This window comes from Dunckerocampus dactyliophorus, chromosome 12 (genome assembly GCF_027744805.1).
Source record: "Dunckerocampus dactyliophorus isolate RoL2022-P2 chromosome 12, RoL_Ddac_1.1, whole genome shotgun sequence".
Classification (NCBI taxonomy): domain Eukaryota; kingdom Metazoa; phylum Chordata; class Actinopteri; order Syngnathiformes; family Syngnathidae; genus Dunckerocampus; species Dunckerocampus dactyliophorus.
In genome coordinates this window covers 30,142,198-30,401,369 of record NC_072830.1, presented here as the reverse complement: position 1 = coordinate 30,401,369, position 259,172 = coordinate 30,142,198, and the positions used below count along the sequence as shown (strand labels likewise).

Genomic DNA, 259,172 nt, shown 5'->3' with positions numbered 1-259,172 from the left:
TATTTTCTGTGTAAAGTAATTCATCTACTTGTTTGTTGCTCCGACTGCAAAAGAGAGGGAAAGCTCAGATAAAGGATCACCTCATTCATTCTTGTGGGGGCTTTTTTTTTTCCCTCATCATAGGCTCCAACCTGTGCTACCCAGGCCTCCCAATTGTCAAGTGGACCCCGCCATTCGTTGAGATTGCCATCCCATGGAGTGCTTTTCACAGTACAGTGATGACAAGCTCTTTGGAGACAAAGAAGGGCTACCGATGAGGGGCAACTTCCCCAACAACACCACTGAAGAAATGAAGGTCTTCTTTGGCATGCCGGTCGACATGGCCTGCTTTGGTCCTCCCACAATCAACATGTTTTGGGCCAGCAAAACCACAGTGCCATTAATAAGCCATAAAATGACAAGGAACAGGCTTTTCAAGTTGAGAAGCTCACTGGAGATTGTCAATGACCTGGACATCACACAGGAAAGAAAGACGAAAGATGTTCTTTGGAGAGTCAGGCTTTAAGTAACGCAAGGTGGCTCTCATTTGTTGAAACCAAGAAGATGAGCTTTTACGGGCCGCTGTCCCAAATTGTTCCAGGCAAGTCATTCCCGATGACTTCCTCAGATGGTCGGATGCTGGACTTTGAAGCATATCAAGGGAGGGGTGCATCCGCTGATCCAAGGTTGGAATTGCGGCAGCAGCAGTCCCGTGCTTGGTTGGAACTGTTCCCACAGGAAGCCGTCTGTGCTTTGAGCGCTACTTTAAGTCAGTTAACCTCATGGGTGAATTGCTAGCCAGGGGTCTTCCAACAACTTGAACCATAACAAAACAAGCAGTTCCAAAGCCACGTTGGTTGCCTGAGGGGAGTATCAATGATGGTGGTTAGGCGAAGTCCTGAGGTGGCGATCACAAAATGGCATGACAACAAGCCAGTGTTGATGGCTTCTACTGCACATGGGAATATCCTGAAAGCATCTGCACTAGGCGGTCAAAGAAAGTCACTGTCCAGGTCCAGGCGAGAAGACCCGTAGTCAGGAGTACAATGACGACATGGGTGGTGTGGACCTCTGTGGCTACATGCTGACCTTCTGTCACTTGACGGGCAGAACCAAGAAATGGACCATGTGATTGCTCATTTCTTTGATGTTGCCATCACAAATTCCTGGATCTAGTACATGTCTGCTGTTGACCCGATTAGCAAAGCACGCTGAACCATTCCATTCATCCATCCATCTTCTATGCTGCTTATGCTCACTAGGGTCACGGGGTATGCTGGAGTCTATCCCTGCTGACTTTGGGAGAGGGGCGGGGTACACACTAGACTGGTTGCCAGTCAATCGCAGGCTGAACAACTCCATCCACCCTTTTTTTCCTGCTTACCCGGGTCCGGGTCGCAGGGTCAGCAGGTCTCAGTGGGGAAGCCAAGACTTCCTGGTCTCCGGCCACCTCTTCCAGCTCCGCGAGGGGGACACCGAGACATTCCCAGGCCAGCTGCGAGGCACAATCCTTCCAGCGTGTCCTAAATCTATGCCCGGATCATGGCACCAGGGAGGTGTCCAGGAGGCACGGCGGCCTAGTGGTTAGCATGTTAGCAGATGGAGAGGCTGGGCATCTCAGTGTGGAGCTTGCATATTCTCCACATGTGTGGCTTTTTTCCATGTACTCCAGCTTCCGCCCACATTTCCAAAACATGCATGCTAGGTTAATTGGAGACAGTGCCTTGTGAGAGGCAGGCATCCATACCAGGGTGTACCTCACCCAAAGTCAGCTGGGATAGCCTCCAGCTCACCTGTGACCCTAATGAGGACAAGCGGTATAGAAAATGGATGAATAGAATAGCATAATATCTTCCAGACTGGACTGATATGTGCTTTAATCATCTTTCCACACAGTAAGGCAACAAGCTTCAGAGGAGAGGCGGCCTCATTTTGACCTCCTATCAGGTAGCTCATTTTGCATGTTTCACAGCATTTTATGGCTCAATGGAACATTTCTCGTCTTCACACGTTTGATTAACGTACAAGCCAGCAGCGCTCACCACAGGCAAAGCGTTTTTGAATTCACTGTTATTCTAAAAAAAAAAAACAAACGTGTGCTGCTTTGGCCTCCACACCCACAGATATTTGTACTGCATTGCTATAGTTCTCCACACACATATACTACATCATATGGTGTTAATTTACCCTACCCTGCTCAACTTACATTACCCTTTATCCTGTATGTCATATACTGCATATACGTTTATAATTTATTATATAGACGTCACATGTGCTGCTGATACCACACTGCTTTTCGTTGTTTGCACAGCAATGACAATAAATCTCTATTCTATTCTATTCCGTCCTACAAAGTTCTTTAATGACACAGTGAGTGCTTTTCTGGAAAAATATGAACAAAACCTGTGCATTCCGACTGCCGTCATGCATGAGCACATATCCCATGAAACCTTCGGTCAAGGAGCATCAGATGTATTAACACTTTTCTTGTGACGTGAAGATCAAAGCGGTAGAACTCTCAAATCTTTTTCCAGCTTCACCCTAAGCCAGGGGTGGCCGTTTGTGGCCCGTGTATATTTTTTTATTGGCCCACGGCACGTTATCCAAATGTAACTAGATGATGCAATGTCAGTAGACATTGCATGTGAATGCTGAAACGCTGAAGCAAAACTGAAATGCTTTGAAAAGGTACAAAAATCTAAATTCAGAATGAACGTAGGAGGCGTTTAGAAGCTGAAGCTTGACTGAAATGCTGTGGAAATATGCTGAAATGTAGAATGAAAGTCAGAGCAGGTTGGTAGTTTGAGATCAACTCTGGATTTGAACCAGCTGAGCTATATAACTTCCACCAATGAACCACGATGGATGCAGGAGCAGCAGAGTCATTCAGGCATGGAAAACATGCCCATTCATTTTCAATAGGAACGTTTTCACAGAAAATATGAAATCACCCTAAATGTGGGAATGCTTTGAAAGGCTGATTTGGTAGCACATTTGTCCAGAGTGAGCTGAACATTTCGATTTTGGTTTTGATGAATAGGTTAAGAAATGGAGGAGGAGTTAGCTGGCGAAAAATGAGGCGGAATAAGAAGTGGGAAGGAGAAGAAACGGAAGAATAAATAGATGAAAAATGCGTCTGTGTAGGCTCTCAGTCGTACAGGAGTTGTCCATTAAGGGAAAGGCTTCTTGAGACGTCATCTGTACTTCTGTGAAGAATGTGTCGGATGTTTCGCTCCTCATCCGAAGAGCTTCGTCAGCGAACGAATAAGTGCTGGTAGCCTAGGCCTTAAATACAGTAAGAGTGGGCGGAATTGGTGTGCCAACACCCTCCTCCTATTGGTTCCTTCCACTAAGCCTGGGCGGAGTTGTGGGACAATTCTAGTGGTCCTCAATCAGCAGTACATCTACACCTTAAAGCTACCAATCACTCTTTTGAGGACAGCGAGGTAAAGATTTTGGCCAAAGAAAACAGATGGTTTGAAAGAGGAGTAAAGGAAGCTATTTTTGTCAAACAACAGAACCCATCATTGAATCGGAATGGTGGTTTGAGGTTTAATTTGGACCCTGTGTTCAGCAGGTTACTGAGACCAAAACCCACAGCTCTTAGTCTTGCAAATGAGGTGGAGCCAGGGCCGAGTCAGAACAATAGATGCTAACGAGCCAGTATCAGAGTCGTTCATACCCAACTCAGGGAGCTACACTTCCCTTTGATCGGAGGTGCTAATGGCAGGAGAGGATTATACCACTACTCCGCCCAGGCTTAGTGTAAGGAACCAATAGGAGGAGGGTGTTGGCACACCAATTCCGCCCGCTCTTACTGTATTTAAGGCCTAGGCTACCAGCACTTGTTATTTCTCTGACGAAGCTCTTCGGATGAGGAGCGAAACGTCCGACACCTTCTTCACAGAAGTCCAGATGATGTCTCAAGAAGCCTTTCCCTAGATGAAAAATGGTGCACAATTAATAATAAATAATAATATACGTTGTCACTGATAAGACAAAGCTGACACAAGCACTGTATTAAATAAGCACTTTGGTGTTTTAATGTTTTACAGCGGCTAGCTTCTTTTCCCACTTAGTAAGACAATTAAAAATGCTTTCAAATTTGATGTGTGAGGCCCATCTGCACCACAAATTCCCTTCACATTGCTCATTGTTAATATCAACAGTGGGTAGCTTATTTTTACACTTGAAAAAGGTTCAAATGGTTCTTAAAAATAAGGTTGACCCTGCAGCAAATGATTGTTATTCAAAAAATAAATGAAAAAGAGCAATGTGCATTTGACATTTAGTGTTCCACTGTTTTACTTTGAGAAGACCAAGGAGTTGTGGTCCAAACTAGCACAGAGTGTCAAAGATCTTTCAGACTTTCAGCATTTAACCTTCCCCAGCACACAATCACCGCCGGAGAGGCGGCAGCATAATGAAATCTCACAGAGAGACAAGATGACAGCTCCGCCTGCCTGCGATCATCTTCATCATCATCCACCCCCTCAACCACTACTCCTCCTCCTATGCCTTCTCCCCAGTAATACACCGCGTCCTGTTGATGTCACTCACCTCATCGTTTGTGTCCTTTTTCTGCAGGATGCTTGTAAAAAAAAAAAAAAAAAGTCTCAAGTGTTAAACCTGTACGACATGCAAAAGCAGTAAATCGATGGTGCTGTGCACCAGCGCTAAGCACGCGCACAATAATCAACATATTGTTCAATTAACAGCACTCTGAAATCATCATTTCGGCTTTTAGTCAGATGAATGTAGCGTGGGCAAGGAGGAAATAAAACTGCTAAGTACTCCGAGAACCTCCAGGGCTTGTCATTTATGTTCAACATGCGATAATAATAAATATAAAGTGACGTATTATAACAGAACAATCGCTTATGTGTGTGATTAATTGAGATATAAGATAGATTAAAGATGTAGAAGTGAGAGGGAAAAACTGTTAAACAGTCGTTAATACCGGGCCTTGTGTTGCCGGGTAGAATTGTAGCAAGGGCAGTTATTTGCAGTTCCATAGTCCATTGAAAAAACGGGCATATGAAGCCCACCATACACAAGAGGCTGTTGGATGGCAAACTAGGGGTTCTGTATTAAATATAAAATTGAAAAGAAAACAAAAACAGCGTCATTTGGAGGGGCACGACTCCTAAAACATGCAGCGATTGCAACTCAGAGCCCCAGCTAGCCCATTTTGGATCACACATCATTAAAAATCAAGTTATTGGAGGAATGATTAGATTATTTTGTTATGAAACACGTATACCAAAGCAATGCAATGGTGAGATACAAACGACGTCATCTTTACCTTTCTCCTGTAGAGCAGACCTGACGTCACGTCCACACACGCACGCACGCACACGCACGCGCGCATGCACATAAGCTTGTTAGCAGGAATGTTGCCAGTCAAAAGGAAGCATGTCTCCCACCAGTTGAATGTCTCCCAGTCAAAGAGGGAAGACAGCGATAAAAGAGTCCATCAGCCTAATTCAATGAGAGTGAAGTCAGTGCTCTTTGCCTACAGGGGGGGTTTTGGATTCACTTTAATCTTCTTGCCTTGTCTAAGGCTCCTGATCAATGCCGCTTGTCTTACAAATGTTGCTAAGTCATGCAAAAAAAAGAGGGAATGATAGTAATTCAATCCATTTGAAACCAATCCTTCTTACCTCGGACACCAGTGGAACTTTAAAGACGATCTGTCTTAAAGGCACTGGCGCACCGCCCACAGGGAAAAAGTGGTAATTACAATAATCCGTTCCAGTGTCAAACTGTCGCCATCAAAACTGTACAGGAAGTGTTTGAACTGACAAACATCCTGAGTGTGTAAGAAACTGTAAACACAAAATAAATGTACGATGTGTCATGCCGGCCTATAGCATTTAAGGAAGCTTTAGCCGTGTTGTACTGAGCAGCCAGGGCAGCCATGTCTGAATAAGTTCCATTTTAGGCTCTATGATCAAAAACTAACATAAGAAGTGTGCTCAACCTCAACTTCGATGCAACTTTGGTGGCATCGCAAAGAGAAAAAAAAAAGGCAAACAGCGTTGTGGAGAATCCTTGACATGCTCGCTGACAGACGACGTGTGAAATCAAGAGCGTGCGCAGAAAACGTGCAAGTGTGCTTTGCACTGCACCAGGTCAGAGGTTTAGCCATGACCAGAATAACAATGCAGTTCTTCCAAAGAGCGGAGCCCATGCAGGTCTGCAGCGCCACAGTAAAGAGTGAGACATGATGAGCCACGCGTGATTAGAGCACACGCCAAGGAGACCTCAGTGCCCCTCCTCCGCTTTCAAATGGCAAATTAGAACACCAGATCTGCATAGATTGCTTTAAGCTGCATTTTCATTATTATTATTCTGTCGGACATAAATCTTGGGAACAAAGCAAAGGACCTCATGAGACGGCAAACGGACGAGCACAAGGTTACCGCCAGCGTTGGGCATCAAGCATCGATGGGAACCCGGACTAACATTCCGATTCTTCCGATTCTCATTCATTTTTTTACATTTCAATTCCTCATTTCGATGACCAACCAGCCTGCAGAAATGCGGAAAATGTTATGTACTCACTGTTATGTGGAAAAAATGTCTGCGTAACACCAAAGAAGAAGAAGCGGCAGTGAGTGACCACCTTGTCATCTGACCTTGGTGTAACTCGGAGCCCCGTGAGGATCGCGTCGTTCATTCGTGCGTTCTGATTCATCTCATCAATTGTATTTTTTATTTGCTCAATGCTATTTTCCTTTGCTTTGTTCTCTTCCTCAAAAGTGCCACGCTTCCTGAAGTTGGAAGAAAGCTGTGCTGAAAGCAGCCGCAGGAAACAAAGGAAACAGGATTCATCCGTTCCAAGGTCGCACTGTCGCCATCATAAACATGTATTAACTATGCAGGCAATGTTTAAGTATATGTCAACAATCTTAAAGGGATAGTTGGGATTTGTTGACATGACATCCTCATCAGTAGTGTAGTACATCAACTGGGACTTACCCCCCCACTTTGTCCGTGACGAGGAGCATAGCTCTGTTTCGTTGCTAGGTCATTAAAGTCAAGAGTCTGGCTTTTTAAAACAATATGCGTTCAAGAGTAACACATTTGCAAAATGCCTCCTCGAAAAAAATCAGACCTCACAAATGGTTATATTTGCCTTACATTTGTCTCCTGCCTCTTGTCGCCCCTCGCATCTTCTTCCACTGTGGAACACACGCGTAAACGAGGTGGGCTGCGACGCTCCGTCGTAGAGGAAGATGCGTCTTAATCTCACACACAAGCTTTGCTTCTTCCTACTCCTTTTGGACATGTGGAACTATGAAAAAATGATTCATGAGATGTATTCCATTGTAACCTTCATGTTCAAATAAACTAAACCAAACAAGAATGGAGAGGGGGGGAGGAATGCAGGGACACAGTGGGAGACAAATCTAACGCTGAGCGTATTGCACTTGTTAACATGTTCACCTTAACAACAAACTGGACTGGTCCGTCAACATCTACGCCCTCTACAAGGCGTAGAGGGCGAGGGCCAGAGTCGCCTCCACCTGCTGAGGAGACTGAGGTCCTTTGGTGTGTGCAGGTCTCTTTTACGGACCTTTTATGACTCTGTGCTGGCCTCAGCCATCTTCTATGCTGTGGGCTGCTGGAGAGGGGGCAGCACGGACAGGGACAGGAGCAGGATCAATAGGCTGATCAGGAGAGCGAGCTCTGTCCTGGACGGTCCTCTGGACTCCGTGGAGGAAGTGGGGGAGAGAAGGATGTTGGCTAAGCTGACATCCATCATGGACAACACCTCTCACCCCCTACATGACACTGTGGGTTCCCTTAGCAGCTCCTTCAGCAGCAGACTGTTACACCCACGGTGTAAGAAGGAGAGGTTCCGCAGGTCCTTCATACCGACCGCTGTCAGGCTCTACAACACCTGCACCACCTGAACCATGTTGTAGTCAATATTCATTCTTTACTTGCGTATCTTGCTTGCTGCTGTAACAAGTGAATTTCCCCGCTGTGGGATAAATAAAGTACAATACAATACAACATTGTCAATTGTCATCTAATTGTAAAAAGACATTTGCTGCTGTGTGATAAAACCAAAATGAAATCAAAGTACTCACCCATTTTGACTCATGACATTGTGTAGCTTTATAGGGAGGGGGACAAGGTGCTTTGCTGAAAGCAGTCATCTTCATGAATTTGCACTTTTTGTTCATATTTATCATCAATTTGCGGTTGATTATGGACTATTATTGGTTAAAGACATGGAAAGACAGGTGACATGTAGTGTTCTGGTCTAGGCGTCAGTCATGCTACATTGATGAGACATTAGTGTAGCCATGTCAGCCATGTCACGTCCGACATGACAGATTCTCCTCCCATTCCGTGTGGAAGTGGTGCGTTTTTGGCTCCTTACTTTGTCCTTCTTCCCCACTCCGTTTCAAACGCTTTCTTAGGTTTAGAATAAATAAATTGAAGGCTGACTTCTTATGTCCCTGCAGTGATCCCGTAGTCTGCTAATCAGTGAGCAATGTGGTGTAAACAAAGAATAACAGGAGTGTAAAGATGACTATGGTGTGTCTAATAATTGTATAAAAATGTATTTAGAAGGTCATAAACAGGTTTTCTATGCTTTCATTAAGAAAATATCCTGTGTATTAATACTGAATCCCACTATGCTTAACCGCGATAAACGAGGGACAACTGTACACCAAAAAACGTGAAAAAAGCACACTCCAGCTGACGTTTTATACGATTATACAGTAGATGCTTTTTTCTCTACAAAATGTCAACAGACACGTCCTATAACGGGACATACACGGCACACACATTCAGCAGCTCTTGAATTGGACCTCATTAGCTTCTGCTGCTGTTTAGAAGGCAGCGGTCTGTGAGAGTCACTATAACAAAATAATACACATTTTCATTCTATTTCCTTGGTCAGGCAGTAAAAAAATATCAAGCTCAGTCCAACAAAAGCCATCTTCGTGAATGAGTGAATGTGAGCGGGCGTAACACAGCGAGTCCCAAACGGAGACAGTGCGGGCTTGGGAAATGACTCTTGGCAGGAAAATCTACTGCGCTCAGCCAGGCGACGGAATTTGGTCAGTGACGACACCCGCTGCTCTGTCACCAAAGTTACTAAATGAGCCCCATGGAAAAACACATTCCTCTTGTTTTTATGGTAAAGTGTGGCGCCTGTGTGAAGGATTTTTAGCCCCAATCGCTGTTAATTGGCGTTAATGGGCTTGGACGCGTCACACCACAGTGGTTATTGTACGTTCACCGAGCGAAAGCTGACGCTTGAAAGGACGTGTTAAGTTATTCATCAGTTGTGCCGTCTAGCCTGAGAGCCCAAACAAAGCAACAACTCCTAATTGGCCCTGACTGAGGCTAACGGGCCTGTTTGAATCAATGTCATCCACAATAGAAGTACAACTTTTGGCGCTATTAGGCACGTTCTTTAGAAAGCAGCACAAAATCCTGAATCCATTTTATTTTTAAACTGTGCAGAAGGGATAATAGTCGCTGGTTTGAGCCAAGCCCACATTCTGCTCAGGCTTGAACCAGGGTTCACTGCTTGACAATCGAGAGCGCTAGCCATCAAGCTAAGAGCCCACACAGTCAACTCGATGTCCAGGGCAACTCTTCGGGTGTCAGGGAGTGAGGTTTACCAAGTGCACCAGCTGGCATCCATAACACAAGTACCACATTCAAATGTTTTTGCTTTGCAAGTGCAGTCGCTTTATCGCGTTTATCGTTCATCGCGACCCAATCCGATAAGTGAATTTCCGCAAAGTAGGATTCAATATTAATAAACTTTTTTTAGAGCATAGAAGACCTGTTTATGGCTTTCTAAATAGGGGTTTTAACATTATTAGCACCATGTAGACATGAAATAACACCCCAATAGTCACTTTGACACTCCTATTTTTCTTTGTTTACATCACATTGCCTAGGCTACGGGATCACTGCAGGGACAGCCGTTAGCATAGCAAGATACCGGGCTAACTAGTTCGCCTCTCCAATGTACTTATTCTAAACTTAAAAAAGGAAGCAAACAAAGAAGCCAACAACTTACCACTTCCACACCGCATGAGAGGAGAACCTTTTTCTCACTTGATCTCAGCCATGGCATGTCGGCTCAGACTCTGCTGGCTCAGTAGCCAGTCTCCATGCAGTGTGAAAGGTGCTGATGTAATCTAATGTCATCTCTCATTACGCTGCTGCTGCCTCGTGACCAGAAAAACATCATAACTTACTAGTCAACCACGAAACAGCCATCATTTATTCATTCATTATTTTGGCAAAAACTGCGATATAGTGAGGGAGCGATATTCGAACTGCGATATAACGGGGGGCGACAGTACAGTTAAACGTTTTGAGCGTCCCCAGTATTTGTATAATTCGGTTCCGGCCAAAAATGTTCTCATACAGTGTATTGGCTATTATACAATATTGCGGGTAACGAACTGCTGCATTTTACTCTCCTCTTTCCTCTCCACTCCTCGCTGTGTGCCAACAAGAGTGTTCTACAAAGGTCAAAGTGATTTCATTCGTCATTTAGTTATTTTGCTTGGTTTTCTGCATGTAATCATTCTCTATGAAATGTATTCTTGTAATATTTTTGAGTGTCTTCTTCTTCTCCTTTGGGCTTTTCCCTTCAGGGGTCGCCACAGCAAATCAATTGCCTCCATCTAACCCTGTCTTCTGCATCCTCTTCTCTCACACCAACTACCTTCATGTCCTCTTTCACTACATTCATAAACCTCCTCTTTGGTCTTCCTCTAGGCCTCCTGCCTGGCAGTTCCAAACTCAGCATCCTTCTACCTATATATTCCCTATCTCTCCTCTGGACATGTCCAAACCATCTCAGTCTGGCCTATCTGACTTTATCTCCAAAACCTCTAACATGTGCTGTCCCTCTGATGTACTCATTCCTGATCCTATCCTTCCTGGTCACTCCCAGAGAGAACCTCAGCATCTTCATCTCTGCTACCTCCAGCTCTGTCTCCTGTCTTTTCCTCATGGACACTGTCTCGAGACCAAACAACATCGCTGGTCTCACCACAGTTTTGTACACCTTTCCTTTCATTTTAGCTGAAACTCTTCTATCACACATCACACCTGACACTTTTCTCCACCTGTACCATCCTACCTGTACACGCTTCTTCACCTCTTTTCCACACTCTCCATTGCTCTGGACTGTTGACCCTAAGTACTTCAAATCCTCCACCTTCTTGATCTCTTCTCCCTGTAAGCTCACTCTTCCACTTGGGTCCCTCTCATTCATACACATGTACTCTGTCTTACTGCGGCTAACCTTCATTCCTCTCCTTTCCAGGGCAAACCTCCACCTCTCTAGCTTCTCCTCCACCTGTTCCCTGCTCTCACTGCAGATCACAATGTCATCTGCAAACATCATAGTCCATGGAGATTCATGTCTAACCTCGTCTGTCAGTCTGTCCATCACCATAGCGAACAAGAAGGGGCTCAGAGCTGATCCCTGATGCAGTCCCACCTCCACCTTGAACTCCTCTGTCACACCTACAGCACACCTCACCACTGTCTTCCAGTCCTCATACATGTCCTGCACCGCTCTAACATACTTCTCTGCCACTCCAGACTTCCTCATACAATACCAGACAATACCTGTGTCTGGCTTTCCATTATTTCCGATATGGGACTAGCTTCAGTTTTCGTACATTTCAATTTTCGGCGGACCTTTTGGAACGAATTACGAACAAAAACAGAGTCAGCACTGCACTGCTACCTTTGCTTATTCAAATAATAATAGTTCAGCAAAGGAAAGTTTAATTTCAATTCATTTTTGGAAAAACTTTGGTTAATAAATATTTGCACAATTATTCCAAACATATTTCATGTAAATATATTTCAATATAATTTTATTTTGGTGTTCCCGGCGAGCGCTAGGCGGAGCCCTGCGTATTGCCAGTGGCACTTGTGCCGCAGGTTGAGAATCCATTGAAAACCAAGGAGAAGTGAGTGTCGGATGTTCAACTTTACACGGCTCTGATACTACCCCCCCTCAGGTGGACTCTTGTACAAAACCAATGCCTTTGCAATAAATGTGCTGTGCATGTTTTGAAATTCATTTAAGTCAAGCAGACGTGGAACAAAGGCATGGGCTGCTGCTCTAACGACTGCTTTGATGCAGTTTTATTGTCAGTTCTCCACTTTTCCACAGGGGACCACTGGTGGATCCTCATAAAGCAGAAGTGGAAAGCGGTGCTATAACAAGCCACCGGAGATGTTTCTTTGATGGCCTCCAGGGAGCCATTAGCCAAATTTTCCTTTTTAAACGCGGACCAAGGAAGGTGCAACTGACGTGGTGCTAATAATTGCTAGCGGGATGTTGTTACGACGGAGTCGTCATTTATTGTCTCTCCTGGTGAGGTTGGGTTTGATGCGTAAAGGAGATGCACTGGACCTTCAATACTTCAATACGAGAGGTCCTGTGCTGGCACACTGTTCTGCTAACATGCTAACAGCTGGTGTGGTTTAAATTGCAATTCAACCATTCAGATCATTATTCCCGCCCACCACCTCTTTGATTGGTGACTTTGAGAGCGTCATTACATTTTTCATGTTGCCTTCACAGACTTATTTAGCATCATGAAATAAATGCTCATAAATTCATTTCAAAAATAGCTATAAAAATGTTAAAAATACAATAAAAAATAACTATTTTAGATTGTATTCTACAATGTAATTAATTATTAGACTACTCCAACAAGGCCATATTTCACCCATTTTCAGGGTTTGTTAGTTGTTTGTTGTTTAACAAGCTGCTTCCTGCTTCACGGAGTAAGACGTGACCATTAAAAGGGTGGGACTCTACCGTTTGCATTCTGGTGCAGGGGGGTGACAAAAACTATTATTGTTGCAAAAGTGACAAAATGCCCAAACAGAGGCTATGACTTTCTTGCTACCACAAAACTTCCTCCTGACTACTTTTTTGATGATGGTAAGCGACACTTATGGAGTGCACTAAGTCTGCCCCAGGGAGGGTTTAATGTTCTGCCCAAGCGGGTCATATAAGAGGTATCCTGGCGTCTTCCTATCTCTGTCAGGTCCACTGGAGGAAAGCTAATTTGTTTAATAGCCTGCCTCTTCCATGCCAAGCGTTGGGGTGTGAGGAAACAGAAGGCAGCGAAGATGAAAGCGTGGCAGGAGAGAAAATGCGAGAGAGTGAGAAAGACAGAACCTCGCATCCGCTGATGAGTTGTGATTCCAAAGTCAAGATCTGTGTCAGCCATCTGGTGACAGCGAAGACCACGGCAGCATTCTCGTTTCGCTTTTCAATAATGCAAGCATGCATGCTGTCTCTGCATTATTGCACACAATAAAAATCAACGCTTACTTTTTGTCTTTATGCAGGCGGCGAAATGGCACGGCATCATTGATTTCCATTTGAAGGACGGACAGTACCGTGCAAAAGGCTCAGGCCAACGCGCTGACCTTTTTACGGCCGTTACTTTGACATAGTAAGATAGTAAATCATGGTAAAAAAAAATACAAAACCTTTGTGAGGATCTGCAGGACTATATAGGTGCACTCTGCCTTCATGCAGAGGGAAGTATGATGGCCTGCATTTAGTTCCAAGGTCATTTCGCAGGGTAGAACCCCAAGAACCTTTGGGTCACATGCTCGCTTAGCATATTTGCTGAAGAAAAGCAACATGATCAAACTTTCAGTTCGAACGTCTGTAGCTGACTGACAGACAGTGGGCAGAGCTGTAGGCTTTGTTTTACGATGTGTAGCAAAGCCTTTTTTTTCGGGTTGTCAAATAATTATAATTTTTTGTCAGATGAATCACAGCTTTCTAATGAACTCATTGAATCCCAAATGTATTTGTGTTTTTGTGTCCGTGAATGCACCTGGAGAATGAAGAAGTGTTGTTCCCAGAAGAAAAGGACGACAGACGTGTTTGTGAGTTGGAGATACATATATGCTGTTGATGTGTTCAGGTCCGAATCAAGTCAGAAAAGAGCGCCAGACTTTGTGTGACTGTGTTGGGACGCTACACTGTGCCTCCCTCTGCCGAAATAACACAGAGGTGTGTCTCGCCACATTAATGCCGCAAAAAATGTTCCATCCATCCATCTTCTACCGCTTATCCGAGGTCGGTAAGCAGGAAAACCCAGACTTCTCTCTCCCCAGCCACTTCGACCAGCTCCTCCCAGCAGATCCCGATCCCAGTCGGACTCGGGAAGGAGTCCGGGAGGCATCCTGACCAGATGCCCGAGCCACCTCATGTAGCTCCTCTCAATGCGCAGGAGCAGCGCTTCTACTCCGAGTTTCTCCCGGATGACGGTGCTTTTCACCTTGTCTCTAAGGGAGAGCCCAGCCACCCCATGGAAAACACTCATTTCGGTGCAATCTTGTCCTTTCAATGACTACCCAAAGCTCAAGACCACAGGTGACAATCGACCTGTAAAAATGTTAATGCATTCTTTTTTGACAGCCCTACTTTTGTCGTGTGTCCACGAGGAAATCGGCAACTTCAAGACGAGCATTTGAGTGCCTCTTCTCCCAATGGTGGAGCAGCCACATTTGATGATGATTTTTGCCACATTTGGTGCTCATAAACAGGTTGTAAAGACACATACTGTATTACTGTTAGAACATCATTAACAAGTCCATCCATCCATCTTTTAGGCCGCTTATCCTCAAAAGGGTCGCGGGTATGCTGGAGCCTATCCCAGCTGCCTTCGGGCGAGAGGCGGGGGCACATCTAGACAAACAAGCATTCACTGTCAATTTAGGGTCGACAACACAGAGATGCCCAAACGGAGATCGGAACCCAGATCTTCCCGACCTCTGACTGTGTGCCAACATGCTAAACACAAGGCTACCGTGCGCCCTCATTAACATGTCACTTTTGCAAAATAGGGCACCTTTAAATCCAAACAAACCATGAGAGTACCAGGAGCTCGGGAGGGTTGGCAAGTACGCAGCCTGCCTTCGTCCACACAAGAACATCTTAACAGCTATTGAATGGATTGACTTATTGCACATGAAGGTGATAAATCCAAATGGATTTGCTGATCACGTGACATTTTTCCTCGTTCCAAGCACAATTTACAATTTCTCCCAAGAGGCGTGTTAAGCATATGACTGCACCCTTGCATCAAGTCCAGCCAAGAGGCTTGATACTTGAATATTTATGGATCCGAGGGCCTCGCTCACAAAGTCAGCTAATCAATGTTGCCAGGGAGAGATGATAACTCAAACGTGAAGCAGCTTTGCAATCAGAATATGCATCGGCCTCCAATGAAATGAGAGTGTATTTCCCATTCAACAAAACACAGAGCTGCTGATTGCTTTTTTCTTTTGAGCTCTTCAACGGGGTGACAGACAACATAAACGCTTCTCAAAAAGGTCACAGCATTTTCCCTCAAAGGATGCGGCTCATGTTTATCTTTTTTTTGGGAATGATCATATGCAAAGAATGATCAAAGTCCTCATATAAACAACAACGCAGCTGTGAAACATGCAGCCTGTAAATGTGTCACAGCCATTTTCCCCTGATGAAACTACATGGAGAAAACCTGGCAGATTCATAGACCTTCATCGCCGCTCTTTGTCCTTTGCCATTATGAAATGCAAATGTTATGTCACCCTCTTCATGCGCTGATACATCTCACCACGGAAGACGCTGCCACTACACTGACAGGTATGGCCTGGCTTGAAAATGGAGTCGAGGCGCACATATGTGATGGTGGCTGTCCCGGACGTGCACTCAGACAGCGGAAGGGATGACGAGACTTGTCCAGTTGAGATTACTGCGAGTGGGAAGACAAATGTGGCTTTGTCTTTGTCTCAGCAGGCAAACACTCAATCCAGCCAGAGACCCTTGCAGCCATCAGGCCAATGATCAAAACATGCTGCTGATATTTTACAAGCCAATTTTTGTGGATGTGTAATCATTTCCAGCCTTGAGCTTGTTTAATAAATTGGCTCGTTTAGCCATGACTTGTTACTGTTTGCATCGTTGGCATCATCAGTACTGATGCCATGCAGTCCAACCTTTGACAAAAAAACGCTTTTTCGTCATAAAAAATTCTCCTGTTCGGGAACACTGGGCCTGCATGGTGATAAAAGTACATGGACACAGACAGATGGATAAGACGGGAGCCGTGTGTCATTGTTCATTAGAGATGGGGAACGTAGCTACAAGCTTAATAAGGAACTTTCATATACTAAAAATAAAATAGGAATTCACAGTTGCACTGAAAAAAAGGACTTTATGGAGTACTAGATATTATTTTGTAAAACAGCATGTCTCATGGTAAAATCAGGATTCAGTGTTTACTAACCTTTCTTATTTAAGATTGTGTATTAATATGTGATTTCATCGTATGGAACAAAGTATTGTATAGTAAGTGTAACAATTACTACAATTCTACTATTAATCTGGTTTCATCCATATGCTAACAAAAGTACATTTCATTCCAAAAAAATCCCAAATGAAATTTGAATCAGCACATGCTGCCTCCCAGCATGCTTTGCTGGCCTGCACTGCAAGTACTTTTTCATAATATGTGTTTAATGATATGCAAGTTGCTTCTTGTCATTTCGTGTAGTATTGGGCGTTGCCACTTACAAGTATCCACTTATCTGCTATCTCTTCTCTTGCTTTCATCTGACACCATGACGAAGGTTAGTGTTGTGGAGTTACCCCCCTCCCATTCTGGCTGTAGCGTGGCTAGTGAGCGACCTTGAAGAATGGCATAGTGTCATTGTTAATCATGTGCTGGCTTGAAGCTCGATGAAATGAGCGTTATGAGTTTTATCGTTCAAATCAAATGAAACAAATAGTGTACATCAATCTGACATGCTGAAGAATGGATGCACGTCGGAGTGACTCGGTGTTCTAATCACTCAACATGAATATTGCCAAAAACAGACTTGACTTCATTCATTCACATAAAGGATTGAAGAAAACACAGTTGTAATATTGCATTTATCAACCAATCCTGTTTAGATTTTTTGTGACAAAAGCAAAACTATGTACTTGACTTTCATGAGAATATCATCCTGCAAAAACCTACAAGGATTTTTGTCCTTGAATGTGAATAGTTTTATTTTCCAGTGCACATGCACACAACGTGCATTTACAGCAAACGTCAAACCGTCCCCAATCAAACAATTTATGATTTTCAGCAAAATGTTTGCCAAAAATTGTTAAAAAAAAAAAAAAGTACAATTAAATGTCTAACTAATGCTTGTTTTTGACTAACAAGATATTTAGTTCTTCTTACTGTAAGTGCTTCCTACGTTAGTCCGGTTTGCATTTCTTAAAACAAGTAAAATGCTTGACTTGCCAAATCACCATTTTACTTCTTTTAAGCAGTTTGGTGAGTCAAAATTCTATGTTCTGCTGGTATTTTGATTATTTAAATACTATTGTGTATATCCCATTTTAGGTTATTTAAGATAAGCACGCTGGCCTGACATAGTTTTCGGAAAAGAAAAAAAGTATTTTTGACCTTGATTTCAGATATCTCATCTTGCGTTTGTGTTGTATTTGTTCAAACTGTGGTAACTCTCCTGATGTTTTTAGCATTTTCCTCTGAATGGTCCACTTGGGTGCAACTGTCACCGTGTACAGACTGGCTGCTGGAGGTCACCAGGTCAGGAACCTGAGGGGCACATTTACGTAAATTTAGTGGAGAAGTGCAGAAAAAAAATTACCTAAATGCTCCAATCAGTGGCATTAACAGCTGTGGCTGTAGGCAATCTCCAGATGTTTTTTTACATTTATTTAATTTTTTATTTTAGCGGGTATTCAGGGTTTTTTTTTAGTTAAGGTCTTCAACTTGTGATCATCTGATGAACAGCCTATATTTCACTTTAATACTTTAATTCTTGTTTGCAATAAATTGCTTCCTCCAACATTTTTGTCTCACTCCCATTTGTTCTTTTTGAATTTTACACTTCCAATCTCCTTGGGATCCAACAGTGCAAAATATAAACTCTTGCGATTTTCAATTGGTCTTAAAATTGAAAGCAAGGGTGTACTTCGGGTCAACAGAAGTAAGTTTTCCTTTCCACTTTCTCATGCACTCCAAATCATGATTAATGTTTAAAAATGAAGTTGTTTCGGAAATAATAGCCCCTCTCCAATTATCACCACCTTACAATTAAGGTCAATAATTAGAGCATTGGCTGGAATGTCTTCATGGGCTTCTTGATGACAAGATGAGAGAAACCGTGAGCCTTCTCACGTCTGACTTGTCTGTCGCGCCTGCGCTGACATCTCACCTGGCCAATGCTGACAAAGTCCTTCTTGCTATGGATTCCCAAGATTAGCTCTTTGTAAACTGCATCTGCAGGGTGACAAACACGGCATTTAGCCTGATCTAACCTCACAAGCACATGGTCGCTTCACTGCAAGGAAGTTTTGGGTTTGAATCTGGACTCTGACCTCTCTGTGTGTGAAGTTCTTGAAATTGCAGTGAAATAGCCATCCGTGTATTTACAATGCTTTTGGATTAGTCAACATACGAGACAAGATGCCACACTGAGTGACTCACCTGCCGCGCCCTCATTCATGTACCCCACGTTGACCTGGCCCCCTGAAGCATTTGCACACAGTCTCTGGCTGTCGTACGATTCCTCAAAACTGTAAAAACCCAAAAAAATCAAAATCACATTTCCGTCATAGCCACTTTCTGAAGTGTTATCTGTGGAATTGATAATTGCTTGTTGACTGATTGCATGTTGAGTCCCTGGTGGGGTCATGGTACGCACAAAACACGGGTTCCATAATGCAGTGATTCCCCAAAAAAACATTGCAATGACCCGATGTACATGAATGCACCTCGCACAGGTGCCATTTGTCTGACACACCACCACGGAATAAAGTGAAAGCTCACGTTGGTTTCCATGGGGCAATTCCGTCCACAATGCAGACTACCAGGTACCGTATGAGGGTAGTGGGAGGTGTTTCATGCCCAATTCAGTCTATTGACCCTGGCAAAGTGGTGGTCTGCAGAAGAAGTGGTCCTGCTATTATTATTAAATGTACATACTAGAAGTGTTGCTTGCTTGATTTTTCACTTCTTGTTTGACTTTACATTTAAGTCCATGTGCTAATTCCACTCCCCAGAAGATATACCATGCATTGAAAAGACACTTTTTTTATGCTAAGAGCATCTCTGAAATGATCATGAGACGTGTTTTGTGCAGGCACAGCGTGTTATTTTGACGACCGCAAATTCAAACAAAGGGACTATTGGCTCAAAATGACACCGCCGGCGCTTACCAAAGTCTCCTGCACATGTGTGCGTTACCTGGGGCGCAGCTTGAAGGGGGAGGGATGGATATACAGTAAGGCTGCATGCTAATAAATGTCATGTATTAAATAAATAAGATATTTGACCAAGTTTGCATTAAAAAATGTCCACATTTTGGGTCGCCACTTGTCAATGAAGTTGAGAACCACTGGCATAAAGGACGGGCAACCGGCATGAGCCCTTCATGCAATTGACTCACAGTGGTGAACCATAACGGGGAGAAGCCAGAGGGGGGAAAAACTGATTGCATGTTGAAGCAGTTAGTCCAGCAGGGGCACTGCTGAGTCGGTGTCAGTTAGTTAGCGACATGAGAAGGTCAGTTGAGGCTCCTCCTCTTATTCTGCTTAATACATTACTGTGGAACCTCGGTTAGTGTACACCTCGGTATTTTTCAGTTTACGTCAAAAATGTATGCAAAAATGTTGTCTTGGTTCGCGTGCATTTTGTGGTTAGCATACAATATGATGCCATAACATATTTGAGTGTCTGGAATGGATTGGATTTACATTATTTGTCAAGGGAAAAAAAATATTCGGTTAGCGTACGTTTTGGTTTGAGTCTGACCTTATGGAACCTTATTGACGCTAACTGGTGTTCCACTGTACTGGCATGGAAACAGGAGTTCAGAACATTCAGATGTTCCCATCTCTTTACAAAGAACATGTTACAAAATAACTAATTAATTCATTGCTCGGCAATTCCCCCCGTTTTAAACTCTTGTATGACTTTAGAGGCAAATCTGTGGTTCAAATTCCAAACTGTGAGGTTGCGTTGGGACACTTTCTGGACACACAGGAATTTGTCTTGGAGATAAAGAAATGATCTATCTTTCCTCACAAAAGAGCACTTTATTATGGGACTTGTTTTTATTATGATGTGTGCTACCAGTAACAAAAAAAAAACACTTTTATTAGATGCAGCCTGCTGCCTGGAAACACAATAAACTGCTATTGAGCAAAATGCTGACAAATATAATGCCCACTATATTTTTCCCCTTAAAGGAGCCAAAGACATCTCAAATCTTATGTGGCTACAAAATGTAATGACTATTTATTGCGTGCAGTTTTATCATTTATTTTCTCGAGCAACAGTAAAAGTGCTCCCATGCCTGACATGTAAGGATTATTGGCAATTATTAGATTCCACTGTGGCCCACTTTAAGGTAGTTGAAGGTGAGGTCTTACCTTAGTGCATCCTTCGTGCTTCCCTCTGGAAGACAAAAAAAGAGATGGAGGTTTATAGCACGGCTGTAGCACAAACTTTATTATTTTTAGTGCATTGACGACAGGATCACCGTCTCAGCTCAGTGCATCTTAAGAATGTGAACACTATGAAACACACCAACGATTGTTAGTGGTGAATTCAGCTGCAGTAGCCTCCAGTTAGCTGGAGCGTAATGACTTTTCTAACAAGGCGTCATGCTCCAAACCCAGCATAACAAGAGTGGAGACAATGTTACCCCCTTGAGACTTTTAAAACTGTTGCCTTTTTCATTATAAAATAACCCCCCCCTTATCTTAAGTCTCAAAGGGTGGACCAGAGTAGATCCTTGTATTTTTCCAATAATTGCAAAAGCTCACATTACTTCCCACACAATCAAAGTGAGCAGCAAAGCACCTTCATTGACACACAAAACGTTCCCCTTGCAGTTCATTTTGCCAGCTCAAGTTTAAGACGTCAGAAGGAGAGCGACGGCGAAAGGAGCAGAATAAGCCCCCAGCCGTGAGTTTAGTTAGTTACACCGGTGCCGCAATCGGTCACAGGGATTACAACAACTTCTAAATGCGTGGCTCAGGGTAACAACCTCCAGCAATGATGTCCTCACCATGGCTCACTTTCTACTACGCTACTTCACCCCCCCAGCCGTATTAGAGGCTTCCTAAGTATTGGCTTCTCTGTTTAAGACAGGAGTCACCGCAAATCTGATTAGGGGTTGCAGTAAAAGTGTCACACTCAGCAGCCACTTTAATGGGCCTTGCAGCGTTTCCAGCGCTGTGTGCAACATCCACAGCGACGCCAACAAACATATTTCATTGAGTCTTACTTTAGGCAGCTTTCTTGCCATCAATTTATGACCAGTCTTGAACAACTGCTGCAATTTCTATAGATTTCTTTTAAAGTTAGTTTACTGATGTATTCATTGTGATGTATTCATTGAAATCATGTATTTGTGTAGTACGTACTTAAGTAATACCTCTCGCAGCACGTCCAGTGCTTTTCTCTCCGTTAAGTTGTAAATCATCTTTTATGGCAACCTAAAGATAACGTGCTTTGATGGCGCAATCTACAGGGGGAAGCTGCAGGGAATTGCCGCAGCTATGATTCCAGCAGACGGCGCTGCTTCACAAGTCGATTCACTCAAGGTTTTCCAGCAGGTAGATGCTTTGACGAGACTTGATGCTGTGTATGTGCATGTGTATGTTTTGTCTGTATACGCTATGCCTGTGTACAAACAATGAATTTCCAATGTGTTTAATAACTGTGAGAGCCATACAATAGGGTTCAGGTTCATGATGAATTCATTTGAAAACTGATTCATTTGATTTAAATTTGTAATCATTTGGCAGCCGTTGCTTGATTTGATTGTTGCTAAAATATATATACGTAGTGTTCCCTCGTTTATCACGGTGGATAGGTTCCCAAAATAGCCCGCAATAAGTGAAATCCGCGAAGTAGCTGTTTATACATACATACTGTATACATGCTGTATAGTCACTTCTCTTTTTGCTCAGAAAATGCAGTGAAAATGGGCATATTTCACACATACTGTAGTTGGTGATTAATCGTGATTAATTCATTTGAAAAAATGATTGATTTGATTACAATTTTTCATCATTAGACAGCCTTTGTTTTGATTTATTCGTGACATATTTGATTTGATTGTTGCTAAAATATATATACATACAGCGTTCCCTCGTTTATCGAGGGGGGTAGGTTCCCAAAATAGCCCGCAATAAGTGAAATCCGCGAAGTAGCCAACTTTATTTGTTTCCAATGATTACATATGTAAAACCCCTCACCATACACTTTATACATTTTCCTCAGCCAGGCATGAACATTTCCTCACATTTCTGTCGTGTTCAAACACTCTCACACCTCTGACGTGCCTCGTCCTGGCGCCATTCGGCTGTAGCGTTTTTGTATCCTTGTGAAAGCATATTGTTCCCGCCGTCGTCCTCCACCTCGTCCTACTAAGAGTCATTTAACCGGTTACCTTCTTCTTCTTCTTCTTCTTCTATTTTTTGCTGGCCGCTAGCAAGCAGCTCACACGGTTAGCTAGTTTGCTCGTGGCTATTGACCACAACAGGAAACGGCACAAAGGAGATTGCTTGACAGTCTACAGCCAATCAGAACTGATATTTGTTGCTTCTTTTGTGTTGTTTTCGACATTTGAATCCAGCTACTTGAACTGTTACAGCAGAAAATTGTGCACGCATTATTTATGACCATTTTCACACAATTGCTGCAACCTTTTTGATATTTTCTGTGACGTTCTGCAGGACAGGAGCAAGCGTCCCCTGTCCTGCGCTCTTATTTTGGCGGGCCTTCTCCGGGGAGGAAGAGGCAGCCGCTTCTCGCCTGGTGGCCGCGCACCTGTGGCCAATTAACATTTGTGGCGGATAAGAGACCAGCGGCGTCGAATTGATGTTGTGACTGCTTCTGTATCTCGTCTGCTGTCTGGTGCTGTCACGTAGATCAGTCTTCTTACCTGGATCCTGCCCTTTGTATTTGTTCTCCACAGAGCCTTTTCCTCTGTCGCTTTTCGTTTTCTGCAATGAGTTACTGCAATTTCATTATTAAAGACTCTTTATTTTTGCACGCCACTGCCTCGCCTCTGCATACTGGGGGTCAAGCACGCGTTAACATCAACCTGTGCCTGATGAGTCGTGACAATTTTCAATCTATATCATTTGTTTATTGTGAGTTATTAATTGAAATAATGTATTTACATGTAATTAATTATTCTCTATCTATATGCATTTGAATACATTTTAGATTTTATGGTCATTTACAATAGATATACGCACTTGTTGTAATTTGTTGTAAACGGTTTCTAACTATCTGTCCTCTGTCCACTTGAGATATGATTGTTGTTTATGCTATGTGACCACATCCAAGCAGCCCTACAGCTATTTCACTTCTAAAATGACTCATCCTGCACTTTACGGCAGAAAAGTAAGCCTTTCTGCTGACAGCTAATGTTCTCTGCGCAATCAGAAAAAAATATTGCATGTCCTTGTTGAAGGCCAACGCCACAGTGTGTGACCGCCTTGCTTCTTCATTATACTTTAATCATCGTCTCTGTATAGAAATAAGAAGGGAAGAAGCCACTCTCTCGGGGGTGGGGGGGTTTAACCCCACCCCAAGCAATTGAAGGAAAAGAAAAGTGCATACTTTCTTGTATCCTTTGTCTGTAGCAGAGGACGGTGCAGATGCCAAGCAGGAGGAGCAGGAGGAGAGCAGCAAAGGAGGACGTTAGCGCCAGCGGGAGCATGCGGTCGTCTTCGTCGTGCAGCACCTCTGCAACTGAGGAGGGAAGGTCACATTGTTGCTGGTGAACAACTTATTCTGCATACAACTTAGGAATGTGTCACTACGCAGTGGCTTGTACACTCGATTGCTTTCCTAACGTTTCTTTTGTATTGGTCACATGACACGTGTACGCCTAATGGTCATGACTGTTATAGTTCAGTTTTCTCATTGGCCGATAGGGCCCTGTAGAAATTAGGGTCTGTGCGGGTCAAAATGCCTGATATCACACTCAGTGATGATGGGGGAGCTTTCATGACTCGATGTGTTAATATGACTTACCCACTGTCAGGCGGACGCTGCTCTTGAGCGGTGTGGAGAGTGCAGACACCGAGGCCAGGCAGGCCACGCCAGAGCTCCTTGTCGCCGTCAGGCTGACATTGCTGCTCACAGTGAAGAGGCTGTTCCGCTTCTCTCCGCTACTCAGGTTGTATTCACGCTGGCTCAACTGCACACAGTTGCCAGGAAGAAACATGCATGATCATATGACAAATACATGGACGGACTGCTGCTGCAGCTGAGATTTACTCACTGGACTATTCATTAAGATGGTGACCCTTACGTTCCATGCAGTGATAAACAGACACGGAACACCGTGGTTGCCATGATCCGTCAGTCAGATCTCCAGCAAACGGCAACGCTTCTGGGATCGGTTCATCTGCCACGCGGCCGTTAATCGACTTAATTTTCTGGCCAGTGGATGTTGACACACTGGAGCAGCAGCTGCAAGGCATCAGGGGCTCATCTGCAACCACCCCCTGAGGTCACTATTTGCTACTTCTTGGGGAGCTATAGGACCCACATGTTTGTTGGCTTTATGTCCATGTTGCGTGATCATACAATCACGAGACATAGTATTAAGTGTGCTGGCAGGATAGGAAAGTGCAGCAGTTGTATAGAAAGTTGTTCCACTACAATGAATTCCTGTAGATGGCAGCATAGTCCAGTGTGTTGCATTACAAACTGCAACACACACCAAGCTTTTTTCCCAACAGCTCCATCTGCTGGATCTGGTGGATGACTGCATCACATGTCCTCAATGCAAGTGGGCTGTGCGTACATTCTGTGGAACGTGTGGGGAAGGTTTTGTATTTTTGGCGTAACCCTGAACACTAACTTCAAACAACGTAGCAGCTTGGTTGACACCGTCAGAGAGGTCTTACCGTAAATGCTCGAATACTTTATTGACCTAAACCACAAAAAGGACAGGGCGTTAATTGGACACCGGCGAAAAGGGGCAAACTGCTCAGCCAGCATAGTTCAGCAGAGTTTCACACCATACGCTCAGTGGCACCACCCAACCTTTTAAAGCGCATGCAGAGATGCTGCCCACTCAGGACAACTTCAAATGAAGCCAATGTCATCTTGTGGAGTTAATTGAAAAAAACTAAGAGGCAGTGGCGGAGCTACGGGGTGGCCAGTGGTCACTCTCCGGGCCACCCCAATTCAGCTATCAACTTATTACCACCCCTGTGAGTAGTGGTCTCACCTTGGCCACCCATTTCTGGCTCCGCCACTGCTAAGAGGGGGTTGCCTACAGCCACAGATATGAATGCCATGTTTTTTGACCGAGGGGTCATTTGCTTTTGCAGACAGCGCACGACTCTGTAGTTGATTCACTAGAGGCGCAAACTCCAAGTTTTGCACAAGTCATGTCGTCATTTACCTTTTTTCCATCGACTTCCCACTGCAACAAAGGTTGAGGATACCATCCTGCTGCCTGGCACTCAAACAGGACCGACTGCCCCTTTAAAGCTGTTGCATTTCCTCCAGAGACTTTCACGCTGCCTTTTTCTGAAAGCACACAGAACACGTACAGTCAGACTCGGGCCCCTTTAGCTGATAGGGACCCACCTATGTTTGACGTCTTATGAGGTTGGAGGGTTTTTGTACTTATACCTGCTTTCATTTTTATGATGGAGGATTTCCATCAGATTTTTGCAATTCTGACATCACAACTTTAGAAAGTCCATGTTGTTTTCACGCCCACCCCCTGATTTGAAATACTATTGAGAAACTGATAATATCTACTGCATTTATTTCTCTGGACTGTACAGACTGAAATGCACCATAATGAAGAACTGTGAAGCATGCAAGCGTATTCCAGAGTCAAACTGCATGTGGAGTACAATCAATTCGTACATGTTGGCAGGTCTGCACTAACATTGAAAGTACTCCCTGCCTCTCACGCCCCCCGGACAGTCAGTTCTCTGCAGAATCTGAGTATGTCGGCCAAGAGGCGAAGAATGCAGATTCACCCTGTACACAACTTTATGGATTATTTTAGGAAAAGAAACTTAGTACCCCACTGGGATCCAATATTATTTCATTCGCCCCTAAAATGGGCAGGATAGGGCCTTGTCACAAATCCTATGGCCTGTGGAGTTTCTCCGTCACAGCGCCATGTGGATCACGCCGTATAGCATGTTGCATTAATGTTGAAGATAAGACCGAAGGCTGTTCGATGGCTGAACTTGCTGCCCTACAAATCACACTCTCTAAGCATAAAACAATACGTTTTCAACTCCCGAATATGAGTGCAATGGTGGGACTAAACGCTGGCAGGCAACCAGCAGCCTTGTTCACAGTGAGTGATGAGCGGCTGAGGCCATCGTGACTGATCAATACATCCAAACGGGGAAGCATCAGCATCAGCATCAGCATCAGCATCAGCGTGCTCTCCTTACGCTTCCATCCCAACCGTCCTTTAAATAAGATACATGAGGTTTGTTAATGGCTTCAGCTTTCTATAGCAGCCTTGAAGGGCACTCAGTAGTGAACCCTACTGATTAGTTCATGTGTGAGCTCTTTATGGTTTTTAAGACAATTAAACAACAATTAAAGCCCACAAAGGAGATCTGCAGAACATTTGTGTCTCTATTCTGTTTGAGGCTGCAGCACACAAATCCCAGCCAGAGTTGCTGACTGTGAAGTGCAGGATGGTTGGATGGATGCACGGTTCATTCCAAGGCTGCGTCAGGTCAGAGCTGTCGTCTGCTCCCAGCCAGGGGGGCTGATTCACCTTACACGACTATAACATGTCAGCAAGGGTGTGCACTTACAGTATGAAGGCCTCTCTTTATGATATAGTTTCCCCTGGTGGGGGATAGGTTCCTAAAGTAGTCCGCAATTAGTGAAAGCGGCGAAGTAGCCACCTTTATTTGTTTCCAGTGAGTATATGTTTTAAGGCTGTAAAACCCCTCACAATACACTTTCACACATTAACATTTTCTCACATTTCTCACTTGTTGAAACACTACTGGGGTGGACATGAGAAATGATGAAGTGACTCACGCGTATTCACTCCTCTGACCGTGCCTCTTCCTGGCGCCATTTGGCTGTAGTGTTTTTGTATCCTTGTTAAAACATATTGCTGCTGCCGTCGTATTTTCCTCCTCCTCATCCCACTCCTTGAACCAAAGATTCATTTATTCCGTATTGGGTTAGCTTCTTCTACTGTTTATTGGCAGTTAGCAAGCAGCTCACACAGTTAGCTCGTTTGCTAGTCACCATTGACCACAACAGGAAACGGCAGGGTGGAGATTGATTGACAATGGTCTACAGCCACAGGACACAGAATACAATGGAGAGATGAGAGAACACTCCCTTAGCCAATCAGGACTGTTGTGGCTCTATATTTAGCCAGCTATCGTCTACCGTGGGTTCCTAATATCCTGCATGCACTTAAATACTGAGGTGGGGTGGCGCTGCACGTGTCTTCAACTCGCATGAGTGTACAACACCCTCTACTGGTAGCCGTAGTAAACACAAGGACAGACACATACAACACACCACAAGAACACAGCACACAATACGTGTTCATACGCTGTTAAAATAAAAAACATGCAAAATTGCACTTGAAGAAAGCCGCGAAAAAGCGACTCCTCGAAAGGTGAACCGCGATGTAGCGAGGCAACAATATATTCCAAAAAGTGACATCAGGCTATTTTCTCACTGACGTTTTACTTCACTGACTTCTCAGCTTAGGGGCAAGGATGCAAATAAGGTCGCTGGAAGTACGAATCTTGCAGCATTTAATGAGTTGTGCCATTCCCACGAGGATGCAATAATGCTGTGTCAGTAGCACAATGGTCAATGTCTCTCAAGATATCATCCATTTATTACAGATACAGTAAATCCCTGCTTTTTGTTCCGGGACCACCAGCAAATGGCGAAATAAAACGGCTCACCCCCGTTGTTGTAATGATAAAGCCTCAACGTTTTTTTACTGACCTTGAACAAAGAGGCTTGCTGTTTTCTTCTCGATTCCCTGAAGGCTACAGGTGATTTGTCCCTCATGATGCCTCTGAACACTCTTGACAACAAGCGTCCAACCGTCTCCATTCGGCCCACGGCTTTCCTCCGCCGTCACATCGGGGATAGAGGAAGACAGTACGCCATACTGCCTGGAGACGGAGACCACTACTGTGGTGTTTAGCTCCCACAGCATCACATCCCACGCTGTGGTTTTTGTGGTCGTGCAGGTATAGCGGGCCTGGTCGCCTCTGAGGACAGTCAAGCTGGCGGGCAACAGCTTTAAAACACCTGAAACGGCTAAAAATCAAACAAATGATTGTTAAAGCAAAATTAAGCTACTTATGGTGTTGCATGACCTTTCAATTTCAAGTTCGAGCTAAATCTTCGTGCAAAATATGGCACATTATTTCCAAAAGGGAGACAATGTGTTGGACCTCAGAGGTTCCACTATACCAAGGGTCGGCAACCTTTACTATCAAAAGAGCCATTTTGCCTTCTCTTCCAGTGAAGTCAAATAGTCTGGAGGTTTTTCATTCAGAGAATAGATGCTCTGATATTTTATGACCGATTCTTGTAGATGTATTCTCCATCTGTGCACGGCTTCCCCTTGCTTACAATCTCACGTGCAGCCACAACACTAGCAGCTGTGGTTGACTTTGGAGCGCTCGCCCACTTCTCGGAAGTGTTTGCTCTGCTCAACCTTCTGTAGTTTTTCCAAAATTGCTCTCTTGCGCCCATCTGCAGTTGGGTACTTTTCAAAAAAAGCTGAGTGCTTGTGTTGAAAATGTCTTTCAAAGTTATTTTTTTTGTTGTTTGCTAATTTCTTGCCACATATCAAGCACATGGGTAAGCCAGCGTCATTGGCTCATCCAATCAGCAGTCAGAACACAGTGTAGATGCATTCACCCACTGGTGGGGTGTCTGATATTTCAAACTCTTTGAAATGCACATTTCATCCACTTGTGTTAAAAAAAATGAACAAGGAGGGCAACAAGGGGGCTGAGAGCTGCACTGGGCTGACCCCTGCACAGTAGAATGAGCCAAATGGGATTCTTCTCAAACCATCCAGCTCCACTCCTCAGTCTTCAGCCAAACTCTTAAAAAGGTCAAAACGAGCTCATACGAATGTGCAAAGATACGGACTAACCCGCATCACGCCACAATACTCAGGGTGATGTATAACTCATAAGCATACAATCATAAATTATGCATCCATTTACGAAAACGAAAAAGGAAAAAAAAAATCTAGGCCAGAAAAACTGTTATTTCTTTTTCCCGCAATCAGAGAATGGCAGCGCCTAACAAGCATCTTTGAGCCCGCGCTCTCCCATTGGAAACAGTGACTCTCAAGCCATTTTTTTAAGACAATTAATTGCAAAGTGCAGCGAGATCATTAGACCCTCCTCTAACGAGATGGTCTGTGGGCGGAAGCTCTTCAACACAAGCGCTGCATGTGGCGGTGTATGCATAGATTTACTGGCCGCAATCACACAAGAGGCACTTTGCTGCAACGCTGAACGCTCACCTTGTGTCCTGCATGAAAGAAGAAGCAGGGACAGAACAAAAACGGCCATCGTTATGCTGCCAAATGCAGGCAACGCATGGATCAGAGTGACAAGGACCTGGGGGGGAAAGATGTCATTATTATTATCTTTTAACCGCAGCCTTTTCGATGCATGTCATTAGATTGTGCAGGGATATCCTCTCATGCAGAAACACTCGCACCATAGAATAATAATTACTCAACATGAACTAACTGATCATAAAACAAAGCAATAAGGCTTACAATGAATGCAGTGGAAGCAACTGGATATTATTTCCTATGGGAAGACGTGCAATTACACACTAGATCCCACTACATTTACAGGAAATGGCTTTAGTTATTAGAAAACAACGGAACCCCCACGAGATGTAACACATATGCTGTATCGTATACTACACCCTGCAACTGATGCTTGTGGAATAAAGGACAAAATGGCATGGTGCATGACATTTTGGCATGTATACCTGTAAATGAAAGCACACTGCATCTCCATTCTAATCTCTTAGCAATAAAATGAAATAATTGGTCAGACTCACCTCATTGTCTGAATGGAAGGGCGGTAAGTATCACACATACGGTAAATACATGTCAGTGATACAGGTGCTTCTTTATGTGTGGTGCTCTTCTGCATCCGCCCCCCCAAAAAAGGACCAAAAAAAGGTGCTGTTAAATATTAGCAGAGGGAACTTTGCCCCTCGACTAAAAACGATGCAAACACTGTGACTCAGAGTGCAAATAATGGACACACTTCCCACGGTGCACAAAAACAAATGTAGTTGGCAACCTCACAGTCAACAAAGAAAGGCAAACTTCAGCCAAAGAACAAATACATTGTTCAATGAATGCGCCTTGAAACAGATTAGCTTTGTCAGCTCTTGCATGGGATGGTGTTGGAATGTGCGAGCTCTAGAAACAAACATGTTTGCACTGTTCTTACACATGTACGTTCTGGAAGGAAACAGCGCTGTGGTGTCCATGAGGACATCATGCATATCATTCAGCTCAGTGAAGGTCAATCCTCAAAAACATGGGACCACAACAGAGGACACAGTATGCTGTGGTAATTGTTGTAAAAAAACACATTGTGCTGTTTGTTTTCTTTAAATGACCAAAAGTGGTACAATTTGGAGTTAAACCACATACTTGTCTCAAATGTCAAACAAAAAGTTTAAATAATTATTACGTGAGACATCGGCAAATCTTGTGGGTATGTGGCCTTTTATTGTAGCCAGCCTACGGCACACCATTCCCAGGAATCCTAATCAGCATGTGGATATGCCACACCTGTGGGGTGGGTGGACTATCTCGGCAAAGGAGACGTGCTCATTAACTCAGATTTAGACAGATTTGTGAACAATACTTGACAGATATAGGCCTTTTGTGCGGTAATCCCTCGTTTATCACGGTCAATTGACTCCAGACCTGACTGTGATAAGCAAATTTCCACTAAGCTTTTATTTATAAATCAGATTTGTAATATCAATATTTTCATATTTAGAGCATAGAAAACTTGTTTACTTCTAAATAAGATTTGTAATATTATTATAGCCCTCTAGACATGAAATAACCCCCCCAGTCACCTTGGCACTCCCATTGCTCAATATAATAGGAATAAGAATAACACAGAACCAAGATCCATGCTCTTGTGTGTTGCTGTAAATGTGTTCCAATGTTAGTGGAGCTGAGTGGGGGGAGCACAGGAAGCAACATTGGGGGCGTGGGTTACGGCCACAACAGTAGCCCGTGTTAGGGATTACTGGGCCTGTTAGATGCGAGATCATTCAAACTGCAATAAAAGCCTGTTGTTCCGGCGATCAAGTCTGGTGCTTGTGTGTCTGACCTAACATTACAGTAACATTTTTATGCTTACAATTGCTTACATCTGCATTTTTGGACCAAAAACAAGCTGTATTCAAGATGATTTCTTCATTCATATCTTATGACTGGGATTGCTATACATAGAAAAGTTCTTTGAGCTCAACTCAAAAGATGGGAGCCAAAACAAGTGTTGCGTAAATATTTTTGTATATGTTTATTTATTTTTTAAACCATTTGTAATTGATTACATTTTCCATTGCATCCAAGTCTTAGTCACGTAACTCCTTCAGGAAAGTGCATTGTTTGTACAACAGTATTGCCAGAGCAGGTGTAGATTGTCCCCTTACAGTACGTCGTCCTCATTTTAAGTCCTAGTTTGTTTGTGCATCGGTCATATGGTTAAGTAAAATTTAGGTTAGACTCTGACACTTTAAAACAGAACTTGAGGTCACCTGGTGATTTATGCCAGGGACAATTTGTGTTATGAAAGTAAAATAAGATGAAAGACATAGCAGCACCACTAAGGTCCGCACGTCCATGTACAGTACTTGTCCCATAGTAAGCCTCTAAAAGCACAATAGACAAATGAAATCCATCATTGTAGTCAACAGGGAAGACAACAGGTAAGGACTTTTTGTGGCATCTTGAAGCACATGACCGCTTTGGGGTTTTTTTCCAAGGTGGGTGCAGTGCCTCCTTGGGGAGGAGTTGAAATGCTCCCCAAAGGAGCCGCAGGGGTCAGAGTTCAGGGTTCACAGGGGTCATAAGTCACAGGGATCTCCTGGAGGCGGAACAAACAAACAACAAATGAGGTCATTCATTTCCCAAGTGGATGTGATGGTGGAGGCAGCCGCCACCACCACTCTGCCAGCGTGCCACCCAATCTGGCCACTCCTCCGCGGGCGCATCTGGATCTCACTTGGCAGCTTCCTCTAACGCACTGTGACAAGGGGGCTCGCAGGGCTGGGGAGGGATTGGAATTTCTGCAAAGCTCGCTCTTCCAGAACCTGAATGTTTCCATGAGTGGGTCACAACTGGCCCGGCATGCGAAGGCTGGTAACAAGGGAGGCTTTGCAGAGCACCACTGTTTGGTGTCATTAACATCACCGGCCGCTGTGCTCCGTGCAGCTGTACTGTGCGCATTTTTTCCACTGAGCAAACACCATCCAAAGGCCGTGTTTTTCCAGCCAATCTTGCTCTAACCTTCAACATACGTGTGTGCCGGTCCTTTACGCTACGTACTAAGGTTGGTGTTGCTTAGAGTGACCAAACGTCCTCCGTTCCCAAAACACTGCTTTCACGCCCGCTACTCTGGCCTTCCGACTTGTTTTTTTTGTTATTTTTTAGAAAGCGATGGAAAGACATTATTTTTATTGGGGCATTAGGTTGGCTGTCATTAGGTTTTGCTAATATCGCTAATATTCTTTCATGTTTTTCAGTTATTCATTTGTCCAGTAAGAGCAGGCCAAAGAGCACAAAAATTCAAATAAGATTCTCCGGTTACTCAACATGGTTTGTTATGCCTAAAATAATATGTCTTACTTTAGAACTGACTGTAAGATCCCAGTTCTTTTGGCTCGGTTCAATTAGAAGACGGCTCTTTCGGCTCCCAAGGGGCGCCTGAGGATTTTTTGTTGTCTTAAATTAATTTATTACCACATTATGTGTATTGCGTAAAATGAAACATGATATCAAATGTTTATTGTTTAAATGGATTTATTTCAACCTCAATAAACTGCTGCAAAAATATATTCTGATGTTATAAAAACAAAGACCCATCTCAATAGATAAAGTAGGTCAAAATAGGTTAAATCTCTTCATGCAAATTTCTCACCAATGAATCGGCTCTAAGAGCACCATATCGTGTTTAACCCCGCCCCTCCCCCTGCTCAGTGTGGACACAAAGACGCCTCCACACATCTTGACCAATGACATTCATCTTTAACAGAAAAAAAGATGAGGAACAAAATAACCGGCTCCCAGTTGGCTCACAGGGACGCGGACCGGCTCCTGTGGTTCTTTAAATGTACTGAATCTTTGAGCAAACTTCAAGTATCATTTGAATATCTCATTGCCGGGCCAAGTGTCCTGGTTTTCGGTAAACAATATTTGGTCACCCTGGTGTTAACTGAATTAAAATTATAAATGAAATTCCGTTTTTCGCAAGTCTGCTTGAAATCAGTCTGCTGAACACCCAAAGGTTGCTTACCTAACAAACACCTCTCAGTACGACACGATGCAAGTTGTACAGCGCTGCAAAGTACAACCACAAAAGTCTACATACTGTTGAACAAACATCTCTGTGATCATTATTAAGCACAATTTTGGATACAGGTTTGCAATTGCACTGTGTGGTAAGTGTATACTGTAGTCCTCATGTACATACTGCATGTGCACTGCACAGACAGGTTTTGGCCCTGTACTGCCACCTAATGGTAAAGAATATTATAGCAGGACCCAAGTGTTGAACTCTAGCTTGATAAGGCCCCAAAAGTGTCCCAAGTGGTGATTTCCACCTCTTGTGTTATTGAGGAGAAAGCTTGCTAAACACATTCTCACTTAGACAATTTCAAGAAAGGCAAATATCCCCCTCATAGTTATTAGTGGTGATGGTAGTAATGACAATATTATATAATATATATAATATTAACCAGAATAGTATTCAAAAATGTTTGCATTTCGATTGATAGCTTCGATGCCCTGTCCGCCATGTTCAAGTAGCATCACAGCATCAGCATCACACTCGCACATTAACGCCAGCATATGTGGAGATGCTTTTTTCCTGAGCTTTTCAAAAGTGAACATGTTTTGTGAAAGCGTACTCCTGTGAAAACACGTGTGACAAATTCATAGTAAAGTTGATGAAAAGTTCATATTCATATATTTATATTCATGAGAAAGTCACGAGAAATGTCATGAGTTCATTTCATCCAAAAAGAAGCGCCCTGATTTAAACTTTTATGACCCTGCCTCTTAAAAGCATCAAAATCGAGAATCGTTAGGAACGGAAATCAAAAAAAGGAAGCGGAACCGTTCAAATTCAAACAGTGCCCGACCCGACGCGACACATCTGGCACAAGCTAAGATTTCCTACAATTTAGATTTGCCATCACACGCGGTTCTTTGCAACGTCTACATCTCTCCTCCAAAGACCCTCACAATTGTATGTTTGACAGAAACAGGCTTGAAGGAGTGGCGGTCACTCACATGAAATCTGTACCTAAAGTATAGGAGGGTGTCAGGGTACCTGCATCACCTACTCCGCAGCCTCCTCTTCCTGTAGGGAGAAACCAATTCTCATTAAGTTGGGACTTACTTGCGTATGTTAAAGCTTGTGGAAACCCTGTGGGAAATGACGTCGTACCTGTGTTTCTTCCAAATACTCCTCTTCTTCTTCTCCCTGTTTGACACATAGAAACCCAGTGAGAGATTTTTCTTAAATATTATTAGTAGTTGAAGTCAGACAAAGACAAACAAACTTCCTGGTTTCTGTTCTAGGGTGGCATTTGAAGTCCCATAAAAGACATGAAACAATAACACTCTCCTCAGTAGGGGTTATTGTATGCGGTCGTATGCTGCAGCCAATCAACATGCACCTGCTGATGGATGTCCCCCGCTAAAACAATTCGAGGGAAACTTCCTCTAATACCCCATCAAGTTATTTGACATTGTTGTACATAATCTGAGTTAAAGTGAATTTATATTCGTTAAATGTGTATTTTCTGGCTGGTCATGACACAAGAAAGTGACAGAAGACTGACGCAAAAGACCTTAGTGTCCTCCCGGTGGAACTGAAAGAGGTGACCGGGGACCGGGAAGTCTGGGCTTCCCTACTAAGACTGCTTCCCCCGCAACCCGGGCCCACATAAGCGGAAGAAAATGGATGCATAAAACAACTTTGGACGCATATTTCACTTTGGCTTTGTCTAAACTCACTTTGTGGGGAAAATATCAGAATACAGACCTGATCAAAATCTTAAGACCAATTGAAAAATGGCTAGAATGAGCATTTTGCACATTTGGATCTTAATGAGGTTTTAAGTAGAGCTACAATATGCAAAGCAAGACAGGGGAGTGAGACAAAAGTCTTAGGGGGAGACAAAAGTCTCACTCCCCCTTCTTGCTTTGCATATTGTAGCTCTACTTCAATCTTCATTAAGATCCAAATGTGCAAAATGCTCATTCTAGCCATTTTTCAACTGGTCTTAAGATTTTGATCAGGTCTGTATATAAGCAAATATATCGGCATATGAGTTTTGGTCCATGTCGCCCAGCCCTACCACAGTACGAATAAATTCGGGCTTAATGTACAGTAGCTGCACCAAAAAAAATGCAATTTGTTCCCTTGGGACTAAAACAAAACCAAAACATGAACAATCTCTGAAATATGAAAGGGAAGCCATATTTCCGCTTGTCTGGTTCACATTTGCATGGTGTATTCCTACGAAATCAGGCCGTAAACACGCCCATGCTCATGAACAACAAATGCAGTCCACCTGTTCTTCAGGGTGTCAAAACAGACACTTCACTAGCAACAACGATGTAACCTTCAAAACAGTCACAGCGAGGTTTTAGTTTGGTACGTCTTTGGAAGGGAAGACATGCATGCTGTTAGAAATCAGGCTCAAATAATGAATGAACCCAACATCATGTCTGAATGATAACAAGACAATACCTCTTCCTCTACGTCAGCCTCTTCTTCATTCTGTGAATGTGAACCACGAGGTGTTAAAACATTTTCAAAAGGTGCAACACAATCCTGGCATGTTTTCATGCTTGCACCCCATCACTTTTTTAGGAAGGTCATGCAGTCACACCAAAAGGGAGAAAAAAAAGAGGAAGGGGGACAATGAAAACATTTAGAATATTTAAAAAAAATAATTAAAAAAAAGACTCATTCCTCTTCAACCTGCAAAAAAAAACAAAAAAAAAAGGTTTAACAGAGATTTAAAAAAAAAAAAAAAAAAAGGAAACAACATAAAGAGGAACACAGCCAAGCAAAGCAGGGAAAGATCAGGTCGGATTGTTGGAATGTCTCAGGGAAGCGCACAGCCCCCCCCCCCCCCTCACAGTGTTTTGGAGAGATCACATCGCCATTTAAACCTGAAGATCTCTTCCAAAAGAGACAAGTTGAAGCCTGCACTGACATCCTGCTGTGTGGAAAAAAGGCTGCGCTGATCTCTTTTCATGTAACACAGCAACACGTGGCCCCGCACTTGCAGGGGGTCTGATGGGCATGAGAATTTAGTAGGGCATCATACAACAACGCAGGAATCAAGTATGCTGTCGTCCCAATCAATATAGTGGCCTCATTTATCTTGTACCATTTTGATACTTTATTTACTTTCAACTTCAGATCTGAAATAATCACATCAGAAAGACGCTTCACATCAAATTAGGTTTTACATGTTTTACATGTTTTACGGTACTTGCTTTGACTATAAAACGACAGAGGTCTGTTGGGGCGCTTGGCAAAATTTCACAGGGGGCCCCTCGAACCAGCTATCATCAACATCATGGTAAGGATGATTGGTGCCCCCAAGCAGCCTGGTGGCCAGGACCGCCCCTGTAAAATGTGTATTTACCAGGGGTGGGCAAACTTTGAGGCCCAAGGACCAGGTTTTATTTTTAAAGCTGACTTTAGACGAGTTGAAAAACAACGTATATTTAATACACGTGAAAGAATCAACTGCAAGAAAAAAAGCTGTCATGTACGATACAATGAACTGGCAATGAATTGCCCCCCCCCCCATGTAATGAGTAACCACCATGGTACAATGTGGGTCCCCCGCAAAACCATTTGGGATGGCCAGTATTAGGACTTTTTCACATTGTGACTTAGTCTTGTAAAAAACAACTTATTTTAAAAACATTCCTTATTATTATGAAATGACTTGATTATTATTTATTATTCAGCTTTTTCTCGAGAAATGATGTATTTTCAACTTTGTTATTAGGGGGAGGGATGTGCTGTAGAGAATTTAAGGAATGTCTGATCTACTGACAAAAGGATGAAGTGATGGAAAGTGAAAGACCATCCAAATAAAGTCAGACGACAATAATTGATCTACCTCAAGCTGTCGTAGCTCCTCCTCGTCCTATAAGGGATAACAACACACTGGCTGTTAGAAGCTGTGGGGAGCAAGAGAGCAACACAGCACACTATAGAAGAAAGTCTATTGGGGTAGTTGCTGTCAGGAGGCACCAATGGAACTGGGGAAGAAATGGAGAAGATGATGTTAGCCAAAGGGGGGGGGGGGGGGGAGAACACATGAGGTGCAAGGAAGAAGAGTAAAGAAAACTAAGGATGAATAGGATAAACGCCCCATAGCCCACCCAGGACTCGGTGGTATCAAACCCCCACACTTGGGTTGACTAAATGAGGCGAGAGTCGAAGGGGATGATGGCCAAAGCAGTTACCTCTGACTGCAAATCGTCTTCCTCCTGGGGCAAGCAAACCAAGAGATGGACATAAGGGCAAAGAAAGAGGAGGTCAAAGGCCACACAGCGCGTGCATGAAGAGGAGATGGTTGGTCATAAATGTACGGACGTGCCTGTATGCATTTAAATGGTCCTTATCATAATCTTTTTCAACAGTTTTAGTCAGAGGTCTCGCAATGGTGCATCGCAAGTGTGCCGTCTACAGTCTCGCCTTGATGCTGGAAGTTAGACCGCCTTTATTCCGACGTTTTTGTCCTTTTACTCCTCCATTTTCAACCGATTCATACCATTCAAGCGTCAAATGCTTCCGCTCGTTTCCTAAGTGTCGCGAGTGACCAAAGGCAGTTCCAGAGAGAAAGTCAATCTAACTGAACAATTACAACTTTTATTGCAAATGTTGATCATGACTTGTGTTTTTTTGAGGGGGGGGGGGGGTTTACATTTGCTGGTGGTCTCTGAATTTAGCTCCCACCAAAATCTACTGTACATTAACTCTGCACTCCAGCGTAAAAGAGCGACCACAAATGGACAAAAATGCTACACAAGCATTTGTGAGCTACAGTGCTAACATTACGGTCACATTTTAGCAGCAATATCATACCAACATATTATGTATAAAATACATGATCAAACGTCTGTTAAGTGCCTGAGGCAGAGCTGTCAGAACTAGACTTTACGACGCATAGTGAAGCCTGCTTCCTTGTGTTATATAAGGCGCCATGAACCGGTTGGCATACACATGGGGTGGCTTCATCTAGCTAGATGTTTTCATGACGTCATTTTGCAAAACAGTGGACCTTTAATTTATTGTGGAATACTCCACGTTCCAAAAGAAGGAGTGACCAGAGAAGAAGAGAAGACGACGAAAAACGTGCGATGAGAATGGAAGAAAATACACGGGAAAGTACTGCATGTGAATCATACTGCTGTCAAAAAAGGAGAGGCAGGAAAAAAACATCTTTAGCGGAAAACATACCTGCTCTTCGTCCTCCTCGGCGTGGCCCTGTTAAAAGAAAGACAAGATGCGCTTAGAGATGAACCACCAGCCACATTTAACAGCATCATCAACATCCACGACGCAAACAGTTAGGAGAAAAACAAGTCAAGGTAAACATCCTGGTACTGAAGTGACAAGAAGAGCAAGAATGTTTGTGGATTAGTAAGACAAACTCAAACGAGAGAGAGGAGATGTACAGTAGGAACCAGGAAAGCTTAGTAAAGAAGAAAACAATGTTAACGGGAATCTCGAGGTAGGAACAGAGCATCCTAGGAATGCTCGGATGGAAAGAGAAACTAGGAGTTAGCAGCCATCATTTACTGTCTCTTCAGCTTCCTCGTCTCCTTCCGTGGCTTCATTTCCTTCAGGCTCTGCTACCTCGTCCTCTTCAGCACCTTCCGCGGCCTCTTCCTGTTCCTCGTGTGCATCGCCATTACGATCCTCCTCGGGAACCTCCTTTTTGTTTTGTTTGAAGTGAAAACAAAGGCAAACAAATGAGGTTTGGGTATGTAAAGCAACCGATCAATGCAAAGTGAGTGGCACACGACTGGAGATATTCTGGAAATTAAAAATGAGGCATTAGTAGACCCTAAGGGACTAAAAGGTGAGAGGTTGAAGCAGCACAGGTGAGTAGATTGTCAGCTAGTAGAAATTAAAACCTGTTTAGTTGTCATTTTTGTGCTGTTCGAGTGAGTTTTTCCTTGCCTCTGTCGCCAAAGTGCTTGCTCATGCGGGATTCAGATGAGCAAAGTGCCTTGTTGAATGAAACTTGACGTGACTGAGTCCCTAAAATAAAATGAAATAACTTCTAATGCAAGTCATTTACATTACAAAGTAAAATCAGCTCGTGGTCCTTTTGCTAATAAAAATACTGTTTGTCCCAAAAGAAACCGTCCACCAAATGTAAATATACGAGTGTGTTAATCGTTAGCTGTCACTCATATCCCAAAAACATGTCCCATTGCAAGCCAAACATGTTGAGAGATGGTGGTAAGATGATGCATCATCCTGTGCAGGCACTGCTTAGTGAACAACGCGGGTATTTAGCGCTTGTGAATTGTCTCCAGCCACTGAGTGAAACAAAGAGTGAGTTAACGTGAAGACAGAACAGCTGTGCCTGAAGGAAAGTGATCGAGATGACAGCAAGTGTTCAGTCACACTAAAGGAAAGCCAAAGTGGGCTGCATGAATTTACTATTGAGTCACGGCGGGTTCCCTCTTCATTGGTTTCTTCGGCATGAGTGCCATTCTCCACCATGTGTTGTTCCTCGTCAGCCTGCATTGCTTCCTGCGTTGTGAGGAAAGGATGCAAGTAAACGGAAACACAATCATGGAAAGAAAGTTTGGGGGGGAGCAGAAGTTCACCATTAGGGGGCCTCTGCAATCAAACATGACATCATTTCAACATTTGCCAGCCCTCTGAATTAAAAATGTATCATGTTACAGCGGAAGGCATTCTGTTTGGTGCCGTTGGTTGACTTTCAAGTTTTGAAGACTTTGGAGGCAGGTACTCCCTAAAACATGGCTTTCTACTTTGGTGCGTCCACTCTACAAGCTTATGTAATAAAAGTAGGGCGTACGCAGACAACAATATGAACAAGGATAGAACAAGTGTAGACCTTGGAGCCTGGAGGAGGGGCCAGCCCCAAGAAGGAGAACACGGAGTTGTCTTCCTTGGCATCAAAGAATGTCTCATAGTCCTGTGGGCAAACGAAAGCAAACGTTTTACAAATGACTCCGTGAATGAATAGGTACATCATCTACTAAGTAGATGTCTGTGTCGACTGACCCCACAGTAGCTCTCCTCGTTGAAGATCTGAGGGGGAAGAGGGATGCCATTGGAGGGTTTCTTCTCCTCCGGAACATTCTGCCTCATCCACATGCGGTTCTCCTCATTGCAGGCGATGTCCAGCTGAGCATAGTCCACTTTCAGCGCTTCCAAGAAGGCCACCACATCTTGTTGCTTCTTCTTGATCTGGGAAGCACAATGGAAAAACGGATGCATGGGTTTGACCTAAAAGAACCTTAAATCGGGTACAGCACAACACTGCTGACAAACATTGGCATTTTTTTTTTATCCTTAGGACTGAAACGTCCTCAAATAAATCATGTAAATATCAGTTAGTGACTAAGAATACAACAGACATTAACAACCAATACAGACTTTCCCTACCTGACTATGAACACACCGTTTCTGTTTGGAAGAGGCTTGTCAAGCCTGATATGTTAAATAAAACACATTACATTTCATGATCAAAGTAGGGAACATATATATTATATGTCTATTTTCGTACTTTCACTGCCAGAATTAAACATGTTCGTTTATGGGATAAACAATGTATCGCTAGCATCCTTCTTTTGTACATAACTTTATTTCAGTTACAATAACGCAAACATACAAGACAAATGCTAAATAGATCGATAGATACTGTATTAACTAGAGAAATCCACGTCAAGGGAATCTCCAGCATCCCTCGTTTCCTTTTATTTGCATGTGTTCATTTTTAATAACGCAATTCAAATATAATGCGTTGTCAATTAAGTAAATGTCTTAAGCGTGTTTGAAACATTTAAAACATCAGCTTGGTTTACCAAAGTTCATTTAAACATGTACACATAGTGCAAATATTTTGTGACGAAAGAATTCTTTATGTTGTGGTGTTTGAATTAGCCTCATTGATTAAAACAATGAGGGGATGACACATCATCAAGTCATCTCACGGACCGGAATCAAACAACAGCCAATCAATGAGTGCGTTTCCATGTACACATTAGTTGGACTACTGCCATCGTTGTGATCCTTAAGGGAATGGGGACATGGGGACATGTACTGTTGGTTCGGCCCGCGACGAGACTTGTTCTAGTGAGTCTTGATTTAATGTACTCTGCTTCCAAACATAGATCCATGCCAAAGTGTTGCAGGACGGCTGTCTGGCATTTCAATTCCTACTCTGTGGCGTGGGGTGTGTGTGTGTGTGTGTGTGTGTGTGTTGCATTCGAGGGCCAAAGAAAGTGAAGAAGATTTAAACTTACCGCAGTGGATCCTGATGAGGAGGCAAGGAATACTTTGATGACCATTATGTTGCTATTTTCTTATTTGCGTAACCAGCAAGTATACAGGCTCTTGAAGGAAGAGGGTAGCCTCCCTCTATTATTAGAATATATACACACACACACACACACACACACACACACACACACACACACACACACACACACACACACATTGCTGAGGTTATTTTTGCCTCCGGGCTCCATCAGTGCAGGATTGGTGCCTTGGCCTCAGGAAGAGCAGCACTGATTGGCAGTTTCAGCTGCCACTACTGTAAGCCAGTGGACGGTTCCTTGCTGGGCACACATGGACGGAAATAGCAACAGCCTTCAGTTTTCCTAAGTAGTTAAGAGACCCAAAAGTGAGGGACTTCCAATTCATGAGTTCACCTGGAGTGTTGCCAGTGACTGGGACTCACCCTTTGCTGATAAGCGTTGTTAAACCTGCTCTTTTGTACCAAAAGTGGGTGTTTTTGCAGAGTGCATTGAGCTGTGTGAGAAATTTCAAGGCAAACTTCGAGGTTAAAGAGCGCCCCTATGTGATTTATTTTGTCAGAAGTTAGTTTTCTTGAATAACTCTTGTCGTACGTGTGGGTTTAGGATTTTGTGTAAGGAACCCAGCTCCGTAGCACAAACGCTAACTGTTTTGACTATGACGTACCGAATATGCTTTATTGATAAGCCGAGTCAAAGTTACGTTCAAACTCCTTTTAAGCCAGGTTTTCGCCAAAGCAGTACACTCCGGTTCAGTTTGGTATGGTTATCTACATGACTGGAACCAAAGTGGACTGTATTTGGATTCCACGAGGCAAGAAAAAGAACAATCCTCTACTTAAACCCTTTAATTGCTGTTTTTGTGCATGCATACACATATACCTGAATACATATGCAGATGGAAAAGTGAAGGGCTTCTCTGCGGTAGCTGGTCTTTTGTCCACTGGTCTTGAACCTGTTAGCTTCGAGTCCCCAACTCAAGCCCTTAGACTAATCTGCAGCTGAGGGACCGCACAGTACCACGACAGTCTGCCATAAAGTCCATTTAGTCCATAGAGGGTATTTCAAGAGTTTTGAAGCAATATTCAAAACGTTCACTGCTCTTTGTCAGAGCGAGAAAAACCTATTTTGAATATCCAACACACGATAGCTGAGGTAGACAGGTAGGTCAAAACATTCGTACAACCAAATATTCAGGAAATATCGTTTGATGCCAATGGAGTCTTTTGGATTTCAAATACAAGACTCAAAATGGCTGAGGTAGCTCAAGCAAAAAGGTCAGGAATATGTTCACTGTTGGCGTAAACTGATCTACAAAGACCACTGCCCGAAAACAAAGCAATGATAACACTGAATAACCTTAAACGTGAGGACGGAGGTAGCTGGTGTCAAAGGTTATTATCTATGCAAGTATTTACAGTATGCTACATCCGAGACTGGCCATTAGCGTCAACCTACATCTTTTTGCCTTCATTGGCCTTTTCAGTCTGTGTAGGCGTATTGTTGTCTAATCGGGAATTCAGTATCAATTCCAAGACCTGATCCTTCCAAAGATCCTCCCAAATAAACTGCTGCAATATTCCAGCAGGCCGATGCAAAGTCAAATACTCATCCAGCGAGTACTACAAGCTAAGCTCTTAAGCACCTATTTCAGAGACACTATGGTTGGACTCAGGCAAATCGGGGACTTCATGTGCCACAACGGACACCGCTTCAGGTCGGGGTGTCTCGTCGCCGCATGCGGAACTGTCAACTATGTAATCCGATCTCCAAGCTGGTGAACTTCCGGAACACGTTTGACTCAAAACCTCCACCTTCTTCTGTCTCTGAAAGGCTCTGTATTCGTTCATGTCCACGCCACTGTAGGCTGGTCTCCCCTTATGCAAGTTCTCAATGACCGGCGAGAATATGTATTTACGTCTCATTTTGCTCATGGATCGTGGGTATCCTCTGTGTTCGGGCGGTGTCGGGATCCAGACCACCTGATCTTCTCGCTTCTCTGGCTGCTCCAGTGCCACCATGTCTGACTTCTTCTCTTCTGTCGCTTGTGGAATGTATTCTATCACAGGTGGCTGACTGAGGATTTGTTCATCCTCTGGAACTAATTGTTGAATGCATACGTCAGGCTGGGATTGCTGCAGAGTACCATACGAGTGAGGGATACTAATGTCTCACCTGCACATTTGTCAGTGTCCTCCAACACAGGTGGACATTCAACGGGGACAGGCAGCGGCGGCTCCGTCGTTTGGTAAACCTGCCTGTCCGAGATCACGGGACGACTGACGACAGGTGGCTTCTCCTTGAGATCAGAAACGACCGACTTGACGAGACTGTCAACCTTGCTGGCGGGGGCAGACAGGACGACATCGGTCTGGACCATCTTGTTTAGTTTGCCTTTAAAATGACAAATGAAGTCTCCCTGATAAGACTGGCAACTTATTGATGCAGTCATCATATTACTGTACCTTTCTTTTTCGGTTGGTTGTTGAGCCTATAGGCATAAATATTGTGTATTTCCAGCTCTCTTTTGATGTCCTGTTTGAGCAGGCAGAAGAATACTTCACTCTTTGACTTGCGTTGTGGGATTCAAGTCATAAAAAAAACTTACATTTTCCACTTACCCGAGTTTCTTTTTTTAACTCGTAAACTTGCGTCTGCAGACAGTACGACGTCTTCCTGGCCGCCGTGATATTTTTGTGTTCCGTTGCCGCTTGCCGATTGAGGGAGCCTCGTAGAAGTTTGTTGCACTTCTCCAAATCCTACAATAAAGACAAAAAACCCAACAAATGACTAGAACTACATAAGCACTGTAAACGTGCAGTGGTGGCTTGCTAATTAGTTTCCAGTTTATCTCCAGTACTGCTTTGTCGCCCCTTCTTAACCGCCAGCCAAGTCTTTATAGGATGAGCTACTGCAACCCAACCGTGCATAAATGCTACAATTAGCGCCGCCTATAGTTACCGGGTACATGGCCTACAAAAGCAAAAACACGTCGGGGTCTCTAATTAGCGCCAGATTCAAAAACAATGGTGTTAACAGCTGTGTCTGTCGGTGACCGCAAGATGTCAGTAGCGGCATTTGAAGCATCATGCGTGGTCGGCATCCAGCAGCTTTATCTACCTCTGCTGGTGCTTTAAAATGCTGGTTGCGCTACTCAGCTGTTGGTGCGTCACTCATGCGTTACATTTGCCCTTCTGTTTACAATGAACTCATCGACAGCATTAAGGATGACTGAACAGTTGGCGCCTTACTGCACTTACAGCATTGGTTCTGTTGCTGTTGTGTTGTGCAATATACAGTAATCCCTCGTTTATCGTGGTTAATTGGTTCCGCAAATTTCCGCAAAGTGGAATTCCTTCTTAACTATGGCATAGAAAACCTGTTTAGGATCTTCCAAATATGGTTTGTAACGTCATTAGAACGTCATCATGAAATAACACCCGTGGTCACCTTTACATTTGTACTACATTTGTAATATAGTAGTTACACGTCATAGAAGACATCAACAAAACTAATGTAAATGTATTCCGTGTGGGGGACAGGAAGGAAGATTGGGGGTTCAGAGTTTAATTTTAGCTTGAAATGGGTTATGGCCTGCAATAAAAGCCTGTCGTTCTGGCGATCAAGTCTGGTGCTTGTCTCACCGAGCAATTACTGACACCTAGTGACCAATGCAGATTACATTGAAAATGTCAATGTGTCTTTTTTAATGGCTTATATTTGCATTTTAGTTCATTTAGCCATTTTTATCCTTGAAAATGCTTACTGTGGACAAAAAATATGTACAATTTGCTTACATTTTTTTTTACTAACAGTAGGCTGTATTCAACTATGATTTATCAATATTGTTTGAAAAACGTGACAGTGAAGCAGCAAAACTCAAACGGCGATGTGGCGAGGGACGACTGTACTTGTTAATAAATGACGTTATGGTCAAAGAGAGAAACGCTTTCTTTCCACTTCATCATTGAAGTCAAATAAGGAAGTTGTTCTATAAAATGAGTTCATTATCATAACAGCCTCTCCAATTATTGCCTGCTTCCATGTGACGCCCCGCCCTCCTGGCACTTTACGTAAATAAACACCTCGGGTATAAAGACAGCATTTTATCACCTCATCATCCATCTCTATCCAGCATCTCCAGGACGTACATTACAGAGCGGTGGTTTTGCATTATGGAAAAGTGGCCCACTACGTATATTGTGGTGACAGATTATTTACAATATACTGCAGGTTACCTTCACATTTTACGATCATGTGTACAGCTAAAAATAAACACATTATCAAGATACTATGTTGGTGCAAAATAAACGTATTATCATCTCTACGGTGATGCTTTTGGAGTCATTTCATTTGTTCCTGCCTTGACATTGCTTTTCCTCCCTGAATTAAGAAAGGACATCAGAAAATATGAAAGATCTGTCATGTTGGGATTGCTGCTGCATCCTGAGGCGTCCAGACATACCTGTATTCGCCTGTCCTTTTCCTGCAGTTGGACGGAGACCTCGGTCAGCTTGCGAGACAGTTCGTCCTTCGCCGGCAAGGTTTGTTCCTTGACGACCCGCCGCTGCAGCAGTTGGATCTTGTCTTTAACGTCGGTCAGCTCCTTCTCTGTCACCTGCAGCTTCCACGCCAGGTTGTTACGACAAGTGCGCGTCCCACACAGAAGCTTTTGCAAGTCTCGGACCTCGTTGTCGTTCTGTGTCAGCACCTAAGGAGGACGAAAGGGCAGCTGTTTCTAATATGCTGTTTTTGGGGACAATACAGATGGAGATGTCTCCAACCTCAGAAATGCTGTCTTCAGTGTCTTGGTAGTTCTGTAGCGCCACCGTGTGGCGATGCTGGACTTTCTTTAACAGCTTGGTCTCTGTCTTCACCTCAATCAGCTGCAGCTTCAGGTCATAGTTCTGGTTCTTCAGATCCTTAATGCTGTTGGAGTACGAGGAATGGATCCTGGTCTTAGCATTGTTGATTGGAGGCAACTTCAGCTTTATTTCTGAAATAAAACTCAAAATCATTCATATAGATGACGTGTTTTCCAACATATAACACTGTTATTTGCTAAATGACATTTGTTGTTATTTGACATTTCCAATGCTACACTTACAGTACCGGGCCAAAGTCTTGAGCCACCGCTACTTGTACTGTTCTGTGATGTGGTAACAGTCGGACTGACAGCAGGACTGCACAAGAATCACAAAACCGAGTTCCACAAAACTTCATAGAGGGTTGACGCATGGACCAAGGAGTGGTGAGCATGTGTATAAAAAGCTACTCATCTGCGCCCCAACCCCCACAATCATAATGGCACCTCCACCTCCTGGTTTAGTTACACCCCCCATGCACCAGGAAGTAGTTTGCTATCTAGCCAACAATCACAACACTGACTTGCTGATATACGGCGGCAACGTCCAAATGCTCCAAACACCACAAACACCACGTAACTGGAAAATACTGCAAACTAAAAATGCTGCAATAACATAAAGGCCGCAGGATCAAAACACAAAGAAAAAAAAACAAACACAAACCCCCACGACACATGCTGCAAGTTCACGGAACAAAGTGAAAGTTAGCCAGACGAGCAGGGGCGCCGGACCTGAGGATACTCCTCTTTAAGGGCTGAAGATGGAATATTTGACAGCTAAGTGTTTAACAAAGACAAAAAGAAAAACTACCTTTTCTTTCCCCCAAATCTTTGGTAGGCTGGCATCTTGCAGCGTTTATTTGGTTGTTTTACAGTTTTCATTTCCAGCCTTTTCTCGTGTTTCTGGGTTTCGATTATTTCCGAGTTTGGACATTGCTGCACGTTTGCCCCATATCGGCCACCGTAGACGGGTGCTGTACCGACATTCTCATCACCGGTCACTAGAGTCCAGGCCCACACTGCATCCCATACGGATGATGATGAAGAAAGAAATGATTTTTAAGTATATAAAATGTTGACGGGGGCTTCTACATTGACCTGGTTGACCAATTGCATGCGAGTTAAGCCATCCCACATGATACTACTCAGCGATTCACATCCATGCACTCCAGGCGCTAAGTTTATGACTCAAGACACAGAGACAGACGAAAGAGAAGCGAGTGACTCGGAAGAACGAGTGAGATACGGGAAAAGAAGAGAGAAACAAGTGAGACTTACAGAGAAAGGAAAACAGACCCGACCTTTGCTCAGGGAAATGTTCTGCATCTGGACCTACTTGAATTTGGCTTGAACACCCTTTTTCTAGATATGTAACAGCAATGCAGTGACAACACACAATGCCAATCAGAAGTTTTGAGACACTTTTGCATCTCATTGAACGAGAAAGCGTCTCCAAACTTCTGCATAGCGCTGTACAATAACACTGAACAAAAAAAGTGCTTTACGTCATTGCATCACGTGCCATGCATACCTTCGGTTTTTCTATACGGATTCAACTTCTTGTCGTCCATGGTTTTGTGCAACTGTGTTTTACTTTGGAAAACCACGTTGCGTGCCTGCGGGGTCATCCTAGGCAGAGAGCCTGACCGCGTGTCGCTGGCGTGGATTCCCCCCGCGTCCACACGCGTCTTGATCGAAAAGGCCCTCTGACTCATCCTCATCGCCTTCCCGCACACCTCTTCTCACCGGGAAAAAGCAAGTCCGCGCCGAGAGGGGCGGCCCGAAAGCAGCATCGCCACCAGCAGCTCATACGTCAAGGCTGTGACAGGCCCAATGCGACTGGAGTGGCGCTTTCATTGTCGCATTCCGTGACGTCACGACCTTCATATCAGAGCACAGAGGCGGACGACACCCACAGATATACAGCTGGACGACACGCATGACGTCATCGCAGATGCATTTAGGGAATGCAGCCTGTAGCAAGTCAGCGTGAGGATGGCAGGTGGAGGTGAGCGGATCGATCCAAACATCGATGGTAGCGCAATGATGGTGGTGGTGCCGCTGTTGGATCGATACTATCTATTTTTAGTTCCTGATGTTTATCTTCACAAATATCTGGTTTTGCTGCGTGCATAGCATTCAATATATGTGCCGTTTACTTTACTCTGCTCAAACAATTGAAATAAAAGGAATAATTGTATTCTTTTCTTGATATTTTTCAAATGTCTCATATTGTTGTGTCATCTTGACAAAGTTCAAGTAACGTATTATTTGGTATCAGATCGATACAAAGTTTTGCAGAATCGCCCACCCCTCGTGACAGGTAGGAATGACGGCAGGTGGCCACAACCAAGTTTTCCTCGACTCCTAATCCAATTAGCATCTTTGCTTCTCGTGATGTCATTTTGAAACATATCGTTTACTAAGCTCTTAACTGGTTTTAAATGACATTCTATCCAGACCAATTTAATTTTTTATTTGTACACTGACACAATTTAGCATTTTGACATGCTTTGGTATTGATAGCAAATTTGTAATTACTTCTACATTTCAAAAAAACAAAACATTAGTTTAAGTTGAACATTGAAAACTAAATATTAAAAGAATGTAATATTTTATTACATAAGTAATTGTAGTTATTTCTATGTAATAATGTATTATTGGTAGGAGTAGTTGGAGCAATAGCAGTATTGTATTCCATCGTATTTAATTGTAAATACCAATTAAAAGCATTACACTTTCACTCAGTTGTCGCTTTCTTTGAAGTGTGCGCAGTACTACCACATTAACCCGCATATAAGACATTTTATGCACAATACTACCATATTAACCCGCATATAAGACATTTTATGCACAATACTACCATATTAACCCGCATATAAGACATTTTATAAGATATGTCTGTAAAAAAACTGTCTAAAAAGACAGGTCTTGTATTTAGTTTTATGTCTTATATTTAGCCATTTTTTGTATTTTTCCAATTCTAATTTAGTACTATAATTACATATTTTATTAATATATTCTCCTCTCCTGAACCAGCAAATTAAACACCTTAGACGCCTAACCAACCCAAACTGGAAGATCTGGAGGAGTACATCGACGGGTGCTTCGAACGTGTAGTTATGGGAAAATCACCGAAGACACCAAACCCCAAACGGAGCCGTCCAGAAGACTCACCTGGAGGAATATCTCCGCCAGGCACTGACATCAAAGACATCCTTGAGTCCATCGACAAGAGGCTGATTTGCCTGGACGGCCGCCTCGCTCTCGTCGAGGTACTTCACAAAGAATTCCAGGCCATCCGTGAATCTCTGGAATTCAGCCAAAACCAGATCGTCTCCTTGGTTACGGAGAACGCCACCCTCCGCGAGTCGGTGAAGTCCCTCACCGACGGAGTTTCACAACTCGTCCAGGAAAACAAGACCATGAAGGAGACGATTCTAGACCTCCAGGCCCGGAGCATGAGGGACAATCTGGTCTTCGCGGGAATTCCCGAAAAATCTGAGGAGGACCCGGAAGAAGCGGTGAGGGCCTTCATGGCGCAACAACTCAAACTCCCAGCGGACGCCATCCAAAACATCACTTTTCACCGCGTTCACCGCTTGGGAGCCAAGAAGCCAGAGAACCGTAGGCCGAGACCCATCGTGGCGAAATTTGAACATTTCAAGCAGAAGGAACAGGTGAAGGGCCGAGGTCGGGAGCTGAAGGGGACGGACTTCAGCGTCAACGATCAATTCCCCCGAGAAATCCTCGACAGGCGCCGACGCCTATTCCCTGTTCGGAGGAAGTTCATCAACGAGGGATGCCGAGCTGTCATCACGGTGGATAAACTCTTCGTTAATGGACAACTTTACCGCGACCGGGAAGTAACACCGTGGCTGTATTGATATGGTAACTAATGATCTATCTCAAACAGGTAACTTTTCTTTCTATCTCGCAGCGCGCACACTTGTAGCGTTTACAATGTTACTGTCTGCTTCCACTTTACCCCTCCCCCCCGTTTTTTTTTCTCTCTCTATCCCACTGTATAAATGCACAGCCTTTCTTCTTTTTTTGTCCTTTTTTTTCTTCTTCTATTTCTTCCTCTTCTATTCCCCCCTCTGTCTCACGTTTTCTCCCCTCCTCATATTGTCACATATCCTCTTGTCTGCCAGCTGTCTCCTTCAATCAGCATCTCCTCACAGTGACATCATACACCCTCAAAGTCCAATCCCAACCAAATTCAAGCTATTCACACAAATACACACACGTGCACGCATTCTTCTACACATACACATCATATTCCACTATTGATACGGATATCACAACTACTCACAAGCACGCTCATCTCACTTATGCATAAACCCACATCATGTCCTCACTTTAGTTGTCTTAGTTCATTCAGGATTACTATGTTACACTTTGCCTATGTACAAATTAAGCATACATTATGTACTGTATATACTCCCATTAATTTTACTTCCAGGTACACATACTTTGCATTTGATCTTGTTTACACACACATCACCAAAAGCTAGTGTAGGATGAACTCACTGCAGTTTGTCACTTGGAATGTCAGGGGAGTTGGGTCGATAGAAAAAAGACAAAAAATTTTTAATCATTTGAAGAACACCCAAGCAGACATTGTCTTATTACAAGAGACTCACATGTCCAAGTCAGCTGTCCATACACTTCACTCACCACAGTTCCCACACACATATTTAGCAAGTTACAACTCCAAACAGAGAGGGGTAGCTATTTTAATTAACAGGAGGGTGAATTTTACACTCCACAACACTATTACAGACACAGAAGGGAGATATATAATTATGAACATATCTGTTGATAATGTACATTTCTGCATTGCCAACATATATGGTCCGAATGTTGACGACCCCTCCTTCTTTCATGCCTTCTTTTCTTCTCTCTCTGCACATTTGGATACAAATATGATCTTGGGAGGGGACCTCAACTTAGTATTTAACCCAGAAGTGGACAGGTCTAGCCCAGCTGGGAGACATCGTGAGTCTCAATCAACATCGATACTGAAGAAATACATGAATGATTTTGGTCTTTGTGATGCTTGGCGCTCTTATCACCCTACTCACAGGGAATATACCTATTTCTCACCAGTGCACCACACCTACTCTCGTATTGACTACTTTTTGACAAGCAACTCAGTCATATCAGACATCTCAAACATTCACATACACCCTATCACCATTAGTGACCACGCCCCAGTCTCTCTTTTTCTCACTAACCAAACAATGAGCACTCCTACTAGATGCTGGAGATTAAATACATCATTACTAAAAGACTCAGACTTCCTAAAATACTTTGAAAGAGAGTGGACAATGTTTTTAGACTTCAATGACCAACCCGGTGTTTCGGCTAGTATTCTGTGGGAGGCAGCAAAAGCAGTAATGCGCGGAAAAACCATTTCATATTCATCATATAAGAAAAAGAAAGAGAGATTACTAGAATCAGAGTTGGAGAAAAAAATCCAACTCCTCGAAACCGCTCATGCTGACTCAAAGGATGAGCATATCCTAAGTAACCTAAGGAAACTGAAACTAGACTTAAAAGAAATTACTGACAAGAAAATTCAGTTCCAACTGCAGAGACTACGTTTGGAAAAGTTTGAGCATGGCAATAAACACGGAAAATACTTAGCTAACCAGCTAAAAGTCAATAAAGAAAAAAGCTCTATCTCCTCCATTAGAAACTCAGGAGGTCACATCACTCACCTCCCGGAAGAAATTAATTCTGTCTTTAGGAGCTTTTATAAAAATCTATATACACCTCAGATTAAACCATCTCTCCCAGATATCAAAACATTTCTCAACAACATAGAATTACCAAAATTAAATGACGAACAGGTGACCAACTTAGATGTACCCATTTCATTAATAGAACTCCATAACGCTCTACACCGGTTGCTGAATAATAAAGCACCAGGACCTGACGGTTTCCCTGCCGAGTTTTATAAAACATTCTGGCCATTACTATCTCCAATATTTCTTAGAATGGTTTTGGAAATTAAAGACAGTTCATGCTTGCCTCCATACATGAACTCAGCTACAATCAGTCTCCTGCTGAAACCGGATAAGGACCCAACACTACCTTCCAGTTATCGTCCAATTTCACTGATTAATGCAGATCTTAAAATAATATGCAAAGCGTTAGCTATAAGGCTGGAAAAAGTTACCCCTCATATAATACACCCTGATCAATCAGGATTTATTAAGGGGAGAAACTCAACTAGCAATGTACGCCGTCTAATCAATCTGATTGATTACTCTATCATCCATAATTTAGAAACCACAATTGTCTCATTGGATGCTGAAAAAGCATTTGACAGAGTAAACTGGAAATTTCTCTTTGCAACACTACATAAATTTGGCTTTGGAGACTCATTCAGAACATGGATTAAAATACTATACAACACCCCGAAGGCCTCTGTTCGGACCAACAATCACATCTCTCCAGAATTTACTTTACAAAGAGGTACTAGGCAAGGGTGTCCACTCTCTCCCTCACTATTTGCTATCTTGATCGAACCTCTTGCAGCTGCAATTCGACAACATATAAATATTAAAGGGATCCACACCACAAATGTTCATCATAAGATAAGCCTTTATGCTGATGATGTATTACTCTTCCTGGATAATTCACATTCTTCACTTCACGAATCTATCTCACTCATTAACAATTATAGCACCTTCTCAGATTACTCCATTAACTGGTCTAAATCCACAGTACTGCCCATTAACTTTGGTTTCCAGAGCACCCCCTCTATACCACTGTGTTCAGGGAACATTAAGTATTTGGGTATTAACATTTCCTCCAACCTGTCAGACCTGATCCGCTTGAATTATACTCCACTATTGAAGTCAATAGAAGATGATCTTGCACGTTGGAGAACCTTGCCCATCTCACTTACAGGCAGAGTATCCACCGTGAAAATGATGATTTTACCCAAGGTTAATTATCTATTTTCCATGATCCCCACTAAACCATCTATAATTTGGTTCAAGTCATTAGACTCATATATAAATAAATTTCTTTGGAAAAATAAGCCAGCACGAATAAGTCTCAAAACATTACAAAAATCTAAAGAATATGGGGGCTTAGAACTCCCAAACTTCTCCAACTACTTCCTTGCAAACAGGTTACAGTATATCTTAAAATGGATCAACCCTAACCCATTGGATTATTTATGGCTAGACATAGAACAATCACTTAGCCACGAAATCCCAATTTGTAACCTGTCCTTCATTAGCCAAATCCTCCGAAAAAATAATTGTTTTAAAAGTATAAATATAAGCAACACTCTGACAGCTTGGTGGGAATTTTTAAAAATAACAAAATTCTCGCTCACTCCTTGCCAATACACTCCCGTTTGGAATAATCCTGACATCTTGCTTAAAAAGAAACCATTAAATTTCCCAACATGGCACGAAAAAGGAATAAGTTGTATGAAAAATATAATTATAGGAAACAACTTTATCTCATTTAACGACCTTGTTACACAGTATGGAATAAATCATAACAAATTTCTTGAATACATACAAATTAAATCCATAATTAAAGCAAGTTTCAGGACCATATCATGGGAAAGCAATACCACTATTGACCAATTTTTAAAAATATCTGCCCCTAAAACATTATCTAAATTATATATTCTACTTTCAAAAAATGACAACACAATTGGAGTACCAATCTCCAAATGGAGCTCAGATTTATCTACAAGCTGTGACCCTGAATTTTGGAAGCAAATATGTCTTAATGCTTCCCGGTTAATCAATAATCCCAACCTACAGCTGATTCAGTTTAAAATCCTTCATAGAGTACACTACACAGGACATAGAATGTTTAGAATGGGCTTAACTGACTCTAACATCTGTACACACTGCTCAGACCATAGAATAGATGACTACTTACACTCCATGTGGACCTGTGCTCCCATTAAAAATTTTTGGCACGGAGTGTGTGAGTACCTATCTTTGGCACTTGGGTTCTCCATTCCTACCTCTCCTTTACTATGCCTGCTGGGCGATCTCTCCACAATTGATGTAGAAACAAATCAAACACAGCTTCTCATCACTGCATTAAGCATCGCCAAGAAAACCATTCTCATCAATTGGAAATCAAGGAAGAAACTGAACATAGCTCTTTACAAAAATCTTTTGTTAGATCATATAGCTATGGAGAGAATGTCTGCTGAATCTAAAGAACAAATGTCAGAATTTCAGTCTATATGGGCACCAATAATTAATTCCCTGACCTGACTCTCAGGGGGGTGAGGGCATCTGTCTCTGCCCCTGGGGGTCTCGTTCATCTGGCGTGGGGTGTGGTCCTGGTCGCTGGGTGGGCCTGGTACCTCGGGGGCGGGCGGTGGCGGGCTTGGTGTCCCGGGTCTTCTTTGCTGGGCTGCCTGCCTGGGGGGGCTGGTGGGTGGGGGTGGGGAGGGGTCCGGGTTGGGTGATGGGGCGGGGGCGGGGTCGGGGGGGTCGCCCAGGGGGCGGCGTTGGTTGGCCTCCGGGGTGGTGGGTGGATGGGGTGCTGCATCCTGCTGGTGCCGGGCGCCTACTGCTGCTGGGGGGGCCCGTGTGCGGCTGGTGGCGCTGGCTCTCCCTCGCCTCCTTTGCCTCTGGGGGTGGGGCGGGGACTGCCCTGGGCCCTCCTGCTCGGCTGCCGCGTGGGGCCGTCCGGTGTGGGGTGTGGGGGCCGGCCTCTCCCCCTGGTGGGGGCGCGGGTGCCTGAGCCCAGCTGCCCCCGCGGAGCCATCTCCCCTGGGTGGGAGGGTGGTTTGGGTTGCCCCTTTTTATTTATTTATTTTTATTTTATTTTTTTTTTAAATTATTTTATTTTATTTTATTTCGCTGATTTATGTGTGTGGTGTATGTGTGATAGGTGGGAGCTGCCTGTTATCCTCCGGCGCCTGTGGCTGTCCCCCGGGTGACGGGGGGCGCGGAGGTGGGGGTCGCGGATGTGCGGTTTGGGCTCGGGGTGGGGGGTGCGTGGTGCTGGGGTGGGGGGGATCCCTTGCTTTCTCCCCTCAGGGACGGGGCCGCTGTGGCTCGGTGGGTGGGGCGTGTGGGGGCCGTGGGCGGGTTGCGCGGTGGGGCGGGCGGCGTGGTGTCCATCTGCGTGGTGCTTCCCGGGATCGGCGGGAGGATGCTTGCTCCGGGGTGGGGCGGTCGGGGGGTGGCTTTGGCCGGGGGCTTGGGGGTCGGGCTGGCGGGGGGCTGGCGGGCGGTCCCTGCTGCCTGCTGGTGTCAGGCTGGTCCTTGCTTCCGGGCCGGCGGTTGTCTCCCTCCCTCCGGGGTTTCCCCCTTGGCGTGTTGGTGGATGGGCGGGGGGTGGGGCGGTGGCCGGTCTGTGGCGTGGCGGTGGGCGGGGCGGGCGGGGGCATCTGCTTGGGCGCCGGGCGGGGGCCGCTCCTCTCGCGGGCCCGGTCGTGCGGTGCTTGCTTCTCTGTCCCTCCCTGGCGCCTCTGGCCTGCGTGCTTCGTGGGTGCGGCCGTGCTCCGCTCTATGTGGGGTCCGGTGCTCTTGTGGTCGTCGTGGTGTTGCTCCCTTGCCGGCCGTGGTGGTATGCGGGGGGCGCGTGGGCGCGGCTCCCGCTGTCCTGGTGGCGGTCGGATCTGCCTTGGGGGCGTGTGGCTTGTCCGTGGTGTTTGGCGGTTTGGGGGTGGCGCTGTGAACGCTACCTCCGGTGGGGCTCCGGTGTTGGGGGGCACTGGGGGTATCGCCTCTGGGGGGTTGGGTGGGCCGGACTGGGCATCCTGGCGGGCCGGGTAGGGCCTGTGGTGTGTCCTGCGGCACGCCCGAGCCTGGGCTGTGGTGGGCGGCCGGTCGGTCATGTGTCCTTGGTCCCCCCCCTGCTCGGTTTGGGCGGCGTTGGGGTGTGGGGCCCCCGTCCTTCCTGTGCCACTGCACCACCTCACATATATATAGGACATTGGGGGGTGGCCTACGGTCGGGCGTGATTGGGGAGGGGAGCTGCCTTGCGGGGCTCCTTTGCTCCTGCTGTGCCACTGACCTGTTGCCCCCCAATTTTAATCGCAGAGTAGACACTTAGGGTTTGGGGGGGCTGGCCAGGTGAGGGGCCCTCCGAGCGGCAGCTGTCCCCCGATTTTAATTGCATCATTAGCTATCATCCACATACACTCCATATACATGCACACAGATACACCATCCTCTTTTATTTTATTTTATTTATTTATTTATTTTTTTTAATTGCATCATAGACACTATCACACCTTATCACATACACGGGTGGGGCGGGCTGGATTGGGGTGCCTCGTGCACCTCGGCGTCTGCCCGCCAGGGTCGGCGGTGTGGCCGGGGGCCTGGACGTCGCGGTGGCTCGCCCGGGGCGGCCTGGCCTGTGGGGTGCCCTTGTCTGGTTCGCCTGCCCTTCCCTGGGGTGGCCCTCTGGGGCCTGTTGATGCCGGGGCTTGCGCCGGGGGGGGCGGCTTGCGGTGCCCCCCCTGGACTGACACGTGCCGCGGGCGCCTCTGCGCTCTTGGGGCGGGTTCGGCGGTCTCCGGGGGGCGGTGCTGGTGCTTCGGGTGGCCCGTGTGCTGTCGCGGCGGCCGGTGGTTGCTGCGCTGTGGCGGCTGCTGGGGCGCCGGGCCAGCTGGTGGGTTGGGGCTTGGTCATGCTTGCGGGTACTGTGGGCCTGGGTGGCGGGGTGGGGGTGGGGGGGCGGGTGCCCTGGGGCCGGGCTCGCTGGGGGGGGTCGTGCTCTGCCGGGCGCTTGGGCGTCAGTCGCCGTTGCGCTTTGTGCGCTGCCGGGCCGCTGTCTGTGTCCTCGCCTCCCCCGGTCTGTCTGTGGGCTTGTCGGGGGTGGGGCTCCGGTGCGCGGGTGGTGCGCTGTCGGCTCTGGTGGCATGTGGCTGGTCTGGCTTCTGGTGGTATGTGGGGGCCGTCGGCTGGTCGGCTGCTGGTCTCGCCTTCTCGGCGCTGGTGCTTGGCCTCCCTGCGGCTTGGGGTGTGGTGCTCCCGCTCTCTCTTCGGGGTTTGCTGGCCCGCGGGTCTCGGTTGGCGCTGTGTGGTGGTTCGCCTGGCTGCTCGCCCGTTTTCCCGCCTGCCTGCTCGGTTTCCCGCTCTCCTCCTCGCTGACTCCCCTGTCTGCCTCGCTGGCGGCGTCCTACCGCTGGGGGGGTGTGGCCGGGTGTCTTCCTGCTCCCCGGCGGTCTGCGCTCTCCGCCCCTGGGTTCTGAATCGTATGTCTGGGACCCCGGGGTCCCCGGCTCCGCTGCTCCTTGGGTTACCAACGGGGGATAGGGTGGGGCTTCCGGGTGTCGGGCAGTCGACCACTGTGTGTGTGTGTGTGTGTGTGTGTGTGTGTGTGTGTGTGTGTGCGCGCTTGAGTAAGTAAGAGTGTGTATGAGCGTGCGCATAGGGGTGTGTTTGTGCGTAGGAGTGTTTATGTGCGTGTGTGTGGGTGCGTAGGAGTGTGTATGTGCGTGCGTGTGTGTATTTTTATTTATTTATTTATTTTAGTTATTTATTTGGGGGGGGGGGGGGGGGGGGGCATACAGGGGTTTGCTCCGTGGGGTCAGGTGCTGGGCGATACATCTCTGCCGCCCGTGCCTCCGCCGGGTGGGTGGAGGGTGTGCCTCCTGCATCCCTTGGCGGGGCGGCCCTGTGTCGGGGGTCGGGCGGGGGTTGGCCCGGGGCGGGCCGGGCTCCGCTCCCTGGGGGTGGGGGTGGCGGTGGGGGGGAATTGGCGCTTCCGGCGCGGGCGGGCTTCTTTCCGGCTGTGGAGGCGTCTCTGGGCCTGCCGGTTTGTGGCCCCCGGTACCCGTCTGCCTTTGTGGGGTGTGATCTCTCGCTGGTCTCGGGGGTTGGCAGTCCTCCGGCCCGCTGGCGCCCTGTCCTTGGCTGGGATTACCTCTCTTCGGCCCCTTACTGGTCTTCCCGGGGGGGGGGGGGCTCTCTGGGCTGGCTCTTGGGGCACTGATCTTTGTGCTGCCTGCCCCTATGGGCCTGGTGGCCTTCTGGCGGCCGGGGCCCGGCCTTGCTATTTGGGGCGGGGCTCTCTGGGAGGTGGAAGGCGGCCCCTTTCCTTTCATGCACTCTCAGTGACAATCACACGCCCACACATTCCTGCACCTTTATATATATATGAAGTCTTCCTTACATACAGAGATACCTGTACATATGCACACTCACAGTACATACGTACTTCCCCACATTACTCACTGAGTTATCCAGGGTGTTATTATGTTGTTGGTTTTATTACAGCGACGGTGATTTCAGCAGTATGACTATATATATATATGTGTGTATGTGCGGTATATATGTGTATATATATATATATGTGTATATATATATATATATATATATATATATGTATATATGTATTTATGTATGTGTATGTATGTATATATGTGTGTATATGTATTTTTTTTTTTTACAATGATGTGCATTACAGTAACTTTGATTCTATTCACTATCATGGATAATCATTTCATTACTACAGTTATGTGTGACTGTTTCAATGCGGTATTATCATGGTGATCACTATCATAATTCATCATTTCATGACTGCTATTGTGTGCGACTGTTTCAATGCAGTATTGTCATTGTGATCACTGTCATAGGTCATCATTTCATGACTGCTATTATGTCTGATTGTCATTGACAGCTTTGTCATTGTGGTTGTTGATATTGATTTGTCCTTTATCCTTGTTCGTCTTTATAGTTGTCACGGACATTTATTTGCTGATGTCGTTCGGTATGTTTCTGTTGTTCTGTCACAATTGTTGTTGTTGCTGCTGTTGTCCTTGTCTCTTGTCTCTCTTTTTTTTGTTTTTGTCCCCTCTCGCCCCCCCCCCCCCCCCCCGTTTCCTTTTCTCTTCTTCTCTGTCCCCTCCTGCTCCGGTCCGGGCGCTCCAAATTTGCTTTATAACAAGCATCAAGGTCGAATAAATTTTGTATGACAGGGGAAGTGTATATCACACTTCTCTCTGGCAGAGTAAATCTGTTGAGCACTTGACGGCATTTAGGTATACAATTCTATCTGCTTTAAAGGCTGGACAGGACAGGGGAAAAAAAAAAAAAAAAAAAAAAAAAGAAAAAAAAAAATTAATATATTCTCCTCTGATTGTAAATAAGCATTAGAAGCCATCAACTTTCATTGTCTTGTATTTAGGCTAATTAATATTCAGGTCAATCTATTTTTACATGAATATTTCAATAGTGCACTGACTTCATACCGTCCCATCATCCACATGCAGTATTGTGTCCTTTCCGTCAGGGTCCTTATAGCCGTCAGATATTTGCTGATGTAGTCCTGTTTGTTTCTGTTGTGTTGTCACAATTGTTGCTGCTGTCCTTGTCTCCGTCATTTAGATCCACAATACTATCTGCTTAAAAGACTGGACAGGACAGGAGTTACGCCGATCTAACTATGTTACTGGTGCATTGACACCGTGCCGCACCGCACCGGACAGCTACTAGCCGGCTATAGCGACTAGCTTCACCAGACCACGACCAAAGGGTAACGGTGCATTTTGGAGCTGCCGCCACTGCCTCTGTGCTTTTGTGAGTTTGGAAAACTTAATGCTAGAATTAGGCGTTTGTTTCTATGTTGCTATGTGAAATCAGTGCGGCCAGGACGTTCCGGTAATGATGAAAATGATCTTACTACATGGTCACAGCATGTCGAGGAAACCATTAAACCTGGTTGGTGTTTTAACAGCGGGCTCTGTAGGTGGAATAGGTGTGTCCCATTACGTGCTGTCTCTATCTGTTTTTATATCTTTAGAACACACAGAAAAGAGAAAGAGTCATTTCGCACATACGCATTGTGGATGATGGACGAAAACCTTTTCGTTTATGTGTTTTGTCTACATCTTTCAAGTTTTTGTGTAAAAAGTCTGGACACCCCTCGGTTTAGCAACAAGTTACACCTGACCCAGAGCCCTCCTGTCCCGTAGGTGGCAGTATTGCACAACTCTCAAATTTCTCATCCTTCATAGTTGCTTTTGTGTAGTCCTGCTTACAAACAAACCAGGAAGTTGCACACAAACAGATACAGAAACAATGTGCTTGTGCTTGGCAGAGGTAATGAATGAAGCCATAGTTTACGTATGCACGTGATAACGGGTTGTCCTCAAGTGTCTTTACACATGCCCGCAGAGAAATGTCCATCCTGGGCACCAAGTGTATCGTAGCAAATGAATTGCATGCTGCAGTGGGAAAACACGCCAAATATTGTCCGTGACTGTAGCTTTAAGTCCATGAACACGAGCCGTTATGTTTCGATTCCAAATCCGAGCCATCACTGGCGGCATCCGGTTGGCTGGTCTGCTCGTCGCTCAGCGAAGCGTCCTCTAATAGCTCTATTGAGCGTTTCCGGTTGCGGCAGTACAGGGTCTCCTCCCTCACGGGCACATTAGCGCCTTTGTAGTACCTGAGCTGCACGCCGGTGTAGGCCGGCTTGCCCAGGTGCAGGTTCGTGGTCACCGGGTTGAAGTTGTACTTGCGGCGCGGTTTAGGCTTGGAGCATCGCTTTGGCTCACGCGGTGTCAGCTTGGGCTCGTTGGGAATGCAGGACACGGAGCTTTGTCTACTGGTTGTCCCAGCCTCTTCATCCTGCTCCTGCTCCTGCTCCTCCTCCTCCTCCTCCTCCTCCTCCTCCTCCTCCTCCTCCTCCTCCTCCTCCTCCTTCATACTCATCATCCTCTTCCTTCTCCTTCTGGTCCTCATCTTCGCTTTGTCCATCTTCGCTTTCTTCAGCCACCTTTTTGTCGTTGTCGTCCTCCTCCAACTCCTCCACATCTTTTCCTTCAGCCTTTTCTCCCTCCTCCTCTTCCTCTTGCTCCTTCTCGTTTACATTAGCCCCCTTTTCCTCCTCCTCCTCTTCATAACCATCAACATCATGTTCCTCATCATCATAATCATCTTCCCCCATTCTCTTAAACTTCTCATTGACGCTCGCTTCGACAGACCTCTCCGCTTTTGCATCTGCCTCCTCTTCCTCCTCGTTCTTTTCCTCCTGCTTCTCATTGTCCTCCTCTCCCGACTCCTCCTCCACCCCCTTTTTCCCCCCTGTCACCACACCACTGTGCTCTTCTGACCTCTCGTCCTCCTCTTCTTCCATCTCTCCATTTTCTTCCTCCTCCTCCTCATCTTCATTCTCATCTTCCTGCTGCCTATTCCTCTCCTTCTGCTTCTCTTCCTCCTCATCCTCCTCCTCCTCCTCCTCGTCTTCATTCTCATCTTCCTGCTGCCTATTCCTCTCCTTCTGCTTCTCTTCCTCCTCATCCTCCTCCTCCTCCTCCTCCTCGTCTTCATTCTCATCTTCCTGCTGCCTATTCCTCTCCTTCTGCTTCTCTTCCTCCTCCTCCTCTTCATTCTCGTCTTCCTGCTTCATATTTCTATCCTTCTGCTTCTCTTCATCTTCCTCTTCATCTCCTTCCTCCTCCATCGCTGACTCCTCTGTTAACACCTGTCCTCTCGCTGCGTGATGAGGGACTTTCTTGGAGGCTGAAACTGATAGTGATTTCTTTTTAGTGCTGGGCAATCATAGCAATGTCACCACTCATCCTGTCAAACGTGGCCCTGACAGTCGAAAGCTAGGAAATGATGCAGTGGGCCAGCTGTGTCATTCAATGCAAGAAATGTAACGGCAGCAACAGTGCTGGTAAGAATGTGGCCAAATTGTTTTATTCAATGCAAGATTACACCTCACTTTTTGAGGAAATACCGTACCAGTCAAAAGTGGCAAGATCGCCTGCCCCAGTGTAGTCACAGTCTGTCCTCGTGCCCAGGACACACACAAAGATAGCTGGGCCAAAAACCTTTCAGCTTTAGCCGCTTATTTTCACTCTGTAATCATATCGGTCAACAAATGCGTCAAAAAAACGGTCCGTAAATTCCGGGTCTACAAGAACTACAGTTCTCACGATGCTTCCAGTGCAGATTCATGAAGTACTGAAGTGCACGCTGATATCACCTTCTGAAATCTTGTGTTTTGATCCGACAAATCTCAAGTTTGATCAGGTGTAGAATCACTACAGCTTCTGCGTCGACCGCTCGGGCCGCGGCAGCTGTTGAACTCGGAACAGAAAAAAGTGTCTCACGTGTCACTCACCAGAGCTAACGAGTGATGCTGGGAACACAGAGTGTAGGTAGGATTGCAAGGTTTATAGTCTTTCTGTGTAAATATCTCACGTTACAGCGTGGACACCTGCACGTGCTGAATAGTCCGGAATTTCTAGTATATAAGTTGCACTGTTGCATTTGCTGATATTTATGATCGAGCTGTCATCAGAGCAAGCTTCTTTTTTTTTTTAAAGCATGTCAAGGCACCGCCCCTAACAACATTCATCTTGCATTAGCAGAAGACAAAGCCAGAATGAGAGGGCAATGTTTACTCCAACAAGGAGACAAACTGCAGCTACAGAAGCTGAAATAACTCTTTTTAATACGTGACGTGACACTAGCACGCATCCCGGTGTGTAGAAGCACAGCCGTACTTGAACACCAAAACTCCTTTTCGTCCAAATTAAACAACACTGCTGTTTGGAATGCGACATTTCTCAAGCCACACAGATATATCATTAAAGTTGCACATTACTTACAGACACACAAAAGCGTATTAGAGTATTCCATAACAAAAAGCGTCCGGTAAGCTCTGTCATTCAATTTGTGTGCCAAGCTGTCACAACAAGCACCACCCAATGAATTATTGCGGCCACTAGGTTTGGTTAAAAAAAAAACCCTACCCCCACCCACACTAACTTAAAGGCAGCACATGTTAAACAATGTGTACATTGTGATATGCAAATCGCACTTGACTATAAATCGCAGCACCAGCCAAACGAGGACAAAACAGTGTGATGTATACTTTCAATGTTATTTTATGTATTTTTTTTTTTTTTTTACTTATACTTATATTATTTTATTTATTCTTAAGACCCACCGTTTCTGACTTTCTTCTAAACGGTACAGTGCTCCCTCGCTACATCACGGTTCACCTTTCGCGGACTCGCAGTTTCACAGATTTTTAAAGTGCAGTTTCGCATGTTTTCTTTTTTAAATTGTGTCTGAACACGCACATTGTGTTCTGCATGCTTGTGGTGTGTTAGAGCGATCTATCCGTGCTGTTGCATTCGTTATTGTATTTACTCCTGCTACCAGTAGAGGGTGTTGTATATTCATGTGAGAGTTGCAAAGACGTCAGCCCTCCACCTCGTCTCAGTATGCCTTTATGTGCCTGAAGGAGCATATTAGGAAGCCACGGCAGTGCTACAATAGCCGACTGAATATGGAGCAACAGTCCTGACTGGCTAAGGGAGAAGCCGTGCACTGTGTTCTGCGTCCTGATTGGCTCCTTCTTGCAGCTCTCTCGTGTTTCCTGTTGTATGATCGCGAGCCAACAGCTTGCGGTGTCTCTGAACTCTGTATGTTTGCACGTTTTCTCCCCGACAAAACCCACAATGTCGACAAATTGTTCTGCACCCGAAAAGCAGAAGAAACCAAGCATTGCACAAAAAGTTGGACTTCTGGACATGCTGAAGGAAGGTGGAAGTTGCGGCTGTAGGGTGGCGTTGTGGAATACTGTAAACGAATCTTCGGTTCAAGGAGGACGACGAGCAGGAGAAAAATACGACGACAGGAGCAATGTTTTATTAAGGATACAAAAACACCACGAACGGCGACAGGATGGGTCACGATCAGAGGAGCGAGTACACGCGAGTCACGTCATCATTTCTTATGTCCAACCTAGTAGGTTGATCTTTAAAATTCTAACAAAAATTGACCTTTGAGAGTGTTTAAAATGTGAGAAAATGTTAATGCCTGTCTGAGAAAAGTGGATGGTGAGGGATTTTACAGCCTTAAAAGATGTATAATAATTGTAAAAAAAATAATAAAGCTGACTACTTTGTGGGTTTCAGTTATTGCGGGCTATTTTGGGAACCTATCCCCCGTGATAAATGAAGGAATTGAATTTGTTAAGTGTTTTAAAATCTTAAGACCACTTTGCTTCTTGGCTTTTGACCCAGTATCAAAAATTCAGTGGCATTAATTGTATATCGGTACATTTATTTGTATTGAATTGGTCCAGCGTAAGTGTCGTACTGTGTCACTCACCTGCAGTTTTAACAGTGCTGTTAATGTACTTTCGATGTTTACTTGTTCGAGACTTCTGTGACACATATTCCTGCAAAAAGCAGCATGGATCAGCATGATCAGAGTCAAACAACATAAGAAGCAGTCCTTGATCAGCCACAGCAACCATGACTCAGTGAGACATCAATCAATGATGTACCGCGCTGGCCGGGCTCTGACACGTTTGCAGCATGTCGTCCGACTCCGAAAAGTCTGACTTGAGGCGACTGTCGGCATCGCTGCCTGGAGAGATGAATTCGTCCGTCTGGACCATCTTGTTTTGCTTGCCTGCCAATCAGACGTGAGTGTGAAACTGGCCAAAGACGAGTGAGCCTTTAGGCAAGTGTACCTTTTTTGTGCAACTGTTTCCAGGATCTGATTGCAGATATGCTCGTCTGCGATTCTCTCGTCCTGGCCGACTAGAACCGAGAAAGAATGAAACCGTATGAATGTTGTTATTAATCGGTATTGCGTCCCACTTCAAAAAGAGTCGACTTACTTGACTTTTCTTGGCTAATTCATGAACTTGTGTTTGTAGGCCGACAGACACGTCGTTGGTCTTGTACAGCTTTCTCTGTTCTATTGCTACGTGGCGATTGAGTGAGCCTTGAAGCAACATGTTGCTCTTCTCCAGGAACTAGAATACAACATTAAAACAGACATACATTATCACGATAATCATTTTCCCCATGAAAATGGTATTTCCACTGACCATGGATGCCACTAATGCAGGCGTCTTACTATGACACTATTAGCACATGTATGGTATGACGAATGGAGTGCATTTACTATAGTCAAGAGCAGTGTTATGGTGTTTCATTCATCCAGTTATACACATCCATAATTGAAACTAGACTGAAACTAGACTTAAAAGAAATTACTGACAAGAAAATTCAGTTCCAACTGCAGAGACTACGTTTGGAAAAGTTTGAGCATGGCAATAAACACGGAAAATACTTAGCTAACCAGCTAAAAGTCAATAAAGAAAAAAGCTCTATCTCCTCCATTAGAAACTCAGGAGGTCACATCACTCACCTCCCGGAAGAAATTAATTCTGTCTTTAGGAGCTTTTATAAAAATCTATATACACCTCAGATTAAACCATCTCTCCCAGATATCAAAACATTTCTCAACAACATAGAATTACCAAAATTAAATGACGAACAGGTGACCAACTTAGATGTACCCATTTCATTAATAGAACTCCATAACGCTCTACACCGGTTGCCGAATAATAAAGCACCAGGACCTGACGGTTTCCCTGCCGAGTTTTATAAAACATTCTGGCCATTACTATCTCCAATATTTCTTAGAATGGTTTTGGAAATTAAAGACAGTTCATGCTTGCCTCCATACATGAACTCAGCTACAATCAGTCTCCTGCTGAAACCGGATAAGGACCCAACACTACCTTCCAGTTATCGTCCAATTTCACTGATTAATGCAGATCTTAAAATAATATGCAAAGCGTTAGCTATAAGGCTGGAAAAAGTTACCCCTCATATAATACACCCTGATCAATCAGGATTTATTAAGGGGAGAAACTCAACTAGCAATGTACGCCGTCTAATCAATCTGATTGATTACTCTATCATCCATAATTTAGAAACCACAATTGTCTCATTGGATGCTGAAAAAGCATTTGACAGAGTAAACTGGAAATTTCTCTTTGCAACACTACATAAATTTGGCTTTGGAGACTCATTCAGAACATGGATTAAAATACTATACAACACCCCGAAGGCCTCTGTTCGGACCAACAATCACATCTCTCCAGAATTTACTTTACAAAGAGGTACTAGGCAAGGGTGTCCACTCTCTCCCTCACTATTTGCTATCTTGATCGAACCTCTTGCAGCTGCAATTCGACAACATATAAATATTAAAGGGATCCACACCACAAATGTTCATCATAAGATAAGCCTTTATGCTGATGATGTATTACTCTTCCTGGATAATTCACATTCTTCACTTCACGAATCTATCTCACTCATTAACAATTATAGCACCTTCTCAGATTACTCCATTAACTGGTCTAAATCCACAGTACTGCCCATTAACTTTGGTTTCCAGAGCACCCCCTCTATACCACTGTGTTCAGGGAACATTAAGTATTTGGGTATTAACATTTCCTCCAACCTGTCAGACCTGATCCGCTTGAATTATACTCCACTATTGAAGTCAATAGAAGATGATCTTGCACGTTGGAGAACCTTGCCCATCTCACTTACAGGCAGAGTATCCACCGTGAAAATGATGATTTTACCCAAGGTTAATTATCTATTTTCCATGATCCCCACTAAACCATCTATAATTTGGTTCAAGTCATTAGACTCATATATAAATAAATTTCTTTGGAAAAATAAGCCAGCACGAATAAGTCTCAAAACATTACAAAAATCTAAAGAATATGGGGGCTTAGAACTCCCAAACTTCTCCAACTACTTCCTTGCAAACAGGTTACAGTATATCTTAAAATGGATCAACCCTAACCCATTGGATTATTTATGGCTAGACATAGAACAATCACTTAGCCACGAAATCCCAATTTGTAACCTGTCCTTCATTAGCCAAATCCTCCGAAAAAATAATTGTTTTAAAAGTATAAATATAAGCAACACTCTGACAGCTTGGTGGGAATTTTTAAAAATAACAAAATTCTCGCTCACTCCTTGCCAATACACTCCCGTTTGGAATAATCCTGACATCTTGCTTAAAAAGAAACCATTAAATTTCCCAACATGGCACGAAAAAGGAATAAGTTGTATGAAAAATATAATTATAGGAAACAACTTTATCTCATTTAACGACCTTGTTACACAGTATGGAATAAATCATAACAAATTTCTTGAATACATACAAATTAAATCCATAATTAAAGCAAGTTTCAGGACCATATCATGGGAAAGCAATACCACTATTGACCAATTTTTAAAAATATCTGCCCCTAAAACATTATCTAAATTATATATTCTACTTTCAAAAAATGACAACACAATTGGAGTACCAATCTCCAAATGGAGCTCAGATTTATCTACAAGCTGTGACCCTGAATTTTGGAAGCAAATATGTCTTAATGCTTCCCGGTTAATCAATAATCCCAACCTACAGCTGATTCAGTTTAAAATCCTTCATAGAGTACACTACACAGGACATAGAATGTTTAGAATGGGCTTAACTGACTCTAACATCTGTACACACTGCTCAGACCATAGAATAGATGACTACTTACACTCCATGTGGACCTGTGCTCCCATTAAAAATTTTTGGCACGGAGTGTGTGAGTACCTATCTTTGGCACTTGGGTTCTCCATTCCTACCTCTCCTTTACTATGCCTGCTGGGCGATCTCTCCACAATTGATGTAGAAACAAATCAAACACAGCTTCTCATCACTGCATTAAGCATCGCCAAGAAAACCATTCTCATCAATTGGAAATCAAGGAAGAAACTGAACATAGCTCTTTACAAAAATCTTTTGTTAGATCATATAGCTATGGAGAGAATGTCTGCTGAATCTAAAGAACAAATGTCAGAATTTCAGTCTATATGGGCACCAATAATTAATTCCCTGACCTGACTCTCAGGGGGGTGAGGGCATCTGTCTCTGCCCCTGGGGGTCTCGTTCATCTGGCGTGGGGTGTGGTCCTGGTCGCTGGGTGGGCCTGGTACCTCGGGGGCGGGCGGTGGCGGGCTTGGTGTCCCGGGTCTTCTTTGCTGGGCTGCCTGCCTGGGGGGGCTGGTGGGTGGGGGTGGGGAGGGGTCCGGGTTGGGTGATGGGGCGGGGGCGGGGTCGGGGGGGTCGCCCAGGGGGCGGCGTTGGTTGGCCTCCGGGGTGGTGGGTGGATGGGGTGCTGCATCCTGCTGGTGCCGGGCGCCTACTGCTGCTGGGGGGGCCCGTGTGCGGCTGGTGGCGCTGGCTCTCCCTCGCCTCCTTTGCCTCTGGGGGTGGGGCGGGGACTGCCCTGGGCCCTCCTGCTCGGCTGCCGCGTGGGGCCGTCCGGTGTGGGGTGTGGGGGCCGGCCTCTCCCCCTGGTGGGGGCGCGGGTGCCTGAGCCCAGCTGCCCCCGCGGAGCCATCTCCCCTGGGTGGGAGGGTGGTTTGGGTTGCCCCTTTTTATTTATTTATTTTTATTTTATTTTTTTTTTAAATTATTTTATTTTATTTTATTTCGCTGATTTATGTGTGTGGTGTATGTGTGATAGGTGGGAGCTGCCTGTTATCCTCCGGCGCCTGTGGCTGTCCCCCGGGTGACGGGGGGCGCGGAGGTGGGGGTCGCGGATGTGCGGTTTGGGCTCGGGGTGGGGGGTGCGTGGTGCTGGGGTGGGGGGGATCCCTTGCTTTCTCCCCTCAGGGACGGGGCCGCTGTGGCTCGGTGGGTGGGGCGTGTGGGGGCCGTGGGCGGGTTGCGCGGTGGGGCGGGCGGCGTGGTGTCCATCTGCGTGGTGCTTCCCGGGATCGGCGGGAGGATGCTTGCTCCGGGGTGGGGCGGTCGGGGGGTGGCTTTGGCCGGGGGCTTGGGGGTCGGGCTGGCGGGGGGCTGGCGGGCGGTCCCTGCTGCCTGCTGGTGTCAGGCTGGTCCTTGCTTCCGGGCCGGCGGTTGTCTCCCTCCCTCCGGGGTTTCCCCCTTGGCGTGTTGGTGGATGGGCGGGGGGTGGGGCGGTGGCCGGTCTGTGGCGTGGCGGTGGGCGGGGCGGGCGGGGGCATCTGCTTGGGCGCCGGGCGGGGGCCGCTCCTCTCGCGGGCCCGGTCGTGCGGTGCTTGCTTCTCTGTCCCTCCCTGGCGCCTCTGGCCTGCGTGCTTCGTGGGTGCGGCCGTGCTCCGCTCTATGTGGGGTCCGGTGCTCTTGTGGTCGTCGTGGTGTTGCTCCCTTGCCGGCCGTGGTGGTATGCGGGGGGCGCGTGGGCGCGGCTCCCGCTGTCCTGGTGGCGGTCGGATCTGCCTTGGGGGCGTGTGGCTTGTCCGTGGTGTTTGGCGGTTTGGGGGTGGCGCTGTGAACGCTACCTCCGGTGGGGCTCCGGTGTTGGGGGGCACTGGGGGTATCGCCTCTGGGGGGTTGGGTGGGCCGGACTGGGCATCCTGGCGGGCCGGGTAGGGCCTGTGGTGTGTCCTGCGGCACGCCCGAGCCTGGGCTGTGGTGGGCGGCCGGTCGGTCATGTGTCCTTGGTCCCCCCCCTGCTCGGTTTGGGCGGCGTTGGGGTGTGGGGCCCCCGTCCTTCCTGTGCCACTGCACCACCTCACATATATATAGGACATTGGGGGGTGGCCTACGGTCGGGCGTGATTGGGGAGGGGAGCTGCCTTGCGGGGCTCCTTTGCTCCTGCTGTGCCACTGACCTGTTGCCCCCCAATTTTAATCGCAGAGTAGACACTTAGGGTTTGGGGGGGCTGGCCAGGTGAGGGGCCCTCCGAGCGGCAGCTGTCCCCCGATTTTAATTGCATCATTAGCTATCATCCACATACACTCCATATACATGCACACAGATACACCATCCTCTTTTATTTTATTTTATTTATTTATTTATTTTTTTTAATTGCATCATAGACACTATCACACCTTATCACATACACGGGTGGGGCGGGCTGGATTGGGGTGCCTCGTGCACCTCGGCGTCTGCCCGCCAGGGTCGGCGGTGTGGCCGGGGGCCTGGACGTCGCGGTGGCTCGCCCGGGGCGGCCTGGCCTGTGGGGTGCCCTTGTCTGGTTCGCCTGCCCTTCCCTGGGGTGGCCCTCTGGGGCCTGTTGATGCCGGGGCTTGCGCCGGGGGGGGCGGCTTGCGGTGCCCCCCCTGGACTGACACGTGCCGCGGGCGCCTCTGCGCTCTTGGGGCGGGTTCGGCGGTCTCCGGGGGGCGGTGCTGGTGCTTCGGGTGGCCCGTGTGCTGTCGCGGCGGCCGGTGGTTGCTGCGCTGTGGCGGCTGCTGGGGCGCCGGGCCAGCTGGTGGGTTGGGGCTTGGTCATGCTTGCGGGTACTGTGGGCCTGGGTGGCGGGGTGGGGGTGGGGGGGCGGGTGCCCTGGGGCCGGGCTCGCTGGGGGGGGTCGTGCTCTGCCGGGCGCTTGGGCGTCAGTCGCCGTTGCGCTTTGTGCGCTGCCGGGCCGCTGTCTGTGTCCTCGCCTCCCCCGGTCTGTCTGTGGGCTTGTCGGGGGTGGGGCTCCGGTGCGCGGGTGGTGCGCTGTCGGCTCTGGTGGCATGTGGCTGGTCTGGCTTCTGGTGGTATGTGGGGGCCGTCGGCTGGTCGGCTGCTGGTCTCGCCTTCTCGGCGCTGGTGCTTGGCCTCCCTGCGGCTTGGGGTGTGGTGCTCCCGCTCTCTCTTCGGGGTTTGCTGGCCCGCGGGTCTCGGTTGGCGCTGTGTGGTGGTTCGCCTGGCTGCTCGCCCGTTTTCCCGCCTGCCTGCTCGGTTTCCCGCTCTCCTCCTCGCTGACTCCCCTGTCTGCCTCGCTGGCGGCGTCCTACCGCTGGGGGGGTGTGGCCGGGTGTCTTCCTGCTCCCCGGCGGTCTGCGCTCTCCGCCCCTGGGTTTTGAATCGTATGTCTGGGACCCCGGGGTCCCCGGCTCCGCTGCTCCTTGGGTTACCAACGGGGGATAGGGTGGGGCTTCCGGGTGTCGGGCAGTCGACCACTGTGTGTGTGTGTGTGTGTGTGTGTGTGTGTGTGTGTGTGTGTGCGCGCTTGAGTAAGTAAGAGTGTGTATGAGCGTGCGCATAGGGGTGTGTTTGTGCGTAGGAGTGTTTATGTGCGTGTGTGTGGGTGCGTAGGAGTGTGTATGTGCGTGCGTGTGTGTATTTTTATTTATTTATTTATTTTAGTTATTTATTTGGGGGGGGGGGGGGGGGGGGCATACAGGGGTTTGCTCCGTGGGGTCAGGTGCTGGGCGATACATCTCTGCCGCCCGTGCCTCCGCCGGGTGGGTGGAGGGTGTGCCTCCTGCATCCCTTGGCGGGGCGGCCCTGTGTCGGGGGTCGGGCGGGGGTTGGCCCGGGGCGGGCCGGGCTCCGCTCCCTGGGGGTGGGGGTGGCGGTGGGGGGGAATTGGCGCTTCCGGCGCGGGCGGGCTTCTTTCCGGCTGTGGAGGCGTCTCTGGGCCTGCCGGTTTGTGGCCCCCGGTACCCGTCTGCCTTTGTGGGGTGTGATCTCTCGCTGGTCTCGGGGGTTGGCAGTCCTCCGGCCCGCTGGCGCCCTGTCCTTGGCTGGGATTACCTCTCTTCGGCCCCTTACTGGTCTTCCCGGGGGGGGGGGGGCTCTCTGGGCTGGCTCTTGGGGCACTGATCTTTGTGCTGCCTGCCCCTATGGGCCTGGTGGCCTTCTGGCGGCCGGGGCCCGGCCTTGCTATTTGGGGCGGGGCTCTCTGGGAGGTGGAAGGCGGCCCCTTTCCTTTCATGCACTCTCAGTGACAATCACACGCCCACACATTCCTGCACCTTTATATATATATGAAGTCTTCCTTACATACAGAGATACCTGTACATATGCACACTCACAGTACATACGTACTTCCCCACATTACTCACTGAGTTATCCAGGGTGTTATTATGTTGTTGGTTTTATTACAGCGACGGTGATTTCAGCAGTATGACTATATATATATATGTGTGTATGTGCGGTATATATGTGTATATATATATATATGTGTATATATATATATATATATATATATATATGTATATATGTATTTATGTATGTGTATGTATGTATATATGTGTGTATATGTATTTTTTTTTTTTACAATGATGTGCATTACAGTAACTTTGATTCTATTCACTATCATGGATAATCATTTCATTACTACAGTTATGTGTGACTGTTTCAATGCGGTATTATCATGGTGATCACTATCATAATTCATCATTTCATGACTGCTATTGTGTGCGACTGTTTCAATGCAGTATTGTCATTGTGATCACTGTCATAGGTCATCATTTCATGACTGCTATTATGTCTGATTGTCATTGACAGCTTTGTCATTGTGGTTGTTGATATTGATTTGTCCTTTATCCTTGTTCGTCTTTATAGTTGTCACGGACATTTATTTGCTGATGTCGTTCGGTATGTTTCTGTTGTTCTGTCACAATTGTTGTTGTTGCTGCTGTTGTCCTTGTCTCTTGTCTCTCTTTTTTTTGTTTTTGTCCCCTCTCGCCCCCCCCCCCCCCCCGTTTCCTTTTCTCTTCTTCTCTGTCCCCTCCTGCTCCGGTCCGGGCGCTCCAAATTTGCTTTATAACAAGCATCAAGGTCGAATAAATTTTGTATGACAGGGGAAGTGTATATCACACTTCTCTCTGGCAGAGTAAATCTGTTGAGCACTTGACGGCATTTAGGTATACAATTCTATCTGCTTTAAAGGCTGGACAGGACAGGGGAAAAAAAAAAAAAAAAAAAAAAAAAGAAAAAAAAAATTAATATATTCTCCTCTGATTGTAAATAAGCATTAGAAGCCATCAACTTTCATTGTCTTGTATTTAGGCTAATTAATATTCAGGTCAATCTATTTTTACATGAATATTTCAATAGTGCACTGACTTCATACCGTCCCATCATCCACATGCAGTATTGTGTCCTTTCCGTCAGGGTCCTTATAGCCGTCAGATATTTGCTGATGTAGTCCTGTTTGTTTCTGTTGTGTTGTCACAATTGTTGCTGCTGTCCTTGTCTCCGTCATTTAGATCCACAATACTATCTGCTTAAAAGACTGGACAGGACAGGAGTTACGCCGATCTAACTATGTTACTGGTGCATTGACACCGTGCCGCACCGCACCGGACAGCTACTAGCCGGCTATAGCGACTAGCTTCACCAGACCACGACCAAAGGGTAACGGTGCATTTTGGAGCTGCCGCCACTGCCTCTGTGCTTTTGTGAGTTTGGAAAACTTAATGCTAGAATTAGGCGTTTGTTTCTATGTTGCTATGTGAAATCAGTGCGGCCAGGACGTTCCGGTAATGATGAAAATGATCTTACTACATGGTCACAGCATGTCGAGGAAACCATTAAACCTGGTTGGTGTTTTAACAGCGGGCTCTGTAGGTGGAATAGGTGTGTCCCATTACGTGCTGTCTCTATCTGTTTTTATATCTTTAGAACACACAGAAAAGAGAAAGAGTCATTTCGCACATACGCATTGTGGATGATGGACGAAAACCTTTTCGTTTATGTGTTTTGTCTACATCTTTCAAGTTTTTGTGTAAAAAGTCTGGACACCCCTCGGTTTAGCAACAAGTTACACCTGACCCAGAGCCCTCCTGTCCCGTAGGTGGCAGTATTGCACAACTCTCAAATTTCTCATCCTTCATAGTTGCTTTTGTGTAGTCCTGCTTACAAACAAACCAGGAAGTTGCACACAAACAGATACAGAAACAATGTGCTTGTGCTTGGCAGAGGTAATGAATGAAGCCATAGTTTACGTATGCACGTGATAACGGGTTGTCCTCAAGTGTCTTTACACATGCCCGCAGAGAAATGTCCATCCTGGGCACCAAGTGTATCGTAGCAAATGAATTGCATGCTGCAGTGGGAAAACACGCCAAATATTGTCCGTGACTGTAGCTTTAAGTCCATGAACACGAGCCGTTATGTTTCGATTCCAAATCCGAGCCATCACTGGCGGCATCCGGTTGGCTGGTCTGCTCGTCGCTCAGCGAAGCGTCCTCTAATAGCTCTATTGAGCGTTTCCGGTTGCGGCAGTACAGGGTCTCCTCCCTCACGGGCACATTAGCGCCTTTGTAGTACCTGAGCTGCACGCCGGTGTAGGCCGGCTTGCCCAGGTGCAGGTTCGTGGTCACCGGGTTGAAGTTGTACTTGCGGCGCGGTTTAGGCTTGGAGCATCGCTTTGGCTCACGCGGTGTCAGCTTGGGCTCGTTGGGAATGCAGGACACGGAGCTTTGTCTACTGGTTGTCCCAGCCTCTTCATCCTGCTCCTGCTCCTGCTCCTCCTCCTCCTCCTCCTCCTCCTCCTCCTCCTCCTCCTCCTCCTCCTCCTCCTCCTCCTCCTCCTCCTCCTCTCATACTCATCATCCTCTTCCTTCTCCTTCTGGTCCTCATCTTCGCTTTGTCCATCTTCGCTTTCTTCAGCCACCTTTTTGTCGTTGTCGTCCTCCTCCAACTCCTCCACATCTTTTCCTTCAGCCTTTTCTCCCTCCTCCTCTTCCTCTTGCTCCTTCTCGTTTACATTAGCCCCCTTTTCCTCCTCCTCCTCTTCATAACCATCAACATCATGTTCCTCATCATCATAATCATCTTCCCCCATTCTCTTAAACTTCTCATTGACGCTCGCTTCGACAGACCTCTCCGCTTTTGCATCTGCCTCCTCTTCCTCCTCGTTCTTTTCCTCCTGCTTCTCATTGTCCTCCTCTCCCGACTCCTCCTCCACCCCCTTTTTCCCCCCTGTCACCACACCACTGTGCTCTTCTGACCTCTCGTCCTCCTCTTCTTCCATCTCTCCATTTTCTTCCTCCTCCTCCTCATCTTCATTCTCATCTTCCTGCTGCCTATTCCTCTCCTTCTGCTTCTCTTCCTCCTCATCCTCCTCCTCCTCCTCCTCGTCTTCATTCTCATCTTCCTGCTGCCTATTCCTCTCCTTCTGCTTCTCTTCCTCCTCATCCTCCTCCTCCTCCTCCTCCTCGTCTTCATTCTCATCTTCCTGCTGCCTATTCCTCTCCTTCTGCTTCTCTTCCTCCTCCTCCTCTTCATTCTCGTCTTCCTGCTTCATATTTCTATCCTTCTGCTTCTCTTCATCTTCCTCTTCATCTCCTTCCTCCTCCATCGCTGACTCCTCTGTTAACACCTGTCCTCTCGCTGCGTGATGAGGGACTTTCTTGGAGGCTGAAACTGATAGTGATTTCTTTTTAGTGCTGGGCAATCATAGCAATGTCACCACTCATCCTGTCAAACGTGGCCCTGACAGTCGAAAGCTAGGAAATGATGCAGTGGGCCAGCTGTGTCATTCAATGCAAGAAATGTAACGGCAGCAACAGTGCTGGTAAGAATGTGGCCAAATTGTTTTATTCAATGCAAGATTACACCTCACTTTTTGAGGAAATACCGTACCAGTCAAAAGTGGCAAGATCGCCTGCCCCAGTGTAGTCACAGTCTGTCCTCGTGCCCAGGACACACACAAAGATAGCTGGGCCAAAAACCTTTCAGCTTTAGCCGCTTATTTTCACTCTGTAATCATATCGGTCAACAAATGCGTCAAAAAAACGGTCCGTAAATTCCGGGTCTACAAGAACTACAGTTCTCACGATGCTTCCAGTGCAGATTCATGAAGTACTGAAGTGCACGCTGATATCACCTTCTGAAATCTTGTGTTTTGATCCGACAAATCTCAAGTTTGATCAGGTGTAGAATCACTACAGCTTCTGCGTCGACCGCTCGGGCCGCGGCAGCTGTTGAACTCGGAACAGAAAAAAGTGTCTCACGTGTCACTCACCAGAGCTAACGAGTGATGCTGGGAACACAGAGTGTAGGTAGGATTGCAAGGTTTATAGTCTTTCTGTGTAAATATCTCACGTTACAGCGTGGACACCTGCACGTGCTGAATAGTCCGGAATTTCTAGTATATAAGTTGCACTGTTGCATTTGCTGATATTTATGATCGAGCTGTCATCAGAGCAAGCTTCTTTTTTTTTTTAAAGCATGTCAAGGCACCGCCCCTAACAACATTCATCTTGCATTAGCAGAAGACAAAGCCAGAATGAGAGGGCAATGTTTACTCCAACAAGGAGACAAACTGCAGCTACAGAAGCTGAAATAACTCTTTTTAATACGTGACGTGACACTAGCACGCATCCCGGTGTGTAGAAGCACAGCCGTACTTGAACACCAAAACTCCTTTTCGTCCAAATTAAACAACACTGCTGTTTGGAATGCGACATTTCTCAAGCCACACAGATATATCATTAAAGTTGCACATTACTTACAGACACACAAAAGCGTATTAGAGTATTCCATAACAAAAAGCGTCCGGTAAGCTCTGTCATTCAATTTGTGTGCCAAGCTGTCACAACAAGCACCACCCAATGAATTATTGCGGCCACTAGGTTTGGTTAAAAAAAAAACCCTACCCCCACCCACACTAACTTAAAGGCAGCACATGTTAAACAATGTGTACATTGTGATATGCAAATCGCACTTGACTATAAGTCGCAGCACCAGCCAAACGAGGACAAAACAGTGTGATGTATACTTTCAATGTTATTTTATGTATTTTTTTTTTTTTTTTACTTATACTTATATTATTTTATTTATTCTTAAGACCCACCGTTTCTGACTTTCTTCTAAACGGTACAGTGCTCCCTCGCTACATCACGGTTCACCTTTCGCGGACTCGCAGTTTCACAGATTTTTAAAGTGCAGTTTCGCATGTTTTCTTTTTTAAATTGTGTCTGAACACGCACATTGTGTTCTGCATGCTTGTGGTGTGTTAGAGCGATCTATCCGTGCTGTTGCATTCGTTATTGTATTTACTCCTGCTACCAGTAGAGGGTGTTGTATATTCATGTGAGAGTTGCAAAGACGTCAGCCCTCCACCTCGTCTCAGTATGCCTTTATGTGCCTGAAGGAGCATATTAGGAAGCCACGGCAGTGCTACAATAGCCGACTGAATATGGAGCAACAGTCCTGACTGGCTAAGGGAGAAGCCGTGCACTGTGTTCTGCGTCCTGATTGGCTCCTTCTTGCAGCTCTCTCGTGTTTCCTGTTGTATGATCGCGAGCCAACAGCTTGCGGTGTCTCTGAACTCTGTATGTTTGCACGTTTTCTCCCCGACAAAACCCACAATGTCGACAAATTGTTCTGCACCCGAAAAGCAGAAGAAACCAAGCATTGCACAAAAAGTTGGACTTCTGGACATGCTGAAGGAAGGTGGAAGTTGCGGCTGTAGGGTGGCGTTGTGGAATACTGTAAACGAATCTTCGGTTCAAGGAGGACGACGAGCAGGAGAAAAATACGACGACAGGAGCAATGTTTTATTAAGGATACAAAAACACCACGAACGGCGACAGGATGGGTCACGATCAGAGGAGCGAGTACACGCGAGTCACGTCATCATTTCTTATGTCCAACCTAGTAGGTTGATCTTTAAAATTCTAACAAAAATTGACCTTTGAGAGTGTTTAAAATGTGAGAAAATGTTAATGCCTGTCTGAGAAAAGTGGATGGTGAGGGATTTTACAGCCTTAAAAGATGTATAATAATTGTAAAAAAAATAATAAAGCTGACTACTTTGTGGGTTTCAGTTATTGCGGGCTATTTTGGGAACCTATCCCCCGTGATAAATGAAGGAATTGAATTTGTTAAGTGTTTTAAAATCTTAAGACCACTTTGCTTCTTGGCTTTTGACCCAGTATCAAAAATTCAGTGGCATTAATTGTATATCGGTACATTTATTTGTATTGAATTGGTCCAGCGTAAGTGTCGTACTGTGTCACTCACCTGCAGTTTTAACAGTGCTGTTAATGTACTTTCGATGTTTACTTGTTCGAGACTTCTGTGACACATATTCCTGCAAAAAGCAGCATGGATCAGCATGATCAGAGTCAAACAACATAAGAAGCAGTCCTTGATCAGCCACAGCAACCATGACTCAGTGAGACATCAATCAATGATGTACCGCGCTGGCCGGGCTCTGACACGTTTGCAGCATGTCGTCCGACTCCGAAAAGTCTGACTTGAGGCGACTGTCGGCATCGCTGCCTGGAGAGATGAATTCGTCCGTCTGGACCATCTTGTTTTGCTTGCCTGCCAATCAGACGTGAGTGTGAAACTGGCCAAAGACGAGTGAGCCTTTAGGCAAGTGTACCTTTTTTGTGCAACTGTTTCCAGGATCTGATTGCAGATATGCTCGTCTGCGATTCTCTCGTCCTGGCCGACTAGAACCGAGAAAGAATGAAACCGTATGAATGTTGTTATTAATCGGTATTGCGTCCCACTTCAAAAAGAGTCGACTTACTTGACTTTTCTTGGCTAATTCATGAACTTGTGTTTGTAGGCCGACAGACACGTCGTTGGTCTTGTACAGCTTTCTCTGTTCTATTGCTACGTGGCGATTGAGTGAGCCTTGAAGCAACATGTTGCTCTTCTCCAGGAACTAGAATACAACATTAAAACAGACATACATTATCACGATAATCATTTTCCCCATGAAAATGGTATTTCCACTGACCATGGATGCCACTAATGCAGGCGTCTTACTATGACACTATTAGCACATGTATGGTATGACGAATGGAGTGCATTTACTATAGTCAAGAGCAGTGTTATGGTGTTTCATTCATCCAGTTATACACATTCAGACAATGCTGGAGGCTGACATTCATGGTGCCAGCCCGCTGAAGAGGAATAAAAAACATGTTCAGGGTCAAGGACATTTTGGAGGACTTTCTGTGGCGTACTCACCAGTACACATAAGGTACACCTGTACAATCTAAAGACTCCCACTACCACAGCTGTATGCCTTTACAAAGATAACAACGACATCATTATTATTATATATGCTGCCAACTGGAAAGTCAACACTAGTGCAAAGTATAACAGACACCTTGCAGCATTCTTTCCATTGTGCACGTATACCTAATGTGGTGGCTGATGAGCATGCATTTTGCTCCCAAACCCACCTGTATCCTTTTGTCCTTCTCCTCCAGCTGGAGGGTGATCTCATTCAGCCTGTAGGTGAGTTCCTCCTTCTCCAGCAGGTTGGGGTTCTGGATGACCCTCCACTGGAGGGTCTGGATCCTGTCTTTGGCGTCCAACAACTCCTTCTCGGTGGCCTGTAGCTTCTTCGCCAGCCTGTCGCGGCTCAAGCGCGTCTCTCCCAGTAGCTTCCGCAGGGCTTTCACCTCGTTTCTGTGCTGGTCCTGTATCTGCAGGGCGGATCCGTTGCCACATGTTGAAAAAGTGCACAAATATCTGCTTAAGTGTACTATAAAAACACATACTGTACCGTATACTTTTGTGTGTTTATTGTATTGATTTTGTGTAATCCTATTTGTCCTTTATTTATTATGTATATTATCAATTATATTTCTGGCATTGTATACAGCATATGATTTTTTATTTGAATTATTGGATCTATTTAATTTAACTTCCTGTGTACTTATGTGCACGTCCAGACCTTCACATGGCACGTTACTATTTTGCATGTTGATATTTCTAACTGTTATGCTTATTTTGTAACAGTTCACATGTTGCAATGTAATATTAACCAATGGTATGGTTTTGTACCCAGTTTATTTTTGTGCACGTTTGTTTTCGATTGTGTTAGAGTTGTAGTTGTTAAAATTGCATCACTACATTTACTGCATTGTATTGCTCTCATCTGTATGTGATATATTTTGGGCGATATTTAACCATGCAAGGCTTGTTTTTGTCCATTTACACGTGCTGCTTTGTATTGTCACCTGCCTTCATTTGCTATGTAGGATTGTTTGTCTCAGCTTCACTTTATTGAATCACTGCACGGTTTTGCATGATTTGGTCACTTTTATCACTCATTTCTTGATACTTTTTGCACACATCAAAGCTCACAATGCAAATCTGAGTATTTATGTCGCATACCTGCGAAATACTGCCTTCTAAATCTTGGAACTGCTGCAGCGCCACCGTGTGTCGGTGTAGAACGTTCTTCAGCAGTTTGTTCTCACTCTTGGATTCCTTCAGTTGCTGCAGCAGCATAGAATTCTGGTTCTTGAGCTCTTTAATGCAGTTTGACGACTGGTCCCTGGGCCTTCCAGTATCCCTTATTGGAGGCAACTTGACCTTGGAGGCTAGACGACGCAAGAGATCACGTGAGTAAATAATGACAGTATGTGTCTTACTGTTGAACTGTTATGCAATACCTTCACTTCGCCTGTATGGGTTCAGTTTGTCCTCTTGGGCTTTGCATGCATGTGACTTAGTTGGCAAAAAGCGTTGCCCTGGTTGAAGTCTGGGGAGAGAGCAGATTAGGGAATGGTCTCTGCTGTACCTTGCAGCATCCCCCTCAGCCGCAGTCCTCAATGCAAAGTCCCGCTGATTGACATTCATCGCTCCCTTGCAGCTCTTTCCTCCCCCCTAAAGGCGCATTGCAAATTGCACATACACTGCGAGAGAGGGGCGGCCATGCGCCAAAGTTTGATTTTTAATAATATTCATAATCCCGCGCAGACCTTACACGGCTGTGAAGCTCCAAATCGGACTTCAGTGTCGCTTTTAATGACGTGATTAGATGTAAACTTAATATCAGAGCAGATACAGAGACGCCTGGTCTGATACAGGTGGACGACGCGGGCGTCGTCATACAGGTGCTATGATGTCAATGGTTGGTCGGTGGGCGTGACAATAACACTCCCCCCGTTGAGGAAGGATTGCATTTTGCAGAGCTCGAAATTGCATCCATTACTCCTCCATCCATTTTCTTCCGCTTATGCGGGCACGGGTGGCGGGGGCGGCTGTCTCCACCCACCTCTTCCGGTTCCACCGGGAGGACGCCAAAGCGTTCCCGGGCAACCTGTGGGACGTGATCCCTCCAGCGTGTCCTGTAGGTCTGCCCCCGGCTGGGCATGCCCGGAACACCTCACCGGGGAGGCATCCGGACCAGATGCTCGAGCCACTCGGCAGGCTCCTCCCGATGTGAAGGAGGTGCGGCTCTCCTCTTGAGCCCCTCACCCTGTCGCTACTTAGGGTGAGTCCAGCCACCCTGCGGAGGAAACTTAACTTCCGGCGCTTGTATCCGCGATCTCAATTGCGACGGCAGATCATTTTTAATGCCACTCATCCGGAAAATCATGTAAATTGAATCGAACTGTTCCGGAGTCAGACTGTCTCCTTAAAAACCACTGCTAGTTTTTTTGAAGTACAGGTGATGGTTTTCAGAAACCATGAGAACAGGACGTAGAGCAATACCAAAGAAATCATGCAAAGTGAAATAACCTGTTCCAGAGTCCTGGAGTACATTTTTAAGTACAGGGAGCATTTTCAGCGTAACTACAGGGTGACCAAGGGTGGCGAGGGCCACCCTTGGTCACTCTCCAGCCACCCTCACGGCGAGGGGATAATTTTGACAAACGCGGCTCTGTGGTGTAGAACATTAGTTCAGCCTAACCGCCGTTTCCGGTTGGACGCATTTCACTGCAGCACACAACTTTCCGTGCGGAGGCGCTGCCAATGAAGGCGTGTCTTGCATGAATGCAAGCGGTAGCTAAGTTTTCCATTACGACTTTGGTCGGTGGCGGTCAACCTATCCTCACGATGTTGACTGAAAGTGTGAAGCGTGATTCAGCACATAAACGTGTGAATATTGGAAGCTCCCTGGAGTGGCATGAGTGGCCCAGGAGTAAACCAAGGAGTCTGGAGTTAAAACAGGAGTGCTGACCGGCATCCACGTCCGTATTATGCCCTGTGCGGGTTTGGCTGCCATGATGGTGAGCGAAAGCAGACCCTATGCATTGAAAGCATGTCCTCGGCACACTGCTCAGCTACTAATTGCTTGAATAGAAAAGCAGTGGCGGAGCGACAGAGTGGGGGCACCCCGCTGGCCATCCAGACATTTCAGGTATCAACTTAAGAGTATGTGATATCAACCCCTGTGTGAGTGATGGTGTCACATTGCCACCCCAATGAAACATTCCTGGCTCTGCCACAGGTTGTCAGTAATAATAATGGATTTGATTTTTATAGCGTTTTTCCAAGATACCCGAGGCCCGTGAACTGTCTTGCCCAGGGACACGATGACAGTGGAGAGCGTGAGGATCAAACCGCCAACCTTTCGGTTTCTGGACGACCCGCTCTACCTCCTGAGCCACTGCTGCCCCGGTAACTGCAGTAACTGTTTCAGGAGCATAAAGAGAAGCTAAGCATTGGATGACACTACAACTACTCAGCGTTTCAAGACACTTATTGGAGAGGGAACAGGAAGTAGAGCGATACTGTTCCGTAATGTTTGACAGGTACTGCTGGAATGATGTGATAGTTACGCAGCAGTAAACAAGTTTTTGACCTACTCATTTCTGGTTCCATGGTTATCATCACACACATAAATTCTCAATAAATGTGATGTCAGCCATGGTGATTTTCCAGAATTTTTGGTTGAAATTGCGCCAAATGGAGGCTCCACTTTGCCCCGTATCGAGTCTGTGCTGTATATTGGGTACACGAGCAAGAGCTACGTTGCCCCCAGAGAGTCAAAAGGATCAATACTTGTGTTCAGTCGTCATGTCAACACATTTTATTCCGTGATACTGAGACATTGGTCTGTTCAAGCCGAAGAGTGTGATCCATTCAAGTATGAATAACGGCTAAAAGGACTGGAAATGTCATCCGACAGAGTAGCCTGGTCGTCTTCCTTGTCTGCAGTTACTCCCGATTTCTCAGCTGGTGGTTGTGTACGACTCAGATCACCGAGTGTCTCTCCTGTGTCTTTGGGAGACCCCTGCTGGTCCAAATTGCTGTAGGCTGGCTTCCCCATGTGCAGGTTCTCAGTCGCTGCTGAGTAGATGTACTTCCGTCTGAACTGGCTGCTGCTGTGTGCTTTTTTCCCATCCTTGGGCAGAGTTGTGATGATAGAGTGAGCAAATCTGCAGGAGCCCGGACATTTGTTCGTCCGGTCCTCCTCTTGGTCCTCTTCCTCGGACCCCTGTGAGGTATCGGCTATGTCCTTTCCTTCAAAATAGTCTCCAACGATTGGAGGATCACAGGGTTCCTTCAAGTCTGAAAGAGATTTTGTTTAAACTAATATTTGAAAGGCAAACGGAACAACAGCACCTGTTGGTCATGGTCTTACAGCCGTGCAGCAAGACGTCATTACTACACATCAACAGTTGTTTGATTCAGCTGTGTTACTCAGTCAGTGTTGGAGACGTTTTAAAAAGAAAAAAACAAAAAACGCTCCTGTTTAACTGCTGAGTGTCTTTTCATCACCGGGTGCACAGACTAGAAAAGCAAAAAACTGCCAAGGTCTCTAATTAGCTCAAGGGCCAAAAACACAAACCGCTGGGAACGAAGGCAATCTCCTTTAAATCAACTGCATAAGATGGCAGTAACTGCATTTGAAGTATCCAGGTGTCATTAGTAGGGGTGTCCCTGCTAATATCGGCCCACCGGTATTCGCATAAAAATGTACTATCGGTTGATATTGGGTTTTTTGAAAATAAGTTGTCACATCCTGTGTTATTGCTCGCAGTCGGAACGATGTGCTGCACATAGCGCAGACGTTAGCTAATGGGTGCGATTGGCGAAGCTCATTGCCAATGCGTAGCAACCATGCGGTCGGGAGGCGATGAGCGGCTGTGCCAGCAACACCCGTGAGCGACGTGTTCACATCCAGAGCGAATTGTACGGTTTTGATTGGCTGTCAGATGTGGAGGGAATTTGGGGGTATCAAAGTAGTTCAGAGGAGGAAAAGCTAGCACTGGACCTTGCTAGCATTGAAGATAAACTTATATAAATGTCCGTGTAAAATGAACGTAAACTTACCCACTGTTTACTCTGGCACCGGCAAGTTCCCGTGCCGTTTGTCTTTATATCTCTATACTCTTTAGAAACATCAAATAGTCCCGGGAAAGCTGGCACGGCAAGTATAGTGTACTGATTAACATCCTGTCCGCTCATTGGTCGATCAGCGAAACTCCCGCTGATTGGTCCTTGTCTGGGTGACGGTGATGAAAAGTTGAACGTTTTTCAGCACCGCACAATCTCGTCTCTGTTAAGCAGTCAGTCGACATTTTTACCCACGTCGAGCGTCACCAAGTGTGGCGATGCGATTCACAACGAGACAGGAGTCGAGGTATGCGGCACCGATCCCATCAGTTTGCTTCCACGATTTCGTCAAAAAAGCCAATATGGGACATCCCTAATCATTAGTGATCAGCATCCAGCAGTTTCATCTACCTCCGCATATGCTTGCAACTCGTCATCTGTTCACGTGTGTTCCACTCTCCACGCTGTTCTTTACAACGCTCTCTTAATGCCGGCTGAGCAGTTTGCTCCTGACCGCTGTAACAACATTGGTTCTGTCGCTGCTGTGTTGTGCAATATACTTGATAATAAATGACCATGTGGTCTAAGAGCTACATTTTCTTTTCCACTTTTTCCATGCACTCCAAATGATTAAAGTTGAAAACAAACTTGTTTTCGTATTTTGGAAATAACAGCCTCCCTCCAATTAACGCCTCGCTCCAATTAATGCTGCGTCGTCTGTGCGGTTTTGGTAAATATGGCAACAAACATCTGCGAAAGGTAGGCGGGATGGAGGTCATCTGGTGGCACTGATGACAAATTTGGATGCTGTTTTATTTTAGTCTTGAGTTTAGTGCGTCCAAACGTTTTCCACCAAGGGCCGCATACTCAAAAATGAAAAGGATTTAGGGGCCACTTTTACATTTTCTAAACCAACGGATGTAGATATTAAGAGACATTTTTTTTAAAAAAGCTTTGTGTTTCGGTGACAAGCATATCATTTTTATGAATGAATTTCTCGTGTTATGCTTTTTTTGTTCATTTTTCTATTTTTATTTTATGTATTTCACAAATATTGAAACGTTCTTATACATTTTTTTCTCTTAAAGTGATAGTTGAGATGTTTTGACGTGAAGTTGTATGACATCCCCATCAGCGGTGTAGGACATCAACAATGACTTACCCCCCACTTGGTCCCCTAAGTCCAGTTCTGGTCGGATTTCCGTGACAAATGGAATTCCGCTTAGTTGCTGGCCAAGAGTTTGGCTTTTTTGGAGGAGGCATTTTTATGATGCAAATGTATTTGTCTTCTGAGAGGCCAAACTCTTGACTTAAATGACCCGAGCACTAAGCGAAACTCCCCCCAGAACTGGACTCGCAGGACCAGTTGGGGGGGTGATGTACTACACTGCTGATGGGGACCAAACCATCAAAACCATCCCTTTAATACTATGTCTTCATTCTCAGAATATTTCATAACATCAGAACTTTGACTCAACCTAAATTTCCTAAAAATTCCAACCTTATTCTTTCGTTGTTTCACATACAGGATGAACCTTTTAAAAATATATTTTTTTGTCTTTAATATTTCAACTTCTCTTAATATTATGACTTTATTCTTCTAATATTTTGTCTTTATTCTTGTAAAATTACTTTGTTTTCTTTGTCCCGATGTGCCAAGGGCCAGTAAACGGCCCCCTGGCTGCCCTTTGGGCATCCCTTGTTTCGCGGCTAGCTCACATTGATACATTTGATATATCTGCTATGTAGTGTTATAGTTGGCACTAGCCACTCACCTGCAAGCTTCCGATTACGCTGCACATCCCTCTTGAAGTATTTAACTGCTAACGACCTCTGTGGCAAGTTATCCTAGGGAGGACATCACCGTGAAATTAATTCCGAGATGTTACAATACAACTGATAGGATTAGATTGATCAATGACTGGTACAACAGATGTCAGAATGCAGTAATGATTAAATACTGATGTCAAATGATCATCGTGACATACTGTGCTGGATGAGCTGTGATCGTCGTCTGGTTCAGAATGGCCGAACTTCAGCCAACTGTCAGCCTCATTGGGTGCAGAGACTATTTTGTCCGTCTGAATCATCTTATTTTTGGTGTCTGTCAGTAAAAGAACAAAGTTTCACATATCAAAGCAAACCTTCTGGCAAAGTGGCATGATGCTACTGTACCTCTACCTTTTTTGTCCGTGACAACTTGGAATCTAAGAGCTGAAATGTTGTGGTTTCTGACCTCTCTCTTTCGCTCCTGATTTAAGAAAATAAGTTTACTAACATTCATTAAGAGTATGGCATTGTATTATTAGATTCAAGTACAAACTTACTTCAATTTTTTTGGATAAATCATAAACTTGTGCTTGCAGACAGTAGAAAACCTCATTGCTCCTGGATATCTTCCTTTGCTCTGCTGCTACATGGCGGTGGAGTGTGCACTGCAGTAACTTGTTACTCCTCTCCAAATACTATATCATTCAATGGAACAGAAATACGGTATATAGTATCTCACATGGGACACCCAGAACGTTGCAGCAAGCAAGGGACAAGGGACTATACTGTAGTATAGTGTATATACTGTAGTATACTGTAGAAGTGAACTTGGATCTACTTCAGAATAGTCAGTGTACAGCTTGTATAGCAGTATAGATTTACCATCCACTGAAAATGGGCCAACACAGCCATTATTGTCTAAATAGCTGGCAACATAAGTGAGTAGCAAGATAATCCAGTCCAGCATGATGGAGCAAATTTACAGGGTAATGGCTGTATTCTGACCTCATCTTCAGTGTACAGTAAATTTAACACATTCAAATGTTGGTGGACGCCTGGTGCTCTACCCATTCCTCCTATACATACCCATATCCGCTTGTCCTTCTCCTTCAGGTCTTGGGTGGCTTCTTCCAATTGGTGGCTGAGCGCTTCCTTCTCCAGCAAGGTAGGGTTCTGCAAGATCTGCGATTCAAGCTGCTGGATCTTTTCCCGAGAGTCAAACAGCTCCTTTTCAGCGAACTGCAGCTTCTTTCCCAGAACATCGCAGCTGTTGCGCGTCTCGCCCAGCATTTTCCGCATGGCCTTGACCTCACTTATGTGGCTGTCTTGTATCTGAGGAGGACATGATCTGATGTGATGCCATGTTTTGGCATTGCTGTCTTGCTAAAAGCCATCCGTGTGTTGAAGTGAAATGTCATACTGTACAGTAGAATTCTGTAGTTGTTTGGGTGAAAGCGACTGAAAAAGTATCTCATGGTGGAAGAAAAATGTGAAAATGCTGTAATCATAAACACTGCAAGACAATAAAAATGCAAAAGAATTGAATTTTGAAAGAACTGAAATTCTGCAAATGCCAAAAACACACAAACCCCAAAAGAACAGCAAATGTTGCAAGGTTTAATGAAGACAAGACAACATGTACCGTTTCATTGACAGCCGTCTTCAAACATCCCTCAGGTTGGATACCCTAGTCGTCTTGCAAAGAACCATTTTGAACTTGAAGCATTTCTCAAATGCGTTTTTTGGGATTTGTGTGTTTTTGGCATTTGTGGTATTTTGTATTTGTTTTTCATCTGGCGGAATTTTCCTGCTGCATTGGTTTTGGACCATTCCGTGTTTACACCCGCCGGCCACCGTACGTCACCCACCTCACAAATGCTGCCCTCCAAGTGTTGATATTGCTCCAGAGCAGCCGAGTGGCGGTGCAGAACATTCCTCAGCAGTCTGGTCTCCGTCTTGACTACTATCAACTGCAGCTGCAAGTCGCCGTTTTTGTTCTTGAGATCATTGAGGCTGTGCCTCGCCGCCAGGTGACAGGTCTTCACCTCACCTATTGGAGGCAATTTCAACCTGCAATCTGAAAAGATATTGGAGGTTTGATTCGAATGCAAACCAGCATGCATGAACAAGTCAGTTTGCTATTCAAAGTACCTTCACTTCTTCTATGTGGAGTCGACCTTTTGTCCTCCAAAGTCTGGTGTGCATGGAACTTCCTCGATCCAGGGAAGATTGTAGGGAGGGCGCACGGTTGACGTGCTTCGTTGTTACACCTTAAAGTATTGGCTTCACTCCCACTCTGTACTGCAGAGTCCGGCTGGTTTGCACTCATCGCCTCCTCGCAGTACAACAAAACAAAACAAAGCAGCCTACCAACCCCCAAAGCAGGCACGCTTTAACTTTTAATACCATTCCAGCCTCCCAACAAGACATGAGCCTTTATGGTGTCATTGGTGCAAAACAAAGAGTGAAACGAAATGTCACTGTTGTGGTACATGTGGTTTGATATCACGTGGCTACGCCGTTGACGACGCTGCGGTGTTGTTTTATTCTGTGTCACGTGGCTGCCATGTCTAGTCGCAATACCCGGTGTTTATGAAAAATTGTAACATAAAACCTTTTGAGAGGCCTGTTTGAAAATGTGCCTTACCTCACAAGGCAGTCAACGTTCCATATTGTTTATTACCAATGATAATTCTCAATCACCGATAACCTAAGTGTATTGACCCGCAAAGGCCGCCGTACTCGGGGATATAAACTAGCGAGTTCACGATATAATCTCAAACACAAATGTTTACAGTAACTTTTTGTTTAAATGGCAAATTGCGCCGCTGATTTCTCATAAAACCACCGCTTACAGTTGGTTAAAATGTGCAACATGAACGCTAACAGGTGACGATGGAATGGGAGGCAGCGAGCTCCCCAATCCAATCGCTGTGGCAGTGCATTCTGGGACTTGTAGTACTCCCAGCGGTATGCTGTCTGATCAGTTTATACATTAAAAAAAATCTGCGTTCACAAGTAAAAGTGCAAACTGTGACATTGTAAAACTATATAATAAATTACTACCGCTAAATATTAGTACACATTAAATACAAAATACAATTTTCCTAGTTTACTGTAAATCAGGTGTGTCCAAATCTTTTTGATCAACGGCTGCACACAGTGAGGAAAAGAAAAAGATACTTTTAAATAAATTAAAGATGCTAAAACCAATCCAGTGCAGGTCAATGTATGCTATCTGGAAACAACTCAGCTTTGTGTTATTAGCAACAAAGCAAATTAGTGCATCTCATTAATTTTTACAATATGCCAAGGGAAAAAATAAAATAAAATATATATATATATATATATATAAATGCTCGTCTGGGGGTCATTTTGGGGCCACACTTCCGACAGCTGTAGTTTAAGTATTGGTTTATTATATCACAACATAGCTGCAGTCTTGCTAATAAACAGTGGTGTTTTTCCTTTTGCCATTCAAGTAGTGTATTTATTTAAAACTGTAGACAGTAATATGCTAACATATACAATTGCTGCCATGTTTCATAGTGGAATGGAATGTATAACTGGAATGAATATGTAACAACAAAGCCTGTTTTTCCCCAAATGTTTTATTTTTAAAAAAAATTAAGACATTCCCAACTCTTAATTTAAAAATAAATACACAATACAATAAAATTTGCATAATAAACACCTCCACACAACGAAAGAACGGTATCACAGAACCAGACAGCCAGTACCAAAATGTGCGGCAATATGAGGATCTTAACTAAATACAGACTTTTATAGTTGCGGAGCTCGTTGTTGTTTTTCTTAACTGAAGGCATACAGACCAAGCGTAACTACTTTGTTGCACACTACCAACCAGCATGTGATCCCCACTCCACCTGGAAGAATGGAAGAGCGCCAAGTAAATTCAATGGATGCTAAATAGGTGGAATATAGTGTCCTATAGGACTGCACTGCAAAAACTGTGCATCACAATTTTCTTGCTTAAATTTGTATTTGTGACTCTCAGAGATGATGAAGGCAGTGTTTGTTTATGAACATTAAATACAATAAGTCATTGATATTTGAATTTCAATCTATATTAGATGGCATTTTAGTGTGAATCAAGGTTGCGCACGATTCTTGTGCAGCCCCAGTTCTGAATATGAATATTACCTGTGACCCCGGTTGGGAAAGCAACAAGACGCTCCATGGGGGCTATCCATTTACTAGGAACCACAGTCACTGGGTCAGAGTAGTACTTCCATATTAAGGAGATCATCAAAGCAGCCTGTACACACATTTCACAAATTAAAAAATCACTTTCTGCATTAATTCTTAAGAAAAAGGTGCATTTGTTATGAAAACTCTGAAAAGTTCTATGCGGACTGACCTACCTGCAGTATGTAGAAGACAATGCTGACAACCCATTTCATTTTGGCTTGTTGTGCAGTCCTGGATTTAACTGTCAACATGAGGAAACATCATCCCATTAACAGTTCCCATTGCATACTGTGCTGGTGCCAGTTTCGATACCGCATGAATCCCAACTCATGTCAGTCACAGCTACTTGCTTTGTCTCGTACCGTGTGTTTTCAGATTATTCGTCATCTTGTTGATTTTGCGCTCCAATCGAGCATATCGAGCAAACTCATCCATCATGCTGATTGACGACTGTTCCTTCTTCATTGCGTGGATTTCAGCCCTCATTTCGTTCTCCTGCTCGGCATCTTTTTGCACCATCTTACACAGCTTTAACAGACAACAAACATAGTAACTCGGAAGGCGAGGCAACGCCGACAAGCCCTGGGTGAAGCCAGATCATGTGCGTAGCCGTGCCTTACATTAAAGCGACATATATACTTACAAACGAGGAAATGCTCGGCAACAATGTTTTCATCAGATTGCAGAGAAAAACCGAGCCCAGCACAAGAAACCAGGCATAGCAAGCCGCCATGCTTACAAAGAAGCTGGTTTCTTCTTCTTCATCCGACTCAGAACCAATAGACATACTGCCACCTACAGGGCGTGCCAGTAATGAATGTGACGACCCTTTGAATACGTAAAGTGATTTTCAGTCTTTCGTCTGTTTTGAAAGGTTTGTGGTTGTTTACCTGTTCCTCTTAAAATGTGACTATGAATCACACCATATGGAGACAGAAAAATTTAGCTCGAAAATGACCGCATTCAAAATGGTGACTGGCATATCCACTTGTCCACACAGGTAAGTTGCTATGGTTCAAAAAGATATTGCCTCCTCCTCTAAACCAATCACCGTGAGAAGAAGGTGGGATTTAATTATTCCTACTTTATTGATAGGATAAGGCTTAAATCACGTTGACTGGGAGAGCCAATCCGGTTTCAGCTCGGTCTGGTATTGCTCCGACGTTTATTTGAAGTTGCAGGCAGAGTGTTTTGGAGGTAAATGCCTTAAAGGTGTGGCGTGTGCTGACTTAAATTTAAGTGTCAAAGACTCTCCACCAGCTAACAACAATGGGGAAAAAGAAGGTATGTGGCTTGTCAATGCGGCCTGAATTACTAACATTACCTCTTTTCGTCTGCATGCCATATTTTGACTGATTAGTGTATTGTATACTTCCGCCTCGTCGACGAGACAGGCAAATGTTGGTGGCGCCTTTTTATTCAGTGCGACGTTGTGTGGTTTTTAGTAGTATTTTAGTGCTGAGTTTAAAAAAAAACAAAGTCTTGCTTCTATTCAGGAGACAAAGGGGTGTAACCTCAGTCAGTCGAGACACAGGTTGTCGTTTGGAGGATCCGTTTTGTAAGAGTGTCAGTGAACGTCTCATGTACTTATCCGGCCTGCTTGCTTGCACTTGAATGTACCCACGAGTGCCACGTTGATTTATATTTTGCATGAATTGTTTTTATTCTTACACATTTCGACCGAAAAAAATGCAAATGCGCTTCGTCGTTGTCCTTTTCTGTCGGAGAGCGATGGCAGCCTATAAAAAGACACCACTGTCTCCCGTTTTTTCATGAACAAAGCCTGTGCAGTCACGTCGCGTTTTGTTTTTACAATTTCATCGGCACGTTTTTTTAATCTGCTGGCTCTGTGTGGGTGTGTGGAAGGAGGTGCATGCCGGAGGTGGCGCGTACTCTTCCTCTTTTAAAACGACCAATCGCGCTACACAAACACACTCAAGAATGCCCCCCTCCCCCACTTATTGCATAATATCGTTATGTCTTCAGGGTTAGGAGTGTTTTGTTGTTCTTAAGGTTTTCTTTTTGTCCATTTCTGTTTCCTCATAGAGTACAGCAGAAGCTGCTGCAGATGAAACTCCAGTGGTTAGTATTGAAGAATTATCTGAATGTTCCCGACTCCTGTTTCCATTCAAAGGAAACTACAGGGTGTCCGGACACAAAGGAAATGAATCTTGCAAAGCGCACAAATGTTCGTATCGAATATGTTATTTGTTAACATTACCAATAAATGAGATATCGAATCTTTTGATTTCTTGAAAATACTTTAATACTTTAGGGACATCCTGTAGTTGACTCAACAGCACCTCTGCTGGTTGCAGCGGAGTAGTGAACTCCATTTTACATCACATTAAGTGCAATTCTTAATATAGGTGGCCCTACGGGCACATTTCAATAAATTAGTGATGCAAAGATTATTTGATTTTGAGGAGTCAAATTCAAATACTCCTTTCCACTGTGGCTGGTTCAGACTAGTTTTTCAGTGCTTTTGCTTTCCATTGTCAAGGCACCACAGGGGTGCAGAACTGGAGGTGTCCCCTCCCCTCTCACCTGTCTCCAAAAGCGTGCTAGGCTGAGTGCTGAACGGTTTGCATAATGAAGTGGGGGAGGCATGACCACAAGTAAATACGCTCCATTTCAACATGACTTGATTTTTATTGTAAATATGAGGGTCAGCGCAAACTTTATATTAGCTGGCAAATGCCCGATCAAGGACATTTCTTGCTTTTCATCCAGTCATTGAACAAAATCAACAATTCATTGTGTGGCTCACACTGAGCTCCCTTTTTTGCTATTTCCTGTTTGGAGGCGTCACCCCTGTGACATAATGACCCGGATCCCCAGGACTATGGAAAGTGAAGCTGGTGTAGAGTTAGTTCACAACACCAGCCCCAAAGTTTGCTACGGTGGAACAGATACAATAGATCAAATAAAGCCTCTGGTTTTGAATTGAACTTTTCAAATATTCTAACTTACAGGGGTGCACCTGTACCATCCTTATCGGTAAGGCCAAAGCGATTTGTGAAAAAGACACAGTGTTCACTTAAGCAATACTTCAATGTTTAGCAGTTGGAAGCACATATATTCCAAGGATTACAAAAAAAGTTAGCTATTTTTGTGTTGAACGAACAAAATGCATTTGCCCAGAACCAGTTGAACCACAAATGAGGAATTTTAAGTTGTAGTTTGTAGTACTACAGTAGTTTGTACAGTCGTCCCTCGCTATATTGCGGTTTCGAACATGGCTCCTTTTTATCGTGGTTGTTTTAATAAAAAATTAAATGATGGGTGTTTCGTGGTTGACCACGGCCTATTATCTGTTTAAAAAAAACAAACAAACAAACACACGCACACATTTAAGCAAATTGTATATATTTGCCCAAATGAAGTATTTCAAGCATAAAAATGGTTAAATGAAATATAGTCTAAGCTATTAAGACCACCATTCAACTTGTGAATGTAGTATTCTACATTGGTCACTAAGTGGCAGTATTTGTTCGGTGAGACAAGCACCAGACTTGATCGCCGGGACAACAGGCTTTTATTGGAGTTTAAAGTGACAGTTTGGATTTTTTGACATTAAGTTCAAGAGATTTAAGAGTTTTATTGTCATATGCACAGTAAAACTGGTAGTTCTGTATGCAATGAAATTCTTGTTCTGTTCACTCTCCCAAAGAAAGAAAGAAAAACACAAGAAAATGAATAAGAACAGAAGAAACATTAATACCAATAAATTAAGCAGCAACAACAGAAGGGACATTAGCTTTTCCAAAATGGGGACTTGGAAGAGCCTTCAAAGCACCTTTCATGTTGCTGTAGACTTAGTACAGGATGCTATTTGCCCTCGTGGGAAAGCCTACATGCTGGTAACATTCGGGGAGAACAGTCCCGAGGCTCTGTGTCCACAAGACGCTGAAGTCCGATCTCCCCGGCAAGTGGCAAATGTCCCCAACCGGACCGCCGCAGGCCGCCCCTCCTGCCTCATCTCCGCCCCCGACGCTTCGCTCGCCGGGCATTCAGCTCACCAGGCCTGCAGGCTGCTGCGTCCTCCCGACGCAGAAGAAAGCCAGTCCGAGAGGTTGAACGAAAACCCATGGTGAACCCCGCCGATGTTCAAAAGTTGTCTCTATGTTGCAATGCAATGCAGCACGTTGAATGTCCAATATGAACAACAAAATAGAAAAAAAACAGGAGAGTGAAACAGAGACGTCTGCCACGGAGGGCACCATCTTGCTGATAAGTTGTATGACATCCCCTTCAGAAGTGTAGTGTATCAACAGTGAGCCCCCCACCTTGTTCTGTGAGTGGAGTTCTGGTGAAGGAGGACCGTAGTTCCGGTTAGTTGTTGGGGTCACTTAAGTAAAGAGTTTGGCTTCTCAAAACAATGTGCGTTCAAAAGAGTCATACATTTGCATCACAAAACCGTTGCTAACAAAAAAAAGCCAGACCTCTCGGTCGCTCTGTGTTATTTAGTCTCCGTTCTTATCACTATGCGCTCTCACCTGTCCATTGTTGTGTGCGTATTCCACTGTCTTTACATGCGCGGAAGGCGACTGCTGTCCCGTCGCAGCAGTCGCTCTCCGCTGTGGAACACGTACACAACATGGGCAGGCGAGTGATCTCACAACAGGAACAATAACAAAGGTTACTGTTTGCGGCCATAGCCAAGCTAAAACTCAACTCTGAATACCCAACTTCCTGTCCGCCAGGTAAATTACAAAATCTGGAACCAGTTTACTGTGATGAACGAGGGATTGCTGTACATATTATATCTAATTTATCTAATTAACAAGCAATGTTCTCCTACAGCTGAGAAAGTCTCAACGGTTGTCGGACGTAAGTTTCACCCATTCTTGATTTTTCTCTTTGATATCGTTCTGATGGTCTTAACGTGTCCCATGATGATACAACTTGTTTTGTGTGTCACAGAAAGAGTCACAACAGCCGAAACCAGAGCCAATGAAGAAGGTAAGTGCACAAAGGAATAGACATTTTCTGCATGAACTCGTAGTGGCCGCAAGTGTTTATTGGAGGTAAGACATCATGGGTAAGCCTTTATTTGCATACTTGCAGCCCAGAAAGAGTATTTAAGAATAATATTTTACTTTCTAATCATTCTTCCAAGTGCGCGCTAGGCTGCGTTCACAGCTGTGGTTCAGTACTTTGGTCCAGAACAAAAATTTGAAAAAGATATTTGGTGCAGTTAGAACTTGATTGGACAGCTTTGGTGACATATTATATTATTTAATATACTGTAGCTCAAATGCAGTAATCGCTTGTTTATTGTGGGTAATTGCTTCCAGACCGTGATAAGAGTTTTCCTGCCAAGTAGGATTCCTTATTTATAAATGGACTATTTTCATAATTAGAGAATAAGAATCCTGCTTACAACCTTCTAAATATGTTTTTCAACATTATTAGACCACTCTAGACATGAAATAACACCCCTATAGTCACCGTTACAGTCATATTAGCCAATATAGTAGACATAATTTCTGGTGTATAACTTACTACTTTTGTCTGAAACTTTGAACCCTGCGGCTTATACAGCGGTGCGGCTAAATTATGGCTATGTTCCAATCTCGTGACATCTCTTATACTTCAGAACTACTACTAATCATTTAAATACCGTGCCGCTAGTGAGTCAGTTAGGAAACGGTAGCTCTTTCTTTAGCAGGAGCCAATCATGAGCTACAAGGGAACTCATGACGAGCTCGGCAACACATCGGAAATCGGAGGAGGTCAATATAACAGTCTGACTCTGTCATCTTACGAAGAACACTAAAATCATCACACAACTAAACTAAACACTCTAAAGGTAGCTAGGCAATATACAAGACAAGTACCAATACGAGTTTTAAAAAATGACTATTTTAACTTGTTCCCATAATGCATTGTTCCCAGCAGAGGAGTTCATTGTCCAACGGCTGCCATGCAGCCATGGCAAGATTACTATTGCAACAACAAATCCTGTCTCGCCACGGCCTAAACCCAGCTCACGTTCCCTTTTCGTGGGCGAGCAGTCCAACGTTTGGTGAATTGTGCTTCACAATGACAGGAAGAGCCGACATGGAAGGCTTGAAAAGCGGCGTCGCTATGAACGCTTGGCCGCCACAAGCCAGTTTATCCCCGTGGTACCTTTTCTGACACCTCCTGCTTAAAACCCAAAAAGTCAGAAGGATCGCGAGGCCCTGCTTTCACGGTCTGTTCTCATACTGAGAATCAAGATCAAGTGAGCTTTTGCCCTTTTAACCTTGTTATGCGTTTTCCCGTAGTTCATGATTGGCTCCTGTCAAATAAACTACTATGTCATTTTATGATGCGGACAAGTGCGGCTTATAGTCCGGTGCAGCTTATATATGCACAAATCTGTTTTTCTCCCTCGCTTTAGTGGGTGCGGCTTAAACACCTGTGCGTCTTATACACTGGAAATGATAGTAAATAAGCTATTGAAGACATAAATAAGGTTGTTGCTATAAATGTGTCCTCTTGGGGAGCTGAGTGCCGGGCAGACAGGGGGTTCAGAGTTGCGTTTTTAGGTTGGCGCGGGTTATGGCCGTGACAGTAGCGTGTGCCTGTTATTTCAGTGATCAAGTCTAATTTTTGTGTGTCTCACAAAAATTGGCACCTAGTGGCCATTGTAGTATACTGTATAACATTTACAGCATCTTTGCAAACCTTATATTTGTATTTAAGTTCATTTAGCCATTTTTATGATTGAAAATGCTTAATTTAGACAAAAAAAGTAACATTAGCTTCAAGGTGCACATTTTTTGACAAATAGGCCGTATTTAACCACAAAACGGCATGATTTATTAATATATTTAAACCGCGACAGCCGCAAAATAAGAATCGTAAAGTGGCGACTGTATTCCAAACGCATTCACAACTGGACCAACCGAACAGCACGAGCACACCAGAGTTCGTTTTAACCAAATGAAAGCACCGTTTTCATTGCTTTGTGGTCTGCCACAACACGTTATTGAAAGAGATCCGTTTGCCATTCTATTTACCCAAATAGAGGCAAACAGATGATAGAATAGAATATTCAAGTGGCCGTGCTACATACCGCTTGGTTTGTTTCTGTTTTAGGTGGTTAAGACCAAAAAGGTGAAGGGTCCGGCAAAGGACAAATCAGAGGAGACGAAAGAGGAACCTCAGGATGAAAGAAAAGAGGCCCCTGCTGAAGACGGAAAGGCCCAAGTTGAAGAGGTATGTCACCTTTCAACAAGTGAAACGTCCTCTACTGTCAAAAGTACACAGGTCCTTCATCCTCCTCCTTTTGCAGGCCACTGCTGAAAATGGAAAGGAGGAGAAAGACGAAGATCAGAAAGCAGCCGAGTAGTGCACCCTCCATGCTTCTTAAATGCCAAGTGCACATCATATTTTCAACTGCTATTTTCTGAAGCGTTTTTAGCGACATGAATGCAGAGATGCATTTTAATTCTGTCTTCAAATGCCATTTGATTTCATGGCTGCGATGAAGGGAATATGTTGGCCTTTGTGTTGGCCTGTGTTCCACCTGTTGTGTTCCTCCCTTGCAGACTTCTGTTGCTTTTAGGCTGTAGTTTTCAACCCTCATCAGAAAGCTGATGTAAAACTCTGAATTAGCTTGGAGCTTCAAGGGATTTTTGTAAACCGTACTGTTTTTAAACTCATACCACCTTACTATCGCTGTGCTTGTTAAACTGAATGATTTAAACATGAGTGTTGTGTTTCGTCTTGATTTTTGTTGTTTGATGTTAAATCATGATTTTTAGTGCTAGAATTTCTTTAGTTGCATCATAAGAGAGAAACTGCTGTTTGAATTTTTAAAAATCTCATGTTGCAGTCTATGCACCTGGTGATGGTACATTTCTAGTCCTCCGCTTCACTAAATGCGACTTAACTCACATTTCCACTACGGTCGACAAAAATAATGTGCTACGCATTTGTGGATATATTCTTTGTGACTTCGGGACATTTCCCCACCCCTCATTGTTATTCATTGTTTTTGTTTTTTCACGGTTAATAAAGACATCCTTTTACATTAATAAGGTTTCATGTTTTAAAAGAATGATGAGGTAAAGGTGTGTGTGGGGGGGGGAAACAGTTTAGGAGTCCCAAATGTGTTCTCGAATGAATGGGGCAGGTTGGGTTGTCACCGGCCAAAACAACTATGAGTTCTGCCAGAGCATGTTTGAGATCATTTGGTGCAGTATCCCCTGTGACCGCAAGGTGGTGCATGCAAATCAAACTAAGTGGATTCCTTGGTCCATTCGGAGGTAATAAGTATAAGAACTAAGACTGGCATGTTCAACACTCGTTTTCACCAGGAAACTACGTATTTTGCCTACCTTTCTTTAGTTTCCTGTATTTTAACTTCCATGAAATATAAATCTGGTTCTGCCAGAGCAGCACAGCTTCTGGATGTACCGTACATGCTACATAATACATCCTGTAGCCGATAAAGTTCGGCCTTCAAAGAAACACGGCTCCACCACAGTGAGTAGGCAGTTGGGGGCTGGTGGAAGACCACAATTTTCTTTATTTTTCCTCATTTTCCGGAGAGTTCCCCTTATTTCCAAATGCAAATGTAAAGAACTCAAACAAAGTACAGAGATGAGAAAAATTCAAAAAACAATCCAAGAAGTTGATGTTTGCTAAATACAAGGCAGAAGAGTCTTGATCATCACAATGATTGTTCTGTCAGGTTTATTTTTTTTTGTTTATAAAAAAAAAGAAAGAAAAAAATGTTTATAAAAAAGTTTTGTTCTTTATTCACATTTATTATAAGCATTTATTTATTTATCTATTATTAGTATTACTATTATTAATGTATATGTATATATATATATGTGTGTGTATATGTATGTGTGTGTATATATATATATATATATATATATATATATTTTTTTTTTTTTTTTCCCTTTGGGAGGGGTGTCTTACCGTTATCTATTATGTATTATCCTGACTATTACAGAAAACATGACATGGAATGCAGGAAGTGAACTACATGTACTGTACTAGATGTAGAATAGATGGGGGGTAGGATTAAATAAGCTTTGTTTCTTCCTACTCCTTTTGGACATGTGGAACTATGAAAAAATGATTCATGAGATGTATTCCATTGGAACCTTCATGTTCAAATAAACTTAACCAAACCAAACCAAACCAAATGTGGACAGGTATGTTTCATGGCTACAGTGTAGGGCTGCTGTCTTCTCTATTTATCCTGTGATACGTCTTTGGTGGGGACTGAGCGCATGATTTGCAATTCTCTGCAAAAACACTGAGAGCAGTGTTTTCTTTGGAGTGAGCAACCACAACTCTCATTTAGCTAGCTATTTAGCTCCTGTGTAGTAGTAGTAGTGAACAATGGTGACTTATGTGACATCCAGATCATTGCTGGAGCGAGAACTGATCTTTTTGAAACATCAGTCGCTTTTATTGTACGCTCCATTATTTGCTCCGTTGTTTCTGTTGTTTTGTTGTCCTGAAAAAAGCCGACCAATCACAGCTCTGCTGTCCGCGTCTCTGTTGACACAAAGTTAGAATTTTTGGGAAGTGCACGTGAAGCTCCCTGAAGAGTTTGGAAGGGGAGGAATGAGCTGTGAGTGTAGCGGAATTCAGCCTTTAAGGTCATAAAACATTGGATACGGTTGGGTGTGTGCAATATCAAACTGTGTCCACCAGATGGTGGAAATGAGTCAACTTCTCAAGCAGGTTTTTTGCCTTTCTTGGTTAGAATAAAGGCAGTCCTTCTCAAATGCTTCCTCCTGGCAGACTATGACCTCCATTCTAATTGTCTTGATGTGCTGCCAGATGGGTAAGGCACCACCACTGTGGTCACAGACGTACAATTGTTTTGAATGCCAATTTGTTGTTAAATTTTTTAAAGCTAGATGGGGTTCATTTTGCAATATGTGATGTTCCTTCCCAGCCAGCACAGACAGAACAAGGACAAAAAACACATAAGTCAATCAATATGTAGCCACAGACAACCATATTCAAAACTAACTCCATCCACACATCCATTTTCTGCACCGCTTATCCTAATTAGGGTCGCGGGGGTATGCTGGAGCCTATCCCAGCTGACTTCGGGTGAGAAGCGGGGTACACCCTGGACTGGTCGCTATATAGGCAAGCAATCATTCACGCTCGCATTCATACCTATGGACAATTTAGAGTCTCCAATTAACCTAACATGCATGTTTTTGGAATGTGGGAAGAAATCGGAGTATCTGGAGAAAAAACGCACGCACGGGGAGAACATGCAAACTCCACACAGAGATGCCCAACGGAGATTCGAACCCAGGTCTTCCCATCTCCAGACTGTGTGGCCAACATGCTAACCACTCAGCCAAATAGTGGAATTAAAGGTTTTGACTTTTTTTTTTTTTTCTCCGATTACCACTGACAAAGTATTTGGTCAAGCATATAACATTTCTACCCAACAGCCACGCAGGGATGGGCATCAGGTTAGCAGGAGACTGTTGTCACCAGGCACAGATATTATACTACGTATTATATTATCATACATCTTAGCCAAATAGAAGATATGTGTAAGAAGCAAATACGTGGCATGTTACACCCATGACACAGTAGCATCGGCTCATTCGATTGTGCCGGTGTCCAGTTAGTGTGCTCTTACCACGGTATGTGGTTTGACCCTTGCCTCCCTTTTGGATTTCAGTAACTTCCCTGTTCTTCAGCAACCAATCACCCAACCTCAAAGTGTCATTGCCACATGACACAGTTGTGTTGTTGCTGTGGTTTTAGCACCTTACTCCCCTTGGGGGGAAGCTGATAGGCTAAGACTTTTAAGGCCATGCCAGTTATTTATGGCAAGGAAGCTACTTAATTGTCTGGTTAGTTTGTCTGGTTAGTGTGTAGTTTGGGCTGTAAGACCTCAAGTCTGTTCACACAGAGCTTTAACTGTCTCTCTGGCTACATTGTGAGCATCCAGGGCAGAGACATGTGCACCGCTTTCCTACGTGCGTTATGGTTTCGTGGTTCTTATTAGCAAATCACATTTTTTGAGTGCAATTTTATTAGCACATTTTCCCAGATTTTTTTTTTTTGTCAAATTATGGAGTTTTCATTCTGAGGGTTCCACTGCATTAGAGTGTTGCAGGTGCATTGAATGAAGTCTATTGCAGTGTGGCTCCAAAGTCCTTGGCCTTTCCTTCAAGGTTTTTCTTCACTATGGCACGTGGTTATTGGTTAGTGGTATATATTTCTTTTACTCAGAGAAATGTGTGCGGTCAGCCTGCAGCACAGAGGCTGTTGATGGTCCTTGAAAGGCAAACATAATGTTGGACTGTGCCTGGCTGATTGAATAGATTTGATGAGACACAGTGTGACACACTGTATGCATCGATCTCAGTCTCGTGTATTTATGTTGGCTGTATTGTGCTTGCGTGTGCAAACGCTTGTGCTGATGACGTGATGAGTCGCTACAATTAGGCCTACAGACAGAAAGGCAACATAGTATTCAATGAAAACATGAAAAAAATACAATAGTGTCAGTTTCAAACTAGACCTGTGATGTAAAAGCTGCACTGTGCACTTGGCAGCAATTCATTATTTCCTGATAAACTATATTTTTTGGGGAGAGAGCTGTTTGTGTGCGTGTACTAAGATCGTATTGTTTATTGTAGTTGTCACGTGGGGCCGGGAGCCAATGAAATGCGGGCTCTGGTACTACAGTGTGCAGCTTATACACTAATCAATCCAGTAAAGTCACCATAACACGCGCAAAACACGGCCTCACTTGCTTTCAAAATAAAAGCCTTACGCTGTGCTTCGCATACAATAATGTGCGACTGTGTGGGGAAATCGACATTAAATATTTAGATGAGCAAAATACAACACGTGGTTAACCTACACTGTAATGGAATATGCAGAGCACTGTCCCGTGCCATGCAATAAGGGAGAGGTTAATGTTTGATTTGATTGTTTCAAGCAAACCGGAAGTACCTCTCCGCACTCTCCCACAGTCATCGCAGGTGTTAACTTGAGCTTGAAACAATGATGAGGAGGAGGATGGCTACAAAGCCGTCCGGCGGTTCGTTCTCGTCGGGCGGTCGCGCACAGCAGCGGCAAAGACGACTCGTTCCTCCATTCGAGTGACGTGACGTAGACTCGCTACGTGCGAACATGTACCCGGTGCCTTGGGGAGCGGGTGCGTGGCGGCCCGGTGGCAAAGCCACCAATTAGGGATCGGGAAGTTCACCTACAGCGACCCGAGCGAGGGCCTCCCCACAAGCCGCCTGACATTGCTTACTTCTTTTGAACCCTTCGTGGTTGGTAGGTGGCTTTTACATTTTAGTTGCAATACGTTCTAATTGTGTGGCTTCAAGTGAACGCTGGTGCAGTCTGCGACACATGTGGTGACTGAATGAATGCCAAAGGATTTGATTGTGGCGCTTTAGGAACCAGATGCCATTGCATTGCATTTAACTTGAAACTAAATAACATCTCTTGCAATGCATTTCTGTGACGTTGCATCCATTTAATTAACTAGCTAGTTTGAATCAAGTGCACTGTCTTACTGAGGAGCAACATGCTTGCAGCAATGAGAAGATCCCTAGTTAAATAGTCAAGTTGAGTCATGACTTCCAGGCACGTTGGACGGCTAAACCTGTTTGTCTGTGGTGGGGCGCATTTGCAGCATGACAGTGCAGGCCAGGCTGTTCCATCAGCCATAAGTGACAGTAATGGTGTTGGAGCACAGCTGAGGTTTTGACCTCTGGCTCAGCGGCCCTAACTGCTTCTACACTGACCTTCGTTCATTTGTTAAACCGTTTGTTGTTGTGTCTGTATCCTGGAGTACCTAGCAAGGCACGTATTACTACTAAAGGTGCCTTACTACATAGCTCTGTTACAAAAACAGTTCACGTTTGCAGTCTTTGCTTTTTAGTTGCTATTGTCAGACTGAGGCAGCCTCCCTGCTGCTGATTACATAATGAGCACCTCTCTGTAGTGAGGAGGAGGGGGACACTCCGGCAGAATAGAAGACAGGCAACGCTGAAGGATGCAAGATTACAGCGTTACATAAGGGATGTTTTCCTTCCACTTGGATGAGATGATGCGAAGGGTAGCGCTCAGCAAACAGGCCCGTGGAGGGCTTTGCATCCATCATCCATTATTTGCATTGTGTGTCCCTAGTGCACAGTGTGTGTTTAATGTTCCAAAGGGCCGGTTCCCAACATCCAAGGACGTGTCGAGCAAATGTCTGTGATGACAGGGTGACCTCATCAGCAGAGTGCACCCTGCATCATTAGGTTGTGGCGTGCTCAATAGATCCTGGCGCGATTGTGCAACAAATTAGCCCCTTGTGCACTAATTGACGGATGGAAAGATCATTCTGCATGTGTGACAGAAACTGAATCCAACTGGGGGAAGGGACAACTGAAGGATGCCAAGTGGGATGCATCGTGGCTGTCCATGACCATACAGATCATCCTCATTGCTAATCAGTGTTGTGAAAAAGCCACTATGATTGATCCAATAGAAAAGACAGGAGGCCCTGCTGTTCAAACATAGCAGCAGCCACTGTGATGGAGGGTCCTGCAGTGCTGGAGGACTAATGCAATAAACCTGCAAGTCCATCCACATCTCCTCCTCAGCCTCGGTGAATGTTGTCTAAGGTGACCTCGATGGCACAAATGTGAGCCGACGCTTTATATCTGCCACCAACTCCAGTAACAAGCTACATACATGTCCTTCAGCACAAGCGTGTATTTTAATAGACGGAGGGTTTCTGCTGTGACCTTTTTTTTTTTTTTTTTTTTTTAAAACATCAGTCTCCCTCCTCGCTGCATCGCCAACTTGGCATTAATTGCAGTTAATGCGCACTTTTTTTTTTGTCCGCAGGCGACTGATGACATTTTAAATGTGGCCGCCTCCATTAAATGAAGTGCTACATCCCGTTCACCTCCCCTTCCCGCAGGCGTGATGCTGCGAGACATTTGCTCATGATGGAGGAGGCTGCCAGCCAGCTGGAACGAGACCATGTGCACAGCGTCTATGACAAGATTGCTCCCTACTTCAACGACAGCCGCTACAAGGCCTGGCCCAAGGTTCGACAGTTCCTGCTGGACCAGCCCCCGGGGAGCATCGTAGCTGATATCGGTGGGTAATTTGACGGCCGAGAGCTCATTGATTTATCTCGTCATGGATGGTCTTGATGTCGGCAGGCTGTGGTAACGGCAAGTACCTTGACATCAACAAGGAGGTGTTGAAGCTGGGCTGTGATGTTTGTCGCCCCCTGGTGGACTTCGCCTGGAGTCGAGGACACGAGGTCCAGATGTGCGACGGGCTCCACTTGCCTTACAGAGACAGCTGCTTCGACGCTGTGCTCTCCATTGCAGGTGACTACTGTAGCATTATGTTAATGCTAAAGCTGCATTTGAGCTAACTGTGAGGTAGAAAATGTCTTAACAAGGTTTGATCACAAAGCGCTCGCTGACGTCCAGCAGTATGATGTACATTTAGGATCGGTACACTACAAGCTAGCCAGGGGTGTGTACAAGTTACAGAAGTTCCTCTGTAAAAATGTCATGCATTTGAATAAGAGACTGTGTACGTAATTTGGGCTGGTATTGCTCATGAAGATACATTGGATTACAGCTGTGAAAAATGCTAAGGTAAATGTATGGCTTTAATAGCTTGTTCAGGCTAACAATGTGTTACCAGACAAATGTCTGTTTCTGTTGCAGTCATCCACCATTTGTCCACCAAAGAACGTCGTATCCGAGCAATAAAAGAGATGGCTCGCACGCTCCGAGCAGGGGGACGCATCATGATCTACGTGTGGGCCATGGAGCAGAAGCATCGCAAATTTGAGAAGCAGGACATCTTCGTTCCGTGGAACCCCAACCCTCTTTGGCCCTCTGCTTTCAAGCCGAGACGGAGGGCAACGGCACAGAGTGTAAGCGAAGCCATAGATGGCGGTGACAAGCACAGGAAAGTCAGAAGCACATCCTCCATGGGGGATGAGGAGCTCGCTGGCGCTGCGCCTCCGCCGAGCACACACAAACTCTGGTTCTTCTCCCGCTCCCTGGATTCTGTGTTTGACTTTGGAAGCTTGGCCATCTCTCATTCTTCCTCCAGAGAGCTCAGCGCTTTATCGCCCACAGGGGTGGAGAACGGGGGGTTCACGGCGGGGCTGCGGGGGCGAGGACGAGGCCTCATCAAGCAGTTCTCCAGCTTCTTCTTTCCTCTGTCTGTCATCGGATCCGAGGATGTCTTCGACTCGAGCACAGATCTGCACAAGGAGCCCAAAGATCCAGACGCGAAAGAGAACCGGAGTATCTCTTTAGCGCAGGAGTGCGGCTCTCTGGCACTGCCCGATCTCGTCCCTTTCCAGAGTGAGCATCTGAGGGAGGCTGATGAGGAAGGGGATGACAGGTTGCGGGATGAGCAGCAGCAAAGCACACAGAGTCCTCAGGTGGACGGCTCCTGCCTGAGGTACTATCATGTCTTCAGGGAAGGGGAGCTGGCCGAGCTGATCAAGGATCATGTGGAGGAACTCCGCATCCAACAGGCCTATTTTGATCACGCAAACTGGTGCGTGGTGGCCGAGAAAGTAGAGCCGTGGAAGATGTGATTCTTCTTGGATTTCATGTAATCTGATGGTCTGCCTCTGAGTTTTAGCACAGTTTTTACTCCACTGGTTGGTGACGATTCCTGGAATTGTCATTGTGGAATTTTCAAGTCTTTAAAATGACTTTAAAAAAAAAGTTGTCAAAATGACTCCGTGGCTGCAACGCACGACTGTTCACTTTTAAAAATTCTTTGTCTTTGTGTGGACCGTGCACAGCAGAGCAGCGTGTATGAAGTGTTTATTCCAGTAGCGCTCTAATGTGTTTTGTGTTTTCTCTTTTTAATAGTCTGCAACAGAATCCGCTTCCTCTTTGGACTTGAATAAGCCAAAGTTTGCAATGTCTTAATGCTTTTGTTTTTAAACTAATTTTGCCTTTTTATCGTGAAGTCTGTGGTTTACATGTGCATGCATGAGGAGCTATCATTCTCCCCAATAAATGCTTGATGTTGCCGTCTGTGTACTCGCGTGTGGTCCCGTGTAGAAATGGAACATAGCGATGGACTGCCTCCATATACTGTGAATAAACACTGCACTGTACCATGAGTATGTCGCTGCTTGACGCCAACTATTAATACTTTCGAAAACTTGAAACATTGTGCCAAGGAGGTGTGTTTTCTTTGTTTGCGTGACACATGTTTTTTTCTTGATTAAAAGTTTTTGTTCAGTACAGTACAACTCTGTTGTGTAGTGTTTCACACATGTGCTCCATGCTTAGTACCCATACTGTTCTTAATGGCAGTGAGGTAGTCAGCAGGTTGTTGAATGTCTTAAAAGCAAATTGTTTCAAGTGGATACATCAAAACAATGTTACTGTTTCCACAAAGAAAGCTGTGTGATCGCCCCCTGTGCTCACGTCTTTAACAGTAGTTAAGTTTAAATAGAAGTTCTGAGGCTCTTGTCATTAGATTATTAGGTACACATGCACAATGTACCTGCAAAGGGTATGATTTCAAAAGACCCCCCCAGTATAACTGAGGGTAAAAATACGCTAGACCCCACCTGATGGATACTCGGTGTCAATAAGGTTGAATTACCACCCCAAATTACTGATAATCTGTCCAGATTTTGATGTGTTGCATGTTTATGCTGAAATGAGACAAGAACGTGGCGAGAGTTGTGTTGGAGAAATTCAACACATTTTTGTTGTAATTTTTGAGGAAAGACGAGGTTCGTGGTAACTTCTAGCATAGAAATATTTGTGGGCATGGAGCTTTTTGTCAAAATGTAAATAGTACCATAAAGAATGCCATCTGGCTCTTGCAAGGTCTTTTTCCTGTGTCATTTCCACTTAAGAAATCTATGAAACAAATAAAGTCCCTTTAACTCACAATTTGGCAAGGGTATAAATAATATAGGAGCGCTGATGATCTATTTGTAGTGCCGAAGATTTACATCCCGCGCTTCCTCCAAATCTGAAACATGAAGATCGCTGATGTAAGACGTATAAGACAGTTGTGTGTCTATGCAAACGTCTGGTTTACCTGAGTTGCTGCTCGGTGGACGATGGAATGTCAGAGCCAGCTTGTCAATGTCTCGTGAGTACCCTCCTCCGATGACCGCTGCCACGGGGGTGCCTCTGCTCAGCGCTGTCTTCATCACATACAGATATCGCTCATATAGCCCTGGGGAGACCACTGGGTTCACTAAAAGAGCTTCTACAGGGGTTTGTAAGTAATGTGTGTCAGTGTAACCTTGGTCAGTCAGGGGGAGTCTTCACAGTGAGGGTCCACCCCAGCGTCATACAGGATCAGATCTGGACGGAAAGACTCCAGCAACCAGGGAAGGTGAGCCTCCACTGTGTAGCAAAAGGTATCACTTGAACATTGAATATTGTTATTATTGTCCTTTTAAGAATGTCTTGTGTTACCTGTGGCGAGATACTCCTTGTCCTCCAGGCCATCCTCAACACTGACATCGAGGTCACTGTGTTGTTTACAGAGGGGGAGGTTTTTCCCGCAATGCACAAAGAAAGAACAGACACATGGCTCGTCTCGGAAGATGGAAGCAGTGCAGTCACCCTGCCAGGGACAAGAATAGATGGAAGAAAGTGTTGCGACACAGCTCTTAATCAGGGCTAGGACTATAACGTCCTGTATGTGAAACAGCCATGTGTCCCAATACTTTTATTCGAGTAACATATGTTTTAAGTGCTTGGGCATTTCCTCCACCTGATGCACGTCCAGATCCACAATCAGAACTTTCCTCTTGCACAATGGGTCGCTCATTTGTTGAGCAACCACCGCCAGGTCGTTGAGGAGGCAGAAGCCAGAGCCATAGCTGGGAAAGGCGTGATGGGTCCCACCAGCTGTGCTGCAGGTCAGACCTCGCTGCAGAGCCAGCTGCGCCGCCAGCTGCGCCGCCAGCACGGTGCCACCTGTACGAAAAGCAAAGTACCATAAATTCTGGTGATTATGCCGCACCCACTAAATTTAGAGGAAAAAACAGATTTGTACATATAAAAGCCACACCGGTAGGTATATAAGTCGCACGTGTCCATGTCATAAAATGGCATATTGTGGCGCGTACAAGTCCGTGAGGACCAGGCAGCGCTTTGTTTGACAAGAGCCAATCATGAGCAATCATCACCAGATGGAGCCAGAGGACCCGCAGCTCAGACGCAATGCCTTATGGAAAAACTTTAAAATGCTGTTTTTTTTCATTTTAAAGTCGTATTGGTACATGTTTTCATATTTCTGAGGTATACCTTTGGGGTGTTAGGTTGCTGTGTGATGAATTTAGTGTTAGTAACATGTTCTTAGTAAAATGACACCGTGAGTCAGACTGTTGTGTTGTTATACTGTTACATATGATGACCTAAGTAGTAAGTAGCGGCTTACACGCCGGAATTTCCGGTAAATATCTTATATTTGTGATTGTTCAAATGCACTTATTAATGTGCTAACTACTGCTGAGACATTAAATCTGTTTCATTATTCATTCGTTTTCTATGCTGCTTGTCCTCACTAGGGTCGCGGGGGCATGCTGGAGCCTATCCCTGCTGACTTTGGGGCGAGAGCAAGGGTACACCCTGGACTGGTCGCCAGCCAATCGCAGGTCTGTTTCACCACTTTAGTATATATTTCAGGCACGGCTAGTTTGCCGCTTAGTAAATTAAATTGCTGAGTAAATTAAAACAGGAGATTGTTTGAGAGCACTAAAAATGTAATAAAATAAGGATGTTTGTTGTTAACCGCTTCAACAAAGACTGGTAGAAAGTAAATGGAGTGCGGTTACCCAAGCTTAGATAGTTAGCATATAAAAATAATATACTGTATGTGCATCCTGGAGGCTTGGCTTCACTATAGTGAAGCACAGCTTTGAGTGAGCCAGCTTGTGCTTTTCAATGTGAAGATGTTTAGATCGGTGCCTCAGCTTCCGCAGCCTAATGTCGACTTGGGAACATAATTTCCATTTGAAAACTAGGAAATTATACCATCAAAAGTGAATTCTCATATGTCTTGTAGATTGAGTTTACTCTCGCCTGTTTCATATCGACAGCGCTTTACGATGCCTTCGCTCCATGGCAATCCCGTCCTCCTTTGGTCTCTCTCGCTGACCTTGCCGTTGATGAACTGGTTCAGGTAGTCGTCTGTGTGGACACCACGCAGCAACTCCATGGAAGCCACTTCAGGCGTCCACACCTAATGGGGGCGAAAACATGAAACTGGAAAGTAGGAGAACAGCAGCATCCAGTTTGGCAAATGTTAATAACATATTTGATTTATAATGCATTTAACCAGAGTTTCGTTTCCTTGCTTGTTTTTTTTTTTTTTTTTAATCATTTTTCTGCACTTTGTGACAAGATTTTCAAAACAATCAGGACTGTGGTTGGAAATTAATGGAACACTGTACAGTACACTTTAGAGCAGAAAGGCTGCCATGATGGTGAGCAAAAGAGCTGGACGGGGCGATAGCGTCTAGGCGACAACAGTGTATTCATTAGCTAATTCATGTATTCATGTATTCATTAGCTCTGAGCTGAGTATAAAATAAAGTTACAGGTTGTGCATACACTTTGACGAAATGAATGAATATTATTTACTGAACAAAATGTGTAAAAACCCATTATACTGCAGAAATGTGACCTACATGTTGTTAATACATTTGATAGACTGTAGCCTAAATCATAGTCATCACTGACTCATGATTGTGAGTCTCGGCCATTGTGCTGTTTGTTTACACCGACCAGTGTTATAAATCTACACGGCTTTAAATCTGGTCTTTTGGACCCTCTATTGGTGCAATTAATGGCTACACATTGTTCCGAGCACATGTTTACGATGCAATGTTTCCGGATTCTGCTCACCATCATGGCGGCCAAACCTGCGCAGGGCACACTACGGAAGTGAAAACGGATTTATCATGTCTGCTTTTCAATTTAGAGTCCTTGATATTGACAACGTTATTTTAGTTTTGACACTACATGGATGAGTTTAAGAAAAACGCAGCTTGCGAATGCGTCACAAGTTAGCGTTAATTTTGTGTTTATCTGAGCAGTTTTTTAAATGAATTATTTGGCATAACATAACCAGTTTCCAGTATTGCAAATGAATACTTTTTGGAATTACAAAAACACAATTACTATAACGACATAACATATTTACTATAAGCTGCATTTACACTTTAGCTGCTATTTTGAATTGAAATCATGAGTTGGCTTGATTTAAACATTGTTGCTATTAAATAGTCATGTCACCATGCACTTATTAGTAATAATAATGTTAATTGCGGCTCACCTGTTTATCGCTAATGATTTGATCCTCGTGGAAACTTGGCCATGATGAACCTGTGGTTAGCCGGCAGGTTGCACACATACTCGTCGTGATGAACAATCGGCACCGCGTAACACTTTTGTCTGACCTAAAAGGTTAAAAGAACACCAAATAAGCAACTGATTTGTCATCTTTTATTGTAGCGTGTTCGCTGCTGGTTCTTCGATGGTTAAAATATACTAATCGCAGTTACTTGTATTGTGAACAAACATCTTTGGGAGAAGATAGTCGCCGCAGAGAGCACAAACAGGTTTCTTTTGGAGATTGCTTGATTAATGCAGGTCATTTTTGTCTATCTGGGTGACTTTACTCCATGCGCTTGAGAGCAGCGCGAACTCTAATATTGTGCAACCACAGTTAATGAGGGTTTGTTGATGGCGGCTGTTGTGTAAGCATGAACTCTGCGTCTCTGCTGCCACCTACTGGCGCGGAGGAGAAATGCACTACATTATTCAATGAACTATAGTTGAATGATGCGTATGATGAGATTTGAGAAATGATTATAAATGTATGCCCATCTTAAATTGGATACTTCATATCAAATTGAAATTGCATCCAATATACAATTGTGCAAACCTAAATTGTAAATATGGATTACTTAATACTATTGCTATGGGTAGAAGTATACTATAATTATTTGTAATCAGATCAGAATGAGAGATGGTATTAATTAATTGTGGGGTTACAATTGCTCCATGCCATTAAAAAGATAAAAGACCAAGTCAGAACAGTAATTTAAATGTGACAAAGAAAATTACAAAAACAGAAACAGTCATTTAATAATAATCTTTTTCATCCTCGGTAAACCAGCAAGTCGCACTGTGTGATACAGTGCAAACTACCGGTACAACCAAATGAAAAACATATTGTTCAATCAATACACGTTTGACCGTGTCAATCAAAACTGAATATTATCACCTTTTAAAAAGGCAGAATTTTGTGGATCACCTTGTGGTCATTTGCTTTTTATATCACTTTAAAAGAATGCCGCAGTGTTGGAATACAAAATACAACTGTTCTGTCTCTCCATCTGTCTTGCATTGCTGTCAGGCGTGCTGGCAGCTGTGGGCGTCTCCCCGCCAGGAGCATGACAAGAATTTGCTGGGTGGAGAATCACAAGGGACCCACTGGGAGGTACCACTCTTCTGATAAAGTGTATAACGTGTGTGTATGTATGTACAGTGTACAGTGGTGTGTGTTTGTCCCCTTCCTGTTTGTCACAAATGTTTCAGATCAACAAACAAATTTAAATATTAATCAGTGACAACCCAACTGAACACAAAATGCAGTTTATAAATGAAAACTTTTTATTATTAAGGGACAAAGAAATCCAAGGCTACATGGCCCTGTGTGAAAAAGTGATTACCCCCCGTCAAAACATAATTTAACTGAGATTAGTTGAGATCTATCAGTCTGGAAAAGTTATAAAGCCATTTGTAAAGCTTTGGGGCTCCAGCGAACCACAGTGAGAGCCATTATCCACAAATGACGAAAACATGGACCAGTGGTGAACCTTCCCAGGGGTGGCCGACCGACCAAGATGACCCCAAGTCACAAAAGACCCCCCAACAACATCCAAAGAAGTGCAGACCTCACTTGCCTCAGTTAAGGTCAGTGTTCATGACTCCACCAGAAGAAAGACGCTGGGCAAAAACAGCCTGCATGGCAGAGTTCCAAGACCAAAACCACTGCTGAACAAAAACAACATTAAGGCTCGTCTCAATTTTGCCAGAAAACATCTTGATGATCCCCAAGACCTTTGGGAAAATACTCTGTGGTCTGACGAGACAAAAGTTGAACTTTTTGGAAGGTGTGTGTCCCATTACATCTGGCGTAAAAGTAACGCCGCATTTCAGAAAAAGAACATCATAGTAATAGTAAACTATGGGTGGTAGTGTGATGGTCTGGGGCTGTTTTGCTGCTTCAGGACCTGGAAGACTTGCTGTGATAAATGGAAGCATGAATTTTGCTGAAGGAGAATGTCCGGCCATCTTTTGGTGACCTCAAGCTGGAAGCAAGTTGGGTTCTGCAACAGGACAATGATCCCAAACACACCAGCAAGTCCACCAAGCCGTTACGCGTAACTTGTGTTGATAGACCACAATTTTTTAAAGTGTTGAATTTATTTGAGTGAGCATGTTTTTAAACACGGGACATCTTAAAGCGAGGGCCGCTTGTATTTCTATGATACTTTGTAAAACTGCAAAGGAGGAACCAAGAAAGAATTCAGTGGATTCAAAAATGATGTGAATCTGAATGAAACATGCATGAGTTTGCTGTCTCTAATGGTTGATCTCTTCTTTTCTAGAATAAAAATGTGTCATCTTCAGGTGTCTTCTTGTTATTATTACATCGACGTGTGTTCATCGCCCTTGGCAAACGTGCAATGAATGGAATTGTGCAATCTGTCAAATATTCGTCAGTCACTGCAAAGCTCCACACCGCTGAAGCGCTTAAATATGTGACGATTATAAACGCTTTTGATGTTTTTGTAGCTCCCACGTGTCACAAAGTAGCCAGCTGAAGATACAGTATCTATAAGGACTCATCAATTGGATTAAAAACCGTTTTAGAATTGGCTTCCATTGTGACTCAGACATGAAAAACCTCCCTGGTTCATGAAGCGTGACATGAGTCATGGGGAATGGACACGTGGGACTATTTACATTCACATGTCTGCATTGTTATCCTGCTCACAAACAAAGCAACAGAAATCCAAACAATACCTAACATGTTCCCACTTCTCCGATATACGGATGACAGCAGTGAGAAATTAGAGCACAGACCCCTGAAGGCCCTCCATTCGCAGGTTCCTGGCGGGATATTGCTGCATTTGGTCATTAAGAGGTATTTATTCATGAATAAAAACTTAAATAACAGAAGAAAATGATCTCCCTCTCAATTCTGCTGCCAATTTAACAAATAACAAGGAACACCCAACCCCCACAACAGATCCAAGATATCATATGGAATTATGAGTATTTTACCGTAAAGCTTTCACCTTGTCATCACCCGATGTAGTGCCGCATGCCACCTTGGGATGTTTTTTTCCCCATCACATTCCAAGAAGCATGTTTCATTGGGTTGAGCGGAGAGTTGTGTGTGTGGGAGGGGGGTATTCATCAGACATACCTGTCAATTACGTACGACCACAATGAAAACACGGCCCCTGCTGGAGTGCTCAATGCGTCGGAGCGGAAGGAATTTGCAGGTTGATTGTGAGAGCGTGTTGCAGCAGGCGAGGTTGTTGTTGGAGTGAATTAATTTGTAGCTCTCCGTGAGTGCGAGTGTTATGTACGTGATTCATGTCCCCGTAAACACCAGCACCAGTCTTTTATTTAGCTTGAAGATGACATCCTGTTTCCTTCCTAAATGTTTGGGAGCATCGTCACCGCACTCCTGGTGTGTGAGAAGGTCATAGTGTCAGACGGGACTTCATTTAGGTCCAAAAGAAAGCACTCACTGTGCAATAATCCCCCATGAACGTCCTGCATCGAAGCAGTACAGGTAAAGATGACAAAAATAAAATCAATGAATAAAGTACACTTTTCCAGTGTATTGATTAGCCAATTTGTCCAATTTCAATTTATTTCCAATGTTTATAAATTATTTTGCAAAAATTTCATGGCAAAATTCGAAATTACGAGATAGAAAGTCCTAATTCGAAGCTAAATAGTTGAAATTATGAGATAAAACGTCGAAATTATGAGATAAAAAGTAAAAAATTAGGAGACAAAAAGTCATAATTATGAGATAGGAAAGTCATGTGATTAAAAAAAGTTAAAAAATTACGAGATAAAGTCATAATTATGGGATAAAGTCATAATCACGAGATAAAAAGTCGAAAATTACGACAAAAAGTCATAATTCTAAGATACATAGTTGAAATTATGAGATAAAAAGTCAAAATTATAGGCTAAAGTCCTAATTATGAGATAAAAAGTTATTAGGAGAAGAAGTCATAATGCTAAGCTACATAGTTAAAATGATGAGATAAGAAAGTCAAAATGATGGGACAAGGCCATAATTATGAGATAAAAAGTCCGAAATGAGGAGATAAAAAGTCGTACTTATGAGATAAATAGTTGGAATTATGAGATAGGAAAGTCATAATGATGAGATACAAGCTTTATGTTATGAGTTATTAGTATGAACACTTCAGCTTTTTCGCTCTGCATTGCGCCCATTTGCGCAATGCGCAATGCAAAAAAATTCTAGCTTGGCCGGAAACCAATCACGGGTGTGCCCCGCCTCTTGCATGAAGTCAGTTGGGATAGGCTCCAGCATAAGCCCACGACCCTTATGAGGACAAGCAGTACAAAAAAGAAAGAATGAATGAATGAATTTATTTCTTCACTGTGCCACACTTTGGACACCCCCGCTTTACAGAGTTGTTAGATTTGAGTACAGCTGCAACAATTAATCGATGATTAATCGATTATCCAATTAATCGACATAAATTGTAGTATTCGATGAATCATTTTTAAAATGTAAAATATCCTCTGATTTCAGCCAATCAAAAGTGATTTTTAAACGATTATCTTTGTGTTTTAGTCTTTGACTTTGGAAAACAGCGGTGGACATTTTTATTTCTTTTCTGACATGTCGCGGACCAAACCGCTAACTGTTTGTGTTTGCTTCATACTGATTTCGTCCGTCTGGGGCGTAAACGATCGCTCCCTTCAGACGAATCAACCAAGAAAATAAGTGTTGGTTGCAGCCGTAGATGTGAGATGGTTATGTCTGAGGTACATATTCATGCTTCATGCCGACAGATGGCGTTGTTGCCTCCGCCAAGCGCAGCGCAGACGTTACATCATGTTTTTATCTGCTTGTTTGTGTTCAAAATAACTTAAAAGTTTGGAATGGATTGGGATGAAATTTTCAGGACGTGTCGGAAACGGGATATGAAAGAAGTGATTACATTTCGGGGATGATCCGGATCACCGTTTGATTTTTTTCAAGGATTCCTTGACATTGCGAGACGGGACCACTTTCGCCAGTTGTGCATGTAACGCCATCAAAATGGTCAGAGCACTTGGGGGAAAAAACTACAGGACAATTTTGCAACAGGTTCTACAAAATATCCAAAAAATGTAGGATTATTGTTTTGGTGTGAATCACAGTATGGGGGGAGCTACTGTATGTCGCTTGACGGCGATCTGCGCTCTCTGAGCGCTTTTCTAGCTTCAATTTGGTCCACGTTGAATACAGGAAGTGCACAAAGAAATGGGGGATAGGATTAAATAAGATCTGCTTCTTCCTGCTCCTTTTTGGACATGCGGGATGGTGAATTGTAACATGTGATGCAGTCCAATGTAGCCTGCATGCATGTTCAAAATAAAAGGAAACCATTACCATGACTGCCGGTCGATACCTCGCCAAGGAATCCACCAACAGCGCACACAAAACAAGCCAGCAGGGATATTGAGTCAGACTCTGGTATTGTCGGAATGTCTTCTGGCGATGTTGACAGTTGGTCTGTGTCGCGTTACGTAATTTATCTGCGTGCTAGAAAAGAAAAACAAAGAATGCTGAGCTTTTCATCACATGACTGCCAGGCCGGATGAGACTTTGCATCGCCACGTTAGCCGCCTCGGAAAACCGTCCAGATAAATGACAAGGCCCAGCAACTTTTTCCAGATCTGCACCAAAATCAAGTTTTGTGGAAATGAATGATGTCGTGCAATCAAAACGTAATCGCTAATAACAGCAGTAATAAAAACGAGCAAACAAATGGAGATTGTGACAATAGCAAACTTCCATGTGCCACACAACACTTTCCATCTCGAAATGTAGGCTTCTTTTCTCGATATTTCAAGTTCAAGAATGCTGTAGCAAAGGTTAAGCGCAGGACAAATGTTAGCCTGTCTTGGCCGAGCTCGTGCGTCTGGACCTTTTCTTCACTGTTTGCTTCTTTCTTTCTTTCTTTCTTTCTTTTATCAGAACCAGCATTACATTCCACCCCCTCAGGTTAGCTTATTTATGAGAACATCCAGCTGTGTTTGAGCCCAATGCTCCCCCCACCTCTTCTAACCTCGGCCCCAATTGAAACAAATCTGTTATTATTTGTGCAGTGTCTTTCATTCATGCTGGTATTATTCTCTTACATTGTCTGAAGGCGCTATGCAGGTGTAATATGTGTCGCTAGCATTTTTATCAGCACTAAACATGTTTTTGAAGCTTTTGGGGTTCCAGTTTTTGTTCCAGTTGGGCTTTGCTACACATCTTAAAATAAATTCCATCAGTAAGACGTGCGTGCTATAATCATTTGATCATTTTGTTTTTCTTCAGCGAACAGGCTAAGCTAGCATGATGTTAAAGTACGAGCTGTTAAAATGTTAGCATTGTAGCTCACATAGCTATGCTGGTGTTGCAAAACGCTTGTGTCCTCCTGTCCTGCTCCTTAATGCAAGGATGGCCATTTTATTGGCCTGTGGCACATTCTAATACTATAGTTTCACGAGAAAAACAGCAAAAATGGAAAACTCGGCAGTAATTTTACAAGAATAAAGTCAAAATATTAGGAGAAAAAAATTTAATGAAAAAGTTGTAATATTACCAGAATAACGTCATAATATGAGGACAAATAATGCCATTTTAGTAGCATAACGTTGAAATGTTGAAGAGCAAACATTATGAGGAACAAAACAAAACAACTTATAAAGTTGTAATTTTTCAGAAATTGTATATATAGTAAAAAGTAAATAGCAAAAAGTTCTAATGTTAGGAGAATGCAGTCCAAATATTACGAGAATGACGTCATAATTATGAGAAGAAAATTCACAAGAAGAAAGTTAAAATATTTGAGAAATTTAAAGAAAAAACAGCAAAAATGTAAAAACACAGTTGTCATTTTATGAGAATAAAGTCAAAATATTACGAGAAAAAAGTTGTTTTCTAATGAGAAAAAAAGTCGCAATTTTATGAGAATAAACTTGTAATATTATGAGAAAAAACTAATGCTATTTTAGTAGCATGGAGGTGAAATATTAAAGATAATATATATATATTTTTAAAGTCATTATGAGGAAAAAAACAACAACAAAAATGTCATTTTTGGAAAAATAGGTTGAGGAAAAAAATGATTCAAGTCAAAATATTATGTGAATAAAGTCATGACATTATGAGAAGAATATTTACAAAGATTATTTCAGAAGAAAGTTGAAATATTTGGGGGACAAAACACCCAGCAAAAATGAGAAAAAAGAACAAAGAGCGAAGTCCACACTAATCATCCGTTTTTTCACTTACTGTACCTCACAAAGCTGAGATGCAGTTTATTCTTGAAATATGCATTGCAAATATCAAAGGTGTCTCAGTATGTGGCCCTCGGAGGGAAAGCTTTGGACTTCCCTGCCTTAATGTGACCAAAGTACACTTGCGCAGCCACACACACACACACACACACACACACACACACACAAACCCAGCTCATTAGCATTAACGCTACAAACGCCTTCCCAGTAAGACAGGCGCACTAAAAGCATTTTTCCAGTGTCTAAATTCCGGCATCAATCTACGTTTCGGACAACACACGTCCAATACACTATTTTTTAAACTGTTGGAAAACTGGCATATTTTGAACATTTTAAAAGTTGTTACCAGGCTGAGTCATGGAAGACCTGCTGTGTGTCAAATACAGCAAATACAGCGCTTGAGCATTCGTGTGCCTATTGTCCTCATTCCTGGGGGGCACAAGCTGAACCTGTTGTGCGTGCCTTCACTAGCATTCCCTTTCAGTCACGCGGGAGAAATGTAAACTTCTCCTCAGCAAGGACATGGCGAAAGACGCTTGCTCGCTCTTTGGGAACGAGAGGCTGAGAAACATTGAAAATTGCGCATGCAGCGTTATCTCTCCGGCCAAACTGCGCTGCTGCTGCAGCTGTGTTCGCTTGGAAGGTTTTGGGCTTTTTTGTGTTTGGCCTCCATACCATGCCATTTTTAACCACTTCCTGTTGGAACCACGCGTCATTCGTAGTTTGAGGTCGTCCTATAACGTGAGTGATGCTCAGCTCTTCTCTTGGATGTCGTACCTGATGAAGAGAATGCCTTGTGCACGTCCACGCTGTGTTTGACATATCTCCTGCAAAACGGAGGCACCTTTGCTATTTTGTGAATGAGGGAAGTTGTTTTTGTTGGCCCGCAGCAGGAGTAAGAGGGCCGATTTGTCACCACCTCGTCCGTGAACGAGCATGTGAATGAATGAACGTATGAATGAACATACGCTCGCTCCCCTCGATGTGGTGAAGTGGATGCACGGTGTGTGACGGGACGGAGAGGTTGTTGTGTGACAATGTGGAATGGTTTGGATCAGCAGTATTAACAGAACCTTATTTGTGCATTTGCAATGTTAATGTTCATGTTCATGTTCATGTTCATGTTCATGCTCATGTTCATGTTCATGCTCATGCTCATGTTCATGTTACAGACGCTCGGCAAGGAAGAAAGACAAACTACAGTAGAGTGAACTTACTACCAATACAAAGTTTTGGTACGCTTTACGTCATATGGAATTTCTTTCGTAATACGATGCAAAAACTTTACATAAATTCTTCATGTTCAGTGGAATTTACGTAAAAGGAGGTTTACGTTATGCGAGGTACTACTGTACATTCGATAAATATATCGTTTGTGTTCATATGTGTTATTTTATCGATTGTACTTTGATGCGTTGACCCTCATATTTACATGATTGATTGGTTCCTCGCTAATGCTTAAAACATGTTTTTTTAATGCAAAAACCCGCATCAGATTGTCACTGGATGATTTCATTCTCTCTGAGCAGAAAGTGTGGAAATGAGACAAAAAGTGCTAATAAGTGCAACAACATAGTAATGATACTGAAGGAAAATCACGCGCGAGATCGGCCACTATGAACGAGGGCTTTTAGCAGCGTTGCAAGTGTAGCTAGCTGTCGTGCTCTCCAGTCGAAATCACTCCAACTTTCTCCCTGGACTTGAAAGCATTCCTAAAGCGCCTGTTTGGGAGCGCCGGGTCACTGTCCATCTTGTCCCAGCGAGGCTCAGCCCGCTCGAGTGCTGTCATTCCATGACGAGGCCCCGCTAGCCCACTCCACCTCCTCGCTCGTCCATACATATATACACGTTGCCAACTATCTCTCTGCCGCCTCTCCCTCCTTTTGCTTGCCTTTCCTCCTCCCTTTTCCCATCTCTCCTCACAAATACACATTCCCGCTCCCTCCTTGCGCATATTCTCAATGGTTTGCAGTGCTCCTGCAGCCCCCTTGGGGAAACACCAGTGCAGGAGGAGGAGGCGGAGGAGGTGATGTTAGCGATGACGAGCTCGTCTTCACGAAGTGTGAAGGACCTGACTGACCTTCTGTCCCGCGTTGTTTTGCCATGATGACATTGTTTGGGCAACACGTCTGTTCTCCCCCCAGCAGGTGAGGGTTCTGTGTTGTTGCTGACGCCGTGATGACGAATGAGATGTTTGTCCTTCTTGCCATTTAAATGTGCTGCCTTTATTAGATTCCTTTCTTTTTCCTGTTCAGCAGCGTAGTCATGCGGTACGAGTGATTGGCATGTTTTATTGTGCCGGATTCACGGATTTAGTGTACAACAGGTGGATCTGGAATACTCCAGTACTCCTCCTCCTACCTCGTTTAATCGTCTTGGAATGCCACTGGACACGACATGATTTAAGAGCGGACAGGCAGAGGTGAGAGAGAGAAGACTGGGGGGAAAGTGGAGACGGACAGGGAGAGAAGACAATACGCTACGCAAAGTGAAAGTATGACCAAACAACAGCAAGTTGTTGGGTTGTTGTGGATGGATAGAAGGGATAACAAAAGTGACAACATTTCCTGCCCATGCTGGTTTTGGTTTGAATTTGGTTTGATTTAACACAGTAACAACATTGGGCCTCATTCACGAAACGTTCTTACGCACAAATGTGTTCTTAAAGCCTTCTTACGAAGATTTTCGGCATTTACGAAACGTGTTCTTAACTCCCAGTTCTTAGATCTAAGAACAAATTCTACGAACGCTCAGGAGGACTCTTACGCACAAGCAAAGCTTGCACTTTCAATGCGCAATCGCCCTCATGATGGATTTTGCAACCTGATCCCAAAAAATGTAGTGCAAATAAAATATCCCAACAATGATTTATCATCAAAACAACTAAAATATACTCCATGGATAAATATATATTCAAATCCCAATTCATCAAAAAGAAAGTAGCTGGCTGGACGTGCGCTGCACAGAGAGAGAATGTAAAGGGACCATTAGATTTATTTGCTGAAAGCCACCAATATTTGATGTCCCGCTTCAGGCTTCAGGCTTCCCTCTCTGTTCTTGCAGGTGTGCAGGATCATCAGAATAACATCGCAATGAAACGTGGTGTGTCTATTGCGCACGTAGCACCCCCAGATAACGACACGCGCCCCCAGCCGCGTCTTGAGCCAGAGCACGGGGCTGCTGTATTAATTAGGCAGCGTCTAATCAAATGTAACCACAGAAAAAATACATTGTCACACACAAACTATGTATTTTGACTTTATTTTTCCATCATGATTGTGTAAATATTTTCTAGAGTTTCCGAAATGGTTTGGTTTCTGATTGATGGCCCACCTCCCGTTTCCTCCAGATCCCTCCGGTGCAGTCCAATCTTTTTTTTTAGTCTATTTTAAGTCAAACCACTTCTTTTTAACCTCTGCGGTGGTGCGTTTCTCCGTGGAAACGGCATTTATGTTTCCTGCAATGGTGCTCCATGCCGACTCTTTTTGGATGGCCTGATGACCGGTGGATACACGTGAAAATAAGGTGGTCTTGTGTTCGCTCACTCCTTGTAAAAGCACCTCTATTTCAGTACAATTTAACTTTTTCTTTCGTTTGTTGTCCAGCTGCTCCTCAGTCTTGCCCTTGCGCGTTGCCATCTCCGCCTCCAGCTGCCCGTTGCGCACGGCACATTTTTGACCTTATATAGGAAATAATAGGCGGTGACCTATGCAAATTAGGCCTTACATGCACGTGCATCGCAGTTGGCATTCATCAACCTAAGAACACCGGTGCCAACGATTATCCCTACTTAAGAACGTGTCGTGAATGTGGCGCAGTTTCCAACCCGCGCCTTCTTAAGTACACTTCTTAAGAAGACTTTTAAGAAGATGTTCGTGAATGAGGCCCAATAAGAGGGAGCAGGGAGACACGACCAGATCCTTCCAAGGGTATTCCTAGAGGCACGCTGAAGAGACAGTACTCAGCTTTGTTGTTTTTGAAAGTGGTGTCCAACTGATATGAGCGTGTTGTCCTTGTCTGACGTACTTGCTTTATCGGTTCGCGTCGTCAGAGCAAACATGCGTGGATGTGTGTGTGCTGGTGGAGGCGGTGAAGCAAGCGTCTCAAGGCCACTGCTCTGCCAGCTGCCAACATACTCATAGAAACAACCCGTCTGCAGGATAACGAGAAGAGGCAGGTTTGGTTTACAAAAGATCTTTTCGGGAAATGTGTTGATTGACCTGATGGAGGTTCCCTGCTCTGCTGAGGAAATCCCTTTGGAGATGATCACGATGACGATGGTGGAATGTTGTGTCTCAGAGCCATCCGAGGTGTGTTTTAAAGACGGGCCTGTAATGACGGGGTGAGCGGGATGTTAAGCACACTTGAGAGGCGACATCTTGCGTCCTGATGAATGGTGCGGGACGCTCTAAATCACCGTGCGGGTGAGAACAGTCAGATTCCTCTGAAGTTGTGATGTCAGCGCCGTCGAGCGTGAGACAGATCCAGACTTGAATGGCTCAGCCCGAGCCAGATGTTCACATTCACGGCGCGCAAGCACACACGTTCAGAGGCTGCATGTCACATTTGCGCTTGTGTCCTAGCAAACACAGAAGCACTGTCCACATCTACTGTCCTATTTTTTATTTCTCTTTCAGGTGGGCTCAATTGGACTGAGGATCTTAGATAACACGGCCTTGTCTTTTACTGGCAGCACGAGCACCCGTGGACATTAAATCATGAGAAACCGTACAAGATAATAACAATGGAGCTTCCGCCTGAGGTGCAGTTGGAGGGACATCCGTCTACACTCACAGCATCGAACAAATTGGCCTTTTCGACGCGAGGAGCGTCCGCAGAAAGTGCTGCAAACAGCTCACGGGACCTCACGGAGGACCATCTTCTTGAGGATCGATGCTGCTCAGAGTTGGATCGTCGAGACAACAGACTACAGGACGGTTCTGTTTGTGTCGGTCTTGAGAACCAGGGACTAGTAGAGGAAGTGTCGTCTCAGGAGCTTGGACAAAGAGATGCGTCGATATGGATTTCACCGCAGGACCACTGTGGTCTAAGTCCTGTCCAGGATCCATGCTCCCCGCAGTTGGAACAAAGTCAGAACGAACCGAAGAACAGTTCTGTTTGTGTTAGCCTTAATAACACAACAGAATATATTGAGGAAGTTGATGAAAATCTGAATTATCTGAGCTCTCATGAAGAACACTGTGGTCATCTTCCTGTCCCGGACCACAGAGGGGATAATCTTCTTCCTGAGGATCGACGCTGCTCAGATGTTCAACTGAGTCCTGATGTACTAAAGGGTGGTTCTAAGTCCTTAGAGCTCTGTGATGTCCTTGGAGGAACCCACGATAAAGACATGAATTTTCTGAGCTCATCTCAGGACCGTTGTGGTCATCTTCCAGTCCAAGATCTAGGATGCAATGACCATCTAGACGCTCCAGGCTGCTTGCAGTGGGAACTGGTACCTGATGGACTAATGGATGGTTGTGTTGATGTTGATCTTGATAAAGAGGAACTGGTAGAGGAGGTGCGCTTACAGGAGCAAGGACGCATTCTTGGAGATGCAGCTGAACACCTGAGATCACATCAGGACGAACGTGGTTCCCTTCCAGTCCAAGACCGACAATGCGATGATCCTCTCAAGGCTCAAGGCTGCTCACCACTAGCACCGGTTCCTGACGGACGAAAGGGCACTTCTGTTTTAGATGATCTGTGCTTACAGGAACAAGAACAAGGTGCTGAAATTCTTGGAGATGCAACCGAAGACCTCAACGGAATTGTGGTCTTCAAGCAATTAGAGACCATCTCAAATGGCTATGTCAATCAGACTTCTGAGGAACCTGTCCTCACCGACCCTAACTCAACTCCAGACCTGCCCCGCATCATCAAACACAAACAGAGCTCCATCACCTTCTCGGACTACGCAGAGCACTGCACTTGCATCAACGGCAGGTCTGATGAAGAGTCTTCACAGGAAGAGGAAGATGACGATCAGGGAGACTGCGACAACGACGAGGATGATGACGTGTTCCTGGAGCTGCCGCCCAGTAGGGAGCTCCAGACCAATCACAGAAAGAGGAAGGACGGCGCCCATGGCGTACCAGGAAGTGACCGATGTGGTTATGAAGCAGAGGCGGAAAACAGCAGCAAGGAGGTATGGAAAGACTTTGCATTGTTGTGGTGATCCGACCTGTGGGGCCATTAGTGTTTATCATGCTGGGGAGGACAACAGTCTGACCTTTGAATCTCTTCTCTATGAATCTTAAAAAGACCAAATTACAACTTTATTTATTCTTTTGTAATATGACAGTATTTCTCTTACAAAATCAACATTTTATTTTTGCAATATCATATATACAGTATATACGGTATATATATATATACTGTGTATATATATATATATATATATATATATATACTGTATACTGTATTATCTATATTATCTCAAAATTCAGACTTTTTCTTTAAATTCAAACGTTCTTGTAATATAATAACTTTATTCATGGAGTTTTTTCTCATCATAATAGTTATTAATCTGTGTCAGTGATAAAATTCAAACATTTTCCACTAAGAAATTATGAAAAAAAAGGCTCTTTTCTAATCTTAAAAGCAAAAGCAAAAACAGCGGATCTGCAGTAAAATGTATTTATGTATGTATGTATTTATTGATTTATTGGTGTCCATTTGTTTCGGCAGTTTCCTTCTTCATATCTCATTCCATCGTGCTGGTGCACCGAATATTTGGACACATTTGTAATATATTTTGTAATATATGTTTAACCATGAGTCCTACATTAGCCTAGCCAACCATCCTGCCATACATTTTCTATACAGCTTCTGCTGGAGCCTCCCCCAGCTGACTTTGGACGAGAGGTGGCGTACACCCTGGACTGGTCGCCAGCCACTCACAGGGCACATATAGACTAAGCACCTGAAAAGTACCCACCCATGCACGGGGAGAACATGCAAACATGCAAAATGTTTCCTGGTCACAATCTTTGTGTTTTTGGAGAATGCTGCTTAACTCAGCAGGTACATGTCCCTTGTACTTACAGCGATGTCACCGCCAAAGCCGTCGGGGCTTATGGTACACCAGGAAGGGCTTCACGAGCGCACACGTTTGTGGCCATCACTGCAGTCCACTGTGACTTCTTGACGTGTGTGAAATGTGAAATCCAGCAGGAACGCAAACATCCTCTGTTTTCCCTCCACTCCCTCGATGTTTTCTCAAGTTTTCTTGTCCGGAAGTGGCCTTTTCATACAACCTTTGACCCTCTGTATTGGCCAGTTAAAAGTCACGTGTACCCGTGCTGAGCGGTTATCTGTAGCGGCGTATCAAATGGCATGTCAGTGTCACGGCTGTGAGTGCAGATAACGGCTGGCGTGAAGATGAGCCTCTTCAGGGTGGCGCAAACGCTTGCGCGTCAGCGTGCTGAGAGACACTGGTGTTCCTTGAAAAGCAGAGGAAGAATGCGTGGAATCCAGGCGGCCTGTTGTAAATATTACCAAATGGCAGCGTCGCTCTCTAGCTTCCGTGTCACATGGAAACATTTGTACACATGGAATAGGAGTCTTACAAATGCCTTACACATTCCAAGAGAAAGAAATATACGGTAGTGTTAGTAGCGGGGATGTCCCGATCCGATCTTCCGATCCGAGCTATATTTTGAAGATCCAATAATATCGGCTTCTGCCATGAGATCGGGCCCATCCGGTTACCGTATCACATTGGTAACACCGAGCCACACTCCAACACGGTAGGTGCGGTGATGCGCCTCAAAGCTGGTCGCCACTCGACTCTCGCCACCCGCAAGAAGAAGAAAACGCAACGCCACCATGTAGACATGTCGTCCGCGGTGTACCGTGGTGGAGTTAGCTTCAGGATGGCCGTCTGATACTGGGCTACTAGCTACAGCGGCAGTTCCCCCTCACTGTGCTCGGACTGCTGTGTCATGGTGCGGGGAGCTCACATACTAGGGACCGTCAATAAATTACTATTGCGTTGAAGAGAGTTCACCATGTCAAATGATTAGTCCTACCCTAAAAGGATTTTGCACACCCATTTTCTCCAATGTAATCTTTTATTGGATTTAGTTTGTTACAAAAGCCAAACGATATTATTGGCCAGCAATACTTGGGTTGCATTGTTTTTAATGCTTTGAAGAGCTATTTGCATAAACCACATTCAATTCCACAAATTCATGTTTGGCACAAAAGCTGATTATTTCCACAAAAAAAAGCATCGGTACCGGATCGGATTGGCAAGGCTCTAAAAAAAAATCGGATTGGATCGGGACATCCCTAGTTAGTAGTACTGTATATGTAGAGCTAGACTGTATAGAGTACGGAGCTGCAACAATTAAAGGATGAATTGATGATTTAATTGATTATCCAGGTGACAATTTTGGTATTTGATTGTTTTTTTAATTTAAAAATAGGAATATCCTCCGGTTTCAGACTCTCAGATGTGAATATTTTTACACCTCATTGATGAAAGCAGACGTGCTGTCTTTGTGCTTTCGTCCATGCAAGTTATTCACACACATCAGCCTTGACTTTGGAAAGCAGGGACGGACGTTTTTGCCTCTTCTCTGATACGTTGCGGACCAAAGCACGAACTGTTTGTGTTTGGTTCACATTGATTTGGTCTCAATTAATCGAAAATAACAAGCAGATTAATTGATTAATCGTCAGTTGCAGCCCGAGTGTAAAGGGCTACACTGAAAAGGCTTATACTGTGTATTGCATTTAGAAAAACACGTAATAAAAATAAGACTAAAGTCATAGTCGACTTTATTCTCTTCTATTCTTTTCAAAATTGTACTTTTTTAAACAACTTTTTTCTGGCAAAACTGTATTGTTATTTTCTTCACATTATGACCTTATTATGGAAACCTTATTATTACCATTTTTACATGTAAAATTGCAGCGGTACTTTCATAATATTATGACTATGGAAATATTACCACTTTTTAGTGTAAATCTGCTGTTATTTTCACAATATTTGGCCATACAGTATTATCATTTACAATATTAGAATATGACTTTATACTCTTTACTTTATTTTTGCTGCTTTTTTGTGTAATACAGTATTTCACTTTTTTTCTTGCAAAAGACTTCAGACTTTGTGCTTGTAATATTCCACTTTCTTTCTGACAAATCATCGTAATATTGTGACATTTTTTCTTCTTGCTATCATATGACTTTGCTTTGGAATATTTGGAGGCTTTGCAGCATTGCTCTTGTGAAAGACACTTTTATCTTAATATTAGAACCTTATTCTTGCATTATCACAGCATTTTTCCTTTGCAAAATTACAAATGCATTTTTAAAATAAAAGAAGATGTCATTAAAGCGGGCAAGATTAAAATGTACTGAAAATCAGGAAACACCTCACTCTATTCCATCATGGGGACTAAAGCAATTGTCAACTTTGACCATAAGGGGGCGATATTTGCATGATTTTTCGTCTCGTGTCATCTCCCAGCCTGCTTGCATGATGGAGCTCATCCTGAAGACTTCCAGAAACTTGACGTTGAGTATCCAGGTAGCTGCTGGCCTTTTGCACGATTGGCTGCAGCGTCAGACTGGCTAACACAACTCCATGGTGATCTGTGGCACTCTTTGTGGGTGGCGAGCGAGCAGGCAGCCAGCCCAGATCCCCTCACACTCCAGCTCCTCATTTCCATGTCAAAGACACAATGTTGGGCCTCTCACTGTTGGCCAATTTGTGCTGATAAAGTTATAGTTGTCCCCCACAAGATAACATGGAGGCATTCATCTCAATTGGACTGACTCATAGCAGCCTTGTTGTCATGGCGCCAGGATGCATGGATGCATGGATGGATGGATGGATGGATGGATGAATGGATGGATGGATGGATGGAGGGATGGATGGATGGATGGATGGATGGATGGATGGATGGATGGATGGATGGGAGAAAGGCCAGGATGAGATGGTCTCACTCAAACCTCCTTTGGAATCTGGTTTATTCTCCGTGGCTGCGTCCTAAAAACTGTGTGGCTGTCACGGTGCAGACAAAGAGATAGTGTGTGTCTGTGTGTGTGTCTGTGTGTGTGTCTGTGTGTGTGTGTGTGTGAGGCATGACTTTCTTGCAGGACGCTAGGGCCTCGCGTTTCCTGTCGGACTTTTTTTTTTTTTTTTTACTCCAACTTTTCTTGTTCTGTGACTTGAGGAGAATTTCACTACTTTGACTTTTATGGTCCTTCAAAAAAAGTAGAAATTTCCAGCCTTTTTGCTTGTGATCCTTGAATCCAGGGTTGTCCAAAGTGCAGCTGGGGGCCACTTGTGGGCTCATTTTTTGTTATTTTGTTATTTGTCTCCTGTCCTGCAGCACATTACAGAAACAAAATGTAACCAAAAAAAGCAAAAACTGGGGAAAAAAAACCTTAGCAAAAAGGTCCAGAGCTGAATTGCTGATACTAATCTTGAAGGATAACACAAAGCTTTGTCTTTAAAAATATGCAGTATATAACATTTTTGGAAACTTTTTTCAAAATAAAAAAAATGTATACAAATATCAAGGTGGCCTCCTTCGTCCTTTGATTTTTTTTCTATATAACTATAGAACTATGTATTTCAAATGTTTAAGTCAAAAATATATACATACTTAATAGCTTTTTTAAATATTTTCCTTTCTTTAAGCCCTATTTAGCTGCATGAGAGAGTCTGTATATTCAAATTATATTTGACATGTGAATAATAATAAAAAGTGATAAGTGATTTTTTTAAATAAAAAAATTAAATATTATATATAATATACATTATATTATATATACAGTAATAAAAAAGTCATTATTTCATATTCACATGATAATCGTATGTCTTTTCTAATATTTATACTTACATTTTCACACATTTTCATGTTTTCTTTAACTTTTTTTAGCAGCACAAGACGGTCAAAATATTAGAAGCAGCTTTCCCAATAGTTGCATTGAGCGGCATCTACTGTACTTGAAGTAGTGTAGTGTACTTAAACAGGAAGAGGACATCAGAGGTGGGATTTTTTTCAGTGTTTTTGCCATCAGTGCTGCTTGAGACACCACCGAAGGTCAAATATGAAAGCGAGAGGCAAGGACCTATGCGAGATATCACGCTGTCTAAACACGTCGCTTCTTTTCCTCTCTCGCTGACCCCAGGTGACATCTTCAGCCCTGGGGAGGGTCAGCGGGGGATTAGCCAGGTTTAGGTCAGTCCTCTGGGATTGAGTGGTTCAAAAAAAGAAAAGTGCGGGGTCAGCTGACTTCTTGGCGGTCAGAGGGGAAAATGCATGGTCTGGGGTCCGCCTCCTTAAATCTTCAGAGCATTTCAAATGTGGGCAACGCGATATTGAAGGAGCACTGAAACAATAGTCCAACACAACAAGCCAAAATATGAACAATTGTTTGGGAGAAAAATGACACAAATGGAGCCAATGTTTTGGGGACACAGTTTTACATTTTTCATTGATAAAATCAGAATATTATTGGAAGAAAGATCATTTCACAAGAAAAAACCAGTAATACCAATGATACTAATGCATACTGAATGATAGACTTGTATGAGGTGCTAGGATTGAAACAACAACTGATAAGGACCTGAAATATAGAAATCAATATAGAATTCATCTGTTATGAAAAATGAATCATATGTCCAATATTATTCCATAAGCTCATTTCCTGTAAATAATGAATAACCATTTTAGTAAACTTTCCTTGACAAAGTCTTTGGGGCTGAGATTCTTTGCTGCATCCCAGGAGGATTCTGTGAGGTCAAACACGGGAGTCAACGAGAAGTGGAGTTTGGTTTTCGATGTCATGGCGTTGAACATCATGTATGATGTGTGTTATGATGTACGTAGGTCGATGCGTCTGCTAGCACACACATGATGTATGCTAGCAGACCAGTCCGATGACTGCCATGATGGTTTGGTGACTTTTGATGATTTATGAGGCCCAGCCTACACATCTTGAGGCCCCCGTGAGGATGCTCTATTTATACACACTGTCTGTGTCGGGGGGAGCAGTGAGTTCCATCACTCTCCACTTGGCACACCTTCCTGCTCTGCTCTTTCACCCCCCTAGAAGTGGCAGAGCAGATCACATTTCCATGTGGAGCATCTCAACCTGACCACAAAGCCTCTTTTTCTTTTTGCTTCAGCATTTGTTTAAGTTGACAAACTCAAGCGTCATCTCTCGGTGCACCTGCACCGTTTGTTACAAATACAAACATAATCATGCTGGCTTCTCATTCACACCACGGAACAATACTGAGGCTGCAGTGCAGCAGACACACGGCTGATTCTCATACGGTCAGCCTCCCATGCAGAGGAAGAAAGTTCATAAAAATACAGCTGTCTACACTACATCTACACCACAGCTGTCCTATCGAGTCTGACTGATGTGTGTCCCACCTAGTCTTTGAGCATGAACTAGACCAGAGCTGTCCTATCTAGTCTGACTGATGTGTGTCCCACCTAGTCTTTGAGCATGAACTAGACCAGAGCTGTCCTATCTAGTCTGACTGATGTGTGTCCCACCTAGTCTTTGAGCATGAACTAGACTAGATGGATCATTCAAATTCAAATGAAATATGAACTTTTGTTCAGAGAGAAATGAGAAAATGTTCATGTCTGTCTGAGAAAGGTGTATAAATTGTATGGTGAGGGGTTTTGCAGCCTTAAAGCAAATATAATAATTGTAAACAAAGTTGGCTACTTCAAGTTATGTCACCAAAAAGGTGTCTACTAGCTTAGAAGTGCTACAGCTTTGCCCTTTAAAGGAATATTGGGATTTTGCCCATCATCCACAATCGTAATACGAGATATGAACACACACACACTGAAAAGCTGCTAGCACGAGGCAGCTAATAATGCAATGTAACGCGATCCAGCTATTCTAGCTCTCTATCAAAACAACGTTTTATCCTTTTATCTCCACGCTGTGAGCTTGTAGTAACACAGGAGCACATTCATCACAACATGGAATACTTCCCTCAACTACAGCAGCATAGAGGGAGCCGCCGCCGACTACTTTTCACGTTTTACACCCCCCAGGCGGAGAATAATGTTGCTGTAATAAATAAATGTACTGTAACTGTAATAATGTTACAGTGAACCACTAAGCGAAGGGCTAGCAAACTGCAGCCCGCGGGCCACGACAGGCCCGCCAAGCGTCTTAATCCGGCCCACCGGGCATTTCCAATTTCCATTTTTTAAACCTCTAACATCGAAACTGTAGCCAGCAACTTGATTTACAGTGCTATTGTGTGAAAGTAGTCACATGCAATCTGTAGCTTGTACAAAAAAAGGGGTCCATGTACACGGCGCACAAAGTAACCTAGCTACTGCACCATGTGGGCATACAAATGAATATCTGCGCATGCCAAAAAAACCACCCATATATTCCCACCGCAAGGCATGCTGGGTAGCTTGTGGTACTCTTTCTCCCAACACCCACGCCCTCTACAAGAAGGGCCAGAGTCGCCTCCACCTGCTGAGGAGACTGAGGTCCTTTGGTGTGTGCAGGACTCTCTTACGGACCTTCTATGACTCTGTGGTGGCCTCAGCCATCTTCTATGCTGTGGGCTGCTGGAGAGGGGGCAGCACGGACAGGGACAGGAGCAGGATCAATAGACTGATCAGGAGAGCGAGCTCTGTCCTGGACGGTCCTCTGGACTCCGTGGAGGAAGTGGGGGAGAGAAGGATGTTGGCTAAGCTGACATCCATCATGGACAACACCTCTCACCTGCTACATGACACTGTGGGTTCCCTTAGCAGCTCCTTCAGCAGCAGACTGTTACACCCACGGTGTAAGAAGGAGAGGTTCCACAGGTCCTTCATACCGACCGCTGTCAGGCTCTACAACACCTGCGCCACCTGAACCATGTTGTAGTCAATATTCATTCTTTACTTGCGTATCTTGCTTGCCGCTGTAACAAGTGAATTTCCCCGCTGTGGGATAAATAAAGTACAGATACAAATAACATTTTGCCGTGTTTGTCACATGTTTGCATACGTTGAGGAGGTCGTCAGAGAAGTGAACAAGGAGGAGCTAACATAGTCTTGATATCCAATATTTATTGCTAATATGTCATATTGTTGTTGCCGCTGGATGACCCAACATGCTTTGCGGGCGTTTGGAATAAGTGATGTGTTATGTTTAGCAGTTAGTTGTTGTTTATCACCCATGTGCTAGTAGTAGTTGATGTATGTGATGCGTTTACTTGCTCTGAATGCGTTGTGTTTTCGTTTCGTTGCACCGTGAGCAAGTATGTTGTTCTGTTTGATGACCACCTGTATAAAGGCGACCCCCCTGCCAAATTTGCCACCCCTTTTTGTTATCTGCCACCCCTGCACTAAGCCATTCTCATAGCGTTAGCGTGTAGCACCGGTGCTAAACATTTCATTGACAAAATAAAAACATAACAAAACAATCACTAACAATGTCCGCTCTCGTTGGGACCCCGACTGGTGGGATGACGTGTCTTTCAGCACAAGACTTGTGCTCCCTGTTGAGCTGCTAAATTTCATTCAAACTCACATGAGATGTTTCTCCCCTCTTGTGTTCCGCAGCTGAAGTCTCCCTGGTGTGAGTCCATGAGCCAACTGATGAGGAAACTGGACCAGCTCAATTTGGACATCGAGGAGGCTCTGAGTGCGGGCTCCTCGCCCTCGGACACACCTTGCACCGCCCGCAAGAAACCGGTGAGTCTCTGAAACAATCAAAGGTAGCGTACCGTGAAAACAAACATATCAAACGTTGCAAGTGTGAAGGCTGAGGACATGCAGTCCTGTGAAAACCGAATGACATTTGTGGCGCCCCCTATGGGTTGTGTTCAAAGTGCTTTGTAAGACATACAGTACAGTAGACGCCCCTACGTAAATAATCCGTTCCAAGAACCTTCATGTTATAGGGATTTTATGTTATACGAAGCGTAAAATACATGTAAATAGCCTAATCCGTTCCAAAATCTTCCCAAACTCACACATTTGGGCCTTCAAAATATTCCAAGTCCACCAAATATGGTGGGAAAATATAAGAAAACTGCATAAACATTATAGAGTAACATTCCAATATAAAATAAGGTAAATAAGACCTAATGGTCGATGGGGAACGCTTTGTTTTGATTGACAACTTTTCCCTTTTTTTCTTACCACTTACACTTGGTTTAGGGCCCATGACTCCGCTCATTTTAACACAAAGAAAAGTAAACAAATTAAGAAGAGATTTCAATGCGTGCGAACTAGTTTAAGGGCGACTACGATGAGGAAGGGAGCTCACACACAAACATGGACGCGCTGGATAAGTCAGCCAATGAGATAAGAGCGTAGGCGGTGCCCCGATCGTCAGCCAATGAGATGAGAGCGTAGGCGGTGCCCTGATAATCAGCCAATGAGAGCGTGAAGCCAGAAGGCGTCACCAAGTGTACTCTGTTAGTCTCTCTGTCGCTTGCACGGACTTGACGCTTTACGTTATATGGAATTCCTTACGTAATACGATGCAAAAACTTTACATCAATTCTTTACGTTCAGTGGAATTTACATAAAAAGTTTACCTTATGCGAGGTACTACTGTATTTGCATTCATGCAATAGAAATACCCCTCAAGTTTTAGAATCATACGTAAGCAGCTGTCACTGGCTTACATGACAGCTGCTGAGCCTCGCCTGTGCCCTGTCAAGACCTTTTGCTCCATGGCTGCCTTGTTTTTCAACCAATCTTGCTCAAATTTGACACACGTGCTTGTCAGGCCCCTAAAGGTACGCACCAGATTTTAAAATGACTAAAACTACTGTGGGTAGTCTTGTATCAATCCAGCTTAATGACAGCGCCACCATGTGGTGTATTTGCCAGAGCAATAATAGCACAAGCAGCAGTTCGGGAGTAGAAGAGTTCGTTGGTGTTGTCACGTGACTGCGGTGTTATTGACATGTGTTGTGTGAAGAAGCCTGTTGGTTGGACATCAGAACATTCCTGCATTCTCGGTCATGCTGTCAGTCTTTCTTCAGTCTTTACCGTCCTCCGTCCAGCAGCGTTATTCAGCCCAGTAGTGAATGTGCAGCCAGCTGGCTTTGATGTAAGGACGTTGTCTTCTTCTAGTTCCATCTGAGGACACGGCCCCCGCTCGGACATAGCCATCTTTGTCGGGCCGCCCTTGTGACTTTGCTGTGTTTTGGTCTGCACGTCCTCAGCCAAGAACAGGCGGCCGTTGTGCTCCCGGAGGTAGCATTTAGGGACAAAAGTCTTCTTTAGGGGTCCATGTGTGTGAGGCTACACAGAGGAGCTGTTGTGTTTCGTATGATGGGGCTCTTTAGGAATGGTTCTGAGGGGCTTGTATGCCTGGCAGCCATCTGCAGAACCATCCCAAGCATTCAGTGGTGCTGGCTGTAAGGAATGACAGGCGACCGGGCCAGACGAGACATCTTTACTGGCATATTTGACAAGGTCACAGTCTCTGTCCTCTCAAAGGAGCGTCTTTGTGTGCTTCTGTCACGCTCAACGGCCACCATAGACGTTTTTGTTTTCTTTTACCGCCACCATCCTGTCCTGTCCAGGTCTGGTCTGGTCCAGTTTGGACAGAGATTGGGTCTTGAATGTTGTTGTGATGTTGTTTCAGCGCTCCACTTTGGACCGAAACCTGAATGAGCGAGCTCCGAGAAGGGAATGGCCGAGCCAAAGCAGGTCTTGTCTTCCTCGCGGCGCCTCTGTGGGAACGAGGACGAGAAGCAAGAAGGCGGTAAGTGTTTTGACTACTTGCGTCCCCGATGGTCCGATCTAACCTGATGAGGTGTAGCTATGTCATTAGCATCCTTTTAGTGCTACCAGCCTGCACATAGCGCACAGAAGTGATATTAATACAAGCCGCACGGTGGCCGAGTGGTTAGCATGTTGGCCACAGTCAGGCTGGGCATTTCTGTGTGGAGTCTGCATGTTCACCCCGTGTGGGTTTTCTCCTTGTACTCCGGTTTCCTCCCACATTCCAAAAACATGCATGTTAGCTTCATTGGAGACTCTAAATGGTCCATAGGTATGAATGTGATTGGTTGTCTATATGTGCCCTGCCATTGGCTGCCCACCAGTCCAGGGTGTACCCCGCCTCTCACCCCAAGTCAGCTGGGATAGGCTCCAGCATACCCGTGACCCGATTACCCCCAAGACTCCCATGTGGATTAAGTGGCATAGACAAATGAATGATGATGATACAAGTAATACTACTAAAACTAGCAGTAACAATAGTAATACCTTATATTTGACTAAATATAACCATTCTAAAAACTATTTTTTCAAATGAAAAATCTTTTATATCTTTTATTTGATTTCTTTCATTTTATTCATGTTTATATCTAATAATAGTAATAATTATTTGTAGTAATTAAAAATATGATATTCATAATTGAATTACCATTTATTTAATAGTAATAAAAACACTAGAATCAATTCATATTTTATTATTTTAACATTATTTTGCGCCTCCCTTTTACCTATTTGTTGGGCCCCATGGCAGTCAGGGGACCTTGGAATTGTCCTACCCTTTCCCCCTTATATGGCAACCCTGGCCAGTAGCACTCGTCATAAATCTATTGAAACATTTACAGTTCATCCATGTGATTGATATCGGCCAATTTCCCTCTTGGATGATCGGCATCGGAATCGGCAGCATAAAACCCTGATCGGGACGTCCCATTATGACTTCATGATCAGACCATATCGCTGTCTAATCCAATTCCTCTGCGTGCAGGTTCAAAGCTCAGCGTGTGTGTCGAATATCGCACTTTAAATTTCATTTCAAGTTGAATCCAGATCTGATCCAGATTGTGCATTTGGTGCAGACACAAAAACAAATGCGGTTCACCATGTTTCAACACATGCGGTGTACAGATATTTCTGTCAAATATCACCAGCTCAGGTTGTAATGTTTCATGTTCAATTTCGTCCAATTCTAGAAATACGCTCAAAAGATTCTCCAGGGAACAAATGTTCCTGCTCCTGCATTTCTCTTGAAGTGAAGTTTGTCTCTGGAATCAGATGCCAGCTGCCCCTTTGGAAACACGCCACTTGAAAATGGTGACACATCGCGGGTTAAAACAGCTGGGAATGTTTCATGGATGTGCCGACAGGACAAGGCTGCCAGGTGACCTTGACCGTTCTGGCTTCAGATCCCGGGAACGTCGTATGAAATGTAGAAAAACAGATGAGACAAGGGGTCAACAACGATTGCACATGAACACATTTTTCCCTCTTTCTCAGTGTGTGCGTGTGTGTGTGTGTGTGTGTGTGTGTGTGTGTGTGTGTGTGTGTGTGTGTGTGTGTGTGTGTGTGTGCGTGCGTGCGTGTGTGTGTGTGTGTGTGTGTGTGTGTGTGCGTGTGTGTTGCATAAGAGCTCCATATGAAACATCTGACAGCAAGGAGCGGGAATGCGATGCAGATGGAAGCCAAACCCCGACCTGGTCCAACGTGTCAACCCGTTCTTGAGCTGAGATATATTTTATGGGAGCTTTTTGGCACCGCAAAAAAAAAGGAATGCATCTCTTATTTGCATCAGTGTGCAACTAATCTGGAATGCTGACTTTTATTTTGTCAGTAAGATTTATCAGTTCGAACGTTCCTCACACAAAGAAATGGTATGTTCCTTTGGTCACATGACTGCCGAACAGCTATTCATGGAAAAATGCACAATATGTCTATTTCTGGTACTCTAGATCTTTATTATTATTGTTATTATTATTATTATTACTTCATTTATTTCATTTATTTATTACGGCCGAGTGGTTAGCATGTTGGCCACACAGTCAGGTTGGAATCTCCGTTGGGCGTGTGTGGCGTTTGCATGTTCACCCCCTGAGTGTGTGGGTTTTCTCCGGTTTCCTCCCACATTCCAAAAACGTGGTTAGGTTAAGTGGAGACTCTAAATAGTCCATAGGTATGAATGTGAGTGTGAATGGTTGTTTGTCTAGATGTGCCCTGCCATTGGCTGGCCACCAGTCCAGGGTGCAACACGCCTCTCGCCCAAGGTCAGCTGGGATAGGCTCCAGCATACCCGCGACCTGAGTGAGAACAAGCGGCATAGAAAATGGATGGATGGCGGGCTAAATCAACTGCAGTCAAACCTGTCTATCGCGGCCACTAAAGGGAAAAGGCAAAAGTGGCCTCTATAGGCAGGTGGCCGTTATAGACAGGTTGGTGGCCATTTTGAATTTGTGAGCGCACATATTGACATGTCTGTGATTAGAAGCTTGTTGTGTTTACAGATCCATATAATTATACTGTTACATGTTGACCAGTAGAGGGCACTGTGGGACTGCGGATGGGACCAACAGTAGAGCGAGTGAATGAGAGAAAAGGAAGTAGGAAGTTGGAATGATGTGATGCAACCGAGCTGAGCTGGCGATTAAAAGTTGTAAAGAACTACGAGGCTTGTTATTCTACACCACCCGCAGAACAAAGCTGTGTATTGTCTTTTGTTATGTTTGTTTTTAATATTTTGTTTTTGAATTTGGATTTGGTTAACTGATCTTAAACTTTTTTGGAGAAAATTTTAGTTCTAATAAAAAACGTTGTAATATAATCTTTTCACATTTAAAACATTATTACATGTTGCTTGTTTCAAATGTGAGTTGATTATTTTTCGTGCATGAAGTGTGTGGTCCTCCGCGTGTGCGGAGGACCACGGAATGCGGAAGCAAGGTTCTTTAACGGCTTTTCAGTGTGGAGGTAATCACAGGAGTGAACTGTGGAGCTTGTGCAGCCCCAGAGTAAAAGGTTCAAAAACACAAGAGAATTTGCAAACGGCTAGGTCAAGGGACAACTGCAACACCCGGCTGTGGAGACGCCGAATCTGGAAGGGCTTGAGCGATTTGGTGAGCCGCGAGTGCGTAGATTGGGTTGTCATGGAAGGAACCGGCGTCTCACAGCTTCCCCTACTTTGAGTTAAGTAGGGGAAGGATTAATTAGCTGCCGGTGTGTCCAGTTGTCCCTGCTCCTGCTGCACGCCCAGCTGTGGGAGAGAGAGAGAGAAAGAGCGAGAAAACGGGGAGCAGCAGCAGGTGTCCGTCACATGAAGCTTCTGCTTGAGTCGTATTTTGGCCGCTATATGCGGTCAGATATTGACCAAGGGAGACAAAATGGGTGGCCGCTGGCCGCGTTAGACCGGTGACTGCTATACACAGGGTCTATAACATGTACATTTGCTGGGGGGATTTTTCAGTGGCTGCTATAGGCAGGTGGCCGTTATATAAAGGTGGCCGCTAAGACAGGTTTGACTGTAAAATATAAATATAAGGCATAAATAATACCGTGCAGATATTGAATGCTTCCTGGTTCTCCACCATTTTCATTCAGGAGAGTTCTGTTAACACAATATAGTGAATAAAACAGAAAAAAGTGAAAACAAATTCATTTTGAAATGCTCATCTTTCCAGATTTGCACCAACATTTACAGTAATGCCTCACGCTTTGAATTTTGCGGCTTCACTCTATCATGGTTTTTCCAAAATGTATTAAGGAATAAGTCATTATAAATCACATAACATAGTTATAAATAAATCATTATAAATCATATAACGTAATTAGAAATCAGTCATTATAAATCACATAACATAGTTATAAATAAATCATTATAAATCATATAACGTAATTAGAAATCAGTCATTATAAATCACATAACATAGTTATAAATAAATCATTATAAATCATATAACGTAATTAGAAATAAATCATTATAAATCACATAACGTAATAATAAATAAATCATTATAAATCATATAACGTAATTAGAAATAAGTCATTATAAATCACATAACGTAATAATAAATAAATCATTATAAATCATATAACGTAATTAGAAATAAGTCATTATAAATCACATAACGTAATTAGAAATAAATCATTATAAATCATATAACGTAATTAGAAATAAGTCATTATAAATCACATAACGTAATTAGAAATAAATCATTATAAATCATATAACGTAATTAGAAATAAGTCATTATAAATCACATAACGTAATTAGAAATAAATCATTATAAATCATCATGGTTAAATACGGCCTACTTTAGTCAAAATATTTAAGTAAATTTAACTTATTTTTTGCTTCATTTATTATTATTTATTTTACTTCATTTATTCCATTGTTATTGGGAGAATGAATTTTACTGTGCATATGACAATAAAACTCTTGAATCTTGAATCTTGAATCTATTTTCAAATCTATTTGCTTTATGGTTTTCATCACATTTTTTTCCTCTGCCATCGCTGGTGCCCTTCTGTGGTGGCATCACAAAAAAAAAGCTGAAGCAAAACACTAACCTGAGGTCTCCTGTGATATTTGGAGGTTACATGTGGACATGTTTTTTCCGGAGTACCACTTATGTGGCTGTACATGACTGACTTGTCAGTTAAAAGCCATTAAAATCATTCTTCACCCACTTGTTTCTTTTTTTCAAAAGATTTGCCCATGTACAAAAACTTTATTGTCATTGTAGTCAATAAAATGGACTTGAATAAAATGAATTCTTCTCTCTTGGATTGGCTCTAACTAGCAGGCAAACATCACTGCCCCCTATAGCCCAACCCATGAATCATTATCGCCCGTTCTCCTTATGTCGCTGGAAAAAGTCGCAGGTGAACGTGCTTGCAATGGTTAGCATCGAGATAAGCAGGTTCCATTGTACCACAACCACTTTGACGTTTTTTGTCTGCGTTTTCTTGCCATTGATCGTTTTGCAGAAAAAAATAAAATCTATCGAGAACACTGGAGCGCTGTTTCCCCTGTTAGTTGCCTTGACAAGCGCTGTCGGAGCATGGAAAACACCCCCCTAGCCCAGTCCAAACATGTTGATGGAAATTGAAATCAGCACTCCGAGGACCCGTCGGAGCATTTTGTTTCTCCATCATGGAAAAATGTGGAAAACAGGCGAGCAAGTACACATGGGGGTGTACATCAGAGCTGTGGGGGCAAGGCAATGGCGAAGAATGTTACACAAGAGAGGAACTTCCGGGGAAACAGTTATTGGCCTAAAAATGTCAAATGTATTTACTTTTCCTCTCTTTTCTGTCTTACAGGGTTTGAACAAGATGACCGGTGAAGCAGGAGCAGGTAGGGCAGGCTTTTTGTTGTCATCTCCATTCTTGCGTTTGATGGGCTTGTTCTTCCACACTAAACTCATCCAAACATGCCTTAATTGACAGGCCTTTTCCCCGCCTCTGTTGTCAAAATGCTTGTCCGTGTTGGTTTTATTTGAATGTGTCAGGAGCGTTTCGTGTGGAATGTGTAAGGAACGTCTTGGATCGGCTCAGTGCGTGTCTTCACATAACTTTTGTTATGAATTGATGCTGGAGAAATGGAATTTCTACATACAGTATTTTCCGGACTATAAGTCGCTCCGGAGTATAAGTCGCAGGACCAGCCAAACCATGAAAAAAGCGCGACTAACAGTCCAGAAAATATGGTAAATGTGTCGTGAAAATGAAGAACTAAGCAACAAATGGGTCTTTTATGATTCCTTCTAATAATAATAAGATACACTGTCTTTATGCAGAACTTTATGCAGCACTTTTCTATATACTCAAAGACGCCTTACAGCACAGGTGTCAAACTAATGGCCTGTGGGCCAGATCTGGCCCGCCACATCATTTCATGTGGCCTGTGAAAGCCTGGAAATAATGTGTGTCAATAAATCCTGTCATCTTTATTGGTGAATGTATTTGCTTTTTCCATTTGAACAGGATTATATATAATAATTAGCAATGTAACAATATGTGTATCTGTTCAATACACATGCGTACCGAACCGTGACCCCTGTATGGAACAACACGCTCTGTGCTGAAAGCTCAGTGTACCTGCGATCAACGACTCTGGCGTAGGTTGCATTGTCAGGCACAGAGACGCTGAGATCCGCCTCCCACATTCATACCGTGCTGTGATGAAATGTTGAAAAATGAGAAAAATGTGAAAAAATGTTGGAAATTTCAGTCAAATTCAAATTCAAAAAGGCAAGGTAATTTATTTTTAACAAATCGTAACACCAACGTATAGAACCAAACCACACTGTGAGTTTTGTGTATCGTTGCACACCTAATAATAATAGTAATAGTAATAGTAATAGTAATAATAATAATGTTGTCTTATTATGCAACAAAACATTCTAACCATTTGTTTTGTTGTCAAAAATACACACTTGAATATCTGCTTGTCATCTTGACTTCTGATTACAAAGCAAGTTATCCAGCAACTACGTTATGTATCATGTTATGCATGGGCCATGGTGCCACAATATCACGAGGCCATGATACATTTCCATTTATATGCAGCAGTTTCACTGTTACAAGCTGCATGCTTAGAGCAGCTACAGCTGCCATGTGGCCCTCAATGAAACTGTACTGGCATGAACTGTAGTGTTTTTATTTTTATTTGAGTGTTTTTTTAAGTTGAAATTAGTACATTTATATATTTGTACAGTATATATTTTGTACAGATTTATAATATTATTAATAATTAAATTGATTTGATGTTATTTTAGTTTCAATTCAATGAATAAATGAAAATGGGTTTATTTTATTAACTGATGTTTCAAATAGGAAGACCAATCACTTTTTCACCTCCTGCTTTTTCATCACATTACTGTGACGCATAGCTGGAGTGTTCCTCTCAGCGCATGCTGGGAAGCACCCAGTGTAGCTTGCAAATGAAATGCACAGTCATGTTTATAGCCGAGAGAGACGTCCGCACATGTTGAATTTGATGTTAATGATGTTTACATTGCAAGGGAAGGAATAGGAACCGCCAGTCAATGTCTACACATTTCGCTGTGCACTTCTCTTCTTCTTCTTCTTTTGTTTTAGTGATGTCTGGAATTCTGTTTGCAATTAGGAACACGAAAAAGAAAGTAAAGGATTTTAGCAAGGCTGCCTTTAAATTGTCTCTCTGACACAACTTTATGTCCAGATGGCTTTCCAAGTGTGTTGGTTATTCCTGTACAGGCCTGTCTGGCACATTGGAGCAAATCAAGTTGATCCTGCACGGCTGCTAGATGTCCTGCAGGCTTGCATGATGGCAGCGCTCAGGGCCTCTGCTCAGTCAGTGTTATAACATAGTAGACTGGCAGCCACAGGTGTCGCCTCCTCCTGCCCCAGCTGATGTCTCCAGAATGTCCAAGTGCCCGCCTCCTTTAAACCCCTTGAAGAAAATGGACACTTGGGAGCATGTCGTTAAAATTAGGCAGCATGCCGGATCATTGTTTGTATCATGCTGATGATCGGAGGGTGGTATGTGATGTGGCTCTGGGAGGGGGGGCTGCAGCTGTGGGATTTGGACTAAAATGTCTGTTGAAGCTCAGGTTGCACTCTCACATGGTCTGTTGTGTGTGTGTGAGACGGGACAGCACAAGTGGACACTGTGGCCTGCAAACATTCCATGTCACTTTTATGCAACACTGGATGAATGTGTGGTCCACCAGTGTGTGTGTGCATGTGAGAAATATCTGCTGTGACCGAGCAGAACCGTAATTCTTGGAAACTTGAGCGCCGGGACCACCATGAATACCGTCAATAAGTTTGTCAACACAGCTGTGATTCATGTCAAGTGCATTTTGTCATTATTGTTTATGTTTTTTTAAATATTGGAGGCTAAAACTTTAATTATACTCAACACAAACGCGGCAATTTTGATTTTGCTCCCATTTTTCATGAGCTGAACTCAAAGATCCAAAAAGGGCCTCTTTCTGTCAAATATTGTATATTCAAACACATGCAGCCATGAACTCACAGCAAAGACAAGAGAGTGACAGATTCACAGCAATAACACAATAATGACGTTCACTGATATTGTGTTATGACAATTATGATACAACACACACAAAAAATGGCCACAAGTACCATCTTTTCCAGACTGTAAGTCAGTTGTCTTGATAATTTGATGTTTACGTTGTACATTTTCAGTGGTACAGGCGTAGCAGATACTGGCACACGAGCCTAGAGCGCCCTCTCATGGCTGTCAGTGTGAAAAGAAACATATGGTATATAAGTCACACTTACGGCAACCATGCGCAAACACCGCCATGAACGCGCATGAAGAAGTGACATATTCACAACAATAACTTCCGCTAATATTGTGTTGTGAGCAGTACGGTAAATTCCAGTGTATAAGCCGCTACTTTGTTCTTAAACTTTGAACTGTGCGGCTTATGCAGCGGCGCGGCTAATTTCTAATCATGTGATTTCCTTTACTTCAGAACGACTACTAATTATTTACATACTGTCAGTGAGGAAACTGCAGCTGTTTCGTTGACAGGAGCCAATCACGAGCTATCAGTGCACTCACAACGAGCTTGCCGATGCATTTAAAATGGCAGCAGGTCATTGTATCTATCAGAATAACAACATAACAGTCTGACTCACGGTGTCACCTTTCAAAGAACACTTTACTAACACTAAATTCATCACACAGAAACTTAGCACTCAAAAGGTATACATATAACTATACAAATACAGTATGTCCCAATATGAATTACATTTTTTTTCTTTAAAAAAAAAACAACAACAACATTTTAAAGTGTATCGAGGGAAAGGCTTCTTGAGACGTCATCTGTACTTCTGTGAAGAAGGTGTCGGACGTTTCGCTCCTCATCCGAAGAGCTTCGTCAGCGAACTAATAAGTGCTGGTAGCCTAGGCCTTAAATACAGTAAGAGTGGGCGGAATTGGTGTGCCAGCACCCTCCTCCTATTGGTTCCTTACACTAAGCCTGGGCGGAGTTGTGATCTAATCCTCTCCTCCCATTAGCACCTCCGAACAAAGGGAAGTGTAGCTCCCTGTAGTTGGGTATGAACGACTCTGATACTGGCTCGTTAGCATCTATTGTTCTGGCTCGGCCCTGGCTCGGCCCTGGCTCCACCTCATTTGCAAGACTAAGAGCTGTGGGTTTTGGTCTCAGTAACCTGCTGAACACAGGGTCCAAATTAAACCTCAAACCACCATTCCGATTCAATGATGGGTTCTGTTGTTTGACAAAAATAGCTTCCTTTACTCCTCTTTCAAACCATCTGTTTTCTTTGGCCAAAATCTTTACCTCGCTGTCCTCAAAAGAGTGATTGGTTGCTTTAAGGTGTAGATGTACTGCTGATTGAGGACCACTCGAATTGTCCCTGCGATGTTGATAAAGCCTTTTTTGGAGCATTTGCTTAGTTTCCCCAATGTAGTGCTCTTTGCATTCCTCATCTTTACAGTGGATGGAATAGACCACATTGCTCTGTTTTTGGTTTGGAGCCTTGTCTTTAGGATGCACTCATTTTTGTCTCAGGGTTTTTACTGGTTTGAAATAGGTAGGAATTTTGTGTTGCCATAAGATCCTCTGGAGTTTTTCAGAGACCCCCGCTACATAAGGGACTACCACTCCTCTCATTTTTTCTTCTGTGGGCTTTTGGGTTTCTTTCCCTACTCTCTTCTTTTGACATTTGTTAAAAGCCCACCGCGGGTACCCACAGGTTGAGAGCGCTCTCTGGACATGTTGTGTCTCCTTTTTCCTTCCCTCAGCACTAGTTGGTATTTGTTCCGCTCTATGTTGGAGGGTCCTAATAACCCCTAGTTTATGTTGTAGTGGATGGTTTGATTCAAAAAGCAGGTATTGGTCAGTGTGTGTGGCCTTTCTAAAGACCTCTGGAAGTAGCTGTCTGTCCTCTCCTATAATTACCTTGCAGTCTAAGAAGGCTAGTTGGTTCTCTTTAGTGTCCTCGCGAGTAAATTTGATATTGGTGTCCACCGCATTGATATGATCTGTGAAAGACTGAATTTCCTGTTTTTTGATTATGACAAAGGTGTCATCCACGTATCTAAACCAGTGCCTTGGTTTTGTCCCTGAGAAGGATGTGAGAGCCTGTTTCTCCATCTCTTCCATGTACAGATTCGCCACTATGGGTGAGACTGGTGAGCCCATAGCACAACCATGAATTTGTCTGTGAAATTTCCCTCTAAACTGAAAATATGTGGTGTTAAGGCAAATTTCCAATAATTGGCAGATGTGGTCAGCACTAAGTTTTGTTCTCCGATGCAGAGTTGAGTCCTCGAGCAGTCTCTTCCTCACCACCGAGACTGCTGCTGAGGTGGGGGCAGATGTGAAAAGTGAAGTCACATGATAAGACACCAAAGTTTCCTCTGGCTCCAATCTGAGGTCTTTGATACTCGCCACAAACCCTTTTGTGTTCTCTATATGATGATCAGTGTTGCCTACCAATGGGGATAAGACTGTTTTTACATATTTAGCTACATTGTACGTGGTAGAGTCAATGCTACAGACAATGGGTCTGAGGGGAAACCCTTCCTTGTGAATTTTTGGAAGGCCATAGATACATGGTGTAGCCTCCCCAGGGTATAACCTATGATACATCTGTCTGTCAATCAGTTCTTCCTTCTCTAACTTTTGGAGACAGTGTATGATTTCTTTCTTATACCTACTGGATGGGTCCCTTTTAAGTTGCTCATATGTGTTGGCATCACTAATTAGACTTTTTATTTTTTCTTCATAGTCCAGTGTGTTGAGAACCACTGTGCATCTGCCCTTATCAGCTGGTAAGATGGTGATGCTCTCATCTTTCTGCAGAGCCGCTAATGCTTTCCTCTCACCTACCTTAAAGTGTACCATAAGGCATTGTGTCTGAGTAATGCATTCATTGGGGCGCTGCAATGATGTCAGCTTCCCTCTGGCTCCCTCTGGTGGGGCAGCATTGCAGAACCATCGACAATTTTCTATACTTTCTATGCTCCTCCAACGAAATGCATGATGGGAAAACTTTAAAATGTTGTTTTTTCATATTAAACTCGTTTTGATACATTTCTCTGTGTTTGTAGATTTCTGAGGTATAAAGTTAGAGTGTTAAGTTGCTGTGTGATGAGTTTAATTTTCTTTGTATGATGAAACCGTGAGTCAGACTGTTACATTGAGTAATGACCTCCTGCAATTTTCAATGGGTTGACAAGCTTGTTGTGATTGTTTTTCAGAGCTCATGATTGGCTCCTGTCAAATGAAGAGCTGACATGGTGGACACATGCGGCTTATACACCGCTGCAGCTTATATAAGAACAAATGTGGGTTTTCCTACTTACTTACTGACCACTGTACTGCAGCTGTACTGCAGTGGTCGTACTCAAAGACTAATAACGGTAAGCAATATGGACACATGGATTAGCTCATGTGTCCATTTCAAGTACAGGATGTGAAAATGTGAAGGTGTTCCCTCGCTTTACAGCAATAACAGCTTCCTCTCTTCTGGGAAAGACAAGACATTGGAGCGTGTTTGTGGGAATTTTTTGCTCCATTCATCCAGAAGTCAGACGCAGTCATGCTGGAGCAGAAAAGGGCCTTCCCCAAATTCTTCCCGCACATTTTGCATTTTGAAAAAAATAAGATTCACTTGATGAATAAAGAGTAGATTCCGTGTCATGTGCAGTTAGAACATGTCCTCTGAGCGCATCCAACTGTGTGTTCAGCATCGGTCCAGTTACAAACGACACACCATATAATGCATCATAGCGGGGTTTCTGTTTCTGTCTGTTTTTGTCTCCTGCGTGTTTCTCAGCTGTTCTCAGAGTCCTGGTCTCCAGCCAGGGTCACTAGTGACTCTTTCAACCCCCCCCCCCGGCACAAACAGCTGCAACCGTGCAGTCGCTCGGCTTCTTCTTGCACTGGAGGCTCGTTAGAAACACATGAGAGTAGGTGATGATGGAGAACATAGGAAATAGGGCCGTGACGGGCTGTGTGATTATGATATACTGTAAGTCGCCTTGCTAACTTCTCACAAAACTTCAGTTTTTATTACAAGTCTTGTTTTTGTACTTGTACCTTGTCAGGGTACTTTTAAGCTGTCAGCAATCGGAGTCAGTTTCACAAGCTGTTCTGGAAACGAACCATTTACTTAGCGTCTGACTTTGGCCAGCGACATCATGAGAACGGGCAAAAACAAAGCTTTTCCTCCATTTGCTCATATTTTTGTTTGGATTGACAAGTGACACGAGTATCGTGAATGGTTCTGCGCTGTGATTCGGGGGTTGGACTCTAGGGGGCAATGGCGCTGGCCTGCTCGTTGTAGCCACACCAAAAGAGAAGAAGAGCTGAAGCGTGCGTACTGAATGTCTGTAAATGACGAAATGTTAAACATTTGTCAAACTATATTTTCATGTTAGTAATTGTTAATAGTAACAATATTTTACACTCTTTTTCTAAAGTTTCATGTCTTTACTACAATGACAGTAACGCTCGCCATCGAAAAACTCATTTAATGGGTTCAGAATTCCGGTTAATACTGCAATGCTTTTATTTTGAGGCTTATTTGGCACTGAACAGGAGGCCACTGGTTGCATGCTTTAATGCTGTGTAGCGAGACAGTAGTTACAAAGATGAAGTTAACAACACTACAAAACGCAATAGGTTGGCCACAATAAAAGGCCACTCCAAAATGATCGGATAACGGTACTGGGCACCCCACCCCCAGTGCTGTATTGAGCCCTTCTCCCAATACAGTTAAACTATAGATTTAGGAGTGGCTTTTACTGTGGCCAACCTAAGGCATTTTGTAGCATTGTTGACTTCATCATTATTGCTAAGCAGCGTTATTGCAAAAGCGGGCCTTAGGTTGGCCTTGCACAGGTTGCCATGCACTCCAAAATGTGCAGTGTAACTGCATCTAGTCCCCCACAAACTGCACATTTTGGAGTGCCCTTTTATTGTGGCCAACGTAAGGCACACCTGTATAATAATTGTGCAGTTTAATCAGCATCTTGATATGAGCATCAATTATGAAATAGGAATGCTCACGACACACATTTGGACAGATTGGGAACGATATTTGATCGCGATAGCCTTGTGCCCTTGTGTACATCTTTGAGTGGAAAAATGGGAGCAAAAACAGAAGTGTTGCGTGTATATTTTTGTTGAGAGTAATTGGCTGCAAGTCACTGAGCTTTCGTCTACTGATCATAAAACTTGGAGGATATCTGCGTTACATTTAACTTCCTACTCTTAGGTTGAATCAAAAGGTGTGCATTTTAAATTTGACGCGACCAGTGAGCATTCAGTCTTACCTCAGTGTTGTCCCAAAACGTGCGTGCGGTTTATTAGAAGTGGCTTTGGTCCTGAAAGGAAAAGGCGATGTAGCACATTTTCCCCCCACCGCTGTGTCTACACTGGAAAAAAAGTCATATTTGCACCTACTATTTTAGGAAAGACCTTGTGGCGTTTTGATGATTGCATCCAATTTCCTTGCAAGTCTGCCGTTATTTCCCCGCTGGTGCCAGATCAGTGACATCATGCGCTAAATTTACCCGCAAGTGGTCATGTGTCCCCCCCAGCTCAGACTATAAAGGGTGCTGCTGGCATGGAGGCAGCATGAAAAATTCCACACATGGAAAGATGGAAAATGACTTGCGGTTTCCTGAGTGCACAGGCCAGCTTGGCTGTTTGACAGCGACGAGAGGGAGAGAAGAAAGGAGCCTGGTGCTGTTTTTTCTAGACGTTCTTTCGTGTACGCAGCCATTTGTCAAGGTTGTGAAAACAGTGTAGTGCTAACCCCGCAAGGAAAATCTTTTCATGAACGCTTTTTTGTTGTCGCAATTACGGCTGCCTTAAGGAGTTTGAACATCATTTGCTGGCAAGTGTACATCATCCGGTTTGATCCGTCGTGGCTGACACGGGAAGGGGCGAGGAAACAACTCCCAATTAAAGCAGCCAATTAAAGAAGCAGCAATAAATCCTTGTTCACGACTTCCTCTCGAGGGCCAAGGTGCAAGGATTTAGGCCTGGGTTTTATAAACTACGTGAAGGGTTGGCTTGTCACTTTACCGTTTAGGTCAGCACTCTGAATGTGTGTGTGTGTGTGTGTGTGTGTGTGTGTGTGTGTGTGTGTGTGTGTGTGTGTGTGTGTGTGTGTGAGTGTGCAGGTCGGTCCAGCCCTCTGCTGCCAGCTTTAGGGAAAAACGATATAATTGGAAGGGCCTGAACAGGCCAAAGAACCCTAGTCCTGCTCGGTCTTCCAATGCAGACAAGCATTCACACTATTTGGCATCAAGGCGAGATGCATACTCTTGACCAATTCCAGGATTTTGCGATGTTGCGATCCCGCCTTATCACCCAAATTCAACCTATCTTCGCGACTTTGTCGAATTCCTACATTTTGGCCAGCTGTCGTCATTTTTTGCCGAATTTGTTCCTGAGCAGCGCTCAGACGCGCACGTCAACTGCTTAGCCAATCGAATGTGTCCCTGCTTTGCCCCCCCACGGCCTCACGTGCTTGTTTACATTGACAGAGATGTCGATGTGTGATGACAATCTCTCATCATCTATGGATAAAGTGCACAGTAGCACTTCTTGGAGACACACGCTCTGTCTGAGACATGCAGAAATAAATGCAAGTCATTAGCATTAAAGCTGCAGACACACAAAATGGCGTGTAACACAGTAGGGCTTGAAACGGTCTAAATTGCAGCATCAAGGCAAGTCACACTTCCAGTACGCTGTTGTGGCACCGGTATCGATTGGCCCTTGAAGGCAAACAAAGGTGATGGACAGATTTCTGCCTGCTTTGAGGACACATTAGAAAAACAACAGAACGATCCAAGGGTCTGTTGTAACGTGACTTATGATTGGTCCTTGGTACCTTGCTGACCCTCCTTACATCATTCTGTACCAGTCTGGACGTGAACCAATCACTCGTCTTTCCTTATAAGCTCCATCACGTTTTGTGTTCCACTTGAGCTCTTTTTGCTCTTCTCTAGAACACACACAGACACAGACACAGACACACACACGCACACGCACACAGACACACACATGCACACGCACGCACACGCGCGCGCACACACACACACACACAGACACGCACATCGTCCAAGCCAAGAACATTTCCGCAGAGTTACTTTCGATACACTTAATCACAATGGATCTTTTGCTGGCTTCCCAAATTTCACACATGAAACCGCAAAAATTCCAGATGTCACAAAGAACCAAAAGTCCTCCTTTGCTTCCTCAGGTGTCACAGCTTTTTCCACCTGTGCCCGTGTCTTACAGTTTTTTCCAATTGCTAAAACACAATTTTGCAAACTAGGCTGGTTTTATCAAAATACTTAGCACAATTCACAAAACCACACACCTGAACTGCAAAATCCCTCATATATCCTGCAAAATGAAGCACTGCAACCAAAAGTACATGTAGCTTCATCAAAATCAAACTTTTGTACCAAGTTGCACACACGTCATTCATATTACAAAACGCATGTCTAATCAACTACACACTGTTGGGCATAATGAAAAGCACTCTCATCTTTAGTATGCTTTGCCATAATACCAAAATAGTTCAAACTGTAGAGCAGTCTTCAGATTGTTCACATGCACAGAAATATTTGCAGATACACACGCTGTTGAAACATGTACTTTTATTTTTCACCAACAAGTCAGTGCAACATATGCACCGCAGATATGTTTACAAATATACAAACAAACAAATATATGCTCACCAAACAGTAAACTGAAAAAGAAAATTTGCAGAAAAAATGTGCAGAAACAATATATATTAAAAAAATATATTAAAAAAAGAGGCAAGAAAAATGAGGCAGCATCTTGCCGCACAGCTGGGTGTGGCCACAACGCCTCGTCCACATCACAGGCAATACCTTCCCTTGCCAGACATGGAGGTCAAGAAGCGCCTTGAGTGCCGTATCCACCCCTGAATGTCACCCACACCAATCTCATCACATGCCTCTTCCATAGCCTGAACAACACGCATGCACACAAAGAGCTGCCAGGCGTATTCCTTTCAGTGCCGTGCCCAAAAGAACCCACTTGTTGTCTTTTCCTCGTGCTTGCTTCCTGACTCAAGTGCTAACAAATAAGCATTGAGGTGTTGGGCCAGGTGGCACATACATTGGCCAATTAGCTCATGTACTGTCATTTGAAATGGCTAACATGTGACTTTATGTCATATTGTAGTGTCTTATGCAGAGAAGCGTGTTCAGTGCATTTAAAAAGTGAATTGCAAAATGTGTAAGCAGAACATGTGTTTAGAGTTTTGGAGACTTGAGAAGAGCTTTTGCTCTCTGTGTCACTTTAAATAATTGTGCTACGCATGTCGTTTTAGTGTTTTAGCAATTGGAAAAAAACGTAAAAGAGAGACTATCTCGGGGCTTCAGACCTGATTGAACACTTTGGCTCGGCAATCAAAGAGCAATAGCAGAGCAGACTTCCTACACCTTCCACGTGACCCGCCTTTCCAAGTCCAAAGCCCAGCAGGATCAGCTTGGTCCACACAATACCTGCAGTGTATTAACGCCTTATCACCGCTGATGACTTCAACCGAATCGCTAGGATAGCTTAGAGCCCAGATGGGGACATTCCAGTGTCGATGTTTACAGTCCAACTATGGCGTGTTTTAATGTGAAGAGTCTTGCTTTCATGTATTTAAAAGAAAATACTTACTTTTAATGTGGCGAGCCAGCTATGTGGTGAACTACATTTATGTTTTTGTGTCCCACTTTGAGGCGAGGATAGATGGAGGGCACTTTACTCATGCTTACTATTATGAAGCAAAAGGCATTTGTTAAAATGTGTTTTATTTGCATATAGTATTAGTGTGATTCAGCTTCCTGTTGGTTTGTGTTAACTTAGCCTCAGTTGGCGTCCACTTCCTGTTCTTGTGTGTCCACTTCCTGTTACTTTGTGTCAACTCTCTGATGTACTCACAGGGGATTGAATCGATCACAGCTGAACTGTTCAAGTTGTTTCATAAGACGTTTCGTCTCGGGCTTCATTGGTTCATACTCAAAGACTAGATAGGACAAAATGCTGTGGGATCCAAAGTATTTATGCTCTAAGGTAGAAGCAACCCCTCAACCAACAAGGGTTTCCCTCGTTTGTGGTGCAAAACCACAGTTATTAAGATACAGTGACGTGAGACCGCTGGCAGCCAACGGCAGTCATTTGGGTCGAATCACCCGCCATTTCTATTAACTTCCTCTTCTTATCTGGCAATTTCCTGTCAGTTTGTAACAACTTCCTGTTAATTTGTCTGAACTTTGTTAGTTTGTGTCAACTTCATGTTGGGATGTACCAACTTTCTGATTGGTTGGTTCAACTTTCTGTTAGTTTGCATGAACATCCTGTTTGGTTGAAGCAACTTCCTGCCAGGTTGTTCTCTCCTGCATTTTTTGGGCAGTCCGCCATTAGTTAGTTTTGACTTCCCGTCAGTGTTACTGCCTGTTTGGTTGTGCAAACCTCCTGTTTGTGTTTGTCGACATCCTTTTAGTGTGTCAACTTCCTGTTTGTTTTCATCACGTTTTCATTATATTGCTTGATCAACTTCCTGTTTGTGTATGTCATCTTCCTGTTATTTTGTGGCAGTCTTTTATTAGTTTGTATTAACTTCCGGTTAGTGTTGTCTACTTCCTGTTTTGTGTGTGTCAACATCCTGTTAGCGTGTCAACTTCCTGTTAGTTTTTGTCACTTTTTCATACTATTGCTTGATCAACTTCCTGTCTGAGTATGTTAACTTCCAGTTATTTTGCGACAACCTTTCATTAGTTTGTTTTAACTTCCTGTTAGTGTTATCTACAGTACTTCCTGTTACCGTGTCAGCTTCAGTGAGTTGGCTTCTATTTCTTATTACTTTGTGTAAAATTACTGTTTATGTCCATTTTCTGCTAACTTTTGTCACTTCAAATGTGTTATTTGGTACCATATAGTACAACGTTAGACATGAAGTGATTAAAAACTGACCCGATTGAGTATTCCTCAATACACTCCTTTGGTTTCATATTTTTCTGGGAAAATGGTAGAGCAAAGTGAGCGATTGAGGGTGAAGTGTAACCCTGTACGCCCTGGATGCTTTAACACAAACCAGGTGCTGGAGGTTGGTGTAAAAAATGTTTTCCCAGGCAATTTTGTGGCCGATGCGGGCCGAACCGATTGGGAGTTGACAGCATTACATGCTTTGTCATTCAGCAAGACAACAGCCACGTACGCTTGTCACGCCTGTTTTTCATTCTTGCCCGGGCCTCTTTATACGCACGCTCTCACCTCTGCAGCTCTTTCACGCTTGGTTAAACACAAGTGTGACGTTTTTTCTTGCTTGGTAAAAGGTCACAAACTAGTGCAAAGGCAAGATTCTCTGTGGTTTTTTAGTCTTGTAAAAGTTTGGGAGTTCATTTCTGTGAAAATAATGGAAAAACAAGCAAGAAGCCATGACAAGTCATGACGGAAGGTCCTCAAGAAAACAAGATTAGGGACTACTTTAATGGATGGGGACCCCAGTCAGCTCCCCCACCTCCTCCAAAAGCCATAATCTAAACCCAGATATGCACCACATGTGTGGCTCCTCTGAAAAATGAACTCGACTTGGGAATATATGGTCAGGAAATTTATAGCACATGCCTGGGACGAGCCCTCAGGGGCAGGGGGGGAGGCGGTGATGGGGGATGTATATGCTCCACGCTCCCTGAGCCTTGTTTCCATTAGGCTGTGAAGAGCACTCTCCCAGACCATTCAGTGGGGGCTGGCGTAAGCCCTGATGGCCACCAGCGTGACCCAAGCATGGACGAGAAATCACTTTCCTCAAAGCTGGGATTTTCCCACATGGGTCGTGTCAGCCAAACTGGGGGTGGGGGTTGGTTTGGTGGGAATTTAAGATAGCCACCCGGCGCGCAACTCCATAGAATCTCGAGACAAACGTGCTTTTTGGTGTTCTTACTTAAGTGAGCCAAAACAAACAGAGAGGACGCGTCGGCATGGGGGGGAAACATTCCCAGGCCTGATGGATGTTTCCTCTTCTGTCGTCGACAAGCTGCCAAGAGTGCTGGTGTGGCCACAATGAGGCGGCCTGTGACAATGCCGTAGTCTGAGGCTTGTGTCGGCTCAGGGAGAGTGTTTACCTCGCTGGTGATTCACGTTAAGAGAGGTCACGACGTGGCCGCACTTCCTCTCAAGGCTCCATCACTCCATCACCTGATTGTGCGTCTCGACCTGCTTTGTCATTGATGGATGTCTTTTTCTTTTGTTCACCAGCAAATGCTCCAAAAAATGGAAATGATCTGGTCAGCTGTTCAGCAGGCAATGTTTCAGTTACCCAAAGCGCTCTTATTTTGAAGGCCAGAAGTGTTTTGTGTGGATTGAGAAGGTTGCTCGACTGTTGCGAACAGAGACGTAAATAAACTTGCCTCGCTGGAGCTCCCGTCCTTTTTTTTTTTACACCAGCCATCCTGAAACCCTGGGTGACATTGGCACGACACAGACGTCGTTTATCGTTGGACTTCCCTGGTTCTGATGTTTTAGCCACTTCTTTGTTGGTGTTCGTGGCTGTTTCTTCCAGGCGAAGCGAGTATCGAAACTAGGAATCCGAGTAAAAACACTTGAACTATCCCGGGAGAATCACAATGTCACTCCCGGTTCCCATCGTTGCTCGAGACTCGCTGCCCCACCCGAATGGAGTGTGATGGACGGGAGGGTTACTGCGTCTGCTCCGGACTTCTAAGATTGCACACGGTGTTCCGGAACACTGATTACTTCCATTTCCTCACGGGAAGAGTGGATTCATCTGTTCCAGGTTCCAACTGTTCCCATCAGTTGTACAGTACAGGCAAAGAAACCATGCAAGTGTAAAAAGAAGTTAACTACAGTTAAAACATCTTAACCATGATGACGAAGGACATGTGTGGGAAAGTGGCTCCTTTTTTGGTGTACATTCTGCTCTTCTTTTATTGTTGCGGTCAGCTTAGCCATATTGCCACTTCCCTTTGTCACGCTAAGTCCATTGGAACCGGTTCTACCGTTCGTGTTAGTCATTTATTGGATTTGTCACATTCTGTGGTGGCTCCAGAAAAAACACACGTTTGGAATGCCTACAGGTCCAGTCAAATGTTTTGACACACCTTCTCATTCAGAAGCTTGGTGAAGAGTCCCCAAACGTTTTGACCAAAGCCACTTGAGAGATTTTGCCATAGAAGTGATGGAATTCTAGTTTAGTCTTTCGAGCATGTGCCTGTAGTAAGCTGACTCGGCCTGATGCCGACCCTTCCTGAAAAGTCAGAATAGGATCAAATGGAAACAGGTTCTCCTGACAAGTGTTGGGGTCTTGTTCTGTGCCCTCCCTCTGTCTCTCCCCGGTGCACTTTTAGCCTGAGGTCTGGACAAACGGCACTTAAAATAGCAACATGCTGATCACCGGTGGACGCATTCCTGCCTTTCACTCACGCTGAACACCCCCACCCCCCCAAAAAAGACAAAAAAGCATACAGGCCACAACATTAGGCACTCTAATGATGTCCAGCATAAACATGATAACGCTAAGCTTTGACTGATGTGGTTCTTATTTCCTCCGCCAAAGAGTTTCTTTTTTTTCAAAATAACTTGAAAAGTTCTGAACGGACTTTTCAGGAATTGTCAAAAATGGGATATGGAAGAACTGATTAAATTTTGGGGGTGATCCAGGTCACCGTCTGGATCCAGGATTCTTTACCATCGCGATATAGGACCACATAACTTTACAAAAACATGGTCAGAGCACTTGGACAAAAAATACAGGACGCCTTTATATATATAAGAATATCTAAGACTGATCCTGATGATGGAGTAATTCCACATACTATGATGGGGGGACCTTTGCAATTTTCATCATAGGAAGACAACAAATGAAGCTATAAACATGCAACAAACACCATTACTTAGCCAAGACCAGGGGGGGCCATTACATCGATGGCGAGCTACCGGTAGATCGCCAAGGTAGTTTGGGTCGATGTCGTAAACGTCGCTTTGTAGTTGTCATATGACGTCAGTCAGCTGACATTAAGCTCCCCTCCTGATTGGCGCTCGCTCCCCGCAGCGTTTCAAGCTAACGCGAAGATGTAACTTTCATCTTTATGATTGTGATGATGGATGAAATAACTCTGTTCTAAGATGTCTGTATCTATAACTAAAGTTATCTGTTCACTTGTAGCGGCTAGCTACGTAGAAAAAAAGTGTATTGTTGACTGGCTTTGCTTGGCGTCATGAACTCTACTACAGAAATCAGTGTTTTCTACACGTTGGCTTCTTAAACTATTATTTCATGATGACATTAAAAATGTGCCCATTGGGCAAGACATAGCTGACTTTATTAGCAAGCTAAGGATGCAGAACACAGTGGGACTCACACAGTGTTATTAATAACACGACAAGACACGCGCCATATTGCATGCAAAGCAAAAAATGCATGAAAACCGAGGCAAAAGTTTAGCGGAAACTTTCGATGTTAACTGAAAAACACACTAACCGGGGCAACTGGAATTTGATTTCTGAACTTGGCAACAAGGCAAAATATTCCAGACACCTGAAAGTATAGGGCGCAGTGCATTTTTACACCACTGCAAAGTACAAAACAAGAATAAGACAATGGAACGCCATATTTGGGTTTCTTTCACCGTCCTTATGCTAGCAGACACCAGTCACCACTTCCATTTTTTAATTGGAAGAGGAAAAAATGAGAAAAATGATTTTTTTCTCTTTGCATTGTTTATCTACCCATGAGAAGGCGATACTTCCTAGTTCAGGGAGAATGACCTAAGATGCTGGCAAAAGGCTAGCAAAGATGGTTTGGAAGTGAACGTTTTAAACACAGGACAACCACGTTTGTGATGTGTTGTGACGAATGTCTTTGGGCTCATTGTCACGTTGGAAACCTCCCCCACAGCCCAGTTTGCCAAGGGAGGGGATCATGCTCTGCTTCACATTGTGGCAGTACATGTTGGATTTCATTTTACTACCCGCACGGATCTCCGCTTTCAATGAACACTGACGCCATTTTATTTCTTCTGCACGAACGAAACCTGTGGTGAAGCAGGTTAGCTTGCCGCACAGGTTACCAGGGCCACGTATCCTTCCAAGAAGCTAACTAGCTTTGTAGTAGTGGCGGATCCTTAAATTTATCCTTCTTTGTAGTACAGGTCTCACCTTTTACCACCAAGCTCCCACCTTCCCCCTCAAGTTTTCTCCCCTGCCAAGATATGCTGTCATGCAAACGCATGCTGAAATGTAAGCAGGTGGACATTCTTTTGTGAGACCATGTTGTCATTTTTCCCAGCTCGTGTCTTTCAGTCCACGTAGTCGATGCAATCGAGTCTTCCACTGTTGGCTGTGTCCATATTGTCCAAACGACCCGCCCCCCTCCAGAGTGTCGAATGAAAATGAAGTAATAGTAGCCCAGCGTCAAGCAGAGAGGTGACACTGAGGTCGGCGTAATATTTATCATTTCACACACTGCCAACCTTGAGCTGCTCTTGTTGTGTTTGTGCAGGAATCAGATGTCTTATAACAGTAACCCCAGCCCGCCACCGACACGTACGCGCGTCTGATACCGTATTGCAACGTATCGCGGGTCACGCTGTGTGCCTTCGTGGGCCTCACAACAAGCGGTGAGAATTCCTCAAATAATTCCTGCATCGATGGTCATTTTTGTATTTGTTTGTAGTTTTAATCGCCGCTGCAGGGGTGTTCTTTTCGGGTGCATGTTGTGACAACAGAACTAAATGGCGCTGAAAGTGAAGCCACATTCCTCCTAAAGTGTTGACCTACTCTCGTCTACCTGGGGAGAACCCGGAGAACTTGGCTTGATGATGAAGCTTTAGAATAACACATGACAGCATCCCACGGTGACACACGCCACTTAACTGTCCTAGTAGTAGTTAAGGTGTGGGCGCGGGCCTGCAGGGACGTAAAACAACAGAAATAAGATTATTTGTTTGAGCTTGGTAAGTGTGACCTATCGTGGATATCACCCATGGTTATATTTATAGTCAATCATTGCACAAACAATTCTTCCTTTTCAGACCATAGTTTGTAGTTCATGGTTTCAAGAAACTGCAATCAGTGCAGCCCAGGTCAGCAGGTCAGGTTTTCCCACAGGAAAGAATAGAAAATAGAAATAATTGGTTCCAGGGTCAAACTGTGGCCATCACAAAGCACATTTCGGTCATGCAAGTGTAAAAATAAGCTGCCCACCGTTAATAGTAACGGGTTAAAACAATAAAATGCTCTTGCAACAAATGACAACACACAGGGTGACACTGGACACAAGTAATGGAATACTTTTATGTATAGTTCTAAAAATGGTGTTGAATTCAAAATGATTCAATTGGAAGGGTGTTTTTTCTTTTTTGCACCCAGTGATATGTTCAGGTGCTCTCCGGTCCTGCTGGTTGTGGAGGGCACCCCGCATATTCGCAAGTCAACATTTGCAACCCCGCAAATACATTTTGAAATGGATTTTTATTTTTTATTCTGTGTCTCTGAAAATAGCCAGTTTTTTTTGGCAGAAAACAGATCTCACTTCACTCCGAGTCAGTAACGATGTATCAACACGTTTGTTTTTAATGAAGTGACATCAGTGCAAGATGGCAGTGCCATGCGCACGTATTCATCTGCATGCACACGCGGTGCAGTGGGTAGGTTACGTAGTGCGTCACGTGTGTGTTGACGTGTTGTGTTGTTTGGATGCATCTGACTATTTCCTGTACGACTCAAGCATGCCACAACAGCTGCAAGTCATGTTGCCAGATGGAGCTTTGATGCTCAAGGTTTAAAAAATAAACAAATGGGAAACTCCCGGTGGGCCAGATTAAGATGCTCGGCGGGCCTGATGTGGCCCGCGGGCCGCAGTTTGCTTAAGTTATACAGCTACAGCAGTTTTGTATTGTTGTACATGTGAGTCTGCATTTTCGGGAGGCATTCATTGAACGATATCTTTATTATTAAGCAGTGGTGTAGCAGCTGTACTGCATCATCCTGAAAGCTCTTCCTAATATTTTGGGGACCCCTTTTAGTTTCATAGGAGGTACAATGGGATGGGTGAAGTGCACCGCTGGCGTATTTTAATCCGCTCTGCTATTGTTGTTCTTTTTTTATTTGGCCGCTCAGATGAACGTTCACTTGAGAGTGTACACATTTCCGACAGTCAGTGAACGTCTCACGGCAGTGTAGCTCTCACCGCGCGTGGATCTCCTCACACACACACACACACACACACACACACACACATACACACACATCTGGTGTGAAGTGTGGAAGTCTTTTGCATCATTTTGTTACCTTTTCGTCCATCTTTTTGTTTTACTTGAAGGAATACAAATTTGTTTTATTTGGGGACGTGCGCCTCTGGACGGGAAACTATTTAAAAGTTTAACCGGGAAAAAGAGGAGGATTCTCCGTATCAGCGTGACAGTAAGAGACCGAGGGGATTGGGGATTATGTCCGAGTGCAATGACATCTAGAAGGAAGTCAGCCACGCTGAAGCTGCGGAGGTCCTTCAGCGAGCAGCTGCGGAGCTCCACGTCCAAAGCTTGGGACTTACTGTGGAGGAATGTCCGGGAGCGTAGGTTGGCAGGTCAGTGGCCCCGGGAAAGGCGACTCTTACCCCGGCTTTACTCACCCAGCAGCGCGCTGGTGTGCTGTTGAGGGTTGGAAAAAAAGACATTCCCATGGATGTGTTTAATTTGAATTGTGTGCATGAGTCATACAGTAGATTCATAAATGACAGTAGTTAGCTGCAAGATCAAGACGGTATGGTTCACACTTTATTGCATTACCTGATGATAAATAGCAAAATGTTCTGTTTCGTTTGAATTGCACAGACATTTCAAGCATTTTGCACTCGCGTAGTTAACTTGGGGGGGAGAAGAGTTTCACCACAGCTTGCGTGTGTTTAGAAATCAAAGCGGGCCTAAAGTGGCCACACGGTGGCGCCAGTAGGTCGTCTTTGCAAGTCAGAAGATCCAATGGTCTGTTGTTTTGTTGAAATGCAGTACATGCAAACATTAGTCGTGTTAATTTTGCACATCTTGCATACAATATACACCACAAATGCAAACGTTTGGGGCACGTGGCCTATGGACTTTCTATTACAAGCTGAAGTGTGTCTGTGGGATGTCCACTACCAGATGAGGGTTTACACATTTTTGACATGAAAGAGGTTCTGCAGCTACAAGAGCCAATTTCTGGGCTGACCCGTGAGGAGAGCTGTGATGGCAATGCTGTGTTTGGATGTCAGGGCTGTTCTACCAAACTGAACACAAAGATGGGCTTCTTCCTTCACAAGAATTCTTGTTCTGTGCAGCACGCCAGCTCCCCAAATGGTTCATCAGCTCTTAAATGAAATCACAAGCAATATGTTTGTGCCGGTCGAAGATCGTCCACATGCCTGCAGTGGTCTACTGCCTTTGAGGAGCTTTTGCAAAACTGCAAGTCAAAGATGATTTTATTTTTTTAAATACAGTACCCAAAAACGCAAGTCAAAGATCCTCTACATGCACCTGTCCTGTAGAGGATCTTTGACTAGCGCTTTGCTGTATTTAAAGGGATAGTTGGGGTGCTTTGGTAAGAAATTGTATGACAACCCCATCAGCAGTGTAGCCCATCAACAGCCACTTACCCCCCCACTTGGTCTCTTAAATCCAGTTCTGGTCATATTTCTGTGAGGAAGAACGTGGTTCCAGGTAGTCGCTGGGGTTATGCAAGTAAGGAGTTTGGCTTCTCAATGCAATGTGCCTTCAAAATTGCGTCACAAAAATGCCTTCCCAAAAAAAATCAAACTTCAAAAAACTCTCTGCGTTAAATGCGTCTGTGTAGGCTCTCAGTCGTACAGGAGTTGTCCATTGAGGGAAAGGCTTCTTGAGACGTCATCTGTACTTCTGTGAAGAAGGTGTCGGACGTTTCGCTCCTCATCCGAAGAGCTTCGTCAGCGAACTAATAAGTGCTGGTAGCCTAGGCCTTAAATACAGTAAGAGTGGGCGGAATTGGTGTGCCAACACCCTCCTCCTATTGGTTCCTTACACTAAGCCTGGGCGGAGTTGTGGTCTAATCCTCTCCTCCCATTAGCACCTCCGAACAAAGGGAAGTGTAGCTCCCTGTAGTTGGGTATGAACGACTCTGATACTGGCTCGTTAGCATCTATTGTTCTGGCTCGGCCCTGGCTCCACCTCATTTGCAAGACTAAGAGCTGTGGGTTTTGGTCTCAGGCATTTTTGTGACACAAATGTATTACTCTTTTCAACTCATATTGTTTTGAGACGCCAAACTCCGTACTTAATTAATTGTCCCCAGCAACAAAGCAGAACTACACTCAAACCTGTTTTAGCGGTCACCTTTATAGAACGGCCTCCTGCCTATATGCCACTGAAAAATCCCCCGCAGAAAATTTACGTGTTGTAGACCCTGTGTATAGCAGTCACCTGTCTAATGCGGCCAGCGGCCACCCATTTTGTCTCCCTTGGTCAATATCTGACTGCATATAGCGGCCAAATTACCGACTCAAGCAGAAGCTTCATGTACGAAAAAGTTTTGTTTTTAATCAATGAAGCCGTCGTGTGTAGACTTTAATTACTGAGTCGTAGCTCAGTCACAATCATTCACAAGATCCACACAAACTGTCAGTTGTTCCACATAAAAAAGCCGTCTTCTTTGGAGCTTGTTGCAGACAGTGACACCGTTTATTTCCTGGTGTGAGACAATGTGCACACAAGAACTCATTAAAAAGGTCAAGGATGAAATGGTCATATTAAAGTCATGGTTTGACAAGAATAGATTATCTCTGAATTTAAGTAAAACTAAAATAATGCTATTTGGTAATAGTAGAAAGGACACGTACGACCAAATACAAATTAATGGAACGGATATTGAAAAAGCGGAAGAATATAAATTCCTTGGGGTTATAATAGATGAAAAAATGAGTTGGAAATCTCATATTAAATATATACAGCAAAAGGTGGCGAGAAATATCTCTATATTGAATAAAGCAAAATATGTTCTTGATCAAAAATCACTCCACACTCTGTACTGTTCCTTAGTATTAGCATATCTAACGTATTGTGTGGAGATATGGGAAAATAATTACAAAAGCAATCTTCACTCACTCACTGTACTGCAAAAAAGATCTGTGAGGATAATTCATAATACCAAGTATAGAGAACATACAAACCCTTTATTTTTAAAATCACAGATATTAAAATTCGCAGATTTAGTACACTTTCAAACCGCTAGAATAATGTATAAAGTTAATAATAACTCGTTACCCAAAAATCTAATTAAGTATTTCTCAATCAGAGAGGAGAAATATGATCTTAGAGGAAAATTAAACCTAAAACATTTATATGCGAGAACTACGCTGAAAACCCATAGCATTTCCGTGTGTGGAATCAAATTATGGAATGGATTGAGTAAGGAACTCAAACAAAGTACAGAGATGAGCAAATTCAAAAAACAATACAAGCAGTTGATGTTTGCTAAATACAAGGCAGAAGAGTCCTGATTGTTCTGTCAGGTTTGTTATTTTATTTTATTTTTTTTATTTTTTTATTTTTTATTTATTTTGTTTTTATTTAATTAATTTTTATTTTTTATTTATTTATTTTTTATTTTTATTTTTTCTTATAATTTTCTTTGTTGTGTTTAAAAAAAAAAAGAAAAAGCTTTGTTCTTATTTATTTATTTATTTAGTATTGTCATCATTATTATCATTATTATGAATGTTCTTTCTTTTTTTGGGGGGAGGGCTATCTCACCGTTATCTATTATGTGTTATCCTGACTATCACTGAAAACATGACATGGAATGCAGGAAGTGAACAACATGTACTGTACTAGATGTAGATTGGAAGGGGGTAGGATTAAATAAGCTTTGCTTCTTCCTACTCCTTTTGGACATGTGGAACTGTCAAAGAATGATTCATGAGATGTATTCCATTGGAACCTTCATGTTCAAATAAACTAAACCAAACCAAACCAAATGTGCACTGGTCAATACTGTAATGCCGCTTGTTGTGGGGAAGGAGAGACTCACGTCGCCGATGCACTTTAATCGCTTTATGCGGTTTATTAACCTAGTACTGTAGTTCTTTACAACTTTTATCCGCAGTCCCACAGTGCCCTCTACTGGTCAACATGTAACAGTATAATTATATGTATCTGCAAACACAACAAGCTTCTAATCACAGACATGTTAATATGTGCGCGCACAAATTCAAAATGGCCGCCAACCCGTCTATAACGGCCACCTGCCTATAGCGGCCACTTTTGCCGTTTCCCTTTAGTGGCTGCTATAGACAGGTTTGAGTGTACCTTCTTCATCGCAGAAATATGACCAGAACTGGATTTAAGAGACCAAGTGGGGGGTAAGTGGCTGTTGATGGGCTACACAGCTGAGTCAGAGACATATACACATTAAATATTTGTACAAATACATTCCATATCATAGATTAGCTGAAAGTCAAGTCACATTTCCCTTTGCTGAAACATTAACTGGCCTCATACACCACAAGCCAATCATGTGAGAGTACTAGCCACATACTCATACTCATCAGCGCAGGTAAGGTAGAAACATCGGATGGGCTCCAGCTTAGCCACGAGCCTAGTGAGCATAGAAGCGGCGTAGAAGATGGGTGGGAGGATGTGTGGTTCATTCTGTTCACGGCCGCGAGGGTGCACCAGTCTTGTATTCGTCTCTTTTAGTGTGACGACAACATTTGTCAGCGTTGATTTTTGAAGGAATGTTGCACCGTTCTGATGGTGCACGTGGTCTGCATTGTCTGTGTGGTGATTTGTGAAATAAGTTTGTCATGACTGGAAGCACCTGCCATGAGTAATTCCCTGTCGCGGTGGTGTCTTAGCGTTGAGACGCACACACGGGGGCGTGCTGGAACACGTTTTATTTGGTGCGCTGTGCTGTGCTTGACACTAAGCGCTTCCCCCAAATGGACGCGTATCTCTCTCCATGCTCAACAATGCTGTCCTAAATGTTTACTACGTCACCGCCATAGCTGCTCATGGCCACCAGGGGGCCGTGCTTGCACCGATTTCTATGATTTGTTGTGACGTACGTCAGCTCACCAGCACAATTCCTGCGTGTCATTTCTAGTTGGCGATGAGCTCTGCGGTTGATTCTGTAACGCGATCTGCACAACACGCCATTGGAATGTGTCCGTCTAGACGTCTAGCAAGGAAGTAAACACTGGGGTGGAGATCGGGGGGGTTGGGATTACGTCCCATGCGTGCCAATGTGCTGCCAATCATTTTTAGCATCCTTGTTGGAATAAGACAGGTGTTTGTGTGTTAAACTCAACAGAAGGAAAGCCACCAGCACCCGATGAAATCATTCCCGTGACGCCATCACCTGCCGCTTAAAAAAGACACCACCTGAGGGTGTGTGTGTGTTTGGGAGGGGGCGTAATCCCGTGAGACGTTTATGAAAACCCCTGAAGTGTGCTGCTGAATTGTGCTCTTTGTCAACTTAAGCTGGAGTGGATTTGTCGGGGGGGGGGGGTTGCTGGGTGAACAGACAGGGGCAGTGTTTAACTTGGTGGCTGGCCCGCCGGGTGCTTGCTCACGTGCACTGGATGGCGCCGCGCTGCTACTACTACTACTACGACACACAGGGCCTGTGTGCACAGTGAGACAAAAAAGCACCGTCATCGCTGGAAACCCAGGCCGGCATCCTTGGCGGTGCTGGGCGGGTCCCGTCATGGTGGGGAGGTGGACTTTAACTCTTGTAAAGCCGAAACACATATGCAGTAGTTACACTGTATTTACTGTGAGTTGGATGTACAGTACATACTACGGCAGCCTGTTCCATTCGCAGTGCTTTTAGGGTACTTTCTTCCTTTGTAGTTTTCAAAGGTTTCACTGAAACACGACAGCCTTGATGAAGGAGCACAACAGCACATCAGTGATGTGATCTGCCTTGTTGTTGTTGTTGTGATGTACACGCTTGACACGTGTGACTACACCTTTCAAATTCAGTCATTAGCGCAGTCTTAATAGCTTCACGCTCACACTCACATAGCACAATCAGGGTTGCGCAACAGTTACATACAACTGGTGGAAAAGTGCACAATGGAGCCATTGCTCCCACTCACACAAGCTTAACTCTCACTTCTGCACGAGTTTAACTTTCACTTTGCTTCTGGGCTCCTGGTCATACATTGCTCTTATTGTTGCCACAATATGACAACCTTTGTGATCATTAAGTACGGCTCTCATAATAATGTGAAGAACATGAAGAACAAGTAACACAAAGGAATAGCCTTTATAAGTGTGTGTTTGTATGCGTGCGTTCTTCCGGCTTCCTCAAAGTTTTCTTTGATGCTGATATTTGAAAATGCTGCTAAAAAGCTGTTGGCCACTGAAGCCATCCAGCTTGTGACATGATTCTGTCATTTAGATTTGAGTGACATTTGAAATACCACCTACACAGTAGAAGAGGGAGTCTAATCAGTAGAATACATCTTGGAAAAAAGAACTACTCTATTTGAACCACTTCTGCTTTTGGTGGATCCTGCATTGGAGAGGATGTGTCGCTGACCTGTGTGACTCTCCTGCTAGAATTCATGTGCCATCCAAGGTGTTGATGATTTGAGGAGACCTGCTGAGAGGCCTTCCTGTGCCTGCAAGCAGGGGGGGTTGTGTGTGTGTGTGTGTGTGTGTGTGTGTGTGTGTGTGTGTGTGTGTGTACAAATTAGCATTCTCCAACCAGCAAAACAACTTGGCCCACTCTGTCACTTCCTCTTTAAATTCTCTGCACGCCCGGCAACATTGGACGGGTTGTTGTGGAGCAGGGCGGGTCCTACATAAATACAAATAAAAAGCAACAAAGACTATTTTTATAAGCATTCCGCTGGTATTTATATTTCCCTCCAGTGGAGGGGGAAGATGACAGGCCTTCACACAAGGTGGGCAGTACTCCCATTCCCTCCACCCTATTGGCCCTTTTGTGGTCATGTGTAGCCACCCCTCCCCGCCCCTCCGGGCCATCCCCCCTCGACTAAGTTGGAGCTTTTCTGCACTTGTGTGTGAAGTTTTTGAAGAGTGGGCACCAGGCACTAAGTGGCTTGCTGTGGTGGAGCCGAAGCGGACATGTTTCGGGAGTTCCTGGAGTCCACGAGCAGAGAGTGTCTAGGCAGCATGACCCCGGAGAGCCGGGACATCTACCTGAGAATGGACCACCAGCGCAGGCGCTCCGGCTACAGGCTGGGCCGAATCATTGCCAGGCAGCAACTCCTCAAGAGGATCGCCGGAGGTAGGAGGAGAAAGGCACAGACGGTTTGGGGAATGCTGGAGAGCACGGGAATGTTGTGTTCCTTTTCCATACCAGCTGATTGCCTTTTGTCAAAGGTCGCCTCCAGTCTGGCACGCTCTCTTGCATGTGGACGTGCACACAAACTTGACCTTCAGCCAGCAGGGTGTTGTTGCGGGTGCAGTAAATCATTCCTATCGACTGACAATAGAGAAAGCGATAATGAGGCGGGATCGGCTGCGTCGACACCGGCGAGGCATAAACGGTGACACCAGTGCTTCTAACCTGCTTACTTACGTCGTTTTGTGTTTCCCCGGGGGGTGCATGGAGGCCTCAGAAAGGGGGCGAGGCTCTCGTAATCGTAATAGTGAGAGGCTTTAGCCTCTTCCGCAGTGGGATTCTGCAAGATAACCACAACAGTAGACCCGGGCCCTCTGAACCTTGACGCTTCTCTCTGCAAGTCGACGATGACGTAATCCGTGACAATTCCAGTCACAGCGACAGTAGATACTAATAACTGCGGTCTTGTTGCGAGAGCCACCTGCCAGGCCTTTGGAGATAAACTTACCAATCAAATAGCCTTATCGTTGTCAATTGAAAGAGCTCAGCATTTGCTGTGGCTCGTAGCTCCACCGTGGCCGCTGCTTCCTCAAACTACAGCTTCGGCCGAGTGCCAAACAGGACGTGCGCACGTTAATTGCCTGTCAAAAAAATATTGTGCCGTTAAAGGAAACTTTGGTGAACACTTTAATAACGCCTTAACTTTGACAGGCCTAATGGAGGCAGATGCAAGGTGTGTCAGAAACGACAAACCAGAAGTTTTCTCCTTTTGACCCCCGGAGTCTAACGTACTTTCCCGGCCTTCTCCGCCACGCCTTCATAAACTCCTGAAGGGAATCTTCCACGATCCTCCGCAGATCCATCATCATCTTCACATTGTCCACGTTCTTCTCTACCAGGAACCGCTGGACGCTCAGGACAATGTGAGCAGGCGTATTGTCATGGTGAAAAACATCAACTGTCGTCGTCTTCATTGTACACATGCAAATGAATGAAGCAAGGATTCAAAGGATTGAGTTCAAAGGATTTTGAAACGCTTCCTTTGTCTTTCTGAGTTGGTAGCTGGTGTAAAAAAATTGGAGAACCACCGGCTCGTAGCTCATCCAGCAACGTTCTTCCAGTCATGCTGACCAGCTTTCATGAGGCAGATGAGTAACGTCGATCATGACTGTGTTTTGGGATCATATGATGTCGATGCTTTCATGTTAGGAGAAATGCTGGCATCCCATGTAGTCAGGCGAGTGCCGTCAGGTGACCTGCTGTGCCTTTTTTTCAGATAACAGATGTCAGATAACAGATTGAAGGGGGAACCCTCCATGGGCGTTTTGAAGTGGTTTCTCATGTAGCAGCTCACCTTGCAAGCCTCTTCAACAAAGTCAGGACATTCACGCTATTAGCCACAGCACACAAATTCCCACGTTTTTTCTCCCTGAACAAAAAATGCCTTTGATCTAAAGAGTTCTAGCTGCTTCCACATTTCTCAACCCATTCAGACCGTTGCAAAGTCAAAATTCTCAACTCCATCCATCCATCCATTTTCTATACCGCTTCTCCTCATTAGGGTCGCGGGGGTATGCTGGAGCCTATCCCAGCTGACTTCATTCTCAACTCATTTGGGACATTTATCCCTCCCCGTACATTGCGCTATCATGCTAGGTGTTAGCATGCTAACTTATAAAATAAATGTTGGATAATATTTATGATATGGGGGGAACTACGGTGCTTGGTGGACGTCTGCGCGCTCCTAGTGCTTTTCTAGTTTCTTAATGTATCAATAATATGCATTGTGTTGTGCTATTTCATCTGTTTGAACCTATTTTGGTATATACTCAAACGTAAGCTGCTTACAAATAAGGCTTGTGAAAGTGCTGTTAAGGCATGCAATTACGTTAAAAATGAACAGAGGCGCACAGAAAACAGGCTGTTATTTTTAGTGAATGAGTGATTTACTTAGCCTGCATAATATCTACCTGTTGTAACTATTATGGAGATAAAGTGTGGGGCACATACTGTATGCAGGGCTTTATGCTGCACTTATGCAATTTTCTGTACTGAGAAACACATTCTTACACATTTTTTTTGCTTCTGTGGATTTTTTCGCCTCACGTGAATCATATCTTGCATGATGGAATGCCAGCGATAAGAGGAAGCACGTATTTCAAGAGATAGACCGCATAGATGTCCATGAGTGGAAGCCGCTCCTGCATTCCAGCCGGCTGTTGGTGTAGCAGGTTGAAAGTGCGTGCCGGCGGTGGTGACGGCGGCGGGCGCTTGTTTTGTTTCACCCCAAATTCCAGGCAGCGAAGCCCGTGATGTCTGAGTCACGTTTACAACATTCGACGGCCCTTTCTTTGGTGACGATACGTTGACAGGGTGACTTTGCTCCTTGAAGCTTCTCCGCCTCACAGGCTTGACAGCTGTAACGTGAGGCGGGGCGCTGCAGGCGCTTTGCTCAAAGGTGCTTCAGTGGGACGCTTGTGCAAGCAAAGGGAATGTTTTGACTGAGGAGAAATGCATCTCATTTCCTGGAAATATTCTTCTGTTCTGAGAACGTATTGGCTACTTTCAGGCTCTGAAAGGGGGCCCTGTATTTTTATATGCCCGCCTTGAGGCCGGCCTGCCGTGGAAGACTAAGATGTTTCCACACGCTCGCCTTGCTGCAGAATGACATCATGAGCGGAGACAATTGACATAAGCTTTAAGGGCCAGCAAAGTCATTTCAGAAGATTCTTTTGGTGCTTTGCAGGAGTGTAGGTTTTGGTCAAATGTAATATTACATACGTGTATATATATACTGTATGTATACTGTATATACTGTAATCATGTGATGCAGCTCTTCTATCGGCTCAAATGGTTGTCGCCTTTTTGTTTTGGACTTTTAAAGATGGTTTATATTTCAAATAAAACAAAAGGATGAGCATTGTTATTGATTTTAAATTCTATACTGTATTTAAAAGTTGCATTATTGTATTGATGATGAAATCATCATGTAATAATGTTTTATTCTGTATGGATTTCATTCTATTTCTATTATTGCTTTTCTTTTTGTTGGAATATGCCATAAACAATGTTGACAAGTCTTTGTAGAAAGGCTGCAAATCCAGGTAAAGGTGCACATTCTTTGTTCTTTTCTTTTGCTGTTATAGTGTGCTTGCATTGGGGCACAACTGGGGCACATCTGGGGCAGTGTCGCACCAGATGGGTCTTGCTGTACCTACAAGTTGGCAGCCACTCTTTAATGCCCACTACTGCCACCCTCAGGACTGGCGTGGAACTATATTGCCCAATCAAATCATCCAGATTGATATTTTCTTCCTTGGTGGAGGTTTACTCTCAGTCTTGTGAAGAGGGAACCAACAGCTTGGATCTCAGTTTGGTCTTTGAAACGCTCTCATCGCCCTCAAGACCCAAAGAGAACCATGTGCTGGCATGGGACGCAAATACATCATATATACGTACATACTACATAGATACTGTACATACAAATACTATACGTACATACTACATAGATACTGTACATACAAATACTATACATACAAATACTATACATTCAAATACTGTACATACAAATACTATACACACAAATACTGTACATACAAATACTGTACATACAAATACTATACATACAAATACTATACATACAAATACTGTATGTCCTCATTGGGAGTGACTCTGCTTCATCTTTTATTCATGATTGGGCTTCACAGCTTCTTGTTGTCATGCAGATTTTGTTTGCTGCCTTCAGAGGGCAGTAAATACTGACTGGGAGCGAGGGGGGGGGGTGGAAGAAGCAATTTTGACAATGTGATTAGCTGTCTGTTTACATCCGCCAATAGAGTCCCCCCCACTTCAAATACATGAACTACTGTTTTGTGCCTCAGGCTATAAATTTGAATCCATCGAGGGGAGGTGAGGCACAGCGACCTTTGCGACGCTCTCCCTCTCTCCCTCTCTCCCCTCTCTCTCTCTCCCTCTGCGTGCGTGCGTGTGTGTGTGCGCCATCAGCATGAATTTCCACACTCGAGGCTAATTGTCTTGAAGACACTAGAGCACATGTGTCAAACTGGTGCCCTGGAGGGCCGAGACGCTGCAGGTTTTCTCTCCAACCAGTTTCTTCAGCAGGTGATTTAATTGATGAGCTCCTTCCCTCAAACTGAAGGTGTTGATCATTAAAATCACCTGCTTTAGTGACTGGCTGGAAAGACAACCTGCAGTGTCTCGGCCCACCATGGCACCAGTTTGACACCCCTGCACTAGCGCCTACGAATTTTTAGCCGTTGGTTGCCAGATCGGTGCATTAAACAGTCACTCTGTACTGTACACACTCAACGGGCCAGTTCATTAGGTACACATGCACAACCCCCCACATGCATACGTTACGTATAAAAAGTGCTGACTTTAGTCTTGTTGTGCAACAGTGACTTCTTCCTGATGCCCCCACAGCCCGTTGATGAGCACTAAACTCCCCCTCACCTGCTTTGCTATTGAAGGAAACTGGCGGCACCGTGTGTACACACCCAGCACTTCAGCTGTGTCAAGAAAAGTAGGCTTTGCTACACATCTTAAAATAAAGTCTGTGATTCTGCCAACTGCCTGTCAGGTGTAGATGTTGGAGATGTAAGTTTGATCATTTCGGGGGGGTTTTCAGCAAATATGTTAAAGGCAAGTACCCCTTTCACCGGCATGATGTCGCTGTCCCATCCTTGATGATACGTTGCTGTATGTGATATATGACGTGTGTGTGGCAGAGTTACATCATCAGTAGCGTAAAACTAGCCTTCTTGCTGGACAAATGCAGAGTTACAGCGTATATGTCAACTGGACAAAGTTCACATGGAGACACGCACTGTGCCGGGGACGCAGCTCATTGGCATTAAAGCTACAGACGGCTTACTCAAGGCGTTCATGTGAGTTGATTCCCGGGTTTGGCCTGGAGGTGGCAGCCTGCATTCACTTTACTGTTGATTGAGTGCAGCTGGGTTTATCCTCAGTGAGCTGGGATAATCATTGACTTTTACAAATGCTGTAACAGGAACAGAGGGTCACACATTAACAAGCCCCCATGTCAAAAAAAACAAATAAACTCTTTTGGGGTCTTGTGCATTTTGCGGATTAGGAATGTGACCTCCATCCTTTTGGACCAAATTCAAGGGCATCTGCTTGGTTGTCTGAAGTGACCTTTTAGACAGACCGTATTTACACAAACACCCAAATAGTGTTATCGTATGCATGCATGGCATCGCCTTGTTCCATGTTGTCTCTTCTGGCACGTGAGGACTGTGAAGCACTTGGGTGCCTCCCTGTGGTAGCGGTGCACTTTTCAAGCAAGCGTTGATCAGACCACCGACGCCTCCCTGTTGCCTCCCATTGATCACCACACGTGACAAATGGTGCGGCATTTTTGTCATCTGGTGGCAGAGAGCTGATAAAACAGAACGACGCCTCGGTCCCGTGACGGCCAGCACGCATGCGATGCTCCTCGGGGGCAGTCTTGTGCTCGTTAATTAGTACCAGCATCCAGAGGGATGGCTTTTATGGCGGAGTTCCTGAGAGGGCTTTCTCACGGTGGGGGCCCTTGTTCTGACGTCGCCCCCTCCCTGCTCTCGCCTTTGACTCTGTGAGACCAATCCCAAAAGCAGGAGGCAACCCCACGCTGTCCTCTGTGGGATGGAATGTGTTCCATACGATAAAAGAGTTGGATGTGCTGCTGTCTTGGTTTGTACAGCCTATCAAAGGCAGGCACATTATTCAAGGTGGGGAAACACGATGACCTGGCAATGCCTTCTTTACAGTCAAGAAGACATGTCTGGACATTAGGAGAGGACGGGGCAGACATTCAATAGCACTCACCAAGTATTTCTATTTACGAACAGAATTATGCTTGTGTCGTTTTAAAATGGTGGCCAGCAGGCCTGCAAGCTCATCGCAAAATGTTGAGTTCATGTTTGAATTTTAACAATGCTTTGAAGCGCATGAGAAAATCAAAAGGAAAGCAGAACTGTCTTTGACCACGGTCGTCCCTCGTTTATCGCCATAGGTGAAGTGCCGCGAAGCAGGATTCAATATTAATAAACTGAATATTTTTTGTAGTTGCAGCATAGAAAAAAGTAGTTTAGATAGGATTTTTAACAGACATGAAATACCACGATACTCCACTACACTCCTATTATTCTTGGGTTACACCACATTGTGCAGGCTACGGGATCACTGCAGAGACAAAAGAGACGGTTGCCGATAGAATAGCAAGCTACCAAGCTTGAGTTAGCCTCCCCAATTGACTTATTCCAAATCTAAGACGGTGTTTCAAACGGCGTGGGGAAGAAGGATAAAGTAAGAAGCCAAAAACCTACCACATCCACACAGATTGGGAGGTGAACTGATTCCGTGGAGTTTCGAAAGGTAATGTGATGTAATGCAATGTCTTATAGCAACAGAACCAATGTTGTAATAGAAGTAAGGGGTCAAAGTCAGATAAAGTTGCTGGATGCTGACCACCGCTGATCAAATGCAAGTCCTGCCTGGGAGTGTCCCGATACACCTTTTTCCATATTGCAGTTGTGAATATCAGCCAATACCAATATTGATCCGATATCAGCAAAAATCGTACATACTTTTATGACTTATTTTGTAAGGTGGAATGTTAGAAAAGGCTCTGTGAAGTGATATGAGGTTAGTCGTATTCAACTTCCCTGGTTCTGAAGTCCAAACATGTCTTTTTTGGACTTCAACCAAAAAAGCACTGCCACGCGGCCGACATCACTGCCACTCACTTGCACACACTCGACATGCCGGGGTGGCGTCTGGAATTGACTGCTTGCATCAGAGTGCCAATATCGGAGATTTTAGATGCCGGCTGATATCATGCGATTTTTGCTCATTTCCACCCAGTCGTTCATTTCCATGAACGACTCTGCAGTCAACTGATGAAAGACGTTAATTGGAGCATTCATGCTAGGTTTCCATTATTATGTGACAGTTTTTTGGGCAGCAGTAGCTTCATTCGGAAGGTGCTTGGTGTTTTTGTATGATTGTTGAAGAATGTTAGGGCAGAGAGTTTATGTGTCAGCGGAGACCGAGACGCTGCAGGTTTCCTCTCCAGTCAGCTTCTTCTTTAATTGATGAGCTCCTTCCGCCAAATTGAAGGAGGTGTTGATTGTTAAAATACGCCTGCTTTAGTGACCGGCTGGAAGGAAAACCTGCACTGGCACGGGTTCGACACCCCCGGTTTAGAGTACAATATCGCAGTTCCGCTGCAACAGAAATCAAACCTGGCAAAGCATTCGTGCAACTTTTTAAGAAGCATTTTAACTGGAATAATGCGTTTGTCTCCTGCTGTAAACACGTCATGGGGCGTAGTACACCCCCACCCCCCAACGCTGAGAGCTTTACAATAGACAATGACATACAGGGAGCATATGATCAGACACAGTGAGCCACTGTCCAGCCTCTGCTGTAAGTCCTCCACCTACACTCAAGTTATGTATTCATCTGTGGACAGAAGACAATAGCGAAACATTTGGCAGCAAAGAGCTTCACGATCCCAGTGGACGTTTTGATCACTAAAGAAAGCAAATCTTCCAATGATTGTCTAAACACTTCATCCTGCGTGGGAGCAGAGCTGCCGTCCAGTCTTGGAAGTACACAGCTCGTGTATCACGCCAGAGCCCACAAGGAGAAGTGCTAGTGTTCTGTGGACAAGTCCCTGTCTTTCCAGTAAAGGACACTTGTTTTGTTGTACCTATCTGTCAAAGTGTCATGTAGACTAAAAGGGGGGGAAGAGGGAAAACACCTGAGTCATCTTGACATTTAACTCCGTTTTTGCAGCGTGCCAAAGCCGATCCTGCTGAGTAATCAAGTTGTGGTTCAGCTTCAACTTCAGCTGATCACCTCATGAACAAGGCTTTTTTCTCCAAAGCTTTTTGAGTCTTTTCTTTGCAAACTGCATTTTAGGTCACTGATGTTTGGAAAAATGGTTGCAAATTTGGCAGCCAGTGTGTCAGTGGGAGGACTCCAGGCGTCCTGCAGCTCGGCATCAAATCCTTCCACCGGAGATTCTAATTGTACAACTTTGAGTGTTCTCTGAAATCGCTTTGCACTGTGGGATATTTTTGAGATAGGATGATAGTCTTTGCATTCATATTTGTGATTCGGCACCGTGTCAGCTTGCGACTGGTATTCCAGACAGGAGGGAGAGAGTTATTCCCCCTAAAAGATGAAAGGAGCCTCTCTCTGGGTGTCCTTCAGGAGGTTGAAGGAGGGTGTTACCACAGCTGTGCTGCTCTTGTTTCAATTCAATACACGACCCTAACAGAAAAACAGCGCTCCGATGACTTTTGACCCACCGTGCTTTGACAACGGTCAACAACAGCAGCCCCCTAGCTCACATCGTCGTGTTATTTACCCTCACAATCAATAAGCTCTTGCTGTGCGTCTCTGTGTGTGTCATGAAACATGTTCAGCTGCATCTTAAGCCCGACTGTTTATACCGAAGAGCTCCATGGTGCAGATACGTTGAAGATGCAGTCTGTCATGAAAAAGTGCAGCTGATTATGGTTTGTTCTTTAATGGTCAGCTTCTGTTTTCAGTCGCATTTGTGTGTGTGTGCGTGTGTGTGTGTGTGTGTGTGGGTGTGTGTGTGTGAGCAGGACTACAGAAAAACATTTTAATTGATTACGATGAAATGAAATTGGTTACACTCCTGCAGTGCCTCAACACTGATGCATAGTTTCCTGACCCTGCCGGCTGTCTCTGCTTTATTTCCATTCTCATCGGCTGTGTCTCAAGTCGCGTACTTCTTCCGTACCTTCTCTTAGTCTGCTTTAGGGAAAAAAAAGCTACGACTGGAGATGCCTCGGGCAGCAGAGCCTTCGTAACGACAGTCAACACTTACTTAGACGTTTGGTCGGCGATGTAAATAAAACCAAAACAGTGCAAAATGCTGCGTGCTCACAGACAGGGTCGCTCACTACATTGCAACAGAAATGCAACCATTCAATACGGTTATATGGCATATACGCCATACATTTTAAACAAGGTACATACAGGCAACTTCTGTGTCGAGCTAATGTGGCTCACACGGGTACACTATACTTGAGTACCATCTAATGGTTCAAATGTGAATTACACCTCTCGTGACAATAATTAATTGTAAAAAATGTCTCAAAAAATGTTGACGATGGTATCGATTATCGACGATAATTTGTAGCACAATTATTGACGAGCAAAATTTGTTATCATGACAGGCCCGTGTATGAGAGATCACTTTTATTGCAACACTGTTGGGGTCACACAAGTGCAACACCTTTGAACCCGAATTGAAACCTTCAAAGGAGTTAAACAAATGGGACTTTAGTTGCCAAATGACTTTGTGGGAGTGAGCTTACTCTTATACCCTAAATACAAATGCATGAATGACACCGGGTGGTCCTGGGGAGGAACCATCTCCTCCAGAAGGTACTAGCATCAGCACTGTCTATCCATTTATGAAAGGTGGCTCTTGGCTGATTGTGCACCATTGAACATAATCTTGTCTCCGGATCTGCTAGCTCATTTGAGCTGGAGGAAATGTTGCCTTGTTGTCCGGGCAACGCTGCCTCGAGCTAATCATTTTAAAAGCTGCGGCCCCGTGTTGACTGCGGGATAACGACAGGTCCCCCGTGGAATCCAATGAAGCTTCAGGAAGTCTGTGGCTGATTCAGCGCGGGCTCTGTGTAATTACCGGGCTCACGCGTCCAGGATCAAGTCACCGTTAGTCACCTTGTTGTAGACAGATTATCTCTTCAGATGATTTAGCCATTGTCCTTTGTCTGTTTGCTGACGGGAGTGTTGAAGACGTGTCGGGGTGTTTGCAACTTCACATGTGTGCATTGTGTGCTTGTTGGAAGTCACACTGAGCCATGCTAATTAAAAGCCCACCCTTGGAACGTGGGCGACTTTTATTCCCAGCTTTTCCAACATTCCATTCCAATTATTTAGCCCGCAATCACACGCACATTTGCATCATCATCATCGCCAGCTGTTAGACAAAAGGAAATGTGTGCCTATTTTGGGACGAGGCATCAGATGCGGGGGGGTTTGTGCTGTACTTTTACTGTAAGGCTGACTGTGAGTGACTGTCTGTCTATATTCAGTTCGCATCAAAAGGCAGAAGACAGGTCTGAGCTTCACGCCCCCCAGCATGACGACACCTCTTCCACTGCCGAAGCATTTTTTTCACCTTGCTGGCTCACCCTCCCAGGTGTTTTTGATACAGACAGTCTCAGCCCTCATCGTAGTCAGTCTATTTTCATGCCTCGTCCGGGTGATTCATGTAGGCGTCTCATCGCGGGGGCGGAATAGGCCGCCACATTTACAGGAGTCCACGCAGCTAGCACATACACATTTAAGCAGTTTGTTTTAGAGTGCTTTTAAACCACCGACAGGCTCAAAGAGTATTTTTTTTGGACCGCCTCCGTCATTCTGTCTGCGCTGTGCGTGTTTACGCGCAGGTCCACGGCTCCAGCAGCTCGCAAGGGTTGTGTTTTACAAGAGCAAAATGGCAGATAGGCTTAGTCCAAATGGGCTACATCTGGAAAGCTGCTTACGTTACAGGAAACTGCGAGTCGATGGGACAGTTTACGTAAGCGATGGCCATATTATCCACGCGTTTGAATAGTGAATGGTTAAGTCATGTGGTTACAAGGGTTTACACCGAGTGAGCTACCATTCCACCGACTACACTGTGCGTACGAGTGATTCCAAATAGCAGGAACTACATGCACATCCCGTGCAGTCGTCTTTACTCCGAGATGAGATGATATTCCAATAATCCTCCTGACAATGAGGCACAAACTGCTTTGTTTAAAGACATGCGCGAACTGCCAGACTGGGGAACATCAACTTTCCAACTCAACTCTTGGTTTTAATACTTCAAATTAGCGATATTGGTTTTGTTACCGATATCCAATATTGTCCAACACTTTATTACCGATATCATCAGCAGCCCTACCCTCTACATATTAGATTAGAAGTTTTGAATGCCCTTACTCCCCCCTCACATAACCAGTGCTTTAATATCTTGTTTTGCATGACTGGTTGGACTTAACTTTCCTTAGTTTTCACGTTGTTTCCTGTTGTTTTCTTACATTTTTCTGTTTTTTTTCTGTTTTGTGTTTGCCGGGATGCGCGGCGGCTTTGTGGTCACCAGGAAGCACGTGCAACGGTGCCTGTTTCACAGTAATCAGCACTACTGCAGTAATCCCTTGTTTGTTACGGTTAATTGCTTCCAGACTCACTTCCGCAAAGTATTAATAAATCAAATATTTTTGTAGTTAGAGCATAGAAAACCTTATGACCTTCTAAATACATTTTTTAACATTATTAGAGACCTCTAGACTTGAAATAACACCCCTATAGTCACCTTTACACTCCTATTACCTAATAAAGTGGACTTTATCAGAGAAGAAAAGCAATTGAAGACATAAATAAGCCTCATGCTCGTGTGTGCTGCAATAAATGTGTTCCGGATGTGTGCAGGACAGGAAGTGATGTCAAGGGTTCATAGTTGAGTTTTAGCTTGGACTTGATTACGGCCACAACAGTAGCCGGAGTTATTATTAGGATGATTATCATGACTACAATCATCTCTCATCTGTCGCGGTTAATCAGGTTCCAGACCTGATCACAATAAGTGACTTTCTTCCAAGGAAGATTCAATATTAATAAATGGAACATTTTCATAGTTACCTTCAAAATACAATCTTTACCATTGTTAGAGCCCAGTAGACATGAAATAACACCCCTTTAGTCACCTTTACATGCCTATTATTCTTTGTTTACGCCACATTGCTCAACCATAATGCGCAGGCTACGGGATCACTGCAGGGACACAAGAGACGGCCATGGCTTTAACCATTAGCAAGCTAGCGTGCTAACTAGTTATCCTCCACTGTATTTACTGCATTCTAAACTTAAGAAAGGCTTTAAAACAGAGTGGGGAAGAAGCACAAAGAAGCCAAAAACTGACCGCTTCCACACAAAATGGGAAGATAACTTCTTTTCGCTCACGATAATCATGTCAATCATGCCGTGTCTCAATAATGGAATACTACTGACACCTAGTGGCCAGAACGCTACACAATACATCTTTCAATATTCTCTGACTGTTAATACGCCAAAGTCAACCACAAAACAGCCACCATTTATGAATTAATCCATTTTTTAAACAGAACCATGATATTGTTTGGAGATCATTCAAACCTGCAATAAAAGCCTGTTGTTGCGGTGATCAAGTCTGGGGTTTGTGTGCCTCACGGAACATAACAGTAGCATTAAAGAGACCTCGTCACCACTGTAGAATACTACGCAGCATCAAGTCTTTCAATGCATCTTCTGAATGTCTTATGTGTGTGTTTTAGTTAATGTAGCCATTTTTAGACATGCAGACATGCTGAGCTGGTTGCTTTGTGGAGCATGATCCACTGATATCATTAGCAGCAGAAAAACCAATACCAATATGATCTGATATCTCATTTTTCTCTGATATTATTGGACATCTCTAGTTGAAATGCATCTCCATCGTAGTTTCGTGTAATTTCTACATTTGGTCGCTCGTTTATGCTGCAAATGAGCGGAGCCCTGATGACTTGCTGCAGCTTCCGGTTGCTGTCAGGTAGTTAAATCCCGTACGCCACCATTGCTCTAAGGGACTTTTTGATTTCTGATGTTTGTTGTCATAAATCCATGTCTTCTGTGTTCTTTACCATTCATTTATGGACATGAGATGTTGATGCTAAGGCAGTACGTGACATTTTGCATCAAATTTGGCTGCCATGGAGGAGTCAGCTCTCAAATGTTCTGGCCTTCAGCTGTAAAGGTTGTGGAACAGGGACTAGCATATGCGACATGACCCTTTTGATGTGCATGTTGAGTGATCAAATTCCACCGTACTTCTAAACTGCAGCTGTCGCTTGAAAGTTTGCATGTTAATAAACTAAAATGCCATACTGTATGTTTCCCTCGTTAGTGGTTATCAGTGTTTAGTCATAAGAAAGTCATGGATGTCATCATCATCACTCTCTCAGATGACACAGATAACACGCATGCTTTCATCCATGGACCTCTTCCAGACAGTTTCGATGCTGGGGATAGTGTGAAGGCAGACAAAGTGGAGCGCCACAGCGTGACTCACAGCCGCTGATTGCTGACACTTGATGTCATGATTTTCCCCGTACACCAGCCCAGCCCGGCTTAAGTTTTTTCCATCTTGTCGGCCTGCCAGAATAACATCTGCACTTGGCAAAAACTCCCCACAATTGGTTGAAATAAACATTTTCCACATGAAATTCAACAATGATGTCATCTGTCCAGAATAAATCAGCCCAGAACAGAAAGATTTGCATTTGATGCATAAAGGAAACAATAACCTGGTCCCCAATCAAGAGGAAAAAAAGGAAGTCTAAGGAAGCCAGTCAGCTGCTGTATTAATGTAAGCCAGTACGGAGCAAAGTGTCTGAAATAACTGAATCTCAATGATTCATTATTTCATAATGAATCATTATTTGTCATATGTTCTGTATTTATGTCTTCATTATGTAATCCTGTTGTCATGGCTGAATAGTCTGTGACAATCTTTGCTGACAGTCTTTCGTTCTGAGAAAAGAAGATGACCACCCACACAGAGGTGCTGGTTATGTTGACTTGTGCAAGTGCATGTGACTTGTGATGTCGATGAGGCATGTTTGAAATAAACATATCATCTGGAGGGCTTCTAGAATTCAGTGGCGATTCCCCCTGTTTGGCCGTAGCCCGGAACCCGCTGCCAAAAACTTGTGGGGTATAAAAGAGTTGTCGTGGGCACAGTTGGGTAGGAGGATTGGGCACAAGGAGCAGAGGAGGGGTTAGGGGAAGTCTGCCACAGGAAAGGGGGTGGTTTGAAGGAAAGATTTAGTGAGGGGACCAGCCTATAGTGGTGCTTGGGAGGGTGGGGGTTAGATGGCAAGAGAAAGGGGAAGAAGGAGCTGAGTTCAAACTCCAAGCTGTGCTGAGAGCAAGCAGGAATGCAGCCCAGCGTGGGAATAAAGATGCTCTGACTTGGAATAGCAACCGCTCTGGACGGATATACGAAGCAGCCCGGATATATGATGAAAATATCCCGTGAGTACACAAACATTTGCCAATGCTGGAGTTATCTGCAAGCGGCCTGTTGACTGGAGCAGAACTTTCCCAAACACAGGATGGGGAACCAAAAAGTGTCCTGAGTCTGTTGTTATTGAATGGGTGATCGATCATTAGTGGGGGTTGTAAGCCATTTTATTGATGATTTTTTGCCAATGAGCTATTTAACCTTCAGTGACTTTGAATTGCTGTTTCCCTGTAGGTTACTACGGTGTTGAGACACATTTTTTTGGCATTGTTTGCGTCCGTTCGACTTTTAAAGTGTGTCAGATCCTTTTTTTCCCACCTCAGAGACACGTCCATTCTTGCTTCTGAGCTGCATAGTCACAAGATGCTTCAAGTGAACTACAAAGCAAGGAGTTGCCTTCTCCACGGATACTTTAGTAGGACACAGCCTGGGAGATTGTACGCTATTGTGTCCAGTTAAACCCGGGATCCATCCCTTTGTGGAAGTGTAACTCTGCACTGTACACAGGTTGAGAGCGGCGGGCCGCAGAGAGCGCAAACACAAGTTCTCATTCTCTGGCACCATGCCCGCCCCAGCCTTTTATCCACCAGAGATTTCCTCCAAGAGAGGATGAGAGGACAGAATGTCTCTGTCTCGTGTTACACAGAATACCAAACGGAGAGGAATTCCCAGCTCATGTTACTTTCTCCCAGTGGCACAACCTGCGGCAGGGGGGACCTGGCGGCGGGACAATACGGGATGGAGGTATTCACCACCTGAGAGGGAGGAGAGCCTGACCAGAAGGTCTTTACCTCACGGTGATGCAGGTGTGAACGCAGCAGATAGGACGTCGGAGGCATGTTGACTTTACGCTTGGCTTTTTTTTCAGCCATCCAAGGACGGACGAGGGGAACTGTTAATATTTGCTCAGTTGCTGGTCAGGCTGAAGACCAAAGTCACTTTTCATCGATTGGGCTCTTGTGACACACGTGTGAAACAGCACAGGTGAGCGCTGGTTTCGAGAGGACGGGCGACATCTGCATGGAGATCTGCTGGGGAGTTGTGCGATGAATTACGGCGGCTCGTGTTTCAGCCGTGGTGTGCCAGACATGGGACAGGGAATGAAACCTCAGATGTACCTATGGATACAACCTCATTTTGGGGAATCTTCCTAGTCGGGATGCGGGATTCTTTGAATTATTAACATTTGAGGTAACTTGGATACCATCTCATCTTTTTGAATTAAAACAGAATTGGGAAGGTTCAGTACTGTTCAGGACCTTATAGGGCTGGATTCTGTCGTAGGGGTGAGGATTTAAATTCATCCAATGTCCTGTAACACCGTTGTGTCAGACAATGTGTCACACGGTGTCAGTAAATAACAGTGTTAGAATGAATGGGAAGGTGCCAACAGTTTGCTTCCCGTCCATGTCAACAGCAGCCCTCCGGTCATGTGAGCTTGTCGTGACTCTTTAACATCTTCATATTGTTCCATAGACTGTGTTGTGGATTTCATGTTGTAAAGTCTTCTAGTCTTCTTGCCGACCACAAGTCACCGAATTTGAAAAAGCCTGTCCTGCCGTTGACGATTTTGGATAGATAGATAGATGGATAGATAGCGATTTAATTTTAGTAACCGACTTCATACACCTTCAATGTTCCAGTCTTATTTTGTTGGAAAACACTGAACACATGAAGTACTTCTCAAGTTTAGAAAATTGCTGTCCAAACTACTAAATTATATCAGTTCCTTTATCAGTCTTTTATTTTTCACATTTTAAAAACGAAACCAATGTACACAACGGCTTACACTGCAGACCTGATTTGAGCCTCTTACCAAAAATAAAGTGCACAGCGACCAAAAATGTCTGGTCCTCCAACGCCACGAACGCCATCATTTTCCTCGTAGTGTCTTTGCTTTTGTCACTGCTCAGAAGCGCTAACAGTCGGCTGCTGCCTGGCTCTTTGCTTCGGCTAGCTTTAGCTTAGCTCTAGCCTGAGCTCGATTGCTAGCTATAAGGCTGGCAGAGCAAAGGGGGACTTTTGCCTCTGACTTTCGAACTGTTGCGTAGATAGATAAGATCGGCGGATAAGATTGGTTTCATTTGTAAGGATTGGCCGATTGAAGATCCCCCAAATGCAGGAAATCAGTGCTGATCATGCACGCTTATTATACCTTAAGGATTTGTGTATTAAACTAATCTTAAAGGTCGCTAACATTTTGGGCCCAATATGTGACAATGATGATTCCGAATACATTTTTCTATAGAAGCTAATAGAAGTCTCCAGATGTTCCACTGTAATACCTTTGATTGGATCTCATTGGATTGTGCATGTACAGCATGTCTGGTGAGTTTTTATGTAGATGATTGAGTCAGCCGAGTACTCTTCTATTAGTCCTTCCAAAGCCATCCTTACAAATAGAGCCAGCAAAATTGACGCATCAGATCCCTAACTGTTCATTTGTCATTTGTCTGCACCTTTTTAGAAAGAACCATTATGGCTGTGATCCTGGAGAACCCTGACACACGTTTGAAAACATCTTTATAGCAGGTTGAGATACGTGTTAGACTCAGCTGCTCCATGAGGGCCATCTTAAGATCCATCCATCCATCTTCTATGCCGCTTATCCTCACTAGGGTCGTGGGAATGCTGGAGCCTATCCCAGCTGACTTTGGGCGAGAGGCGGGGTACACCCTGGACTGGTGGCCAGCCAATGGCAGAGCACATATAGACAAACTACGAACTGTTTAGAGTCACCAATGAACCTAACGTGCATGATTTTGGAATGTGGGAGGAAACCGGAGTAAACCCACGCATGCACGGGTCTTCCGGATCGCCTGACTGTGTGGCCAACATGCTGACCACTCAGCCACCGTGCGGCGCCATCTTAAGGTCATATGAGTAAAAAGTTCCTTGTGAGGTAGCTGGGGTGATATGAGTCAGACTGGCTGACCGGCAAGGTCACACTCCCGCTATCTCCAAATAATCAGTGCAGTGGATGGTGGTGGGGTCCCCCGCCCCCACCAAGTCCACACACCGGATTTTTTTTGTTTTAGTTCCATTCTGTGTAGTGCATTGTGAGGTTATTTTCTGTCTTCTTACAGCCCGTCTTCTCTCTCCTGTGTTTGCAGAGGTTGAAGCGAAGGAGGCGTGCGACTGGCTGCGAGCTGCTGGATTTCCCCAGTATGCTCAGCTCTTTGAAGGTAATCAGGGAAAAGCACGCCCGTGCACATTCATCAAAACATAGTTGTTGGCTTCAAGATAGAGATTAATCATGTAGTAAAAAAAGTCTCTGTCATACACCAAAATAGCCCAGAATCTTTATTTTAAGCCTTTTTAGCGGGTGCTCAATAAAGCACTGCTGACAGCCTGAATGTGGCCTTTTTAAAGTCCATGGGAGAACAGCAGAACATAAGGTCATCGTGTCGGTCAGACCGCTCGCCAACACTGAGCATAATTCCATGCATTCATCATCTGCATGCATAGAGGAGCTCATTCACGCGACTGGCATGTCTTGGAGCCAGTCGGACGTCCAGACAAGATAAAACGAGGCGAACATCAGCTGCTTTTTAAAGTGGTCACAACATAAAGCTGTCTTCTACACCAAAGATGTTTTAAAACAGACCTCTCATGTCTGTCTAGAGCAGGACTACTCAACTGGCCAAAGAATGACATCAGACCGGCCAGCGAGTTCAGTTCAAAACTCGAGAACGGCTGACATTTTTTATCAGATTCCTAAAAATATCATCGCACTCTCATCATGTACAGAACCCCTCTTTGTTTCTGTAGTAGGTGAGACGGCTGTCTCTATATGGCGCTCTTCTCCTGCAGATATCTGCAGCTGTGTGTCGCTGTCCTGCTCACGGCACCCCGCCACCTACCTGAGCCACCGACAGCACGTTAAGTTTCCACTTGATGTCCTTCCCCTCCTGCTTAAGCTTGCCAAAGTCAGCCAGACACACGGCGCGCAGCTTGTGGCGGTGTAGTAGCCGAATGACACAGACAAGAATGCTTCCCGTCGTTACATTATATTTGTATTTTTTTATGTATTTTTTCCCAGGAAAAGACCTGTGACCCACCAAAAGAGAATCGAGATCTTTGACTAGCGTTTTTGCGATAGGTCCTGAAAGACAGTAAAGTGTTCCAGTGGTTCTTTGCCGTTTTCAGTGGTTTGCTGGGTCATTGCCACAAACATGGTGTAATGACCCAATGACCCATGAATGACCCTCTGTGCCATTTGCTTGCCATGTTTATGGGTGACCTGGTCAAGCTTGAGCGAGAGGGGAAGGTCATCGAGTGTGGACTTAAGGCGCCCTCCGTCCGACACACAGCAAGATCATGTTGTGTTGCGTGGGGACAGTGAAGAGTACCAGGTACAGTATGACGCTACTGGTTAATGCCCAGTTTGATCTATTGGCAGGCAGAGGGGTGGTCTAATGGAAGAAATGGTCCCCGTGTTATGATGACACTTACCTACTGAGTGTTGAATCAGAGCAAGGTCCTTAAAACCGCAGCATGCTCCTCCCATACGGTAGAGGATATTTGGGATGTAAACATGTTGCTTACGTTTGAAGGTACTGTATGGCAGAGACATTATATGCTAAATAAAAATGTGGCCCCCAGATCAATGTGGTTAAATGGCCCCGGTCAAGAGGGCAAGCCTCGCTGGTTTGCAGCCTCTTGTAAAAGGAAATTGTTCCTGTGGTGCAAAGCTACCAATCACAGGTTCCTTTCCAGTTGCAGGGGGTTCTTAAGATGAAATACGTTATTAAGATGTAATGCTGCTTCAAAGCCAAAGCCTGGAGAACAAGCTGAGCCTTGTTTCGGTCTGAGCGCTCATCGCTGCCTGCCGGCCTGCTTTTCATAAAAAGTGAAGGACTTTACATGAATGCAGTGGAATGTCAGATTCACAGATTCTGGATGCAGTCCATTATGTTATGTAAGAGAAGACCCATACCCCGCGCAACACGTAATGCCGGCTCATGCAAGAGCGCCGTTATTTGGACCAATTGTGTCCCTCGGCATTAGCAGTAAATACTACGAAAGCGTCACGGTTTGTTTCTGGGACTCTCTCAATAGATCCCTTGTCACCTTTTTCCATGGATTCTGTCTGATCGTACTGTGTAGATCAATTGTAAATTCTAATCTTAATTACCAAAAAAATGGTGAGTGTTGCATTCCTCACTAATAAGTTGATTACAGAGAGGGCATTACCGTGGCACCTCGCGAATTTGACTTGATTGTGTGCATTGTAAAGTTCATCAATAGAAATAGAAAAAGCTTCATTGCCTGAGCAATATTGTGCTGCGTAATGTTTATTTCAGAGTTGTCATTCAAGTTTGCTAAATTCTTGGTTTTATTCTGAAGTTTAAAGATGCTTTTATTTTGAAGAGATGTTTACTGGTCACAGTTAGACGAAATGTTGCACCACATCCATGATCCAAGTGGATAATTGCAAGTGTAACACGGCCAACACGGAATGGGAGGCAAGAGCACTATCACTGAGCTAAACGGCCAGACGGTCACCCACGTGTTCAGCGCAGCTTTTAAATGTGGCTGTTGCCCCAGAATAAGCCTTTTTGACTTTGCCACGATTACACAAAATGTTGCAGACTATAAATAGCACACTGCCCATGATCAAGACCTCTCCAATGATGTGATGGATGCAGGGGTACCGTGGACGGTTCATCCAGCATTAATGGTAGCAGAATAATAATAAAGAATACATTTGGAATAGTCAAATGAGCTGCGCTTTGCTTGCAGGCCCATATTTAATCGCCAGTGCTGCCCACACTGTTGTATGAATGTGAATGAATGTTGGGTGGTGGTCGGAAAGGCCATAGGCGCCAATTGGCAGCCACGTCTCCATCAGCCTACCCCAGGGTGGCTGTGCCTACAAATATAGATGACCAAATACAGATTACCACCACCAGTGTGTGGCTGAATGAATGAATGAAGGGTTCACTTCACTGTGAAGCACTTTGGGTACCTTGAAAAGCGCTATATAAAATCTAATCCATTATTCATGTCATTTTCCTTCAAGATTCCCAGTTCCCCATCGACATCACCCCTGTCAAAAGAGACCATGACTTTCTGGACAAAGATCTTGTCGAGCCTCTTTGCAGGTAAATGCTTCTATTTTTTAATCTCTGTGGATATGACAAAATAGAAATATCTCCGAGGTTGATTCCTCTATTATGTTGTTTAATAATGCATGTTTGGAAAACAACAATTATAAGTTAGAGTGCTCATAAATTGTGTTACATGAGAAATGAAAGACCTCACAGTCACAGTTATTTATGTGAGACATTTTACAGGCATAGTGCTCCACAAATACGAGATTTTTTTGACAGTTTTTACAACGTCAAAGTGCATTAGGCCATAAAAGTGTGGTTCAATATCACTCCATTATGTCAGAGGACAGATCTTTCTTCTTTCCGAGAAACGGCACTTGGGTTACCAGAGTAACCATGGCAACAATGAAGAAGGAAGGTGGAGGAGCATGAGGGTGCCTCGCACTGGCCGACATACTGTGACTCTAAACAGCCCTAAAGCAACTCATCTAAATTCCAAAGTGTCCAAGGGACAAATAGAACACAATTGGAAACAGTTGCAACTGCAGGGTGATTTTGCCCATGATTTCAACACCATTTCTATGCTAAGAGAAGGACAAGGACCAAAGTAATACCACCATAGTATCGGCTGTGTTTGATAGCATTTCTATTTCATGCATGCTTGTGGTGTTTTGGATCCCCCCTCTTCTAAGAAGCCTCCTATTTCAGCTGCTGCATCCTAAGCTCTTGGCGCTTTTGGAAGAAAGGGGCCCCGGTTTAGAAGTCCGCCTTTTAGCTGGGTCCTGCCAGCTACAGCAACAAGCATACGAACTGGCGCTATGGATAACTCCTGGCATCTAAAAGGATTTCCTGTTTATTGCAGTGTTTTTTTACATTTACACTTGGTCAGAAATATTGCTATATCGACGCAGATATAAGATGACTCATTTTTGGAAAGGGTTCAGGCTTCATTACATTTAATTCACCATAATATATTTTATGATCATATTCATCAGCTAGCAAAGACTGACCTACATTTACAACTTATAAATCTAGTGAAATTGTATGAATTTATTCGTAGGGTCGGGCATCGAGTCTCGAGGATCGCTGGGATCCGTGCCTAAAATTGCGATTTTCCCGGGAATGTTCATTTTGAATTCTAGTTTTGATGCCCGCTTCGCCGACACCAACGAAGAAGAAGCCGGCGAGCGCCAGCAAAGGCGAAGCGGCTAAAAAGTTTGGCTTAACTTCATAAAAAAAGAGCGGTCGGCTCAGCGCAACATTTGCAACACGATGATATCATGCAAAGGAGGGTGCACAAGCAGCGTGATTCATGTTCACACATCAATGGTGTAGAAATATGCGCTACGTCGGACAGAATCTGTCACGGAGGCTTCTCAACTCACACAACACACTTCCCGCCTTCAAATTAAGAGTGCTTTGGGCTATATTCTCTTTACTTATGGTAACAAAATAAGGGTGTCATAAAAAATAGCTTACACCAACACTGAGGCAGCAAACAAAGTATACTACTTTTCAAAAGTAAACATCTTTTGTGGAAGAACCATTTCTATTCAAGTTGGTTGAATGGTGTGATATTTATACACTGGTTGCAAATAGCCCCCGAAGAAAGATGACTGATTAAAAAGTTCATATCGTTTAACAATTCATGGAGAAGTTCAGACATTTCATTCAAAAAGAACTCTGGTTAGCGACCCCGCCTCTTAAACGCATCGGAATCAAGAATTGTTAGGAACCGGAATCAAAACGAGGAATCGGAATCTGAACCGGAATTGTTCAAATTCAAATGATGCCCAATCCTAGTTATTAAAGTCTGTCAATTAATTTGATTTTGTAGTGTTTCTCTTGACTGCGTTGCTTCCAGTAGTGTATGTGTATGTTTCCATTTTTTCGGCCAATTGTCCAATCATACTTGGCCTTCACAATCAGTGGATGTCGCTTAAACACTGTTAGCAATGGGGCAGATTGCAGCTTCACCTCACTGAGCCAGCTAGCCGCCCCACAGTAACGTCAGCGTTTTTACATCCCGATTAGTTGATCAGAGCAAAATTGTTCGACAAGCCAAGTTACGGCAACAGTGGCTGACTCTGGAGGAGGAATTGACGTCTCGGGTGAGCGGATGTATTTTATTTTAAGTTTTGTTTTTGTCATGTTGTTAGGCCGATATTGATTCTGAACAACTCCAGATGATGTTGTAGTGTGGAGGTTTGGAGTTGTCTGAACCCTTTATCACCAAGCCATGTCATTTATACTTGTTGCATTTGCATTTGCTTTACAAGCACCTGAGATCACCGGTGCATTTTATCACTGCTCAAAGTTACTAGCAGAAATGTAACGCAAGCGTATCAGTGACGATGTATTCCAAGATAAAGGATAAAGCATTCACTGGGTTTCTTGCTGTCTTCATAATGGTACTGTAGCAATCTGGCAGTTATGTACTGTTTTGTGGTAGAGTTTGTGATTTCCAAGTGTCTGTGAACATGACAGGCTGAGTGTTGTGTGTGCGCGTGGCTGTGGCTTTAAGGGGACGGCTGGCGCTGCTTGTTGATTGAATTTATGAGTTGAATTTGCTGATGTTATTTTGGCGTGGTTGTAACTAGTTTTGCTTCAAGACATTGTTGAGCTACACCAGGGGTGTCCAAAGTGCAGCCTGGGGGCCATTTTCGTCACGCATTTTTTTTATCGGCACTCTGCATGTTGTAAAAATATATTCATTAGTACATTAATGCATGACTATGCTTTGCCACCTATAACTGTAATTTAAGCAGTGAATTAGCCTAGATTGACCTACAGTGGATTGCTTTCAGCATCTTTAATGCGCAAAATGTATCAACGTGGCCCCCGGATCCTTAAATCTTTATGTATGCGGCCCTCAGTGGAAAAGGTTTGGACATCCCTGCTCTACACGGACCAACGACGAGGACCAAAATTTCAGCAAAGGACATGCAGAAATTGCACATAGCGGTATGTTTTATTTGTTTGCATGTAGCCCCCGAATATAAGACAACTCTTCTTTTTCAGGCTTGGAATATCCAAATTTCATTTTTGGGAAAGTAGAAATGCAGCTACTCCCAACGGTTGGCCATTACTCTTGGACCCAACAGGGGAAGAAGCAGATGCATCATTTTCCAGTGAATACAGCATCATGTGGTCAAAGTGATTTTCCTTCGGCATCCAGACCAAACGAAAATGACATGACTGAATAAATCATTAAGGCACAATTGTGTTTCCTGTTGTATGTTGATAGCATGTTTGTCTGTCTTTCAGGCGACTCAACACTTTAAATAAATGTGCCTCTTTGAAACTTGATGTGAGCATCCCAAAGAAGAAAGTAAGTGTGTCCACTGGCACTATCATTCTTAAAAAATGAATTAAAAAATTACATTTGTAAAACTTTAAATCTAGTTTTAATCTACCTGCAGTTTCAAATGCGTTCTGTTCTATTTATGACAATTTATTTTTGGAGGCATATGTTGAGCACATTGTGTTATGTCACCTTTTCCTGATTGTGTAACGTTATTAAGACTAAGCAGGCACTTCCTGTAGCTAGTCCCTGCAGGCCACACTCATTGTCCTCTCCGGTGATACTGATACACTGTATGTGATTCTGTACATGACAACCTAAGCTATTTACCTGGTAAATACTGTAGCTTACCGACTGATAACACAAAGGAGAAATGCGCTGTTATTGGGTTCTGTGAAGTCAGAAAAGCAGAGCTTCCTCATGAATAGTATATTATCTCTGTTGTTGCAGTTGCTAATGTGCGGACTATAGTGTGTGGATTTGATGTTGTCTGATTTCTTCCATAAGAGCGAAGACTCTGATGAGGAAGACCTCTTTGCCATCAGTGACAAATGGACCTTTGAATGGAGCAGCCGGCGCTGGTCCAGGCTGCAAGACATTGACTGTCTTCTGGGTCACCAAGGGCGGGATCTGTCAGCTGGGCATAGTGTGCCTCTTAGAACCACAACCAGTAGTGAAAGTGTGCTAACCGACCTCAGCGAGCCAGAAGTATCCTCTGTGCATAGCGAGAGCAGCGGGGGCAGTGGGCCTCGAGGACTCAGCACGGAGGACTCTGACTGCTCCAACCGCACCTGCTCAGATTCTGTAGCCATGCCAGACTCTACTTTGCTGACAATGTCTCACATCAACAAAGAGATTGGTCATTACGGCTCCCTGCCTAATAAGCATGGCAAGACAGGTCGCACCCGTGCCAAAGACTTCCTGAAACGCATGGAGACGTTACGCTCGAGGGGATCGCTTGCAAGAGGTCGTAAGACATTGGTCATCAGTTCTCCAGTGCTGCAGCAGGAAGCCCACGCTCTAAAGAGTCTGCCGTGTGTTGAGATTATAAACGGAGACGGTGGAGCACCAGAACCACCGTCCCATAAGGTTCCGTCCCAGTCTAGCAGTGAAGGTAGCAGCCATTCCAGTGGAAGCGCTGGCAGCACACCAAGCCTTAAAGAGCGTAAGCCATACCGAGCTGACCACAAGCGTAGCGGCATGTATCTAGAAGACGTAGACATCTTCTCAGGCAACCAAATGAACAAAGTTGCAGAACAAAATCGCAAAAATGAATTTTGCTCCTACGAGGACCTGGTGGTTCACATCCCTAATGACCACAAACCAGGAACCTTCCCCAAAGCACTGTCCATAGAAAGCCTATCACCGACCAGCGGGGCCTCGATAAACTGGCACACTGGCAGCATGCACCTGGACTCTGGACTGATAACATGCAGGCAGGAAGCCAGGCCTGTCACACAGTGCTGTTCTAGAGGAAGCCGCATCAGTGTGTATGACAATGTTCCTGGCTCCCATTTGTATGCCAGTACAGGAGATCTAATAGACCTGGAGAAAGAAGACCTGTTTCCTCACCTTGATGACATCTTGATGCATGTCAATGGTCTGCAGCAGATAGTGGACCACTGGTCTAAAAATGTACTGCCAGGAGGGGAAGGGCTGTCAAAGGTGGAAGGAGAAAGGGAAGGTACCGTTGGTCTTCAGTCTTTAAGTCAGATCACGTTGGACTTTGAGGGGGATTCTGTGACGGAAAGTCAGACTACGCCAAGCGCTGGAGATGGAGTATCTCTTTCAGACATTGAAGCAACAAGGCTCATCAGGGAAAGGAGAGACTCGGGAGTCGGGGCTTCGCTTACAAGACCCAACAGGTAAGAAATACAGCAAATTGACTGTGATCCTTATTATTAGCAGTTCTCTGTAGAGAAAAGTAGTTCATGTTCTTCAAATACATGACCCCTGCTTTGTCTTACACTGCGCTAGGTTACGATGGCCCAGCTTTCAGATATCCAATCGTCTAAGCCACTCTGTGGCTTCGCTGCAGATAACCAACCAGTCGGCAGGCCAGCTGAGTTTGTTACAGAAGTTCTCTCTGCTCCGTCTTACGGCCATCATGGAAAAGTACTCCTTGTCAAACAAGCAAGGCTGGACCTGGTCAGCATCTCTTGAACATTGTCCAGTGGTGGGAATAATTATTTGATCACAACGTAAGATCATTTTGTTATCAGTCCATAGTTGCTGTCTTAGGTTTATTTGAACAGAATAGCAACAAAAAATATTAACTAATGGTCACGGCACTGTTCAGGTAGTCTGAGAAGACGTTTCGCCTCTCATCCGAGCAGGCTGCAACCGTTCATGCTCAAAGACCAGGTGGGACACACACCAGTCAGACTAGATAGGACAGCTCTAGTCTGGTTCATGTTCAAAGGCATGACAAAGACATGGACCCACCTGAAACCGTGACCATCATTACATCTCAATGGGATGCTAACGAAGGTGATACCACCCAAATGACCATCGTTGGTGGGCAGAGGCCCCACTCCATTGTATCCTAATGATGGTCATGTGACACCACAAAAGAGCCAACCATTCCTGTCTGGACCTGCCTTCTCCTTTAGAGGATATAGTTTGGATCTTGCACCAGGCCATCAGACTAGAGCTGTCCTATCTAGTCTGTGTGTCCCACCTTGTCTTTGAACGTGAACTATACTAGAGCTGTCCTATCTAGTCTGACTGGTGTGTGTCCCACCTGGTCTGTGAGCATGAACTGATGAAGCCTGCTCGTCTTCTAAGACTACCTGAACAGTCCAGGTGCGATTGATGGAATGCCCTGAGAATACATTTATTGAATAATGGTTATATCAATTTCTATTTGATCCCCAAGCAAGACATGACTCACTGGCCAGCACAGAGGTCAGGCCTTTCCTGCAGTTGGTCACCAGGGTAGCGCACATCTCCGAAGGGGTTGTGGTCCACTCCTTTTTTATAGATATTCTCCAAATCTTGAAGGTTTTGCGGCTGTTGCTTGCTAACTGAAATTTTCAGCTCCGTCCACCAGTCCAGGATCCTAAAGTGCTTCTTCTTGAACCATACCTTCGTTGCCTTGCTATATGTCTTTGTAAAGGGGCTAAACAAAATCAGCAGAAGATCAAATAATCATTTCCCCCACTGGATGTGAGACAATTATTTTATTTTTTGTGATGATTTGTGTAATGGTTTGTCAAATGTGCTCTACCAGGGCAGTACCAAAGTTTATGAAGAGAATGAAGGTGCCAGACTACAAGGATAAGAATGTGTTTGGAGTGCCCCTCATAGTGCACGTGCAACGTTCTGGACAACCGCTGCCCTTCGGCCTGCAGCAGGCCCTGCGCTACCTGAGGAGCCAGTGTCTTGACCAGGTCAGCCAGAGTGCACGCACTCAGGTTGCATGAGTTTCACAAGTGATGTAACAAGTGATTGGGTATATCTGACACACATAATGGGGGTGTATGGTTTCCCTTGACAATCACGCAGTTTGTTGTAAGGATACAAAAGACGACAATGCAAACAATGAAAGTGCGACACCTCGCTGTCACGTAACGCTGTCTTGTTGACAACAACGTGTTTGTTTTGCTTCTAGGTGGGTCTGTTTCGTAAATCAGGGGTGAAGTCTCGGATTCAAGCTCTGAGGCAGTTGAATGAGAGCTCCCCAGACAATGTGAACTATGACGACCAGTCCGCTTATGACGTGGCAGACATGGTAAAGCAGTTCTTCAGGGATTTACCTGAGCCGCTGCTCACCAGCAAGCTGGGGGAGACTTTCCTCCATATCTACCAATGTGAGGACAGGACTCTTAGCTTCTTAGACTCTTAGCCTGGCATTTACGACAAGTGAAGGAAAAAAAAGAAAACATTGTCTTTTACATGCAGATGTGCCGAAGGACCAAAGGCTGCAGGCTGTCCAGGCAGCCATCATGCTCATGTCGGATGAAAACCGAGAGGTGCTGCAGACGCTGCTTTGCTTTCTGAGCGACGTGACGTCCTCTGTGGAGGAAAACCAGATGACGCCCATGAACATTGCCGTGTGTCTCGCGCCCTCCCTTTTCCACCTCAACATACTCAAGAAAGACAATCTTTCACCAAGGTAATTCTTCACCAGAAGCCTTGTGTGTCACCGTGGCTCCACCACGAGATGTTTAAAAAAAGGTTAAAGTGTTTACTCAACGCTTGGGGGTGCATAAGGTTACTCTTTCTGGTTAGTTTTTCAGGGATGGGGCCTTCTTTTTAAAGCTCAGCGTTTAGTGAGATCACGCTGTGTACAAACAATGCAAAGCTCTCTAATTTAGCGTGATGAAATTGTTGCCTAAAGGATCAAAGAGGCTTCCTGCAGAGCGGAGGGAGTGTTTATAGACTGCACTACATCAGGATGTTGAATTAATAGGTTTTCTGTCCCTTGTAACCCCTCAGGGCGATGCAAAAGAAATATGCCAGTGGCAGACCAGACCAGAAGGACCTGAATGAGAACTTAGCAGCAACACAAGGTCTTGCTCATATGATCATGGAGTGCAATCGTCTTTTTGAGGTACAAGAACCAACATTTTCAAGTTTGGCTACAAAATCAAGACGCTTCAGAGTCTGACCGCCTACTGTCTTACACATCCATTAGATCCCTCACGAAATGGTTACTCAGTCGCGCAATTCATACATGGAAGCCGACCTGCACGCACCGACTTTCGACGAGCTCTTCAAGCAGCTTGAGGACGACGGCGGAACGTACGACAACCACATGGAGGGCAGGCTTCAAAACCTTCTCAAAGAGGCTCGCGAAAAGTCCAAATCCTGGGTGTCCAGCAGCAGCTCTGCTAATACAGAGCTATCCTATAAAAAGGTTGGTGCCCATCGCTTAATCGTGGACATCAGTGGTCCCAACCTGTCTGAGCCCACGGACTGGATCCTTTCTGTAAAACTGCAGACGGACAGCTGAAGAGGTGCAGTCCAGACCTCAGGAGTCTAATACTGTTGTCATCTACCGGTGCACAAAGCAAAGAAAAGCTACATTTCAAATAAAAAATGTGTACAAAACACACAAAATGAATACTGACTAGCTATCAGTGTTAGCCTGAACTTGGGTTTTCATTTTGTTACATGTCCTTGGACAGTTCTGGATAGTTGTCCATCCATTCATTTTCTGTCCTCACTAGGATTGCGGGTGGGTACGCTGGAGCCTATCCCAGCTGACTTTGGGCAAGAGGCGGGGTACACCTTGGACTGGTCGTCTGGATAGTTATGTTTAACTTGAATCTGAAATGATGGCACTATGAACTTCTTCCTGCACACAACACACAAGAAATTTGGCACTATTAGCATGCCTGGAAGCGACGAAACCATATTTTAAGTAGCCGCTGTCATAATTTTGGGTACATTTTGCTGTCTAGGCTCCCTGGTATCTTCAATGGCCTGTGAAGTTTTTTCAGCAGCCCCCCCGCCTCTTCAATTTCGCACTGGCCAGCAGTGATCGCCTGGGTGCGCTCATGGACCGGTACTGGGCCACGGCCTGTTGGTTGGGGACCCCTGGTGTATATGATTGATCATAACAATACTGAAAGAAACACTCCCTTGTTTCATGTCCAGGTGGGAGATGGGAACCCGCTGAGACGCTGGAGAGTATCCGTGGAGGTAGAAGCGCCGCCGTCCGTCGTGTTGAACCGCGTGCTGCGTGAGCGCCACCTCTGGGACGTTGACTTGCTGCAGTGGAAAGTGTGCGAGACGCTAGACAAGCAGACGGAGGTGTTTCAGTATGTCCTCAATCGAATGCCACCCCACTCCAGCAGAGACTTTGTGGTTCTCAGGTACGAGTTACGATGCAAAGAACATGGACGTTTTAATTGGTTGTTTAGCCAGACAGATTACATGCAGGAGAATATTATCATTTATTATAAAATCTGAATTTTCATTTTAAAAATATTATACAGTTGAAATATTAAGTACTAATGAAGTATTTTTTGATGAAAGTTAGAATTTTACAATAATAAAGTCCAAATATTATGAGAATAAAAAGATAATATTACAAGAAAAAAAGCAAGAGAAGAAAGTTGAAATATTTGTCCAAGTAAAAAAAAGTAAAAACAAGTGTCATGTGAGGAGAAAACGTTCCTACTCGTATGCTTTGTCGCTGATAACACAAATCTGAGATGCAGGCTGCTTTGTCTTTAAATAGAAAACATGTCTTTGCGTATCTACATGGGTTGGTTTAGCAAATGTGCACGTGGCCCCCGCATCCTTCGATTTTTCACTATGTGGCCCTCGGTGGAAAACGTTTGGACACGCCTGACATAGAATATGTGCTGTATGTACAGTCAAACCTCGGTTTTCCAATGCCGCAGTTTTCGTTTTTTTCCCAAATTTTGTCTCTGTTTGTGTACACAGTTTCAGTTATATACTTTAGTATTGCACACAACAAACTAGTTTGTTTGCCCTGTACTGTATTGTTCCACGGAATCGAGGGCCCAAACAAAGCACCTGACGCGTTGCTAACTCACGGTTCAATTTTTTATTGAGTGTGACTGCTAAATAACCCACCATGGGGCCAAAGAACGTTGTGCATGCCAACAGCCGCATTCATTTCATTCGTCATTTGTAATTAGCCATTGTCCTGCATGCAAAACCCTAATTATTCTTTGTAAAGTGTATTTTTGTTAATATTTTTGAGTTAATTGGATTTACATGATTTCCTGTGTGGAGTTTTCGAAAACTGAGGTACCACTGTATAATTTTGTTGTGGATTGTATGTGTATTATTTTATTCTCAAAAAAAAGTAATACCTTCTTTCCCAAGGTCGTGGAGGACAGATCTGGCCAAAGGTGCATGTTCCCTGGTTTCTGTCTCAATGGAGCACGAGGATTGTCCTCCTGTTGGAGCGGTACGAGCTATTGTCCTGGAGTCCAATTACCTGCTTGAGCCCTGCGGCTCAGGAAAGTCCAGACTAACTCACATTTGCCGAGTCGATTTGAAGTAAGTGCTACAGAAAGAAAAAAAACCTTTTTAACAATACATATGTCAGTTGCAAGTCCGAGAACATTTTTTTTGTCTCCAAAACTGTTTGGAAAAGCACAGCTCAAGTAGTATGTGCATGTAATGTGTACTGGATCGGGCCTAATATGCTGCTTCTGTTTCAGGGGAAGGACTCCTGAATGGTACAACAAAGCCTTCGGCCATCTTTGTGCAGCGGAAGCCGCTCGGATCCGCAACTCTTTTCAGCCGCTCGTAACAGATGGTCCCGAGACCAAAATCTGAAACTCTGAGCCGTTCTGGTCATTGTGAAGACAAAGATAGGACACTCAAAACTAAGGCACAGGTTAATGTATTATGTTTAATATACATATAATGTTGAGCTCCTCTGCATTTGCAAAATAACAAATGAGGACATCTTATAGGTGTTAAAATATTTACTCCTTGGGCAATGAATCATCCTGCCAATGTTGAATTGCAACTTTATTTACTTTGATATCAGAAAAACCTCCATAGTATAAACGTCTGTGTGTATAATAATACCTTACTCTTGTGACATACAATGTCTAGGACATGTGAGCTCTTATATGCTTCTGGGAAGCATGCACATATTAATCATTTCAGATGAAAGACTATAATAATGATTATTATTATTATGAGGTACATGCAAGTGTCCTGTGTATGTGTACATACTGTACATGTGTGAATATACTGTACATGCAAGGTGTATATTGGATATTTGTGAAGGGATTAATAGTACAGTAGTCTATATTGTTCATTTCCTGTATATGGATCACCTTCCTGTCAGTCTGCCTGTAATGCAAACATGTAAACTGGTTTTACTTCAGTATTGCTTTTGGAATTCATGTAATTTTTGTGTTCAACTTTGACCTCCTACGGTTGTGAATGACTTAAGGTTTGGCATGATCATACCTGCTATGAGGGTACTTGACCGTGCCGGTGTTGACGAAAGACAAGACGTTTGTTTGTTTTTAAATAAAACTGTCAGAGTTAGAACACAAGTATTTTTCACTGACTCTTACTCGTATATCTATAATAGAAACACAATTTAAGTTCAATGTTGGCAATTCCTATATAGAATACTATAATTATGCATATGTTTAAATACTTCCGTGACATATATATATATATATATATATATATATATATATATATATATATATATATATATATATATATATATATATATATATATATAGTATAGAGCATGTATGTGTTGTATATACTGTACTGTACATTAATAGGCAAAGTGGTCATTTGCAACCTTATTACAGACACTTGTCTGATTGGGAAGAGAGGGACCTCTACTGGTCACATGGAGGAAACACGTGCTAATTTGTCTTTAATTTGTCCAGAATGCTGACATACTATTAAGATTATCTGCCACTAAACCCATTCTCATATCATGGTCGAGATAATAGACATGAGCTTATGAGCATTGAGGAAACGGTTATTCATTTGGCCAAAACTCACAGCTAAATGACACTACCATCCTAAAGACACCACAGGCTCATCATATTGAAAGACAGGGATACACATTTAAAATTTACCAGTATAAAAGATGATCTTAAGTTCAAATAACAGACCTAAGAGCACTGATACATGGACAGTAGTTGGTGCCTCGGGTATCGCTGCATAAAAACCAAGCCTACAGTGTTTCTGACTCTGTTCCTAAGATGTGTTGACATGGATCATCTTAATGAGGTCATGAAATGCAAGCCTGTCTTGCAGTCAGTCACAGCGATGGACAGGAATATTATCAAGCTGTCAGAGTCCATTGTACACGACGACGACTGGGTTTTGCAGCACAAATACTCATTGGAAAATAAACTAGACTGCTGGGAAGATTAACCAAATAAAGGCTGTTGTTGTTTGCATCGAATTGACAGCAAAAGATGAATTAATTTGATCACGTCAGGTGTAATACTATGGTCAAAGAAGGGATAAGTTAGGTAGGTGTATGCATAACGGACATCCACAAATGTATGGAGACAAAAAAAAGGCTTATCGTCAGCATACGAGTGTCTTTTTTTCCCTGTGGATGATCACCCTTGTAATAGCATTGAAGCAAAATGTAACAAATGAAAGTTTTAATATTTCTAACCTTGAATTCATTAGTCAGTGCCTACATTCCACCCTCACAGATTTAATTAACCTTAACTGCCATTTAATATCTTGACAAAAAAAAGCCAACTCAGGCCTCATTTCAGGCTTTGGTTATCAAGGTATCCTTTGTCTGAAATAAAAGTGTGTCTAATTAGCTTGGTGCTTCCAGGGACTTTGATGAGAATATGAGGCGCCCGGCACAGATATACGACACTGGTTATTTGAATTTGTTCATGTTTCAGATTCTAATTGAATTTTATGGCTATACATATGTAAGGAATGACGGTGTCTGGATGTAGTTGTGAACGAAACAGCTCTTTGAGGCGACTCTGTGACCAAGCACAGCCTAGTTTTTTTTTCAGTTTTTTGTGACTGGTCAACTACAGACGCCATAACAACAACATATATGTTGACTACATACGTAATAGAGGGCAAAACTAAATTATACTTTCCTTTTTTTCATCTGTCTCAGTTATAATAACTCTGGGTATACTATGGGCTGTTACGCCAGCATTCCCACCACTGTCTGGGTTTAATAATCCATCCAGTCACACAGTATGAACCACTAGGCCATATAAGTACCTTATACAGATAATGTAATGTTGGCGTGATTTCTGTGCGAAACAAAACAAACCTTAATTGTACTTTTCATCCATTTTTTAAGGTGTTTTCATCTTGTGTTAAAGCTTAAAACTGTATATATATTTAGCTTGAGAGGTTAAACAGGTAAGCCTGAAGTAGGAAGTACTGCTAAGACCCAAACCGGAAGTCATGTGACGCCACGCCCAACGTGCTCATTAGCCTCTGCTTGCTGTCCAAGATGGCCTCCACGCCACAACAGGTGTGGGTAAGGATGGAAATGAGCGTTTTCGTAGATTAATAGAAGCATAATTAAGTTATAGTTTAAAGATTTTAATGCAGGAAGTTCCATGTTCATTCTACTTTCAAGCTACTAAAGCAAAAATATTGACATATTAGGTGGTTAATTCTTAAACACCGATACTTCAACGTAGCAGCCGACAGGGGGCGCGGAAAGCAGCACCGACCTATTGAGTGACATCCAGCGGAGTAGAATGGGGCACGGTGTGGGTTAGTTCACCGCCTGGCACCGGCAGCACACTCCGGAACCACCAGGACTCTCCAACGGGTGGGCGTAATTTGACAGACCCGGATTGTGGCGGTTTCCGCTGAGCTTTCTCTGCTCTCCTTTCGGTACTCTCTGGAGCTCCTCCACTACACCGGGAGATTGTCTGACAACCAGCTCCGGACAGTCGCTCAGGTGGACGCCACAAGCGAAGCCAGGCACCGGGGGTGAGGTGACCATGCCTGGCTCGGTGCCCATCACATACCGACCACCTCCGCCAGGTCACGAGCACCACACGGCCCCAGGCGCCGCTCCAGCCGGAGAGACAGCAGCGATGTCCGGCGCAGGTTCACTTGTGCTCCCGGCTGGCATCATCGACCCTTCTGTGCCAATTCGTGACATTAAAACGAAATTTCTCGTTCTCACTGGACTAATTCAAGCTGGAGAGGTGAACAACCGGGATATAGTTGAAACTGTCCTCAATTTGGTAAGTCAACTCATTTTTCTGCTTTTTACATGAGTTGATGTTTGTGCTGTGTTGAATTATTGCAAAACCCACTCAATCATTTCTATTAAATGTGCCAAGAAACGGACAGTACATATTTAAAAATCACATGCACAGCAGATAACACAAAGATGCTTTTCAACTTTAACACAACTTTCTGTTTGCTGGCAAATTAAAACTATTTGGCCACAATCAAATCTGGGCATCTTTTTGTTCCCAAAAAAATAATTAAATGTTGACGCACTGCGATTAAAGCTGCTCTGTGTGACCAGCTCGAAATGACATATTTTTTTTACAATTATGAATTAAACTGCATAAAAATGTGTGTAAATTGTTGTGTGGCCCAAATAGTATGACTGTTAGGAGCTAAACTTGGTCAAATCACTATCATTAGCTGACAACTAACTAATGCACGTGCGTGTGTTGCGTAGAGCGTGGTTGAAGTGTTAAAAGCAGGATGAGGGCAGGATACACTATAATGCTTGCAGCATGTTCAAAGGTTAGTACCCTTTACGCAGCCGCCTAACCGTGCAATACAGCAGCTTTTAGCTTCATCAACAGTAATATGACTTTTTTGTTAGCTTTTCTATCCCACTGAATCTCTTAATCCCGCTCTGAATTTCTCAAAACCAACAAACATTCAATCTTTTAAGTTTCGGTTCGATTATTTGAAATATTTAAATAACAAAAAACAAAAATGTAATTAACTTCCATACAATAAATGGAAAGGGTGCTATGGCAATCATTAGAAATGTCATTTATAGTGCCAGGCACTCCCTCTGGGCAACTTCATGACCAAAGATGCCTCATGGACTTCCATTTAAAAACACATTCTAAAAAATTGCACTGCCATTACAGTATAAGTCCGTGCATTCTGCAATAACAGCGTTTTATTTTGAAGTAAAGTAGTGATATTTGACATTTTTTTTCTTGGGATGCTCCGATCAGGTTTTATCAGCCACGAGTGAAATTGTCCGATACGATCACATAGATTAAGTGTACATTTTTAAATGTGCTATTGGGGATATATTGGGCTTTTTCTTGTTTAGAGCTACTTTTACAAAAAAAAAAATGGCCAAGAGCTACTCATTTTTGTAACATCGTCATAGCTTATTTCAACGCAAACAAACCGAATGCTTGTTTTACCGAAGCATGAACAAAATGCTGGTACCCACAACTCACATTTTGTATTTCAGAATGAATTTCTTTCTTGGGTTCTCACATTAACTGAAAACCTAAATAAAAAGCTGACCCCTGAGGATCAGACACCTTCTTTAAGGAGACTTTGGATGCAAGAGCAGCTAGATGGCGCTCCAGCAGGACCCCAGGCGGGCGGCAAAGTTGGTGTCCTCCGCCGCCGACGGCCGGCCATCCAGTCCGACGAATCCAACCACTTTTCGGGCTATCTGTCTAAGACCTCCGACTGCCATGCACACACGGGCACGTGCCCCTCGTCTCGATAAAACAATTAATCGAACGATAGAAAATAACAAGGTCTTGGGGGCTAGCTATATAGCGATTAAATACACTGAGTGCTAGCTAGCAGTTAGCGAGCAAAAGCTAATATGAATGAAAGCACAAAAGCTTTCTTAGTTTCTTAGCCGAATGCCACATTTCCAGTGTGGGCATTCGTCCCGGCGGTTGGTGCTTGCTGGGGAGTTTCATCAGTAAAGTGAATGTACAGAACCGGGCGGCGCGAGCTCGCGATACCCAGGGTATATAAAGTGGTGACGCCCTGCGATTCGTAAGTGCTATAGAAGGCATCTTCTGTGCCTCACACAGATACACTACACTTGAGTACCATCTAGTGGCTCAAATGTGACATGACGCAGCGATCATTGAATGATAAACATAATGATGGTATGGTCTAGAATACTGTAATATGGTCTAAATGATCAATTATTGTTGATAATTTATAACACAATTGTCGACCAGCAAAATTTGTTATCGTGGCAGGCCTAATCGGTGTTAAAAAGCAAGTATGGGCAAATGCCGATACCGTGTTTTTTCGCGGAAATCACCCCATACTGATCGGTGACCGATCGATCCGAGCACTCCTAATTTTGACTGTATTCCACCAGAGTCAGCCTTTGGCAAAAGGCTTAAGTAGATACAATAAATTAGGAATAGGAGGCTTTTAAAAACTGTGACTCTGAAATGAGTCTGTAGGATTGCGACTTTGTTTTAATAGCTTTTTTAGAACAGCACTCTTTCACAGCAGTGGATGGTTATGTTGCCTTTGCGCTTAATTGTGTGGCAAAATTGTTGTTATTTGCTGCTTCTACGAGATTAAAATACTGTGAGTGATGTGGAACAGGCCAAACAAAACAAACAAATGTTTTATTGGGTTGATGTAACCTTTTAATGCTGGCACTCATTTGCTGCGGTGTTGTACAGACCTAGCTTTGTGCCCCCTTGCAAATTGAAGCCTTTGCGCAATGGACTTATAATGGTTTTTGTAAAACTTCACCAATCCCTTTTGGTTTCACTATTAACACAGTTCTTCTTTTTTATAAGGGTGATTGTTTTCAGCACTATCCTTCCACTTTTAATAATGTGTTGGACAGTTATTTTGCTTGCTTATGTGGACATCTCTGAGGCAGAGTATGGATGTTTCAAGGTATTCTTCTCAGTGCAGCAATTAGGCTTAAATAACTTGTTGCCAGGAGTGATTTTCCAATAGAAGCAATTCAAATCCGCTGTTTGTTTTTTTTAGACGTCTGCTTTGAGCACAAAGCACCATCCTCTTTGCGCTCCTCAGATGTGGTGTATTTTACACGAAATTGCACCAGTGATAACTCACTGGTTTGCCAATGTTATTTTGCTCGTCATGGATTGTCAAGATGAAAGATTCTGAATTTACCTGTCAGGCTCTCATCTGGTGTTTGAATTTTTCAATCTGCTTGCTTTTGCTGAACTGTGTACATTTATACACCAAAGTTGTCTCTTGCTTCTCATCTTTCTTGTGCATGGTTGCCTTCCAACGCAAGATAATGAAGCATAATTCATAAAGCGACGGCTGTAATGGTGTGCTCCATGAACAAGGGCTTGTTGCACCGAGGTAGCGTGCCTATAATTTATATTGGCTTGATTTGATTGAAAACTCCCCATTATATTCCATACAAATTCACAGCATATGCTGATATTAAATCACAACCACACATAAGTGATGCTTGCCATTGTATATAGCACAGCAGGGCAAGATGAAAACTAATGATCCTCTAAAATCGCATTTCCCCCTGTGCTTCAGTTCAGGTTATTTGTGAAGTTGAAAGAAGGTGTGAACATCATAAAGGATCCCTAAATGTATCTCATGGGGTCCAATTTGATGAATGTTTTCTGCTCTCGACAGAGAAAAGATCCGAGCTGAATGTTTTTTTGTGTGGAAATGTGTTCTAATGCTGTGGCTTTGAAACCAAACATTGTTATGAATGTTCTTTTAGTGGATATTCCAATCTTTTGTGCACGGTAAAACACTGGTGGACTAAAGGCTCCAAATGACAAGCATTAGCGTGAGTCACCCAGTTATGTCTCAGTGATGGATTGGCTATTTTTTACAGCATCATGTCAATTCAAGGGCATATAATGACTTCTAATAACATCAGCTATGTTGAAAAACGTTGGCAAATCTCCAAGTATAGTAAGCGCTGAACATAATGGCTTATGTTACCTTTTTATAAAAATGTATTTGAGCATCACAAACTGAATGCAGTTTTGCGCCACTCGTGGTAATTAAAGTGGGCTAGCATGAATCATTGTGGTATGGGCAGCCTGTGGTGGCGGCTCTAATTAAGGTGTATAATCTGACTCCTACACAGACGCTGGTGGTGATTAATGTCATCCGACTCTATGTTGATCTACAGTGGTGTCGCCTTTCAGTCTGCTCACGGAGGTTTGTGGAGACACAAAATTGAGGCCAATTTTCCTCAATGAACCACAGCTCCAGCAGCACTCATGCAGCCCCAAACATGACGCTACCTGCATCAAGCTTGCCTGTAGGCAAGACACATTTATCTTGCTGCTCACTGTGTTACCAGCCATTTAAACGATAATGGCTGTGTGTTGACTCATTGTAGTGGATAGTACATCTGTTTTTCTATACAAGCTATACACTGACTCCTCTAAAGTTGATCCAATTTTCATTTCTACAGTATTGCCCCTTGATAAGATATACTGTCCAAAAATGGTGGCTGATCTTCTCAAGGACTGTTGTAGATACTGATGATGAAGAACATTTGACCTTTTAAAGAAAACATGAACATGTTGTAATTCGTCATGCTGCTCAACATCTCATTCATCTCGGTTTCTTCATTCCTCCACGCTACAGCAAGAATCCAAGCGAGTAACAGTGTTGGCCACAAGACGCGCAATGTAGTCGGGCTCAGAATTCCAGTTGGAACAAGTTTGCCGTCACCTCCCTGCACACCGTCAGAAATTGGTCAACAGTAAAGGTTCATTTCTGTCTGTCATGGTTGGTACGATACCAGTATACCACTTCATGCAGCCCTGTTATTGGTCTGGGGGGTAACTGCTGGTACATTTCTGGGAGCCAAAAAGATACATGCAGTCAAAGTGTTTAATAGGGATGCTTCTATCAGGGTTTTATGCTGCCGATTCCGATCCAGATCATCCAGGATTGTAATTGGCCAATACTGATACCGATCACATGGATTAATTATACATGTTTCAATTTATATATAAGTGCTACTGGCCATTTGAAAAAAAGAACCATAAAATTACCTTAATTTATACAAAAACATACTTGACTTACTTTTTCAAGAGAACATATATCACTCGGGAAACTTTCAGAGAATGAGGCGCTTTTTTGTGTGCCACCATCACTGTACCTGTTAATACCTGTATCCGTATCTCCATTTTATGATTCATTTGCCTTCATAATGCAACCAGTCCCTTAAAATGCACTGTTATCAATTCAAGCGTGCGTAATCTTTCTAAAATAGTACTCCTGACTCTTTGTGTGCCCTGAAATAACAAAACCATCAGCAATATGGAAATGCTACCTGGTGAAATCCCTGTGTGCTGTGTGATAAGACATCCAGTGCTTCTTTTGGAAAAGCAGAGCAAAGGCCAAGGGGGCGGGTCTACTTTCTCTGTGTCAGCAAGGTCTAATTCTTCTCTCGCTGCGTTCATCTTTCCACCTGCCAGTGGTTTACCCTGGAGAGATGTTCTTGCTTTATCAGTGCCGTAATGACGTAATTATCAAATGTGCATAATTGGCCGTGACGCATTAGCAAAAAATGAGTAAGAAACATGACAAGCAAAACAAAGCTACACATGAACTTTTTGCTGTCGCTTCTTTTTGCTGTTGTTTTCAACACCAATAACAAAACAGGGCCACCTGTGAGTGCTTTTAGATGGGGGAGGGGCCCACAGCAGGACTAGCTGCTCGTAGAGAAGAGCAATGTGTGCTTTCATGTCAGAGTCGGCTAAAGTCTCTTCACTATATTTGTCGCTAGTCACTTTTTTGAAAAACAATATCTGTAGGGTGTCAGGTTACTCCCCATTCATCCATCTTCTGTGCCGCTTATCTTCACAGGGGTATGCTGTAGCCTATCCCAGCTGACTTCGGGCAAGAGGCGGGGTACATTCTGGACTGGTGGCCAGCCAATGGCAGGGCACATTTCGACAAACAACCATTCACACTCACATTCATACCTATGGACTATTTAGAGTCTCCAATGAAGCTAACATGCATGTTTTTGGAATGTGGGAGGAAACCGGAGTACCCGGAGAACACCCACACACACACGGGGAGAACATGCAAACTCCACACAGAGATGTCCAAGCGGAGATTGGAACCCAGGTCTTCCCCATCTCCTAACTGTGTGTATGCTAGCCAGACTACTCCCTAAATATCTCTGAATTGGCATCACTGGTCCCTCCTGCTGCGTCATCTTATTCTCTGCAGACCAAGCGCGTTATAATATGTTTGAGGGTGGGCAAACATGTAGCTCCAAATTTATTTCTGGAAGTGCAAATCTATTTGTGGCAGCTATAGATGATCATCTAATTTGCATAATTGGCCGTGGCCTACATGCATGTCATTTTTTATGGATGCTGTGGGAGACAAAAAATGAGCAAAAACATGAAAAGCAAAACAAATATGTTCAGGAATTAGGGCTGTCAAAAAGAGAGCATTAACAGGGGTAACTAATTTTCCATTAATTATGTTTTTTTTTTTGTATAACCTCATACGCATCATGGCAAGCCACGCCTCTCTGTTACGATGGCAGACCAAGGCACAATGTAGCCCCCCCACAGTCACACAGTAAAAATGGGCATATTTCAGACATAGTTGCAAATGGTGATTAATGATGATTATTTCATTTGAAAACTGTGATTAATCAGATTAAAAATATGAATCTTTTTGACAGCTCTATTAGAAATACAAATGAACTTTTCTCTATTGCTTCTTTTTGTGTTTTTTTGATGTTGAGAAGAGTGATACATGCTTTCATGTTAATCTCCAAAAGCGTCCACTAAGATTAGAAAAAAGTTGCTATATTTGCTGCTAGTCGCTTTTTTTGAAAAACAAATCTAGAGGTTTCTGAATATTTGTTAAATGTAGCGTCAAAGTCGCAACACAGCACTGACCCATAATGCTATATGTTTTTATTCTCTAAGAGCCAGAGCCATCTACTGTACGAAGTTGGAACGACATGCTACGTTCACAAATGTGTTTATGAGCTAAGCTAGGGCAGACAGGTATCACCAAATACACAAATACAGCCCCTCACATAAATCAATGTATGGCAAACACCGGATATGTTTCTCTGCTTGTTGCGTGCAGGCTTTTTGATTATGTGAAAGACATTTGTGTTTTGTCAAAATTCTGTGGACGGACTGAAAGTGAGATCACAGAAGCCTGGTTTCTTCAGTTTCTTTCAACATATTTATTCTTAAAAGTATTGTGTCTTGTATCTGGTTCAGCTGTTGGCTCGGGAGAGCTGCTTTGATTGATGACCCCACATAAACGCCATTTATCGTACAGCTCGAGTTCCGGTCAAATTGGTGTGTGTCTGTGGTTTTGTTGTGTTAATGCTTCTTGCTCACAGAGACAGCATTTGTTTGTTTATCCTGGGTCCAGTTCGGCATCATTCATCTCCAGTGACAGTGGGTTTTGGACCAGTGCTGCATCCTTACTTGGGAGATGACTGAGCGAGGCCATTCAGACAAACTCTGCAAATATCAGCAGATGAAAGAACATTCCTCTTTAAATGGTTTCCATCAACTGGTGGAAGCATGAGCCAGCACTGGGGGTAATCAAGATTCACGAGTCTTTCATTTTCCAGTGCACTAGTACGTCTTCACATAGATGCATTTTTTTAAGACATGAAGTAGGCGTGCAGTGTACTACGCACGGTATACTGCAAGTGCAATCTGCATTGTGAAGCGTTTCCCCTCCCATTATAGTGCCCCCAACGGCACCCTAATTTTATTGTCCTTCATTAACTTTGTTGGGAAGGCAAGTGAACATGAATGGAGACTGGCAAGACGGTCAGGGCGCAAGCCTTTTGTCGTTCACTTAGCCAAGCGCTGGTAGCCTTTGCTAGTAAACGTTACGTTTTGAGCAGATGATTAACAATAAAGGCAGTAGATGTGTCATTGATGCATGCAGGTCAACATCAGGTTCACTGTTGTTTACTACAATCGGTTTAAAGTAGGGATGTCCTGATCCACTTTTTTTTTTTGTTACAAACATGAATTTGTGGAATTGAATGTGGTAATGAAAATAGCTCTTCAAAACATTAAAAATATTGCAACTATAGTCAAACTTGTCAATAGTGGCCACTAGAGGGAGTCTGCAAAAGTGGCCGCTATAGACAGGTTGTCGTCCATGTTGAATGTTGACCAGTAGAGGGAAAAAAAAGGGAAAAAAAAATAATAATAATGTTGACCAGTAGAGGGCACTGCGGACTGCGGATAAAAGTTGTACAGCACTACTAGGCTTGTTATTATCATGATTCATGGTTCATGGTTTTAATTCATCCTGAACATGCATATGAGTCAAACAGTAGCACATCACATAGTACAATTCACAATTTTGCATGTCCAAAAAGGAGTAGGAAGAAGCAAAGCTTATTTAATCCTACCCCTCATCAGTTTCACATCAGTTGCAATACATTTATTCACCTCTTGTTCTTCCAAGTGTACTTTGTAGGTCTACATGACAATGTAGTGCAATCATAGCCAAGGTTTTTACTTACTAAAAGGAAGCTAGAGGCTTAATAATACCTGATAGAATATATCCACGACCCACAGAACAAAGCTGTGCTAGTAATGTCTTACGCTTGTTTTTAATATTTTACTTTTTATACGGCAGTGTCATTACAGCTTTAGTTCATCGGGAAGTGACGGGAGGTGATGGTGGGCGTCCCGAGCAGGAGAGCTAGGCTCAGTGCTAGCTGTGAGTTTGGAGAGAGTTGGGAAGTGTGTTTATGTTGGCGTGGATGTAAAGTCCTGCAGTGTTCTCCGCTGTTAATAAAGCCATTAAAGTGCATCGGCGAGGTGTGTCTCTCCTTCCCCACAACAAGCGGCATTACAGTATTGACCAGTGCACACCAGGAAATAAATGGTGTCATTTCTTACAGGCATTGCTTGGACAGCTATGTAGTGGGGCTTGTTTAACCTTTTTATTGTAGCGTCGCTGGGAGCACGTCCTGTTCCCACCCTACTTTGCGGTAATGTTTTGGTGCAAATGCTCTTAAAGTTACATGTTTGACCAGGAAATAGCAAGCTCAAAAGAAGACGGCTTTTTATGTGTGGAACAACTGACAGTTTGTGTGGATCTTGTGAATGATTGTGACTGAGCTAGGACTCCGTAATTAAAGTCTACACACGACTGCTTCATTGATTGAAAAACAAAACTTTTTCGTGCATGAAGCTTCTACTTGAGTCGGTAATTTGGCCGCTATATGCGGTCAGATATTGACCAAGGGAGACAAAATGGGTGGCTGCTGGCCGCGTTGGACAGGTGACTGCTATACACAGGGTCTATAACATGTAAATTTGCTGGGGGGATTTTTCAGTGGCCGCTATAGGCAGGTGGCCGTTCTATAAAGGTGGCCGCTAAGACAGGTTTGACTGTACTTTTTTATTAGACAGCATGACGAACAATTTTGTTTGGCTTTTGGAACAAACCTCTGTGAGTCAGGTCCCTAATCCAATAAAGTTCCAATAAAAGTCCATCCAATAAAAGATAAAATAAAATATAAAATACTTTTAGTGTAGGACTAATCATTTGACATGGTTATAGATCAATTTGTGATGTGATGACATTTTTTTTTAACAAACACTTTTCAACGCAATAGTAATTTATTGACGGCCCCTAGTATAAACAACCAGTGGTTAGAGCAGCACTTCCCGTCAGTGGCGGAGGCAGAAATTTTTCATTGGGGTGGCCAAGGTGAGACCATTACTCGCATAGGGGTGGCTATAAGTTGATACCTGAAATGTCTAGATGGCCAGTGTGGTGGCCGGAGAGTGACCAGGGGTGGCCACGACCACCACTGGCCTTTTCTTCTTCTTGTGGGTGGCGGGAGTCGAGTGGAAACCAGCTTTGAGACGCATGACCACATCAACCATGTTGGAATGTGGCCCAGAGTTACAAACCTTATACGGCAACCGTATCGGTCCGATCTCGTGGCGGGAGCCGATATTACCCGATCTTCAAAATACAGCGGATCGGCAGCCGATCCCGATCCTGAAGATCGGACATCCCTAGTTTGAAGTCTAGGACAAGCATGTTGGGCGCGCAAGTGGTTGAAGCTGTTGCTGGCAGTCAACCACTCTCTCAGTTCAATTCTTTGTCCACCCCACTCTCCCTCGCCCCTCTCCGAAAAAGGGGAAAAGCCCTGCACGCACATGTGCTCATTTGTATGGAGATGAGCTGCGTCTGTGATCGGGCCAAGTCATATTGCTCAGTGCGGCAGGGTGACATCGAGTCACTGTAGCGACACATTAGCATCGCAGTGCCGATGCAGCAAAAGCAGACATCTGTATGGCAGAAATAAAACCTGTGGCCTGTCCCTGACAATTAATGTGGAAATCATTGCATAATACTCAGCACTATTGGAAATGCACTAAATTGTAGGCGTTGATTAACCTGCACTGCAAAGAGGATGGGCCATTAATTGGTAGCAGATGATAACTGGAGAGAGGCTGCTTTTTCTGAAATTTGAAAACTCATTTTATATATATAAATATGACACTTTATATTTTTTTAACTTCAATAATTTTGAGGAAAAATCACTTTGACCATATGGTCATTTATTAAGTAAATTGCACAACACAGCAGCAACAGAACCAGTGGTGTAACATCGGTAAGGAGCAAACCACCACCACACCAATAGCTGAGTAGCAAAACCAACATTTTTAAAGCGCATGCACAGTAGGGCTGTAACTACCGATTATTTTCTCAGTCAATTAAGTTGAATGAACTGAGTAGTCGGTTAGTCGGTAGACGGACCATATCAATATGAACCAAACACAAATAGCGGATTTGTCTGCAACATACCAGACAAGAGGCAAAAATGTCGATCACTGGTGTCTTAAGTCAAAACCGATGTGTGTGAATATGTTGTTTTGCCTGAAACACAAATATAATAGGTGTGCTTTCATGGATGACTTGGTAATAAAAACATATTGACACTTGAGAGGCAAAATCAGAGTATATGTGGCTTTTTAATAAATTAAAAAAAAACAATAGAATACCAACATAGTTGTCTGTTAATTGGATAATCAATTAATTGAATTGTTGTAGCTGTAGATAAAGCTAATCAGACAAAGTTCCTGGAGGCTGATGATGCTCATTATACTTCAGATGCAGCTACTGCCATCTTGTGGAGTTCATTCAAAAAGAAAACTACCTGGTGGCATTCAGCAGGCATGGGTACTTAAATTCTGTTCATCTTGCGTGTTTACAAAATTCCATTTTTAAAAAATTTGACAAAATTTGTATTTTTTCCTTTTTTGAAGTATGGTCATTTAGGGCACCGTTTGAGCATCAGCACCATTTCAAAAATACCGATGAGGCACCAGTATCCCATAATATCTAAACGATACCTAGCCCTACTAATCAGAGACCCCGACGGTTATTTGCTTACCTAGACCACACACAGGAGAGACTGTGGTTATTTGAATCGTGGCATTAATTGGAGCATTTATGGTAATGCAAACATAGCCTTGAAGTGCTGCTTGCATGTGGAATTGATTCATTTGACCTTGTTTTCTTTCACATGTAGTACGTAGTTGCTCTGTGAGTTTGCTCTATTGATGTCTTTACTCGGGTTATTTTTGAGAGATGAGATGTAAGGATAACCTGCATGCAAAATATTGTCATTATATTTACACCTTGCATTGGTGTGCAGTCAAAGTGCCCCCACTGTACTGATACTGTGTGTTTGGGGGAAAAACAGCCTTTCATGTGTGAGTAGGCTGCATGCAGTGAAGAGAACCTCACTTCACTGGTGTGGCATAAGACATCTGAGGCCTGTATTACAGGAAGTGACATATTTATAATTCACTGTTGCACACGACTCGCTGGGCGATTAATGGAGTGTGCTGTGAATGCCGCTTTCTATATTACAGTGGACACGTGTTAGCTCTGTTCTGACTATATTTTAACCCACACGTCATTTCCTTTTCAAGAGTTCAGGTCTGCCTGTCACCATGCAGCAAGGCTTGTTAAAGGCGTTTTTTTATACGTAGAGCTGAGAAATACATTCCCAATATGTTTCTATGCATTGTACAGCTGGAATGATTCCATATCCTACCCGTAGTGAAGCTTGAAGGGCTTTGCAGGAGCTGGATGACACCCTGATTAATACCAAGGGATCAGCTTGATGAACAAATCCATTTTTTTATGGCTCATTATCCTCCCTTACACATTCTAACGAGATCTTCTAAGAATCAGCCATGTGGACATACTTACTGTGGGTGTTTTCCATCTAGTTCAATGTTCCAGTTCCCCTTTGAGATGAAGCAAATGTTATCATAACCACTTTAGAGACAATGATCTGTGAAGATCTGTCCGTGCTGCATGTCAGATGCAGGATAAAATTGTCGCTGTTGAGAGTAAGGGACAGCTGAATTTGTTTACCTTCTTTGTTGATGAAGGCACTGCTCCTTGCTCAGTGTAGCTGGTCTACATTTAGGTGCTCCTCACTGCATTTAGCTCTGGGAATGAATCCAGTGACTTTGTTTGCATTTGGAGGCCAGATTTTCAGCAATGGCTAGATGCTAAATCTGTGTCTCTGGCTAATGCTATTAGTTGCACTGCTTTGAAAGGAACATCTGGCTGGAGAGCCTCACTGTTGCTCCTGTGTCTCCAGCCGAGGAGGATTAGGGCTGCGATGTTCCCTTGAAGATGATTCAGCATGGAATTAGATGGCCTATATGGAACACAGCTCTGGACAGCGTGGAAGTCTTCTCACTGGATGAATACACAGCGTTATGGGGAGATGAAAAGCTGTGGAGATTGCTGAAACCCAGCTTCTTGCCTCCGAGTCATTGTACATGCTTTTGAGTCCTGTTTGAGTTGAGAGACATCTTCCACTCCAGACGTAGCATTTATTCTCTCTCTTTTTTATGCGGCGTTACACTTCAGAACCCAATAAAAACCTTACTGACCTTATTTTCCACCAATGTTTTTTGACATGCTGTGAGCTCATCTTTGGTAGTTTCTAGTGGCAAAAAGCAGATACTACAAGGTACTATTTCTAGTACCTTCTATTACCTTTTTCCAGTGGACCGATCAATAATGGACTGATTGACAGCAGATTATTTTATTTATATATATTTATTGCTGTGCCTAGCCTCGATAGCTACGGCAACTATGTCCCAGACCGGGCTGGGCACATCGCCCTGCAGCCTCCACTCTGGGCACATGTCCCCATTCCCATTTTTGTGCTTCCAATCCAATCAGAATTTATTTTTTTTTCCCATAGTCTTGCCGATCCGATCTGGTACCAATCCTTTTTTTTTTTTTTTTTTTTAAATAAGCTGTTGTTACAAACATGAATTTGTGGAATTTAATATGATTATGAAAATACAGTCAAATTTGTCTATAGCGGCCACTAGAGGGAGTCTGTAAAAGTGTCCGCTATAGACAGGTGGCCTCTATAGACAGGTTGGCGTCCAGTTTGAATGTTGACCAGTAGAGGAAAAAAAGAAAAAAAAAAGGGGGGGAAAAAATAATAATAATAATGTTGACGTAGTGAACATTAGTAGTAGTTGAAGTAGAGGGCACTGCGGACTGCGGATAAAAGTTGTACAGCACTACTAGGCTCGTTATTATCATGGTTCATGGTTTTAATCCTGAACATGCATATGAGTCAAACAGTAGCACATCACATAGTACAATTCACAATTTTGCATGTCCAAAAAGGAGTAAGAAGAAGCAAAGCTTATTTAATCCTACCCCTCATCAGTTTCACATCAGTTGCAATACATTTATTCACCTCTTGTTCTTCCAAGTGTATTTTGTAGGTCTACATGACAATGTAGTGCAATCATAGCCAAGGTTTTTACTTACTAAAAGGAAGCTAGAGGCTTAATAATAACTGATAGAATATATCCACCACCCACAGAACAAAGCTGTGCTAGTAATGTCTTACGCTTGTTTTTAATATTTTACTTTTTATACGGCAGAGTGTCATTACAGCTTTAGTTCATCAGGAAGTGACGGGAAGTGACGGTGGGCGTCCCGAGCAGGAGAGCTAGGCTCAGTGCTAGCTGTGAGTTTGGAGAGAGTTGGGAAGTGTGTTTATGTTGGCGTGGATGTAAAGTCCTGCAGTGTTCTCCGCTGTTAATAAAGCCATTAAAGTGCATCGGCGACGTGAGTCTCTCCTTCCCCACAAGAAGCGTCATTACAGTATTGACCAGTGCACACCAGGAAATAAACGGTGTCATTTCTTACAGGCATTGCCGGGACAGCTATGTAGTGGGGCTTGTTTAACCTTTGCCTTGTGGGCAAGCAGGAAGGAGAGACGATGCTGAGAGATGTGTGTGTGTTCTGAGCTCCATTCTGGTGGCCGCGTTCAATAAATAAAGTTGGCAGAAGCAACAGGAGAAGTTTCCTTCTTTGCTTCGGAGCTGAATAACACTGACAAGTTAACAGACTAGTAGCGAACGGAAAAGAAGACGGCTTTTTTGTGTCGAATACAGAAGATGAGGACTTTGATGGATTTGTGGATGAGGATTGATGAAAAATAACGTGAGTACATTCTAAAATACTTCAATTAAGTACAACCAAATTCATTTTTGCTCCCGCTGCCGCATGCATGCTAGCGTATGTTATTTTTTTAAATTATTGTAGCGTCGCTGGGAGCACGTCCTGTTCCCAGCCTAATTTGCGGTAATGTTTTGGTGCAAATGCTCTTAAAGTTACATGTTTGACCAGGAAATAGCAAGCTCAAAAGAAGATGGCTTTTTTATGTGGAACAACTGACAGTTTGTGTGGATCTTGTGAATGATTGTGACTGAGCTAGGACTCCGTAATTAAAGTCTACACACGACGGCGTCATTGATTGAAAAAAGAAACTTTTTTGTGCATGAAGCTTCTACTTGAGTTGGTAATTTGGCCGCTATATGCAGTCAGATATTGACCAAGGGAGACAAAATGGGTGGCCGCTGGCCGCGTTGGACAGGTGACTGCTATACACAGGGTCTATAACATGTAAATTTGCTGGGGGGGGGATTTTTCAGTGGCTGCTATAGGGAGGTGGCTGTTCTATAAAGGTGGCCGCTAAGACAGGTTTGACTGTAGCTTTTTAAAGTATTTAAAAATAATGGAACCAAAATATTGCTGAATTTACTGTAGCAGTATTGTTTATGATTTAGAATATGTGACGTTTTTTTCACAAACTCTCTTCAACGCAGTAGTAATTTATTGGCGGTCCCAAGTGTAAACAACCGGCAGTTAGAGCAGCACTCGCTGTGCGAGCTCCCTGCACAGTGACACAGCAGTCTGGGCACAGTGAGGGGGAACTACCGCTGTAGCTACGGAGCCGAATATCCAACGCGAAAGTAACTTTACCACGGTACACCGCAGACATGTCTGCATGGTGGTGTTGCCTTTTCTATTTCTTACGGGTGGCGGGAGTCGAGTGGCTACCACACTGTGTTGGAGTGTGGCCCAGAGTGAGGGACGTTATACGGCAACCGGATCGGCCCGATCTTGTGGTGGAAGCATATATTATCCAATCTTCAAACTACAGCTGACCGGCAACCGAGTTGGCCGTGTATCACGCTTCAAATGCAGCCGTCTTGTGTTGAGTTAATTATGAAAAGCAACTACGCCAGGAGGTTGCTTACAGCCACAGCTGTTAGTCTCCCCTGAGCATTTGTCTCCCCTGAGCATTTGTCTCCAGGAGAAACCCCTGCACCACCATTGTTTGCTAGCGTGTCTCATTCCAACATGATGTTTTCAAAGCAGTGTGGTTGTAGATTTAAGCAGGAACATTTTGAAGTGCTCAAAGCAGGGAGTGGATGTGGAACTGCAGAATGACTCTCGTGTGCGGGGTCTTCATAAGGACATTGATTCTCAACTAGAGGCCAACTGGCGCTGGTTAGTGCCTTAGTGGACTGTATACCCATGTTCCCGCTCTCAGCCGTATGATTGCCATGTGTTAGGAAACGGAGCCAAGTCTCACTTGGGCATTACAGATTAGTGTGTCTGTTGGACGAGGTCCGCCGTGGTTCTTAGCTGTCCAATCGTACCCTCCTCTTTCCCATCACAGTGTGCTTCGAGGCTGACTGGTATTCTGAGCACACTCCAGTCGTGCTACTGTTCACTAAACATAATAGCTGCTCTGTTATTTTTTTTTTTTTTTTTCCCCCTGTCCTGTCCAGCCTTTAAAGCAGATAGAATTGTATACCTAAATGCCGTCAAGTGCTCAACAGATTTACTCTGCCAGAGAGAAGTGTGATATACACTTCCCCTGTCATTTATAAATTTATTCGACCTTGATGCTTGTTATAAAGCAAATTTGGAGCGCCCGGACCGGAGCAGGAGGGGACAGAGAAGAAGAGAAAAGGAAACGGGGGGGGGGGCGAGAGGGGACAAAAACAAAAAAAAGAGAGACAAGAGACAAGGACAACAGCAGCAACAACAACAATTGTGACAGAACAACAGAAACATACAGAACGACATCAGCAAATAAATGTCCGTGACAACTATAAAGACGAACAAGGATAAAGGACAAATCAATATCAACAACCACAATGACAAAGCTGTCAATGACAATCAGACATAATAGCAGTCATGAAATGATGACCTATGACAGTGATCACAATGACAATACTGCATTGAAACAGTCGCACACAATAGCAGTCATGAAATGATGAATTATGATAGTGATCACCATGATAATACCGCATTGAAACAGTCACACATAACTGTAGTAATGAAATGATTATCCATGATAGTGAATAGAATCAAAGTTACTGTAATGCACATCATTGTAAAAAAAAAAAAAATACATATACACACATATATACATACATACACATACATAAATATATATATATATATATATATATATATATATATATATATATATATATATATATATATATATATATATATATACACATATATACCGCACATACACACATATATATATATAGTCATACTGCTGAAATCACCGTCGCTGTAATAAAACCAACAACATAATAACACCCTGGATAACTCAGTGAGTAATGTGGGGAAGTACGTATGTACTGTGAGTGTGCATATGTACAGGTATCTCTGTATGTAAGGAAGACTTCATATATATATAAAGGTGCAGGAATGTGTGGGCGTGTGATTGTCACTGAGAGTGCATGAAAGGAAAGGGGCCGCCTTCCACCTCCCAGAGAGCCCCGCCCCAAATAGCAAGGCCGGGCCCCGGCCGCCAGAAGGCCACCAGGCCCATAGGGGCAGGCAGCACAAAGATCAGTGCCCCAAGAGCCAGCCCAGAGAGCCCCCCCCCCCCGGGAAGACCAGTAAGGGGCCGAAGAGAGGTAATCCCAGCCAAGGACAGGGCGCCAGCGGGCCGGAGGACTGCCAACCCCCGAGACCAGCGAGAGATCACACCCCACAAAGGCAGACGGGTACCGGGGGCCACAAACCGGCAGGCCCAGAGACGCCTCCACAGCCGGAAAGAAGCCCGCCCGCGCCGGAAGCGCCAATTCCCCCCCACCGCCACCCCCACCCCCAGGGAGCGGAGCCCGGCCCGCCCCGGGCCAACCCCCGCCCGACCCCCGACACAGGGCCGCCCCGCCAAGGGATGCAGAAGGGCACACCCTCCACCCACCCGGCGGAGGCACGGGCGGCAGAGATGTATCGCCCAGCACCTGACCCCACGGAGCAAACCCCTGTATGCCCCCCCCCCCCCCCCCCCCCAAAATAAATAACTAAAATAAATAAATAAATAAAAATACACACACGCACCCACATACACACTCCTAGCTGCTCTGTTATAATTCACACCTATCCATCCATTTATTATCTGCAGCGCTTATCCTTGTGCAGGGCTTGCAGCGAGATGGAGCCTATCACGGCTGACGTTGGTCAAAAGGTGAAATCACCCTGGAGACCTCAACAAACAGACCAAATCATTTCCACACTCACACCTATTGGCAAGTCCAAACATGTGCTATAGGCTTCTGGGCTGTGGAAGATAATATCCAGGTCCCTCGGTTTTAAATCTTGTGTTGTCAATCTGCCAGAGAGACATTGTTTCCAAGGAAACAGTTGTAGCACTTTATTTTACACCATATGCTCCCTCTAGAAGTCTATGGCTGACACTGCCAGCGATGTCGCAGACAACAGAAAGCATGTGTTTGGTTGTTGCACCTGGCGCTAGCGAGCAAACTCCACTTTAAACAAAGGGAAGTACCATAGTTTTATTTGCCTTGGACATGCTTAACAATTTTACATTCACGAACGTCACATGATTACACTTGCACAATTCAACATGTCCGAAAAGGAGTAGGAAGAAGCTGAGCTTATGTAATCTTACCCCTTTTGCGTGTCTCTGCAATTACCGATAGTTGGTTCACTTCCTGTATCCATTTTCTAATAGAGAGAGACAACAATATAGAATGTGTAGCAACGATTTATGCAGCGATGAAAGAAAAACACCTTTGTTTTTTCCTTCGTCTTTAAGAATGCATGTTAACTGAAAGTTGTAAGTGGTCAATTCTCAGGCTCTCGTCCATTCATAGTCCACCTCTCACCTATGCTTTTTCCATTCGAAAGAATTAAATGAAGCGGTCAGAATGCGTTTTGGTTGTTGGGAGCGTCTGGACCCAGTGCCCCTTCTTGTGATTTATTGTCGCTGAGCCAAATAGCTCCACAGAGATCAAATCACAACCTTGTGCTCCAGTGATTGACTATTGTCCCTTGAGAATGTTCCTCCAGCAAAGCTCGGAAATTTATTTGAACCCCTCCTATAAATGAAAGCACGACAAAATGATGATTTAGTAAATGACCATACTACACAATCCAAACTTGTTTTATTGTTTTGGCTTTTTTTTTTTTCCAATAAAAAAAAAAAACGCTTTTTCCCCCCAAACTGAACAGAATGTCCCCTCCTATTTTGGCCATGTGAGCAGTTAAAGCTGGATAAATGTGCTTGTACCCTGCAGTTTTGCTTTAGCAGCCTGCAACACCGTCTGGCGGAAATGTGCGTGTGTGTACGTGTCCATCTGTGTGAATGACAACATTTCTTTGTTGACATTTCTCTCAGTGCGCAGCATTCTGCTTGTGATGCTGTGCAGATTGAGGCTGACAGTTTGTGATGATGCAAGTAATTACACAGTAGACTAAATAAGAGCGTTAAGAGAGCCATCAGTCACTATAGTACACTTGTGCACACACAGGCGCCACACACTGGGTGGCAGCTTGATGAAACGACTCAAGTCCACTCTCCGCCTCTGATACATTCGCTTGTGTACTGCAGCTTGTCTATTTGTCATGTTTTTCCCCCTCAGCCTGAATGGCACTGGAGCTTGGATTGATTTTTAAATTATTCCTTCTGCACTTAATGCCAAGAGACTGTCAATAACAGCTTTGCATGCAAGTCTCTGCCTTTCTTTAGTTTTTTGTTGTTGTTGTTATTCAATTAATGACTGATTTGTCATTCTGCTCTTTTCTTGTGGTGTACATATTCAGAGCTTTGCTGTGTTATTTCATTGCTGTTTAGATGGAAATTGGAACGCTGCTAAGGCCATACAATTTTGAATTTAACCAACATTTTGTAGGAACATGCTTCTAAACACATGCAGTACTCAGTTTGAGATTTACTGTCTTTTTGGGACTACAAGTCACACTTTTTTTCATGGTTTGGCTGGTCCTGAGACTTATACTCCAGAGCGAATTATATGTTTTCTTCACACTGACAGCCACGAGAGTGAGCTCTAAGCTTGTGTGCCAGAATCTGCTACTTCTGTCTCTCCTGTACCACTTACAATATAAACATCAACTTATAAAGACAACAGAGAAATATGGAAAACAAACCCCCTAAAAGATAATCATATTCTGCAGATTACAAACTGCAAGTAAACTAGTTATGTTCTGTTGTTCAGGTTATAGTTATTGGAATAACTCTTAATATGTTAACATACCACCTATTCACGTTATGTTAACAGACACCTATTTAGCCTGTTGTTCTCCTTTTTATTGTTATTACTACTGTACGACTTGCCCTTCAAGATGAAATGTCCATTCATGGTCTCTGATCTTATAAAATAAGTTGCCCCCAAAATTACGACTTATAGTCCAGTGCGACTTATGTTTTTTTTATTCTTCATTGTGCATTTGTGGCTGGTGCGACTTATACCCTATGATTTCCGCATTAACAGAATCGCTGACGAAATGGCGGAATTGGTCACTAAAAGCGGACTATTTTACCATCTTAAATGTGGAAATTGACATCATGTGAATGAAATGCTGTCATGGTGAGGAGAAGGAACGTTCGTGCGGGGAAGTATTTCCCTGGCGGACTGCTCAATCGTAGCAGAAACTCATCACAAACGAGCGACAATGAAAGTGAGAGAGAGTGTGACGAAGGAATTATGAGGATGTTCTATTCTGACGCTGAAGAAAACGACTTTAGTGGATTTAGTTCCCAGGATGAGGATGAACTTGAACTACTTTTTAAATAGCCGTGTTTCATGTGCTGTTTGCACTGTTTATCAAGCCGTGTTACACGGAATATTTGGCGCTGCTGAAAAAAGCATGAATTTAATCAAAAGTTAAAGAAATCCTTCTTTTCTGTGTACTAAATATCCCACGTTACGACGTGGACATCTGCGGCTTAGAGACTGGTGCAGCCTACAGTATGTAGGTAACTAATGGTACGTACTGTATATGTTTACATTTTAAAGCATTGAAAAGAAGCGGGGGAATATGCAGGGGAGCGAATGCTAAACCATGAATCGGCAGGGATTTACTGAATTCACTGTCTTGTCTTTGCTGAACAGTATTGCAGTATTAACAACGAACTCTTTGCCATTAGTTTTATCTACACAGACCAACAAGTAGTTGGTCATGAATTGATTGCGCCCTCTGCTGTCTGCTAGTGACAACATTCCCACGCAAAAGTCATTGTCCTATCATCCCTATTCAGACCAGCAGGTTTTACTGCAGCTGCCTTCAAGACGTCATTTCTGTTTTGGAGCTGCGCATGTTGATGTGCTTTAATGTCTGATGAATGAGTACCTCAAACATTCTCCACAGGCTGGGCTTGAATCATTCATTTTCTCTTCACTGTCTTCCCAGCATAAACACATCAGTGAGAGTTGAGAGAGAGAGAGACTGTGGCACCAGCAGGCTTACAAAAGATTTCTCTTCTTTTCATTTCATTCTCTGTGATTAAGTGAGTGAAGCAATTTAGTTGCTATGAGGGTTGCTGAATGACCACAATAGTATGACTTGATGTGGGGAAACAACAAGGCCTTCATCAACTCACACATTTCACCCTAATGACAAAAAATATCAGCTTCCTAAAACCCGCTGCTTCCCCCGCTTTAGATAAGTCAATATTTGAAAACTACTTTGCCTGAAATATGCATATCAAACATGGATTTTTTTTTTGACCCTTAAAAGACCAGTACTGTATGTTTAAGTAACCACCTTTAATTGAAAAAAGAAATACATTTGAAGTAGGCATAGGCTGGTATGAGAGTGTGGCGCCATGATAACCTTGGGCAAAAATATCACGGTTTCATGTATCATAATTACACCTCTAAAATGTGTTGTTTTTGAATAACTTTATTGAAAAGAATTTTTGTTGTTGAACAGTCATTGTTTAACAATATGTATTGTTACATAAATGCATAAAATATATATATTTAAAATAAATAACAAAAAAACCCCAATTATTTCTGAATAAATAATAAATAAAATCAGTTCTTAATGCAGTCTATGTTGGTTAATCCTATGACTTCCATTGGGAAGCGTAGAGTGGGTTGTTCCACTGCGCGAAACTGGATGGTCGTTGGCTGGGCCTTGTCCCGCCCATCAGACGCTCAGCATCTTGGGAGGTCTATAGGGCAGTGGGTTTATGGACCCGGACGCTCGGCTTCTGCGTGATGATTGGATGATCTGTCCGAGGCAGAATCCCTTTTTGATTGACAGTGAAATGAGCAAATCAGGGATATAAAGTATAAATATCCACCCGAGCATTTTCCAAGTTTTTCATTTCATCATTCGGAGACTTTACCGATCCCCAGCAACTTTGTCTTTGTTAAAAACGACTCGCGTTGTGTTTGCCGGCTGTCTTCTGTCACTCTACGATTTCTTTCGCCGGCGAGCAGTGGCAGCTGCGAAGCTTCTTCCCCCGCCACAATCACTCACGCACAGTAGACCCCTGCAGCAGCTCCAGCTGCTAGCAAGCTGCACATCATGGTAGATACTAGAATGTACATATAACTAAATAAACACATTTATGATGCGCTTTCCCTCCTTGAATGACCAGCAGCCGCCACTGTTAGCACTGCTTGTTGCTGCTACTGTTGCTCAGTAGTTGTTGCTTGTTGTTCAGTGGAGAGTAAACGGTTTATAGCACTTATCCTCTGCTTCTGTCTTGTTCTGAATCACATTTCCACATTCGGTGACCCTCGGTGTGAGTAATATGTTGACCGACAACGATGATAATAGTGCTGCCGTACCGGTGGAATGATGAGTTCTGCCACCTAGCGCTACTACGCATGCGTATAACAAGGAAACTTATTGTAACGCTTTTGAAGGAATCTTTCACGTGAGTACAATGTTTCCACATACTAACGCTATATTATCGTTTTTTCTCATTTACATTTTAAGCTGTATCAATACGTGTTTGTTTACATGACAAGCGATTAAACAATGACATTTGCGAATTATTAGGTTAAGAAAGACACCGGCCTGCATGGCAGAGCTCCAAGACCAAAACCACTGCTGAACAAAAAGAACGTTAAAGCTTGTCCAATTTTGCTAGAAAACATCTTGATGATCCCCAAGACCTTTGGGAAAGTACTCTGTAGTCTGACAAGACAAAAGTTGAACTTTTTGGAAGGTGTGTGTCCTATTACATCTGCCATGAAAGTAACACCGCGTTTCAGAAAAACTGTAAATTATGGTGGTGGTAGTGTGATGGTCTGGGGCTGTTTTGCTGTTTCATGACCTGGAAGACTTGCTGTGATAAATGGAACCATGAATTCTGCTGATGGAGAATGTCCGGCTATCTGTTGATGACCAGAAGTTGAAACCAACGTGGGTTCTGCAGCAGGACAATGATCCAAAAAACACAAGCAAGTCCACCTCTGAATGGCTGAAGAAAAACACTTTGGAGTGGCCTAGTCCAAGTCCTTACCTGAATCCTATTAAGATGCTGTGGCATGACCTTAAAAAGGTGCTCCATGTTGGACAAATATATACATAAAAATTACAAGACTAGTAGTCCAAATTGAAATCTTAACCCGAAGAATTACAAGAATTACAAGATAAATGCGTGATCAAAAATGACTGGTGTTCTTAACTGGGCGTTTTTGGTTGCAAGAAACAAATGTGGCACAAAATGTTTTTAGGATCTTAGTATGATGGCGAGAGTATTCAGTATTTCCTCTTCTCTTTTTCTGCCATTTTTATTAAAAGCAGTGCTAGCATAGCTGAAACGGGTGGACCAGCCTTATTAGACGTAATGAGACAAATTAACTCATAATCAGTTCCATTAGTGACACACCGCCCCCTACAACCAGCAGTTTGCCTTGAATGGCTTTTGAGAAAGAGAGAGGAATGACCTCTGCCTTACTGTCCGGATGGAATGCTTTCTGTTCACTGCTGCCAATGACACCATTGCTTGAACAGCAGATTAACGTCGCTCATCTGCTGCTTATTAGAGCATAATGATGCCAGCATAGCCTGGTCACTTTAGAGGGCTACCCAGAGCCCCCACACTGTTAAAGCTGAAACACCAAAGTAAGTTATTAGCGTCTGTTGTCCATCCACCCTCCCAGAATTAGACTTTCCTGCTGACCTCCTTCCCTTCTACTTGTATGTATGTATATGACATGCAGGCTATGGTCAAACACACATTGGCAATCATTAAAAACTGTTTTCCTACTCCAGAGTAAAAAACAAACAAACATCAATTTTCACTACAGGTGAGCATGGTTATACGATGTTCCAAGTTACCACACAGTCCCTTAAATTATTGATACATTGGTACGTCAGTTTTAGAACGCCACAGTTTTCATAGGATTTGGTTTTCGACTAAAGTTACTGCCAAAAATATGGATTGTTTTTCCCACACTGTCTCAATTATTGAAGCGCCTAACATACTACTGTAGTCTCTTTGCTTAGCTATCATTCCGCGGATTAAAGTACCCAAAAACAGTTTCCATGCATTGGTGACTCAGTCTTTGCGAAGAACTGATAGTAGTTCTTTTAGAGTTGAGAAACTGTAGAAAGATTCCAGACAGGGAATTTTAAAATCATCTTTGTTATGCGTGGGTGGGTGGTTTATTAGTTCATAGAATGATGACCAACTCCATATCTGTCTCCCTTGTTCCTCCTAATAAGCACTGTCCACAGTACGTATTTCTGAGTGTCAAACAAATCGGCTTTCAGAGAGTCTGTGCTTTTTAGAAATTGAATACAGCTGCATGTGCCAGAACTTTGATCAAGAAGGTGAGAAACACTATTGAATTCAAGAAACAGCTTGAAGTAGGAAGGTAATGTCTGTTCCAACAGGATGGTAATGTGCAAATGTTCCTAGTATTTTATGTCTTCATGTGTGCACACTGAATGAAGTGTTAATTTAGGCACTGGATGAGTTCCGACTCAGACTAAAAGTTGCCTTACAACAGGTTGGAGCAAGGGAACTCGTTCATAACCCAAGGACCACCTGTGCAGTCGTGACTGTGTGCATGTGTGGAGGTGGGCGTTCATGTGTCCCTCGTTCGCTGCACTTGCTTTGTCCATTGTTGTCTTAAACCTTCCTCTTTTGGGAAAGAAAACAAACTTACAGTATCACTCGGATCCTGTGAAAATCCAGCAGTAGCACAACTTTTTGGCATGACTACTATTTTTCATAAAAAATGTACTGAACCAAGTCGACGATCCACCTCGAGCAGCATTACTCTGCAGCATTACTCTGCTTTAGCTGAAAGGTGTCACCCTGATAACGTCACTTCCGGGCATGAGGCTGAGCTGCGAGCTAGCTTGTCATGGGTGGTGCCATGAACTGTAAATGTAATTTTTGTGACTTTACTGTTTGCTTTCAAAAATTGAATAATGTTGAACATAATTCCAAACAATATATAGGCAAAGTTGACGAGTAACGTCAGGGACCCTTTAAGAACTAATTATAATGTCCTTACAAAATAAAAATAAGTACAAAATCAGTCTAAATGTGCCTCCCTGGCGTCATAAGTCAAATGACTCATTATTTGACCTGATTTTGACCTGCATGCATCAATTAGCTCTTGTCTTGACCATTGTGTGAATCTTCGCTCATCCCCCAATGATCTCATCTAATATACTGCACACTCCACCGTCTCTGTCCAAGTGACTTTTGCATGCACTGTACACTTGATGCGAGGCGAATTAGATGTCAAGGTCACTGGGTTTAATACCAGCGCACAAGTGTTGCTCCATATCTTATGTATCTAATTAGCTGGGAATGAGAGGGGCTTGGTTTCGTGCTTGTGCGTCCACAGATGGAGAGCAAGATGTTTGCTTCCGTTGTTATTGTTATGGGATTAGATCACACGTCTTGCGTTGCATTTAACATGGGCCATCATCAGGAAATGCTGCTCTCTGTAATCCTGTCAAGGTGACTTTATGGGTTGGAAGACATTTAGTAACAAGGAAGGCGTATTCATTAACTTACTGTTAATATTCGCTTCCGGTTTTTCCTGTCGTGGTGGTTCAGGGCTCCAAGCTAACTTGTTTTACTTGGAGTACAGTGGCCCCTAACTTAACATTTTAGGAGCGCAGACAGAAAATGTATGGGCGCACACCAAAATAGACTTGCAAAGTAAATATTCATTCACATTTCCTCTCATTTTCACTTTATTACTGATAAATACTCAAACAATAAATAACAAGTGTGCATCATTTACATTATAACTCCAGTACCGCCCTTTTTCTTTGGTAGTTTTATCTCCTTTCTTCCTGTGTGGAATGGCACGGTAGCTCATTTACGGGTTACTGCCACCTGTTGGGCTGAAGTATGGAGCACAAGTTTGTCAGCAACAAAAAATATTCAATAATAATAAAATAAAATCTGCAAATTAACTGGTAAGATTGGCAACAAAAATAAATACGGTCACCTTGTTGGCAGGGCCAGTCAGCCCACCTGTTTGTTATTGCCTTTAATTGTGTGAAACAAATGTTGCACTATTTCACACAAACCTGAATTTAATCGGGTGACTTTTTTTTTTCTAATACTAATACATTGGAAGTAAATTGTTTAATCGTATTTTTTGTGATAAATAACACAATTAACAGAATAAAATAACAATTTAAATATGTTTCTCAAAGAAATCTGTCCTGATTAATATAAAACAGTATAAATTGAATGTCCAGGTTTATGATAGCGCAGGTGCATCCAACTTCCAGCACCGTTAACACTACTACAAAAAGAAAGTATAGGTGAGCTATTATAATAATAATTATAATAATAATGCAGGCATCATGTCTGACTTGAACAGTTACTGTATAATAAATGCTAAGAGTTTATGCAAATATTCTTTTGTGAGCTGCTCAACTGATCAGACGGCGAGCTACTGGTTCAAGAGCGACCTGTTAAGTATGTATGGAATGTGACAACGCTTCTTAACACGCCATTATAATGTGCACCTGGTCTGCCAAAGAATAAGAAGATGTGGCGGGAGGGTTGATGTGGCGAGCTTGAGTTGCACAGGAACACACGATGCAACCTTATCTACAGTCATGGAAAAAATGATGAGAGCACCCTTGTTTCTTCAGTTTCTTGTTCATTTGAATTCCTGATACAGCTAAAGGTACTTTTGTGTGGACAAATATAACAATGACAACAAAAACAGCTCATAAGAGTTTCATTTTTTGGCAGTACAATGCTATAGCTAATCACATAAGAACTTAAGTGATTTTGGTTGATGTCAGCTCTTAAATGGAACTCTTGTGAGCTATATTTGTTATCATCGTTGTGTTTGTCCAAGCGAATGTACCTGTAGCTGTACCGGGCATTCAAATGGATCAATCAACTGAAGCAACAAGGGTGGCCTAATCATTTTTTCCAAGACTGTATTGCACCTTCATTATCTGTAAAATTTTTTCAATTTTAAAGTTTTCATGTCTCAGGAATTCAAGATGACAGCTGATTTTAGTCCTGAAGACGTAATTGTTCTGGTTCCATTTCCGTGGCAAATGATCCATAATGAGAATCAAATTGATAATCCAGTCATGCGGAAAAGCCCTAACTATCGATTTGACCTTACATCTTGCTTCCCTGCGAACTGGCAACACATTTCCCTCCCTTCTATTTAAGAGAAAGATGGTAATGCATTTTTGCTCTGCATCTTAAATATTCAGAACACCTCTCTGCCCTTTACCCTTCTTGCTTAATCATTGCTTTTTTGTATAAATTTCTTTTTCCCATTGATTGGACTAATTGCAGCATCTGTGTCAGATCGAGCAATCAATTCACATTAGAGGACATTAATAAAAACAAATAAAATACAGCCTCCCAGTGCTGCACAATGGTGAATTCAAGTGACTCTCCCAGGATGTTTAATCAAGATTGCACTGTTTTGTTTTTTTCCTCTGACATAATAAATGTGGTGCTTGAGTTTACTGCAAGGTGAACGCATGATGAAGCTTTGGTGGAGCTCCACACATCTGCCGTGGCTTTGTTGTGGTCTACAGAGATATTGTGCATTCTGACTCTACCTCCCTCTGGAACCATAACGCTCTTGGCTGCAACGTGATTTGTTGCTTCTCCCTTCTTTTTTACTGCGCTAACAACACTAAAGTCCTTGATTGGGACGGTCGCGTCTGGCTTTTCCGAGACCTTAATTTAAAAGAATAGGCTGTAATATGGTGTGTTCGTTAAGCAATTCATATTTCCTCCTCTCTGCTTCTGTTTACCTAGTCTGGCATTTGGAACTGTGACAAGTCCCATTCTGTTCATTTCATAGTATGGGACTCCTCTGATACTTGAACTCTTCCTGCTGGTTTCCCAAATAAGACATCAGTCCTATTCATTTTCACTCAATTTAGCGCCCCCCTGCAGGCTTTGCATTGAAAGTGTCTCAAGTCCAAACATTCCAGCCCGTCACCATGACAACGTTGATCCTTCAGCCGCGGCCTAATCAGAAGTGGTTTTAAGTGGGAGGATGCTTTAGAGCTCCAATGGAACTGATTTTTATGAATTTTATTCCACCTAGATGCAAACCAATCGTTTAAAAGCAACACTTGGATTTGCCATGCAGTATTTTGTGGGGGTGATTATATGAAGTCACTTATATCTATCTATCTATCTATCTATCTATCTATCTATCTATCTATCTATCTATCTCTATCTATCTCTATCTATCTATCTCTATCTATCTCTATCTATCTATCTATCTATCTATCTATCTATCTATCTATCTATATATATATATCTATATATATATCTATATATATATATATATATATATATTATATGAAGCTGTCACTCCACAGTAACCACAGCTCTGCACCAACACCAGTTCAAGCCCAATTAAAGTCCCATTAGTTTCCAGCCACCCAATGGAAAATAGCCTTCCTGCTGTCTCTGCTCCGCTGCAAATCATTACAGCCACGGCTCCACCGAGCTTTCGAGCACCATCATAATCTGGCACAGAGATGCTTAATTGAAAACCTATGAATTAGCCAAAGGGTTTCCTTCCCCCCCGGGAGTCCAGAAATGGGTTAGGTTTCTGTCTGTCTGCAAAGTCCTGCAAGCATGGTCGTATGGTGTGAACTGCCAGCTGCTGAGTCTGAGCTCCATCTCAGTGGGACGCCACACGATGAAGCCTTCCCGGACGTCTTGTTGTGCTTGTCTGGAATCTGGGGCATCCAAACAGCACATCTTCGAAGTTCATGATTCACATCTTGAAACAATTGAAGATTTACTCGGAATGATGTGAATGCATATGGGCTGACATGCTAATAGACTAAAATGTGTCATTACCACTCTAGTTCGATAGAAACGTGCATGTCCGTGTTTGCTCAAAGATGATTTTCCTTTGGGTTTTGGCATTTTGTTATCACACGATTGTCAATAATTTGGTCTATTGCAGTGCAGTAGTACAGAACTAGAGCTACATTTTGGTTACCCCCTGTTTGTTTGCATGTACTGTACAAACCTCCAGAGCTTAAATATAAGATGAAAAAATAGCGTCTTATATTCGAGTCAATGCGGTATTTCTGCAGTGCACTAATAAATGCATTTTGAGAAACCACCGAACCAGGAATTAAATCCAAATCTAAAGTTTACATCCTTCAAATGAAATGTTATCCATGCTGCGACTGATTTGGGTGCCTGAGCAAAGCTTCGCTCTCCTCGTTTAAGTGCATCATCAGCACATTTGTGTCTGCATTTACCCCCCCTCACAGCAAAGTCTGAGCGATCCCGGAGCTCGTAGTCTGCAATTACACCACGAGTGCTGGTTGTGATGTGCCTGCGTGCCAGTTTGATTAATGGCTACAGCGGAGTGATGATGTTTGGTCTAGACCTCATTCCTTTTGCTCCCTCCTCCTTGTATCCAATATTGGGTGGAAGGGCTGCAGCAGAAGCTTGAATCAGCCTGATCAAAACTGCTTCCATTCTGCGGAGCCACTCACCGCTAGCCACATAAATGTGGCCACCAGATGCATCATGGCAAGGATGGGAAGCCGTAATTTATTCTCGCTGGCTTGTCTGCATGCATGATGTGCAAGGTGGCGCGAGGCACTTGGCGGAAGTGGGCACTTTGTGCATGCAGAACACCAGCTTAGCCCCCAGTCTGTTATCTTCCATAGGACTTCAACTGTTTGAGGACGGATTTGTTTCAGCCACCTCAGTCATCTGCCCATTGTTTCTCCATTTGCAGCTGAGACATGCGTATTACCACCACCTCATTAGCTTGCAATGTACGCTTTCTTTCATTGTTGCCAGCGCTTCGTCTGAATACAAATACACCGCCGTGCTTTATGCGCCCCACAATAAACTGCCATGGCAAACCTTTTAGTCAACTTACAGCTGAGGAAATAAAAGATGGGTGAGGTTTTTTTTTGTTTTAGTAATCGCACGTCAAGGAACACTTATTTAAAGACCAAGCTCTACTTTCTGTTGTTCCACCCATGAAAATGTGTTTTTGTGTATACATCTGCTCCACTCCACCCACCAAAATTGAATTCTGAGTGATTCTCAGCTTATAACTTCCTTTAAACTTGTATCAGTCCACTGCCTCCTGCTGCTTCCCATCCCACCTATGCCATTAGCTGTCAATCACAGTAATGTGCTTTGGCTTTTCCACCTTCTCACATTGATGCTCACCAATATGGTGTTGTCAGCGCTCATATACTGTATATATATTTCACACACACACACACACACACACCACGCGCTTCTTTGGACGGGCTAATTTCATGCTTGTTGAACTTGATGAACTGTGGTATCGATTTTTTGTTTTCAACTTTCTCGATGGTTATTTGTGACTAAAAAGCATCATAGGAACTCCATTCCTCTCCACTTTCCTTTAAAGAAGAGGCAGTTTTATTTTCATGGGTGGTTCAATTCTGATCAAAACCTTTTAGCAAGGTGCTCTTGGACACTTGACCTTCAAAACAGTCTTCCCTGAAATAGAATAGAAAAGAATAAAATAGAATGCCTTTTTTGTCACTATAGACATGTGCAATGAGATGTGCAAACATGTTTGTAATATAGTCATAAATAATTGAGTGAATGTTTTACTTCAGATATGCTAGAATATGATGGTGTAGAGTACAAATAAGTAAACATACTATCCAACGCATCCGAAAAGAAGTAGGACGTTTTACCTCGTCTCCGTCTTTCAGCATATACTGTGTATATATACAGCAATAGAAAAAGTATCATATTTACCAGGGGTGTCACGAGACACACTGTTTACGAGATGAGACGACACACGTAAATGGGTCTCCGAGCACGACACGAGGCGGGATTTTAACACGACTTTTGCAAAAAGTTCAATGAAGAAATATATGACAATATATTCAGGTAGACATTGCCAAAATCCAGTGGAAGCAATTTGTTGCTTGTAGATTTTAACTTTACAAGCAAATTGCTCATCTAAGAAGCAATTTTCAAGCAAAAAAAATTGTCCATTTTTTCCAATGTTTTTTCATCAGCCCTTTTAAAGCCGTCTTCAATTGGAGTTGGTTTCTTGTTTGCTTCCAAATATTTGGCGTGCCTGGTTGCTAACGACCGTTGGTGAAGTGTTGATTTAATGTGTTGCTGTATTGCCTCCTTTTTCACCCTGTTGCTACCAGTCACAAGAGCCAACCCACGATCTGAACCAGTACCATGTTCCTTGCACACCTCACACCAAATTTCGTAAACACAATTGTCGTCTTGACTTTGTAACCAATGTCCGTGTTCAATTCTTTCATCCACTTCCGAACTGTTTTTAACAAGCTGGTTATGTCGACATGAGTTGCACCAGGTCTCGGTGGCAGCTGTCGTCCATCACTCACTGTCGGCGTCGGCGGCGTCCAGAAACTGTCACTGGTGCCTGTGGAGGGGCTTGCTGAGGTTGAGGCTAACTGAGAAACCGCGGGCTTATCCAAGTCATCGGCCGTTGTTTTTTGTTTTTTCAGAGGGTTGTTATTGTTATTGTTGTCCCGCTCCGAGTGACATGAAAATACTGAATCATCGTGTTCAGTCTGCAGATCGCCAGCTAAAACAGCAGCAGGACCACCATATTTGTTTCCAACAGCAACAGGCGATCTGCTGCAACACAGATCGTGATTGGATGGGAATGTGTCTCACAACCAATCAGAGATCTGCTTTCATACGCACCATGGCCGTAATACCGTAATACCGTACTTTCCAGCGCAATTTGTTTTTCGCAAATTATATTGCGCCCTTATTCCCGTGACCGAACTGACCCGATCAAACGCAAAATAATTTGTCTTAGATGGAAAATCTGCAAGATTTTGACAGTTTTTGCACGTGTTTAGCGTCTTGCGTCAGGTTAATTTCGGTCCATGATATTGCAATCTACTAATTGAATTTCTACTACCTTACACACTCCTGGACTCTGTGTGTATGCTAGCAGCCCGCCTCCACCCACAAAAAAAAAACAAAGACTGTATGACTGACGAAAGGGCGCACTCCGTTCATGCTGTTGTTCTATGGAACAAACATGCCAATGTGCTGAAACCAATGCACAGAGTGAAGCCTCTTCCTGCCTGAGGCGAGAGACGAGGAAAACAGACACGCATGCACATGGCAATATATTAAGGCTGGCAAAATGATTGAGCTCATTAATAATTAATTTGATGTCCCAGGCCTAGTGTCTATGAGACTTATTTTTCTGAACGACAAATCTTATCATCTTTTAATCTCGCGATATCTTGTGACACCCCTAATGATTCGTGATAAGAAGCTGGCTCAAGATTACATCGTTTTCAACTAAAAAATATAAGAACACCACAACCGGCGAGCATATCTAACCAATAGTGGTTTAAAAGAACAGATGATTTTTTTCCAATTATGTATAAAAATGGGGCTGCACGGTGGCCGAGTGGTTAGCGTGTTGGCCACACAGTTAGGAGATGGGGAAGACCTGGGTTACAATGTCTGTTGGACATCTCTGTGTAGAGTTTGCATGTTCTCCCCGTGTGTGTGTGGGTGTTCTCCAGGTACTCCGGTTTCCTCCCACATCCCAAAAACATGCATGTTAGCTTCATTGGAGACTCTAAATAGTCCATAGGTATGAATGTGAGTGTAAATGGTTGTTTGTCTATTTGTTTGTCTGCCATTGGCTGGCGACCAGTCCCGGGTGTACCCCGCGGGTCGCCCAAAGTCAACTGGGATAGGCTCCAGCATACCCGCGGCCCTAATGAGGGTAAGTGGCCTAGAAGAGGGATGGACGGATGGATAAAAATGGCCCAGGGCTCCAGACTAACTTTTTAAAAAATTTTTTACAAGGAGCACACACAGTGGCCCCTAACTTTACATTTTTGGAGCGCATGCAGAAAATTTAGGGCCGCACACCAAAATCAACAAACAAAGTAAATATTCACATTTCCTCTCATTACTGATAAATACCATTAACTCCTATACTGCTCTTTTCACACACATCCGGCCGCCTTGTTCTTCTTTGGTGTTTGTCTCCTTTTTTCCTCTTTAGGATTGGTGTGGGTTGGACATACTAGCTCATTTGTGCGTTACTGTCAACTGCTGGGCGAAAGTGTGGAGCAGAAGTTTGTGAGCAACAAAAAATATTTAATAATAATTAAATAAAATTGGCAAATTAACTGGTTGTCAACCAACCCGCCCCTTTTTTGGATTTTTTTTTTGCCAAAATTGTGAAGCAAATTTTGTATCATTTGACACAATACTGAATTTAATTTGATATCTGTTTTAGAGTAATACTAATACATGGGAAATTAATTGTTCAATCATATGTATTGTTTTGTTTAAAAAAAACACAATTTAGATATCTAAGTATCAAACTGTATAAATTGAGTGTCCAGGTTTTATGGTAGTGCAGGTGTATGCAACTCCCAGCTACTATTAAAGCTACTTTGACAAAAAGAAAGGAGAGGTGATCTATTCACATCTCCACCCCAACAGTGTGCTCATTGTCTTGATGCTTTTTTGTGGTCATCTGTCATTAAATACAGGCAAAATGTCTGAATTGAAGAATTATAAAAATGATAAGAGTTGAAGCAAATATTCTTTGGTGAGCTGCCCAAAATCAGAGCGGAGAAAGCGGTTGTTAAGTGACACTTAAAAAGTGAGCATGTACCCCATGAACGTGAAAGCTACGCCTGTCATGATAACAAATTTCGCTGAACAATAATTGTCCCACAAATTATTGCAGATAAACGATATTTTTGTCAACATTATTTTGAGACCATTTTTTTCATGAATATAATGAAAATATATGGCAAAATAATGCAAGTCCATCAAATGAAAAGCAATAAACTTTAATTTCCCATGCGTATTTAACATTGTAACTGGAATGTCAAGAGCTGTTAAATAAAATAAATCAAACAAACATATGCAAACAAACAAAAAAAAGACCAAAAAAACCTCCTGAATGAAAATAGAATGAACTCTGTCAAAAATTGCACTTAAATTCCAATCACAATATTTCTAATTTTGATTCAGTGTCACTTTCGTTATTGTAAAAAAAAAAACAATAACCCAGAAATACTCTGAGGTTCACATTGTGTGTCAGTGCAGACGTCAGCTCATTTGCATATACACTTTCTTCATTCACTTTTAGCAACGACGTTTTGTTGGCGTTTGGTCAAAGCACATGTTTCAGATGCAGCTAAATGCCTTTGGTGCACAATGAGGCATTATACTTCTGGAATCACTGAAACATAATTTCCTCCACTTTGTATTATTTATTTCATTGTCTTTGTCACAAAATGACGATGTGCAAACCGCGCTGAAATTGACATCAGATCGTGTTTTATACACAACAGGCGTAAAGAAAGTATTCGATCGTGTAGCACACGACACACGCAGCTAGCAAGAAGTGCACTCGCTAGCGCGTGGCGCGCCTCGACTCACTGGGACAAAGGGACTGAATGACTGACAGGAGGGTTCACGCGGTCCGTTCATTGGTAAAAAGAGAGGAGGAAAACAAACACTCATGTCAATATGTCAAAGCCGACAAAATGAAAAATGAAAAATATTGTGCGGTTAATTGATTTATTGACCAACGTGACAGGCCTAGTGACAGCCATCACAGCTTCCCTGTGGGACAAACACGAGCTCAGAACGAATGCATTGCTTGTTTGTTTTACAGTTAAATGTCAGCGTGGTAAAATAAAGTCACATCTGGAGTTCGTGGACCAGAGGCTAGGCAGATAACTGTTGCTAGCTAGCTAGCTGCCAGCAGAGAGACAGAAGAAAGTGAGAGCAAAATGTGTAAACAAACATGGTAGAAAAGTGGATGAATTGCGATTGAAACTTAAGCAATCACACATACTGGCATCGATACGCTTGGCTTGTGACAAGCTGTCGTCAGTTGACTCCACATTTTACAGACTATTATTCATTCTTATGGTAATAAGGGACAAAGTGCGTCACTCGTCAATGGCGTGCTTTTATCTGGTCGCTCATGCGTGAGTAGATGAAACATTTACTCGCGATGCCTCATATTTTATTTGCAAAATGTCACAGTCTGGCTATGAGTAGCTGACAACAAACATAACTAATGCACGTGCGTGTGTACTACACATTTGGTGTCCATGTCAGCAAAATCCTCACCTCAAATAGACGTCTTCTTTATTCTGCGACATGTGGCGCTGTTGTGTTATTTCTAAAGTTACATATACCCCCTTTTTTCCACAGCAGATGTCTTCACCGCTGCGGGGTAGAAGTGGCATCTGTAAAGCTGGCACAACCAAGTAGCGTCAAGAAAAATAATTGCAAAACAAACCACCCTTAAGCGAATGACAGAGTTATACTGTAAGGACAAGGGTGTTATTGCATCCACTTGTCATCTTTTTGTGTTATGGGTGAGCTGGAGCCTACCCCAGCTGACTTTGGCTTACACAAAAATATATTATTTGATTATAAAGACACATTTGTCCCCTCTAAGTTATAATAATAATAATAATAAAAAATGCATGCTTGGTACTCTCTACAGGTGCTCCACTGCTCATTGCAGACGTTCAGTGCAATTTGGAATTGTGTGTGTTGGTCGATTACAGACTCCAGTTCATACCACACGCACGTCTCAGGTGTGCCTCTCGTCTTATTCCACAGTTGGTGGCTGGCGAGTTCGATTTGGAGACCAACTTCATTATCCAAGACGCAGACGCCATTGGCTGCCTGCCGGCTCTGCTGGAGCACTGCGATGTCACCTGCCAGGCGGAACTCTGGAGCATGCTCACCGCCATGCTCCGGAAGAGCATGCGCAACCTGCAGATGAGCACCGAAGTCGGCCTGATCCAACAGGTGCTGCTCAGGATGAGCTCGGTGGACGACATGATTGCAGGTGTGTGGACTATAGACTTCCATCGATTTCCATGCTGTACTTTCTGATGTTGTAATGTGGATGTTGTCTTTGAAGACTTGCTAGTGGACATGCTGGGAGTGCTGGCCAGCTACAGCATCACGGTGAAGGAGGTGAAGCTTCTCTTCAGCAGGCTGCGAGGGGAAGGCGGCCTCTGGGTGAGTGGTGACAAGGACCGGATGCACTGTGACGGACAGGATTGTCACTTCACATGGCTTCAAATGGACTACCCTGGGGTCTTGTGTAATTGACCTAACACTCAATGCATTTGTGTACCTCCTGTGCAGCCCAGACATGCTGTCAAGATGTTGTCGGTGCTCAATCAGATGCCCCAGAGACACGGGCCGGACGCCTTCTTCAACTTCCCTGGTCGCAGTGCAGCTGTAAGTCTTCATAGCCTGTTTTAAATTGCTATTTAGTCCACACCTCACGTGAATTAAAATGCACTAAGGGTCAAAGATCACTTGTACATTGAAAACTTCATGCTTGAACACTAGGGGTGTCAGGAGACACTCATTTGACGAGGCGATACACAAAATTGGGTCTACAAGGACGAGATGAGATTTTAACATTACTTTTAAGAAAAGCACAGTGAAATACCAAAAATATTGGCTAAGCTTACATCCATCATGGACAACACCTCTCACCCCCTACATGACACTGTGGGTTCCCTTAGCAGCTCCTTCAGCAGCAGACTGTTACACCCACGGTGTAAGAAGGAGAGGTTCCGCAGGTCCTTCATACCGACCACTGTCAGGCTCTACAACACCTGCACCACCTGAACCATGTTGTAGTCACTATGTCACTATGCATTCTTTACTTGTGTATCTTGCTTGCTGCTGTAACAAGTGAATTTCCCTGCTGTGGGATTAATAAAGTACTACTACTACTACTACTACTACTACATATATAATATATTGCAATCTATTCACGTCGTTTCTACTACGTTACACTCTTTTGTACTCTGTGTGTATGCTACGAGCTCTGCCTCCACCCACCGAGACAAAAAGGATGTATCGCTGACAAAAGGGCTCACTCCACTCCGTTCATGCCATTGTTCTGTGGAACAAATGCGGCAAGGTGCTGAAACCAATGCACAGAGTGAACTCTCTTCCTGCCAACAAACACACAATATATGGAAGCCGGCAAAATGATCCAGTTCATTGTCATTTATTGTGTGTTTATTACCGGTAATGAATTGATTTTGGTCCCAGTAGTGCCCACCACACATTTTTTTTTTCTGAACGAGAAATCTTGTCACGTTTTAATCTTACAAGGTCTTGTGACACCCCTCTTGAACACAGCCTTTTGTTGGATGTAAAGCTGGATGGCTTTACCTTTGTATATATTTTTTTATTTTTTGTTCCCAAAATAAATAAAAACCAAGGAATTAATGGGGCGTTCATGACATCGTACCGGGGCCAAACTGTTGGATCATAAAAGATTCAAGATTCAAGAGTTTTATTGTGATATGGATAGTAAAACAGGCAGTTATACCATGCAATGAAATTCTTATTCTGTTCATTCTCCCAAGAAAAGAAAGAAAACACAAGAAAGAATAAGAACATCAGAAACATAAATACCAATAAATTAAGCAACAACAACAGAAGAGACATTAATACAGATAAATAATACAAACAAACAAACAAACAATTAAATAAATAAATAGTGCCATGAGTATGTGCGTGTGTTGCGTGCAACGTGTGTGAGAAGCCTGATGGCCTGTGGGTAAAAGCTGTTTGCCAGCCTTGTGGTCCTGGACTTCAAACTCCTGTAGCGTCTGCCTGACGGTAGGAGTGTGAATAATGAGTGTTGTGGATGTGTGCTGTCCTTGATGAGGTTGTGTGTTCTTCGTAGGACTCTAGTTTTATAAATGTCTTGCAGTGAGGGGAGGGCTGCCCCTATTTTAACATTCTTAACAAACATAAAAGTGGAAAAATAAGGTAATCATGGTCATACTGTATTAATATGTTAAAAGAATAAAACACTCTTTAAACACGCACATGCATCTAACGCAAATACTATTTGTAAAGAAATTATAATAAAATCCTCTTTATAAAGACTGAAAAGTTATGTTACACATGAACACCAGAAGCTCAATGCTTATGTGAGCTAAGCAATGGTTGACAAAGTAGGTATAAAACCCATGAAACTAACTTCATTTATGCTTTCTTTTGGCTCCCCCAGGCCATTGCTTTACCTCCGATCGCCAAGTGGCCTTACCAGAATGGCTTCACGTTCAACACATGGTTCAGGATGGATCCCTTGAACAACATCACCGTTCACAAGGACAAACCTTATCTCTACTGGTGAGCAACACCGCAAGCGACCAGTGTATTTGCCAGGATGTGGTCTGTCTACATTAGGGACCCCAAAAGACAGGAAACGTTCCTGTTTCTTCTGTCATTCTAACAGCTTTAGCGCCTCATTAGAACTCATTCCTGCTCTCCAGAGATGTGTTAGGCAAGCAGCGCACACATTGCACGGGGCAACGTCCTGCATGAAATCTTGTGGCCTCGCGTCCAAGCAGATGAGGAGTACCGGAATTTCTGGACTATAGAGCGCACTGGTATATTAGACGCACCCACTCGATTTAAAAGGAGAAAAAAAGATCTGTACATATACAGGCCACACCTGCCTATAAGCAGCAGGTGTCCATGTCATGACATGTGACATTTAGTACGCAGAAAGATGTTACACTGAAATATTTTTTTAAAAACTTTCGATTCAATACTTTCTATTCAATACTATTCAACGCTGAACAGTGTAGTTAAACAGTGCCAAAGAATGCGTGTAAAACGGCTAGTTAAACAATAGCCTACCAGATAAGTCATTCATCGCTGTCCTCCTCCTCCTTTTGGGAATTAAAACCACTAAAGCCATCCTCTTCTTCACAATTGAACAGCCTCATAATTCCTTCATCACACACTTTGTCAGTCTCTCTCAGTCGTCATCCATGCGACCTAGTTTTCAAGCATTACCAATCAACCTGCGCCCGAGGTTTCCAAAGTGGGGTACGCTGGTTGTAACAGGGGGTGCATGAATACAAATGAAAAACAATTACCGCCTAACATGCACAATTATGAGTGCGCCTGAACACGTCACGGCAGTAGGGGAACGGGGCAGAAAACAGAAGGGAGACAGAGCATGAAGTGGTTCATTGCTCTGTGTGCATCGTACAGTATGTACAAACAAGTACGTCTGATGATTATTTTGTGCATTAGGAGTGTTTCATCTTGAAGGTTTCATTTATAGTGGTGGTCCAGTCCCCGCACGGTGCAGCGTCCAAAACCTGTGACTGTGAGTGGGGATTCCCAAGAAAAATGAGGCTCTATCGTTGGTTGGATGTGTTTTTGTACTTCGGATACTGCTTTATCGTGATTCTTAAACTTTCCCCTTCAATGTGGTAATTCATATGCAGACTTAAACCAGAGTCTTTGTGAGTGGACAAGAAAAGTCAAGCTCAAATTGAACCCATTCAAACAAGAAGGATGCCAACATTTGAATGAAAGATTTGGTGATGATTATTATCAGTGCTCATGTGAAAATGTGACCATATGTAATACACATTTTTGACCCGGAATTACTAGAAATTACTATTAATTAACCAATTAGTTATGTTCAGTATTTCAAGTTAATTAAGATAAAAAGGTTTAAGTTTTAAGTGTGCAAGAGTAAGTGGGTACATGGCTTGAGGTCAAATGTCTGAAGGGTACGCAACTGTAAAAAGTGTGGGAACCACCAGCCTACCCTAAATCAAACAATAGTGATGGTTGTCGCCCCGAGCAGTCTGAAGAGAAGCTGTAGTAATTCTACACTTAATCCACCGTACTTAAGATTTGTCAAATCAAAACACAATTGCTGGAGTCTACCACTTCTTGAAGCTGCACTGCAAGCATTGTGGGAACTGTCGTTTTAGCCCTGGATGAGCTGCATGACTGTACAAGATGCAGGGTTCAAAGAGTGAGAGAAAAGTAGTGGCTGATACAAGGGAAATTACGCTACATGCTGTGCTGCTTTGTTTTTGCACTCTGTTTTTGACACTCTGTTAAGAGAATATGTTCATTCCCAGATAATAATTAACTTGAAGTCCCCCTTTGGCCACACTCGAATCTCATCGTTGAAATCCCAGGAGGCTGTTTTCTGGGTTTCACCAACATCAAAAGAGGATTTGGTGTGTTTTTAAATGTTATTTTGTGTATTCAGGTGGCAGTAGTTCCCTGAATGTGAGATATGTCGAGCTAATCTTCCTTATGCATCACTCACCGGCTTCTCGGAGCTCAGTGGCAAGGCTGTGTCAGCAATAAAAATTTTTTTTTAAAAAACGTGTTGACTTCAAAAGCAAACCAAGGTTTGCAGCTTTTCTCCTGATATGTAATCACAAGCTGGCTTGACACAACACTGATGTCGTAGCACTAGCTATACAATAGGTTTAAAGCAGGTTTCAGCAGCCACAGCATAAAAAGACGTTTGGTTTGTTTGCCTTGGCAGAGGTCATTGTAGGTGATCTCAGTGGGACGTGCTCTTAGAGGGCTGAAGATTGAAGACGGTGATAGATCTAAAGAGTGTGGGAGTGCAGAGAGTTTATTGTGGCGGAGAAATGAATGTCCAGAGTTGTTTGTGTGCCTTCAGTGAGTGTTTGTTTCGTGTGCCATACAGGTGTCATTTCCTCTGCATGGACCATCTCTTATCAGAAAGATCACAGTGGAAGGATTAAACCAGCAGAGCATCAGGAGTATTTGCTCACCCACTAAGCTTCCCTCTCACTTGCTACTCGATCGCATGCCTGCAAAATGTGCCTTCATTTTACTCTCTTGAGTAGTTAGATCCCAGGGTAGCACAGTAGAGCCTGTGGTTAGCACATTTGCCTCGCAGCCAAGTGGTTCTGCGCTCAAATCCGTGTGGAGTTTGCATGTTATGGTTTGGCGTACCCCCCCCCCCCCCTCCCCCCCGCTGTGCGCGTGGTCTACAAAAGCATTAACAGCTGCGGCTGTAGACAACCTCCTGATGTAGTTTTTGTTTATTACCTCCACAAAATTAAAGTACCTGCATTGAAAGTATCATGAGTGGTCAGCATTCAGCAGCATTAGCTACCTGTGCATGTGCTTTAAAATGTTGGTGGTGCCACTCGGCTGTTAGTGTGATACTCATACGCGTCACACCTGACGCGTTGTTGTTTATAATGAACCTTTCAGTGGTATTAATTGGCTCTTAACTGCTATTACAATATTGGTTCTGTTGCTGCTGTTTTACTGCACATACTTAATTAATACAAAGTTAATAACCATTTAGTCAAAGAGACACATTTTCCTTTTCACATTTCTCATGCATTCCATATAATCATTTAAGTTGAAAACAATGAGTTATTATGTAAAACAAGTTTTTACATTTCCCTCTCCAATTATCACCTGCTTCCAGCTCATGGCGCGTCGTCTTTACGATGTTGGTAAATAAGCGCCCCGGCTAAGAATACAACGTTTGTGTTGTACTAACTCCAGTGTGATTTTTAAATAAATATTCATTGGAATACTTGGAATATCTGGTACTTAACACATGTATTTATCTTTTTAGCGGTCCTAATACCCAATGGCCCATGCATGATAACACATGCAGGCATTTATGTTTACAGCTTTCGCACCAGCAAGGGTATCGGCTACTCTGCACATTTTGTGGGCAACTGCCTGATTGTCACATCTCTCAAATCTAAAGGAAAAGGTTTCCAGCATTGCGTGAAGTATGATTTCCAACCTAGAAAGGTAAGTGCAGCTTTGGCATTTAATAACACACTCCTGTTGTGTTGTTCTTCTTTTTGTTTATAGCAAACCAATGAAGTACGATAATATACACTACTGGTCAAAACTTTTAGAACACTCCAATTCCCCTGGAGGAAAAAGCTACGTTTTGAAGTGTGAAGATGCTCTGTCTCTCTTCCGTTGTTAATTCCCGTTTTTCCTGCCATTTTTGTAGCAGCAAATGACTTTCTCTAGTACGATGCTGCTCAACTGATGTTCACGAGGGTATAGTACTACAGTGTGTTCCCAACACTGTTTTTATGCAGACAGACTCGGAACACCTGTAGGAATGAGTTGCACCGACTGCCAAGGCTTGATCAACCTCCATTTCTGCAGAACAGCTTTAATTGGTTGTACCTGAACCAGTATCATTCTGAAATACACATTCTTTTTCAGTTTGGGGAACCTTACCTTCACCATTTACCTTTTGTAGCATTTCAAGCTAGTCATTCGACTTGAACCACTTCAATTTCAATAAATAACTCCGAAAAACTGGGGTGTTCTAAAACTTTTGACCAGTAGTGTACACTCCTGATCAAAATTTTAAGACCAGTTGGAAAAATTCCAAGAATTTATTTTTGCACTTTTGGATCTTAAAGATGTTCCCAGTAGAGCTTCCAATTGCCAAAAGAAGCAATGGGAGTGAGGCAATCAAAAAATGGACTCGGGAAATGATTGCAAACAAGCGTTCAACTGAAATCGGCTCTTCATCAGCTGATCAAAAGTTTAAGACCATAACTCAAAAAAGCCAATTAAAGAGAGGATTCATGGTTCCCCAAAACATCTCAGATGGGCTCTCCTGGTCATGCCAGCAGCGTTGGAATCCATCAGGACCATCATTGTGCTGATGAGATCCATGCTGTAAAGTAGCCTTCCTTCACTAGAAAACGTCCAACAATATTAGCAATTACAACTCTTCACTTGCCGGCACAGCTCACCTCACGTTCAGTAGATGACTCCTCGAAGACCTGGCATGTTGAAATAAGCTTTTAATTGATTTTGAGGCATCTTGTGCGTGAATGCTGATATAAATTGGCACCGGCTGGCCTGCGTTCTCCCCCGCTCCCGTCAACCATGAATCCTCTCTTTAATTGTCCATACCTCTGTGCGTGCACGCTCGTGATGGCCTTCTTAGGTCAAAGCAATAAACACTGAGGCACCGATTACAGCACATGTGTCAAACTGGTGCCATGGAGGGCCGAGACGCTGCAGGTTTTCTCTCCAACCAGTTTCTTCAGCAGGTGATTTAATTGATGAGCTCCTTCCCTCAAACTGAAGGTGTTGATCATTAAAATCACCTGCTTTAGTGACTGGCTGGAAAGAAAACCTGCAGTGTCTCGGCCCTCCATGGCACCAGTTTGACACCCCTAAATTACAGTGTTGAGAGGAAGCTTCAGGCAAGTCTAGCAGATGCTGTTCATACTCTATGTATTTTTTATTCTTTGGTTCTAATTCCTGCATTGATTGCGCATCTACAGAGAGAATTACTGAAGAGTGTGTCTTTTTCCATTAAATGAGAACCTGCAGCCAACTGTAACATTTTCTAACTGTTTACATCACCAGGCATGCACACAAATGGAGGATGCTGTTCCTAAGAAGTAGAAGTACTCACATGGCTGTTAAAGTGATGTCTCTCTCCTTCTTTAATGATAATGATCTTTGCACCTCATTTACATGAGTTTTTCTTAACTGTAGTCACGGCTTTTAATGCAGCCAGACAGCCAAACAGACTGCCGTTCCCTTTTTTATTATTTTGCCTTTCCTGCAATCTATTATTTACAATGTTCCACTGCAGACTTCCGACTTGGGAAGGCAATCCTTGTGGCTGTATGGGGTTCTCCTCGAGCTCAAAATTAAAATGTGTTGCTGATGCACAGTTATGTTTTTCACCATTTAGCACCATATGATGGAGGTTCCTACATAGACTATATAAATAACTATGCTGAGTATTGATCAACAGTCAAATAAGTGTCACGCAATGGTGTCATAAGTGTGTTGTCCAAAATTCAATTTTAGTAATCGTGGCTGGTAACTCACTGTTTTGTGTGTCTGTAGCTAAGATGCTAACAAGCTGTGTTCATCCACGCCTGTCTCCGACAAGAAGCGCTATTGTGCACATTATCCACTTTCACACTGTACCTGTGCACTTACATGACATAATAGATGTAACGTAGTAGATGTCCTAACAATACTGTCACATGTTAAAGGGACTGTATGCAACTTGCTCCTAATGACATCTTTCGAAACCAAAACAAATCCAAGAACACCACTGCCGGCTAGCATATGTTACCAATAGTGGTTTAAAACAACAGCATGTCCAAGGAATGTTTATTTTTCACAGTTCCAAATTATACTGCAGAAAATTTGTCGGAAATATGAATAAAATACGTAACGTTCATGGCTGTCACTCACCGCTCATATACACATACGAAGCCACCGACCATTTGGAGTCATAACGTGGTTGTGATATACATTCAATGATAGCTAATGTTAGTAGCTAAACTTTGCCAAATTGCTATCATTAGCTGATGATAAACATAACTAGCGCATGGGCGCGTGTTACGTCGGCATAGCCTCCGTAGTCAAAGCAGGAAGAGGCGGGGTATAATGCTCGGGGTGCATTCAAACGTTGGCACACTCTCAGCAGCAGAAGGAACCATCTTTTTTTATTCACCGAAGAAAAACAAAATGATCAAACTTTCAGCTCCCACATTGCTGACTGATGGATAGTTGGCAGAGCTCCAGCTGTATTTCAAGACTTATAACAAAGCCTGCTTTATTTGCATGCATGGGCTGGGCTGGGCTGGGCTCATCTCGCTCGGGGCTGGTATCATGTCCATGAGGAAGGATTTTTTTTTTTGTTCATGCAAAGCAACAATTTCCAGAGTGATGGTTTGAGTGTCTCCTCTCTCAAAAGTGGAGCAAGTGAGCGTGATGATAGATTTTTCTCACGTTTGGGCTCACAAACAGGCCCCAGGGCCCCATATTACTGTCAGAACATCATTAAATAGGTCTCCTTTAACGTCTGTTGTGAGATCTCCTCACTGTGACTGTGCTCTCCCTCCCCCTCAGTGGTACATGATCAGCATCGTTCACGTCTACAGCCGCTGGAGGAACAGCGAAATCCGTTGTTACGTCAACGGCCAACTGGTTTCTTACGGAGACATGGCTTGGCACATTAACACAAATGATGCAAGTACACTCTTTTTTACATCATTGCATACTTGTCGGGGAAAAGAAACACTTGCACCCTCAACGGCGCCCATTTGTTGCATTATCTGTCTTCAAATGTCTTCCGTTTCATGAATATTCATATGCTCAGCAGATGTGTTGCAAAGAGTTGGATAAGGGATGATCACACACGCATGGAAAATATTTCACTCAAGTCCATTTGCATGTTTGAATGAGGAATAAACACCGTCACATTTACACTCTCAGGCACTCAGATTGCTTAAATGACCGGTGTGCTTCATGAAATACTCCATCACATTAACTGCAGACATCACTGATGGGTGGGGAAAGAGTGTCCCCCCCTTGGAAAGTTGTGATTAAATCAAACATGGCTGCAAGAGCACCTGCATTGCACCGAGGGGATATTCCATCTCTTGAATTAGTCCTCTGTGTTGGCTATTGTTTTATTCCATTTCTGGATTAACAATCGCATCAACTTCAGATTGCATCTTCAAGCGCTTCACATAGCAAATAATAATACATTATTTTTAACATACACAAACCTTATTTACTATTACTATTATATATAATGTTATTATTATTATTCAACAAATGTACTATGAATACAAATGTAGACATGACTGCTGCATCTATTTTGTGTGTTGTGGAAGTTAAAAACAGAAAGAAAGGAAAATCTCAAATGTGCGGAGGAGCAAAGTCATTAAAAGGAGTGCATTAGGTAAAATAACGTTCACATGGAGCGATGGTAGCGGTCATAATAGCAGCGGGTTTCATTCAGAATGATATCACCGCTGTATTCCCATTTCCCAAAAGTCTGCACTGAGTCCTAATTTTTGGAAAATGGATTTTCTTCCTACGGGGAATCGAGCCTGACTGCACAACGTTGCACGGATGGTGGTTGCATTTCTGATTTTCTGAGGTCAAAGTGTTGAGGTGCTCAGGAGGGAGCTGGCTTGAGGAAAGGCTGTACATTCTACTCAATCATTGTTAAAAGTCAATTTGAACACATGCTTTTTTTCCCCCACCCCTCTTCAGTGCCAAACTTTGAAACAACGCCGTCCTTTTTCTCGGCTTACAGAGTTACGATAAGTGTTTCCTGGGCTCCTCTGAGACGGCCGATGCGAACAGAGTCTTCTGTGGACAGCTGGGAGCAGTCTACGTGTTTGGCGATGCTCTGAATCCCGCTCAGATCTTTGCCATCCATCAGCTTGGCCCAGGCTATAAGGTATGATGACCTTGAGGGTGGCCAAATTAGACTTTATCCTCTTGTAATCTTTACTAAATCAATGACGCTGTGCTGTAGTGCTATATGTAGCATTGCTTCTCCATCCTGACAAAGATGTACTCCTCCATAAACATACTTACCTAGACCAGGAACTTGGAGAGAACGTTTTTATTCGTCCTCACCACTCGCGCTGTTTGGTCTGCAGAATTTTTAATGTGTTACACGACAAAACGGCCCGTTGCCTTTTATCACATTTTGCCTCACAGACAAGCACAGATTAAAAAGGGTCTTCAAACGTTTCTCAGTCTACACCGCTGAAACCCGCAAACACAACAATCAACATATTGTTCAAATGAATACCTCACTGACGTCTAAAATTCCCTTTGTGATGATTCATGATGCCGGGTTTTACCATCCATGCAGTCAGGCTTTCCGTTGAGGAGCAGCTTCGCCCTGCACTCATTGCAGCTCTTGATGGCATGTTAGTAACGGGGGAGGAAGGTCAAGTCCTCCAGCATATAAGAGGCTTTTAATGGAGTGTTTGGAGTACGTACATTGTAACACATCTGACTTGATGTACTGTTCACTTGTCTGGGTTGCCTTTAACCTGGTTTGATGTCTGACGCATGATTTCACTGTGTATTAGATGGTGTAGTTAGTCGTGTGCTCCAAGCAAACCTGCCAACATGTACTGTATTTTTCACACTCTCTGGTGCATTTCACCAGTTTTAGTTTTGAGTTCAGTATCTGAAACTTGGATTATAGTCTTGTGTTATGTTACACCAGCCCGCTCCTCCTCCTGCAAACCCTGATGCCAAAAAAAACGTAAACCGTAAAGGCTAGGGATGTCTGATAATGTCAACCCTAAAAAATGTAATATCAGTATGGGGATTTTTCCCTATAATGTAAGCCAATAATAAACACAAAGCTGTGTATAGGCACATGGGTATTTTCTGGCATGCAAATGACCTCATCAAGCCACCTCTCAAGAGTGTAAACAACTGTGGGTGGCTAGTAGCAAACTAGCTCGCTTCTTCCATCCATCCATGCATTTCTATGCCGCTTATCCTCACTAGTAGGAATGTTACTTTTCCCAGAAGTAAGCGAGGGTAAAATGTGACACCGAGTGCGTGCGCTGGATTGGGAGCGTCCTTGGAGACGTCAGTGAAAATGCTGATTTTCATATGATACCGGGTGTATTATCATTTGTATGCATGTTTGTTAGGTAGATTACTTCTTCCTCTACAATTTCGTATCGGATTTATACCGAGCGTTGGACCACCTCCACTCATACGACGGCTTTGAAAGTTAAGTCCAACTTTAAACCTGTCAAAATCATGGATTGGAGCTTCAGGACAAGCTAGAAGGTATTTAGGATATAAATTCACTTAAATATATATCTGGAGATGAAATTTCATTAAAATCTGATCATTTTACGTGCAGTTTTGTAGTGTGGCTTGGAAACCAACACAGCGTGCTGCTGCACTGAGTGCTGGCCTACATGAGAATTATGACACTTTCTTTTCCTCCCTGGACTTCTTGATGATCAAAAAATGTAAAAGGCTACTCTGTTGACTTTCAAAACAAATGAGGGTCAACAAATCGCAGGGACAATTCTAGTGGTCCTCAATCAGCAGTACATCTACACCTTAAAGCAACCAATCACTCTTTTCAGGACAGCGAGGTAAAGATTTTGGCCAAAGAAAACGGATGGTTTGAAAGAGGAGTAAAGGAAGCTATTTTTGTCAAACAACAGAACCCATCATTGAATCGGAATGGTGGTTTGAGGTTTAATTTGGACCCTGTGTTCAGCAGGTTACTGAGACCAAAACCCACAGCTCTTAGTCTTGCAAATGAGGTGGAGCCAGGGAAGAACCAGAACAATAGATGCTAACGAGCCAGTATCAGAGTCGTTCATACCCAACTACAGGGAGCTACACTTCCCTTTGTTCGGAGGTGCTAATGGGAGGAGAGGATTAGACCACAACTCCGCCCAGGCTTAGTGTAAGGAACCAATAGGAGGAGGGCATTAGCACACCAATTCCGCCCACTCTTACTGTATTTAAGGCCTAGGCTACCAGCACTTATTAGTTCGCTGACGAAGCTCTTCGGATGAGGAGCGAAACGTCCGACACCTTCTTCACAGAAGTCCAGATGACGTCTCAAGAAGCCTTTCCCTCGTTGGACAACTCCTGTACGACTGAGAGCCTACAAAGACGCATTTCAAAACAATTGTCACAGCCTATAAATATTTCTCAGATGTTTTGCAATGTTGTTTACAGCCACGTTGAGAAGCTAAATGCTGATGCTGTGTCCATTATGCGATATGGGGGTTACTGTACATGTATCGGCTGATATCCGTATCGGAAATTGAGAGTTAGACAATATCGGCAAAAAAGTCAATATCAGACATCCTTGTGATTGGTTGGCTTGTAGTACGTTATTTCCCGTGTATACGCCTCATTCAGAAGGCGTACAGCCCACCTTCTCGAACGGCTTCTCCGATTTCAGATCAACATTTGCAATATAAATGACTGTTGCAACACATTGATTAGTTCCAGCTACAATTACATTCCCCTTCTCTCTTTAATTACCATTGTTCACTGTGGTTGCTCACGCCACATCACGCATTAAACCCTGACAAAGACTTGTAATGGGGGGAGAGGGGCTCCGAATAAAAAATGCTTTGACATATCGTCTTTGCCTTCTACTGTCACTACCTTCATGGATACAGCAGATATTGAAAGGAAGCCTTAATAGTCGTCCTTATTCATACAGTGTTGTCTTTTGCAGTATTTTACTATTTACTATTTACTTTTTACTTTACTATTTACTTTACTATTTTACTTATTCCAGCACACTTATCACCAACATTGTTGTGGTCAAGCCTGATTTATCGCCAACTTTTCCTTTGAGAGCATCACTGCAATAAAACTCTACAATCAATGACGGCCCCTGGCAACAGGACAGAAAGTGTCCAAGTGTGCTAGCAGTCTTTTATAAGACTGGCTGGGCAGTGGACTGATGCTGCTATGCCGCCAGGTGTTTTCAGCCACAACTTATGAGATCATTATTTTCACACAGGGACCGTGCTCGCGTCGCAGTGCGGGTAGGCAGCTTGTTGCTTCCCATCATTCTTATGAAGCGAGATGTTTGAAGGATTAGAGAGACTACACAGTGTGATGCCTGCTGACTTCTATTCACATTTGATCACAGTGGATAAACACAATCGTTATGCTCATTCAGAAGACATTTAGCGCACGCTCACGCTTCCCTTTTCAACTTTTTGCAAGGAATTGTTTTGCTGATGAGCTCAATTAGCTTTAAACATCCAATGTGCAATGTCTTTATGTTCACAGGCTGTTTTCCTATCCAGCCAATGATCACAAAATACCAAAATACATTTTTTCTTCAGTATGTTTGTTTTCTTTTTACCATAGATATAGAGTATCTTGGATAAGTGAGTACTCTTGACCCTGACATTTTAATTTTATTTTACAGTATTGTAGGCATTTGTAGTATACTTCTCAAGGGACAATATTATAGAAATGAAGCTTGAGTATCCAGGCACAGCTGGAGCTATTCATGCTGCACTTCAAGCAATAAGGAACTTCCATGCATCCATTTTTATACTACTTTCATTTACGAAATATAAAATAATTCACATAGTTCAAACTGGTGCTGTTGCACTTGCACTTTCCTGAAACAAAACCAGGGGTACCCAAAGTGCGGCCTGGGGGCCATTTTCATCTGCAGCCATTTTTTTTTTAATTGGCACACGGCTTATTGTAAAAATACAATGTGTTATTTATGAGATGTATTATTGGTAGTGGTGTCAGGAGACACTCAATGAGATGATACACGAAGTTAGATCTACACGAGAATGAGAGGAGACAAGATTCTGACATTACATGAAAAGAATCTGACAATATATTCTACTTGTAGTTGTCCCATGACCTGAAGGATCGTAGGGGTGTAGCAGATGAGGCACAGTGGAAAAAAATCATTTTTTTGTCACAGTAAACTTTACTCGAGGTATGCATGTAAAGCATGTGAGAAAAAACGTAGTTTAAACAAATCTTATGTTAATGTAATGTTCGTGTGTTTCCTAGTAAATCTTGTATATTGTTTTTATTCCAGTATGTACTTTTGAGTGATGATACTTCAGTCACATTTACTGAAGTAGAATCAGTAGATCACATTTTGAGAATACCAAGTAAGAGAGTTCATTTGGTGACGTCAGAGGCACTCTTGAGCTACCTTTGGTGGCCCCCCAGGCATGGCTGCTGGGCGCTCATGGTTGCTGTTGGCCAATGAAATGCATTGCTAGGAGTGATGCATGCTGGGTAAAAGTTAAAATAGCTTTTTTTTTAACTTGTATTTGGTACTTGTCTTGTAGCTTATATTATTATTATTATTATTATTATTATTATTATTATTATTATTATTATTATTATTATTATAATTAAGCTATTAATTAAGCTTTTTATTTATAAATCATAAATCATGCTGTGTGATGATTTTCCTTGTAAGATGACAGAGTGAGTCAGACTGTTATATTGAGTAATGACCAACGGCGATTGCCAATGGTTTGACCAGGTCCTCAAGAGCTCCCTTATGAGTCGTGATTGTCTTCTGCTCAAGAATGAGCTGCTGACTTGCGAGCGACACAGTATTTAAAAGATGAGTTGTCGTTGTGGAGTATAGGAGACGTTACGGGATTAGAAATGGTCATAAATTAGCGACACCGCTAGGTTGAAAGTTTAAAAAAAAAAAAAAAAAAACGCTGGCTATTACGGCTTATATTAACTAAGACATTTCTGTAGGATGTTTTTAATAAGCCAGCAAATTGCAGTTACATATGTGTCATGTATTTTTAAAAATAATTACAACACACAGTTTTATGTTTTGCATTGTGTTCCCTTACTAAAAAGATGAACCGAACCGTGACCTTCAAACTGAGGTTCGTACTTATGGCGTACGTTACACCACCATATATTACAAATATTTCTTGTAAATATAATACCTTCATTGAATGCTTACATGTAAAAAAAGTGCAGGCAAAAACCATATCTGAAGTTAATTCTATCCTTATTTGATTTCCTCCCCTCCCAGAGTACATTCAAGTTCAAGTCGGAGAGCGATGTCCACCTAGCGGAACATCACAAGCAAGTGTTGTATGACGGCAAGCTGGCCAACTCCATCGCCTTCACTTATAACTCCAAGGCCACCGATGCACAACTCTGTCTGGAGTCTTCGCCCCGAGAAAACACCTCCATCTTTGTCCATTCACCCCATGCTCTTATGCTACAGGTTGGTGCCGGACTAAAAATAGTTGCCACTTACAGATCCCGTGTTAACATGTCTATAAGTCATTTGTTTTCGACATTTCCAGGATGTGAAAGCGACAGTGACTCACTCCATCCACCGCGCCATCCACTCCATCGGTGGCATCCAGGTTCTCTTCCCTCTGTTTGCCCAGCTGGACTACCATCAGTTAAACGACAGCCAAGTGGAGAGCACTGTATGGTGAGACCTGTGAGACTAAATGGCAGTTGCTATATATATTCACTTTGCGAAGTAATGTTTCTTTTTTTCCACATTGATGAATGCTGCGCTCCTTCCGCTCATTGAGCTGGCCACTCCAAAGCTCTCCCACTGCGCTCCGGATGGCGTCAGAGCTCTGATCTAATTCCATGTTGGTTGAACGCCAGCATTTTGACCAGATAGCCACAGCGGCGGCTGCACACCACATCACAACAGCGTAAACCCTCCAAGCCAAAAGCTCTCTTGCCTCTGAAGTTGTCTCTTATGTTTACTCCCCCTCCCACTCGGGCATTTGAAGGGTCTTCTCCAGAGCAGCCCCGCTGCTCACTGGCCAACACTTTGTTTGTTGGGCCCTTTTAGAGCGAGTGCTTGGAAATCCCGCTGGGCTCAGAAGCTTTGAAGATTCTGCTACAAATAATGTCTGGATTTAATATCTGGTGTGATTCCGCTCATCCTCGAGTAGTATGAAAACAGACGACTCAAAACTATCACGGCAGACAGTTCAGTTCCTCCCTGGAAGCTTAACAGCTTGTGTAAAACTGGAGGTACAAGTGGAAAACCTGTTCTGTTTTTAAATATAAAACAATCCAGTTGTACACAAATAAGTCTACATATAGACAGGTATTTTTATAAAACACATATCTTGCCAAATCCTGCGTCCAAAAAAACCCTATACACCATTTCAACCGAAAACGAAAAACCTTTCCCCATCCTATCACAAACCTCGGCATAATGAGGGGTTTAGGTGTTTTATTTCCGTGTAAAGACTTCCCTGGCTACGTCACAGTTCTAACATCACTCCCTCTCTCTATCGCGCTTTTTCAAATATGAATGTTTTGTGGTTGACCATGGCCTATTTTTAGTCAAATATTAATCAAATCAAATCAAATATTTATTATTCATGTTACATTGAAGAGACATTACCTTACTTTACATGACTTTAACGTGCAGCCATGGATGCAAAGTCATGACATAGTGGGGAAAATTTTATCCTTCCATTCCGTGTGGAAGTGGTACGTTTTTGTTTGGCTTCTTATTTAGCACTTTTACCCCCTCTCCATTTGGAACCCTTTCCTAACTTAAAACTTAAAAAAAATGGTGGCTAGCTACTTAGCTCGGTAGCATTGCCTGTGCATTGTAGTTGCGCAATGTGGTGTAAACAAAAAATAATTGAAGTGTGAAGGTGACTGTAGGGATGTTATTTCATGTCTACTGGGTGATAATGGTAAAACAGTATTTAGAAAGTCATCAACAGGTTTTCTATGCCTTCGCTACCAACATTTTTTATTAATACAGTATTTATTATGTATTAATATTGAATCCTAATTTGCGGAAATTCATTTATCGCAGTCGGTTCTGGAACCAATCAACCACAATAAACAAAGCATGACTGTACACACATGAGGCTGAAGGTCCTCTAGGTACAGTATATTGAAAATCAGCATTGGGATGACATCATTGTGGAAAATGATGCATGCCAGGGCATAATGTAATATCAGTATATAGTCTAATATCGAAGACATGCTCTACATACTGTTGTGACCCAAATATAAGACGTTTTTTTGTGAAGAAGCCTGAAAACGACAGGTTGTCTTATATTCCGGGTCAACTTTTTCCAAGTAAGTCAGGGCTTTTCTTCCTGTCACTCTCACACACCAATGACCTGAAGAGGCACAGAACAATACGATATTAGTCAAATATACAGTGGAACCTTGGTTAGAGTACGCCCAGGTTAGTGCGTTTTTTGGTTGATGTTGAAAATTTACGCCACAATTTTGCCTCTGTTTGTGTACGTTTTTGTGCAATAGAGCGGGCATCTTGTCGTGCTATTAATACACTGCGTCAGTCCATCTGTATTATATATCCATATATATGTGTATGTGTCTATACTGTGTGTGTGTGTGTATATGGTGATAAGTTGGATTAGATGGCGGGGGAGGACGTGTGCGTGTGCGTGTGTGTATTTAGTCATTATTAATGGTGTTTCACTCCAGTCGTGTAGGTGAGAGTACTCCGTATTACAACGTGGTTTAAAGGCAACCACAGTGTACTGTTTCAAGGATTTGGGCCATGCCACATCAATCAGGTTTGTTAGAAACCCTGTAAACAGAGTTACGCACAAACAAAAAGGTACATTATATAAACAGAAGTCACACCCTTGCACTTGACAAAGGTCATCATTTCAAAGAAAGCATTCCTTTCTGGTATCATGAATTTTATTAAAGTTTGGCAACAGTTGGAAGGAATAAATAAGCGCTTGCTGAGAGCAAACAGACGAGGCGACACTCGACCACAGGACTTTGTATGCATGTAGTGCATCTCTGGGCCAGCCTGCGCTGGAGTGATTGTGTCCTTGTTATTGTTGTGCTTGAGTGGAGGCCACCAGAGAATGTGAGGCAAAGCCGATTACTGAGCGTCACCCGGCACCGCTGTCACTCAGCCAAAGGCTTCAGCTGAACAACGGTAAAAGGCACCTTCAGCGGACCTTTCCTGGCTCCCTCTGTGCTTGGTACACGCTAATTCACCCCTTCAGTTGACCTTATACTGACCCAACTCACTGTAATCTGCCTCTGTTGTTACCAAATTTTGTGATGCTGTCTTACAGTGATAACCAGCGGTTATCCATCTGGTTCTTTTTCCAGTGCTACTCTCCTGGCCTTTCTGGTGGAGCTACTTAAAAGTTCCGTTGCCATGCAGGAACAAATGCTTGGAGGAAAGGGCTTTTTGGTGATTGGATACCTCCTAGAGAAGGTAACACAAAGAACACATTCACTGAATGCTTCCTTTCTCAGTGATATCACTTTGTCACTCAGTGTATTACCTTGCCGACCGAACGCAGGCCCCCACCCCCGTATCGCGACCCACCGCCAGCTATCACACTCTCACGTATGGCTCCATCTGTTCAAGATATGTTTAAACCACACCTTTGCTTCTCCTGCACCTTCATTTATCTCTCTTCTGGCCGTTACCGAGTTCCCACCTGGGCAGAGAGCAGGTGGCAGTCTGGTGGAAATGCACAAAGTAGAAATTCTATGCAAAGTCGAACCATTTTTACACCCTGGGACATGACAAAAGACTCTGCTCTTACGAACTCGTCCTTTAATTCAACTCTACTCCTAAACTGTTTAAGCATTAATGCTGCAGTTAGTAGAAACCTAACGTTTTTGTAACAAGCAATTCAAATATGTGTTTATTCATTTAAAACCGTTTTGTTTTTATAAAATAGGGTTGGGTATCGAGTCTCAACCACCAATGTAAACCGAGACTAACATTCAGATTCTCCCGGGATTGTTACATTTTTTTTATTTGAATTTCTAGTATCGATGCCCAGTCAAAGAAATAGCCGCCGTTTTGACTTTTTCCGGGCTACTGGAGGCCCATTTCCCAGCTGCATTTCCCCGCATCCTCTGGTGCTTCTCTGGGCGTGGGCCAGGCGGGACACCTTGCCACTAAGGCCGAGCTCCTCGCACCATTACTGCATGAAGCCCCTTCCCCACCTTCCACAGAATTTCACTGGAGGTGTGTAAGAGATCATCTTCTGCCGTTTTTGGCCGGGCTCCGCTCCATGCACCATTTCTGGGCTCCGCTGGCGCCTCACTGGGTGTACTCCAGGCAGAGCACCTTGCTGGTCCGGCCGGCCTCCACACACCATTCCCTGGCTACTGGAGGCTTGCCTTTCCCCCTACACACTTGCCTACGTTCCATGGAGCCTCTCTGGGTGCAGCACTCACACATGAGGTTTTCAAAAATAAAGCTTTTATGAAACTGCACTTGGTCAGAAGCTTCATATCGTTTATGTTCAAGTTCAGTGGTTTGATGTTCCTACACTGGTTGAACATAATCTTGTGAGAAAATCATAGTCAAGTAAAGTTAATGTAATTTAAAAAACAAACCCAAAAAAAAACAAGTAGAAGTTCAGACACTTCATCCAAAAAAAACTGGTAAGCGACCTCATTTTCAAGACCTGCCTTTTAAAGAATTGGAATCAAGAATTGTTGGGAACTGGAAGTGAAATGCGGAATCAAAACTGGATTCTTTCAAATTCAGACGATGCCCGACTGTAATTGTAAATGCACAGTTCATATATGTATTTAATATATACAATATTTATATATATATTTTTTTTCTTCCATGCTATTAATTGCTGAGATGTTGATATTTAGTCTGCATTTTTTATTGATTGTATTTTTCCAGTTTTAAGTGTTATGCTATATTTAGAGAAATGTATGCGTTTTTGAAAACAAATGTATTTTTGTACTTGTATTTATTTTGTGTTTTGGAATATTTTAAATAGCAATGTCATATATACATTATATAGTACAAGTGACTTGAAAAAGTATTCATACCCCTTGAACTTTCCCACATTTTGTCACGTTCCAACCACAAACATAAATATATTTTATTGGCATTTTAGATGAAAGATCAACACAAAGCGACACACAATTGTGAAGTAGAAGGAACATTGTACATGACTTTCACATTTTTTTTTAAATAAAAAACTGAAAAATGTGGCATGCAAAAGTATTCAGCCCCCTTTTCTCTGATTGTAACCAGTTGCCTTCAGAGGTTGCCTGATGATTGCTGAATGATCAGCTGTTGACCTAATGATCAAATGGAGTCCACCTGTGTGTAATCTAACCTTAGTATAAATGCAGCTGTTCTGTGACGGCCTCAGAGGTTTGCTAAGAGGACACTGGTCAGTGAACAGCATCATGAAGTCCAAGGAACACACTAAACAGGTCAGGGATAAAGTTGTGGAGAAGTTTAAAGCAGGGTTAGGTTATAAAAAGATTTCCCAAGCTTTGAACATCTCATGGAGCACTGTTCAATCCATCATCAGGAAATGGAAAGGGTATGGCACAGCTGCAAACCTACCAAGACATGGCCGTCCACTGAAACTTACATGCCGAAGAAGGAGAGCACTGATCAGAGACGCAGCCAAGACGCCCACGGTAACTCTGAAGGAGCTGCAGAGATCCACAGCTCAGATGGGGGAGTCTGTCCATAGGACAACAATTAGTCGTGCACTGCACAAATCTGGCCTTTATGGAAGAGTGGCAAGAAGAAAGCCATTGTTGAAAGAAAGCCATAAGAAGTCATGTGGGGGACACCGCAAACGTGTGGAAGAAGGTGCTCTGGTCAGATGAGACCAAAGTGGAACTTTTTGGCCTAAATGCAAAACGTTATGTGTGACTGAAACCTATCACTGCACATCACTCTCAACACACCATCCCCACTGTCAAACGTGGTGGTGGCAGCATCATGTTGTGGGGCTGCTTTTCTTCAGCAGGGACAGGGAAGCTGGTCAGAGTTGATGGGAAGATGGATGGAGCCAAATACAGGACAATCTTGGAAGAAAACCTGCTGGAATCTGCAAAAGACTTGAGAATGGGGCTGAGGTTCACCTTCCAGCAGGACAACGACCCTAAACATAAAGCCAGAGCTACAATGGAATGGTTTAAAACAAAACATATTCCTGTGTTAGAATGGCCCAGTCAAAGTCCAGACCTAAATCCAATCGAGAATCTGTGGCAAAATCTGAAAACTGCTGTTCATAAACGCTCTCCATCTAATCTTGCTGAGCTTGAGCTGTTCTGCAAAGAAGAATGGGCAAAAATTCCAGTCTCTAGACATAGACATACCCCAAAAGACTTGCAGCTGTATTGACACGGGGGCTGAATACTTTTGCACGCCACATTTTTCAGTTTATTTTTAAAAAATGTGAAAGTCATGTACAATGTTCCTTCTACTTCACAATTGTGTGTCGCTTTGTGTTGATCTTTCATCTAAAATGCCAATAAAATATATTTATGTTTGTGGTTGGAACGTGACAAAATGTGGGAAAGTTCAAGGGCTATGAATACTTTTTCAAGTCACTGTATATATAGCACATCATACTGTAATATATATAGTGTGTGTATATACATACACATATTCACATATATATATATATATATATATATATAGTTTTATTTTGCTTGCTAATCGCTTCCAGGATTCTGCTCATCAGTTAGAGCTTGCTTTGTTGTTCTTCCCACAGTCGTCACGGGTGCACATCAGCAGGTCCGTGCTGGAGCAGTTCCTCGGATTTGCTAAATATCTTGACGGGCTCACATTCGGGGCGCCACTGCTCAAGCAGCTATGCGACCACATCCTGTTCAATGCCGCCATCTGGATCTACACCCCTGCCAAGGTGAGTCCGCGTATGTAATTCATGTCGTCCCAGATAGCCGTATGATGAGGAGTTGGGCTTCCTGCAGGGTGGCTGCACAAAGGCATCTTGTTGCCCATACTAATACATAAATGAGATATCACAGAAGCTGTGTACTTGTCTCCAGAAAGCGGCTGGGACCAAGCATGAATAAATATGTGAAATAAATGCTAAATTGTTTAGAGGCTTTCCTGCTACTGTCCTCCAAAGTAGAGCACCGGGAGAGAGTGGGTAAAAAAAAAAAAGAGAGAGAGAGAAACAGTGAGGTAATGAAGTGGGTTAGACCACTTTTAGATACATTGGTACCCAGAGCAGCGCTGGCGTCCTCCCTGAGGACGTGCCACGCCATCCACGTTTCCTCTGCCCTCTCTTTCCTCCAGCAGCTAGCTGTGTAAATGATGGCGGCATGCAGCCAGCATCCAACGCACAACACTTGGAGGACTTCAATCCACTGGATAATGTTTTTGTGCTTTTCTGTTGTCATGGAAATAACAGAGTGGTGTTTACTTATCACCAGTGTGTCATTTCAGGCCAAATTGCGCATCAGCTTGAAAAACGCATCCCCTTTGTGCTAAACTACATTGTGTTGTCAGTGAAATTATTATGGGGAAAGTGCAAAAGAGGACATAAGATGTTTTTTTTGTCAAATAATAAAGTCATGCAAGGTCATAATATATTGTCTCAGCGCAGATTTTGACAGTGTAGTGCTTTCCCAAATCAATTACTGTCACTGCGCGCTTAACGGAAATGACTTCTTCTCCTCTCCTTAATGTTGAATTGCACCCCCTTGTCATAGTCCTATCTTATTTTTATAATAAGCCAAACTGAATTTATTACTTTTCTCACTTTGATATCGTTCATCCATCAATTTTCTATGCCGCTTATCCTCACTAGGGTCGCGGGGGTATGCTGGAGCCTATCCCATCTGACTTCGGGCGAGAGGCGGGGTCGCCAGCCAACCAGAGGGCACATATAGACAAACAACCATTCACACTCACATTCATACCTATGGACAATTTAGAGTCACCAATTAAGCTAACATGCATGATTTTGGAACGTGGGAGGAAACCGGAGTACTTTTGTATCGTCCCTTTTCCAATTTGTAGCCAGCACGGCGACTACTGAAGGTGGGAAGTGTCCATTAACATCCAGCTATTACCATTGCACTGCTTTTTTTTTCATTCTTCTCAGTGTGAACACACTTACGCACTCAAAAGACCAAGTGGAAGTACGGAAGTACGCAAATTGAGAC

The 259,172-nt window shown here is 43.7% G+C and overlaps 10 protein-coding genes across 62 annotated transcripts in view; 4 read left to right on the top strand and 6 right to left on the bottom strand.

The window, feature by feature from the left end:
• Positions 1-16,939: 16,939 nt before the first annotated feature.
• On the bottom strand, positions 16,940-30,276 carry igsf5b (immunoglobulin superfamily, member 5b). 2 transcript variants are annotated; one of them, XM_054794309.1, is made up of 10 exons: positions 30,153-30,276; positions 29,599-29,695; positions 28,050-28,370; positions 25,483-25,610; positions 24,099-24,264; positions 23,682-23,813; positions 20,471-20,495; positions 18,525-18,613; positions 18,253-18,317; positions 16,940-17,630 (listed from the first exon to the last, which is right to left on the bottom strand). In XM_054794309.1, exons 2-10 carry the CDS (start codon positions 29,645-29,647, stop codon positions 17,520-17,522), a joined length of 1,086 nt encoding a protein of 361 aa, XP_054650284.1. In that variant the 5' UTR covers positions 29,648-29,695; positions 30,153-30,276; the 3' UTR covers positions 16,940-17,519. The 2 variants fall into 2 exon arrangements, with proteins under 2 accessions (XP_054650284.1, XP_054650285.1); XM_054794310.1 differs by lacking the exon at positions 18,253-18,317.
• A 1,223-nt stretch (positions 30,277-31,499) lies between these two features.
• On the bottom strand, positions 31,500-58,286 carry sh3bgr (SH3 domain binding glutamate-rich protein). 36 transcript variants are annotated; one of them, XR_008573057.1, is made up of 13 exons: positions 44,092-44,229; positions 41,905-42,019; positions 40,661-40,846; positions 40,491-40,571; positions 40,067-40,159; positions 39,194-39,328; positions 38,852-38,878; positions 37,771-37,878; positions 37,506-37,647; positions 36,110-36,139; positions 34,799-34,834; positions 34,682-34,711; positions 31,500-32,215 (listed from the first exon to the last, which is right to left on the bottom strand). XR_008573057.1 is itself a non-coding variant. In XM_054793286.1 (13 exons), the coding sequence occupies exons 2-12, from the start codon at positions 41,947-41,949 to the stop codon at positions 34,691-34,693; spliced, it is 705 nt and encodes a 234-aa protein (XP_054649261.1). In that variant the 5' UTR covers positions 41,950-42,019; positions 44,092-44,229; the 3' UTR covers positions 31,503-32,215; positions 34,642-34,690. The 36 variants fall into 36 exon arrangements, 31 of the variants coding, with proteins under 31 accessions (XP_054649261.1, XP_054649279.1, XP_054649283.1 ...); XR_008573056.1 differs by having other exon boundaries at positions 31,501-32,215; positions 37,855-37,878; XM_054793286.1 differs by having other exon boundaries at positions 31,503-32,215; positions 34,642-34,711; positions 37,506-37,532; positions 37,855-37,878.
• A 15,727-nt stretch (positions 58,287-74,013) lies between these two features.
• Positions 74,014-80,904, bottom strand: LOC129191509 (myb-like protein X). The gene is made up of 10 exons (XM_054794936.1): positions 80,718-80,904; positions 80,437-80,645; positions 79,497-79,742; positions 78,833-78,970; positions 78,683-78,752; positions 78,494-78,621; positions 78,316-78,385; positions 75,372-75,711; positions 74,892-75,281; positions 74,014-74,817 (listed from the first exon to the last, which is right to left on the bottom strand). The coding sequence occupies exons 1-10, from the start codon at positions 80,902-80,904 to the stop codon at positions 74,433-74,435; spliced, it is 2,163 nt and encodes a 720-aa protein (XP_054650911.1). The 3' UTR covers positions 74,014-74,432.
• Positions 80,905-82,983: 2,079 nt separating this feature from the next.
• LOC129190766 (uncharacterized) lies at positions 82,984-89,054 on the bottom strand. Its single transcript, XM_054793313.1, has 8 exons — positions 88,255-89,054; positions 87,972-88,180; positions 87,190-87,435; positions 86,661-86,798; positions 86,515-86,584; positions 86,322-86,437; positions 86,109-86,181; positions 82,984-83,565 (listed from the first exon to the last, which is right to left on the bottom strand). The coding sequence occupies exons 1-8, from the start codon at positions 88,430-88,432 to the stop codon at positions 83,114-83,116; spliced, it is 1,482 nt and encodes a 493-aa protein (XP_054649288.1). The 5' UTR covers positions 88,433-89,054; the 3' UTR covers positions 82,984-83,113.
• A 624-nt stretch (positions 89,055-89,678) lies between these two features.
• On the bottom strand, positions 89,679-91,343 carry get1 (guided entry of tail-anchored proteins factor 1). 2 transcript variants are annotated; one of them, XM_054793314.1, is made up of 6 exons: positions 91,206-91,343; positions 90,959-91,110; positions 90,678-90,843; positions 90,489-90,556; positions 90,268-90,382; positions 89,679-89,990 (listed from the first exon to the last, which is right to left on the bottom strand). In XM_054793314.1, exons 2-6 carry the CDS (start codon positions 91,100-91,102, stop codon positions 89,917-89,919), a joined length of 567 nt encoding a protein of 188 aa, XP_054649289.1. In that variant the 5' UTR covers positions 91,103-91,110; positions 91,206-91,343; the 3' UTR covers positions 89,679-89,916. The 2 variants fall into 2 exon arrangements, with proteins under 2 accessions (XP_054649289.1, XP_054649290.1); XM_054793315.1 differs by lacking the exon at positions 91,206-91,343 and having other exon boundaries at positions 90,959-91,141.
• Positions 91,344-91,466: 123 nt separating this feature from the next.
• LOC129191679 (uncharacterized) lies at positions 91,467-98,348 on the top strand. The gene is made up of 6 exons (XM_054795254.1): positions 91,467-91,599; positions 92,362-92,397; positions 95,122-95,148; positions 95,242-95,280; positions 97,405-97,524; positions 97,601-98,348. The coding sequence occupies exons 1-6, from the start codon at positions 91,585-91,587 to the stop codon at positions 97,655-97,657; spliced, it is 294 nt and encodes a 97-aa protein (XP_054651229.1). The 5' UTR covers positions 91,467-91,584; the 3' UTR covers positions 97,658-98,348.
• A 3,943-nt stretch (positions 98,349-102,291) lies between these two features.
• trmt9b (tRNA methyltransferase 9B) lies at positions 102,292-106,579 on the top strand. Of its 2 annotated transcripts, none has more exons than XM_054793840.1 (4): positions 102,292-102,603; positions 104,249-104,430; positions 104,496-104,669; positions 105,018-106,579. In XM_054793840.1, the coding sequence occupies exons 2-4, from the start codon at positions 104,274-104,276 to the stop codon at positions 105,905-105,907; spliced, it is 1,221 nt and encodes a 406-aa protein (XP_054649815.1). In that variant the 5' UTR covers positions 102,292-102,603; positions 104,249-104,273; the 3' UTR covers positions 105,908-106,579. The 2 variants fall into 2 exon arrangements, with proteins under 2 accessions (XP_054649815.1, XP_054649813.1); XM_054793838.1 differs by having other exon boundaries at positions 104,173-104,430.
• A 713-nt stretch (positions 106,580-107,292) lies between these two features.
• On the bottom strand, positions 107,293-119,724 carry LOC129191508 (uncharacterized protein SYNPCC7002_A1628-like). The gene is given in 11 exon segments (XM_054794935.1): positions 107,293-107,316; positions 107,386-107,416; positions 107,418-107,526; positions 107,596-107,610; positions 107,613-107,699; positions 107,772-107,922; positions 108,073-108,278; positions 109,386-109,545; positions 110,641-110,665; positions 110,667-110,764; positions 119,623-119,724. Coding segments are annotated over 11 exon segments (1,008 nt in total).
• A 214-nt stretch (positions 119,725-119,938) lies between these two features.
• stard13b (StAR-related lipid transfer (START) domain containing 13b) lies at positions 119,939-197,517 on the top strand. 7 transcript variants are annotated; one of them, XM_054793832.1, is made up of 18 exons: positions 119,939-120,082; positions 122,573-124,086; positions 132,506-132,637; positions 134,550-134,669; positions 139,997-140,030; positions 183,286-183,357; positions 186,198-186,279; positions 189,496-189,559; positions 190,040-191,397; positions 191,510-191,680; positions 192,765-192,924; positions 193,146-193,344; positions 193,436-193,649; positions 193,973-194,087; positions 194,172-194,393; positions 195,137-195,354; positions 196,340-196,516; positions 196,681-197,517. In XM_054793832.1, the coding sequence occupies exons 2-18, from the start codon at positions 122,680-122,682 to the stop codon at positions 196,796-196,798; spliced, it is 4,863 nt and encodes a 1,620-aa protein (XP_054649807.1). In that variant the 5' UTR covers positions 119,939-120,082; positions 122,573-122,679; the 3' UTR covers positions 196,799-197,517. The 7 variants fall into 7 exon arrangements, with proteins under 7 accessions (XP_054649807.1, XP_054649808.1, XP_054649806.1 ...); XM_054793833.1 differs by lacking the exon at positions 119,939-120,082 and adding an exon at positions 120,164-120,357; XM_054793831.1 differs by lacking the exon at positions 119,939-120,082 and adding an exon at positions 120,164-122,359.
• A 1,944-nt stretch (positions 197,518-199,461) lies between these two features.
• LOC129191056 (neurobeachin-like) overlaps positions 199,462-259,172 on the top strand; it is a 249,397-nt gene continuing 189,686 nt past the window's right edge. For 6 of the 9 annotated variants that reach the window (XR_008573133.1, XM_054794030.1, XM_054794029.1 and 3 more), the window contains exons 1-12: positions 199,462-200,211; positions 235,704-235,935; positions 236,011-236,111; positions 236,241-236,336; positions 238,141-238,262; positions 241,583-241,709; positions 244,818-244,937; positions 246,016-246,162; positions 251,278-251,475; positions 251,558-251,691; positions 254,352-254,460; positions 257,750-257,902. Coding sequence is in view for 8 of the 9 variants with exons in the window: in XM_054794030.1 (XP_054650005.1) it covers positions 199,963-200,211; positions 235,704-235,935; positions 236,011-236,111; positions 236,241-236,336; positions 238,141-238,262; positions 241,583-241,709; positions 244,818-244,937; positions 246,016-246,162; positions 251,278-251,475; positions 251,558-251,691; positions 254,352-254,460; positions 257,750-257,902 (1,788 nt within the window). In the remaining variant the exon portion in view is untranslated. Of the gene's footprint in view, positions 200,212-235,703; positions 235,936-236,010; positions 236,112-236,240; positions 236,337-238,140; positions 238,263-241,582; positions 241,710-244,817; positions 244,938-246,015; positions 246,163-251,277; positions 251,476-251,557; positions 251,692-251,797; positions 254,269-254,351; positions 254,461-257,749; positions 257,903-259,172 lie in introns of those variants that run through there. The other 3 variants (XM_054794034.1, XM_054794035.1, XM_054794036.1) reach the window with 3 other exon arrangements.

What these genes read in the sequence shown, in the direction of transcription:
- igsf5b (XM_054794309.1), bottom strand. Translation starts at nt 29,647, where the DNA reads ATGGCCGTTTTTGTTCTGTCCCTGCTTCTTCTTTCATGCAGGACACAA. An exon ending in TCTTTCATGCAGGACACAAG is followed by an intron (nt 28,371 to 29,598) that starts GTGAGCGTTCAG and finishes TTTGATTTTTAG; the next exon opens with CCGTTTCAGGTGTTTTAAAG. An exon ending in GGGAAGTCGATGGAAAAAAG is followed by an intron (nt 24,265 to 25,482) that starts GTAAATGACGAC and finishes AACTGTGTGCAG; the next exon opens with TTGAGCCAGCGTGAATACAA.
- sh3bgr (XM_054793279.1), bottom strand. Translation starts at nt 48,501, where the DNA reads ATGAGGATGAGTCAGAGGGCCTTTTCGATCAAGACGCGTGTGGACGCG. An exon ending in AAAAGGACAGGCGAATACAG is followed by an intron (nt 44,676 to 46,381) that starts GTATGTCTGGAC and finishes TCTTTATTGTAG; the next exon opens with GATTTGGAGAAGTGCAACAA. An exon ending in CAACCAACCGAAAAAGAAAG is followed by an intron (nt 44,311 to 44,381) that starts GTACAGTAATAT and finishes GTCATTTTAAAG; the next exon opens with GCAAACTAAACAAGATGGTC.
- LOC129191509 (XM_054794936.1), bottom strand. Translation starts at nt 80,904, where the DNA reads ATGAATGTCAATCAGCGGGACTTTGCATTGAGGACTGCGGCTGAGGGG. An exon ending in AGAAGGACAAAAGGATACAG is followed by an intron (nt 78,971 to 79,496) that starts GTGGGTTTGGGA and finishes GTTGTATTCTAG; the next exon opens with TTCCTGGAGAAGAGCAACAT. An exon ending in GTCAGAGCCCGGCCAGCGCG is followed by an intron (nt 78,386 to 78,493) that starts GTACATCATTGA and finishes TGCTTTTTGCAG; the next exon opens with GAATATGTGTCACAGAAGTC.
- LOC129190766 (XM_054793313.1), bottom strand. Translation starts at nt 88,432, where the DNA reads ATGAGTGCAAACCAGCCGGACTCTGCAGTACAGAGTGGGAGTGAAGCC. An exon ending in TGGAGGGCAGCATTTGTGAG is followed by an intron (nt 87,436 to 87,971) that starts GTGGGTGACGTA and finishes TGTCCTCCTCAG; the next exon opens with ATACAAGACAGCCACATAAG. An exon ending in AGTTGTCACGGACAAAAAAG is followed by an intron (nt 86,438 to 86,514) that starts GTAGAGGTACAG and finishes TTTTACTGACAG; the next exon opens with ACACCAAAAATAAGATGATT.
- get1 (XM_054793314.1), bottom strand. Translation starts at nt 91,102, where the DNA reads ATGTCTATTGGTTCTGAGTCGGATGAAGAAGAAGAAACCAGCTTCTTT. An exon ending in GAATAATCTGAAAACACACG is followed by an intron (nt 90,557 to 90,677) that starts GTACGAGACAAA and finishes TCATGTTGACAG; the next exon opens with TTAAATCCAGGACTGCACAA. An exon ending in TTGTCTTCTACATACTGCAG is followed by an intron (nt 90,383 to 90,488) that starts GTAGGTCAGTCC and finishes ATGTGTGTACAG; the next exon opens with GCTGCTTTGATGATCTCCTT.
- LOC129191679 (XM_054795254.1), top strand. An exon ending in CTGCAGATGAAACTCCAGTG is followed by an intron (nt 92,398 to 95,121) that starts GTTAGTATTGAA and finishes GTTCTCCTACAG; the next exon opens with CTGAGAAAGTCTCAACGGTT. An exon ending in GAAAGGCCCAAGTTGAAGAG is followed by an intron (nt 97,525 to 97,600) that starts GTATGTCACCTT and finishes CTCCTTTTGCAG; the next exon opens with GCCACTGCTGAAAATGGAAA.
- trmt9b (XM_054793838.1), top strand. Translation starts at nt 104,211, where the DNA reads ATGAAGTGCTACATCCCGTTCACCTCCCCTTCCCGCAGGCGTGATGCT. An exon ending in GAGCATCGTAGCTGATATCG is followed by an intron (nt 104,431 to 104,495) that starts GTGGGTAATTTG and finishes TGATGTCGGCAG; the next exon opens with GCTGTGGTAACGGCAAGTAC. An exon ending in CGCTGTGCTCTCCATTGCAG is followed by an intron (nt 104,670 to 105,017) that starts GTGACTACTGTA and finishes TTTCTGTTGCAG; the next exon opens with TCATCCACCATTTGTCCACC.
- stard13b (XM_054793832.1), top strand. Translation starts at nt 122,680, where the DNA reads ATGGAGCTTCCGCCTGAGGTGCAGTTGGAGGGACATCCGTCTACACTC. An exon ending in CTTGTCGAGCCTCTTTGCAG is followed by an intron (nt 186,280 to 189,495) that starts GTAAATGCTTCT and finishes TCTGTCTTTCAG; the next exon opens with GCGACTCAACACTTTAAATA. An exon ending in ATTTGCCGAGTCGATTTGAA is followed by an intron (nt 196,517 to 196,680) that starts GTAAGTGCTACA and finishes CTTCTGTTTCAG; the next exon opens with GGGAAGGACTCCTGAATGGT.